Here is a 288,358-nt window from a genome sequence, read left to right as displayed (position 1 = left end):
TGGAATGACTGGGCCTTTCTCTGTGTCTTTTTTCCTCTTTGTTTGTGGTCAGATTATATCTGCACAAACCAGGATTGAACCACAGCAAGCGATCACTCTCTCCAGGATCCACCTCAGCCTCCTCACTGTCACTGGGACAGCAGAGCAGCAATTTTTTTGTTTTTTTGTTTTTTTCTTCTTCTTCTTTCTGCTCTTTTTTTGCAGCTAGACCAGCCTTATCATCTCAGTTTGCATACACAACACTGTGGTAAATTATCGTGTGAATGTGCATAGTGAACATTTCTAACTTAATTGGGAATATTGAATAGCAGATAATTAGATATTTGATGTGACACGTGGCGTCTAATGGGCTTGATGCAGTGGTCTCATGTTGTTCCCATAGCGAGAGGGATTTTTGATGTGTTGTCAGGCTCCAGTGTAAAAATAACTGAAGTGACAGCAGTGACTTGGTTGTCAGTGTTGTCGAGGCTGGTGCGGATTTTCACAGCCATGGGTCCTGTGTATGTGTGTGTGTGAGTGTATACGCCTGTGTATATGCGTGTGTGCGTGCGTGTGTGTGTGCTTGCATGCACTTGTATACTTGTGTGTGTGTTTGTGCACTGCAATGTTGTGGGTGACAGTGCTGATCGCTGTGTGATGACAGCCTATCATTGTCGCTGTGCAAGAGTGAGAGTGGCAGGGGGGCCTTTTTGGCATGTGATTTCTCCACGCCTTCATCTGTGTCTATGGCACTCCGAGCTTGGCTTAACAAAGGAGAAGCAGGGTGGCGAGGTAGAGGGGGAGTACTCGGTGCTGGATGTCGGAGGCTGGGTGGGGCTAGCCGTTGAGACACTGTGATAGTAGCTGCAGTCACATGGTGTCACTTCCACCCATGGTTCAGGAACAGGAAGCAGAATTCACAGAATCTGTAGGGCAAAAAAGTCACCATGGCAACCAGCTCCTTTTAAACTTTTTTTTGTATGGTTGCACATTGAAGCAGTGAAAACATGGCTAACTATCAGTCACATTTAACATGCTTGAGTAATTTCGATTGTTGCAGGTTTGTCAAGTTCACTTGCCATTTGCTAGCCATCTTGTTAAAGCCTCCAAGCAGTTACTTCGGTTTAGCAAGACCAAACCTTTTTTTCTAAATGAATTGTAAGAAAGCCATTGCTTTCATTTCTTTTATGACTGGGACATAAAAACTCATGTATAGAATTAGCAGCCAAATCTAATGAAAAATGTTAAATTCTTTGATTGCCTGCACCAAGGAGGTTATGTTTTTGGTAGCATTTGCGTGCATGTGTGTCATTTTTCTGTCTGTAAACACAATAAGTCAAAAAGGTTTGACTGGAAAAATTTTGTTGGGGTGTAAAGTGGGGTCATGTTAATAATCCATTAAAATTTGGCCTTTATCCACCAAAGTTTTCAGGGCCAAATCAATGATTTATTATTTGAAAGTTGAAGGGGAAAAAAACCTTAGAACTTAGAAACCATGATTGTGGTGTGCATTATCAGCATATAGAAAGTACCATACAAAGATTTAAAATGGCACGTCACATTTGACCTCTGACCCCTCCTTCAAGGTCAGTATATTGATTTAAAGGTCAAAGTGATAATAATAATACTCTACAGAGCTGTTTAAAACTATTTTTCTTACTGTCATTGTTTATTGTCTACATACAGATATATATAGGGAATAATATAAGTAAATTATACATTTACATCCAGATGTTATGTCACATCCGACCTGTGACCTTTTACTTTTCACAGCTGCCCTTCAAGTTGATCCCAAATGTGTTATGTCTTTAAAAAAAAAGTAATGTCAACAAAAAGAGAACGAGCTGCCTAGTTAGTTAGAAACACTGTAGTATAATATTATATAATGATATAATATATAGAATATAATCTATTATTATCTACTTCTACATAACATTTGTATACTCAAAGTAAACATCTGTCATGCTACCCTTATCTGATTTTTAACCTTTTAAAACCAGTCAGAGCGGGCACGCTCCGTTTTGCGAAACTACTTTTAAATCCCGGTAGTACTGCAACCAGGTGAGCTAGCGCAACAATTTTTTTTGCATATGAAACCAGAGGAGTTGTACTTACATCTTATGCCATCAGCTTGTCCTAGGTCACAGTTTCCTTCCACATATAGCTTTGCAAAAATTGCATAAAAAGCGCTTGCAGGAACAAAAACATAATATTCCAGAAACACGCTTTGCCGATCCGATCAGCTGTTTGGAACACTTCCTACGTTGGAATAGACGTCAGCGCGAACTATTGCATGTCCGCTATGATCTGCCCGAAACCGGAAGTGACGTCATTTTTGCGGAAATGTCGTTTTTTACCATCAGGGCCTCATGAGCCTATACTGGTGTTTTTAAAAGTTATGTTTGACTTTATGACTTTCTGTGTCGTTTCTGGGATGCTTAGGACTAATATTGCACTGCTGGAAATAGTTTATTTTGATGCATGTGCTGCTTTTTTGCAAATTTGCACTATAATATTTATTTTCGTTTTTCCTGCAGTGAATAAAAATTGGTGTATTTCAAAAATAAAACTATGAAGACAGTCAAAATAAATTCCCTGTGGTGGGAAACTATTTTGTGCAACTTTTTTGTATTTACAGTTTTGAGGGATAAGCCTCTTAAATTTCTCTAACTAGAAATATATGTTAAAAAAACAAAAACGATTTTCAATTTTTTTGTAGTTTATTGCACTTTTTTGCAATTTATGTAATTACTATGCACTTAATACATACATATTATTAAAATTTAGGCTGTAATGGTTGTATTGATGTATTGCAACTTGAAATGCTCCCAAAAATGGCACCACAACATGTAAAAATATAATATAAGCTCTGGCGGACTTGGTTCTATGGTAGGTCTTAAAGGGTTAATGAACAGCAAACTTAAAAAGCTTTTAGAAATTACAAAGAAAATAAATTGAATACATGCAAACTACAATACTATTCCCTTAAAAGTAAATACTGCCCAGAGAGTGAATGGCCTTGGTGAAGGTTTGCAACCCTTGGAGTTTTTCTTGTGGTAAGGTGTGTTAGGTGTGTGTCGGAAAGTAAAGACCCTAATATATTAGAACGAAATCCCAACAATCACATGAGACCTATGAGCAAGGATTTTGTGACGGTAGGAAGGAAAAACTTCCTTTTTAACAGAAAAAAACATCCGTCAGAACCAGGCTCAGGGAGGGCTGTCCATCTGCCATGGCCAGTTGGATGTGAGGGGAGGTAGAATCGAGCAGAGAGAGGCAAAGACTACTACAGAAGCATAGTGTTTCGTAGCACGATCTCTGGCTCATCCCAACAAATACCGTGCTAGTTCATATACAGAAAGTCAGTAATTGAGTACTTACACTGCGAAAATGATCAGATATGGCTGTGCATCAGTGTCAAATCTACAAGACTGGCTTGTATGTTTCCTGGTTCAGCTTTTGTAAGCAGATGATTGGCTATTACAACATCCATCTCACAAAACAACCCCACAGATTTCTATCTGGGATTCTTTGAGTACCATGTCCCTTATAACAGCTCTGGTTTTACTTTGTACTGGTTTTGTAAAAGGAAGCAGAAAAAAAAAATTATCCAATCTGACAACATCAAAAAGTTTCCTGTGAAAGGAGTCATTTCATTTTCTGGTTAGATTTTTGATAAGGGGAAGGGCTTTTGTAATAACTTGCCTTAAGTCATCAGGGGCGAAATTTCAAGGAGACAGATCACATGATTGTTTCTGTCTAAGGCTGCTTTGGAAATGCTCCAAAAAGCCTCTTTCTTTCCTAGTTATTACCTTATTTATATATGAAAAGTTAAACCAAAGTAGGATTCATAATGGAAATATTTCCTCTTTAAGATCTAGGAACAAAAGCTCCCAGTGAGGTTGGCCTTGGCATACTTTGAAACTAGTCCAGTTCATTGCACATACAGTCCACGCACACACAATGGCTGAAGTAAATTATCTCGATGAAATGAAAATGAAATGACAGGCTGTCCATTAAGTCAACACCCAGGAATTCCAGCTTCCTATCTTAGTAGCACTAAGGTTATGTGTGACTATTAACTAGACTGTCTGCCCATCTCACCTGGAGACTTCTTCATGGGGAAAGAAGTGAGTAGTAGCTCACAAGGACTTAGTGTTTGCTGATTGTCTGTCCTGATCATTGTTTTCATATTAACAGTAAACTCAAAATATAAAAGTTATGTATTTATATATACATAAAGTGTATTCACCTGCTTCAGTGTCTGTGTATTTTCGGGTTGAATTTAGAGTCGCCTCCCTGAGTTATTTATGCCAGATTAACTGTGACAAAGATTGTCATTTATTCTTTTATCAGCAAAGAAGACAAACTTTTCAGATGCGTCAGAGACAAGCCACCGCATGTTGTACACTCTGAGGAGCATGAGAAACGTGCGCTTCGTAAGTGTGGAGGCAGTTAACCTTTAATAAACAGATGGACAACTCCAACTGGTGCTGTGAAATTAAAAGGCTTGAAATAACAACAGTACGATTACATGCAAGCTGCCTACAATGCCAGTCTGTTTCTTTTTCCCTTAATTTTACTTTTGTTCCTTCAAACTGATACCAAAGTGGTCAGGGCTCGTCTTATTTAGGGCTCCAGGCCACTAGAAACTCTTAGGTGGTCCTCCACAAAATTACCTAGTGCAGTCAAGGGGGTTCACATGACATAACCTCAGCAAATAGTGGTAATCATTAATAAAAAAAAACCCTGCACATTAACAGCAATTGATCAGTGCTTTACACGACAATGTTGTGCTCGCTCGGATTGAAATTTTACTCATAAACTAGTACTCATTTATGGTTGACACATGGAATCAGATGGAACAACCACAGTATTTATGCCAAGCAAAAACTCACACACAGCAACAGATACACCTCTCTTGTTTCTCCCTTCTTTCATCTTTGCAACCCCCCCCAAAAAAAAAAAAAAAAACCCTGCTGGCAACCTCTGGCTACAAAAACTTGAACCAATAATGTTAATGGGGGATCACATGGGAGCAGCGATTGAGCTGGGTGTGGGGTTTGCAGGGGAAACTGCTTCCAAGCAAACACATTGTAGTCCTTTAAAGAAAGGGGAAGAATGTGCAACACATGCCCCTGAGCTTCAAATCCTCTGGGAAGTGATCAGTTTATACAAGTCTTGGAAACATGATTTAGTCTTTTACAGGACACAAAAAAATCTCCATTAAAAATCTATATAAAAAGTGTTCATTGCAGGGTTTCCAGACTGAAAAAAATCCCATGCCACACTGGAAATATTTCTGTGGTCACACTTTCTTTGAAACAATATTAACAAAAACATATTGACAAGTTGTGGTCAGGGGAGAAACCACCATCAGGGGTTGGATCTTCTGTGTCCTGTCCTGTCTCAGTATATATATCTTGTCCTGTGCAATAAAGATCTTGCATTAAATGGATATCGAGCTGTCTTACTGTGTTTTTGTATTCAGCACAAGCAAACTTTTATTCCGTTGGCACCGCATTTATCTGCTCGAGGAACAACAGCAGCTTTGTACACATTGCCCAGTTTGTGGCCTATAAAAAGCCTACGGCTAATTTTCCAAATTCCATCCACTCCAATAGAACAACCTCCTGATTAACAGTATGGATATCTCTGCTTTTCCTTCACTGCTAGTCATATACATATTTGTGTGTGTGTGTGTGTGTGTGTGTGTGTGTGTGTGTGTGTGTGTGTGTGTGTGTGTGTGTGTGTGTGTGTGTGTGTGTATGTGCGTAATTATTCCATTTTAACTGTTTTTTGTGTGGGGGTTTAAGAAAAGAGTATTTTTTAGGACTGAAAGCCGATTTGTAATGCAAATGGTCATATAATGATCATGTATACTACAGTCAGACAGGGCCACATTTACAACTTCGATATTTTTCAAGCTCTTTGTCTTTGACCCCCAAATATTTAAATTTAGTGTGATTAGAAGAGTGTAAGTTTCTTTTGCATATGAGTTCACGTACATCAGGGGTGCTCAATACGTCGATCGCGATCGACCAGTCGATCGCAAAGGTAGTATTGGTAGATCGCATGGCATTAAAAAAATAGATGCCAGCCTATCATCCATCCCGTCACTTGATTGATACAGGGAAGCCAGTCAGATGACAGCAGATTTTTTCTGACGCTTAGGTCGCTGCGCATGCGCAAACAGCGGCGCGAAGTGTAGTAAAACTGACAAGCTAGTCAGCGAGTTAACTCCAATTTTTAGCTCTCGGTTTTTTCCCTTAAACCTGGCCGTCAGCAGCTACTGTCCGGACTATGCATCCCTGGCTGATTCAATTCAGTGCAAGTCATCAGAGTAAACTCAGGTAATGACAAAAAATTTACATAGTTAATTGTGTTGTGAAATATTGGATATTGCGGTTATGCATGTATATACATTGTAGATATAAAGAATCCTCAATATATTTATAAATAAGTATATGTTTTGGATTTTTGTAGTGGGTAGATCATTTTGACTTGGTCATTTTATAAGTAGCTCACATGCGGAAAAAGTGTGAGCACCCCTGACGTACATGGTGAAAGATTATTTTTTATTGTCCTGTGGAGGAAATGGCCTTCAACTTTATTACCAGATGAGGTCTTTATATTGGTCATTGGGATACATTTGACAAAGTCGTCTTTTTTTTAACACCCAATGAAAACTTTTTTTTTCTTTCTGTAGTATCTCTCCATGGCAACCACAGTGTGAGGAAGGTTTGGAAACGAGCTAGCTCGGCTTAAGCAGAGAGCACTGGTTAAAACTGTTGTGTGTTTTTTTTTAATAACCCACAGCTGACACACATGTATGCAAAGACACAAAAAGAAAATTTACGGCTTGAATTTTTAAATCTCAACCATCATTTGGTTACACTGACAAGTAAAGATTACCGAGATTGTTTCCTTACATGGTGAAGGAATTTAAACACTCCAATTCTCGTCTCCCGCTGGAAGATAGCCTGTGGGTTACATGGCAACTGTCTTAACCTAACTGAAGTGAATATATCCCATTAACCACCAGCTTCAGTCTGGTAATACCACTGGACAGGTGACCTGCAGGCCTATAACATGTCTCAACCCTCATTCATGCCTGCCTGGGATGAGGCCTGTCCAGAAAGAGGCCTCGAGGGCCTACTGTATCTCACGGTCATGTCTAATCTGGTTACCGCAGCAACAGCAGGGATTAGGAGTGTGATAAGGGAGGGGCTCCTCTAACGAGTCTGGTCATATGCATAATTCATGTAAACGAGCCAGGCTAGGAGGAATGCATATATAGAACACACACACACACACTTAGACATATACACATGTAATTAACCACTATCTCATGGATATCTCCTTGCAGTGTTGATGTACATGCAACACATTAAGTCTACATATTCGAGGTAAATCATAATGAAGCCGTATTTGCTGCAGAATTTGAAATGAGATTAATTAAACTTTTCTTTCATTGCACTGCTCGGCTTTAAAGGAAAATACAAACACACCTACATGTTCACCCTGAAATGCTTTATTGAGTCAGTGAAGCAAAAATTATGTGAGGCTGATGAGATGTGGTGTCATCCGTGCTTTAACAACACGCTGCAGCTGAAGCCCGGAAAACAATCACATCCAACGGTGTGACACGGGGTCATTTCAACAATATTAGTCATTTTCACTCACGAGCAGATGTCTTAAGGGACGAGATTATGGCTGTGATTTCACTGTGACTCAACATTCATATCACTAAAGTGCGAATGTGCTTGTGTGTGTTTGTGTGCGACAAAGAAAGAAAGAGATAGTCGGGGTGTCTGCATTAGTGAATTTGAATGCACTTGTTTATGTATATGTTGCTTCTCAGTGGACATGACAAATGTGTCGCCCCCTTCAGTGTGTGCTACAACGAGAGGCCACCTTCCACCGCCCCTCACAAGCAAGCACACTAACACACAAACACACGCATACACTCTGCCACCTCTTCGCCCTCGCTCTTCTCCTCGTGCCCCACTCCCCCACACCCCACCTGCATAATAAACCCCTGCACCCGCACCCTCACCCCCACACCCCCCTTCTGTCTTTCCTGCCAGAGCGCCCATGTCCAAACCAAACACAACAGATCAACAACTCGACATGCAGATCGTGTCACGGGATAAATTATGCGCAGCGTGTCAGCCTCATACGTGGGCTCTTGGCTGGCTGTCCGTGACATGTGTCAGGGTGCCCCTGCGTCTCCGCTGCACAACGCTAATGACGGGATGCCGGGTTAGCCTCCGATGCACCCCACCCCTCCGCCTGCCCCCAACCACCTTCTACCCCTTCAACCACTCCCCTACCACCAGCACCCACCCCCACCACCCACTCATCACCAGCGATGAGACAGTGTGTCACCTCTGTGAGGGTGGAAGTTTAAAAAAAAAATGTTTTGGTCCAGTGTTTTATCAATGTGGATTTTTGGTTAAAAAGCAGTGAAAGTAAGTGTTTAATGTGTTTGGATTCGTGTAGAGTCCACGGATATCGAGAAATATTATAAAATAGTCAACCATCATAAACTGACACAATAAACAATAATAAATAAACAATAAAAATCATAATCGACACAGAGGCTTTTGTCCTTTGTTGTTATTAAGTGGTGTGCAGCACTAAACCAAATGCCAAGTGTTGGTATCAGTTCTGTACATCCTTTGATATACACAGCATGACATGCAAGACCTTTTTAAAACAATTTACCGGTCTCCCCTTCCTCCCCACCCCCGTCCTCATCCTCTCCCCTCCTCTCAAATCTCTACCTTCTCTTGGTGCATTTTTTATTTATGCCCTTTTTTTGTGGTCTTTGTATGCAAATCCTGTCTGACTTGTCTGAATTATGTGTGTCTGTCCGGGAGCTTCTGTGATTCGGAGTGACTGAGGATTGCACACACGGTGATTGCATCCACTGGGCCCACTCTGAGCCTTGCATAAGTAATTGAGATGTCAGTATGTGTTCTCATATTCCCACAACAAAACTGTAGGAAAACATGCACTGTTGAAGGTCATTTGAATAATTCCTTAATGGAAGGAAGGCCTTGTTTTTCAGGATGCATGAAAAAGCAAATGTCAATGATCAAAATCAAGCAGCATCATATCTCATGGAGGCAGCACTGATTCCTGGAGCACTTCACCCTCCATCTCCCTCTCTTTCCTCTCTGAAAAGATAGATAAGGGATAAGTGTCTTTGTGCATATCAAGCACAGCACAAGCCACTGTTTCTCAAGGGTCTTTTTGAAACACAAATTGGTTTTGAGACATTTTCTATGTTGACCTCTTTGATTTGAAATAGGAAACGACAGGAACATGGTAGTTCTCGTGCTAAAAAAAAGAAAAGAAAAACCCTGAGAGGTCAGTGATTAAATCATACATACACACAATGGATGAGGGGAAATATGTCATTAATCTTTCATATATAGATTATTATCACAGCTATAGACAAGTCCCCAGGTGAACAGCCAAACACAGATAGTTATTAGCTGCTACATGGAGAAGGTGTGCATAGAAAAACACGTACCGGGCACAGGGCATGTTTATATCCTAGGGATTAACAATTCAAATGCATATTTTATGGAAAGATACATGCCTTTTAACGTACACCTTAATGAAACTGAAAACGGCAGAGACTTACAACAAAACAGACCCGCTCCTGACCAAAAAAGGCAGGAAAAAATTGACACAGTGAGAACAGAATGGATAGGTATCGTATCTTGTTTTGTAAAACCACATCCTTCATCCACCAAGCTGGAGGAAACATTTCACCACCACCCCCGCCCATGCTTTGTGTTTTGTCCGGGCTTGTGATGGATGAAGGGCCTGGCGACACACACCTGCAGATCTCATCCACCACCAAATCATAACTAAAGGCTTGGCAGACTGAGATGATCTCCTACATCCGTTAGCCTGCTACTGTCAAACAACATCATTCTCTAAAGACAACTCTGTCACATCAACCCTCCCACCGCAAAATAAACCCACCTTGATGAAAGACTGCTGCATGTCCATCAAAGAAAAAAAAAATGTGTGCACAGATACACTGCTACTCAAACCAGCTGGGGTATTGCACATGAGCAGCAGTGTAGCATGTGAGCTTTAATGAATAAAATCAACACATTTTAATACATTTACAATCTTATTAGTGAGCTATGAACGATATGAGGAAGGTTACAGGTGAAAAGTTAAACAGTAATAATAATAATAGACATTTCAAAGTGTCTCAAAATACAAAGTGAAAGTTGCTCCAAGAGCTGACTGACAAAAATATGACTTAAGGTTCTTAAATCCGTGTAACAGTTGCCTCACATTTTACAATGAGAAGCCTAGCAACAAAAATGAATCAAGTCCACGAAGTGACTTAGATGAACATAAAAATAGACGGAGGCAGGTATCCTCAGCTAAACGTGAATACTGATAACTTCTTCCCGAATGCAATTTCCACAATGAAGCCTCTTATCAGGATCCGAACAGATTTCTCCGACTTTAGTTTCTGATCCCGTACAAAGGCTCTCAGTCGTTGTTGCTTTGTTTGCTGATTCTCTGTCAGACATTGTTTGTTTGGTTTGAGGTATTTTGGAAGGGTATTAAACCATACGTCAGAGTTGTGTGCAAAAAGTTAGAGGTTTTGCACACTGCAGACGTACGCCGGGATCCTCAGCGGGAGCTTTGTCTTTGTTTCGTGGTTGACGATGAACTCCGCGTCGCTATCACACACAAAACCTGGAACGACGACCAGGAACATGCGAAGCTGTTCAAAAGGACTTGTCAGGGAAAACCACAGGTGTTGTTTCCGCTGAGCATGCGCACATATTGAAGTAATAACACGCCTCGGAACTTTAGAGGTGAACCTCTGAGAAGAGATCAAACGGCACGAGCGCTTAGATCAACAAACCCTGTCTCATTCAGCTTCATTTCTCTGTGAGCCCTAACCCTAGTGTGACACCTCTCTATGACTGCCTTTAACAGATAACAGTGTGCTTTATGCAATGTACTGGATAAGAGTGTAAAGCTGAGTACACATTCCCATGCTATCCCATATATACATTCTGTATATATATATATATATATATATATATATATATATATATATATATATATATACACACACACACACACACACACACACACACACACATATATATATATATATATATATATATATATACACACACACACACACACATATATATATATATATATATGTGTGTGTGTGTGTGTGTGTAGGTTAATACTCCCTCCCCATGTTCCCACCAGCCCAGGTAATTTTGTTATTCTGTTTGCGCCCTCTGTCTACACCCACCCCTGTCTGCTGTACATAATGGTCCAAGCCCTGGGAGGAAGCAGGCATTTACTTATACAAAACCTTGAGGAAATCCCTACCAATCCTCAGGGCTCACGTTCAGGAGCGCCCAAAACACAAAGGCTATGCAAATCTGCCCAGCCTGCGTTTATCTACCCTCAGTTTCCGTTTGCACCGCGGGAACCAGCATTGTGCTGTGCGTGGCGATTATCGCATGTAATTTACATAGAATACGCACAGGAAACAGTGCACTGATCTCTAACAAAGCAAGAAAGAGTCTCTATCGGCTCAGGAGCTATCTGACGGTGCAGCAAAATTACAGGTTTAGCTGTGGGGTATTAAACCTACAAGGTGTTTTTTATTTCTGGTGTGCAGGGAACACTATCTCCTCCAAATGTTGCTTGTTTATCTGCCTTGTTTGTTTTATAACCCAACTCTAGCAGTCCCCTCTCTGAGAAAGCTGCATCTTCAGCCAGGGCTAATCTGCCCTCTGCCTGTGTTTCCTTTGTCACTGAATCCATGTATCAACACAGCGAGGTGCAGTCAGATTGAGGAGGTGTGTAATTGCACAAAGACACTCGTGCTAATATAGCTGGGAGACTGAGTATGTGTGACTGACTCAGCTGACACAAGACATGTTGTGAGTGTGAGGAATGGAAGTCATAACACTGCAGCATGGCTTCATCCATACAAAGGCTGGTACTGTAAGTACTCTATCAGAAACCTGAGACATGAGGGCGAAATGAGAGATCGGATTCCTGATGCAGACGCTTCACCTGCGGGACTGCCCGGAGAAGAAAACCCCAAAGCTTGTTGATACCTTTGGCTGGGGGTCACACAGAGGTCGTGGCCCCTAATAAATCTCCTTTCAGCTTTCACACCGGCTGAATACTGAGGCAGTTCTATAAATTTAATAAAGCTGGATGTGAAACATAACAAAAGTCAACTGCGCGCACACACACACATACAAAAACAAAACAAAACTAAAACACAAAACTGATGACACAGAAGCTGTGTGATTTGTCCAAAACAGTAATTACGAAATATCTGAAAATGATCAGTAAAGTGGAACGAGAAACTGCAACAACTTCCACTATATCTGACTAACAATTTAAAAAACACACACAAAAAAGCCTGTATTCAGTGATAAGTGACACTTCATCAAAAAAAAATACAGTTGGACAAATCAACCAAAAAATGTGTACATGTGCTAAAATAGTAGCATTTATTGCACACATGTATTCAATTTGGTTGTGATTAATGTGACACAGGCCGCAGATTCACCCATAGCGTCTCAAGAATCACATAAAATGTATTATTCAGTTTTGATTATAGGCTCCCTATTGCCCCTTTTTTTTTTTAAACTTAAGCAGAACAGACAGCCATCTGATTTTGCTCCAAGAAGACACGCAAAAAATACACTGCCGTCATTAATACAACACTGATTCTTTCAGAACGTCCCTCCGAAGGCCAGTCACAAGCCTAGCATGGGTTTCTTACTGTACAATAGGCACCCTTACAGGCTTATCATCCCCGTCATCTTCATCATTATAATCATTGGTGGTATGATGCGGCTCAGTCATCAGTTGTAAGTATGACACCAGTGACTTTTATTTTGTCTAACAATTTGGGAAAAACATAAAAGCAGGCCTGTTACAGAACACAGAATATGTACCAGCAGCGAGACGTTTCGAATCTCACCTCCAGTTTGCTAAGAATAGCCCCTAGAGGAAATCCTGTTACACTGGGTTAGGATTTGACATGGGTGTACACACTTGACTTTGCTCGAGAGCAAATTCTACAAAGCCGAGTTTTTACATTTTGAGTTTGGTGCACCGCCATGACAAAAGAACACACAACCACAAAAATCTGACTGTTAACAACTGCTTTGGGGTTTATTTTACAATTCAGAGAGAGAGAGAGAGAGAGAGAGAGAGAAAAGAAAAATGAAACAAACTAATCGGTGCTAAAAAGTCGTGGTTTTTTTTCTCTTTCTTTACAATATTGTCGATAAAACATTGAAATGTATAGTCATTGTGCATCGCTTATTTATTTTCCACACCATTTCATGCATCAAGTTGGATGCAAGTAATAATTAAAATCATTTCTGTAAACCAAGCCAAAGAAGCTAAATTTGTATTTTTCTTTAAAAAAAAGGTCATTTCGTAGCTCTACAGCATATATCTATGTACACCATCTGTTTTTATTTTTTAGCTTTTTCTTTTTGTATATAAAAATGACAATATAAAAGTTCAAGAATGCACACACCTTAAGATACAAACAATTTTGAGCCGTTTTTCAAATGGTAAGATATGTCTCATGGAGTACTGACATTTCACTGGTAATCATTTACACGTGACGGACTGTTCTCTTTACAGCTGAATAAAGCGACACAGTTTAGAAAGAGAAAAGTTGTAACAAACCATACACCTGGAAAATTGCTATGAGGTGATACTTCACAACAAGGAAAAAGTTTCTGCAGCAAACTTGCATACCGATGGCCGTTCATTTCCACTGATTAACTCAGAACCAGAAGCAGCATTTCACTTTTTCCAAATGTTCATGTGATCTTTTTTTCCCCTCTTTTTTACACTGACAGATTTATGAGCAGGCCATTCATCATCAAAAACATTGCCGTGACAGAAACCCAAGAAGGAAAGAGGGGCGGGGTGGGGGTGGGGTGATAATCCTTGATCTTTTAAAATCTGATTTTGACAAATGCAAGATATTTCAAAACATGTTCTCTTTACAAATTCAACTGTCTAAGGTGCTACTTCAGTCTTTCGGGGTATTCTTTCATTCTTTTGGTGTATACATTGAATTTTCCACCTTCTTCATATCAAGTAATATACAGTTATCTTTTCCACCAATTCTGTCCACTCGCCACTTTTACCGTTGAAGCAGTAGTTGTATTTTTGCCATGAAAAGATTAAAATATCGTGTTTAACCTTGATTCACTAAAATACATGCACAGATCAGACAAATAGCATATAAATATATTACAAAATAAGTGTAAAAAAGCTTGGCAAAACAAAAACAAATTGACATGAAAAGACATGGTCCAGTCAGGCAGTTATCACAAAAAAAAATTAATAATAATAAGACTTGATTTTTATTTTTATTTTTCTGGCGGCTCAGTTCGGCCCAGTGCAGTAACTGTGAACAACGTCATTTTTAGTGCAATGAAAATCGAGTCAGTTCCACAGCTGTCAGTCTTTACTCTCAGCTCGAGACATTGTTTAAACCTTCTCCATTTTGTCTAGCTTCTCCAGTTTCTCCAAAGCGGTGACAAACACCAGGTGGTCCTCTGGAGACTTGCCATGGGTCTTGCTGAGGTGCAGTTTGACTGCGTGTTTGCTGACGAATGTCCGATTGCAAAGTCTGCACTGGTACACGGAGCCTGTGTCGTCCTCTGGCGTGGTCAAGGCTGACAGGGGGCTGCCGAATATCATTTTGTCTGTGATCACCTTCGAGGCAGCCTGCTGCTCCCGTAGGTGCTCAGCTGACAGTTTGGACAGGTCCTTCAAGCTGAAGCCCAGGTGAGACTCCAGGTGGCTGATGTAGGAGGAGGGAGTCCTGAACTGAGAGGCACAGTCACCACAGAGGAACACGGGCTGGCACGAGTCCATGTTCTTGAGAAACTTGGTGCCCCCAGTTCGTCTCAGCTGGTACTTGACATTAGCCAGCCAGTGGGATATGGTAGTCATGGAGAGGCCCGTGAATTTACAGATGTGGACCCTTTCCTGAGGGCCCAGGTCGGTCATGGCGTAGCGGCCCTCTGGGGTCTCCCTCAGGCTAGACGCAAACTGTGCCTGCAGAATGAGGAGATGCTGGGGATTCCAGTTTGACTGTCTCCCTTTCCTCTTCTGCACTGGGGAGAGGTCCTCGAGGGCATCCTCAAACGCGCTGCCATCAGCGTCCGACTTCTCTGAGATGGAGGAGGGAGTTGAAGATTTGGGCGTAAGTCTCCCGGTGAGGTTCTTTACCATGTCTGAAATGTCCATCAGAGCGTTCTCTCTCAGGGGTGAGGAGACTGTGTCAGGGAGGGAAATAAGGGGTTTGTTACCATTTACGCTACTGTTGGTCAAAAGTGCACTGCTGCTTTTGTTGTTGTTGTTGTTGTTGCTATTAGTGGCGGACTTATTTTTACTCAGGTCTATGGGCTGGTCATTATTTTCATACAGCTGGTAGTGGTTGACGGGCTCAGCTGGCTTGCCCTGAAGAGTTGGGTTGAAAGCTGGCTTTTCCATCATGCTGTTGCTGATTTTGTAAAGCATAGACAGTGGATCTGCTGCGGGACTTACTGGTTTTGAGGCTTTCCCCAGGTGTGTGTTCATGATTGATTGGAGTGCGCTAAGAGGGTTGATGAAAGGACTTTCAGGTGAGTGATCGGTGATGATGCCAAGACTGTTTCCGTTAGTTACTGGGGATTGGCACGTCTCAGAACCATTCTTTGAATGGTTGCTGTGGCTATCTACTAGGCTCTCTTTGGGCTCCTTCTTGCAGATAAGCTCTGAATCTACACTGCCCGGGCTGCTACTTCTCATACCAGATGGTTTACCTACAGAAAAGTCATTTGGAGATGCCAAATGCTCTCGCTGTTCTCTCAGTGCAGGGGAAGGGGATTTTCCCAGCGATGGTTGTCGGCATCGTTCCAGGCTCACCATCTTCTCCTCCTTTTCTTTCTTCACAGTGGCAGCTTTTCCTGTCACTTTCTCCACGAGCTCCTCCATGGCGGTGACATTGCTCCTTAGGGGAGTAGGAGAGGAAGGGCTCCGAGGTGAGTGGATGACTGAGTTGGGGTCGCTCACAAGACTTCGTAGACCACTGTTAAACATTGGCTGCATCTGAACACTCTGGACAGTCGGGGGTAGAACAGTAGCTGAGCTTTTCACGGCACCCTGCAGCTGGTAGGCCGCATGAATGCTAGGGTAGCCACCCCAGGTGGGCGTGCCTGTCTGAGCCTTGCTGATAGCACTAGATACTGTGTTCTCAAGGGATTTGAGAATATCTAAACCCTCTTTAGGGGTCTCCTCCAGGTCTTCTTCTCTAAGGTATTTATACGAGGTGGTGTCAGTCTCAGATTTCTCACCTGAGTCGTCTTTCTCTTCCTTGATTTTTTTCTCCACTTGCTCGCCTCCTTCGACTTTTTCATCCTCACCCGCTTCCCTCTTTTCCTCTGAGCCAGAGGATAGTGCAGGAGACACTGGCTGGGACTTAACCGTACTGGGAACAGGGAGTCTGGTGGTGGTTGGCGGTAATGGGATAGACTGAATCTTTTCTTCCACCACTGGATCAAAGACTAGCTGCTTGCCCTTTTTGGAAGCAGAATTTGTGACCTTCAAAAAGTGACCTGTAACCATCATGTGGGCAGTCAGCTGCTGCAATGTATCATGGGAGCTCCCGCACTCCATGCATTTTAGAATCTGTGCTTTGCGAGCTTCAAACTGCCATGTGTAGCTGGCACCATTCTGGTAGCCATAGCGGTTGTTTGGCGTAACATAGGGGTTAGCTGCAGCTTTTGTGTCTTTGCCAACATCCCCAAGAGAGACACTGCCACCACCACTACCAGCATGGATAGAGTCTGGGGAGCATGGAGAGACTATAGCATCTTGGATAGCACGTTTTTTAGCTGAAGTGGGCACCAGTTTAGTGGCCAAGGCTGGCACTGGTTCTTTGAGAGGCACTTTCTGGTAATGCTTGGTCTTGATCATATGAACGCTGAGATCTTGTAGAGATTCAAATGAGTGGCCACAGTACATGCATTTCAGAACTTTCTGGGCGTCCTCTTTCCCCTCCATTTCCATCAAGGAACGCTTACGTGGTTTGGACCAGCGCTTTCCCTGATCTTCCTCTTTGTCTTTGTTGTCATCTCGATAGTGGCCCGTCTCATTCATGTGGACCGTCAAACCCACCAGTGTGTCATAGGCAGCACTGCAGTCTTTGCAGCGGAACTTGCTCGCACCAGTAAAAACAGAGCCATACAGCTTGTTGTTCTGTCGGTAGAGCTGCACTGTGCTGAAGAGGCTAGGCTCTGGTAAAAGGTGATAGGGGGTCTGCTGAAGTGTTTTGGCAAGTGCTGCCTGATGCCAGTCATAGGCTACACCACTACCATTACTGGCAGCAGCACTGCTGCTCCCACTGCTGCTGGTTGCACTGTGGCTGCTAACAGAGCTAGCTGCTGTGCCATTTGTACTGCCACTTGCGCTCCCTGTGTGGTTGACAGTGGTGCTGGAGGTCTTGCCGTTATGGTGACTGCTAGCCATGTTGACCCCACTGCTCTTATTTATGGTTGTAGTTGTGGCCACAGAGGCAGTAGAGGCAGGCTCTGGACTAGTGAGGGCACTGTTGACACTGCCAGCTGCAGCAGGCTTAGATTTCATGATGTCCATTGTGATGCTAGACCAAGAGGCATCTGAGATGAGGTTTGCATAGACGGCCTTCATCTGTGCCAGGCTGTCCTGGAAAGAGAGGCCGTTGTTGGGACGGAAGGGAAAAGCTGAGCCCTCCCTCTCCTGACCATCCCTGGAAGAGGTGCTCTTGAAGTCTGCAAGTCGGTCGCTAGCATCACTAAGCGGAGACCCGTATCCAGCGTCAGGGTTAGTGCCATTGCTGAGTGGGGAGTCTCTGTAGCTAGGTGGTCGGCCCCCATCCACGTCTTCTTCTTCCTCGTTGCAGAGGAACTCAGTGTCCTGGCCGTCTAATGAGAGGCCGTCATCTTGCAGGTGCTCTTCCTCATCGTGAGCAGCTGCCTTAAGCTCGTCCTCGGGCATGTACGCTGGAGTACAGAGAGACAGCAAGAGAGGGGAGATAAAAATGGAGGGGGGGAGAAGAAAAGAGGTCAGCTCAGTGAAATTAAAGATTTACAGCACACTAACAGGACCACTGTCAAAATAACATGGAATGAATGCTCAATGGTGGGAAATGCAGGCTTTTATTCTCACCCAATGTGAGTGTGCGTATATGTCTGCATGCATGCATGACTTTGTGTGTACTTTGCACACATGTGTCTCTGAAAGCCAGTGGTGAAAAAAACCTCCAAGGGAAAAATAAATCACTGAGCTTCTGACAGTTGTCCTTTTCCTTCCCAACTATCTATTCCTCCACACATGCCTCATGTTCCCCAGGAAATGACTGGCTGTTTGGCCTTGTTAGCCAGCTGCATGCTTACATGTTCAGCTCCCTCCCTTCTCTTTCTTTCTCACTTTTCCAAGCCTGTACTGCATCTCACTCATCTAGTCCATGAAGCCTAGCTCCTCTCCCATTCAAGTTATTCGACTGGAGAGGGACAGAAGAAAAAAATTACCACTTTGGAGATATCACAGTTTTCCTAACCCACTCCAATTAGCTGACGGTCACTGTGCTACTATGCAGGAACTGGAAAAACAATGCTCTCTGGTTTGAGAGCGATACAAATGCAACCAGTTTATATATTTGCACTCCAGCTGTTCGATGATCCACAACAACACGGACAATGTCTTAAAAAGACAAATTAAAACAGGAAGGCAAACACTCGATTAAAGAAAAAAAGCCAAGCGGAAACAGAACTAAGATGTAACAGGTTTCAAGGAGAAAAAAAAACGTAAAAACAAACGAGATTGAAAGACAGACTACGTGCATTTGGAGGCGTGCATTTTTGTGAGTGTGTGTGTGCATGCAAAGAAAGGCACAGTAAGCATTAGCAAGCTGCGCAGACAGGAGATGGTTAGGGGGAGAATAAGTGAATGAGTAGAAGACGTGGGAGAGAAAGAAAAAGTGAGCAGGAGGCGGTGGGTTTGTTAGGTGGGGAGAGGCGGAATGAGAGGGGAAAAAAGGGAGAAAGAAGAGGGTGAGTGAGGCAGGGAGACAGGAGAGACGGCCCCCTAGCTTCTTCCTTTATCTCCTTCCTGCATGGTGAGATGTGTGTCCTACATGCCAGTATCAGTCTCTCCCGATGAAACAGATGTGCTGTCAACTTCAAACGGCACGCTAACCTGTCATATCATAATCTAAGTGGACATAATACCTGATATATATACACTGGCACCATTTACTGCTGCCTGAGAGGAGATGGGTGGAGGGTGGAGGGTGGTGGGTGGCGGCGGGGAGGAGGTGAGCAGCTGCACCATCAACTGTGAGTATGTGATGATGTGCATGTGCGTACGTGTGAGTGCCTCCGTAAGTGCCTGTTTGCGATTGCGACTCCGCACGCATGCTCACCTTCCGTGCCCATGTGTGTACTTTATGCATTTTTCCCCCCCCACTCGTACACATTTGCTCTTACAGCGCGAACCTGAACCCACCGACCATAATATTGCCTATAAGTCTGAGTTCGCTGTGTGCTACTGATACACCCTTCTCCAAATGAGCAACATACTCCCCTAACGCCTGACAGGATTTCTGTGAAATGAGAGCACTACAGGAGAACCTGGCTGCGCTTCAATCCCACTGACAGACTGAGACCGAGACAGTTTCTAAAACTCCTGAAAATCCCTAACACAGCAGATTAGCATTATGTGCTGTACTCTCTACAACACATCTGCAGAGTGTCTTCTGCTACAGTGCCTTCCCTCTCACTAACCCGCTTCCAAAAGAGGAGGCTATCAATACATATCAGCCTTTTTAATATACAAAGCATCCTGCAGAACGGCTATCCATTCTTCTCAAGCACACAGGAACGGCGCAAGCATACAGTAGGAATTACCTATGTGAATCACTCACATCAGCTGCAGCCAAAAAAAACAGCTAGCTGGCAGTGTTCAATAAGTAGACACGCAGATACACAGACAGCAGGAATGAGAAGCAGCAGATCAGAAATATCCCTGGGTGAGTGACAAAACACAGACTGCAGCAGGGAGGGGCTTCGAACGATGAGCAGGTCGCCAGGGAACCCTTTGACGATCCCTGTCAATCAATTCCTGTCCTGCCATGTTGTCATGGAAACAACAAAGAGGGAGATATCAAAAGCCCACAGACAAAAGACTGGCAGAGACAGACATCTGTAAAAATCACAGGCAGCAAGTGGACGGCTTCGCAAGCCATAAACGTACAACGTTCGTGATGAAACTTGAGTCTGAAATAAATGATCTCTCCGTCTGTTTTGAGATGCTGCATGAATTCTGACAGGATGCTAAAACCCAACAAATATTAGAAGCTACGCATCAACTCAATCACCCGCAACTTGAAGAAGTGCGATTGTGACTGGCGGCCAGATTAAGCCCCTTCTCTTCTCCTGGATGCACATATGCAGAGCAACACCAGCAGCAAGGGGCGGGCCCGGGAAGGGCTGGCGTGCCGTCCCTGGCGGTTTGGTTTGCCGAGTGGGTGATGGCTGTGAGCAGGGCCATCTGCACGGGCGCCAAAGCGCCTGTCACTTTTGCTCGGGGACGTGCCGCCATCAAGGAGACAGGCGGCAGTGCGGCCAGGATAGGACTGCAGACTCACTGTCACAAGCAGCAGCAATCAAGCCCGCCACCAGCCACGCCAGATCACCAGCAACAACAACAACAGCAACAACACGGGGAAAGGAAGCAAGACTTATCCACCCAGTGTCTCTGATCTCCTGGTACCTGCTCAGAGGGTTAATGTAGCGCTAACAAAAAGGCTTATAAAATTTGTAAAGTAGCAAAATGGGTTTGTAGAAGCCCCTTTAAGTGTTGTAAAGAGCTCTTTGAAAAATGCATAATGCACAAATAGATTGACATACACACTTAATAGAGCTGTAATGCATGCATTATCAAAGGTTTTCAAGTCTCTGGTTACCAAATACACTTTGGAACACAGACCCTTATTTGATTAGAGATAAGAGCTTTAAAAGAGCTCAAGTATGTGTTTTGTTCCCATCTGCCTCATTTATTATTATTCATATTTAAATGAGATAGTTCCTGAAGGACTACCCAACTAATGCACCCATGAAGCACCCTTGATTCTAACTTCTGCCTAATATGTAAAGATTGCAGAGCGCCGTGCGCCATTACAGATGTTTGCTATCGCAATCCGTGATCAAGTTTGTGCGTTTAACGCGAGCACTCAGGGACCACACCAGAAACGAGTCTGTGCAGTGCCCTGTTATGTTTGATATCATGTTTTCTGATGAAAAGTCTGCGGTGAACGCCCTGCCTGCTGCCTCAACACAACACTGGGCCTCACAGCGAGACAGAGCGATGGACCTATGTACAGATCATCTCTTAAACATTTTCTCCGTCTACACGCAGCGTAACTTTTTGTGTGTGTGTGTGTGTGTGCATGACTTTTGTAAATGATAGCAAATGAAATACAACCAGCGGGATACGTCAGCTTTTTTGGCGAGGAGCAGAGCAGAAACATATCACTCCTTTTCAAAACTTTGTATCTTTCTCCGCCCTACCCATTTTTTCCTTTTTTTTTGCTTTCTCCTTTTTCTTTGCTGCGAGTCTGCTGGTTGTTAAATCAATAAAACTCTCTGTCAGGCTCGCAGAGCTTCACCATTTGGCCGCTGTCAAAGCCAAACAAACCAGATAAGAAAGGCAGAAAGGCGATGAAACGAGCGAGAGAGAGGCAGAGAGGGGGGGGGGGCAAGAAGGGGATGAAACCAGTCAGCCTCCCCTCGCCACCACCTCCGTTTCACCAGCAATCCCTCCTTCTATTTATTTACACACATTTCTTTATTTATTTATTTGATGTGAGTTTGGGAAGAGGGGGCAATCACGGCAGTCATTTGCGGCACTAATGTCCAATCATGGGGCCCTTCACTCATGTGATTTAGGCAGTGCAGGAGTGGGGTTCGCGGCGCAGAATGGTGCGAGGAGGGTGTAGAAGGAGGCGGTGAGGTGGGGGGCAGAGGCCGTTTAGGCCGGCCCCTAATAGGAAACTGGCAGTCTTATTCCTTCCCCAGATTCTGTTTGTCACCCCGCTCTCCATTACGTGCCTCCCAAGCCTGATGGCTTTGGACAGGAGCTGATCAAAAAGCCATCGCTTGACCTACACGCCGTGGCAGAACGAGACTCACGTCCTGCGCAGGGAGAGGAGAAGATGAGACAGAAGAGGAGAAGGAGGGGTGTATGTCAGTGCGTGGTGCAGAGCTGGAGAAAGAGGGAGGGTGATAGCTCTCGGACCGGGACAAGAGGGCTGTAAATAAAATGACATTATTATTTCCTCTGTCCCGTCATGTAGAAAAGCCAATTATGGTAATGCTGCTGCCAGCGTGTCAGAGGGAATGCTGGGATGTGCTTCCTGTGAAGCGGCTAACATGAGAGCAATGCCCTGATCAGGAACACAGGCCTCAGTTTGACAAGATACTGAACAGATAGGAAGAACAAGAAATAGCGAGGGACAAGGGAGAGAGAAAGCGAGAGGGGTAAGGCCTTGTTTGCTTAATAGATAAATATTAATACACCTGGATGGATTGAGGACCTATAGTCATCTATTCACTTTCAAATAGTTCACTTTCAACGAGGTGTAGAAAGTAACAAAATAAACACCAGTGAGGAGGTGTGTCATACAGAATCTTATTAAGTTCAGCTTGGTGATGTGAAAATGATAGAGATGCCTGAGAGAAGTTATCGACCCCAAAAGTTCATGAATTATATTCTGTCACACCTCAAAATTTGACGAGATGAATTATGCAAAGGCGACGGTGAAAGAGCCGGATATTGAGGGTGAAGGCGATCATTTACTTTAGAAGCTAATTCGTTCTCATCTCATCTCAGGCTTCTCCACGGTATCCCGTTCTTAAAAATTCCTCCCGCGCTTGATAGGGGTTCTCTCCTTAAAATAATTCCTCAGCTACCTTTCTCCTTTAACTCTCATCCATTAGCCCTTCTTTCTCTTTTTCTCCCACCCTCCTCCTCTTCCTCCTCCCCTCTCCGGCTTTGCTCACACGCCCACATGGGCCCCTCCCAAGCGGAATAATGGGAGCATATGGCCTAGGCAGCACCTACAGGGCCTTAAATAACTGCTGCAGCATTCCAGCTCGCTGTACCAATTTATCTCTCTCCCCCCCCCTCCCCCCCCTTCCTCTTTGCACCCCATTTCAAAACACTTCTAGCTTGAGTTGAGCTCAGCAGACAGCAGCGGATGGGACACGTTGTTCTTCAGACACATAGCAACATAATGGACTGACACAGAAAGTGGTGTAAAAGTGATTAAGCGTCGTGCGCACGGTACTGGTGTTGAAATCCAGTTTTATTGGCAGATATTCACTGGCCTTCTTAGCGATCATTTTGCACCGGCAAATACCTCAAGTCGTGTTGCGTTACGGTGAGCTAGTAGCATTATTTAAACTCACTGCAGTGATGCTTTAGATGGTGTTGTGTGTTGAGTGAGCTGAGTGTATACATATCAATGCTGGACCTTTATTTGCCAGTCTGTCCGTTTAAGTTCTTGGCCGACAGCTACTGAAAGCAAAGCATATGCTAGCTGGAAGTTGTAAGAGTTTCCTTTTGGTCTTTGAGAGAAAGGAGCTCAGGTTCAGTGAGTTTTGAAAGAATAAAAATGCATACAAAGCGTCCACTTAGTTGCCTAAATTCTGTTCACCTGATGAGATTACTGTCCTATAAATGTGGGGCTGAAGAGGCGCTAACCTGCTACAAGTCACACTCTCGTGTAAATATGTCCCGCAGAGTTCCTTCTATACGACCTTAAAAAGAATGATATATGGATTAATGGGCAGCTCGTGTTGGAGTGTTTATGCACACGAGTGCCATGTAAGTGCCTGGGCAGGTGTAATGTCTAAGTAGAGGGGCTGAATGTGTGCGCAAATGAGAGAGAGTGAGTGCGAAAGGTGCTGCTGTTTTATTTATAGAGCCAGCGCTATTTATACCCAACTCAAAGATCAGTTCAGAGAAGCTTGCTTGTGGGCCACAGCCAAGATCACTCTCCATTACGGTGCATGCTTAACACCAAAACACACACACGCACGTACACTCTCGCCTATATGCGAGGTGGGGCTGCGGTTGCCATCATATCTGCTTTGTACGTATACACACAGTAACAAAACAATGTGATTTAGTGCGCATACGGTACAGCCATGCATTCGTTCACAAAGGGGTGGATGAGGAAGGGGAGAGGGTGGGGGTGCACGGGGGTGAGCCCACACTGACTGACTGAGTGTTCTTCATGGAGTACAGCAGGCTTTAACATGCTCAGGGATCAATACAGTGAACCAGCGCCAATCGATTGCAATTCATCTGGCTATTTTTTTTTTTTTTTACATTTCATTCTCACCCACTCACACTGCACGCTGAGCAGCAACCCTGCGAGGCAATACATAAATAAACATACACACATTTGCATACAGAAGCACACACACACACACACCTGAGCCGCTGGAATGATGCCCCCCCCACCCCCCCCACGGCCCCTTGCAAAAGCGTGTTCAATAAACCCGTATGGAATTTATTTATTTTTATTGAGCATATCAGCCCATCCTGGTCCTCTCTGCATAACAAGGCCTGTATAATTAAACCATAAATTTCAGTGCGCTCCTTTAATTACCACAGACAATGTCAGGAGGCAGCAGGGTAAACAAATGGCTTTGAAGTGAGCGAGGGAAAAAAAAAAAAAGGTTCGACACAGCAATGGAGAAGCTGTTCATTTTGGTGAGAATGTTGTTGCACTTGAAAAGGATGAAATGTTAAAAAGAGTGTACGTGCTCGGGGAGTACAGTATGTATTTTTTTTCCTCCCTCCTGCCTTTTCTAAGAATACTTTTGAGGGATGCAGTTTTGTCTCAGAGTGAAGGAAGAAACAATCAGCGCATTGCTGCAAGCATGACGACGTGCAAATATGTATGTCTGGATGAGCACAGTACACTTGCGACTACTAATAAACTGAGTAATGGAGTGGGTGTTTTGGGTGTGTGTGTGTGTGTTTGCATTTGTGCCTTTTTTAAGCCTCTTTTTCCCATGAACACACAGAAGATGCAGATGGTACGCTCGTGTTTATATGTAGTTTACGGGGAAGCCAAGTTTCTTGAGTATGACTGGAGACACCTTTACGGTCTTCAACAGCATACATCATATACAAATGTGTGTGTTTGTGTGTGTATTGTGCACACGTGTGTAAGCTTTAGGTCAATGTCAACACACAGACCTGTTTCTCAGCAGCTTAGCTAATTACACAAGAGCCCTGAAGGCCACTTAGAACAGGTTAGCTAATTAACAAACAGGCTGATTGCAGATTAATTGAGAGGTGTTCCTAATCTTCACCCCTAAATGCAATGACAAATGCTAACTGGCACTAATTAGGCTGGTATGGAGAGCTGAGAGTGGAGGCTGTATTTACAGTTACCGTGGCTCATATGGATGTGTGGCTTGTATCCAGCTGCCTCTTTCAGACCTGCCAACAGGTTAAAGCAAATGAAACTTTAGTGAAAGTACGAGGAGGCTAAGAGGTAGTGAAGACAGCTTCATCAGCAGCCTTTTTAGGCTGCAGTGCGATGTGGCCTCAGTATGCATGATACATTTATGGTATTTTCTGTGCGCAAGAGTAACTAATACATATTTGAATAGCTCACTTATATTAGAATGTGAATATTTACTTATTTGCAGAAAGAGAGGAAAATTGTTCAATACAACACTGTGCAAAATTGGTGGGACACAACGGATAACTATAGGCCACTGGCGCCTCTAAATGTGGAACACTGCATCCTGAATTATTATTACAACTGGCAGTAAATTTTTTTAAGTGCTGCTTTTTTTGCAGTCTCTGTGAAAGAGAAACATGTCCCACTTTACCTGTGGGGATAGTACTTTTGAAAACTCCCTCTCATATGTCTATTGAAAGCCTACTGTTAAGACTACACTATTTGCAGTTTGACCTTTCCCTGCGTGTGAGGATTGGTTCCCTCAGCTTCAGCATGAATGGCGCGCACAGAACATGAAACCTGAAACGGTGTCAACACAATGGGTTAAGGTGGATTACAAGGACAAAATAAAGAGAAATAGGACCCTCGGTGGGGATCTGAACCGGCACCCATCTGTGGATGATCACCTGCCAATAGAAAATGTACTTTATTCACAAGCCACACACACACAATCTTGCAATTTTCACAGCCACTAAAACTACTCCCCAAGGCCCGACTTCTTCTAACTTCCATCTGCCTAGAAAAATTTATCATTCAGTTCCCCTGTCTATCACACACACACACACACACACACACACACACACACACACACACACACACACACACACACACACACACACACACACACACACACACACATACACACCTGTGCCTTTTAAGCTGCCCACCCTCCCCAAACATGCACACGCACTAAGTTTCCACCTGGACTCTTTCAACCTCTGACCCCACCCTCACTCCTTCTTATAATCCTTCTCTCCATCCATTGACTTCATTGCTTCCGTCTTTCTTTTGCAACACCTGCGCTTTTAAATCCCTACATCAGGATGGCCCATTTTACCTGAACAAACACACACACTGCCAGTAAACACACACAGAAGTACCTACACGTCCTTACCCAGATCCCAGGAAACACACACAAACGCAAGTATGTACAAACACACACACACGCACGCACACACACATGCACTGTCCCTGACAAGACAACAGCCAGCAGCAGCTGCTTCCATCTCCTAGCAACAGCCAGCCTGATAGATGACCCAACGATGGATAATTACCGTAAATCACCACAGCTCACACACTAAAGGAGAGAGAGGGGCAAGGGAGCTTAAGAAAGACTGAAAATGTAAGAGAGAGGGAAAGAGCGGGGATTGAGAGGGATCAGAACTCGAGGGCTTGGGGCTGGTCATGTGTGCACTAATGCACATTGATGAGCTCAAATTCATCTGCTTTTTAAAGCACACACACACAAACACACACACACACACACGTATACATTTAATTCAGACAACATGCTCTCCTACACACATGCAAAGGTGCTCACCGTATACATAAACGTGTGTGTGTGCAGCACACAAACACAGTCACACAGTGTCAGCGCTGTGGCTGTAATCTGAAACCACAGGCCCCACCTTCCTATAGAGGAGCTTGTCTGTCACAGGTTCCCATCTTTTTGCACAAAGGTGCCTATCAAAGGCCAGAGGGTGCTGTACAGTGAGTCTGCGCAGTGCTCTAGAGCACAGTTAGGAATGGAAACAGCAGGCTGCTGCTTAGAAACTCTGACAACATGATTGCCTTTGATTTGTTTGAGAAGTGTTTGATTTAAGATATTGACCAGATGGATGCCAAAAAGTTCTCCAAACATGCTCTTTTTTTCTTTTATTTGGAAGCGAATGTCTGATTTGAGAATCATTCCTATTTTTTTTAAAACCCTCTACCGACAATGATAAAGCAGATTTGCATAATGTCACATCCAACTACTGACATGCAGTCTGTATTCCATGAATTCTAAATATAGCAACATGACAAACTACCTCCAGAAGAACAAAGTTTACTCCAAATTATCAACAGATCTTCGATATGCACACGCAGCTGCTCCATTTACTTCCCCATCATTTTCAGCTCTCCCAGACATGCAATCTGTCCTTCTCTCTCTCCCTTCTTTCTTTCCTTGCTATTCTCCCCTCCTTCCCTCATTCCCCGACTCCCTCCCTGTGCGAGTCCTGGCTGCTGCAGACATTTGATCTGGCTGCCTTGTGATAGATTGACAGGTAATGAGGAGGTTGAAGGGGCGTTGGAGACAGGAGCAGGTGTTCAGCACAGTCTTTTTGGCCAGCACTAAGCTGCCATGTCCTTCACTGCTGCACCGCACCACTCCGTTTCCTCCTTCTCTCACTCCTTCTTTCCCTCCTTCTTTTCCTCCCTTCTTTCCAACATTTCCCCCCCCCCCCCCCCCTTCTCTTCCTTAGAGAAGAGGACTATGCAATCCATCACACGTTGACACGGTCGGACATAGACTGTCTTTATATGGGAAAAATGCATGGGCCGTGGAAATAAATAAAGAATAGAACATCGTGTCCCATGCTGGCAGCAGCAAACTAGGCCTCGGACTGATCACTCAAACTGTGCCGTGAGGATGAGACTGATTTGGAACATCCGCCTGTAGAGGAGACCAATAATGGCTTCTTATAGCAAAGCTGGCGCTGACATGACTTTTAATGCAAAAAAAAGTTTCCTTTGCAAAATAAAAATGCTTTTGTTTTTAGAAACACCAACATTTTCACATGATTCTAAAGTACATTTCAGAGGCAGACTGTTCAGAAACTCACAGGAGTAAATTTTAGGTATGTTAGTCACGTTATATTAAAAGAGGACTCCCTTACAAGCTTTACAGTACATAATGGTCTAACTCGACACCAATCGGAGGCAGATTTTGACCTGTTTCAGTCCTGCTGACACAGCAGAGCACCACTCTGCATCACACCACACAAGCTAAACAGGAGGATAGAGAAGAGAGAAATCTGATGAGTTGGGAGACGGAGCAGAAATCTGAGGACGAGGATGTGAATGGTTGCAGTAGAGACAGCTTTTTTTGGGTCCAACTGTTGAATTGCTACTTTGCTGCATTTATGTGTTGCACTGATTGAATTTAAAATGAGTTATTCTCAATGATCAAGAGCAACAAGAGCATTTTGTGTTTAAGTTTAACCCCAAAATGACCTCAGCTTGCTGTAATTGTTCAGAATCAGGTAATATTTGACAGAAAGTCATTTGTGAAGCTTCTCTTGTGTCGGGCAATTTCCTGACATACGCAGACGCAGGATTTAAGGTAGAAATGAACGGTTGCACCTTTGAAACCACCTTAAATGCAGTAACAGAAACTTGAATTGTCGTCATGGGAGCCAACAGGCAGAGACAGCCAGAGGAAAAACAAGGCTTCAGGCTATAAATCCAACCCTCCAGTTTACTGCCCAACATTAAAGGACATGTCACCCTCCTAAATCAGATCACCAAGAGGAGACAGACGGGCTAAAATGGGGAGCATTTGCATGTTCAGTAAAACATTCCTAAGAGCTCAACAAAGTGCTTGACCACTTTCTTTTTGCTATATCCTGCAGTTAAAGATTGTTCATACAATTTGAGATACGTACAACGTGAAGGAGTCAACTAGCTTTCTGTCACGACACACCATTCTGAATGAAAGTAAAGATAGAAATATTTATCGAGCTTCTGTTTTTAATCAGCCTCCCTAAAGGTGGATTTAAACACTGAAACTAGCACTTGGTCTGGTGTCTGACCCACGTTTCTTCCTTTAAATCTACAAAAACAGCAGCTTCACCTGGACAATCTAACAGACAGTTTAATTATTTAATATAATGCCAGATAAGAGTGTGTGTAGAATTAAAGAGGAAGCCACCAGGCTTAAAATTAGCCTATCCCAATTGTCACCCTACTCAAAGAGAACCTGTTTTCTGAAAAAAAAGAAGTCATTGACGTGCAATCACATTCAAACACACTCGCCTGTCAGTTTATAACTCTCCTACTCTCACGCACTCACACACACACACGCACACATACAGACCAAACATCGGCCAACACACAAATAGACACCCACACATACACACTTTTTAAGCCCTTGCCTGGCATCAGCTGTCACACAACCTGTCTCAGAGAACTAAGCAGAGACAGACGCTGTCAACTTAGAGTGCCTCAAATGCCCACATCCACCCAGGCAGAGGAGAAATCAAGCCTGTCTCCCAGTATAATTTGCGCTAATCCTTCATGGGAGATAGTAAAGTCTATGGCATATCTGCCTAATAGCATCAGTCACCGGCAGGTTCTAATCTCATATTTAGACCCATTTCCATCACGGACTGACGACAAAAGCACCAGCACAAAGTGTGATTACCTTCTTATTTTTTTTACATTTCTGCATGACTTGACTCCTGATAATAGTTCGGTAGGGAGGTGGGAAGGGGTGAAAACACGAGAAGTAGAAACTTTGAGGTTCTTTTCTTCATGGAGGAAGAAGAAAGTCATTTCTACAGAAGACAGGTGGGCAGAAAAAATGGAGTAAAAGTAAGTGGCAAACTGTATCAGGAGAGAAAAAGTGGAGGTAAAGAGAGTGAAAACCTTTCAGTCAAGAGCCTGCCCAGACTCACACACGCTCACATTCACGTTAACACATCCTCATGCACGCACACACCCTTACAGACTCGAAGACACACACACACACGCACACACACACACTTCTTTTCAATGCGTTTACAACCTGTGGTGTTTGTCCTGCTCTACTGGCTGCTTTACCGCGTGCATTTGAATGCCGACTGGAGTGCATCCCTCTCTTTCAGACAGCGCCATAAAAGACGACACACACAATGAGGGCTCTTTTCAGCAGAGTGGGGCTGCCTGGGGGTAGGGAAGCACCTCCAAAACCGCCACAGCACTTCAACTCTCAAGGCACAATGAGGTGCTAAGCCTTGATGAATAATGAGAGATTATTCATAAAGATGACAAACAGAACAGAAACCAACTATACAAAGTGTTGCGATGAAAAGTCCTTTAGCTGCAGCTTTCCCTCCACAGAGTGTGTGTTGACTGTGGCCGAGTGTATTTGTGTGTGTCTCTAAGAGTGACCTGGCGAAAGGAGGGAGACAAAAAGAAGGGGAGGTAGCGCAAGGATCCTAATGAAGCCGTAAATCAGAGTCTGATGAGAACAGACTCTGAAGGAGGATCACATCAGTGGAGATCAATGCAGACAGCTACACACACACACGCACGCACACTGACGAGAATAGAGATGAGAAAAAGCCAGACGCAAACACATGCCAGCGTTCCCAAGTGTGGCAGACTTATGAAGGTAAAAGCAAGTACATGAGAATAAACACACCCATTCATTTCCAAACACACAAAATGACACACATACACACACACATACTCATCTAAAATCTATTAAACTCCCTCTAAGTTTAAAGCCCATCTTCCCCCAAGAACTCACCCGTGGGCTCAAGAGTCCCACCTCCTTGTTCAATCCTGCTCGTCTGAATAATATCTGCTGTGATGAATGGCGCCATAACTCTGATATCCACAATCAATCTCTGCTTTAAAGACACATTCATCTTGTGCAATGCTGAATGGATTTAGGGGTGGGGGTGGGGTGGGGGATGCAGATGAGAGGGTGGGGGGGGGGGGTTGTAGGAGGTGGTTGGGTGCTTGCCTGACCTCCCAGAAGGAGGGTGGGTGGGGCTCGAGGGTGCTGATGGAAGGAAGAAGGGGAGTCAGGTTGGGAGGGCTGCACTGAGTGATGTGTGTCAGTTCACATCTGGCTACAAAAATAAATGAGGCTTATGAAGACAAATGAAAAGGGGCTGTCTCCCCAGTTCCCCCCCACCCACCCCACCGCACTGACGCACACTCAAACTCAGACAGACAAGAAATGCACAGAGAGGGATGAAAAAAAGGGGCGAAAAGACAAAGAGGAAGAAGCAAAACAGAAGAGCTGAGAAGAGACCGAGTGTATTCACCGATGTAATGACCTCACAAGGATAGTGATGAAGTTCTGGTGTCGATGAATGCATATGCTGCTTTAGTATGAGCTGAGTCATCCATGGGTGCCAAAAAAGCTATGGTGGTGTAGCGTATGCTGCCTGAAATGATTGTTTTATCATACAGTAGCTAAACTTGACTGCGCTCTTTGCACTAAAAAAAAAAAAGGGAAAACAAAGAAATTAAAACGGCCACTGTGTGAGTGCAAATTCTCAGCCCTGAACTCACACCTATGGCTGAGGATACAGAGGCGGGGGGAGGGGAAGTATTTAGCGGGCTGGGGGGCTTTTAAGAGTGAACTATCCATGACCTGTTAGAAGGGTCATCTGTCGGTGACACTGCCACTCAATATTCTTCTTAATGATGTACCACGTCTTTTAACCCCAGCAGACAAAGTAAGGAAACATTACACCGTCAGGAGGGCTCCCCCACGTCTTCTTCCTCCCTCCCCGCCCCATCTTTTTCCCCTCTCATTCACTCTCGCCGCTTTGCTCACCAAGTTGTAAGACCCAGAGTTGGATTTTTAATTATTAAAAAGAGAATTCCAGCCAGAGAGTTGTTCAGCTCTTTTTCAGGCTATATGATCTGCCAGGACCTGGCTGGAGTCTGCACAGTGAGCGCCATATACCCTGTTTAGTCTGGTTGTTGGAAAGCGAAAGTAAGCGCACAGGCACGGCTTTCAAAGTAGACACGTGCTGACAAGATACATCAAAACTGTATTTATCCGGACACCTTAGCATGCCTTAAAAATATCCTGTCACTTACTAACCAAAGAAAAAAAACTTTTACTTATTCGATGATTTAATGTTGATTTTACCGTATTTCTTCTCTTCAAAGAAAAAGTTTAATATACCACATAAAAACACACGAAAACAAGGCCTGCTCTAAGGCATCTAAACAGATGATGATGATAATCAGGCTCTGGCCTCTCTAAATACATAATATAACCTGATTGGAGGAAGGGAAGGGCACCCAGGTAAGATAGTTCATTGATTCGGGAAGTGGCTGCAATGGAGTTAACCCTAGCTGAGGTTATGATGGGGGTGGATGAAGGTTTGGGATGAAAGGTGAGATGATGATTGATGAGAGGAAGCAAGAAAAAGGAGTGCATGCAGTGAGGTAAGACATTAACGGAAGAAAGTAGTAGTAGAAAGGCATGCCACAACTGGACCGACACTGTTTGCTGTAGTAACCGACACATCAGCTACAACGGGCTTTCCTATGTACGAGCTGTTCTGCAGAGTAATGTGCCCTTAAACAGGCCCAGTGCGTTCAGTGCCGTGACCCCCGCGGACCTCCGACTGGGTCCCGAACAGCCAGAAAAGCTGTAATCTCTCTGTCAAACAACTCTTCAGTAGCAAGTATGGAGTGTGTTTGTGCATATAAATGTTTCCAGACTGCATCGACAATTTAAAAACGACAGCAAAAGAATGACACGGGGGAACCAGCTATTCCGTACGGAGGGTGCAATAATGACATTCAGAAAGATAAGGCGGGTTTTAAACACGTCAGAAAAACAAAGGTAAATATTAATAGCATCATTTAGTGAGAAATTTGTGAATGAATGTATAAAAATATCGGTAGATGTTGTCAAACCGCTTGTAAGTGTTTCTGAATACCCTCCCAACTTATTGAATATTTTAATTACCGGTATTCTTTCAGATTTTTTTTTTCAAAAGTTGGCTTTGAAGATATAGCCAGCGCCTGCACTCAATGGGTCAGCCCTGCATACACAAACACACAATTGTATACACACACAAACACACACACACACGCACACGCACACAAACACACAAAGCGGCTGTGTGAGAGTAGAGGGAAGACAGAAACATTACAGGGCCCGTTTTTTTGGAACCAGGCAAAGTGAGTAAGGAGGGTGGAGGTGGTCGGGAGGGGAGGCAGGGAGAAGAGAAAACGAGGAGGAGAGTGAACAGCGGGGGCGGGCTGAAGGAGTAGAGATGAGGGAGGAAGGGAGGGAGGGAGGAAGGGAAGGAGGGTGGGTTGAGCGTTGGAATGAACTCTCTCAGGCTTTGTGGTGCACGTTTCCCAAGGCCCCCGCCTGGCCCCTTTGATAAATGACACATGTCATTCTGTCAGCTTGTGACACTGCAGCTGGGAGGCCCTGTGATGTATGGCTCTGCTGAAAAAGGAAATCAACTTTTTTCCCCTTCTCTCTCCCTCGCTCTCTCTCTCTCTCTTTCCTTCTGTCTCCCTCCCTCCTTTCCTCAGCCCAGCCTGAGTGCATGGCCCTTTTATATGAGGATTTAGGTTTCCTCTGGTCCAGTAAGCCCCCACCGCCACCCCCCAACACACACACATAGGCAGCGACAGACAGGCATGCATGCAGCCAGGTTGCGGCTGGTTTGTTCTCACGCAGACACACACAGACACACACACACACACACACAGATACACACAAGCGGTGACGCAGCTATTATGATCGTGTTCAAAGCCGTAACCTGAGGAAAAGAGGGCAACGCCACATTGGAGGTAGATCCAGGATTTATGGCTAAAAGCCGAGGAAGTAAACAAAGTGCGCACTTTTTAATAGGCAAGGGGGTGGGGGGGGGGGGGGGGGGGTAGCAAGATTCCGGTTGGGCAGGATGGCTGGTGTCTCCCACTGGGTCATCTGTCATCCATGTGTCTGACTGGGAGTACGAGCACACACAGCTCTGGAAATGTTGCGCATGCACGCACACTCCCACAGGAACTGGGATGAACTGAGAGAGGTCTGCCACACACACACACACACGCAGCGTTATACAGATGCATACAGTTTATATGCAAACAGATAAATATTCACACACGCCAAAAGACTTTTCAGAGCAAATGCTCGCACTATCAATCTTGAAATGGTGGAGAGAAAAAAAAAGAAAAAGAAAACAAAGACATGATGAGATTTTATTTCACAGGGCAAATGAGTCTAGCCAATGAGCTGCTCCCGTGAGGCCTGCCCTAGCCCTCCCTTCCTGGCAGATTAGCCTATCACGGCATCCTATTGACCTCTCTACTCCATGCACCGCCCACGCAATGGGTGAGCCAGCATAAAGACCAATCTCTCTTTCGCTTTTTCCCCCCTCTTGCATACACACTCCCTTACTCACACGCTCTCTAATCATATCCCAGTCTTCCTCTTCCTCACTCTCCCCCCTTCCAGTTTCTCTCTCTCTCTCTCTCTCTTTACACTCCTCCTCCCTTTCATTTCTCTCTCAACGGCTGACCTGTTATCAGTACACTGGAGATTTAATGGCCAAAAAAAAGAAAACAGCCGAGCGCGAGTCAGGCGTGGCGGAGGGACATTTCCCAGTGTCGCTTCTCAATCTTCATGTGCTTTCTCTCTTTCTCACACACACACCCAACCACCCACTACTGACTTGAAATCATCCAAATGTCTTCACTAGCATTTACTCCTTGCAGTCAGGTACAAAAAAAGAAAATACAAATCACGATGAGGTGATGGTTGTGTTAGTACGAAATCACAGGAATGAGGAGCAGGATCCAGGCCATTCATTGGGCTGCAACACACACTAATGAGTAAGAGTTCACTATGTGTTGCTATGGGGACTAGGGCTACTTTGACTAAAGGAGAGCAAAAGAGCCTGAAACACCGAAAGACAGGGAGAGGAGAAAGAGAAAGAAAACAGCATGAAAAGGAAGACGTTCGTGAGGATCCAATAGACAAAGGAGGGGAATAAAGAGTAGAGTCAGACATATTTAATAGATTTCCTTGCCACATATTAGAGGATGACCCATAAGGCAGGTCTAACACTGTGTACCAATTTCATCATCATGTGCTTATTGGAGAAATCAAACACAATGGTGTCATGAAAGGTAGCCGGATTTAACTTAATGTAGCGTTCTGATTGGATTACACAACAGGGCAACAATATTTTTAGCGTTCTTATTATTATCGTTGCTATTAATATTGGCTTATTGGCTTAGAGCATTTTAATAATGTGTAATTCTGGTTGAACCACAAAATTATTTACATTTTTTTTTCGGTGGCATGAAAATCGTCAAATTAATACCATGCAGCATTTTAAATACCAGCTATCTGTACCTCCCGGCAGCGAAACACTGATATCCTGCATAAAAAGGTTCATATCTCTTTGAACTTAAATAGAATATGAAGCCAGCCGAAAAGAGAGAAAAGAGAGCAAATAAGAACCTGCTTCGTTCGGACCGTGGCCACCTGGGGGTCACGACCTGCCTGCGACCCGGTCGGATGTGCACTCTGGCTGGGGTGGGAGTGTGTGCAGCAGAAGTGTTTGGAGAGGAGTTGGGGGGGCCGCTAAGCTGGAGCACGGACACACATTTATAAATGCCAGAAGGCCTTCATGATGCTGTCAACAGCACCAGTGCAGGAGGGGTGGGATGAAGGTCCACTGGTATAACCCCCCCTCCACGTTAACAGGCCGCCTCTGTGACCCCCACAGGATATTGCTATACACATGCAGACAACAAACACATGAAAACACCGCGCTGTTGCCACTGGAAGAAAATCCCTACCCCTGGAATAGTGCAGCCACTGTAAGCCATTTTGTTTTTGTTTAGTCTCCTCTTTGGACAAAGTTTGGCCTGAGTGGTTTGATTTTGTCTTTTAATCACAGCTGGAGGACAGGAAGAAAGAGGCACGAGGAAATGAAGTAAGGGATATGACAAGAGGGGCAGTGTGTGGAGGCAAGAATCCGGGAGAGCGTGTTGTTGCAAGCACATATAAAAAGCTAGCAACTTTGGACTCTGAGGTCAGTTGATAAACACGACATTGACAAGTCAGGAGCAAGGACGGGGGGGGGGGGGCAAAAATAAAAAAAACCCTCCAGTTTCCCTGATCTTTCTAATCTGAGCCAAGCATTCACCTCAATTAATCACTGGAATTGTTACACCATGGTAATACTGAAAACAATCTCCATGATCACACGCACAAACAAAATTTCAAATTGCTATCATCCATCTCACCTGCCCCTGTTAAAAGCACACAGCAAGGGGGGGGGGGGGGGGGTGGACTGTGTATGTGTGTGTGTGTGTGTGTGTGTCGGGGGGGGGGGGGGGGGGGGGGGGTATAGATGGCTGAACCATTTGTTGGCTTCCTCCCCACCCCCGTTCCCATTCTAAAGGCCCGGCCAGCGAGATGATGGTGAAAAATTAACGGCAGGCAGCCAAACAAGTAAAAGCACCAGGGCGAAGGGATCAATGTGCGGCATCCATGGCGGGAGCAGCTATGTAAAACACTTGCCTTAAGTCAGCCGCATCCGGTTAATATTTAATCCCTCCATCCATCTCCACAAAGAGCGTTTCCCTTTTAGCTTTAGCTGCCGTTTACTTTGATTACACACAGCCGTTTGGGGGTGGCTGGGGCCGGGGCGGGGAGGAGGTAGCGGGGGCAAAGCAGGAACGATAAGAGAGAGCATGGTGGGGTGATTTGCATGGGGATGGAAAAATATTCTCAGGTTTGATAATCGCTCAGAGCAGTCTAGTGCCAGTGTGAGACAGCAGAGAGGAGGTAGGCCTGAAAGAAAGAGTGAAATAAACAGAGAAAGAAGAGAGAGAGAGGGAGAGGTGTTAGATCTGTGAGGATGAGGGGAGGAAATAGAGGTGATGCTGAATGAAGCTTAGGAAAAACAAAACAAAAAAAAACAAACCGAGTTTCACTCCGAGGGGGTTGCCTTATTTAAAACAAGAGATATGCAAATACAGCTAGGAGTAGCAAAATAACACTGATATTATCTTCCTCGGTTATTTTCTGTGGCAAATTATTTCTAGGGAGGAAATCCAAAACTGTAACTCCCAAGTGAACATGCAAATCCATCTGCGTATTCCTGGGGAGCCTTCGCCACTCGCTCTCATGTTGCTTCTTGCACGTTGCTGTTTTTGCTTCCCTCCTTTAACCGACTGAAGTTTCCCATGTTTATTCTGCACCGGTGCTGAAAACTGCACATTACAGAAGCCGAGCAGTAAACTACGCAGTGTCAACAGTGTTACGCATAGGCGTATAATAACTTCATATATATGCATGTAACGGTAAATTAGGTGATATGTAATTAGAAATAATGGCAAATGTAAAACTGAACTTTGCGTTTCCTGCTCTGCTACTTACTGTGCGCAGTCACCACTTGGCTGCCTGAAGCCTGTGCACATAATGCTTTCGATTAAACTTTACCAATTACCGAGGGAAATGACCTACATGCCGCTGCACTGATTTAAACCCTTAAAAATTGAGAAAATATGTCAAATGTGGAACACACGCCACTTAAATTTGAGGGGGGTTTTTTTTGGGGGGGGGGGGGTTGTTTGTTTTTTTTCCACTTTAATGCCAGAAGCCTGTCGACTCAAATGTGTTTGTCAGCCAGCGGGTTTACTGGAAGGAAGCCCTCAAGATGGGCAATGGCAACTGTTCATTTTCTCACTCGCTGACCTCAGCTCCCCAGTTTACAATGTGGAATAAAAAATGGGCCCGTGTTAGCCAAGAGCGCGAGGAACACGGAGGGAAGAAGAACCAGCGGTTAGGTTAGTCTGCAGCTGCTGCTGTTTTGCAGAAGGTGAACTTAACATACACTGTGTATGTATGACGCACACCAGAGATGAAATGAAGATGCTTTTCTTTAAACCTGTGGAACAAACTGCATAGCGAGCTTGATCTAGAGTTTTGCTTTCGCCTACCGTCTTTGCATCGTTCTGGTATTATTCAACTACCAGAGTGCGAACCGGCCTACAGATCGAGGTTAAAATGGGGAAAATACCGGACCTTCCACCCATCCGCCCAACACTCGCTTCACCGTGATTGCTAATACAGCGAGCTATTGATCAATGAGTGCCTGCCGCTGGCTGCTGTTTCAAAGGGGGAGAGAACAGGGGCTGCAGGGCCTGTGACAACCCTGACAAGGGTAAAGTGTTATTTCTCTCACACACCGACAGCTGGACAAGGGGTGTGGAGCGGAGGAGAGCGTTGGAGGGGAATGTTGTAGGGATGGAGGGACATGTGCGTGAGTTGGGAGGGGCAATTCGGCCGGCCAGGCAGTAATTCTTAATTGACACCTGTCAGGATAATGGCGGCAGTCACAGCTGTTGTGGGAGAATTTGTCCATCGTCCCGTTCATCTGTCAGCTTTAATGCCCATCCTAAAAGCTACACCCCACCCACCACCCACCACTCCACGCCATGCAGCAAATACACAAACACACACGCACAGATTTCATCTCCCTTCCCTATCCTAAATATCCACCTCTCTTGAGCTTCACCCACACGGCCAATCTTCTTTGGTGCTGCTGCTTGGCTAAACATCGGTGCCCACCGCTGTCATCACACCATCACACATCCACCCCCCCCACACTCCATAACAGAGGGGGGGAAAAAACCCCACACTTAATCATTACATTGCTGTATGGATTTAAGCCATGCTGAGATAATTTAGTATTTGTTAAAAGACGAAAAAAAAACGCGCTTTTCAACTCTTTCACTCCCCCAGCTGCCTCTTTTTAAGCGTGTCATTCGACCCTGACAATCTCCACCTAAGTTTGTCCGCCGAGGGGTTGAGATGAGAAACATGCTGGAGAGGGTAAAAGAGCAAGAAATAAAGGGAGACGGAGTGCTGCAAAATGAGAGGGGAGATATGTGAAAGAGTCATAGAGAGAGAGCGAGAGAGGTAGAGGGAGATAGAGAAGAAGAGAGGGAGGAGAGGGAGGAGTGTACAGGGGTTGGGTGTCCCTGGATGGGGTTCTTGCTCTTCTGTAGTGGGCCCATCTCGTTTGTCTTGTTTGTTTGTTGGCATCAAAGAGCTGCCTCTCACTCCCCCTGCTAACTGATGTAATGAGTGGGTAAGCTACATGTTTTTTTTTTGTTTGTTTTTTTCCTGCGCCGAGGAATTCAAATACTTATTAAACAAAATATTCTGTAATTGCTCATCTTTTATTGATAGTAGTAACATGTTAAATTTGGCTCTAGCAGACTTTCCCATAGCCTCTCGAGGAGGCACAGCACTGATCAAGAGAGCAAATTTACCCTCGGCAAATGTAATACTTTACTTAAGAAAATTTAAGATGTCAATTTTTGTGCTGTAAATGTTGCATGACTACTTCTCTTGAACGTTTCCCCTCTTATCCTCCTCATGTCTCAAATTATGTGCCAGAGGAAAGCAAAAAATAAATAAATAAAAAACACACACACAAAATATCAACAGTTTTTTTTTTTTTCATTAATGAGCTCGGAGGTCTTACATCCCTACTGTGGACCCTTAACAAACTGTAATTACTCAGCACAACACAAATATTACATAGTAATTAAGCACACTTAACAGAGAGCTGATAACGGCGACAGCAAGTCATTTATCAAAGCTTTGAGTCCTTTCTGAAATTTCATGAAAGTTAAGAAAACGAGTTTGTTATGCTGCTGCAACATTGAAAAATGAGAACAAAAATTCTTTATTTGGGGGGAAATTGTTTTTCTATGGCAGTCAGGAATAAGACTGCTTGTCAGCCCAGTCCCAGAGGGCTGCTTTCTATCTGTTTCAGACTTGATTTTCTCAGACTAGCGGGTTTTTTTTCCTCCTTCTTTTTTGGATCCCATGACTTGCTGCTGTTTTTATGTGCTGCAAGGCAGGCAACAAAGCACATCTGGCTTCTTTAATGATATGATTTCCCATCATGCTAAGCCACCTCCATTATGACCTCCCACAGAGACATGCTGGCTGCACTTAAGCATTAGGTGTAGGTGTGTACGTGCGTTTTTGTGTGTGTACGTGCGCGCGTCTGCCTGACTGTCTGTGTTTATGGTTGACGGTGTGCATGTGTGTGTTTAAAGTGCAGCGAGGGCAACACACTGCTAGTGATGGTAGCGGCGTGCCCCGAGGGCAGGTTTTTGCTGCGAATGCCCCGAAAAGAATCAAAAAGAGGAAAAAGACAACGAGGGGCATTAGCGGTATGGCGTGAAATCTATCTTTTATCCATATGAACCACAAAAGCTACATGGTTACAAGTTTGCTAATATCATCTATCTTGTAATTAGTTATTCCTGATAATCCATATTTTTTTTAAAAAAAACATTCAACAAACCTGTTGATCTTGAAACCGTTTTGGTAATGTTTACACAACTAATATTTGCACATTCATGCAAAAGAATTACAAGGATGATAAATGAAACTAAACCATGTAAGAAACTAATACCACACACAGACACACACACAAACACCAGGGGCACTCGTGGTGACTCGAGGCATTAGAAGAGCGAGCTGAGCAAGTTTGACCTCTGACTGGCTCAAATCCCAGATGTAAATTTAACTGCTAGTTTGGGAGGGTGGCGCAGGAGCAAAAGTGGCTATTGACGAAGTCGATCGATGCCACCTGCTAATGACGCCACCGCTCCAATTAGTGTAACCTCTAGCTGAGTCCGCACACACCGGGCTAAATAGAATGGCCAGAAAACATACAGTACATGCGAGGTGTGTGTGTGTGTGTGTTGGGGCTGAGATGAAACAAGGCTGCGGTGGATCGATAAGTGTTCCCGCTCTGTCTGATATCCCTCCTTTTTGACTGGGAATAGTGCAGAGATATAACAGTTGAGATATGAGAAACATGGCGCTGCTCTTGGAGCTTGTTTTCCTGCTCTTGCAGTGATGTGGGGGGTTGGGGGGGGAGGGGGGGCAGAGGGGCAGGCCACGCTAAAAAAGATGACTAACATGGCGTGGTTACCGTTACACTCGTTGGAGTTATTCATTCCAGGAAAACTAACACCGGTCAGTGCTAAGCTACAAGCTCACACACACACACACTCTCACCTCATCTCTCTCCCTTTCCTCCTCTTACACACTCACACAAACATGCACACACTTCTTTTTTTTTTCCTCCTTTTTTCATCCAAATCTAACATAAACTTCTCATTTCTCAGAAGCTGTGCAGCCTTTGAGCCATCGGAAGTTAAGCCTTCCAACTTTCAAGCGAGACACTAGTTCCTTTCTTGAAAAAAATCAACTTTTCATCAAAACAAGACTGTTCTAATTCTCGGAGGGGGGGGGGGGGGGGGTATTCAAATCTGGCAACACTGAGTTTTTTCAATAAAATGCACACACACACACACACACACACACACACACACACACACACACACACACGCACCTAGAGCCTATGCAGTGCAGTATTCCTCAGGACACCGGTGCAGACAGAAGGGTGAGTTGATGTGTGTGTGTGTGTGTGTGTGTGTGTGTGTGTGTGTGTGTGTGTGTGTGTGTGGAGGGGGGTGCCACATCTCAGCGTTCTGATTATTTCGAGGGGAGAATATCACATAACAGCATCGTCAAGTAAGAGCACAAAGGTCGCTGTGTAATCTTAGCTACCCCGGGCATGCAAAATCATTAATCCCCGGGCACTGTGATTCTCCAGCTCGGAATAAACTGGAGGCCTTCAGCGAGGCGGGCGGCTACAACACCGAGCTGGGAGAACGTTCAGCCAAAGTACGAGGAGGCCGTTCTATGAAGTGGCAGTGATTTACTGGCAAGGGTGGGGGTGGTGGAGCTGGTGGGGCCGCAACACATGCAAAAGTGTGAAAACTTCAACAGAACGTCGAGATTTTTAAAAATGGTTCCCGGGATTACTCTGGAGCGCTGATGCATCAGGCGGTTAGAACAGGCCTCAGCCGTGTCATTAATACAAAAATAAATAAAGCTCTCGCAAGAGTTGAGAAATTTCCACTGAGAAAATTACAGCAGAAAATAAGAGGAAACTTCACGAAAAATGCACTGCATTAATGATAGTAATAGTAATTTTTTTAAAAACAACCCGAAAACGATTTTCGGCGTAACCGAAAGAATTCTAATGAAAATAAAAACAATGGGACAAGCAGAAAATTAGCAGAGAACAGAGGGATAGGCTGCAATGTGGTGTGGCTGGTCTGGCTCGCTTATTGCAAGGTTATAGGAGGTGTTGAGGATGGGGGCGTATGTGTGTGTGTGTATGGGTGGGGGGGGGGGGGGGGGGGGGCCTTACTGAGGTCATTAACTGGCATTGTCTCCTGATGTGATTAGTCAGGTAGCAAAGTCCATTTGTCACCTGCACAGGCAAATTGAGTTGGTGCTGCACTAGGGGCTATGGGGACTGTATAATATCAACTTGATTACATCAAGGCAGCTGTGGACTTGACACCTTACTGAATTTGTCAGCATTAATCGTTAGGGCCTGTCACAAATCCATCAGCTCCACAGATAATTAGGGCTCTCTCTAATGAAGCCAACGGGATGCAACCTTACCCCCACCACCACCACCCCTTCCCCACTCTATACACACACACACCGTTTCTCTTATAATTAACCATCATGCAACGGAACAAGAGCGACTATCTCGTCGTCTCTTTTCCCTCGTCTTCCTCATGTAAGACTATGCAAGCCTGCCTACCATGAAAGGCGGCGTCACTGCTTTCTGTCCTTTACTTTTTTTGGTTTTTCCTCCTGGCCTCTTTACCTTTAAATCAAGGCATCGACTGTACGAGGTGCACGTAGTAATGCACAACATCCATCTTTGCACAAACAAGAACACCAGGGTGTGTGTGTATATATATATTTTCACAAACTTGCTGATTCAGGTTTGCAAAGTTTCTTCACATCTTGGTTTCCATGTTCTGGAATTCCTGCGTGTGAATTTCCTGATGAAAATTATAAAGTAACAGGAAGCGTGACAACGAGTGCTGCGTTTTCATTCCATCGGTGGAATATGTCATTAATGGGGTTTTTTGTCATCTAAACAGCAGTGTCACACACACACACACACACACACACACACACATGCAGATACTTCAAAATGATCCTAAGAAATCCTGTGATAATTTTCTTAAAAGCAAAACAAAACACAAAATTTATTGTTTAAAAAAAAATTGCGGAAATTGTAAAATTTACTGCAAAATAAAGCAATCGATTAACAACCTGATCAAAGAAAAGTTTTAACATGAGAAGCTCAAGCAACCCGAAAATTCTTTGCCAAGAAGCTGCCTAAGAAGTGCACTGTGTATGAAAATTAACAGGGAAATGTGCACATCTGATTATGTAACTCAAAGAAACGAAACTGTTAAGAAAATCTTTTGCTGTTTCTGATTTGCAAAATATAACTTTGCATGGTGCGGCCTCGAAACATAACGCACCTAATAAAAGTCTCCACAAGCTTTACAAAGTGAGAATGAAAAAAATAGGCCGTCCACACAAGTCTGCTATTGTTGTTTTAATTGTCTGACTCCTGATTTCCATGCCTAGTCCCACTATGAGCTATTTCCTCTTTGAGCAGTAGCACACAGAGGAAGCCACAGGTCAGTACGAGCTCCCAGTGGAGCATCGGGCTAGCCTGGTGTGTAAGTCGGTGTGTGCATGCGTATCAGCGTGATTGCGTGTTAGTCAGTCGCTTCTGGAAGCGTGGAGTGGAGGGCGTTATCTCTGACCGGCCATCGTGTTCGTGAAAGAATGGAAAACATCCCGTTTGCCAAGCTGTGATTGACCATTACAACCCATGATGTGCATGGCACTCAGTGGACGTTGTAATGGATCAATGGTTTGTGTGTATGTGTGTGTGGTGTGTGTGTGGCAGGAGAAAGGAGGGGAAGGGAGGGGTCACAGAGATGTCATGTTTTTCATGCCTCCATCTACATGCAGAAACCTAACGGGAGTCCCTCTGCTCCCATCATGGCCAACCTTTTCCAGGGGGATATTTTGCCAAAGCAACAGCGGTGACTGTTCTCTCCGTCTCACACACACAAATGCAGAAAGGTACAGCGAGACTCGGTATATAAAACTCGATTCTTGCTTCGCGGTGTGGGCCAGAAAACATATTACAGGTTGCCACAAAGGCAAACGAGAAAAGGCGAAGTTAACAGCGAGCACCGGTTGAATGTTCATCCGTCCTACACTCCTTCTCATCCTCCTCCTCATCCTCATCATCACCACCACCATCATCTTCATCATCGCAAGCTCTCTGTTTAAAATGATAAAACCTGCTGAGTTCAAAGTCTTCGTCGGCTGGCCCTCCTGTTCGACCCGCTTTGCACCTCATATTTCAAAATCTCTTTAAAATTCTGTAACTGTCTTTTGTTCACTCCAGTTGTTAATGCCTAACTTCAAAGGCTCGGCCTCATTAGCACAGAGGTAGAAACCCCTGTCACTCATTTACATTTGTTTAAAGGCTGCAGGGAGACAAGAGGAAAAAGGGGGAGTCCACATCCAAACCACTAGAAGTCAACCTTGTCGGTCCTCTGCCAACACCTGGTTTTATCAGTTGGTCACATTATAAAAATCATATCCAGCAGTGGACCTCAGCTGTGGGCTGATTCTTGCAGCGAATAAGGGAGGAATATTTCGGACGAGGACAGCCAGAACCTTCCATATTTTCATCTAAGAATATATAGGAAGAGGAGGAGAATTCAAATACCTGTTCTTTTTAAAGAGTGTTGGGGAATTTCTTGCAATTGAACATACACACAGTGCTTTCATCTGCTTTCTGTGCATACACATTTGAAGAAATAAGGTGATTTTTTCAACCACAATTCCCAACTTTCTTCTTTATCCTTTTTTCTTTTTCTTCCTTTTTGTCTTTGCTTTTCAGTTCCTGGTTAAAAGCAGGGTTGTGCATTTGAGTGGCTACCAGAAGCATGCTTGTCTTCACGGAGGGATTTATTGATGTTTATCAGGGATGAATAGATCAAAGACTGCCACATGACAGACGATCAATCACGCATCAAATCAAGGGTGGCAATCCTCTAATAAAATAAAAAAGAAAGGAAAAACCAGCTCTCGCCCGTTTTTCTCCCCCCTTTCTTTCCCAGTCAATTATTCATCATTACTCACTCTTGAACCTCAAAAACTCCCTTTTATCCCCATAACATGCCATTTAGTTTATCTCACCATTCTTAATAGAACTTTCCTGGCACCGGAGGATTTAAAAAAAAATCTCAAAGTGGCATTGCGCAGATACGTGCGTCATTTGCGCAATTAGATACATTTTAAACACAACAGTGTGTCCAGGGGTGAGTTGTGCGCTGTGTTATTAACACAAATAAATTGATTTAAACCATAAGTTGTAAAATAATAATAATAATAGTAATAAATCGCAGCATGCAGTCCTGCTAAAGAAAAAAAAGGTGGAAGGAGAGACTTCCAATTGGCACTTGGAAATAAAAACTAGTTGGTTACTGGGATGGGAAATGGTCGTAATGGAGGGGCGGGTTATACCTGCTGATCGCCGCGGCTCTTGCTGCTTTCTCCTCGGCATAGTGACCGTCGCGTTCCACGGTGCTTCTCATGCAGGAATTACAAACAAATGGAGTCTTATCAGTTTTGAAAAATCATCCCGTTTTTCGGGGGAGGGGTGTTGTTGATCTCTGAGCTGAGAATGTCTCTTCAAACCGGCTGCTCTTTTTTGGATGTGATAGCTGGGTCGGCTTCAGCGAGACTGAGCTCAAAAATTACGAAGGGATTCGGCCAGCTCCTGACACCTTCACTTCCATTAAAAATCATCTTCCTTCATCTCTCTCGTGGCAGAGTACGAAAAGAAGCAACAAAAAAAAAAAACAGCACCTTAAAACCCAAGTTTTCGGTTCACTCCCTTTGGGGGAAAAACAAAAAAAATCCCCCTAATCTCCAGTGCTGTTTGGAGGGGGACGATAGTTTGCTGCGCCTTTTACGCACACCAAAACTAAAAAGAAAAAAGAAAAGAAAGAGATTTCTGGCGGTAACCAAACAAATAAGTCCCGAGTGCACACCTCTGATAAGTAATGTATCCTTGTGTTTCCTTCCGTTCTTTTGCCACAGACCTGAAAGAGAGAGAATGGGAAAGGAGAAGAGAGATAGACAGGCATTAGATGGGTTAATGTCAATCCCGTCACCACCACGCCACCTCAGCCCGGATCCAGCCTCACCAGTCCGGCGGAGACTTTTTTCCTCCCTCCCCTTCTGCCCTCTTTCTCTCCCACAGAAGGGGGAAAATAATTAAATAAAATAAATGGAGACGAGTAGGCTTTCTCTTGTACTTACGTTTTAAGAGTCGTGGAAATGATTTTCACCGCTCATCTGATCGCATGTTGGACAGAGTCGGGTTTTTTTTTGTTTTTGTTTTTTTTTGGAGGGTTGGTTGATGCGGTGGAGAGGATATCACTTGAGAGAGAGGGGAAACAAGACGCAGGCGCATCCAAGCTTCGCCAACAACAGATCAGATCGACATGGACTAAAATATTTGTCTCTTGAAAAAGCCAAAAAAAAAAACCAAGACGGGGGGCAAAAACTCCAGGGACTGATCCGCGGTCTCTCAAAAAAAAGAAAAAAATGGGAACGCGGCGGATCCAGAAGCTGTTTCAGACAGTCTCAACTGATAGACAGACGCATCGAGTGGCTTTTCCTGCTACATTTTTACTCCTCCCCTCTCCACAAGCGTCACCCCTGACAGAGGAGCCTACCTGTCAATCTTTTTAATTGTCTTGTTTTCCCCCCCCCTCTCTCTCTCTCTCTCTCTCTCCTTCTCCCTTTGCTTAAAAAAGAAGCCAAACCTCCGACAAAAGGATATGATCCTCTCAAAACTTACTGCGAGATCAGCTAACAAAACCAAACTTATCCCAATGCCTCTTGCAAACTATCAAAAACAACAAGGCTCACTACTTAAGTCTGAGCTTTTTGCAACCCAGGTGACATCTTAAGATCGCCTGGTAGTGACACGGCACGAGTTAGGGCACGACTCTTGCTCCCGCTGACGCTTTAATGTCCCCCAGTGCGCTCCGGCAGCTCTGTTAAGAATAGATCCTTCCAGAAAAATGACAGTCAGATGACAACAGACGATAACACAGCTGCATGGAAGGAGCAGGCAAAATAAATAAAGAAACAAATAATGGAATGAGATGAAAACAAGACACTTTCACAAATCGCCTGTGGGAGCTTTTTGGTTACAGGTGTAGTGTGGGCAGAAACATCTCCCTATGACGCTCAAAACATTTAGTATTAGGAAGAAAAGGGGGGAAAGGCGCCAGTCAAACGGGAGCGCAGTCGTAGTGCACGCTCGGACCGTGATTTTTGTTGTTATTTGTAGGTGTTGGGAAAAGATCCGATGGGTTGGCGTTCTTTTCGTGGGAGTGAAACGGCTGAGGATAGCCTGTGTGGGGAGACGAGGATTGATTTGTTTCACCTTAGTAGGAAGTAAGTGTTGTGTCCGGGAAGGGGAGGGACTCCCGACGACAAGTCTGAGGCGCTGCTGTGCTCCACGCTGGGGCTGCACCAGTGCAATGTTTTAATCCTAAACTCGATCCCCCGCTTGTTTGCTTTGCGTAAGAGTCACGCTACGACGCATCGCGCTTTTTTTCTCCCCCCCTGTTTTTTTTTATTTTTGGTCTAAAAGCTCGTTTGGCTCGGCTCAGCCTGGCCCGGGCCTGGCCTGCACGCCGTGCGTGTGCAGAGGGGAGGCTTGTGGTGCAGGCTAATGGCACCTGATCGACCTAATCACAGGCACGAGCACGCGTCAAGTTTGGTCGTGAACTTTGTCACATTTCGGAATCATGTCCAGGGCGCTGTTGGCGAGAAACGGCAGGAGAGCACTACCGCTAATCTACGGGGGGCGCAGAGGCACCGACACACTTTCAGGAGTTCATCTGGCTGCGAGGCGGTTCATCGTAGATATGTCCTACTCGGCGCACTTCATGGATTTTAAAGGATCCTCCATAGCGAGCAGTATGAAAAAGCTGGTAGTCACCAAGCTCAGCCCGAATTTCAGAGAGGCCGTTTCTACGCAAACCGTGGCCGTTCCGACACCCGGAGACGCGGACTTGCTGGTCAGAAATCGGTAAGTTAATTTTGGTGACGGTGGGAACACACGGACTCTGTTTTTCTGTCGGTCGGGAAAGCGTTAGGTGACCCGAAGCGTCTTCTTTCTTTTCTTTCTTTTTCTTTTTTTTAAAATGCCGATCTGTCAGGAGATTGTTGAGAAGTTATTAAACGGCTCCGCTTACCTCGAATCACCCATGTCCAGCACCTGCGATCACCCTCATCATTATCATCATCATCATCATCGCCACAAGATGGAAAAATACGTGAGGAATAAGCGCTGTACTGTAATTCCAAGTTCCGCCCTCTCTGCATTTGTCTATCAATCCATCTCGGCATCTCTCTCTCTCTTCTATCGCTCTCTCTCCCCTGCTCTCTCTCCCTCTCTCCCTCTCTCTCTCTCTCTCTGTCCTGTCTCTCTACGTCACCAACCTGCAAACAGAAAGTCATGGGGGGGCTCAGGCTGGCATCAAGAGATGGAGATGATGGAGAAGGCGATGGGAGTGCTACACGGCGCTGGAATTGCAGCATCATTTCTTTCATTCACAGCAGCAGAAGGCAGAGTGGATCCAGGAGTCTGTTGTACGGGCTCTGTTGTGCGTGAACAGAGTCGACATTATTACAGTAACAGATAAATGAAATTAAAGCCAAAAAACATACATTAATGCTTTTTTTTTTTTTAATAGTTGAATTTCTGCATAAATTTCTGATTCCACCTCACTCTGCTTTCAGGTTCCTACAACATTGCTGGCTGTGTGCGCCTTATGTAGTTTTTAATGTTAAGTCAGCTTTACATCAGTCCACCTCGTGGTTTACTGTTGTATTTACTGCCAATAAAATACAGTCCTCCCCGAGACTGAGTGTAAAACGTACAACATTAGGATCTTATTAGCTTGTAAGACAGTCGCTTGGTGCACCGAGACCCTTGACCGTCTGGGTCGTCTGTGTCGTCTGTGTCAGTGATGCATCACAGTCATGGGAAAATGTTTTAACTGACAGGGGAAAGTAAACCAGAGAACACTTTGTCCCGTTTTGCACGGTGTAAGAGAAATTTTAAAGGAATATAAAATACAGAAGATTGTGAGCGGTTTTTATTTAAAAAAAAAAAATCATAGCTGCAGTGAAAAGAAGAGACTGAGGTTTTTATATATATATATATATATATATATATATATATATATATATATATGGGGGATAGGTTAATTGAGTAATCCAAATTGTCACTAGGTGTGAATGTGAGTGTGAATGGTTGTCTGTCCCTATGTGTTAGCCCTGCGACAGACTGGCGACCTGTCCAGGGTGTACCCTGCCTTTCGCCCTATGACAGCTGGGATAGGCTCCAGCCCCCCCGCGACCCTGAAAAGGATAAGCGAATGGATGGATATATATATATATATATATATATATATATATATAGTAAATTTTAAAAATAAATGCGTGCAGACATTTTTTTTACATGTACTAAAACCCTTCACTTCCAAGAGTCCAGGTGTCCCTCAGCATCTTATCTGAGCCACATGTGCACAAAAATTTGGTCACGCACATGCAAAAGATAAAAGTCGTATAAAATTGCAAGATGTGAGTTTTTGTAGTTTTCTGGACTTTCATTAATTCTTGAGAGACATAAATAAGAGATTTATTTTTTATCCCCAAGTATAGCGTTTATCAATACACTGTATCTTATTTTGTAATTTCAGTGGAACCAGTGTCAAATTATTAGGCTTGCTATCATTTAACAGAGCATTTTGGCCAAACCTGTGTTACCTGTTTGAAAAGTTTTTCCAGGGCTTAGGCTTGCACAGACTGAGACTTTATTGTTACAGATCCCCTGCTAATTTGGAGTGTTATTTAAACTCAGACGCCTTGCTAGTTTATGCACATGCAAACAGTTTGTACCTTTTTTGATAATAAAATAATACGTCGATGCGAGGAAACTGATTCCATAGATGTGAAGAAGTCAAACCAAGGCGTTTTGTTATATCGTCGCCACCCATCTATAAACCACAGAAGCATTATCTGGGAGCTCAAAGTACACGTGTGACATGCACGGTAATGAGGCACACCGTGCGTGCCGCTCTAAAAGACAGTAAATGATTTATTTATACGTTCCTTTCTCACATATTTGTTTCCAGCATGTTACAAAAGTAAGATGAAAACAACCGTCTTCATGTTGAGGCAAGAAGCAGCTATCTGAATTTTTTTTTTTTTTTTAAGTGCAGTTTGTTGTGGGTGTCTCTGAAGACAATGAATCATGACATCATGCAATGCGTTTTGTGATACAAACCTTTCCCTGTCAGTGCAGGACTTTTCTTTCCGAGCAAAGAGAAGGAAAAGAGAAAAAATAACTCATTGCCAAAACAAACCAAAGTGTTTTGGCCCTGTGCGCGCCCATCTGCACAACAAGGAAGTTGACCTTCATACAGGATTTCAGGAAATATGTGCTTACGCTAATAACCGCATAAAACCCCGTTAACTGAAATGCAATGTTAATGTATCCATTTTGCTCAGCACATGCTGATGTAGCAGGTTTATTTCCCTAACTTTTAATCCTCAATTATTTTTCTCTTGTGTTTCAGTTTTGTGGGAATCAACGCCTCAGACATTAATTACTCAGCGGGCCGTTACGACCCTTCGGTGAAGCCTCCCTTTGATGCAGGTTTTGAGGGCATTGGGGAGGTTGTCGGCCTTGGCCTTAGCGCGAGCTCCCGCTACACCGTCGGGGATACTGTGGCCTACTTCGGCAGTGGCGCGTTTGCCGAGTACACGGTGGTCCCAGCCAAGGAAGCTGTGCCTGTTCCTGCGGTGAAGCCAGAGTTCCTCACCCTTTTGGTCAGCGGCGCCACGGCTTATATAGCCTTAAAACGTCTGGGCGACCTGGCTAAAGGTGAGACTGTCCTGGTCACGGCGGCCGCAGGAGGAACGGGACAGTTCGCTGTGCAGTTTGCCAAGCAGGCTGGTTGCCATGTCATTGGGACCTGCTCGACCAACGAGAAAGCCGGTTTCCTCAAATCCATCGGCTGCGACAGGCCGATCAACTACACCGCTGAAGACTTGGCTAAGACCCTGAGGAAAGAGTATCCACAAGGCATAGACGTGGTCTATGAGTCAGTCGGAGGGAGCGTCTTAGAGCTCGCAGTAAACAGTCTGGCCAATAAAGGCCGGCTGATAGTGATTGGCTTCATCTCAGGGTACCAGAGCGCTTCAGGGATCCCACCTTTCAAAGGAGGAACGCTACCAGTCAAGCTACTCCAGAAGTCGGCCAGCATTCGGGGTTTCTTCTTGCCCCACTTCTTAGGTGACTACAGGGAGGCTCTGAGTAGCATGATTCAGATGTTTGCCAAAGGGAAGCTAGTGTGTGAGGTGGATTGCGGTGATTTGGCAGAGGAGGGCAAATTTGTAGGCTTGGATGCGGTTTTCCGGGCAGTGGACTACATGTATGCAGGGAGAAACCTGGGCAAAGTCGTGGTGGAAGTGGCACCACCGTCTGTTAGTAATAGCAAGCTGTGATTTAACTGATTGTAGATGCACTTAAGAAATCATACTTAAAATTACAATGATTCAATCAGTAATATATATATATATATATATATGTATAGTTTAATGAAGGATTTTTAACCACGGAAAAGCTCTTTATTTTTGTAAAATGACTGATGATACAGCCCAGTAACTAAAAATAATGTCATGAATAAACATACAGCAACTTTGGAAAGTGCTTTGGGGTTGTTTTTGCTTTTTTATGTGCACATGCACTCAGTCATGAATATATTCAGCACAGAATTTAATATAAAATATTTAAAGTTTTAAATAAGTGTGTGCTAATCAAAAGTCACCATATATTGAAACTCAGAAACAAAAGCTAAGGTTTTTTTCACCTCCCCCACACCTTCCGTCCACCTCCGAAATCATGTTAGACCTGCTGCCATAATGCGCTTGCTTTTGGCGCTCTCGAGCACTTTATCATAAAACATTTATAGTAGATAGACTTCATTGTTTTTCTAATAGGGCCTTACATTGGTATGTGCTTGTCAAAAGTGAGTGCTGCTCCAGGTGTGCTTGGCATTTCATTGCCTGTTTGTGGCTGACAGAAACGGCATTCACACAATCAATCTTTTCATTCACATGCCCCGAAGCTGCACATAATAAAAAAAAATTAGTCCAGCTAACCAGGAGTTGGGCTAGAAAATGTCATTATTTTCTTCCACTGTGAGTAAAAAAAAAAAAAAATCACTCATAGTGAATGCTCTGCGATATGCCCTTTGACACATTTTTTTTTTCCATTTCCATTTTTTTGAATTTAATTTGGCTTTTTGAAACAACAAAGTCTTAAAAAATACCATTTAAAGTTTAATCACATTGCACTCATTTTTATAAAACCCAAAGATAAAACTTTAGTGTTTCTTTCAACTTTGAAAGCCTTATTGAGCTTAAAAAAAGTTTTCAGAGTCCCAACTTCAGCAGTGTACTGTTAAACCACTCCAAAAGCAGGAAATGGACAAGAGATGCTTATAACAGTCCGTGTTGGATTACTGCACTGTGTGTCATTTTAAACAAACACCTGTTCCTACCTGGCAGGGATGGCTGTAGTCTTCATGCACCGTGAACACGTTATTTCCTCATCCAGGTGGCTACTCAAAATATAACCCAGTGTGAAATACGTTACAGGTGTGACCCCAGCATGCAAAGCTGCTACCTTCACCAGACGGTGCAGGAAATCAGAAACACACCAGGCCAAGGCGGTTCTGAATCCGTAGTGGAGCAAGTCAGAACACCTCTCAAAGTCACTCACACGTACGCCACAGCCTGTGTCAGCAAGAGACACCGTAGGTATGTTTGTTGCTTTGAGTCAGGCCCGTAATGTCTTACGTGCACGGTTATTTTCAATTTTCCGAGTAGCTGTTAGGTTTTTTTAAAAAAAACAAAAACAACTATTTTTAGCTGCTTAAAAATATGTGTGCATGTTAATCATTGTTTCTGTTACAGTTGGAGTTGGATGACTCACGCTAGTCGATGCTTGCCATGTTTTTGTGTAGCTTGCTCTTACAAATTTAGGTTAAAAATTATTTACTTAAATCACGGATGTGACGTTTTTGCACTCATTTATTCAGTATTTAAAGCACCACATCTGTGATCTAAAGCCTCTCGGGTCAGAATAAAAACAATTTTTTACCCATGAAAGTTCAGCTTTGATTGCACAGTTTAAAAAAATGTTTTTAAAGATTTTTTATGGATATAATTAAAGCAGAAATGGAAGTACTGGGAATTGCATAGGCGTAAGTGACCAAGAGAGCAAACACACTTTAAATGACTGCCAGTCACCTCTTAACACCACTGCTTGCTCAGGAGTTAAAATGAAAAAAGAAAAGCAAGCTCTTACATGCCGGCCACACAAAAGGTGAGAGGAGTGATGATGCACGTGGGTGCGTAGACGAATTTAGCATGCGTCAGTACTCCTGTGCATCCATGTTGGACTATGAGGAGAAGGAGGAGGCCGGGTGTAGCATCTCTTCAATTAACAGGAGAGGCCCTGTCTCGCCGTCCTCCGGGGCCTACCTGTACCTCCACTGATTAGTGAGCAGTCACAGCCCCAATTAGAGAACACAGGAACCTGGAGAGACAACACTCTTTATTTAATTGGATTGTGTTGCAGTCCTAGGCTGCTAACTGGCATCGTATTGAAGCAACCTGGAACTGCAGAGTGTAAACAAGACATTAAAGATGGTGAAGGCCTTCTAGAAAAGTATTCACCGGCTGCTGTGAGGTGGTGAAAGAAAGGAGAAAAAAATCAAGAAATTAGAAATCATGCTAAGTGTCTCTCTCATTTTAGTTTTGTTGCTGCTCCTCAGAAGGGACAAACACTAACACACAAACTTAAATAGGTGATGTACATGGAAGGAATGAAGGGTAAACTTCATTTTCCCTTTAATGTGAATGCGGATGACATTGTAATGCATGCAATGCAAATGTAATATACTGATTATCGCAAGTATTATCAAACTGATTGCATAGGAATTTATAACATTGGAAAAAGTTGAATGTGTTGCCTCCATTGGATCGCCATCTATTCCCAGGAATTTACCTTGTGTACTAGCTACTGTGTAGCATTTCAGATGGCATAAGATTGTAGTTTTATTTTACATTTACTACAACAGCTACTATGTAACATTTAAGGAGAAAACATTCAGAAATAACAAGCTGAATCCATGAAAATTAAGCACACTGAGGGCTATTTTTGCTACTACAGTCATATTTACTCTGGTGTGACTTTTAAAAGTTGACTTCTTTAAGCTAATGGCAGAGAACCAAATATAGTCTTTAGTGTATAACACTGTGCACTCAGTCTGCTTATGTTATATTTCCTCGCTATTTGTGCTTTACTTTGATGCAGCAATTATGGAGTAATTGTCACTTGTGACCATGGTGGCCACGAGCTCAATAAAGTTAAATGTACTCTACGTTTGAAATAAAAATGTTCAGTCGTTGCTTCTTTTTTCCACCTTTACATTAATTAGCGGTGATCACAACTTTTTTTGTAGCTCTCAAGTCCACTTTAATTTGCCATCCAAGACAACAGCGCGGTGCCGGATTTTATTGTTGTACGCTGACATTCAGGGTAGGAAAATTCTCAAAGGTCTCCCTCTTGTTCCTTTTTTTCCCTGCTAAATCCTCTTTTTTTTCACAGTTTCTTCTTGCTGGAATATGTGGCACATAACAAAGACATCACCCTCTTTAGTGTGGGATGGTAGTCTACCTCCAGGCACCTAAGGGACACTGGCTGGCTGCTCGGTGCTGCCAGGATCTAGACAGTCCAGTTTCTTTCTTTGCAAGTCAGTCAGGCCCTCTCAACTCCCCAACTCCCTGAGCCCCCATCACTCCTACCTCCGCCTAATTACCAAACCTAAAACCCCACTCAACTAATTAGCCACAGCAGACCCAGGAACTGTGAGTAAAGGTAAAGAGATGGCTTCATTCAAGTGTGTGTGTGTGTCGGTGTGTGTGGTGGGGGGGTATGTGTTAAAGAGAGGGAGAGTGAAAAGAAAAGACAAGAGGAAAGGGAAATGGAATATTCAAGTCTCCTTTAGCGAGCACGTCTCTACAGCCAATTAAAGTCATTTATTTTAACTCTTTGCAAAACCTGTGAGTTGTGCATGACAGCATGACAGGGGGGATGTGTTTGTGGCTGTGCGCATGTGTCTCAGGATATGTAGCCATGCACGCATCCGCGCCTAGCCTCGCACACAGACCCACAAGCGTCCACACACGTCTCAGTATGGCTGGCAGTCTGTCGGCTTCTCTGTCTATCAGCGGAGGGAGAGCTCAGTGGGACATAAATTACAATATGCAGCAGAACCACTTGTGTAAGTCTCAATGAAGGGGAGGAATAACTTTCTTAATCAAGTTCCCGTGATTAATTGTAATAAAGGTGTCATCCGTAAATGTGTCCTCCTGATTGAGTAATTCGGGGCCGGAGACAGTAAGCACATCCCTGGTGATTGGGGGGGCTGGACAAAGTGTGGAGGAGGGAGAGGGGGAAGGTTTGTGGAGGACATAGTGAGACACAAATAGCTCCTGGGCACACTGGCAGCCTTCGCACAACTGACAGTTATGAAATACAATTATCAGTGTGATCTGCTTAAGAATTCATCAGCAGCTTCACCGGCCAATAAAGACGTTCAGAGAGAGAGAGAGAGAGAGCAAGGGAGGAGCAGTGACACAAGAGGAGAGAAGGCCCCACTGATTAAATGAGGTTTTTATTTTGTCCAACAGATTGTTCACATTATGTTACACTATTGTGAAAGGATTATCTGCAGCCTTCTTCCCGCTCTAAGAATTCCCCATTTTGTACCATATTATCCATTTAACCTCTGTTCCAAACAACTGCATTTAATAAGGATAATCTTTTTTGTGTATGGTCACTATGATTCAGTGGTTTCCATGCCAAACCCTCCCTGAAAAAATAAATAAAAAAAATAAGCTTATGGGTTTTAGATGATAAATGAGGTGACATTTTAACTGTGGCTTGTTAATACGGAACAATGTCTTCTAATGACCAAAAGTTACACTTGGCATATATCAGCCGAAGAGTTCCTGTTCATTTGAATATTTCTGAAATCTTTGAAAAGTGACTTTTTTAAATATCCTAGAATGAAATGAACAAACAAAAGTCTGCCGAGAAAAAAAAAACTACGAATTCTTTCTTTTTTGTACTAGAAGTTTTTCAACAATCACTGAGATTCTGATCTTTGATTTGGGAACTGCTGGTTTATGTTTCAATAGCTATAAACATATAACTTTATGTCAAAGATACTGTATAATACCATACAAAAATAAGTGCACCTGAGAGGTTTAGATTCTTATAAATCACCCAATATTATATATTCCACAGCTCTCACAAGAATCACCTTGAAGTCTCTTTAGTGATGAGAATAAAGCTTTTGCTACAGTCCAGGTAGCACAAGAGAGAAAGGAAACCCTCTTTAAAGGTTTTAAGAATCCGACATAATAAAAATAATCTTAGCAGGTCTTAAAATGAGGTAAATACAAACTTTGATTAACTACAAAAAAATTATATTGCAGAATTCTTTATTTAACACAAAGTAAGCCAAAAGGCAGAAGCAGTGCGTTAAAAAAAAAAAAGTGCAAACTTAAGTAGCAACCTGGTGGTGATAATCAAATACTTGATACTTGATTAACTGATTGTTAGAAAGTGTGAGTACCTGCATAAGAGTAGAGGTTTTGGTAGTTTGCTGCAGCATTCAGGTGTGTTAACGTAGTACCGAGGAAGAAATACATCAGCAATGATGTTAGAGAACTAATTGTTGCAGCCCAGCAGTTCATGAAGGGTTATAAGGGAATTTTCAAACATTTTGAAGTTCATCATTCTTCAGTAAAAAACATTTTTCACAAGAGCAAAACATTCGAGACACTTGCCAATCTTCCCAGCAAATTCACCCCTAGGTCAGACTGTACAATGAGAAAGTGCAAAAAACCCAAGAGCAACACCTCTGACTGAAGACCTCGGTCAGCAAATGCAAAAGTTCATGTTAGAGGAATTAGAAAAAGACTGAAAAAGTGCAGCTTGTTTGGAAAGGTTGAGGAAAGAGAAAGCTTTTGTATCCCTAAAAAAAGGAAGATGGTAGCACAGCTTAGTTATGAATACCCACAAGATATGTTAGACAACGTCCTTTGGACAAATGAGACAAAAGAAGAGATGTTTGGCCATAATTTACAACCAAACGCAACATATCAGCACAAACACCTCATAGCAGCTGTCCAGCACAGTGGTGGCGGAGTGATGATTTGAAGTGTTACAGCATGCAGCAAAAGGGGCAAAGAGTTAACACCCACCAACACAGGAGGAAACTGGTAGAAATGGAGAGACACAAAGACGGGGCACAAAGACTGAAAAAACGACAGGACTATAAATACACAAAAACAAAATGAAAACAAGATCCAGACCCATAATGAAAACCCCAAACCATGTCAGAGCGTCCTGCAAAACATGGCACAAACTCCACACACTGAGCCCTTATCTCAAAATCGTCTGTGTGTAGTTACATGAAGAGACTTTGAGACATCCTAAATCCACATAAGAGCTGTTGCAAGTTCTCCCAGAGGATTCCAGCAACGTACCTGCCAAAAGCCTCGAAACACCAGGTAGAATCATTTAAAAGGCAGAAACACTGAACTGATTTAGATGATTTCCATTTACTGCGCTTTGTGAGGTTCAATTCACATAATTCACGCTAAAATGTTTATATCATAAACTAGACGTGCACAAATATTTTACACAAAGCTTTGCCTGAACTGAACATTTTTGCCTAAATAAAGAGCACCGAGTTGGACAACCAAAAGCTTTTAGATCAAGCATGGTAACCAAGGTAACTTTTGACAAATGATAATTGTGTGCTAGTGGTCAAGTTCAAGAGCAACTCAAAAAAAAGCACACATTTTTAACAATGATGATTTAATACTAAAAAAAAACATTGGAACAGTTTTAATTTATAACCATCATAACAGTGTAATAAAACATTATTCTAACACACTGTGCCACCTTTAAACATAGTGCATAAAAGATCAAAACGGGCACTAATGTTTCTATTTGACAGATAAAATCACACTCGGTAACATTCATCATGTATTTCTGCCTACATTGACCCTTCGGGGCATCTTTTGTGGCCTCAGGAGGGGAGTGAGGGTCCCTCGCTGGGTCTGTTCAGATGTAGATATACATTCAGGTGAAAGGCAAGGGCGCTATTCACCACCGCAGGATTAATGGCAACATCGTCACCAGGCTGACCAACCCCACATTTCTATTGGCTGGATAAAGAGGAAAAGAAAAGATGGCGGTGGGAACAAGGGGAAATATGAACACCCTGTCGGTGTGATGACGGACAGGTCCTCAGCTCAGCTCCCCCAGGTCCCTCCCCGTCCTCATTCTTTACTGGCCCGAGTTGGCTAGTGAGGCAGCATCTCTGCGGCCAAGGACACAAGGGTGTCAGCGATGCGTCTGGGTAACATCGTTCATCAGGGCGCATCGGTAATGGGTAGCTCTCTGTGACAGTGGTCATCAGGACACAAAAGCAAAAGGGCCTATAAACATCACATGACAGATGGCTGGGAGGACAGCTTTGGACAGGGAGGGAGGGATGGAGAGCGAGAGATAAAGTGAGCTAGAGGTAGAAGGACAGAGCTGGAAGAGAGATCTCAGGCTGGATTGTTAAGTCTTAGGAAAAGTCTCAAGTGCTGGATGGTTTATGAATGCCCATGTTCAATGTCAGCTGTGAAGGGAAAAACTAGAACCCACCGGGGAAATGCTTCGCAGCTGACGTCCGACAAAAAGCCATCAAATGAGCAAAGTCGGTGCAAAATAGCCCAGTGAAATAGTTGATCTGCAGAAATGAATGCAAATTATTTTGTCTCATTGCAGTGAAAACACCAGTTTTTAACATTTGTAATACATCTGAAATGCTGTTCTGCTGTTTTTTATGCAAAGTTTAATTTTAAGAGTTTGTATTTTCCTTTCTTTTCTTTTTTTAGTCTCCTGGTTAGTTTAACTCTATTTCAGTCATGACTTTGGCCAATTAGTGCAGTGAAACACCTTCATCATGGTGGGTGCGGTCTAAGAAAACAGATAAACGGCAAGTCCAATATGAAAGATGTGCAAGCTTAAAAGCCTAACAGTGAAAGAATTGTTTTTTTTTTTTTAAACTGTGCTTGGAAAGTAAGAATGAGACTTTCAGGGCGATGCAAGAGGACTTCACCAAAAGGACGTTTAGCACAATTTTCACTTTGAAAAGTTTGATAGATAAGTGCCCCCCACTGGAAGAGATGCTGAAGGAGGAAGATGTTTTTCAAGAAATTACAGTCTTAAGCAGTCTGAGGCGGAGTGAAAGTTAAGGAATAATTATGGAGGTGATAGCAATGACAGAAAGCGAGAAACAGGTTGTGTGAAAATGAGGTGAGGCGAAGGTGTCGAGGGCTGTCACAGAACTGACTGCAGAACCTGTTGTAGGTCCCTGTAGAGGGAAGGCAATTGTTGTGTTAGCAACACCTTTGTCACCTCGGGATGTATACTTTGTCTCTGCGTGTTTACAGGGACATCAAATCCCAAATGTGAAGTATCGTCTTCAAAACAGAGGGAAGTGCAGCTCTCTGTCCTCCATAGCGACGCCGCGGGCCATGCTACGTCTTTTTCTTTGTTTTGTGGAAACAGCCTTGCCCGTCCATTAATCGTCATCCATCCATCCTGCGCACCTGTATATAAAAGGGAAATTAGAATATCCATCACTTGAGCGAAACGTCACCGTGATTGATGGGTTAGTCACAGGATCCCCTCCGTTTCCTCCTCAAGTCTGTGTTTCAGCAGTGAGAAGTGAACATTATCTAGCGCCATGATCAGATTTAGTCCACACATTTCCATCTAGGAGAGCATTTTTGAGCGGATGATACACAATCCACGCGAGGAGGCAGCCAGCAGAAGGTTTATGGAAATCTAATATCATAAGGCTTTTTGGTTTGTTAGACTTGTTATTCGTGGAGTGGGCTGGTGACACTTTTGATGTAACAGTATAAGACAATGTAACGAGGCAGAATCTCATTTTGTTGAAGTGTTTCTGTCAAACTATGGTCTGAAGGATGATGGGGAAAATCTGTGCAAACAGGTTTTGAGTGGGGTGTGCTAAGACTAAAATACCAACTGTTCTCAGAGAGAAGCCTTTGGTAAATAACAGGAAACATCCTCTGAGAAGGCGATATGAATGCCAGGGAGTGTGGAATCCATATTTGCCTTTTTTTTAACGTAAAGTAAAAAGCAAATGGTTAAAAAAAAAAGCATAAATAGATGGGGCAAACAGATGATGGGAATGTAACTTGGAACTGAGATGGAAACTGCTTCTTGTCATAATCATCTGCTGTCAATCCAGAAACATCGTTTAAAAATCCATCCCGGTCAAGTTTATGTCTCCTTCTTTGTCTGATTCCCCCCTGTTTGTGTGTGTGCGCGTGTGTGTGCTTTGACGAGGTGGAGACAGGAGCCCTAACGCTGCAGGATGGAGAAAGGTGAACAGGAAACAGAAGGTGCCCATGGAGGAGGTATATGACATCTGTCAGGATCCAGGGTGGGCGGGGGATTCAGCGCCCCCCTTCTGCCGGCCGAGGGTCACCCATCGCACTGCAGTCGCTGAAGTTGTCACGACACCGTGACACTTCCTTGGCAATGGTGGCTGAGAGCCGGACAGCCCTCGGACGTTCAAGACACACACATATTTTTGAGTAAATTTGTCTGAGGGGAGTGGGGGGCATTTTGTATGAGCTGTTTGTTCCTTCTCTGTACAGAAATGTCAGCGTCTTGCTTATTGTTTCCTCTTTCTTTTTTTCCCCCCTTCCCCTCTCTCTTCAGGGTCCTGGACAGAGGAAGGTCAGCTGACATGGCAAGGTCGACAAACAAACAAACAGAAGGAATTAAAATGGAGAAAAACAGGGCAGATGAAATGTGGCGGTGTTTTTTTTTTTGTTTGTGTTTTTTTTTATCTGTGTGAGGGCTGATGGCTTGTAGCAGCCATTACTCTCTGTTGTGTCCTCTGCCCCCCATTGGTTGCAACAACACCGCCTGGCACTGCTGCCAGTGTCACGTCATCTCATACTTCTGCTTAACTACACGGACAACAAGGGCCACTTCACACCAGGATCAGTTTACTATTTCTCAGGCAGCCGTGTTTGCTCAAGGTGGCAAAGGTCATTCACAGTGGATTTGATAAAAATAATTTTCCTCAGCCAGCATGAGTTCAAATTAGATTTTATCCCTTTTTTTTCTCCTCGCCCTCTCTCTATATGAAGGGGAAAACAAAGGAAGTATACCCGCAAAAGTCCACTCAAACGCTTCGCAGAAGCCTGGACCCAGACCTCTAGCTCGCTGCCAAATATCTGATTTCTTCATGAAATGGCAATTCAGTCTGATTATCTCATCAGGCTAATTGGAGCATCTTAATGTTCTGTCTACACTGATGATGTCTAGCTACCCTCGCTTTTACAGCATTTATCACACAAACCAAATGACAAATACGTTGACCTCATGATTAGCTCGGCTGGTCCACAAACGGACAGTTTATAAAGAGAGATTTGTTTGTTTGGTTGAAAATCCTTTTAGAGTGAAAGATGAGAAATATGGATAAATTATAACTCTGAACTGAGCTTTAAGTCCTAAATTCATTCACATTTAATCTATATAGTGCAGGAAACTGTGCTGTAGGTACATGTTAGGCCAGTTTTAAACCATAAACAATTTTGTAGCCCTCTTGAGTGGCAGTCTTGTGAAAAGATGAAAGGATGTTGTTATAGATCATGATTTGAAAGTAAAGCCTTGCCTAGAATTGTTCTTTGCCAGCGATTGTGCAGAGTGCAAAGCACGAAGTCGAGTGAGTTCAGACTCAAGTGCAAGCATCAAAGTTTTCCTGGTGCTAAATTAATTTCCAGCTCGCGCCTACAGATGACAAAGAATGATGCCGTCATTTAGGCTTCACCGCGTGGAGCCGGTAGGATCCTCATGACGTTCGGCTCGGGCTGCTGCAGGTGAAGCCTGGGCCTCACCCTCGCAGATCTGTATGCAGAGTGTGCCTTTAAAAAAAACATGTTTCTTTTGTTTATTCTTTGCGTTGTCTTTTCCTTTCTGTGTGGAGTTTTGACATCGGAGATGACAGGTGTCTGTGGAGTGGAGGAGGAGGAGGAGGAGGAGATGCTGGTAAGAAAACAATCTTTGACTGCCTGTGGGTGAAGGCAGACTCCTCTAGGCAAAGCGGCCTTCAGCGTTTAGCTGGGGGCGCAGTATCAAAATCACAGCCACTGCTGTACCCCTAAGGCGCTAATCTCAGCCAGTTACCGTCAAGTGCTGCTTCTTCTTTATATAATCCTTCATTCCCCCCCTTCCCTCGGCTCTCTCCATCTCCGCCATTCCTCCGTTTTCCCAGACCCAATCCGCAGAGATGTGAGGATAAATGACAGTTTGAGAAGGTGCAGGGGAAGCCAGGCATCTTGAATCCAACAATGTTTCTTTGCTTACCAATGTTAAATCCAAACTGCGCCGCTTTCAGAAAAACGGTTTGCTGGAATTGTAATATCATAATTAGCACGGCTTCTGTGCTTATCTCCACTAAACTAGGCGTCTCACCAGATGCCGAGGAGACCTCAGCCGTCATTCAGCCGCCTAGATGGAAAAGGGTTGTTGTTTGATCACTGGATGACTGCTAATTTAATAAGTGTTAACTATGGTGCGGCCAAGCGAGCGGGAGGGAAAAAAAGAGAGAAAAAAGGGAGGGAAAATGTTGAAGTAAAAAGCATTAAGATTAAATGATGACATGTTCAACTGTGCGCATAATATGAGGCTTAGTTAAGTATGCGCATGCTGTTTGTCAATTATTTAAAACCCCAGGAAATTAAGTCCAGGTAATCTCATAAGGTGTAAATAACATTCTTTTCCATGGCAGCTTAATTGAATTCATTTGACACTGTTTAGAAATAACAGAATTAGATTTGCTTTCACATGAAACTAAAGACTGTCACAGGGAGCTCTTTGTAAAGTTGAATAGAATTGGAATTAAAGTTTAGTATTTCAAACACATCTGGAGGGATCAGATATGAGAATAATTGAAATAACGGAGGATTACTCGTGCTGCCTGCCTTTTGCAAAAGAAACCAGTGTGGACTACGGTAATGTTTGCAGCACGTCAGAGGTCAGAACTGACCTGTTATCTGTGCGAGAGCATCACATAAATGCCCCCAAATGCAAAACATTTGGCATTAAAAAGGATCTCGACCCTCTGCTGACTTCTAAATGTGGAATAAATTCAATTTCTACTCTCACTTCAAAACATTTTCTGTAATTATTTTAATCTTCAGTGTTTCACGTGGAAAGTAAGTTTAGTTCTTGTACATTTATTTGTTTGCCACCGCCGGTTATTCCACTGCAGGCCCCCACTATATTAAAGCATAAGCTGAAGACCTAAAAAAGATAAGTAAATGTGTTGCTGGTGAGGAATGAAGCAAAGATGTTTGACAGCGGGTTGTAAAGACCAGGCAAGCCATGCAGACACAGAGACAGTGGCCTCAGGCATTTCTGATTTGGCCTTACTAGTGGGATGGCATGGCTTGACGCTATTTAAACACACACACATACAAACATGCACGCACACACGCGCGCGGACAAACACACCCACGAAGAGTTTTGATGCAGACTGTAGGTGAAGGCCAGTGTATGTCTGTCTTGTCTTGTGAGTGAGCGGGGCCGGAGATGGAAGCTGGGTAGACAGATTGGAGGGACGCAGGAGAAGAGGGGAAATGGAGGGATTAGATGAAACCTTTCAGTGCGTGTCATCATCCCTGACATTCTGTAGGGCTTGACCTTAACAGAGCAACATTGTGTCAGAGACAGGGTCTCATCACAGCCCACACACACACACACACATATGGGCGCACAGAAAACTCTTCAGAGATCCCGATAGCCTGGACATCAACACCCAACATATTTTCAACCTGGGGAATAAAAACAGATAAGTCAGGTGATCTTAAAAGTCAAGTATCAACAACTGAGGAACTATTATGTATCTCTGTTTTGATGTTTATTATGCGCTGTGATGACCTATTTACTGATTAGTGAGTGATTACACTTGTTTTGTGCAATTTAAGAAAATGTGATGAAAGAGTTTTGTGGATGTGTTGCTTTCCCAAATTTGCACACTGTTGGTAGCGAGCTTTCCTTTCAAACTTGATCATTCATTGCCTGGTATTTCCGGTTGGTGTTCACATCAGCTTTTGAAATCAACAGTAAGAAGAAGAAAAGCAGACATAAAGACTGACAGGTGACTCGTTTTTTTGACGACTATCCCTCATCATCGTTGCCGCATCCCACGGGGAAATCAAGTTCCTTTGATAGGCACCAGGAAGTGCAGCTCTGCTACTGATCCTTACATGTACAGCAGATTTACATTGTCTGGCATCACAAGGTTGAAAGAAAAATATTACACGCGCCGTTAGTTATGATCACAACCTTGTTATAAATGACAAACACAGAGAAACAGGACAAAACGAAGCTCCGGGGTTTCGTTTTACACTTCCATGGCAGAGGAGAGATAAGAGAAAATCAAAGAGATATGACTTTTAGTCATTTCACATCAAGCTTTAAAACTGTAAGACTGATTTCAGTAGTGCAGCTTCATATGACAAATGGGCAGTTTTGGGTGGTATTATCAAGGGTAAAGTGGGCTCATGAGAGGATGGTATCCCAATAAAATTAATTACATTAAAATTTCAATATATTAAAAACAAATTATTATTTCTTAAATACAGGAATACTTCCAGTCCCTCAGCCTAACTTTGGCATAGCATAACATCTATTAATTCTGCTGAGAGGATATAGGAGTTACCAACACTACCACCAACCTGCAGCTTTGGTGTTGTTGTTTGTTTTTCAACTATATTTTCACTGTAACAGGATCCTCTATGCTTCCAGCACTGCAAAAATTATTTGTTTGGCTTTTTCATGGAATGGTATTCTGTGTAATTCTCTCTCTTTCTCACCCACCCCCACCTCATGCATGTGTGTGTCGCAGGGAATATTGTCGAGGCTTGTTGCCAACTTTAAATAAAACCTATTATTCTCGTTATTTGAGCCGTCCCTTTATTTATGTTTTTTTTTCTTTTTTTCATTTGAGGGCAAAAATGGAAAGCAGTTTTTACGTTTCACTGCACGATGTGCACACAGAGATTTGTGTCCTTAGCCGTTCACGTGCGGTTAAGAGACTAACGTTTGCTACTGCTTTCACACTCACAACAGAAATTTAATTTAAAGCCAGCCTAAAAAACACAGAGGGAACCACAAGTCTTATATTGTGTTAGCAGTGTTGGGGTCGTTACTCGCGAAAAGTAACGTATTACACATTACTTGTTACTTTACTTAAAAGTAATGCGGTACATTACTTTATTAGTAGGGGTGGGTTCTTATAATCGATTCATCGATTAAAATCGATTCTGGCTTGGATAACGTAAAATCGATTCATTAAAATCCTGAATCGATTTTTTAATATAAATTTATTTTGCCCAAAATGCCAGAATCTCAGGTGAAATCTCACAAAATTTCAAGAACCACCAAACAGTTAAGACAGTAAATGAGAGCAGGTACAGGGATTCTGCACAAAGACTTAAACACACAGCGGGACCCGCGGATCAGAATCAGTTAGATGTCGCCTTTCTCACAGTCGGGGCTGAAAGCCGACAGCTCGCTGACTCTGATCTGTCGGCGGGTCTGCGCTTTGTGTGCACGCCCTTTATGCGCCGATTCTAAAGCTGTTAGTTTGATCTCTCTCCAAACAATATTGACCGAACCAGCAGCAAAAGAAGATCCAAACGCTTCACATAAACATCGTCATGAATTCACTCAGACTTTTACTGTTTTGCTTCCACTGCGATGCACAGCTCTCTCTCTGTACTTCAAGAACAGTTTCCCTTTCTTCATTATTCGCTTGCTTGTTACGCACAAGTCTACTGTTGTTTACAGGCTGTCGGCCGCTGTTTTTTTCCCTTTTACATTCTTCCGAAAAGAAAACCTCATTTCTGCTGTTCAATACTGAACAAATTTAAACTTTTTAAAATTATTCAAAATGCAAAACGCTGTGTCTGTAATAAAACCGCTGTAACTTCAGAGGTGATGTTCATATGTTGATTAATGGTTTTCTTTCGTTTTTGATGTACTGCAGAATATTTTTATAAAATCCCAGGCCAGGAAAATCACCTTCATGTTTTTCTGTGTTTTATCCTCAGCTACTTTGACACAAAGGCCTCTGCTGTGATGCTCACACCTGTGATAAAGTCTTGCGTGTGTCAGCTTCCTTTTTATTGATACAAAAATATGTAAATGTACTGATCTGAATTATAATATTTCTGACTGTCAAAATTTCCCAGATTTAAATCGAATCGAATTAAATCGAATCGTGGATCGAATCGATTCGGGGCCTTGTGAATCGGAATTGAATCGATTCTAGAAATCAGTGACGATACCCAGCCCTATTTATTAGTCTCTGGAGAAAGTAATTTGTTTCATTACTTTCTTAGTCTTCCGTAAAATGACATGAAATGCACTAAACAAAATAAATCTTATGCTACAGTCCCACACACCAATACGAATCCCTATCTAATGACGATCTTTTAGTGTTTAAGGTCGACAACACAAAGTTGAAACCATCACAAAGAGAATACCTGGTGAAGCTCAGGGTCTTACTGCTCAGCTGGGATCAGCATACACACGGCTTTATCATTACTCTGGGTTGGCTAGCTTAGCGTTAGCATGCTGTCTGTGCAGATGCTTGCAAAGATGTTTTGTTTTTTCCCATCTTAGAGTTTTAGCTAAATCCAAAAACTTGGTTGCAGTAGTAGTTCGTTTAGCATCGTATCATCAAAACAGGTATTAATAAGTCGCCCATATGTACAGTGGGGCAAAAAAGTATTTAGTCAGCCACCGATTGTGCAAGTTCCCCCACTTAAAATGATGACAGAGGTCAGTAATTTGCACCAGAGGTACACTTCAACTGTGAGAGACAGAATGTGAAAAAAAAATCCATGAATCCACATGGTAGGATTTGTAAAGAATTTATTCGTAAATCAGGGTGGAAAATAAGTATTTGGTCACCTCAAACAAGGAAAATCTCTGGCTCTCACAGACCTGTAACGTCTTCTGTAAGAAGCTTTTCTGTCCCCCACTCGTTACCTGTATGAATGGCACCTGTTTGAACTCATCATCTGTATAAAAGACACCTGTCCACAGCCTCAAACAGTCAGACTCCAAACTCCGCCATGGCCAAGACCAAAGAGCTTTCGAAGGACACCAGGAAAAGTATTGTAGACCTGCACCAGACTGGGAAGAGTGAATCTACAATAGGCAAGCAGCTTGGTGTGAAAAAATCAACTGTGGGAGCAATCATCAGGAAATGGAAGACATACAAGACCACTGATAATCTCCCTCGATCTGGGGCTCCACGCAAGATCTCATCCCGTGGGGTCAAAATGATCATGAGAACAGTGAGCAAAGATCCCAGAACCACACGGGGGGACCTGGTGAATGACCTGCAGAGAGCTGGGACCAAAGTAACAAAGGTCACCATCAGTAACACACTACAACGGCAGGGAATCAAATCCCGCAGTGCCAGACGTGTTCTGCTGCTGAAGCCAGTGCATGTCCAGGCCCGTCTGAAGTTTGCCAGAGAGCACATGGATGATACAGCAGAGGATTGGGAGAATGTCATGTGGTCAGATGAAACCAAAGTAGAACTTTTTGGTATAAACTCAACTCGTCGTGTTTGGAGGAAGAAGAATACTGAGTTGCATCCCAAGAACACCATACCTACTGTGAAGCATGGGGGTGGAAACATCATGCTATGGGGCTGTTTTTCTGCCAAGGGGACAGGACGACTGATCCGTGTTAAGGACAGAATGAATGGGGCCATGTATCGTGAGATTTTGAGCCAGAACCTCCTTCCATCAGTGAGAACTTTGAAGATGAAACGAGGCTGGGTCTTCCAACATGACAATGATCCAAAACACACCGCCCGGGCAACAAAGGAGTGGCTCCGTAAGAAGCATTTGAAAGTCCTGGAGTGGCCTAGCCAGTCTCCAGACCTCAACCCCATAGAAAATCTGTGGCGGGAGTTGAAAGTCTGTGTTGCTCGGCGACAGCCCCAAAACATCACTGCTCTCGAGAAGATCTGCATGGAGGAATGGGCCAAAATACCAGCTACTGTGTGTGCAAACCTGGTAAAGACCTATAGTAAACGTTTGACCTCTGTTATTTCCAACAAAGGTTATGTTACAAAGTATTGAGTTGTATTTTTGTTATTGACCAAATACTTATTTTCCACCCTGATTTACGAATAAATTCTTTACAAATCCTACCATGTGGATTCATGGATTTTTTTTTTCACATTCTGTCTCTCACAGTTGAAGTGTACCTCTGGTGCAAATTACTGACCTCTGTCATCATTTTAGGTGGGGGAACTTGCACAATCGGTGGCTGACTAAATACTTTTTTGCCCCACTGTACATATACATATATGTGCAGGTAAGGGATTAACGTTTGCTATTGCTTTCACACTTACAGCAGAAATTTACTTAAAGGTAGCCTATAAAACACAGAGGGAATCGCAAGTCCCATATTTCTACCCTGCCCACCTGTAAAGAGCGCGTCGTAACAATGCCTCGCACACGTACCGGATTTTATCTCCTGCACCTTCTCATTGGATGGCTTCCATTTTCCCAGGGACAGATTTAGAGTTGGCCATAGGGCTGCTATTATAAAAATATGGTTGACCTTTGAGGACCAGGGATGGTTTAGAGCCAGATTGTTCCTCCCCAATGCTGTTTGGGCAGCCTGCTCTTCTCAGTCTTATTAACATATGCCAGTCTCTCTAAATGTTCTCAGTCACTTTATTAAAAAATTTAAGTACAACAGTATAATTTTTATGAGGCCTATAAAGGCAGAGGTAGCCCATATTCCTTTTTTCATGAACAGTGAACTTTCGGAAAGAACCTCAATGGGTTACATAATTAATTTGTGCTTTCTGCGAGTCCATTGCCATCCATTCTAAAGTCCTGCTCTTTTGGTTTTTGCTTGAACCTTGTTTATCTAGCCATCACAACAATGCTGCCATTATTCAACAGGAGTTCTCTCATAGAAGGTGTTTGATTGGGACATTATATTTTTCTATTTTGAAACATCATAATTCAACAAACAGCTAGATGGAAATACTTTCTGGTGTCTGGTGTGTTTGTCAATAAGAGTGGTGCTAGGAGTCTGCAGAAGCAGTGCAGCAGTAACTGTGTTTCTGACCCCATCATGCTATCTGTTCTAATGATGCTCAGGCCTCCATCAAAGTAGGGACCCCCTGTGGCTCCTGGGGGCCCCTGGGCTCAGGCACAGTTGCTCTAGTTCGGGTTTTTTTTCCCCCCTCACTGCTTGAGGCTCGGCACAGTAATGAGAAACAGAATTTAAAGAAAAGCAAAACAAAACAACAAAAACCCCTCAATCTTAGACTGACATGCAGTCTGTGTTCAGTCAGCTTGCTCTGTTTCTCCTTGTCTGTATCAAAAACAAAGATTGTTTTAATGGAGCAGTTCAAACACACTGGGCAGCTTTTGTTCAATGCAACATTTTTTTTTCTCTTCCTCACACGCACACATGCAACTCACACAAACAGAGGGGTGGGGGGTGGGATTAGTGCAGAGCGTGCGCACATATGGATTGATATGTTACAGTTTACTGGACCGAGGCAAGACAGAGGGGGAAAAAGTATTGATTTTTTGCCAATATGGCTGCGTGTTGATCCTGGGGCCACATTCATTTTCATCACTCAGATGTGGTGGTGGTGGTGGTGGTGGTGGGGTGTCACACTTGTTTTGCCAGTTTCCATGGCAACGAGGATCATCCAAGTCAGAGGAGGTCAGGCCGCTGGTGAGAGGCGAATCTGGGTTCACTGAAATCAACATTACATCAAATGCCCTCCACAACTCTCTGTCTGTCGGTCTCTCTGTGTGTCCATCACCTCTTCTGTCTCTCTTTAAGCTGCGCTTTCTGCTCTCCCGTGAGCACAATCACTTATCCTCACCGTTCAAACTATTTTCTGGTGTTCCCGCATCAGCTAGGAAAAATCTCTGACGGTATGAATAAGAGCACGGGTGCCCCAGGGGTTCTTATGGAACTAGCCAGCAGCCGCCACTAAAACACAGAGGACCTTCCCTGCATTTATGAAGTTTAAACAGATCACTTGTCTCTCTCTCTCTCGTGCTCCTCCACTCTCATTTTAATGTACTGACAAGGCAGCATCCTTCATCCCTCAGTCTTCTTCTTATATTAGAGTTTATTACTGCCATCCCAGATTTGTTGTCACTTTGTATTTGGGTGAAAATTTGTTTTATGGCTCCTCATCCAATTTGCTTGGGGCTGACGGGCGGCTGATTTCAGGAGAAGTGTGAGAAGAGGAAAGGATAGCTGCCAACTGACTGAGGCCAACTGACTCTCCTCAGGTGATAATTGGCTGCTGATCCAACATCCAGGCCCTCGTAATTAAGCTTTGTTGTTGTTGTGTGTGTGTGTGAACATCAGAAATGTGATTATTTTACATTATGTAATCTGTGTTAAAATAGCTCTCTGGTTTGGAGGTTATCCCTTGAATGCAAGTGCATAGAGTTGGATTTCTTTTTTTTTTTTTACTTTATATCGTGATGTATTTTCTTAGGTGTAAATATTATATTGCTGACATGCTTTATCTGGCCAGTATTTGATTACTGTAAAAATCTGAGTTTATTAGACACAGTGAGTCTGAAGAAAGTTCCCACAGTTTGCGAGTTTATGTAATAATCCACTTTGCTTGGTTTTGGTGTTGAATAATAATGATAAGTCAGAAAGGGAAGAAACTCTTTGAGGACTCACTTTTAAATACCATCCCATCGGTTCACATGTGAAAAAAATGAAGAAGCAAGGATTCACCAACATTATAATCAAAACCACCATTGTGCAAAACACAAGACTGGATAGGGATGTGGCCATTTTAGCCAGCAGAACCACCATTCCCTTTGCTTAAAAAGCACTTTAGTTGCCATAACAATAACCATAGCAAATATTTTTTTCTGTTATCAGTCCACCTTACCATCCAGTTCACTTGTTTTATCTGATATTGTGACATGAAAAGAGATAGGGGTCTATCTGCAGCTTTGCTACATGACACACACCACCGCCGCTTAAACAAACTCCTTGAAGTAATGCTAGCTAAGTCTGTGAAGGAGGAGGAATAATACCAGTAACAGCTGTCATTGTTTGTTTTTACTTCACTTTAGCAAAACCAGTATGTTGGGATGACTACACATCAGCTCCAGCTTAAAACAGCAGTGGATTCAGAAAGATACAATGAGCTCTAGTGTTGGTTAGGGAAAACTGAATCCTCTCCCCAATCAACATCAGTTTGTGAAAAGGTTTGCCACACCAAAGAAAAAATCTGTTATAAACAACCCACCAACTGGAACGGTTAAAATAATTGCCAAGTCTATAAATCTAAGTTTCAGAATTATAAAAAATAAGAGAGCAGCGTTCACAACTTTGAAATGTTGGCGTCATGTCCACTGAGGGGACTAATTCACAGCTCTTAGATCAGCTCAGGTAGACTGTCCCAAGTAGACAAATGAAGCAGAAAATAATTTTGTCACGTCGGCGCTCCTTTTATGTGCGGTCAGTTTGGAAAGCTAAATTTAAAACTATCCAACAAGGTGGCTGGAAGATGTGGATGTTGATGGGATTGCAACTTATTGTCTGGCGCTCTGTGTTGACCCTGTGATGGACGCTATGGTACGGTGAAGTGGAGTGTCACTGTTGCTAATATTAACATAAAATCTTCATCTGTAACTTTTGTCAAAGCTGAACTGTTGCACCTAAGAAACACTCACCAAGAAATCAACTAACCATAAGAATGAGATAATAATCCACATTCACCAGTTCAAATCCTGCTCATAGAATTAACATCTTTACCTGGTCAGGTGACCCACTCCTCTCACAAATCAGTCCAAAGCAAGACCTTTTGAAGTACGGCTGTAGCTCAGGACATAGAGCAGGTCATCTATTAACTGGCTGGTGGTTCGATCCTTGGATGCTTCAGTCTGCATGGCAGAGTATCCTTGGGCAAGATACTGAACCCCAGATTGCTCTCTGACACACTCATAAGAGTGTGAATGTGAGATAGAAAGCACTTAGGCATAGAAAAAAGTGCCTGCATGAATGAGGCATGTTGTATAAAACACTTTGAGTGCTCAAATAGAAAAGTGCAATACAAGAAACAGTCCATTTACCAGTATGAAATGCCAACTGTGACCATGTGCACATTCTAAAAAGTTCCACTATTTTAAAAAGTGAATACACTTACCTACTTAGCCATTCACCCCTAACTGCATCCTTGCTGCCTGTTAAACTTATCTGCTTATTAATAAATCAGTTAAACTGGTGACAGTTGACTTGGTCTGCTTCTAGGTGTTCTGCTCACGATTAAAGTTTTTGCTGTTTGAGGGTCTGGTGCATTAAAGTAAGTATTAACAAACTGCCAAAATCTTTTCAGGAATCTCCTAGCAAAGAACTATATCAATGACAAAAAGCCTCAGTTAGCATGTCAAATGTTAAAGTTCAGGATAGTATAATTAGTTTATGGTTTATTTTGAAAGGTTGCCAGCAGAAAGCATCTTCTCTCTAAAACAAAGCTGCACCTTAACAAACCACAAGCCTTCTGCAACTGTGCTTAGAAAGACGAGATCAAAGTGACAATACAATGCACAGCAGATCAACACAAACTCATTTAGGAACTGTCAAGCATGGTGGTGGAGGAGTGATGATTTGGGCCTGTTCTGAAGTCACAGGACCTGGGCATGTTGCAGTTACTGAGTCACTCATGAACTCTTCTTTTCTCACAAATTGGGTCACGCAAAAGGACAATGACACGAAGCACAGCAGCAAATCTACAACACAATGGATGAAAAACACAGGGATCAAGGTGTTGCAATGGCCTAGTCAAAGCGCAGACCTCAACCTGGCTGAAATACTGTGGTGCCACCTTAAAAGAGTTGTGCATAGATCAATACCACAAACCTAAAAGAACTGAAGCAATGTTAGAACAAAAAACAATGTTAAGACTACAAGTTTTTGCTGCTAAAGGTGGTTCTACCAACTACTGAATCATGAAATGTACTTAGTTTTTTATAGAACTACACAGAGACCTGTGAAAAGCATCTTTTTCACATGACTGCATAATCTTTTAGAAAAACAAATATTTGAATTTTCTTCAGACTTTAAACTGGAGGCGACGTCAGACTGAAGACAAAAAGAAGTGTAACAAACTGACAACTCTCTCTGATATCAAACAATATGTTTTTGCCAAAACCAAACCCTTAACCAGTACAAATAAGTGCCAAGTGCAGATAGAAAATGAAGAAAATATTGACAAAAAATGATATTGGACGTAATATACTTCATAATCAGCACTTTTTTGTTTGGCATTAGGGTAGAATTACACACGGTTATGTTATTTTTATGCATTATTGTATTTCAAAGACCAAGTTTTAATGAACAGTTAGTGTCAAATGCTGTTTATTATTTTTACCCAACCAGTGATTACAACAACACTGTTTTGCATTTCATTTCCAAATCATGCTCATGGTGATATTTGAAATACAGTATATTGCTTATTCTTCTAGAATCCACTGGCAAACACTTGAGTATCAGCTTATGGGATAATTTTATGTAAAATTTGCAAAGAATAGTGTATTATTCTACAAAGTTAATTAGAATACATTTTTTTTTGAAAACAATATTACAGTATAACTTTTCACATAATACAGATCCGGCAGTTCAAGTCATTACATTGCAGTTGGTGATAAGCCATGAAAATTACCTGACAGAGTACAAGGTAGAGATAAGAGGCAGATAGAACGAGCATCTATCTTACTGTGTTAATTAAAGATAATCAGTCCTTAAAGACATCCAACTCTTCAAATTAACACAAAATGGTGAGCCCAGCACCCACCTCAGAGGGAAATAGACTGAAAACAGAGATATAAACACAAATAGAGATAGAAACTGTTTCCAGGCAACTGTCAAAAAGACTTATAAAATGTCACCAAAAAGTAAAATGTTAATTACGTGTGTTTGAGCTGAGATGGTGTCATTATACACTTCTTAAACATAGAACAGATATATAACAAAAATACATGCAGGAGATGGCTAAAGCTGATGAGCACATTATTTATTCATAGCTGATGTAGTCGCGTGTCATGTTGTCTGAGAATGAGCACAAAGAAATATGTATGATAATCTACTAATTAAGTGTTCCTTAATTTCAAATCCTGTGTCACTCTAACACCAGTGGAGTTATTATAGCCCTGAAGTCAGTAGTTGCTTGTGTCTTGAGGCTTTGTTTCTCATTTTTTTCCTATAAGATTCATAATTTTGTAAGGGCAAAACTTCAGGGTTTGAAGGAAGACAGTCATAATCATTAAGCCGTGTTAACAGGCAGAAGCAGTTATCTACCATTTTCAACAGCCTATAGGAAAGAAATAACACAAGAGCCTATTGCAAACAGTGTTGGGGTCATTACTCAAGAATAAGTAATGTATTTACTTTTAACTTTAAAAAAGCAACATATAACATAATTACTTCCTGGAGAAAGTAATTTATTACTTTGCTCATTGCATTACGTATTTTTTATTCTGCAGCATGGCCTGAGATCCATTGTCACATAATTACCAGTTAACAATATAAACCTTAGGCTACATGCCCACACACTGACACAAATCCCTATCCTAATGCGGCGAACAAACAAAAGATCTTTCTTTTAGCATTAACACAAAGCTGACAGAAAAGTTGGTGGAAAATCAGCCCGAAGAGCACTTCACAGACAAAAGCTGTGGCCACTGTGGAAACAGGTATGGATAGGTTTGCTACAAGCCTGACTGCGAATCGCTATTTTGATGAAAATCCAGCTTTGGCTTCCCGCTGGAGTCTGCTTACACTCAACTTTAACATCATGCTGGGTCCTGGGTTCATTGCAACTAGCTTTGTTGTCTTTGCAGATGTTTGCAGAGTCTGTGTCATGTTAACAGCAGTGCATTTTAGTTTTTAGTACGGGCACTACTGGTACTTTTCTGTTATGTTTCACACAGTAAAAAGGAAACTAACCTTTATATGCCCATTTCTCATAAGATGTAGATTGAGGTGCTATTTTTTTTTTCTCTCACCAGACAAACTGACGTCAGCTGAGGAAGAGTGCAGAAATATTTGATCATTTTTATCCACTAAAAAAGGAGGCAACTGAAAAACACGATTTCTTGATTAGTAACTGTATTGTGATTACTTTAGTACAGTAATGGGTAACATTACTGCATCATAGAAAAAATATAGTGAACTTGGAATTGAAGATTTTGGAATGTGTTACTAACCAAACCTATGTCTGATTATAGACTCACTGCACTTTGTATTTTCCTTCCTATTGTTTGTCTTATTCTGGCCAAGCTTACAAATTATTACTATTGTTCAAATTATAATGCAAAAATGGGCTGAAAATTCAGGGTTCAGTTCAGTCCAATTCAATTTTATTAATATAGCACCAAAATCACAACATCACCCCAACAATTAGAATTTTCTGGCAATTATTTCAAGGTTCAGGCTTTAAGGGTTAATACGGGCAGTAAAGGATCCAGGATGACTCCAGGGTTCCTCACAGTGGTACTGGAGGCCAAGTAACAGTGATGCCGTCCACGATAAATATCTGGTTAGATGCCATGTTTCTAAGGTTTTTAGGCCTAACAGGAAATCGAGGTCATCCTGGTATTTTTGTCTTTAAGTCATTCCTGCAGTTTAACTAATTGGTTTGTCTTTATCAATAGATAAAGCTGGTTATCATCTGCACAGCAATGAAAATGTACGCTATGCCTTCTAATGCTACTGGCTAAGGGAAGCATGTACTTTGATTCAAGTATGTTCAGCCTCAATACAGTGAACAGTATTTTTACTGTATGTCATCGATTTTTAAGTATTTAAACCGTTTAATTTGCACAGTATCAGTTAACTCGGTTGCAAAATTAAAATTTTGAAGCAAGGAAACAAAATAAAAGCTGTTAGTAAGTTGCTTCTGGAATCTTAGATTTAATAAAAGTTTGTAAAGCAAATAAATTTTTTGTTCCAAAAAAGTAGCTAAATTTGTAAAATGGTTCTGAGGCTAATATTTCCAATTATTTCCATAATTGCCAGAATTATTGTCTTCAGCTCATCTACACAGGTTCTTTCAGCATTACGTTTTGACTGCAGACACTTTTTCTTTTTGTGTTAAGGTCACATGTAGCCAGGAAACATAGACTGTCAGTAAATGGATACACTTGGCACAAATCCTATCATGATTTGTATAAAAAACTTGGCTACTGTCGTTAACGAGTATAATTTCTGTATTTACCGAATGATAATCCACAAAATAACAGATCATTTTCTAATATTGCATGATTTCCAGAGGTAGCTTTTAAAAGACAAATGAAATTAATGTCTTTTTATAGAATTGTGCCAGTTCATCACCTATGTCTTAGGCAAACCACACAAGCAAAGGCCTGTCTGGGTGTCTGCTGCTTTTTTTCCAGTGATCCAGTGGCTGGCAACAGTAGGAAGCCGGGCTTCCTCACCAGGCTTTGTTCTCTGTGACTCCCCAACGGTAGCTTTCATTTGACTCCCAGTGTGAGTTCCGTGTTAATTAGGTAAATGAATACATGTGTACAGACGGGGCTGCCCCGCACTAATAGCGACACCAGCACAATTGCAACAAAAGGGCCCCACCAGCTAAGGCTAAGTTTGTGATTAAAGAAAAGGCCTCTACGGTGAGGTGTAACAAAATGGCATACAGCAGGCTTTGAAGCTTATTTATGGCGCTTTATCTAATCCCTACCACCCGTGGCTATGGAGGAGATATGGATGTATTATTCATGATAATGTATGGTGGTGACTCTTATGCAGATTCACAACAAAGGCAAACTTTCTTTTTGTGCCTCCAAACGGCCAATTAATTTTTTTGCTCTTTTAGACTGATGTTGGAAGGATCAGATGATGAAAAAACCCTGTGTTTTTGACGTTTGGTGGACCGATTTACTGTATGTTCTTGTCTGTCTTGTGTGTGTCTCTGAGCCCTCCAGCTATGGGCTTCCTTGGCAGAACTTCTGACTACAAATCACAGTTTTATTCTTCTCACCTAGGGGATGCCAGAGATCCTCTATAGTCCTAGTAGTAAAATTTGAACTCAGTCCAAAACCACATTATGAACACACAGGTTGCAAAATGTAGAGTGTTCCTTAAAAACACAAGTCTACACAAAAATATTTAAAATGATGAGTATTGTAATGATACTCATCATACTTTGCATTTCTTTGTTTTTTGGTAATGTTTCTTTTCCCTTCCTCATGTCATCTGTGGATTTGTGACATTGAAAACATGTTGTGGATTGCTGATTATTTGATTTACATATGGAATTTTTCCAGGAATGATTTGTCACAGAGAGCTGGGAGTGAGCACGGAGTATAGTAGAATATTTTTCTTTAACCAAAAATAACCACATTAAGAAAGACTCAATTTAATGAGGGCCTGTTAAATGGTCACCCAGTGCAAATGAGAATGTCATAAGTTAATCTGTGTCCTAATGAACTAAGTACACAAACAAACAAAAGTCTGTGAAATGAGAAAGTTGGGGTATTAGTGCCATTCATTGGAGAACTTTACAGAAGATTGGGGGGAGTGAGTCCCATAACAATGATGGCACCATCAGAGAACGCAAAAAGCCCTGGAGTTATCTTCTCTGGATTAAAAAAGAAAGTTGATAATGAAAATGACCATTTTCAAAGAGATTATTAAGGCTTAACTATTGTCAAGCTAGTTTTTGCAAAAACACACCTTTGGATAATGTCTGTATTTATTGGGGGTGAATTGCTGTCAGAGTTTACTTTAGCTTTAAAACACCTGAACCCTCACACACATGTATCCACTCCATTTTGCATGTCGGCCACAGGTGGATGGCTGCTTTTTCACTCATTTTCAGTCCAGATGTTGTACCTGTCAATATTCAGAAGAAATTGTCTTTATTAAGCCACTTAACAATCACCACCTGTGGATCATTCAAGCTTAACAAAAGCACTTAACACTAGAGATGAAATAATTTTGTCTCTACGCATAAAAGTCAGCTTAGCAAAGAACCAATTTTAAATTGTATATTTAGGCACTTGTTAGCTGCCTGTCGCAAAAACATATCATTTGTTCCCATTTCTTAAGTTGAAACTATAAAAAAATGCCAAAGATAACACAGTTTGACAGGAGTAGAATAGTATTTTTCCACCAACAAGTTGATTAGCTGAAAACTTGGCATATCTCAGCATGGTGTGCAATGTGTCCTTAAAACTGGACAAGCTGTGGACAAAAGAAGAAGTGGCAGGGCTAAAAATAATATGTACGGAAGATGAACATTGTCTAAGATAAATATCCTTAAGAAATTCAGCAAAGGCCTGACACACGACCTGAAAGATGCATCTGGCTCTTCAGTTGATTAAGCTACTGTTCACTGAAGCCTCATCAGAAATGGTCTCAGTGGAAGCGTGGCTATCCAGAAACCATACTTAAGGAAGGTAAACAGGGAGGAAAGGCTTAAGTAAGCCAAATTACACAAGACCTGGACAGAAAATCAGAGGCGACAGGTCTTCTGGAGTGATAATTTGAAAATTTTGATAAAGATCATTGTCAGTTTGTACATCAGAGGTCAGAAGAGAGGTGAGTGTCTGCAGTCATCTGTATAACATGGTGGAGGCTCTGTCATAGTTCGGGGCTGCATTTCAGCCAGTGGTGTTGGTGGAGTAATGAATGCAAAAGATTTTGATCCACTGTTAAATACTATCTGGAAAGCAGAAAGTTTGACAGCATCTTGACAATCATCCCAAACACACAGCCAATGCAAAAGCATACCTGGATAGAAAAACACACAGTGCAACAGTATCACTTTGTAGTCCATTTGAAAGTTATTTTGCTTATTTTTAAATACTTAAATAGTCCTGCCCCACCTTACCGCTCTGACCTGCTGACCCCTACACTTCTCTCTGAGCCAACTGCTCCAGTGTACACAAAAATCGAAGCAGAAGTCCAGACCTCAGAGGGGACAGTGTCTGAAAAAAATGTCCTAGAGCAGCGGTCCCCAATCTTTTTTGCGCCACGGACCGGTTTAATGTCAGACAATATTTTCATGGACCGGCCTTTAAGGTGTCGCGGATGAATACAACAAAATATATAATAATATAATAATAAACACTAATTCGCTGTGTAATTGTGTAACTTTATTATCAGGGTCCTCCTGAAATGTGCCAACAACATTCAGAGTAACAGCCTCCTCTCTGCCCCTTAATGCTCTCTGGTTGCTATGGTAACGTGTAAATACTTCTTTCAAAATAAGACGCACAACTACAACATGGGAAAAGACCCAGGGAAACCGAGTTAACGATAAAAACCCTGAAAACCTGGACAGGTATCAGTCCGTGGCCCAGGGGTTTGCTGACCGCTGTCTTAGAGCATTTTCTATCGCTGCCCCTATGAAATAAATCACCTTGGCACTAAAGACAGTCACATACATTGTCCATTTTTAAGTCTCATTTTAAAACACATTTATACTCTCTATCTTAATAAACTCAGCATCTTATTTGTTTTTATTGTTTTATTATCGCTGCATTTATTGGTGTCTTTTAATCTTTTTTAGTATATTTTTTCATTTTTGTGTACAGCAATTTGTAGTTGCTGTTGCTGTTGTTAAAGTGCTTTATAAATAAAGTTGTTATGGTATGGTATGGTATGGTATGGTATGGTATGGTATGGTATGGTATGGTATGGTATGGTCTCCCTGGAGCCCAAACCTCAACATTGAAGCAGTGTGGGATCATCCCGAGAGAAAGCAGAACTATAAGCAGTCAGCATCCAAAGAAGAGCTTTGAATGCCCTTTAAGAAAACTGGAGAACTATTCCTGAAGACTGCTTGAGAAAATGAAAAAAGACTTCAGCCTGTGTTGAAGAATAAAGGTGGTCACAGCAAATATTGACTTTGAAGTTTGCTAGAATTGTATAAACTCAATTTCATGTGTGTTTGCACATCTTTCAGTAAATGCTGCACCTACTTCCCATGTTCCTAGCAAAACATAAAGAAATGAGGGATGGCTCATTTGCACAGTGCTATATCTCCAAGTTGGTGATTAAAAAAAAGAATATGGGTTTCTTGTTTTTAATTAATTACATGTTAGCTCATTAGTCTATTTATTGGCATATTATGACCAATGTGACTGATTAGTGATATAATGTGATGCCACAGATACGGCTGTATATTGCATGACCCATGGGCTTGTTCATGCATGTATGCATATACTCCTATGTATGCTTAAAATAGACAAAATGGGAATTTATTCCTTAAAAACCTAGCGCTGTAGCATTTCCAGAGGTCAAAAGCTCCACGTGGAACCATAGTGTTGGATATTTCCAATACCGAGTTTGTTTGAAGAGACATCAGCAAAGCAAGCAAGAGCACTAAGTCACTCACATATTTTGGGGGGCTTTAAGCTTTTAAAGCTAGGAAATGCAGGCTGAAGTTAAAAGTAAAAAGTTTCCAACAGTAGAGATTATCCAGCTGTAAGAGAATGCCTCAATTTTCAACTCATTCTAATTACAGGCAAGAGCAGAATTGCTGCTGGATGGATAAGTCAACGGCAAACAATCCCACTTGTGCAAAATAAAAGACTGTCATTAATTCAAAAGCAGTTAATAATGGATGAGGGAAGACATCACTGAAAGCTATTTACAGTTTGAGGAGGCAGACATATGAATAGATGACCCTTCCCTCTCTCGCAGTGACAGTCGAGGGTTACTTTACAAAACTGTTGGCAGCAGAAGATCTTCCTGTAGCAGACAGACAGAGCTGCTGTCACTCAACACAGAGCTGTCACCTTCTGCAGAGATACCACGAGTGCATATGTGTGTGTGCGTGTGCGTGTGTGTGTGTCGATATGACAGGGCTGAATTAATGAGAGGTATGTGTCAAGGGGAGGGAGAGACGTTGAGAAGTAAAGAGGGCAAAGATGGTGAATGAGTAGTGGCGACTACAGCATGTGTGTGTAGCAGTGGCACTTAAAAGAATAATTCAAATGTTTCCTGCCTGGTTATTTAAGGTGAAGTCAGAATCAGTCATCGTGAATCTTTAAAGTTACAATCCCGCTTTCCCAGTTTCATCATAAACCATGTCCTAATACTCAATAATCCTGGTGTAAATACACCAGCAACCAGTACGTAGACTAAGATTTTTTATATTTGTTCTTGGAAAAGTAAGCGTATGTTTTGTTGGTCTGTAGTCACAGGGGATGATATCATTTATATTTCAGCTTGGAATACAAAGATAAACTCCTGCAATAATGTGCTGAACCTCAAAGAGACAGACAAGAAGAGTCTACAACAGTGCTACACTAGCAGATCTGTGAGGCTGTATTTTGACAAATAATTCTAAAATGTTACGTTTTGATAGATACATGCTCACAGAGTTAATGATTACATGTTGATGCACACTTGATGCAGGGGTAGATGCTGGAATATCAATAGCTTTACGGGTATTCTGGCCATAGAGATAGTATTCGGAAAACAAAAAATCTGACATGATGGTGGGAAATCTTAAATGTTTGTGCCAGATTTAAAGACAAGCCACAGAACATTTTTCAAGAAATTTGCTTAAAAGGCTCCTTAAAAGCTCCCACCACAGTATTTCAATCAGCCTGAGGTCTGGACTTTGACTTGGCCATTGCAACACCTTTATTCTTTTTTTGTTTTTCAGCCGCTTCTATAGATTTCCTGCTGTGCATCACCGTCCAGTTTTGGCCAAGCATTAGCTGACGGACAGATGGCTTCACATTTGACTCCAGAATACTTGGTATACAGAAGAGCTCATGGCCAGCTCAATGACTGCAAGTTACCCTGATCCCATGACTGTAAAACAAACCCAAGTCAGCATCCCTTCTCGGCCATGCCTGACAGTTGGTATGAGTTGTTTGTGCAGACGTAGTGGTGTTTGATTTCCTCCAAACATGTTGCCTTGCATTATCTCCACTTTGGTCTCATCTGTTCAGTGGGCATTGTTCAGATGCTACTTTGCAATCTTAAGCAGTGCTGCCATGTTCTTTTTAGAGAGAAGAGGCTTTCTCCTGGCAAAACTTGCAAAAAAGTCAGACTTGTTCAGTCTTTTTCTAACAGTTCTGCCATTAACTTTAGCATCTAATGCTTTAACTGGGGCCTTTAGAGTCTGAGTTGTAGCTCTTGGGATTTTTGCAATTTGTCTGAGCGTTGCAAAATCTGACCTTGTGGGCAAATTTTCTGGGATATCCACTCCTGGGAAGAGTGTGACATTCTGTGAACACACACCAGAAAACTGCCAAAATTCCTGCTTTTACAGAGATGCTCACACTCCCTGACGATCAGTTAATGAAAAGCATTTGATTAGCAGCACATGGCTGCTACTTACCCTTTTAACTCCTGCAGAAGTAGTGAAGGTGCACATAGTTTCTCACCACCGTGACATGTCTTATGAATTATACCTTACAAATTCTTACGCTTTGTGTTCGATTTTTAACATAGAAAAGCATTTAAAAAAAACCCAACTCCACCAGAACCATTTTAAGTATTAAAATATTAATACACAGCTAACTTACTGCCTTCGTATTTATGCGCCTTTCTTTCCTAACCAGCATGTCAAATATGATACCTTGCCTTTGAAAGGATGTGATGCTCCACATAAAGAACAAGATACACGCAGGTGACTCAGATGGGTAAAACTCAGTGTGTGTGTGCGTGCCAGTTTCCCCTCCTGACTGAAGGAGAAAAACAGCCAGGGAGAGTCTATCAGCGTGGCACCCTGCTCCAGAACATTCTTGATGAAGCAAAGGTTGTCTTCATTAGGTGCATTAATATTCATGACGAATGGTAATTTTGACACAGAAAAGGTCTCAGTAACCTTTTCTCGTGCATTTTTTCACTTCTCAAGGAAATTACAGTCCGGCAATGACTTAATTAATGCTTGGTTTCCTCGCCAAGTCGTTTGAGGGCCTGTCACTTTGAGGTTGGGGTATCTGTCTCACACCGACAGCGATTGAGAGAGAGATAGAAGTAGAGGGGGAGAGACAGAGGGAGAGGGAGAGAGAGAGAGGAATTTCAGAGAGATAGGCAGGGACAGGATCAGTTGCTTCTGCACAGGCTTATTTACTCTTAAATCCTCCACTGTTTTTCTTCCATATGCTCTATCCCTCTCCTCCCTCTCCTTCTCTCCTCTCCATACCCCCCTTCTTCATTCACTGCATTGTGGTGCGTTGGTATATGGAGGATGTCACCCTCAAGGCCCTGCAAGCCTCACATTTCAGCCAGGAGATGATGAGATGTGACAGGATGTGACTTTTCACTTTCCTCTCTTTATCATCTCAGGGATCGTTCTGCAACATGGCTTCAATGCCACTGAACAGAGAGACACTGTGGTCTTTGATGCGTTTGTAGTCCAGGGGCTATTGCAGAGACGGGGGAAGAAAAAAAACCTCATTTCAAATAATACTGTAAACGAACTGGGTGTGCACATAAATGCTTTAGGTGTCTTAATTCGCAGTTTTAACGCGCAATTTGAGCTGTTGAGCTGTTTATTTTTGTGTAAATGTGGAATTGCATTGGCTAGAAAGTACACGTCCAAATGTTATGATACCCCCTTTTTTAAAAGTTGAGCCTAAGTCATAAAAGAGAGTAAAAAATTTCAGAATATTTCTAACTTTTTGCCTAGTTCTGTAAACACAATTAGTATTTAAAAAATAAAAAATAAAAAAATATCAGTGTTTCTATACGATCATAAAGACGTAGGCCCATCTTTTGGCAGGGTATTACATTTTAAAAGCTTTATTGCATTTTAACCCTGTAGGAACACACTTTTATGAGCTTCAGCCAATGGTTGCATTATCCATCAGGCGTAACTGCGCTGGCTGCCACACGCAAACACAAAGATCAAAACCGCACGGCAATCTGCAACGCTCAATCCTTCCCATTTCCTCCAAGACAGTTACGTATCTGAGCATAAGGCAGCATTTCCTTTATCATGTCCCATAAAAATAGTAATTTGCTGGAGCCCCTTGTAGCACAATATGGTAGGCAGTGTGTTTTCCTGATAATGTAGAGATGACAGATAGGTCCATACTGGGAGGTTTCACTTCACTCTGGATACCAGTGTAATAAATTGCAGAGAGGAGGAAGGAGAAGGAAAGATGGAGTGGGAAGAGGGAAAGATAGAGCAACAGATAGAGACTCCTCCAACATCTCTCTTCTCTGGCCAGTAGAAGGCTGCACTGTGGGCAGTGATTATATGCTATGAAAATGTAGGATTAATTAGGCCGGCAAGGGAAGGCAACCCTGTCTCATTACTGGCACACTATCCCCCCTCAAAGATATCACGGCTAACACGGCCATCGCGCTAATGCCAGCAGACAAAGTCCTCTCTTTTCTGCCCATCGCCCTTATTATCTTATTTAAGGCCACTTAAGGAGGGCCCAAAGGTGGGCGACACTGTGGGCTCTCTTCACTATACGCCGCCTTAATCAGAGCCTCTCCTTTGCTCTCACCTAGAGTTTTAAATATATATATATATATATATATATATATATATGTGTGTGTGTGTGTATGTATGACTTTCAGAGAAGAACGAGTTTCTTTTTCATTTCAGCGCTACATGTGTGATTGGGTGGAGCGAGGACAATGGTGGCACAGTTTCCACTTTGTCACAGGAATAATTAGTCTATGGAGACTTTGCCCTCACTGTGTTGATCCTCTGTTCTTCTTGCTTTATCCATTTTCATAGATAAAGTGTCACACGGCCAGAGCCTTCCCCTCCCATAACATCTGTGATTCTCCATCATACACTGTTCATCTTCCAGGTCTTTATCTTTCTTATTCATCAGATAGATCACATGACGGAAAGGCAATTCTCCACAGAGTCGCACAGATGATGTGTGACTTAACAGGGATCATTTAATTGGTTTGTCTGGCTTGTTTTTTGTTTTATTACATTTTCTTGTATTACTAGTATTGTTAAGTTGATTATTAAACACAATTAAATTGTTTCGTTGTCACCTCACAAAAAAAGAAGTTCTGGGCTTGAATCTGTTGGTCAGCTGTGCGGAGAATTACCTTCATGTGCCTTTGCGGGTTTTCTCCAGGTCTGTTTTTGTCTCACAGTCCCATACCAACTACATTCGTGTTAGGTTAATTGGTGATTCCTAATTGGTTGTAGGCGTGGGTGTGAGCGTGAAGGGTTTTCTGGCTCTCCCTGTTAACAGTGCAATAGAAGGTCAACTATGATTAGCTCCAGATCCCCCATAAAAGGTTAAGCAATTGAATGGAAAGGCACATTCATTTTTTTGTCATTTAAAGTAAAAAAAAAAAAAAGTTTGATTTCAGCTTCTTATGATTTCATTTCATGTCCTCTACATTTTTTGTGAGATAATGAATTGAATACATTTTTTTTTGCCTGAAATGATTTCCACTAATTTAAGATGTTTTGTGCACAATTTAGAAGGCCAATAATTTTTTTCAACTCAAAAAACACAGAATTCTCATTTGTAGCTCATCAAATAGTTACAATAAGAGCTGCTACCAACTGTCTTTAGAACGAGCTGGTGTTCCTCACCAAAACCAAAAGAAACTTTTATGCTGAAAGATATTCTTCCTTTAATCACAGCAACAGCGTTATTCAAGTGTGAGCCAACATTAAGACAGCGTTTCTTTGTCTGTGTGAGGCTGAGAGGCCAGAGAGAAGCCTTCCTTTGGGGGTTTCTTTCCTTTTAGATTTCTTTCAGTTTCCAGCCGCTGTTTGGTTACGTTTAGGCGACAAAACTCTTTCTTGGTTGAGATTAAGGAGAAAGTTTGAGTTACAATGCAATCCTTTCAGCAGTGCTCTCAGAAAGCCTGTCTGTCAGAGAACTTCTCCTCTGTGAGGTCGATGGAGGTCGCTTGTGTGTGACGCTTAAAGAATATGTTACCCCGTGTGCCATATGGGCCTCGCTGCCAATTGTAACGCGTTGTGGTGCCTACATAACGAAACCTAATTAGATTGTTGAGTCAATCAGCATCCCACAGGTACGTAACATGGCTGTAGAGAACAACAAACCTGTCTAATTACCCTGAACATGATTACACCTCTCACCAGGACTGAGTGCTTCAAACACGGCTGTTTTTGTTTTTGATTGCAAAGTCGTTACATGTGCTAATTGTAGCATGCGAACCTGTGTGAGCAAGTGTCAGCCTTCAGATGGAAGTTTAAATTGCTGAACGTTCAGCGTAATAAATTGCATTCTTCCCCGCTACATATGCAGCGAGCTCTTCGCTCTGGAAGTAAAACAGCTTCTTTTGCACGCACGTTCCTCTAACTCCGCTGTTTATAACCATGCCGAGAGCCTCACCTCCTCCGAGCCAGACTTAGCCAAACATAATTACCCAGGGCGTTCTGCGATAACGCCTACTGTCACTCCTCATTTACAGGGCCTGCTGGAACTCCACTCAATTAAGTAATAAAACATGTTCTCTGCTCTCACATGCACGTTTCAATAGTGCACATCCATAACTGATGCGAGCTCCTCTCCCTTTAAATTGGCAAGTGAGCAGTCTGAGAAAGAGAGGAGCATCATTTAGTCGAAGCGCTTATGCGTCAGCTCATCCCATCCTCACAATCACCCACATGTAAGAAACAATACTCAAAAATTCAATGCAAATAAATGTCTGTTTTTTCTGCTGGAAGCTTGCGCCTTTGATTTTCTACACACTTGGCATTTTAATTCTAAGGAATTATCTGATAAAAACTGACAATAAAAAACAAATAGAGACAAACAATAACTCCCAGGTTAAGAATCTGTCTTTTTTTCTTTTCTTGCATAAAATTTTAACATATTACATTTAACGGCAGACACAGAATATAATGAATGACTACATTAAAAAGCAGATAAAAGTAAGTGAGTAATATGGAACAACTGGTGCTATCGCCACCCTACTGCAATAATGTAAAACAACTGTCACATGTGCTTTTGTTTACAGGGGACAGAAAACAGGGATCTTTGGGAATTAGGGATTTGTGGACTGATGCAAATATTGCTGAGTCCCCAAATGTCCACTGGCAACCGCTGTAGCCAAGTGCGACCTAACTGCTGAAGTAGAGATGAAGCCTGACGCAAACTTTGAGTCGTCCTGCAGTCATAGCTGTAAGTTGACCCTGAGGCAGTTAGCTAGCTCTCACACTGCCACGTACAGTACTGTGGAGTTACTGTAGTTGCACTGTAGCTCTGCTGTAGGTGCTGCGCTCACTGTTTTTCCACTAGGTGCTCTCCAGGGCCCCTACTGCTCCACCCCCGTTCACCTACAGTGATGTCTGAGGCCACCACTACAGGCAGCTGCCACACCTCTGCTGAGGCAAGAGGCTCCTTCTATGAACTTGGGTAATATTTCAAATGTGTTGCCATTAAATGCCCAAGGGACCCGGCGCGCACACAGTTTGGAGGAAGGAAGTCGGCACAGGCCTTCGCAGCTAATCATGTAAAGGGAAATATGTTTTAACGCTCATGATCACATGTAAACGTTTCTGAGCATCATTAATTATAACAAGCTCAATCATAATCTCGTCACCGACGTACAGTAGTGTGCTAAGGTTTTAAGCACTTAAGATCTTTACATTTTTATCCATCATGCAACACCATCAAGGAGACATCTGATCGATCCTAAAGTCATTCTCCTGCATGGCAAACATACAGTCATCAAGTCATAAAGAGATACTGTGTCTTTAGCAATGAGACGGACAAGGAGCCTCGATGTCAGCATCATCAAGTCAGCCTGTAATTACATAAAGACAGAGAAGCAACTGAGACAGAAAGAAAATGCACAGAACTCAGTCTAACCCTCCATGTGCTTAAAACAACTGACCTGCCAAGTACCTCGAGAAAATGTGAATAAGAGTGCTTTATTTTTTTCTGCACCTTATATGAAGTTAAACGCTAAATACAAATCTTTTCAGAAAGCATCCTCACTGTCTTTAAACTGCATAAAACTGAAGAGCACTGTACATTATGACATCACAGGTTTTTCTCTTTAGTCACATGGCTTCAACCTGGAATTCAATACAGTACATTGGGTGTACACTTGTGCTTTTGTCTGCTTTCTTTTTTAGGACAAATTCCTTTGATCATGCCATGCAAAATGGGATTAAGTGTCAGAGATGAGGCATAGCCTCTTGTTTTCTATTCTAACTTGGAGCACTGTATTGCATCCTCGGAATACAATGAATACTTTTGTGCACGCTGAGTAGGTGTTCTTATTTTAGTCATTCTTTGGGGATAAATGCAGCACAGCTCGGGTGAGGTAACCCTCATATCAACTGTATTGCTGCGAGCCACATGTCATCATGCAAGTGTTGCATAAAAAGGGCATATGATCAGCACTGAGAGGAGATGGGAGACGGATACGTTGATTTTCAAAGATGCAGTGTTAAATCATCAATCAGCGATCTGAGGTCAGTCTTTCTGCTAATAACATCGGGATTAAAACACAAGCTTCAGCTCAGCACACAGTCTTCACTTGACCTTTAAGACTGTTATGTAGGGATGGTGGAAGGAGGGAGTATGGAAAATGCTTCACTTTGTAGTTTGTTATTCGTGTGTGTGGTTCAATGTACTGAATTTAAAGACAGGGTTTTTTCTTATTGTTTATGCGCATGTAAATGTAAACCATGCTTCATCCTTGCAAATAATATGGAACCTTGTGCAGTATAGCTTTACCTTATTTTTGATGTTGAGCTCTTGTTTTTTTTAATTTTCAGCTAATTTTAATGTCAAAGTTCACCAGTGTTTCACCTGTGTGACCAGATCTGCTAATTGCAGCAGTTCCACTCAGATGAAATTATTTCAGGCTGAGGTGTCCTGGTTTTTTTTTTTTTTTTTAACTGAATGAATGGGTGACAGTTCATTCATCTGTGCACGTGAGTGTGCATTTTTTAGTATTTCTGTGTTACGGGATTTACCTGCTGATTACTGTGGCCGAGTCCCAGCCTTTGGGAGGTGGTTAGGCACTGGCTAAGCTCTTTGTGATGTCAGTGATGTTTAACGTAAGGGGAAAAGTCTCTGCAGAGTCGCTCACTGAGCTGGACTCTGACTGCTGCGTGTTTGTGTTGGACGTCACTGTGTGCCGTTTGATGCTGAACAGACCCCGGACCAAGGCCAACACAGTAAAAAAGGGGAACGGGCGGAAGAACCTGGGGCATGCTGGGAAACGAGATCCAATGAGACCGGGGACTGGATCATAGCAACCTGCCATGCTTTATGGTTGTGAAGTCAGAGTTCAGGGTCACCATTCCTTTGCCTCTACACTTACTTTTTTAATATAAGTCTGATGCAATTTTTTTTTTGAAGCTGTTAAAAAAGAGACTGGAGAGAGAGAGGAAAGAGTAGGTGACAAGCAGCACAGACTAGATCTAAATGTCACAGCTGAATAAAACGTACTATTTTGAAACCATAAACTATAAAAGATCAGATGTTTTGTGTAGAAGCTTCTATTAAATAAATTGCTTTGTCTCTGGTACACTCAGCCGTGTCTGTTGACTTACCAAATTCAGGATAAAATACTGCATTTAGTCTATAATAACCAAATGAGGGGAGATCAAGAGGTTTCCCAACTGTGAACATGTAAAACTTAGACGACAGCAAACAACACAAACTCTGGCTTATGTCATTCATAGTCACAAAGCACAAAAAGACACTTTGTTCGACCTACCACCACAAACTTCACTCATCACTAATCCTACTCTCCAGATTTTGCCTTCTGCAAAACTTTGTTCTCTTCCTCAACACAAAAATCAAACTCAGAAGTCGCTGTTCTAAAAACGGCAGCAGAGCTGAAGAGGTGCAGTGCCGCCCGGGGCTAAAGAGGACACATTTAAATCTGGTATAGTTTTTACTTTTTATGGGTGGGGGTCACTGAACATTTAAGTTCTTAAATATGTGAATTCTATATCTTTGTATTTTTAACCAAAGTTTCTCCTTTTCATACCAATACAGGTTGAAATGTCCCGCTGATTGCGGTCTCTTCTTAGTACTTTTTTCTTTTGGTTGAGCTGCTGTTGGTGAATTGAGTCACGCCCTCCACACATGTTTCACATTCATATTAAAAGCTTCCTTAACAGCTCCGACAGAAGTCTAGAAGTCTTTACTTGTGAAACCTCTCCCAGAGGTGTTGTGGTTCATTGAAAGTGAGACAGTCAAGCACTGACTTAATAATAATAATAATTAAAAAAAAAAAAAAAACAGAAGGAAAACAGAGGAGAAGGTTGACTTTTGTCCTAAACACTAGCCTTTACTGTTGGCTTTATTATCTTGTAATTGAAAATTCAAACAGCTCTTGAGCCACTCCCCAGTTCTTTATTATTTGTCATGGTCCCTGTGCCTCCCCGGCCAGCCCAGTGTGGCCACAAGTGTTTGTTGTTTTTCTCTCACTATGTCTCTCCTACCTGTCTGCCTGGGCGGAGCTCTGATTGGGCTCCTGCCCTTGGCCCACGCACCTGCAGCTGATCTCGAGCGGATTGCAGTTCTCTGGCTCTTAAGGCTGGGGCTCTGAGCTGTTCGTCGCTGGAATATTGAGTAACTCTCGTTAGTATTGCCTGGCTTCCTTGCGATTCTACTGTTCCCGTGTTTGCCTTCGACTTACCCTCGTCTGTGTAAACAGGTTTACCTGGATCAGCCCTTTTGTGACCCCTGGACCCCCTGAGTAGGAGAGTGAGCTGAGCTGCTTGTGTGGAGACTGTTTGGACGAGGAGCAGAGCGAGTGCGAAGAAGTGTGTCTCCCCAGCCAAGTGATCCCCGGGACCCTGGTGTTTCCCCCCCCTTCACGTGTATATAGTGCACCAGTGTGATTAATAAAGTGTCGTTGAACTGTGCTACCTCAGTCTGCGCCTGAGTCCGTTCCACTCCCGTGACATTATTATTATTATTATTTTGCTTCTAAAGCACAAATTTGAATTTTTAAAGTAGTTTTGTGCAGTAGTTCTCCAGGCTTTCTGATGGACTTTCAAAGTATTTCTTTGGACATTGACTGCTTTTTCACTTACTTCACATCCCCCCTACCTGACTTTTTACAGAGGTTTTTTTTTTCTTTCTTTTCTTAAGCCACTTAATACTGATCTATGAACCACTTAAGTCTCAAAAACGCCTGACTCAAAGAATGAATCAGTGTTGTGTCTGTATGTCGTAGACAACTTAGCAAAGAACCAAATTCAAATGGTAACTTTAAGCACTTACTAGCAACTTGTGGCAAAATTTTTGGTTCAAATCATCCTCAGCGTGTACAGAGGAGGTCAGGAGAGAGGTACATTAGTGAGCGTCTGCAGGAATCGGTAAAACAAGGTGGAGGCTCTGTCATGGTAGGGGTTACATTTCAGCCAGTGATGCTGGAGGTCTTATTGAAAACATTGCCAGTGCTGTAAGAGCATACCTGGATAGAAAATCACAATGAAACACTATCAGTCATGGATTGGCCTCCCCTGAGTCCTGACCTCAACATTAGTGAAGCAGTGTGGGATCTGACTACAGGTCTATCACAAGCTGGTAATCCTTCATCATCTATTTTCTTCCACTTGTGCAATGCAGGGTTGGGATAGAGCGTATCCCAGTTATCACAGGATGAGACGCTATTGTGGGACTAACACACAGACACAGACAACCATTCACACTTCTGGCCAATTTGGAGTTACCAATTAGCCTAACATGTATGTCTTTGGACTGTAGGAGGAAACCAGAGTGCCTGGAAAGAACCGACGCAGACATGGGGAGCATATGCAAACGGCACACGGAAAAGCCCCCAGTTGCCCAGTGAATTCAAACCCAGTCCCTTATTGCAAACTGGAAATCAGTACACCATTATTCACCTCCACCCCAGAATACAAAGATAATGAAATGGATTGTGGCTCCCGTGACAAAGATGTTAAGGTGGCGGCATGGAGAAGAAGTGGGAAGGGAAAATGAAGATGTGGAGCATTAAAAGGAATCACCATAGCACGACAAGGCTCCCATTACATCATGTGTCAGCTCACAAACTAATGGAAGCGTTAGCATAGCTTATAGTATGACTGCAAGACACCCAAGAAGGTGCTTAATTTAGAGAATGTGGGACTAAGCCCTTAAAATGGTGATTCCAGTTTACACCGCTCTTGTTGACGAGACTCCTCAGCAGGTGTAGGAATGCACTGTTACTCATTTGTGCGTGCATTTGTCAGCTTTATCCCACTCACACACAGACACACACTGACACACACATGCAAACACGTACACACACTTGCATCAGGAGGCTAATTACTGTAGCTCATGCGTTACTGATACCATCTCTTATTTTTTCTCCCCTTCCATGTCTAATGGTTGTGACAGTAAATGAAGAATGCCTGGGGTGGGGAGGGGCATTTTCATTGTGACACATTTAAGAACGCCATCAAAAACACGTGACTCGTGTGTGTGCAGCTTTGCGTGCCTCTTTTTAATTCTTCAAAACACTGTCACAAAACACACACACAGATAAGATTTGCTCCAAAACTCCATCAAACAATCACCATTAATTGTCATCTGTCACAGCTGAAGCGGCGTGAGGGCGGCGTGGTTGCATTTTTGATCAAGATGAGCGCAGAAAAGTGGCTGATAGGCTGTGACGGCTCCGGGGTGCGCCTGGCGTCTCCGGGGCATCTCTCTGCCCGGAATCAAGCCTTCATTGTGGGGGAAGGAGCTCTCAGGGCCTCCTTCTAATCTGACACCCATTCTCCTCTCTGTCTCACCTGCAGGTGGGAGCTCACACTGCTAAAGGCCTCCTCACAATCAGCGCGCTGTTTCTCTCCCCCTCCTCTCTCCTTTCTCCCTCCCACTTCTTCGTTTTAATCCCCCATCCATCCATCTATCGCTCTCCTCGCAGGTGCCTTCCTCCACACTTGTTCACAATTAGTCGCTTTCATTTTCTTTTCCTTTTTTTAGGGGAAATTAAGCTCTGCTGTTCTTTTTAGTAAACTCGCTTTAATATCGTTTTTCTCTTTGAATTTGTCTCACTTTTCTTTTTGTTTCCATCCTTCTTTCTTTTTATTTTTTCATTGCCCTCCTTCCTTTCCCTCTCCTCCCTCCCCTTCTGCTATACCTATCTATCTATAGTCCGGCAGATGCTGTCCCATTTGTACTCTCCCCCATGACATTCCTACGGGGGATTGCTTAAGGATTCAGGAGCCTCTGTGCTCATGGATCACACTGACACTTGGTCAGCATCAGCAGATTATGAACTATAGGCGCCTGACACCCCGCCATTGTTCCTCCATCTAAATATGAACAATAAGGACCATCCGACGCCCACGCTGACAGCTTATTCGCTCTTATCACTCCTGTGGAGTCGCCCGGCATGATCTGGGCGCCTCCTCCTTCCTCCTCTCCACATGTACACGCCTCCCCTTGCCTCCCCACGACCCTCCAACTCCCTACATTGTATCCCCTATCTCAGCCCAGGCACGGGACAAGGGCGGAAGAAGAGAAGCAACGAAGGGAAGACAAGGAAGGAAGTGGGCAGATAGAAAAGCTGATAGGAAGATGGTTGGAAGGTCACCAGGGCCTCATTTGGAGGATTCTCTTATCTAGAGTGGCACTTTGGCGCGGGGGTGATGGGAGAATCCTAAAATTTTACATGATTCTGTTATGGACCAGTCACATTAAATCAGCTTGGACAAGCAGCTGGGGGCATCTTTGAGGCTCACTTGGCTAATATACTTATAATTACTACACACTGAATCTGATACTGGCCCAAGACCTTTCCTTTAATTACTTATCACGCTGTTAACTGTCACGTCACACAAGAGAAAAAGAAAGTTTGATAGGGAAGTTCTTGCTTTCTAGTGTTTTGTGGATAACAAACGAAATGTTGGTGATGAGAAAACTTGTTTTGAAAAATTGAACTAAAACAAAAAAGTGATCGGTGCTAATTCCCATCAATTTCGTCAGTCTCTACCTCTGCATGTGCACAAGCACAAACTGCAGAATCATCTAATATCGATGGTATTCATAGAGAACACTGGACTAATTCCACATCACATTTCAACCATACATCAGCAGGGTTTGTCTAATGGACTGCTTCTCCATCCACTACCCTGCCACTGATCTTCACATCTCTGTCATTGTCGCAACTTCACAACCTCCACCGGCTCTTTAATGAGACTGGCCAAGTTCCCTGTTGACAGCACACCTTCTACAAAAAGAACAGAAAGAGAGAGCGAGAGCATGATAGGTGGATGAAGAGGAGGAGAGGAGAAGTATAAAAAGAAGGGGCAGGAGAGCACTGGAGAGTGGCGAGGCTTTCTGAGCAGAGCAGGAATTAACAGGACCCCAGGGATGGCCAGATCAGAGCCGGGGTCCCCAGAGAGCACTTACCACAGGGGCCCCCCCATGCTTGTTACAGCAAGGCAGGGGCCACTAGGGGACTCCCAGGGCTACACTTCACAAATGCGGGGCTCGATTCACCATGCTAGATGGTTAAAAGGCAGACGGTCAGGGTGGCTGGGAAGAAAGCGCAACGCAATTATGCCTTCCTTTGAAAATCTCCTCTACGAGAGAGCCAGAGAAATTATAACAAGCTCAGATACGTTTAAGATCAATTTGGGAATAAATCCCCACAAATGACATATTCCACTTTTCTGAAAATATTATACTCAAAACTCCTATGCAGGATTTTTTTTAGGGAGCTGAATTGCCAACTAGATCACTAGGGATGAGGGAATTAGCCAATAAAATGAGCCCTGTTGAATGACACAGACACCACCCATTGGCAGCACCATAAATTCGTGACTGCACTTCTTTCATTGCACAGTCAGAAGTAGTATCACATCAAATCCAATATCTGTGACACTAAAACTCAATCCAGCAAATGAGATCACCCTGAGAGTTGAGGCCTCACTTCCTTGTAGTACATTAGGGGAAAGATACAGAAAAAGGAGCATAACAGACAGTAACAGATGACTAAGAAGAAAGCCTAATGCCAAAGAAATTTTTGCTCATGTACATGCACACATGGGCCTATTTTCACATTTTATATGCTGGTGATAATTGAACCAGACTGTACTGTTAGTGTAATAAATAAAAAAAACATTGTTTTGGAGGGCAGTCTATTTGTCCGTATGGAATCTGACACATCTATACTAAAACTGCTCAAGTACTTTCCTGATACTGTCAGTTTGACCATTGGGCATGCAGTGAGTAAGTAGGTCAAAGTTCTCAGGGAAGCTGACATGGACAGTGATTACCTGTATTCACAGGACGGGACTGACCTCACAGTGTTACATTTAATAACAGCTTTGTTGCCACTCAACTGACAAGCACATTTTTTAGCCAGCTTTTGAAATGCCATAGGAATTTCGTTGTGATCACTCAGTCAGCTTTGTGAACGTCAAAAACAGGCAGATCCACGAGAAAAATGGGACTAGTCTCAATACGGGCTAAGATATTCACACTATAAACAACAAGCCCTTCCCATCACGTTTCTCATGTTTCAACCATAGTTGTAGTTGAAGTTGTGTACATGAGAAAAAATATATAGTAAACTTACTGGAAGGCATCCCTAAGCCACAATAAGAGCCTCACCTACTGCTTTGCTGCTCTCCTCTGTTCTGTGTTTCACGGTGAAACACAGAACAGAGGAGAGCAGCAATACACCTCAATAGACTCTCAAAGTACTGAATCGACTGCACACAAATGACATAAATAAAAGCAACGAAAGACTTTTCTTTCAAATTCTTTTGTTTTTATATGCCCTGCAGTGCACTCTACCATGCCACCGTTTTTAGTTTCACTCACTTGTCTCCATGCCAACATTTTAAAAGGAATGGATTTTCTTGCTATCTTTACACAATTTCTGCTTTATTAGTGTATGAAATTTGTAGAACGATGGAACAATTTCAGTCAGGTTTTTTTTTTTCAAATGTTGAGCATATGACCAATTATTAAAGTGTAAAAAGTCAGAGGAAAAAATGGTAAAGAACATCATGTCAACAAATTAAAGTCAGTAGCTGTGCTGCTAACACAGCTGCTAGCATAGCTGTATAATATAAGTCTTGTTACTTTCTTTCTTTCAATAAACTCTATTACTATTGTATTTGCATTGTAAACTAAGCTATTCTGTAGTGAAGAAGCAAATGTTAAACTTTACAATCACAGTTTCACTTCTGATCTCTTCAGTTCATTTTGTGCATTATTTACAGATATTTCCAGTGTTGGTACAGGTTGTTATTTTCCCTTTGCCGCATCCTGTAAGTATTTACTGCTGAAGTGACCCAATTTTTTGGCAAATAAAACATTAAAGTTTCACTTTATCGTGACATATTTTCAGAATCAAGAAAAATCAAATCATTTTTCCCTTCCCTTCATCTGTCACGCTGTTTGTTTTGCTAAAATGAATATACCAACAGAATTAACCCCTATATGGCAGTGCTGACATGAAGCAGATGGCTGCAGCAGCTATGTAGAAAGGTGTTATCGCAGGCTGACAGTGAAGATCTGCTATTTAAACAGAGTGGTGTGTTGGCGCAGGGTAGCGTGCCGACTTCCCTGAGTCTATACACGTGAATCAGACTCTGTGAGCGCCTCTGATATAAAATTGACGATGTCAAATTCTGTAATTCAAGAGTGCAGATTTAACGCCTAACATTTTCTTACCCTCTAGAGGTGTATCTAATTTTAAATATTGTAAATCTAAATGGAGATGAAGCTAAACTAAAAAGGAGAGTAGTAAAAAAAAAGTGTTTTGAGAACATTTCCTAGATGTGCATAATGTTGAAAAAGTGATGTTCTTGTTAGGGCAGAGGGAATAGGCTTCCCACTGATCCTCTCTTTGCTTCGTCATTTGCTCTCCCTTCTGCTGGAGACACTCTGTCTTTCACTCTCTCTTTTTTATGTTTTGAAGTGCTATTCCTCAGTGTTGTGTGCCTAATTAAAAAGCACTTACGGTTGTTTCTGGTTCAAGGTTGAAACATTGCTATCTCATCATAGTGAGCTAATCAGATCCCTTTTCAATCACTGCTATTGCTTAATGAAGTGCTGCAGACTGTCAATTCCTGCCTGCCTGCCTGCGTAGTGTTTTTATTTCATTCTTTATTTGGGTTTGGGGTAAGCTGCTCAATGGTGGAATGAAGAATGCATGCCATTTTGGAGGGGGTGTGTGGGATAGAGTGGGCTGTCAATTTCTGTCAGGCACTGAGGTGTGTGTGGCAGTGAGTCTATGGCAGGGAGACTGGGGGGGTGGGCGCTAGGCAGGGATTAACATGATCAAAGACACAAATGCAGAGCCACATAGGAAAAGTAAGAGAAAGGGAGAAGAGCCACGCAGGGCTCCCCACATACCCTCCCCTCCTTCCCCGCCTTCTCTCCGTTTTCCCATAACAACTCCCATGGAAGAGATGAACCATAACTGAACTGTGGCTTCCACTGCCTCAAACAGCTATCGATTTACAGCTACAAAAATGATGAAAAAAAAAAAACAACAACAACAAAACAAATAAACACTGGATTCTGACTGTGCGTTCATCTATACGTGTGCGGCCTGTCGTTAACATGAATGTACGTACAGACCTGGATCCGGAGTCCTAGCAAGCAGGGGACATGTAGAGGGAGGCAGACAGGAAATAAACAAACAAGTCTGGTTTAATAGAATTGTACCTGGAGCCCCGAGGACACGCACACACACACAAACAGAGCATATCAGCCGGCATGTTAATACAGCCAAAGGGAAGCCAAAACTAATAGTGGAGACATTAAGGAAATGATCCTCAGGCTGATATGTTTTCTATAGATGGCAACTAAACAGAATTGCCATATTTATCATACTCAGAGAAACAGAGAGAGCGAAAAAGAGAAACCTCCATCCACGCTGCTGTCCCTCTCCGCTGTGCCCAGGAGAGTGATGAGAGTTGCCCCAAGGAGACCGTGCAAGTGCTTGTGTGCATGAATGTGTGTGTGTGCATTACCCATCATACTATGTTACACGTTCGCACTGAGCCAGTGGTTGAAGGCTTTAGAAGTATTTTAAGCATCAATGTAAAAAATAAATAAATAAAGCGTTGCAAGTATATGTCGTTATATGAGAGTGTAAAGGCATTACCCTAACAAGACTGAATTATAGCCTTGGATGTCAACAACTTCAGTCTGTCTCGAAAATAAACCGGCAATTCAGAGCACACCACTGGAACCTGACAAGTAAATCGTGTCTTCAGTTGTAGGTTAGCAACACATGCTCAAATTGGCTATGAAGTATTGGTGAACTTAACAACAGACATTTAATAAGTTAACAAACATCGTGTTCACACAGCCAGATAATTAGCATTAGCATGGAACCTGAATTCCATTCTCTCTTAATGATCCAGTTTTGGTCTCCACCACCTATAGGCACATCAGAGGCTTCAGCCACCACATGTGCCACTGTTTTTCACTACTTACTTGCTAACTGTGTCTGTCTGCTGTTAGCTCAGTTTTGCTTAAAATTTGTGGCTCCATAATAAGTGACCCAGATTTAAAGCTGCAGTCCAAAACAATGGACAAAGGACAATGCAAACCTGAAGAGAGCTGCAGAATGTGGTACATTATATATGGACAATATGATGTGCTACTCAGATGCATATACATTTAACATAAAAATAATGACTATTCAGTTCAACATATTTATAGGAAACGATTCATGGAGAATTTTACACAGTATGCTGCTAGAATTGGATTATGCCTTAACATTTTAATGTAAACCTTGAGCTGATTTCTGGTTAGTCTAATTTACAGTGCGCAGCATTTTGGGAGGTAAAATTGCTTTGGCTATCTCTTTCAGCACCTGATTAATAACAATGACAGGAGTAATTATTATAGTATGTTAAAACTACACTTTTGTCCACTGCTCTTCATCTATTATGCCCACAAAGCCTACTGCTGATACAGAAGTTGAATTACTGCTTGTGAAACTCAGTTAAGAGTTAGACCCTTAACATTACCGTTATGACTTTACCCTGATCTCTCCATTTTTGCCCCTCCCTTCCTCTCCCACTGGCCTTTTCCGGCTCTCCAATTAAGCTTCAGCGGCAGGTTTCCATCAGCCGTCTGGTCGTCTGCAGCAGGACTCTTCGGAGCAGAGGCCTGTCAGGAAATGAACTCATCACTGGATGACAGCTGCTAATTTCTCCCTCTTCCATGTCACTCGAGTGGCCTGCTGCAGTTAATAATGAGCCATCCAGCCCTGATTAGAGAGATACACGGAGAGGGTGGGGATGCACACAATACAGTACACAATCACTCAGATGGACATGTAGAATAATCTGCATTCCTATTCAGAGGGGGGAAAAAACACAAAAGAACATTGAACTTGCGACCTTATTGAGGGCAATAGGATTAGCCAAGGTCATGCACTGCAGAATGAAGTTTTAGAATGCCCAAATGTTTCAATTTTCTTATTGAAAATGATGCAGTTTAATGTCTCTCTGCACTCTGAAATGAAAGCATAGTACAAATAAGCAACCATGGAATCAATTTATAGACCAAAATGCTTTTTAAATTTCTGACTCATCAAAGCCACCTTTGGCAGATATAACAGCTGAACACACCCGTGGCACTCTTTGTACAATAGAAATCAAATATCCTTCGGAAAGTTCTTCCCATATCTGTTCCCATAAATGTGTGGCACTTGTAGGTTTCTTTGCATTCACTCTTCTGTCCAGTTCATCCCAAACCATCTCGATGGGGTTTAAGTCTGGAGACTGTGCTGACCACTCCATGTTTTCAAGCTTACCATCTTGTTCTTTTTTCCTGAGATAGTTCTGACATAGCTTGAACTTATGTTTCGGGTCATTTTCTTGCTGTAGGATGAACCCCTGACCAACTGGCGCATCCCAGAGGGTATTGCATGGTGCTGCAGAATGGTGTGGTAGCTGTTTTGGTTCAGGGTGCCTCTCACTCTGTCACCCTGGATCCAGCAAAACAGCCCCAGACCATCACACTTCCTCCTCCATGTTTGACAGTTGATGCCACACACTGTGGAACCATCCTTTCACCTACTCGACGGTGTAAAAAGATCTTGTGTGATGAACCAAATATTTCAAATTTTGATTAATCAGCCCATAATACCTGCCTCCAGTCTTCAGTAATCCAGTGGCGATGTTATAGCCCATCTAGAGATGGCCAGGTCACCACATTAGGGTGATCCATCCTCGTCAGACCTCAAGCAGCCATATCGCACAATTGGTACAGTTTGATAATGATTTTTTTACAATATGTTAATTCGTAAGGGATGGACTTAGTGCCAAAACAACAAACAAAAGGAGACAAAAGGAGCCTATCTTGTGGATTTACAAAATTTACATAATCAAAAGAATCAAACCAAATGACAACAACTTACCTCCCTAACTAAGAAAAACAGAAGAAAACTAATCAAATAAAAAGCCAGTCCACCCCTACAAACTCCTGTATATAACCAACAACACTGGGCACGTTTGCAAAACTCTGCTGGTTGGGATGAGCCGAAGATGAATGAATGGGAATCCATGGCAGTATCGTCACATAATGTCATCATATCATATCCAGCTAGTTAGCCAATCCATATGGGCTGTCCTCCGGATCCACCAATCAGATAGAGGTGGATGCACTGAGATTTGCATATTAGACAATCCTACGACAGCAGTCTTAACAGTGGTGTTTCATGGTCCAGGCAAGCCTCTTCGTCTTATTTTCATGCCTTAGTAATGGCTTTCTTGCTGAAACTCATCCTGTCAAACCTGCAGCTCGAAGTCTTCTCGAGTCACAGCTGAAACTGAGACTTGCTTACTATGAACACTATTCAGCTGTGCTTGAAGATGTTGTACTGTGAGTTGTGAGTGGTTAACTCTCAGAAACTTGTCCTCTGATTCAGTTGCAGCTTTGGGTCTGACAGACCTCTTCCTGTTGGTTTGCCCTGGTCTCTGAGTGCCTTTTGATGGTGAAGGAAACTGTACTGACTGACACCTTGACTTTCTTTGTAATTTCTTTGAAGGAAATACCTACATTTTTGACAACAGTGTCATGATGGTCTGTCGCTCTTCCATTAATTGCCTTTTTCTCACCATTTTTGCAGCAACACTCTACTTTCTGCAGTACAATAATGTTCAACTGATGCTCATGAGGGTACGGTACCAGTTTGTTCCAGCACTGCTTTTATGCAGACAGAGGGGGCTGTAAGTAATCCAGAAAAGTTGGAACATCTGTAGGAATTAGCAGCACCAGCTTTCAAGGCTTGATCAACCTCCATTGCTGCAGAAGAGCTTTAATTTGTTAACTCATTTAAAAAAGGCCTGAAAAAGGCCTTTTTGTATAATTCTGAAATGTACATTATTTTTCAGTTTTGGGTAACCTTTTATTTTAAACCTCTGGCAGCAGTAGTGTATGTAGATATCTCTATATATAGTTTACAGTGTACCATATTACATTACTTTCTAATATTATTCAAACATGTGCATATCCGTTATGAGATTAGCCAATTTAAATCAAAATATTATAATTAATGAGTACATACGCACCAAAATAAATATTATTCCTCAGTGCAGTGCATCTATTTGACTGAACAGCACTTCTCTTCAAAATTCATTATTTAAAGCAGCGCTGCTCAACCTTGGCATCAGGAGCCCACTGAGAGGTCACAAAAGAAGTCGCACATACTGCTGTTGTTGTGACATGACTCTTGAATAACACATATTTGGAAGCATTATAAAAACAAACTGTAAGTTCTATAAATGTGAGGCATCTAAATGCTATCGGTGCATTCTCACCACTCAGTGGGTGTTGACAAACCTTGGCTCTCACAGGCACGTATGGTTGCTCACACAGAGAACGTGACCTCCGTTAAATGCGCCCATCTCCGCTGAATAGAAGGACGAAGAGCATGAAAAGACTGTGCGAGCTTATAAATGCAACATGAGGCTGGGAGCAGGAGACAAAGACAGGCTGAAAGGCAGACAGGTGTTATGTGAAATTACAGGCTCCCTTCTCTCTGTGTGGCTGTGGATTTCACCGCTCTTTCACTTCTCCCTGGCCTCACCTCTCTCAACATCCATCTGTAATGCTCTCATTTTTCCTGCCCACTCCTCCACCACTTTCTCCCTCTCAGCCCACCTTCTTGCTCTGCTCGCGCAGCGCGTGTGTGTTAAAGGGATGATCTTTTGATGCCCTCAGTGTGTACGAGTGCTTTCTCTCTACTTTCAGTGGTTGGCCATTGTGTTTGCAACCGTCACACCGCTCTCCCACTCACTCCATCAGAAACCAGGCTTGTGTAGGGGCCTAAATGAATATTGATTCTCCCTCCAGTGCTGAATAGTGCTGGGGGGGGGGGGAAGAGAAAAAAATGCAATGAACAGAATGGGCCTGATGGGGGGACGAGATGAGAGGATGGCGATTAGGATGATGGTGATCATGATGACGATAATGATAATGGTGATGATAATGACGGTGTTAGTGATCAGAAAGCTTGATGGGAACCATCAGTTGATGCATGTATGTGCATGTCGCCTGTACGATGCTGCTGCACTGTATGCACGATAGCATCGTGCTGCTGACATAACTATCAACAGCGCTAACTGCCAAGAAAACAAATGTGGGCACACTTGTTAAAAATTAGGCTCAATCTTTATTGTCAAAAATGAAACTGCACTCATGTTTTGTTTTTTTTAAACAGGCCTTCCACACAATGAAGGACTGTCAAAAATCTAAAACATATAATTGTCATTGCTTTACTTTTCGCTACACAGAAAATATGTATAAGGTCTATTTGGGAAATCATTCATCGTATTACTGATTTGGAACTAATAGTACACACACACACAAAGGATTTGAAGAAAAAGAAAAGATTGCTTACACAAATTAAATCACTGCGTTATCAAAAGAAAAAAAAAACATCTATTTTGCTACAGAAAAACTTTAGGTTGCAACATAAATGTACCACAAAGAAATCAAAAAGCAAGAAAAAAAACCTGTTAGCTCTGTTATAAATGAAAAGATAGACTTTCTTTATAATAACTTGTTTAACTCTTAGCACATTAGAAGCATTGTAAAAATATTTCATGACAATGTATACTCATTCATTTCCTTAAGTTGCATTAATTAATTAAAGCAGTCTTGGCGGCTGTGTGGATTGCAGGTTAGCTCACTTAGCACCAAAACCTTTTTTCCTTTACTGTCGCTTTGAATAAACGATGTTTAACCTGAGTTCAGTGTAGCCCAAGAGAAGATGGTAGAAGTGATGTACGAAGTGAATGAAGCAGGGTGAAATTAAACAGAGACAATGCAGAACACAACATCTGGGCTAACGTGAGCTTTAACCTAGCTAAACAGGGGAAGTGAAATAAAATGCCCAATGTGAATCTTTCAGGGATGTCTCTCTCCTCTACCCTTCCAGGACAATACTGCGAGCAGCTCAATCCAGGTACACCACTATCTCTTCTCCTGTCTGCTGCTCCGCCTGGTGCACCTCCCCGTCACCTGTCCCGGCCTCTCCATACACTTCTCCCTCCACCTGTAAGGTGCAGTTGTCCAGCTCAGTCACAATGTAGTGCGTGCCCTCATCATTGACGATGACCTGGGTCAGGCCTTCCTTCATCATCTGGGACGCGGCGAGTTGCAGCACTTCCTGCATGTCCTCCTGGCCGGTCCCCTGGATGACCTGCACCTGCTCCTCCCCCTCCTGCTTCCCCTCCCCCTGCACTTCACTCTGCACAGCCTCAGCTATCTCTGGGGTCAAGACCTCATGAACGATGGCTGCCTCTCCTTGTATTTCCTCCTGATGGCCCATTTCGCTGACTGCGCTGAGCAGAGCATCGAGAGCTGTGGAGGACTCTGAGACAATGTGACTTTGTCCACCAGCAGCTGCGACTGCTACCCCTCCTCTGGCCACAGCCTGAAACTCCTTTCTGGCCTCCCCTGACTCCAAGACCACGTACTGGGTGCTGCCTCCAGCCAGGTGGGCTCCTGCGGATGCCACTTCCCTGCCCGAGGCTATGACTTGTCCGTCTTCAGTGATGTGGAGCACCTCGGCCACCTGGCCGGCCATGGCCAGCGTCTGCAGGGTGGCAGCGGCTGACTCCTCGAGGGTCTGGTCGATAGCTACCTCTCCGTCACCATAGCCCTGGATGATGATGACCTGTTGGATCTCGTCATGGCCCGATAACTCAGAAGAGTCTTTCCTGTGCAAAGGGGAGCCCATATCCTCTGCTTCCACAAATGTAGCCCCCTGGCCTTTCAGACGACACTCAAAGGACTTGGAAACGATACCTGGGAAACACAGTGATGCATTTCTTATTAGTTAATATGTTTGTTATAAGCAGCCAATAATGACATAAAGAAGCTCCATCTACCAGACTGCTAGAAATTAAAGAAGGAAAAAGGTGTCTGAGAGTGACTGCAACCTTCCTGTCATTCTAGCAGCCAGTATGACACAAAGGATCTTTTTGAGGCCCAATCACAGCATAAAAACATGAAAGTCATTTAGTGGCTAGATGGACAGGATCTCATTTAAAAGTGGCAAATGAGGAGTGCCAATTACTGTCTGTACCACACATGGCAATGCATATATTATTCTTTCTTTCCTATGTGTGTGTGCATCCATCACTGTGTAAAAAAAAGAGAGAGAGGAAAACTACATGGAAAGTTGACATAAAAGGTGATGTAACACTTCACGTATTTGTGTCACTTAATGCATGAAAGGAGACAGAATATGGAGATATTCTTCTGGCGGAAGAGTGCGGTGAGATACGGCTGGTGCTAATTGAGCCACACTGTGCCCTCTCAGATCACAGGTTGCCATGGCGTTTCCAAGGTGATAGGAACAGTGTTAGAAATGCCATTGTTTAAACAGCGCCTGGCTTAGACACTTGTAGACTAATCTATGCAGAAAAATAGGAATTTGAGAGAGTGAAAAAGGGACTCTCACACCTAGGTTGCTGAGTGCAGATGAACTTACTGTAAAATAACTGTAAAAAAACAAACATACATTGTCATTTCAAATGTACATTGGTTTTACAAACACCATAGGAAAGACTTTCCTAACTTCTTAGGAAATAAAACTGTACTTTTTTTTCTTCTCCTTCCTTTCTTTCTAAAGTTTCTAAAATGCTAACATTGGAGGTACAAGGTTTACACCCAAGGGCAACACACAAGATCATACAGATCTCACAGTACATAAAGGAAAAAACTCATCAATCATTGATATTCCTATCTACAGCTAACATTTAATGTCCTCCACTCACAGGGTGGACAATGTGATCAGAAAGTCAGAGTTATGCCACAAACAGCTTCTGACCCAATGGTGCCACGTCCTCCTCAAACACGACCAGAAACACATTCGTTTTAACTCCCACACTTACTAGCCAAATAGAAAATGACCATTCATTCTTTGGTGACAGCAAAACAGATAATACTGCAAAGGTGCTTTTGGAATAAACAACATTTTACACAGCTGTAGGTGAATGAAAGGAAACAGAAAACCCTTTATGTATTACAACTGCTTCTGACAAAAGAGTGAACTATTAAGGCTTAGATGGATAGAGCAGAAAATTCTACTTGGAGGCGACAAAGTTAAAGATTTTTAATACAGTCTGGCCTTTTCTAGCAACTAAGTAGCAACCTCAAGGTCAAAAGAAATTTACTCATTCTAAAAAAGCCACTTCAGAATGGCCCCAGGATTGTCTGAAGCAAGGCTTACGTGGCCAGTCGAGGAACTGCAGCATGCTTTGGTTTCAGTTTTTAGTCCTGAAGGTTGCTGCTTGGTTGCCAAAAATGTATCCAGATATTGTTAAAACTCCCAACTTCATAGAAGAAATTGTTTAGAGCCTGGTCTCTGCAGCTGTAGCTACTAGCTTTCTGTAAGACCTTGCCACAAGTCACTTAAACAAAACCTCTCAAGTGTATTTAGAGTCTTGCTGCCTTTTTGAGTATTTTTAATTGTTCAACAAGTAACACAGCTTTCTGTGTCACTCAGCGCACCACCGACAAATCTGAGCTCCAATTAGAAATTGTGAAATTCTAATAAACAAGTTTTTTGTTTCTTAGCGTTAATTATCAAGTGTCTCTTTTTTGGACACACAGACAGGTTTGCTAGCGTTAGCGGATAACTTAGTGCTTCACCCCTTTTTTAAGGGTCAACTATATGGTCACGCCTGGCTCTGGTGGCAACCAAAAATACCAAAATCAAGGCTTTAAAACAGACAATAAACCATGGCTAAGTGGATCTTTTATATATAGTCTATGCTGGCAACACAGCTTTGATTAATTCCGTTGTTTTCATTCTAATTCTGTTGTTTGTTTTAAACTTCCATTGTTTTCATTCAAATTCTGTTGTTTTCATTCAAATTCTTTTCTTTTCATTCTAATTCCATTGTTTTGATTCAAATTCTGGTCTGTTCATTCTAATTCTGTTGTTTTCATTCAAATTCTATTCATTTCATTCTAATTCCGTTCATTTCATTGAAATTCCGTTGTTTTCATTCAAATGCTGTTGTTTTCATTCTAATTCCGTCGTTTTCATTCAAATTCCGTTGTTTTCATTCAAATGCTGTTGTTTTCATTCTAATTCAGTCGTTTTCATTCAAATTCCGTCGCTTTCATTCAAATTCCATTGTTTGTTCTCAAATTCTGTTGTTTTCATTCAAATTCCGTCGTTTTCATTCAAATTCCATTGTTTGTTCTCAAATTCTGTTGTTTTCATTCAAATTCTGTCGTTTTCATTTTAATTCTGTCGTTTTCATTTTAATTCCGTTGTTTTCATTGTAATTCTGTTGTTTTCATTCAAATTCCGTTGTTTTCATTGTAATTCTGTTGTTTTCATTCAAATTCCGTTGTTTTCATTGTAATTCTGTTGTTTTCATTTTAATTCTGTCGTTTTCATTTTAATTCTACTCTTTTTATGTAAATTCTATTGTTTCTTTTAGAATTATGTTGCTTTCATTCTAACTCTGTTCTGTACATTCTAACTCCGTTGTTTTCATTCAAATTCCGTTGTTTGTTTTCAAATTCCGTTGTTTTCGTTCAAATTCTGTTGTTTTCATTCAAATTCTTTGGTTTTTGATCAAATTCTGTTGTTTTCATTTAAATTCGGTCGTTTTCATTTTAATTCCGTTGTTTTCATTCTAATTCTGTTGTTTGTTTTAAACTTCCATTGTTTTCATTCAAATTCCGTTGTTTTCATTCAAATTCTGTTCTTTTTATTCTAATTCCATTGTTTTCATTCAAATTCCGTTGTTTTCATTCAAATTCTGTTCTTTTCATTCTAATTCCATTGTTTTGATTCAAATTCTGGTCTGTTTATTCTAATTCCGTTGTTTTCATTCAAATTCTATTCATTTCATTCTAATTCTGTTCATTTCATTGAAATTCCGTTGTTTTCATTCAAATGCTGTTGTTTTTATTCTAATTCCGTCATTTTCATGCAAATTCCATTGTTTTCATTTAAATTCCATTGTTTGTTCTCAAATACTGTTGTTTTCATTCAAATTCCGTGGTTTTCATTGTAATTCTGTTGTTTGTTTTAAACTTCCATTGTTTTCATTCAAATTCTGTTGTTTTCATTCAAATTCTTTTCTTTTCATTCTAATTCCATTGTTTTGATTCAAATTCTGGTCTGTTCATTCTAATTCCGTCGTTTTCATTCAAATTCCATTGTTTTCATTCAAATTCCGTCGTTTTCATTCAAATTCCATTGTTTGTTCTCAAATTCTGTTGTTTTCATTCAAATTCTGTCGTTTTCATTTTAATTCTGTCGTTTTCATTTTAATTCCGTTGTTTTCATTGTAATTCTGTTGTTTTCATTCAAATTCCGTTGTTTTCATTGTAATTCTGTTGTTTTCATTCAAATTCCGTTGTTTTCATTGTAATTCTGTTGTTTTCATTTTAATTCTGTCGTTTTCATTTTAATTCTACTCTTTTTATGTAAATTCTATTGTTTCTTTTAGAATTCTGTTGCTTTCATTCTAACTCTGTTCTGTACATTCTAACTCCGTTGTTTTCATTCAAATTCCGTTGTTTGTTTTCAAATTCCGTTGTTTTCGTTCAAATTCTGTTGTTTTCATTCAAATTCTTTGGTTTTTGATCAAATTCTGTTGTTTTCATTTAAATTCGGTCGTTTTCATTTTAATTCCGTTGTTTTCATTCTAATTCTGTTGTTTGTTTTAAACTTCCATTGTTTTCATTCAAATTCTTTTTTTATTCTAATTCCATTGTTTTCATTCAAATTCCGTTGTTTTCATTCAAATTCTGTTCTTTTCATTCTAATTCCATTGTTTTGATTCAAATTCTCGTCTGTTTATTCTAATTCCGTTGTTTTCATTCAAATTCTATTCATTTCATTCTAATTCTGTTCATTTCATTGAAATTCCGTTGTTTTCATTCAAATGCTGTTGTTTTTATTCTAATTCCGTCGTTTTCATGCAAATTCCATTGTTTTCATTTAAATTCCATTGTTTGTTCTCAAATACTGTTGTTTTCATTCAAATTCCGTGGTTTTCATTGTAATTCTGTTGTTTTCATGCAAATTCTTTTATTTTTGATCAAATTCTGTTCTTTTCATTCAAATTCCGTCGTTTTCCTTCAAATTCCATTGTTTTCATTCAAATTCCATTGTTTGTTCTCTAATTCTGTTGTTTTCATTCAAATTCCGTCGTTTTCATTCAAATTCTGTTCTTTTCATTCTAATTCCATTGTTTTGACTCAAATTCTGGTCTGTTCATTCTAATTCCGTCGTTTTCATTCAAATTCTATTCATTTCATTCTAATTCCGTTCTTTTCATTGAAATTCCGTTGTTTTCATTCAAATGCTGTTGTTTTCATTCTAATTCTACTCTTTTATTCCAATTCTATTGTTTGTTTTAGACTTCTTATGCTTTCATTCAAACTCTGTTCTATACATTCTAATTCTGTTGTTTTCATTCAAATTCCGTTGTTTTTGTTCAAATTCTGTTGTTTTCATGCAAATTCTTTCGTTTTTGATCAAATTCTGTTCTTTTCATTCAAATTCCATTGTTTTCATTTTAAGGCTTTATTATTATTAATAACCTTAGCTTTGCTGTAAGCTGTAAGATGCTAATGCTAATGACATGACAATGAATTAAAAAATGACTCTACACATAAAAGAAGAAAAGAAACTGATAATAGAGGACTGAAGAGGTAGTGTAACAGTTGAAGTGTAGATGGACAAGGTGATTTCTTTAAATCAAGATGTTTCCTCTCCACATGAAATGGTAACTTTAATGAAGAGGGCAATCAGACTGCAGCTTTGTTAAGAGGGAGCAGACTCTTCTCTTAGAAAGATATATAGTATACATTGTGCATTACAGCTTAAATACTCATAAGTAGAGTGTTCAACTCCCTGATTCTAACCCTCTTTATTCAGTCTCTCCTCTCATGTTTGAAGTGTCTTTCTAAATCTACCCTATACATCTATCTCATTACATATGCAGGTAAAGCTAACACTATGCATTTGTTTAAGGGCAAAACACGAAAAAAAAAAAAAAAGAAAAAATTATTGCGGCACTGCAGCACAGAGGCAACAAGTCTCTGTAGTAAATATCAATTCAGGCCCTGCTATTTGTAACCCAAGTGACAAGCGCTGTAGTTAGTGTGTGGAAGGAGTCAGTACTGTCAAAGGCAGCCAGAAGAAGGTGGCATTTTGAGCAGCAGAGGTTAGCTATTTACACAGAGCTACAGGGCCAGTGCTAACTGCCTACACCAAAATGCTTCGAGCTGAGAGGTCGGCCGGAGAGGACAATAACTCAGTGGCTGTTCAGTTTCTACCACTGCACCATAGAACCTGTTTGTAAGAGTGTGTGTGTGATTTTAGGAGAGAAAAAGCACATTAGTGTAGAAAATAATGAAGCTCGGGTGACTAAAGCTCAGTCTCTGCCAGTTTTTGTGTGAATCTCTAAGTTCACGTGTTGTTTATGTCAGCATTGTGGGTTAAGGTCAGGCTTTACCGATGTGTGTCTCTACCACATGCGCTCCTATTCCTATTTGTCTCTGCGTGTGCTTGCTGTGCTGCAAAAATGTGTTGGTGTTGTGCTGTGGGGGTGGCGAGGCTACGCGTTGCTAGTGTGTGTCACATTAGCCATGGGGTGCTGTCGGCGGGGCCCAGCGGCGGCCCGCTGAGGTTTATGGAGTGTCACTCAGTCGCCGCAGCCGTGAATCAAGTTAATGTTGCAGATCCCATCTCTTCAGTTGTCCTGCGCTCCCGGTGGAAGAACAACATTTGAACAGCGTGATTTGGCCCCGGCGAGAGGCTGATGCCTGTTTAATATGTGTTTTGAGTGTTCTGACTGACTGACTCCTTTAACAGGAAGAAGGAGAGAGGATGAGAGAAAGAGAGAGAGGTGCAGGCTGCTTTATTGGCTGTGATCTGAAACAAGATGGAGGCTCCCTGAGAAGAATAAAAGAACGGGAGGAGGAAAAGGATGCACAGACAGGTGATGATGTCACTCTCATTTCCAAAACGAAAGAAACAAAAAAACCTTGAGGTATGCTTTTAATGCTGATAATGAATTTGTACAGGGGATATAACACTGTATTTGAGGAAGCACTTTACTTCTTATATCAGATGACAGGGGTGATGGTGCTTTTACTGAACTATCAGATGACTAGTTTATAGAAGAATTTGCAAAGCAAACAGAAATATGGAAGAATCAGCGAGAAGAGCGCAGTGAACAGCATGATACATGTAAGGAAAATATGATCAGTATTAAATCAAAGGCCAATTTTCTAGTTTTCTTTCCAATTAATACCAGAAAGCACAGGGGATTGCCGGCACAACTACTTTTTGGGATCAGACCTGGCTGCACTGCTAGAATAGACTCATGCTCCCAAAAACTACCTGATAAAATTTGATGTCTGCTGCTAAGAAGCAACAGCACAATTTACAGGAAGTTATTTTAATGCCTGCAGTTGTTCACTGTTTGATTAACTGTTGGAGCATGATCAGAAAATAATCCAAGGAGGACACAACTGTGTGCACTGTATGGGGAGAAAAGTGCTGCAAAGGACTCTGGTCTCAGAACATGATAACTTTATATTAAATGAAACGCTACTGGAATTAAACATAACCTTATTCTGCTTGGGGGCTCCTCTGGAACCACTTCAATGACCATTTGGTGACCCTCAGACCTCAGTTTGATAACCATTCAGTGACACTTTGTTCTAGACACTATTCTGTGTGTAAGCATCAGTGCAGAAGCCTCACACACACGGTGTGTGGTACAGATGTGATTATTGATCAGCGGATCAATGTGCTGGCCAGCGGTGGGGGCCCAGGGGCTCTAAGTGGCATTACTTTAGCTCGGAGAGGCCGCCAAGGGAACGGTCAGACAGCACTTACCAGCAGTTAGAGAAATTAACCTTAACACTGAGACACCAGCACACACACAATCAATTACATTCACGGTAACACAGGTCAGGGTGCTGTGAATATAAGCTTACTCGCACATACACATACAATCAGGGGAGAGCACAGTGTGAGTCTTGTTATATTCATCAGGACGTTGCAGTAGTCAGAATCCTTAACTCAAATTTGTACCCCTCACTTTAACCTGGAAGTAACCAAGAGCAAGTCCTGAGTGGTTGCTGACAGTACAGAAGACAAAGAAATCAACCTGAATAGACACCACAGCGAGCAAAGTCAATTATACGGTATCAAACTATAACACAAGAAAGGGGAAAAAAAGGCTCACCAAATCAATTACAAGGTCAATAACAGGACCATGAAAAAGCCAGCTTATTTTTGGAATTTTGCACAAAACCCTTTACAATCCTTTTACCAGGCGATTACCTTCAATTATAGATATGAAGCCAGCGCCTTAAAATGATGGAGACCCCTAAACCTGACACACTGTTGTTTGTGGAGGGATTTTTACAGATGAGGTGGTTTGTGAGAGTGTATGTGTGTCCGTTTGTGTCAGAAGCCTTTGAAGGTGACACTGTTAAGTAGATAAAGCATCACTTCTGGGTGGATCCAGGTCACCGAGGATGGCCTGCATATGATGATGTTCAGAGTGTGTCTGCATGGATGTCTGTGCACATGTGACTATTTTAATGCATATAAATGTATATTTGTGCGCACTCTATTTATTTTGGCTACATGATGGCAACATTTCTGTATTATCTACATACATTCATCCCCTCTATTCTTAAGTACTATGACTCTTCAACGCCCTGTTGGAAACTCTTTGAATTTGGCCAAAACACTCAAAGATGAAGGAATTAAACTTTAATGGTCAAAGCTCACGGAAATGTGACTTCATTAAACCGTGGCACTATATAACGAACTCACCCACTATGAATCACTTACTGGTCCTTAAAACCCTAATCTTAAAGCTTGCATTTGAAACCGAGACACCGCACGCTCATACAGTAGCATTATGACAGTTACAAGCAGGCCTGTCCTAAGGCACATCCTACGTTCTTCCTTTTTTTTTTTTTTTTTTTGCTGGAAATCACAATTTACAGCATTAACATCATGTTTTTTAATAATAGTATTTACTTTGGTCATATATAAAGTGGGCAGTAGGCTCATTTTCCCTTAGATGTCTTCATATTCTGATTTCATTTTACAACCAGAGGAGTCGACCCCTGCTGGTCATTAGAGACAATGCAGCTTTAAAGAAGATATGTCCATCCTTTATATAAGGTCCATGCACAAAAGATATTTGGCTTTAACTTAAGAATCCATAAATCCTTTAAATATAGATATATTTCGCACAGAAATCTAGTAGTGGCATGGTGGTTATATCATTTTTTTGTAAAACATTTCATGCCATTGTATGCACCTGCATTTTCCTTGTTTACATTTTTTTAAAATGCATTTTAATATATTTAATCTTAATTTTAAAAACACACACACATATATGCTACTTTTGTCTTGAGTTTTATACTTTCTGAATGACTTTATTCACACACATGTTTCCTATGCATCTCTACATATGGGCAGGTGTGTGTTTGCGTGCCTGAGTGTGTGCGAACAAACTAGCAGGTCAGCCGAGGTCCAGCTAGCGATGACTCTACTTTGTCTGATAGGGACAGCCGTTACTGTCACCTTTAGAAATGCTATGAATCAATGCCAAGGAGGGACAGGCCGGCAGACCAAAAAACAACCAATTATACAGCATCCAGATTGACACTGGGTGGACAGGGCAGAGAGAGAGAGAGAGATGGAGGCACACTGAACTCACTCCAAGGACGAATAAACACAAGAGAATGAGGCCACAGACTGACAGGGGACCTTCTGGGCTGTAACACCAATACACTGACTTTGAGGGCCAATGTGAATCCATCAGTGACTAGGTGGACCTTAAAGAAAATGTTTAATGCTTTTTTCATAATTAATCGTGACAGAAATGAATGACTACATTGATATTTACTATTGTATTTTCTCCAGCCCACTAAAGTTTTGTTTTATGTGCTCTCTATTGTGTTCCCTTCTTCCTGTGAAAGGTTAAGTGTTTTTTTTTATAGATTACAGGCTGCTTTTACTTTCATTGTTTTAAATGTTCCGAGACTGAGAAGAGCTTAGCTCTGGCAGGAGAGCTGTAAATAACCACAATTATTCTTTTCATGTTTTCCCCTCTGTCTGCCCATTTTGTCCTGTGGACTATGGAAGGGTAAGCAGATCAATCAATCAACAAACATCAAAAATCTGAAAATCATAACTACAGATTTTTGTGAGCTTGCAATTTCAAACAATGGCTTGAAGACAAAAAAACACCTCAAAACTAAAACAACACAATAAAAACAGAAAAAATGTGGATGTTTGCTAATGTATTACACTTCTTCCCACACACGCAACAGAACAAACATTCAAAATAGTTGTATTTTCAGAACATATACTAAATGTCAGCCACATATAATCAAGGACTTGGAATCCACTGTAGAAAAGCTTAAGAGTAGCATAATATGTTTTAACTGATTATAGTTTCAATGAAAAGCATCAAAGTGTCGTCTTATTTTCTCTCAAGAAATTCAAGAAACCGCCCACAATTTTCCAGCATTTTCTAATTGCTTCTTCAACTGGGGTCGTGGGGGGCTGAATATCCCAGCTGACAGACTGAAAGGCAGTGTACACCCTCGACATGTAACACAGAGAGACAAGCAACCTTAAAAAAAGGGACAAAGCAGCAGATTTGAACCCAGAACTTTCTTGCTGTGAGGCAACATGGCACCACTTTGCCACCCAAGTAGCAACCCCCAGGGCTGAAAAATGAAGCCGGTTGCTTCATTTTCTCTTGTCCCCCAGCATAACAACTCTATGTGAAGTGTTTTTTAAAGTTTTTTATTCCAAGCTGTTTTGGATTTTGTTAAGACTAAAGCTCCACAGCTCTCTGAAACTGACATATGGCCACTTGAGGACATTTCAGGTGTTGGTTGTCTAGGTAACCCTCTAATTTAATTTACTAAAACATTATATGTCAGTCATGGTATCCTACACTCTCATTGGTAGTCACCTTATTCACTCGCTTAGAAGAGAAAAGTTTCTCTTAGGTCCCGCCCATTTTGCATCACTGGCGGTTTTTCCCACCGTTTGAAGTCGCTGAATGTCAGCCACCTGGTGTTTGGTTGCTACGCTGCTGTAGATCACTTTCCAGTGTGGAAGCAGCTTTAGGGGCGGGGATGCTTTGATTGACAGCTGTCACGATAAGGGCAGCTGTAGAAGCAGCTGTCTGCCAGGTCTCCCCTCTGCTAACAGACTGAACTGGGCCACATCGCGGTGTTAAAGCATCAGTGCCTTTTGAAGCATTTTTAATTACAGTAACTGACAAATAATGTGGTCTGCTGTCAAATACAACCTCACAGTCTGTGCTTCACTTCTGGTAAGTGAAACTTGTATATTTCATTAACCTGTTACTCAGCACCAAACAGTAAACTGGGTCAGTTTCACCCTGTTTATTGATGGAGCTTGCTAACCAAGTTAGCTCCCATTAGCTTTCTTGGTTAGCAATGCTATATGGCGGTTGCACAAACTCCAAATGCAGACTCTAGAAACCAATATTTTTTTTGATTAGGAACACAAGGAACATTTTACACTTTCATGTCTGACATGAAAGTGTAAAATAAATAACCAAAATTCTTTTAACTGCAATAACATCTAAAGCACTGAACAATAAAATATACTAGTCGAACAGCTGAGATTGAAAGGGTTCAAGAGGTGAGAAATACAAATGCGCACACACACACACACACACACACACACACACACACACACACACACACACACACACACACACACACACACACACACACACACACACACACACACACAAACGGAGTATGTGGTCAGAAGAAACACAGGTTGGTGTCCTGCTCTCAGCTCTTTTTCTGCTGACAGAGGATGACCCAGTGTGAGTCTAATCTGCTCCACACTAACTCCATCTACTTCATGTCCCCCATGTGCCCCTGAAGGGAGAGGAGGGAGAGAAACAGAGGTGAAAAGTGAAAGAGTAGAAGCAAGAAAAAAAAAAAAGAAGACACAGCTTTATCTTTCTATTTCACCATTCAAAGAGCTGTTGGTGTCATGTAGTTAATGAGTTAGTTAAAGTCTGGTAAATAAGTGTTTATTTTCAGTTACAAAGTAGGTGTCATTAAATACATCTTTCGAAACAGGCTAGATTTTTATTTGAGCCAAAAAGATTTAAGAGCAAGTGCTAATTATGCTCTTTTATGTGCTATTTTAATTTCGGAAAGAATTTGCAAGAAACTATGGTAACAGTGCTTTGTTTGCACATTTTTCACTAGACAGGAAAAGTCATGTTCGGACACCTGCTTTTAGAAATTAGGCGAAAACTGTTAAACATTTAAAAACTTAATGAACCACAACAGAAGGAAAAAAATGGCCTTACAGAAGAATAAATAAGTAATAAATGACAGTGCTGTCAGTTAATAGGTGACCTGGGCAAGCGGCTATCATTAGATGTTTCAAGAAAAACCGGCACTAATCACTTCCTGGAAGACCAGATGCAGAGGACTTTCAAAATAATAAGTGCAAATACAAAGGTTTCGTTAGCCAGTACAGTTGATGCAGGATGCACTGGCTCACAGGAAAGTCCCTCCACAAGATCAATGGTATGCTTTACATCACAACATGAGCATCATGTACCACAAAACACGGGCTGCTGAGGATTCATCTGGTTGGCTGCAGATGAAAAAAAGAAAAAGAAAAGCAAATGTGTGGGAGGTTGATACAGCCGCACAAAGTGAGGCCTGATCAACCTCAGCAGGGTTGTCAGTGAGAGGGCGTCTGGTGCTGAAAGGCCTGAAACACCTGATGACTGCAGGTTACATCACTGATTATGTGGCCTAGAAAAGCATCAGAAGATACATCATTTCAACTTTAAAAATGAGTAACCAGATATGACTAATGTATTACTTTTTGTTGGAGTGCCGGTTATTTCCCTGATGCTGTAAATCACAGCTATTTGCACTCTGCAGATGAAGGTCAGAAATGATCACAGTGTGATGGCCAGATGCGAGTAGCAAAGAATGAAACAGAATAGAGCGAGGAGGCGCGTAAAGAGCCCCATCCAAGAATCCAAGAGGGGCGGTTGACATATGAAACAATAACAAAGATCATAACACTTTTTCTTTCCCATATTCCCCCTCCTTCCCTCCTCTCGCTCTCCCCCATTAGAACTTCCTTCTATTCCTCTGTCCTGTTTCCTTCTTCTAACTCTCTCTCGTCTTTCTCTCAAAAGCTCTGGAGGTGGACCTTTGATTGCTTCTTTAATTAGCAATGTCAGACGGCTCTGTGGATTTACTGGGGATGTCGAACTTCTGCAGATAATTGCATGCCTTTCCCTTTCTCTTTTGCTACCTCCCTCCCTCCCATCCTCCATCCATCCCTCTGCAGTCCTTTCACTATGTCCCCCTATCTATCCCTCTCACTCACTCTCCTATGATTTAATGATTAATTATGGATGTGAGTTTGAGAATAAAAGCTTTTTCACTAATCAAAATGAAATTTTCCCCCCATTCTGGTAATTACAGTGTGAAGATGATGTTGCTGATGTCTTTTTGTTGCCAAGGCCTGAACTGCGCAGTGATCTGAGGTCCGTCAAGGCGGATGAAGTGAATAATCGCAACATAATGGCTTGCTTCAAAATTTCTAAAATAAACTGGGTGGAGAAATGAAGTCAAAGTGGTCTCGATTGGATTGAGGGAGAAAGGGAATAAACAAAGAGACAGAAGCAGAATGCTTTAGAAAATCTTAGTACAGAGGCCCAGAAAGGGAAACAAAGTGAAGCCTAAATCTTCAAGCTTGACAACAGCCATCAGTCATTCAGGAATTATTGTCTTTGTCCAAAAGCTCTAGTTTAAAAATGCAATTAGAGTTGCAGCTCACAAACATTTTCTTTACCAAACTGCAGAGCATTTAAACTAAGAGTGTGTGAAATGTGGGAAAATAATCAAATATGTCCAAGGTGGTATTATTCATATTTATGTTAGCTGAAAGGATTGGCTGGTTAACTGTCTAAATCAGCGGTCCCCAACCCCCGGGCCTCGGACCCGTATCGGTCCGTGAGTCGTTTGGTACCGGGAGAGTTGAGGCTCAGGTGTGAAATGTATGGTTTTCAGGGTTTTTAATCGGTTTTCAGCGTTATTTTGTTATCGTTTTTATCATTAACTCTGTTTTCCTGGGTCTTTTCACGTGTGTTATGAATAAATCTTCTTTTTTTCGGTACCAGTACTAGTTTTATTTTGTTGTATTTATCCGCGACACCTTAAAGGCCGGTCCATGAAAATAATGTCGGGCATAAACCGGTCCGTGGCGCAAAAAAGGTTGGAGACCGCTGGTCTAAATGACAGAAAATGACATAGTAACATCTGTACAAAGATAGTAATCAATTTCAGACAAAGCTGCTAAACAATGTAGCAGCTTCTCATTTGTAAGGGTTTGGTGGTGGTTTCTTATTACAGTGTGTTCATGTGCAACATCTGATTTAATGGCACAATTACCACCATCAACCAACTTCACAATAATGAAGAAAATTAGTATCAAACAAAATATACTGTAGATACTGGAAATCAGCTATTGTGACACCAAAAGCACGCAAAGGAGCAACAACACAACAAGTGCTGCAAATAAGCAATGATGGAAATACAGCACATTAGAACTGTATTGCCATTTCATGAAGTATAATAAGAGAAGGTCAAGCTTGGCAAAGTACCAAAAAACACTGGATCCTGGCAAGTCACAGACCAAGGTGTATCACGATGACAGATTTAAATGAGGAGGAAATTCATACAGTAATGCTTTGCTGAACACAGAGCTGATTTTCACTTTATACAAACAGTCCAGTGGCATGTCATCTTTGGTTGAAGTAACAGTTTAGCCACCTTCTTATTTACTAGAACATCACTGATGCCAGCTAATTCAAAGCCTGGCCATCCACACAGTATATCAACACAGAATATAGTATGACAAGCCCTTATTGTTCCCTATTCAGTGACTCATACGCGACCACAACACACACTCTCAGGCACACAGGTCTGTTTAGCTTAGTTTCCGATCCTCCCTGCCATATTTACTGGGTATTTACCTAACAGAGGCAGGCTGGAGATATTTATCGTCCTGATGGCTCTATATATAGGGCTGAGGAGCTCGGTGAGAGGAGAGGCAGGCGCAGTGGGAGGTTGCTTCTCTAATCTCCATCTCCAGGCTGACAGGCCTGAGAAGGCCCTAATGAATGGCTCTTTTCATCTACACGCCTGTGTGTATGTGACAGTATAAATATTTAGCAATATTGGAGTCAGCTCGTGATTTTACACAGATGGAGTGATTGATGGCTCAGCCCCCTGACGCATGCCAAAGACCATCCTGGAGATGTTATATAAACCACCACAGCCTCTCTCTCCCCCTCCATCATCATCTCCATCTCGTTCGTTCTCTATCTTTCACACTGCCTCCTCTGCTCTCCGCCTCCTTCCCAGCTTGTCTTCTCGCTGTCGATCCGCCCTCTGTGGCTCTGCCAATTTGCTTCACTGTTGAATTTCTATCATACACTGTGCTGTCTCTATGGAAGTAAGACAGGCTAAATCAGAGGAAAACAACCTGACAGGGAGAAAGCCTGGTATTGACACGTTACAGCATAAACCAGTTTAGTATTTTAAACTTTACAACAATTATTTCTCATAAAACTGAGTGCTGACTGGAGGCACATGTTAAGAACTTTCTCTGAGAACTTTAAGCATTTAGCAAAATATTTAGTGAGTTTACAAAATGATGCATTAAAGAGACACATTAAAAATGGTGTATATAGGCTCTGTAGACCAACTCCAAATACTTTGTATGTGAATTGCAAGACAAAATGAATTATTTTCTATATTCACATAAAGGTGCATAAACAGTATATATGTATGCACAAACATACAGAAATACATGCACACCATGCTGTCATTGGTGTCAGAGAGAACCAGACCAGAGCTACTTTGTTTGAGCAACGTACACATTCTGTTGCCAGCATGCTACTGCAACTCTATGCAGAACCAGTCTGTGTGTGTGTGTGTGTGTGTGTGTGTGTGTGTGTGTGTGTGTGTGTGTGTGTGTGTGTGTGTGTGTGTGTAGCTTGTTTCAGCTATACTTCTGAGGACTGACTCAGGTTAAGGTTGGTTAGGGTTATATGTGTAGTGGTCTTGATAAGGTTAACTATATCTCTTTAGGGAATTAATGCATACAAACCTTATGCATTTGATTACTTGTGTGTGTGCGTAACTGTGTTGTGCTTTTTTGTGTACTACACCTTCTGCATAGCCTCTGCATAGCCAATTAAACTAAAATGCAAGAACAAAATCCCAAAGCAAATATATGAGGACTTTAAGGGGGGATGTTGAAGATGTATTAACCTTGTAATTGCCTGTGTAAAATATGCTCCTCTGGTAATGAAATTTCCTGCTTTAATTTGGAAAAATTGGGGAAATATCACCCCCCTCTTTTTTTTTTTTTTACCGTGTGTTTTCTCATTTAATTGCATTTAAAACTTCAACTTCAAACACCCCCACTGCTTTTATGCGAAGAAGGACCAGCGCTGGAATCGCCACATCTATTAATCTAACTGTCCTTTATCGGAATTAGCATTCAAATGTGATCGGTTCCACAGCTCCTTCGCCACCGCTTGTAATTCCAACAAAATCCACTCCTATGCAATAACTACAGTGCCCTTCAAGACCACAGCCACCTCCCCTTTGCTTTGAGAAGTATTGATTTTTATTTGTACGGTAATGAGAACAATTAGTCTTTTTCCTGCCCTCCTTCATCTATCACCTCCGAGTTCCTGTCACTCTGCCAACCGGCCGGCCTCTGCCTCTAAACCCAGCTGGAGGTCCGTTCACTGGGCAGAGGACAACGCTGTACCTCCTCTGCATAGGAAATGCAACAAGGAGTGATAATGAGGGACATAGCACTCTTACCATGCTACTGAGGCGTAAAAGTAAACATTTGTATAAAACTAGTTTGAGCTTCTTAAAGTATACTTCATGTGTCTTTGCCAGGGTTTGATTGCCAGGGTCTTTTAAATTATTATGTGAATTTAAAAAAAAAAAAAAAAAGGCAAATGAAGTAGCAGTTAAGTTTGCACGCCATTTGAATATGACAATTTAATATTTAAAGGAACAGCTGGGATTAACTCTTAAGCAAGATACAATGTAATGATGACAAAAGTATCTCATAAGAGTAAATTCATTATTAATCAGTGTTACAATAAAACAGAAATAAATTGTATCCTATCTATCATATTGGATGTCTTATCTCTAATTTTATTAAAAGGCCTATATCTAGCCCATCTATTCGCCCGACTCTAATTGATGCAGTTAGAAGAAATTACCAAACTCTGAGCCCAGCGTGGCTGGTGTTAACATGTATCATAAAATGTGCAAACATAATAAAACACCTACATCTATCCATTAGGAATGCTTTAATTTCCGCAGTGGCAGGCGAGTGGCAGGCAGGACTGACTGCCTACCAGCAATCAGAGGCTTTAGCCTCTATAAACTGCCTGATCGACAGGGTGATTTGTGACTGACTGACTGAATAAGTGGCTAGCTGCTTTCAACGTGTAGCAGCTTGTGCCTGTATACAAGCAAGTGTGTATATGTGTGTGCATATCGTGACGTCAGGTCCTATTTCAGCCATGGCTGGTGAGGGATGAAGCATCTGAAAGAGTCCATTTCTCTTGCCGCGCTGCCTGAGCCTTACTTACCCTAATGATGTATAATAGCCTGCAACTACACTTAACCTGAGCATTACTGTGGCAAAGACTGAGTGGAAGAGGCACATGCACACACATAAACACACACGTGCGCACATCCACAAACACACACAGAGGTCTAGTTTTTCTCAGAATGCTGTTTACCAAAGTCTGCGAGGGTTTGAAACAACCTGGCACGTTGAGAAATGGAAGACTCGTAAATCAAATCAAATCTTAAGATGTACATTAACATCGACAGCTGTATCCTCGCTTTCTCTCTGATCCCTCACTCACACTTCACTCTGCTGCTGACTCATTCTGTAGCTATAAGCTAAACGATACAGGCAGTTAGCATGCCGCATCTGTTGTCTCTTAATTAAACTCATTTTCCTGGATGCCTGTGTATGTTCATACATACAATATGGAATCTAGCCCTCTAACCCCTTTAGCATTCATTAGGCAGATGAGAGCTAGCTCGACACTAAAAGTGAATGAATGAATGTATGTTGGTGTGCGTGTGTGTGTGAGTGCGTGCAAGACAGGTTGGAGACAGTGGAGAGACAGTAAATGACAGTGTCACGTGAGGCGGCTACTGTATGAAACCTCAGATCTAATCAATAGGAGTGAGGAGGACGCCAGGCGCCAGCCAGAGGGTCACCACTCATCACTCAGGTCAGTGGTGAACACACCCATGCGTGCACGTACACACGCGTAGACACGCACGGGGAGGGCATCGCATGGAGCGCATTACTAGATAGGACTATGAGGCAGTAGAAGATGGGTCAGAGAGAGGTTGAAGCACATAGCAACAGAGGGGGAGCAGGATCGATGAGAGAGATTGAAGGAGCTCCGTAATACCAGAGGAGTCACAGATGTCCAGAATACAGCTAAGCAGCGCTAGAGACAGGTCAGGAGGGTTAAAACAGCCTCAGACCGCAGGGAGGAGGCATCGACAGGCCATAAAAGAGGTGAGGGAAGAGCGGAACCGACTGATTTTGATGCTCAATGTGGCTGAATGCGAATTGCGGCCTCTGCAGAGTTCAGACAAGATGATTCTGATCAAAATGTTGCAGCTGTAAAATAGCAGGTTTACTAACACGACAACTACAGCGGGCTTTTAGCAACATCTACAACAGGGGACAACCTGCTAAGCTGTGGGAGCACGACCAAAAGTGGGGCAGCAGAGGACCGCACCAGAATGTGTGTACTTTGTGTGTGTGTGTGTGTGTGTGTGGGCACACAGTGTGCTCTGCAGTAAAGAGACACCGATGGAGAGACGGACTAGGCACGGTGGCATTTAGCCCTGTTCTATAATGACACTGAAAACTGGGGAGGAGACACAGGCACTGTTATTGAATTATTGAAGGTGCACAGTGAGGTATAAATCTGCCATGGAGATGCCACATTGTTCTAACAAACACACACACTCACAGAGGCCGCAGACACACAGTGAGGCTGGTGTGACGACTGCAAGCTTTGACTTGCTGACCTTGAGGTTGTTAAAACAAGCTCTCCGTCAGCTTTTCTGCAAAATATGTTTACCTCGTAAGAGGGAACGAGAGAGAGAAGAGGAGAAGGAGAAAGGGAGAGAGTGAAAGTGTGTATGCGCTGTACTGACATTGCCGGAATAAACACAGCTACTCTATCAATTCTTCCGAATTTGTGAGGCAGAATAAAAAACATGAAGACACCGCAGAGGCAGACATATAAAGTAACTACTACTAGTTCTAGGCAAGCTTTGGTCAGCTTTTACTACACACTGCCACCAAGATTGAGAGAAGAGATTAAGCTCTCAAGACCACAAACAAACATTCCAATCCAGTGAAACCAAAGCACGCACACAGCTGATATATATTTATATATATATTTATGTACATATACACACACCTGTAGTGAATGCAGCCTGGAAACCCTACATCAGCCACCAATTACTGATGTTTATCTCTTAAATAAAAAGACAGAGTAATGCTACATGCATGAAGACATCCCTGTATGTGATAATTCCCATTTCTTCCTCCCAGCGGAAAGATTTTTAACGCGAGCACAAACACATTTTTATTCCCATTATTATTTCTTTATCTCTGTACAGATAGTGTTTCACAGCTCAGCTGCTTCCCACCCTGAGCACACGAAACACAGGCTTTCCGAAGAATCGTAGATATGATGCACTGTACATGTGCACGAAACAACCATACGACTGCAGAACACTGTAAAATGTTTTTAAATGTGCCTTTACTTTTTGCAATTTGTGCTCACACAAGCATGCTTTTGCATGTATGGGCACGTGTGTCCTACCTGAGCTGTGTAGCCAAGGGGGGCACCTCTTCTTATTAACATCATCAGTCTGCATCATTACTAGGCTGCCTGAGTTGGGCAGCAGGTGCTATGAGAGTGCCAGGGTTACAAACGACCACGGGGTTGCTCTCGGAACACACACACACACACACGCAGGCTGCAAACCCGCCTTTCAAATCCCCAAAAGGGATGTGGGGTGTCTGTGTCTATCTGTTATCCACTGGGTTAGCACTCTGTGTCTGGCCAGGTTTTCACTGGGGGGGACGGACTCCATCCATTCTCCTGACAACAGACTAGTGATACACAGCAGAGACTGGGAGAAACTCAGCTCACAGCAAGGGAGGGTCCGAAAGTCAAAATAAATATATATGTACACGACTGTGTGCAAGTCAGTGTGCAACAAACTGGAATATAAGAACGTGCACAAGAGACAATGCAAAGACAAAACTAAAGAAAACAAAACGTAGTAAAAACATTTGTACAAGTCAGAGAAATAAGTTAGAGTGATCTTGCTCTTGTGGCTACAATAAAGGTATCTTTATGAATAACTGCAATGTTGTAGTTTGCTTGTTTACTTACAGGGTGGACTAGTGAGAGTCAGGTTTACCTAAAGGTTTATCCAAACTACAAACAAACATATGTATTTCTAGTTATGTGACAGTTTTGCTTCAGGAGATTTCTGTTCTGATACCAAATCCTCTGGAGGTGAAAGGAACTATGTGGCACCTAACATATTCTTCCCAGAAAACTGTGGGTGTTCTGAGAAGGTCACAACAGAAGGTGGCACAGCAAAATTTATCTGCATGTATTTGTGAAATATTTGGCATTTGAAGCTTGGGGATGCTTGGGCTACTTGGTGAACTATTATAGCTGGTAAGATTAAAACATACTAGCCATCTAACAAGATGCCGCTTGTTGATTATAACAGTTCATGTGCAAATATGTTATTATTTGTCTGTTCTTGTACTGTGCTTCTGTTCATTTGACTGTACATACCTTCTATTAAAAAAACAACAGCAAAAAAGTTTTTGACATGAAAAAAAAGTTCAATCAAGTCAACTTGCTAACTGTCTGCAACCTGTCAGTTTCTAGCACTTAGGTTGCTAACTAGACAGTGAGTTCTCAGTTTATTCTACTGACTACTTTGTACCAATTAGCTCATAACGGTCTTAAAAATTTGTTAATTCTCTGACAGGCTTCAAAAAGTGAATGAAACACAGTGCATAACAAATAGTGTCTTCTCTTTTCCAGTTCCTTGAAAATTAGCTGTTGTTTAAGTCTGTAGCTTTACAGAGTTCTGAAAAACGAAACAAAGTCAAATCTGGGTAATTTCTGGCTGAATGGCAGCACAGCTGACATGGTGTGTATATATCTTTATCTGTTCTACTTAATGATCCGACTGTTTAGACTTAATTAAAATACACATGTGGAGAACATTTATATAGACATACAATTTATTTCCTGTTTGAGTTTGGACTCTTTCATTGTTGTGAAAACTTTCAATATAAGTAGCAAAACCTGAAACTATTTGCTAATAACCATATCAATCTTTTCACTACATTAAATAATGCTCACATTAATGATCATAATTTGATTAATGCATTTCTAGTTCCTACAATCCTTGTGTTGAAGTATCCTTGAGCAACATACTGGACTGAGCTGCCCCAAATACATCCATCGTATAGACGAAAGCACTATATGAATGTGACTGTGTATGATTTTAGGTGAATGACACTTGTAGTAATAAATGCTTTGAGTGCTTAAATTGTGCACTATTTAAGTACCAGTCCATTTACCAATAAAGCAATTCCTCTGTTTTTCCACTAGGGCTGTCAAACAATTCTTCTGCTCACTTAACTTAACTAACAATGCTTAGAAAGGTAATGAGAGCATTGGCAAAGTATTACAACATGGAAGAGTGAAATGTGTTTTACTTTCATTTTCATATCTGCATTTTGTTTGAAATTATATCTGCATACCATACAAAGTTGATATATATAAAGTAATCCTTTAGCACTAAAAAAAAAACATGTGTAGCATCATATTATATTATGGAGAAAAAATACAAATATTTATGTTGATACCTACCGAGGATGGTTGCTTAATGAGTCTTGCTCTAACTTACGATGTGACTGTAAAAAAAATCTTTCAATAAGGGTTGGGGTTCAGTGCATTTCAGCTTACATAAAAGCATCAGATGGCAACGTCGATTTGTATTAAGTTTTAGAAATCATAATAGAGTAAAATGGATACAATTACCTATGTGAACACACAGTAGTGCACACTCACCAACTCAGATGTAACAAAACAAACACATGGACATTCCCTAAATGTGAGCATGGTCAATAGACAAGAGTTTGCATATCGACAGATGGATATCTATACCAATAAAGTTAATGCTGATAAAATGCTCCATGTTATTGTGGCGTGTAACCAGAGAATGATCATAAAAGCTATAAGAATGGGAAGTGGCCTGTTTCTCAGGCGCCTCTATGGCACCACCCATGACACCAAAGATGTGTCAAAGACAACAGACACTCAATACAGTGCTGCAGTGCTCTACCCTACCAACTATTATGGATTAGGCAGCCAGCATGTGTTCTATTAAGATGTGCACATTGATCTGGCATTGACAAACCATTTCATATTAGCCATGGTTTGCTCTTTAAGGCATCAAGGGCAATCAGATACACTGTACAGCATCGGGCTAAATTTAACCTCCTATCAATCCAAATGTGATACACTCAAAGTCATCCTGCTTTAATCACTCACGAGGGTCACTTTCAACTAAATCTCAAACTCTGAATTAATTCAAAAGGAAAAAAAAATCCAACTATTTTGATTATTTAATAACAGGATTGAAATTAGATTAACAGGCTGAGGTGGAAAAATCAGTTTTCTTGATTGTACAATTTACTGATAAATTCCTTAACCATGAGTGGAGATAGGTATATGTCTGTGAATAAATCAGGTTTTGAACAATGTTGATTTAAGTACAATTCAATAAAAAAGGAGAACAGGGACTGGCTGGGGGTGGACCAAACAAAATGATAAATAAATTACAGAGTCACAACAGGACAAAAATTGTATTTGGTTCTCTAATATAGAAGCTGCAGCAGAAATTAATGTCCCTGGTTAGTTAGTTCTGTTAATTGGGCGTGCAAAATTAAAATGTTAACATCACTGCTAGCTGGAAATGCAGAGAAGGCCCCTCCAGCTCTATTTGACCTAACAGAGCGTGTTTCTTCCCCTTCCTTCTCTTCCTGCTTCAAGTGTCTCCAAAACTAATAAAAAACCCCTCACAAATTCCCCCATGAAGCCCCCCATATGAACTGTCACATTAATAACACTGCACTCGTATTCAAATTTTCTGTCGAAAAGCTAAAGAAAGATTGAATGCCCCGCCGTCGCGCGGCCAAAGATTGAAGACGTGTCTCATTGACATTGTTAAAAGTTTATGAAAATATATGAATTCTCAAACGTGGCAGGCCGCCGTGCAGCTCCACTCCCAACACTTCTGTTAGAGACCGCGGCTTTTAATCAAAATGATTGAATACCACAAGTTTGGATTCAGGGATTCTAATAGAGGACGGATAAAGTGTCACGGTCCAGAACTAGAAAAACCACACGGGATCACACATGCATGCATAAAAACCTTTCTACAATTTTTTTTTCTTTTCTTTTTTTTGATAACATATTCCTCACTAGTAGGTATCTTGTTTTCCTCTGTTACTGAGTGCTTGTGTATTTGCTGTGTGTGCTGACTGCTATGTACAGAGGGTGAGTTTAGTCTTTTGGCTGATATGAAGCTGTATCTGGGGGAAAGAGACATATGGCATCAACATGTACGCATACATACTCATACACTTACACACTCATGCACAGACACATGCACATAAAGTGAGCTGAATGTAGAGTAACAGCTGCTGCAAACGTCACGTGTGAAGACTAGCAGAATGACAAGAAGCCATGTCTTTATGTGTCTGTGTGGTCTGTCGCAGTGTTGCACTGGGAGCACAGGACCAAAGGACCGCACTTTGCATATCAGACTAAGCTACCACACTTTTATATACAACTGTATAACTATTTTTATTCCCACATTTTTGCAATTTTGACATCCCCTGTGGGTAAGTATGCATTCATACATAAAAAATAACTATACCTAAACAAAAGTAGGTATTCAATGGGAAAGGGAAAAGGAAAAATGTATCTTTTTATTGGATTGAATTATACTCGGGACACATGAGTCTAAAGCTGTGTCCACAAATCTTTGCTCATCATCAGATAACGCTTTAACTTTTTTTACTTTCCAGCCATATGTCAGTCACTGGTATCCTACACGTTCATTGGTAGTCACTTCAATCAATCCCCTTGAAGTTGAGAAAAGCTCAACTGAATACAAGCGCGCTCATGCTCACAGGGTGCTCACAGATACAAACTACACCCTTTTTGGCTGCTACCTCAAAGTACACTGTGCGCCGTCGATCTTACATGCTGCACAATAATATCCCATATTTAGTATTTACTGTTATATACACATAGATTAGCGCAATGATGTCGTTTATTATATTGCTCTCTTTTTTTGCTAGTTTTCTCTTCTTTTTTTTCTCTCTCAACAGGTGATCCAGGTGTTTGATACATATACATGTATTTTTTGATCCCCCACCTCTTTTTTTTGTGCCCTTTATCACCGTTCCTCTTCCCCGCTGTTTTTCTTTTCCTCCCTCTCTTTCTTTCTCCCTTTCCCTTCCCCCAGTCATGTCTGTCCCGTATGTAACAACTGAAAATAAAATAAAATAAACAATAAAAACAAAGGTCAATCAAATGGACCGATACGGCAAGGCCGAGATGGTCCATTTGATAAAGTTAATCCATTGGGCATCGTTCTTGGCCTTTAGACATTAGTTCTGATGGCAAAAGAATAAAATGGGACAGGTGAAACAGAAAAGCTCAATGGTGTTTGGACCATCCATTTTTCTTTTCACTCACTGTTGTGACTTCCTGTGGTCTCTGGTTGCCACGTGGCTGCCAATAACGTCCTGTGTGGACACAGATGAACTACCTAGTATCTGCACAGCAAATGCCCATATCTTTAGGTAGTGATGTTTGCGTTTATTTATTTTATGCTCCAGCATAGCTAGCCAAAGACAGACAGGACTTGTTTTGCCAGTATGCAGTGCCTAAGCACCTGCATGTTGCCTCAGATTGCTAGAGGCACAGTGAAATTAGCATTATACCCTAACGAAAATATCAGTTAACTGTCTTTTGCACATTTAGTTAACATATTCTGTTTACTGCTCTCTATTGCTGCACCATCATCTGTATGTATAATAGATTGACAGATACAGTGGGGCAAAAAAGTATTTAGTCAGCCACCGATTGTGCAAGTTCCCCCACCTAAAATGATGACAGAGGTCAGTAATTTGCACCAGAGGTACACTTCAACTGTGAGAGACAGAATGTGGAAAAAAAATCCATGAATTCACATGGTAGGATTTGTAAAGAATTTATTCGTAAATCAAGGTGGAAAATAAGTATTTGGTCACCTCAAACATGGAAAATCTCTGGCTCTCACAGACCTGTAACGTCTTCTGTAAGAAGCTTTTCTGTCCCCCACTCGTTACCTGTATGAATGGCACCTGTTTGAACTCATCATCTGTATAAAAGACACCTGTCCACAGCCTCAAACAGTCAGACTCCAAACTCCGCCATGGCCAAGACCAAAGAGCTTTCGAAGGACACCAGGAAAAGTATTGTAGACCTGCACCAGACTGGGAAGAGTGAATCTACAATAGGCAAGCAGCTTGGTGTGAAAAAATCAACTGTGGGAGCAATCATCAGAAAATGGAAGACATACAAGACCACTGATAATCTCCCACGATCTGGGGCTCCACGCAAGATCTCATCCCGTGGGGTCAAAATGATCATGAGAACGGTGAGCAAAGATCCCAGAACCACACGGGGGGACCTGGTGAATGACCTGCAGAGAGCTGGGACCAAAGTAACAAAGGTCACCATCAGTAACACACTACAACGGCAGGGAATCAAATCCCGCAGTGCCAGACGTGTTCCGCTGCTGAAGCCAGTGCATGTCCAGGCCCGTCTGAAGTTTGCCAGAGAGCACATGGATGATACAGCAGAGGATTGGGAGAATGTCATGTGGTCAGATGGAACCAAAGTAGAACTTTTTGGTATAAACTCAACTCGTCGTGTTTGGAGGACGAAGAATACTGAGTTGCATCCCAAGAACACCATACCTACTGTGAAGCATGGGGGTGGAAACATCATGCTATGGGGCTGTTTTTCTGCCAAGGGGACAGGGTGACTGATCCGTGTTAAGGACAGAATGAATGGGGCCATGTATCGTGAGATTTTGAGCCAAAACCTCCTTCCATCAGTGAGAACTTTGAAGATGAAACGAGGCTGGGTCTTCCAACATGACAATGATCCAAAACACACCGCCCAGGCAACAAAGGAGTGGCTCCGTAAGAAGCATTTGAAAGTCCTGGAGTGGCCTAGCCAGTCTCCAGACCTCAACCCCATAGAAAATCTGTGGCGGGAGTTGAAAGTCCGTGTTGCTCGGCGACAGCCCCAAAACATCACTGCTCTCGAGAAGATCTGCATGGAGGAATGGGCCAAAATACCAGCTACTGTGTGTGCAAACCTGGTAAAGACCTATAGTAAACGTTTGACCTCTGTTATTGCCAACAAAGGTTATGTTACAAAGTATTGAGTTGTATTTTTGTTATTGACCAAATACTTATTCTCCACCCTGATTTACGAATAAATTCTTTACAAATCCTACCATGTGGATTCATGGAATTTTTTTTCACATTCTGTCTCTCACAGTTGAAGTGTACCTCTGGTGCAAATTACTGACCTCTGTCATCATTTTAGGTGGGGGAACTTGCACAATCGGTGGCTGACTAAATACTTTTTTGCCCCACTGTAGGCAGTGTAGGTAGAAAAAGCTTTAGATTGTTTGTTATGTTCTACATAATTAATGTAAATTAGAGTCAGTTACACATTGCCTCTTGCACCCTGACAAACAGGTATTAATTGTATAGCAGTGTTTATTTTACACTGACGGTAATAATTGTCTAAAAAAAACACAATGAGCAATCACTTGTCTCATCTGATTTATATTTGACTGCATTTGAATTCAATTTACCTGACCTACTTTAAGCAAACGATCTGGCATTCTTCAACAGCAGTGACTTGATCTGATATGCCTGTTTTTGTCTACAGTAAACAACAGCTGTTGAAATCAATGGCTAAGTATAGAATTGGGTCTAATGTTGTATTAGCATAATTGCTGTTGATTCGAACCTCTCCTGTATGGTCAAGTGGTTGGGTAAAAAAACTGTGATCAGCATCTTGGCTGAGGGGCATGTGTGTACTGTATACATGCACGTGCGCGCTCATACTGCTACAACAGCCAGGTGTTTTTTTCCCTACACACTGCAGGCGGCTGCTCAAACAAAGGGCTTTTAGCGACAACTTATCAATCTCTGCTGTGTTACAACTAGCAGCTGGGTGGAGGGCAGGTTGCGACACACACAGCCGTTTCCATACATTTGCACATAATACAAGGGTACAAAGATGGGTACAGAAGCTGAAGAGTAGCTAGAAACAAAATGAGGTGAATGAGGACAGACTACTGGGAAGTAACACTGAATTCACAGGAGAGCTTAAAACAGGATTCCCTCTATGACACTGATATTACTTAATATTCAAAGATCAAACAACCCTCACAGCACCATGATTATATTGAAGAAAAAGCAAGATAATCCACAGAAAGCATTATTTGTTCTGCATTCATTTTATCAATAATTCTCATGTTTTGTTTTGTGTTTTAAATCCAGTGCATCTCTTCCTTCAAAATGGTGATGCAAAGCCTGATGCTGAAGGTTTTTTCAGTGTTTAGTTAAGCTCAAGCAAAGATGACAAGCAAGTCTTTGGGGTCAGCAAGACTTATCTACAGGAAATACAAACTGTAACAAAGTTAATGCTACAGTCACACTGGAGAAAACAGTGGTTGGAGATGGTGGTGTGACCACCACCAACTTGCAATCTTAATGCCTTTGAAATACCTGCTTGCATTGAACAAGGTACCAGGACTGTGACCACTCACAGTCAGATTTTGCCATCAAAATGACTTTACTGCATCAAGATGCCAGTAAAAGGCCAATAAGGTAAAGTCAGTCTCTTATCAGTTCTATCAGTGTACGAGGTGAATGGGGCCAAATTACCGATTACATGCTATCGGTTTGTGATATTGTATCAATTAACTTAATTGCAAATCTGCTGCCATCTACATACACACATTATACAGATGATACACTATACAGAAATTTACACTAACTACTTACCGTACATTCATAGTCCTGCCAGAACCACAAAGAGCAGTAATTGTAACAGTGATGTAGTTGCTGCAGAGCAAGATGGGACTGCAAAATGACAACCATGGCAACCTCACTTTTATATACAAATATGACAACAATACAACCAGCTTGTTTAGAGACAGATGCAACTGCCTTATGAAAAGTAATTGCCCAGAGGTTGAAGGTGTCTCATGCACAACCTGTGGGCGACCAGTTGCTCACTGCAACTATTTGCAATTGGTCACCAAATGTGAAAAAAACTCAGTGCAATCACTGAGAAACTACTTATTCTATTCGAAGGAGAATGTCACCCAGTGTTTATTCATTTGAGTGAGCCATAACAGTTGCTTGCAGTGTACTCTTGCCCAGTCCACTGGCTGAAAGCCTATTTGGGATTTTATACTATGTATGGGTCTCATGAAACCTACTGTGGTGGAGACTATCACCAAAGGGCACCAGTGCTGTTGGTCGATTGACGTGGACTTCACAGTCAAAAACATCACTTAGCCTAAGCACTATGTATTTATTTCAGTGTCTTTCAATTTAGAGAGCAAATTAAGGAAAACCTACTCATAGAAGAGATTTTTTTTGTTAGTTCAATAGTGTTTAATAAGTTGAATAAATTCACATTACTTCTAATTTAATGAAAAACCATTTTAAATCACAATCTCAGAACAGACTAAAATAACAGTTGAGCAGCTCTATCTACTGTGGGGCTCACACTTAACTCTGTTTCTCGGAGAACAAAAACGGCAATTCAAGTAAAAGATATAAACCCACTAAGATGGTTTGGACCTGGGTTAGAGTGCACATCTACAGTGGGGCAAAAAAGTATTTAGTCAGCCACCGATTGTGCAAGTTCCCCCACTTAAAATGATGACAGCGGTCAGTAATTTGCACCAGAGGTACACTTCAACTGTGAGAGACAGAATGTGAAAAAAAAATCCATGAATTCACATGATAGGATTTGTAAAGAATTTATTCGTAAATTAGGGTGGAAAATAAGTATTTGGTCACCTCAAACAAGGAAAATCTCTGGCTCTCACAGACCTGTAACGTCTTCTGTAAGAAGCTTTTCTGTCCCCCACTCGTTACCTGTATGAATGGCACCTGTTTGAACTCATCATCTGTATAAAAGACACCTGTCCACAGCCTCAAACAGTCAGACTCCAAACTCCGCCATGGCCAAGACCAAAGAGCTTTCGAAGGACACCAGGAAAAGTATTGTAGACCTGCACCAGACTGGGAAGAGTGAATCTACAATAGGCAAGCAGCTTGGTGTGAAAAAATCAACTGTGGGAGCAATCATCAGAAAATGGAAGACATACATGACCACTGATAATCTCCCTCGATCTGGGGCTCCACGCAAGATCTCATCCCGTGGGGTCAAAATGATCATGAGAACAGTGAGCAAAGATCCCAGAACCACACGGGGGGACCTGGTGAATGACCTGCAGAGAGCTGGGACCAAAGTAACAAAGGTCACCATCAGTAACACACTACAACGGCAGGGAATCAAATCCCGCAGTGCCAGACGTGTTCCGCTGCTGAAGCCAGTGCATGTCCAGGCCCGTCTGAAGTTTGCCAGAGAGCACATGGATGATACAGCAGAGGATTGGGAGAATGTCATGTGGTCAGATGAAACCAAAGTAGAACTTTTTGGTATAAACTCAACTCGTCGTGGTTGGAGGAAGCAGAATACTGAGTTGCATCCCAAGAACACCATACCTACTGTGAAGCATGGGGGTGGAAACATCATGCTATGGGGCTGTTTTTCTGCCAAGGGGACAGGGTGACTGATCCGTGTTAAGGACAGAATGAATGGGGCCATGTATCGTGAGATTTTGAGCCAAAACCTCCTTCCATTAGTGAGAACTTTGAAGATGAAACGAGGCTGGGTCTTCCAACATGACAATGATCCAAAACACACCGCCCGGGCAACAAAGGAGTGGCTCCGTAAGAAGCATTTGAAAGTCCTGGAGTGGCCTAGCCAGTCTCCAGACCTCAACCCCATAGAAAATCTGTGGCGGGAGTTGAAAGTCTGTGTTGCTCGGCGACAGCCCCAAAACATCACTGCTCTCGAGAAGATCTGCATGGAGGAATGGGCCAAAATACCAGCTACTGTGTGTGCAAACCTGGTAAAGACCTATAGTAAACGTTTGACCTCTGTTATTGCCAACAAAGGTTATGTTACAAAGTATTGAGTTGTATTTTTGTTATTGACCAAATACTTATTTTCCACCCTGATTTACGAATAAATTCTTTACAAATCCTACCATGTGGATTCATGGATTTTTTTTTCACATTCTGTCTCTCACAGTTGAAGTGTACCTCTGGTGCAAATTACTGACCTCTGTCATCATTTTAGGTGGGGGAACTTGCACAATCGGTGGCTGACTAAATACTTTTTTGCCCCACTGTACATTACATGTTTGCCCTTAGATGGCATATAGTGATCCTGAACCTTTGTGCCATGCAAAAATAGGACACTCGTTCTCATAGGACATGAATATTGTAGCAACCCTTGAGTAGGAAGGAAGGAGAAAACAATTAAAATCCACCAATGATCACCATGGGAAGCTTTAAGTACATCAATGATGAGTGTGGTTCAGCGGTAAATCCTGCCAGTGACAGGTAAGGTAAAGATTGAGGCCCGCCCAGTGAATGATGGGGTGAGTTGCAGTCAAATCCATCTACATTAAAAGCTTCAGGCCTTGTCGTTTTTCCTCCTTGGCTCTCTGAAGAGGCTCAGGAGTCACAGCTATCACTCTTTTCCTAAACCTCATACCTACAGCCCCCTGGATTCGCCCTTTCATTATCTCTGCAGCAAAAACAGAGAGAAAAGGGAGGAGAGGAAAAAAAAAGAAGAGGAGAGTGGAGAGGTCTGAAGAGGTTTTCAAATCCAGTGAAGCCTGTCACATTACAAAAACATGTCGCTTTAAACTAAATGTGAAATATCAGTAATTGAAGCCATAAATCCACTGTTGTGTTTCCCCTCACCTCCTCCCCATCCTCTTTCTCTGTCTTTCTCCTTCTCTCTACCACCCCTTCCTTGCTCACTCTCTCTCTCTTTCCTGTTTTTTTTTTTTTTTTGTGAGTGCTTTTGATGAGCGGTAAATTGGAAATTATTTTGTGTTGTAATGCCGCCCTGAAACGTCTTCCCATTACCATGCGTCAGTCAGCACTGACAGTGAAATTACTCAACTGTCAATCTGGCTATCAAAAGAGGTGGGTGGGGGTTGTTCGTGGATGTGGGCGACGGAGGAGACGGGAGTGGGGTGTGTACTAGGCGTTAGAGATTGATCAATAAGGAGAGGATGATAGAGGAATGTGGATGGGTAGAGAGTGGGGGGCAGAGGGGGCAGCTGAGGAGGGTGTTCGGCCTATCATAATATTTCTGTTGTGATTGAATAAATGAACAAAGCTGTTGTGGAATTTAGCTGTCACTGTTGCCCTCCTCTGGATTCTTCTTATTGCTGTGGATGTGTGTGTGTACGCCTGGTGTGGGTGCCATTACTAGTACAGGCACCAGCTTGCGAGGGCAGCAGCAAATTAACCATAATTGCAGATAAGGGACAATAGTAGCGAGAAATGTATAGAATCAAGTAAATGGAATAATTCCTTTGCATTGCAATAATTTACGGTCTGACCATAGTTCTTAAATCCTAGCTTAGATTTTCTACTACTACCGCATCCCACAATGCATTGAGTATTTGTTTGTGTCCCAGAGGTCACAGCTGGGTTGTTTTGTGTACATTTCTCGTGATATAGCTGGGGAATAACAAGCTGGATAAAGCATTACCTCCAACCGGTGATCATTATAAAGCGGGTATCCACCAATAAAATCCATATTTGTTAGCTTTTCTGTTTTATGGCTCTTGACTCTTGCTGAAATACTCTTTGAGCTACTCTACTTTGAGGAAAAAGCAGAGCAGGTTTCAATTCAAAGCTCTGGCCTCACCTGCATCCTTGAACGCTATGCAATAGTTCCTGAACATTCTGCTATTATTATTAGTGCTGCAGTATGTGTGTTGTTGTGATGTGTGTCTGTAATGACTGGTGTGTTGAGAGGTTCCATGGTGTATAGGCGGGGAGAGAGAGGAGAGTGAGAACTCCTTTATTGCTCAATGCTAAATTAATTGCACCAATTATTCACGGAGAGAGTTGTCTAGTGGCGGCCTTTGGGGGGCGAGGCCCTGACCGCTCTCCCTCATTTTTAATTGGCTGTCCTGTTGAATAATTGATTGGAGCAAATGTGAAATGGATGGGAAGGTCCAAGTGTCTTTCATCACAACAGGCCGGCTGCTCTGACAGCCGGCCACAAACAAACTCTGCTGCTGTATGCAATAAACAAACCGCACTCTGTTGTATTCGGCGTGGCCACTGCAGAGGGGTTAGAATAGCAGATATGACTCCTGTACAGGACACTGCCCTCTGAAACCCTGACAAGGTCCACAACACAAGTAAAACTGATACTGGCCTTAAAGGAATCAAGCAGGGGGGATGTGCGAGTGAGCCATTTATAACATGGTAAACAGCAAGCTCAGCTAAACTCTGCTAATATAATTTGAACCAGTAACTGAATACTGAACTCTATTAATGTTAGTGACTTAGTGAAGAAGGAGCATTTCAGGTAAAGTACTTAGTAGTACTGCTAAAGACTCGGAATCATTACTAGTACTCTGATTTACATGCTGCATGAAAGAAGAAAGACACTGCTCCTCCAGCAAAACTTCCCTTAAAGAAAAAGTAAAGGGCATTGCAGATGCGATTGAATGATTGCAGATTTCGCAATCATTCAATCCACCCAAGCTGTTTTTTTTCTATGGGCAACTATTGGAGAAGGAGTGGCTGAGCACTAAAAATCATTAAGTTAACTTCACAAATTCCCAAAAGTGACATTCAGCCAGATATTATTATTATGATTTTTGGTGCTATTAAAATGTCTTACAGCAATAAAAATCATCTTTACAGCCTTGTACAAACAAACAGTTTTTGTTTCTATAGATAGTTTTCTCCTTCCTATAAGCTGCACAATGTTTATTTTATAACTGACCCATGTGGATTTTGGTAAGACCTAAAGTTAAGGGCAGTGGCCCTTTATACGGCAGGTGTGCCAACACAAACTGCAGTAGCTGGATTGCTGTCTACTAGGTCTCACCTCCACAGAGCAACTTGTAAGCAGCCGAAATGCTTTTTCATATAGTCTATGGTTTAAGTCAACTCAATCAATGCAAATTTTGCTTCAAAAGCAAAATTAAATGCACCAGGCATGCGGCGCTTGTTCGCCTGTCTCATGTACAAACACACACGTATGATAGTTTATCATATTTTGGTCTTCGTTATATCGCTGCATAAAAACTGGTGGCAAAAACGTCTGTTCATAAACACAAAGGAATCGATTACAGGCACTATTAGTGTCATAGTTCGATGAACACTTATTTACAGATATGCATGGCAGCACATTCCAGTGGCCCCAAAGCTCCAGTACACTAAGTATTGTTCAGCAAAATTTATTTGCATACAACGTGCATGTAACACACACATAACGTAACATAAATGTGACCCACATGTTATGTTACGTACAGCCTACAGGTTGGTTTTGAGATCAGCTACTACACATTATATCAATTTGAGTTTTATAAATAAATAAAGCTACGCAGATGTTGATAATCCTGGTACTCTGGTTTGTATAGTAAGTTTCATCCAGATTGATTCAAATGTCTAGGAGGAGTTAGGGAACAGACCTACCCATAGAGTGAGGTCACTGCATACGCTGGATATTAAGTTGTGCTTTAAATGAGGCACCCACATCAGTTTTCCAAATATTAGTGAATTTTGGAATAAAACGTGATTGTACAGACGATCACAATGAAAAAGGCATGAGTGCCTATTATACATTTAATCTGTCAATTATCTTCTACATCTACAAATCCTTGATTTTCTCTTACACACACACACACACACACACACACACACACACACGCGCACACAGACACACACACATAGATTCCCAACAGGAGCCTTTTTCATTACACACCTACACACACATACACACACCACTCAGTAATCAAAGGCTATTAACTCCCGGTGCTTTCGCAACAAAACAGATGTAAGATTCATGAGTCTCTGCCCGTGACTGTTGTCTTTGCCACAGGCTAGTAAAGAAACAATTAGTGCAGAGCTGGCCTCACTGTCTGCCACAATCAATAGTCCCTGATGGTCTTCTAAGCCTATTGACCGAGGCCTGTTCCTCTCCCTGACCCCCAGTCTGTAGTAGCCGACAGCAGCTTCATTCCACCGATCTGAACCTTGGGAGGGGGTTACCGGGTTAAACAAGGCCTGTTTCATGCAAACAAGCATTTCTTGATACCAACTACATTTGTATGCATGGGATGTAGTAAAGGGTTAACCTGTTAAATAGCTTACTAGCTTCACAAAGACCTAAAACCCCCTAGACCAAAATATTATCAGCCATACATACAAGGTTTGTATGTTGTTTAAGAAAAAAATGCCAAAAATTATCAGAAGCTGTCCACAGGTAAGAAAAGTGGCAACACAATTTTCCATCTGTTATTTAAAAGGAAAACTCTTGGATGAAATTTGCAACAAATATACAATTCGGAATACCAAAACAGTTATTGTTTCTAAAACCAGACAAACTGTATTCAAAACACCTCAGAGGTCCACCCTCACCTGTGTTTGTGAGTCTGTGCGTGTATTTGTGTGGCTTATGCCAGTCGACTTACACACAGCATCTTGTACCAATCATCTCACTTAACAGCAGCCTTAGTGGCAACGAGGCAATCTGCTGATGTTACAGTAATTGTCTGAGTTTATGTTTGCGTCCTGACAAAAACCTCCTCCTTCCTTGCATGTAACAACATCTGGACCGGTCCTACTCACTGCTCCCCAGCCTGCTGTGACGAGCTTCTTCAACACTCTTCCTGCTATGGAGGGGGAGCAGGATGGCAACAAAGACGGGAGGGAGGGAAAGGTTGAAGCGAAGCAGATGTAAGGATGAAGGGGTGGGCAGCGGAGAACAGGTGTCACTCCCACTGACTGGCTTCCTCTGTGCCCCCCACCCTGACCGCCCGCCCCACCTGCACACCCACGCAGGTATCGGGGGTAACAGCGGTTAGGAGAGGACCCATTTCTCACTCATTCCTCTCCCCACGCCTACCTTCCTCCTCTTCCTCAGATGGCATTCTAGCCTCAGCTCAATCTGGCTGCTGGGCCCACAGACTGACATGCAAGCACACACATGCTCATTAGCACACAAAAATGCCGGGACTTATTCATAAGTGCGGCAACATGAGAATACATGGGCAGGAGGAAAACTCTGGCCTGCTCAAGTATAATTTTTTTAGACACTTTTGAACCTTAACCTTTAAAATTTTTATCATTTTCACTATGTACTGTATTTTACTTGCTTTACTTGTGCTGCCTGCACACCAGATCTTGTTTTGTGGAACACTCTTAGATTCCCAGTTGCAGGTTTAACAAATGTCAGCTTATTTAAACTGCTGTATTTTACTTTTCTCATAACTATGCAACAACTTAAGGTGCAGAATTTAAAAAGAACAGATAAAACGCTGTTGGATCAAAGGAGAAACGATGTGATTTAGAAGAAATATAATTGTGTTATGAAGCAGCGACACACACATGACCACTTTCAAAGGCTCACTTGGTTACAGCAGCCAAACAAAGAGAGACAAATTCATTTCACAATATACTGATGTCCAAAATGATGAAATGGTAAAAATCTTTATGGGGAACAAAAGAGGCTGTCTGTTACAGCCGCTCCCTGTATCTGTCTATACATCTGTCTGTGTCCAATCATCACAGGCCCTCCAGCTTTCACGACCCCGGCCATTTTACGCCAACGGCGTTACAGGACAGTGTGGAGGGGAGGGGTTGGAGAGAGGTGCAGGTGTGTCTATAAAGAACCCCCCTCCATCTCCACCTCCCTCCCTCCCTCCGTTGCTGTGGCGAGGAGGGCAGTAATTACTCTGGTGTCAGCGTTGCCGGGTGCGACTCCTCCCCCGGCAAGAGGCGGCGGGCATCCATAACCCATCGTCCTGCCATGGGGTAAACGCCGGGCCATCCATCACGCACCCACTTGACAAATACCTTCCATAATAGAAGTTTATTTTTATGGGAGGCTGAATCAAGGACTTTCCCATGCATACAAAAACGTGTCAGAATTATTTATGGCTTGTGCTGAGACGCACAATATGTCATATCAAAGTCCCATCCCGCTTGCTGGCGCTGCTGGAAGCTGCCGGCGCTTGGCCTGTCGATATCTCCGCTCGCTATCAATAATGTGGAACACCACCGCGATAAGCCTTAGGATTCGGAGGTCATACTTGACACACACAAATGCAAACATTATGGGAGTTGACACACACACACACACACACACACACACACACACACACACACACACACACACACACACACACACACACACACACACACACACACACACACACAGGCATCACTTGCATATTCTTTTAAAAGACACTAACATGATGACAGACCTTTTGTGGGCTTAAACACACACACACATAATGGAGGGAAATATTGAAAGAAGAGAAGACAAAGAAAATAAAAAAAAAACAAAACACATTTTGGGCAATAAATTGCAAAAATATAAACTGGAGTTTAGTTTCTTAACCTGCCTACCTTGAATCATCAAGAATAACACAATTACACAAACAAAGGCTCAGCTTGACCTGCTGTGTGGCGGGCAGGACCGTCATTCAAACTTACAGGTTAGATGTAAACAAAACGGTGCGGAAAGGATGAAGCTGGGCCATTTGCTATGTTTTTCGTGTACGTCTGTTAAGTGTGTACGTAGGTCCAGACGTGATAGAATAATCCCCAATAGCGAGGAAAACATAACAACTTAAAGGAAATCCCTACACTGCGGCAAGCAAATCTGAGAGCTGTCAATCACTGTGAGTGGCAACCTCTTTTGCCCAGAGAAACAGCAATAAATTGGGTTTCCTGATAAGGCCTCGGCATCGCCAGCGCAACGTCTGACCAAAAAAAAAACGAGAAAAAAGAAAAAATGAGCTGCTTTTTCCGTAGGCCACTTGAGTGCTGTCAGTCACCATGATTGGCAGGCTCACATGTCGCCAGTGGAAAGAGCAATGAAGGGAAAAAAATAGATTAATGTACAGAGAGAGGAGAGAGTGCGTGAAGAAGAGGGAGGGGAAAAAAGACAGCATTAAGCCCGGCTAGGAGAAAATGAATAAACATGATAAATATGATAATTGAAATGATGAGATTTTGGTACTTGGTATTTGATTCTGCTGGGTGCCCAAAGGGATTAGCCCTTCATTCGCTCAGTCATTTTCAGCCTTCCTGTCTCCTTCACACACACACTCACACGCACATAAACACCCAGTGCCCACACAAAATACTTACTTTAACAAAAAGATCTAATTCTACTAGGTGGGTTGTTGTATGTGTAAAACTCTGAGGCAGCAGATGGTGATAAACCTAAAAGTAGCCATACACAAACCCACCAGTAAAGTAAAAAAAAAAAAACAACAACAAAAAAAACAGCAGCAGTAGCAGCGGAAGAACTTTGTCCTGTGAAGACAGAAGATGTATGGCTCAGGGGAGATAGTGGCAACAGTAAATGATTACCTTTTTACAAACTGGGCCTTTGTAATAAAATGCGTAGGGGGGAGTATTATCAATTCAGCAGCCCGGTAAAGATAGCATTTTTGAAGCCACGGCAAGGCTGATCACTATCTAGAGAAGAGCCCGAATCTGTATTCCTCACTGCGAGTCCAGGAGGGAGAGGGGTCTAAGACCTGTTCGTGTGCGTCTGTGTGTGCGTGTTTGTGCATGTAAAAGAAAATGTTTGTGTGTGTTTCACTGAGAGAGACATCCGTTAAGGCCCCTCATGCCTGCAGGCCCAGCCGTGACAGAACCAAGATCTATTTTCTTACACCCACAAACAGAAAGACATGCAGGAGTCTGTGTACATACGCACACAAGCACGCAAACACACACACACAACCCCACAAAACCATACATGTACACATAAAAATCTGTTATATGTGCAAACATACACACTTGGTCCTTGGGGCGAACTATAAGATTGGAGATGAAGTTCTCTGTGAAACTGTGTGAGTGTCTGTGTGAGTCAAGCTAAGATCCTCTGTTAGATGTCTGATTCTGGAGAAAGACACTGACAGATGACATGTACACAAAAAACAAAACAGAAAAACCTTACACACTCTCTCAAACAACACACTTGTCTGATAGCAGTCAAACAGAGTAGAGACAATACAAAAGAGACAACAGACAGACCGGCAAACAGATAGAGAGGCAGATAGCAGCGAAGAGCTCAGCTGCTGGCCCAGAGTCACATCACTCACTCAGCGCGCGCGCACGCACACACACACACACACACACACACACACACACACACACACACACACACACACACACACACACACACACACACACACACACACACACACACACACCACTAAAATGGTAAACCATCATAACACACACAAACCACAAGACACAGGCAGAAAGAGAGTGATGCAGAGACAGAGGAGTAAGGGGGTCAAAAAAATGAGCAGACAGTTATAAAGAGATATCAGCGTAGCCTGGGGAGTTAATGCACACTGTTGGATTGTGGGAGTTTTATAAAATGGGGTGACCGATGATGTGATGTGTGTTTGTGTGTGTGTATGTGTGCAGGTCTGTTTTGAAGTGTAACATGAACAAATCACTCCTCCAAACATTTTAGTTTTTAGAAGTCACTGAATCTAAAAAGTAAAGAAAAAAGAGATCTTATTTTCTCTACTGCAAACACTGACGCTCAATGCTCGAAATCAGGACCTACAGATATTACAAAAGGCCAAATTTGAAGCCATTTCTAAATTCTTATTTATTGTAAGTTATACACTGGCTTTTGAAAGGAGACAGCTGAGGGGGTTTGGGCATCTGACAAAGGATGCCTCCCGGGCACCTCCTGGGTGAGGTGTTCCCAGCATGTTCTACCAGGAGGAGGCTCCAGGGTAGACCCAGGACATGCTGTATATGGATTATAACGCTTGGCTTTCCTGGGAACGCCTCGTTGTTCCCCCGGATGAGATAGAGGAGGTGGCTTGGAAGATGGAGGTCTGGGCTTCTCTGCTTAGGCAGCTGTGCACGCGACCCAGCCCCAGATAAGTGGAAAAAAAAATGGATGGATGGCTACACTTAATTGTGTAAAATCCAACTTTTTGTATGCTCATGATTCTGCTTTATGGTTTTTAAGGAAGAATGTCACTGACATTCAGAACATCATCAGCAATGAATTAGAAGGCTTAAGCAAGGTTTCAAAGCAAACTTGGCAAATCTAAGTGGCCAAGCAACATTGCAAATGCAAGTTTACCTGCTTTAAGTTTGACATTAAACATTTTTCACCTGCTTACTCGGTATATAGCTGTGTATGTTGTTTTTTCCATTTAATATACATATTAAGTACATGAGTTATTCTCTTTAAGGACAGCGCCCTCAAGCAAGTTTATCTAACTGAATCTCTTTAAAATATGTTTTGTCTGTCTGCAATTTACAAATAAACCAAATTATAAATTGTTCTCGATGAATTCATAATTTTACTGGAAATAAATGGGTTCACTGTGATATCTGTAGCAATCAGGGGTTTGCATCTGGAAGGCTAGAATAATGCTGAATTTTTCAAACGTGATAAGAGCAATGCTTTGAACTTCACAAAGTCTGTGACAAGGTTTAAGCTTCAAGCTAGACTCCAAAAAAACAACAAAATCAAGTTAAGCTCAAGTTTCATATTTAGATGTGATATTGAGCTTCCCATTCAAAAGCACTTCTGGCCCTACAGTCATAAAATATTATTACATCGACTCGGCAGACACTTTCATCCACAGTGACTTACAATGAGTAAGTAAATTAATAAAGAATATAAACAGGTCTGATTAGCCAATTCAAGCACATCAAGAATCCAGCAGCCTCCCAAACTCCCAAATAAAGTGCTCCTCATCTTAACAAATTCATAACACATAGATCTGCTATGGATACACAAAGGTTACACAAGGTTTTTCTCTCTTTCTATAATCTTTAATTTCTCTTTTTTCCCCTCCACATGTGTCAGAAGAGATTTCCTGGCCAGTGCATGTGTGTGAATTTGCCACACCCCTTTTGAGTACTAATTTAGCCTTTTAGGTTTAATCTCCCTGTGAGTGGCTTTTCTCGCCCTTTAATTAGGCTATGGGGAGCCGACACCAACAGTAAACGTGCACACTTACACTTCAAGACACACGCGCAAACTAATTCTGGCTACCACACATATGTACACACTCCCACACAAATGCTAAAGAAACAGTCCTAGACTCGAGACACGCTTTGGTAAGACAGTCCTCATCAGCCCTCTGTGGGCCTCTTTCACACTCTGGCTCCCCTCAACTGCACCAGTCACCACGACAGGACAGGGAAAAGAAAAAAAAAAGAAAGGGAGAACTACAAAAGGGGGGAAAATGAGATATTCTATACTCGTGAGAGAAGAAAAAGAGGTGCTGGTGTTGAAGGCATTCATCTCTGAACTTTTGCCATTTCAGATCTATTTGTCAAGTTAAAGTTGCATTAAGTAGCATCGGTATTTTGGCAGACTCAAGTGGCAGTGGGAGATAGATGTTTAAATGTTTCTCTTTTAAAGCTTAAAGACTTCGGTGCCAATTAATCTTCTAACAAGGTTTTGGTGGTATGAGCACTTCATTGATCCATAATGATGTGGTGAAAAAAGGTCCCTGCCACAGACTGGCAAGGAACTGTCTTATGACAGGAAAAGAAAGCATTACTGTTTTTGGACCTGCGTGGGTTTCCATAAATCTCCTTTATTTTTCTGTTTTGTTTTATTTTTACTTTTTTGGTTTTTCTTTGCTTATCCAACAGGATTAGAACAAAACAATCAACTCAGTTTGTAGCTGAGCCAGATCAGTTCCATTAAAATGATCAAGCTATTGACTTTGGTGAAAGACTGTAGACTCTAAATGCCCTTCTAGATTTTAAATGATCCAAAGTTTCTTGATGCTATACCTCTGGCAAGAACTGCTGCTAGTATCTAGGCTTCAAAAAGAGATTTCATTGTGAAGAATGCCCTGCCTTGGCTACTTATGCCTTTGATACCAACGAACTACATCTGAATCCTATTTTACAGTATTGCATTTGTGCATAGGTATTTACCTATGCAGCGCCTACAAAAGGGATAGGCAACCTACACAAATGGGCTTGTGTGCAGTCCTTCAAAAGAACAACAACAAAAGCCAACAGCACCCTACACTGCCCCTGGTGACAGAACACAGTCACAACATGTAGACAAAGCTGGTCAGCAAAGCCGTCCATAGGTTCAGTGTAGGACCAGTGAAAAACATGAAATGCTGGATATTCCGAATAGTAGTATACAACCATAAAGCTACAACAATCACACTGAAGAAATCAGGCAGATACTTGCTCTCTAGACTGCCATCCAAACACCTAACCATGCATGCCCACAGTGATGTCACAACTGCAGGCTGCTCTTTGGTGTTGTTTCAGCGTGCTGCACACCTCTGGATTTTTGGACCTGGTTTGTGTGGTGCAGCCGGTTTTACGAGACAAATGCATGTCCGTCTGTCTTAACTACCATTTCAATGATATATCAGCAGTACATACAAAGATACGTGCTGCAACAGCTTAAACAGTGGAGACTTTTTAGGGAAAACGCTGAAAAATCACTTCGCATTTCAGCCTCTTCTATTCCTGGTGACACATATCATTCAAGAGAAGACTGCAGTCACTGTGGTGAGCCTGAAGTGACAGTATAAATGATGACGGGGCTCTGGTGACTTCATCCTCACCACATGGCACAACCAAAGCAGTGAATTAGTCCTAAAAGTCATCCTTTAAAAGACCACCTGCATTAGTGCCAACTTCACACAGAAACTCTTTATTCCCCTGTTTTGCTCTTTGTTTTTTTTCTTCTCTAAACAGACCACAGATTTACACAAACAAAACTGAGCACTAAAAAAGGAAATGCAATAACAGCAGTACAGATAGTGGCTTGTTATGCTGGAAATAAGAGGCCACTTAATTGGGGTCTGATAGTCTAATAGGCAGCCCCTCTGATTACCAACTCTGCACATTGGCTTAAATTAGCCCACTGATGAGAAGCCAGGGGATTCAATTATGCTGGGGTAGAAATAAGGGGCCCTAATAGGCCACTGTATCAGGAAACATGGGACTGGGCTGGGCTAAAGTGCTGATAATTGGTTGTTTAGTTGGGAAAGTTGAGCCTGTTGGTAATTAGAGATGCTGAGACGTTTGGAGAGCCACCAAACAGACGACACAAGGAGGACAGAGGGGCGAAGGAGGAAGACAAGGGTCCTTGGTGCAGCAGAGAGGGCAAAGGTCACGGTGGAGATCTCAGAAGTGCACTTCAGCCAATGAGGTTGCAGATGAGGGAAAACATGTTATGGTACTGTGGAGCGGTGTTGATTCAGTAAAGGTCAAGATGGGGCAAAGCAGGACTGAAAGTAAAAATCAGGAGTCTGGCTTTATCTTTCAACACGCTCTCTTAACAGTTCCTTCCTTCCTTCCTTCCTTTCTTTTCCTTTTAACTATTTTTTTTTAAATTTGTCTTTCTCGCCAATAACTACTACTTTTTTCCCCCATTGTACCTCATCTCAGGCAGGTTAGCTACTAGCAGCAGCTGGATGTGTGTACAGTGTGTCTGAATTGAAGGAGAAGGAAGACTGAATTATGGATGAGGTTTTATAGGAGCCGGCGGCCTGTCTGGTCCCATATTCACTGTCCCATACTTGAGGAGCAGGCCTGCCTCGGAGCATCCCTGCCTCATGTCACTCACGCGGGGTGTCTGTGTGTGTCTATTTGCCTTCCTGCCAAAATCTAGCACTTGTATAAAAGCACACTCAAAGTCTTTTTGCAAAAACAAACAAACAGCAGATACTTTTCAGCTAATTTCCTGATTAAAATGAAAACTATTTAAATAGTTCTGTGCACAGGCACACCGCAATTAGGGTATTTGAACAGCAGGAGTTTGCAACAGGACTGGTGCATCGAAACAAAACTGGTGTTTTCCATGAAATATTGCCATAATCTTAAAGACAAAAATCTTATTAACTACTGAATCAAGCTCAGCATCACTGAACACAATCAGTGGTCTGGTAATAACCTCCAAAGACCATGATGAAAATAACGCTTTTGTTTTCTAGAAACCTGTGCAGATCCTTACAGTTTTCACTCCTCTGTCTTGCTATCACACTGTGCAAGTGTCCTACATACGCCATCTGCAACATTTTAGAACAGTGCAACATAAGCACTCACCTACACTAACTGTGGTGCTGCAACACCGGGGAGTCTACTATATCGTGTGTCATCAATCTGCTTCAAACCTATCCACGGGCTCATACAGAGGTCGATGACAACACTCCTAGTCAGGATTTACCCGAGTGAAAAAATCACGACTGCCACGGCCAAAACAAATAGAAAATGCAGAAATAATGTCACGCGTGTGGCAGTCAGAAACCTCCTGCTTCTGTGTGCCCAAACCAAGTGTATGGAACTTGTCAGTAAAAACTCTAAACGGCCACTAAATGGCAGAGAGGAGGCTCTGAGATTGGCACCAAGAGGAAGGGAATGGAAGAAGTGGATGAAACAAAAGGCCGTTTGTTGTAGCTTATGTGTGATAAATGCAGCCGGTTGGGGAAGTTTTCACGCTCATTGGAGCAGGTCATTATGCAGGAATTGCTGCTTGCTCGGCCCAGACCGGCCCTGTATTGGTTTTCTGAGATTCATGCAACTGATGGTTGTGCTTTGCTAACCCCCACATCAGTTGCTGCTTGTCTCCTGGGGCACTGGCAGTGAGCAGCTGCTTTTCAGTTATAATATCTCAAAGAAGACAGCATAACGGGTGTGTGGATGCAAAGAAGAATCTATTAAACATCGATCGGCTGCTTTAAAGTGTGGTATTTAAGGCTCGAATTTAATTAATATTTATTTAACCCTTTATTTTGCCAGAAAGTACCCAGTGAGATACGAGATCTCGTCTCTTCTTGTCAAGACAGTTTCAAATTATAAATGAAGAATATTCCTTAATTAGATTTGTTAATGTAACTAAGTGGGAGTGTTATAAAAACTGAGATACTGTACGTACAATCCATATTCACTCATAAAGCCACATATGGACGGCGGAAATATTGCTTATGGTGTATTTTTACTAGATTATAAGTCAAAAATTCCAACCTATTTCGATCCAGTTTTTCTCTTTCCTTCTTTGGTGAAATGATTTTTATACTTTTCTTGTTACCAATTAAATCTTCAAATCCCTCATTGTTAGCTCAATATAACTAAATCACCCCTGAGACAGCATCAGCACATTTAGTCTTTCCCTTTTTTCTTAATTTTCCACAGTGCTGAAAAGAGTCACTTTTTTCATTAACGTCTATCAAATGAATGCAACATAAGGACGGTGACACAAAGACACGAGTTTATCACGAACAATGAAGACTTGATGTCCTATTGGTGTTTAAATAAAAAAAATAAAAAAACAGTGACGGACTGCGTGTTTTTGTCTCCCCCCTCCATCGCCGACACATATCCTATTCCACATAGAAAAGTGTCACATATAACACACGGTTATTAGAAACAGATGTTGATTTTATCACCGGTGTCTGTGGCTTCTCTCACAACGTCGACACAATGTCATATGCGCTGGGATACCAGGACACATTTGCATGACATACACACCTGTCCTCCACAATCCAACACGCCGCGGTAACACAATAGGCAAGTAGAAACTCACGAGAGTAATGTTTCATTACACGAGGAACAGAAGGTGAAAGCGAGGAAGGGTAGCCAGGGAGGAGCACGGATGCATAACTTAAGTAAAAGCCATCGAAACCCATATTTGTTTACAGATTTGTTTAATAAGGAAAAATATATGCAAACAAATGAATTTGCCTGTGGTTATAACTGTGTATTAAGATCATCACTTACAAGGCCAGGCCTCCTCTAGCCCTCTACAGTAGCCATCCATCATGCATTATTAAGGAAAATAGAATCTGCATAAAGCAGCAACAATGCCTTGAAGAAGTTTATTTATTTACTTTGTCTTTTTAGGCACTAAGCAGCAGATCCTCAGTCGCTGTTAGCTAATTACAAAGCATTTGATCTCTATGCCCCCAGGATGTGCAATTACAACCTTGGTTGAAAATTAGGAAAATATTTCACAATTAAAAATAGTGGGATGAAGACGCTCTGACAAAGCTAATGGCGACATCTCACCTGTGCGTGCATGTGTGCGTGTTAAATGTGGATTTTCGGTGCTGGACTAGACATGAGGCTGTTTTAACAAAGCCAATGCCCGGCAAACACAGCTGACCTCGCTGGAGGGAAATAGCAAAAAAAAAAAAGAGAATATACCATCTCCCAAAGCTGAAGCAGACATGCCATACTTGCTGAATTTTAACTAAAAGAAAGTTCTAGTCAAGGGGTGATTTAGCAAAGTCGCAGCACTCTTGTAGCTCCAGTACCTGTAGCTCCAGTTCTGCTCCGCTGCTATCTACGCTTAGATCACACAGGCGTCGCCACTTCTTTCTGGCATATCTCTGCGCATATCACGCAAGGAAGACAATTGTCATTACAGTTTTATTAAAATGTGTCCTATCAGCAACATTTGCACATCGCACATCTAACCTTCCTTTCTTCCTTCCTTCTTTCTTCCCCTCAAATTCTAATCATCATTCCCCTCCATCACTAGCTGGGTCTAATTCCCTCTCTTCCTTGGTTTGCAAAGGACCTCTGCTTTCATCCTCGAGAAGGGCTCTAATTCGAAGTGCGACGCTGAATAAAGAAGGGGGGGAGGAGAAAGAGAGAGTGATATGGAAAGAGAGCAGCGGAGGAGACGTTCGGGTGTCAATCAATCCGGCGCGAGGGGCTACAAGGGCCCGTGACTAGGGTGCGTTTGATCTGTGTCTTTCAAAGAGAGAACAGCAGGAAGGGCCATCACAGATGATTTGCCTCTCGCTGCTGGCCCTGGTGCCACTCTGACAGAGAGCAATCACAAGCAGGTTAATTCAACATCTACCTTCTTAATCTTTTCTTCCCTGTCTCTTTCTTTTGGTCTCGTTCTGTCTACTTAGATGAAGAATTGCTCCTTCTGCTACCACCTCCTTTTCCCCTCTTTTGAAAGACTGAGAGATCACAAGTGTGCTTTCAGTGCCCTTTCAAATCCCTCTATAGTCTGAGGGCTTTGGTCAGGTAAAGAGTTGTTGATTTTCCCGAACTCCTACAATGCCGTATTTATGCGTCTCTATCAGAGGGCCATGTTTCATAAAACGGTAATAGATTTATGATGGCAGAGTGGGATTGGAAGTTTCCTTCAAAAAACTTTGCAATGGAAGACTTTTTTTTCTGGGGTACGAAACACCATCAGATGCATTTTTAAATATTTTTCTGTCATTCTTTGGTTCACATCTGTGGTGTGCCGTGAGCTGAATATGAATGAGAGTGTAACGATGACATCTTGAAAATATGCTGCTTAACTTGACTGAAAGAGGAGGATGTGTTCCCTCCAGATGACTGAAAGGCGACGCACATTCCAGACAAGATCTGACCTCCGGCAACTCTGAAATCCGAAACCCACACTGGATGAAGCCTGCTATAGCACCGGCTTGGACACATAGAGAGAAATGTCCTTTACTTGGCATAAACGTTGTGTTCTCATATGGCTCACCAGGTCATTTGAAGAGAGACAAGGACATAAAATTAAACTGTGAAAAAGTCTTCTCCACCAAAGGTCAGCCATGCATGAGGACAAACAGAGGTGAGGGGATTCTGGGGTGAAAGGGTAAGAAGAGACATAAAGGCATGCTTTGGTTAAAGGTGAGAGGGTACAGAGCATATTGAGGGAGGCGTGTTTAAAAGCAGCTGAAGGTAAAAGGTTGAATAGGGAGGTTAGGAGGTGGAAGAAAAAGAGAATCAAAGACAGAAGTTTGTCCTTAAATTTGACAAATGGAAATCATGGGAAGAATAAGCCTGTTTCAGAAATTCATAACTACAAACTTTTCAAGGACACCATCCAAATCCACTCAAATTCACTAGGAAATACACCACGGCGTCGCCAGAAAGCCAGCATGTCCCTGACTGGCCTTTTCTCCCATGGTGCTCTCCTCCAACTCTAGTGCCTTTATGTAAGGTCAGAGGGATAACAGGATAAAGGCTGTCTTCTCTGCTCCTCTGAAGGACAAGCACTCTGCCGATTGGATTTGGTGGCGTTCAAGGACAAAAGAAAGAACACTGGGATACAAAGGAACCAATAGAGGAGGAACAAGATTTCATCTGTCACTATGGCCTGAGTGATTGGCAGGGATGGCTACAGCAGCAATCTTTGAGCGCTGCCTTTTTGTGGCTGGGTGCCCTCCATCAGCACTGAATAAGAAGACTCGATCCACTGACAAAAAAAGCACTCAAAGAGGCTGGAAGATCAGACCTCCATGAAATAAAAGAGCATAGACAGGTGCTATAGAGGAAACTAGGTGGTTTAATTCAGCAGAATGACTTCAAATTTCATTTACAAATTTGTGTGTTTGTGTGTGATTGTGTGTGTGTGTGTGAGTGAGTGCACATTAACATGGAAAGCAGAAGAACAGAAAGGCATGTTAGGAAGCACATAATTCATGATGTGAATCATGTGCTATGGCCTTTGCAGTGATTGAACTCAACAGCCGAATGCCTATAAAAGAGTTTTGAAATTCTCTTCATCATCGTCATAACACCGAATGATAAAACATCTTTTGGAAAAAGATAGCTGTCACTCCCGAAGCTGGTTGTGCCAGACCTTTCTTCCTGTTAAAAGGCAGTTTTTCCTTCCCACTGTTACCACGTGTTTGCTTATCGGGAGTCGTTTGATTGTTGGGGTTTTCTCTGTATTCCTGTAGGGTCTTTAACTTACAATATAAAGCAGCTTGAGATGACTGTTGTGATTTGGTGCTATATGAAAAAACTGAATTTAATTGAAAACTGGTTTTCGACCCTTATTCCAAAGACATGGTGAATCACTGTCAAGTCACACTGAAGGTGTTTCGGTGGCACTAAGACCCTCTGCTGGTTTTTCCTTTCATTTGTAATGTATCTCTTTGTTTCCATCCAGGAGCTGGTTAGAAGGATTCGTAGATATGGATTCAAAAGACAAATAGGGTGAAATAATGGCACAAGAATAATAAGATGACCTGTGATTTTTATCATGGGTTAAAACCAGAGAAAATGAATTAAATTTCCATAAAACATAATGCTGTGGCATCTTTTTATTTTTAACCTATTTTCTGACTTGTGTATCACATGCTTAAGCTCCGTGTTCTACAAATGCATCCACATGCTTAATGATAGCCCCATGACCTCTCTGCCCATGTTTGGATGCCCCCACATTGCCTGTTTTTAAAGTCTTAAAATGAATTTTTATTTCTTGACTTTTAACTCAGAATGAGTTAAAACTGTGTTTTCTTACCTTCTATTCTATTATTGTTTTCTGTTTTGGTACTTTGTATAGCACTTTGTTAAACTTGTGTTTTTAAAAAGAGCTTTATAGATTCATTGGAATGGATTAATACTTAATACATACAAAATAACAAAAAAACATCCTTTAACTTTCAGGTAAGCAAGTGGAGCTGCACATCACCAAAGAAAGAAAAAAGGCACTGTTGTTTTTAAATGTAGGGACAGTATGTTCTTAGAAGTCCTTCTTTTTGTGTTTTTGTTTACGGGGCACGGACATTTCAGATGCTGTGAAGGGGGCACTACGGACCAAAGTAGGGGGTACAGACGGATGTCAGGCTAGCTGCCATGGTGCATTAGTGAATTCTGCTTCGCCACGCAGAAGAATCCTTGATGATATGGAGACATCTGTGAAACACTTTCTATTTCTTTTAGCAGCACATTACCTGCGTGCAGGTAGGCGAGGTCTGGGTTCTCAATATCAGGGTGATTGTCCTTCAGGTGGTTGCGGAACTCCATCGGAGAGTTGGTGGCATAGTCACATTTGGGGCAGTTGTACATCTTCACGCCCTCGTGTTTTCCCGTATGGAGTATGTGCTTTCGGATATTCTCTGCACAGTTGGATCTAAGTGAAACAAACAAAGATAAAAAGGCTTAATTCCATTTTGGAATTAACAAAAACAAACGTTGGAATTAAAGATGAGAGTCATGAAGGAGAAAACACAAGATCAACACTTGGCAACATTCCCAAAAAAGGTTTGCTGTACTAACATTTTCTTTATCTGTAATGATGTAATGACACACAGACACACATGGGCACACTTCACACAGTAACACGCAATAAAAAAAAATCAAGCTGGGAGAGAGGAGCCATGTTTGGACTACAAGCAGCACATGACTAAAGACTCTTTCATGAACAGCAAACACTTGTTACAGAAACAATATTTACATTTTGTAGATATGTTTGATATTCTTTCACGCCTTTATATTTTGCTCTGCTACTTTCTTTTCTTATAGTTTTTCAGCTGTTTGTGTAATGGTGCTGGGGACAGCGCCTGCTACGAGACCACTGTGCATCTAGAGGCCCATTGACTGCATTACAAAGATATGTCTGAAGGCATCTGTTATTCAGTATGTATCATTTGCAGCTGTATGAAAGCTATATAGGATTAGTGTTGTATGCTGTGTGTGCCTGAGTTTGTGGGTCTCTGGGCCAGTCAGATAGGGCAGGGAGCTACTGCAGGGTATACGATGTAACTATGTCAGCCCAGAGAGTAACACACAAACCTCTGCTGATTAATGACGCTGCCTGACCTGCTCCCAGGCTCTATCTAAACCTGCCCATAGACACACACAAACACACTCACACACATAAGTAAAGCTCTGAATGATTAAGACAAACATGCACATACATACATATGGAATACAGACATATAGAAAGGCCAGTTTGAGCCAAAATAAAACAATAAATCTCTGACACTGCTACACAAGTTCGAATATACAGACATGAATCCGTAAACACACACAAACGCTCGTGCATTTAATGCATCATGCAAGCAAGCATGTGCGGTGTAGAGCACACTTTCGCACACAATCATGTGTTGATGGATGGGGCACTCGTGCTCAGTTTGGACCTGACATTCTCGGACAGTATAATACGCAATTACTCTCCCTTATCACCTTGGCTGGGACAATAAAGCCTCACAGTACCATAGCTCACACCAGCCAAGGAGAGAATTTGTTTTCACTTTTCCAGAGACACCTCTCTCCATCATGGGGGCCATAGTCCAGCCTGGCTCCACTGCGGCCTAGAAAAAAAAATTAAAAATACAGAGCGGGCCCTCACTGGTGTCTGTTTATGCTGTACAAAACACATAAGGACCAGCCAGCAGTGAACAATGAGGGCTCTTCATGAGGCTCAAGACCATGTTTTGGATGCAGTCTCAACAAAAGAATGAAACAAACACATTTTGAGAGCGTTGACCCAGAGCACTAACAAATAAAGAAATGTCTGTTTGGCCAGTGGATTGCAGAACACTTTACAGACGAGCACTCAGGAGCCACTTTATTACCTCCACGCGGTCAACTGCTCGCCAAAGCAAATATCTAATTAGCCAATCACAAGGCACTTCGATATGGTCGAGACAACCTGCGAAATTCAAACTGAGCATCGGAATGAAGAACAAAGGTGATTTAAGTGCCTTTGGCTACGTCCACACTAATGTGTTTTGTTTGAAAACGCATCGTTTTCTCTCCGTTTTGGCCTCCGGTCCACACTGAGACACCGTTTTCCCTGAATGAAAACGCTCTCAAGAATGCATACATTTGAAGACGGTGCTTATGCGTCGCAGTGTGGACAGCAAAAACGGAGACTTTCGAAAACGATGACGCATGTTAGTCATGTGATGCAGTCATGTGACCAATTAAACAAAGACAGCGGAGGGTTTATACAGCAGTTGTTTTGTTTGCTCTTAATTTGACAGCCATATTAAAGATTAATATCAGTTTGTACATGCTTCAGATAGCTTTCCTTCGAAGTCTTTAATTCTCACTTGCTTTTGCAACTTTGTACTTTTGTATTACTCGCAGCAACAACTCCACCTCATTGTTAGTCCATTTATAAAAACTCTGTGCTTTTCCTCGTCATTTTACCGCGACGTTTCAACGAGCTGGAAAGTAAATAAGCGGCAGACAGAAATGAGGCAGGCTGAATCTTCTTGCATTTCACGCATGCGCAATACTGGAGCGTAAGCGTTTTCGTCCGTTTCAATGTGGACGCACAACTCTGTGAAAACGTCTGAAAACGCTAGTGTGGACGCGGAGCGTTTTCAGACAAAAACGCTGTTTGGTGTGAGTATTTCACAGACTGCTGATCTTCTGGGATTTTCCCACACAGCCATCTCTAGGGTTTACAGAGAATGGTCCAAAAAAAGAAAATATCTATTAAGCACCAGATCTCTGGGTGAAAATGACTGGGTGATGCCAGCAGTTGGAATAGAACAGCCACGCTGAAAGGAAGGCGAACGTAACTCAGCCTCTAATTACAACTAAGGCATACAGATCGCTTTTTTGAATGCCCAACATGTTAAACCTTGAAGCAGAAGGACTAAAGCAGCAGAAAACCACACTAGACCTGTCAGCTAAGAACAGGAAGCTGAGGCAACATTTTCATGGTAGGTTCAGAATTTGGTGTAAACATCATGAAAACCTGGATCCATTTTTTGATCTTCAATGGTACACGCTGCCGGTGGCAGTGCAATAATGTGAGGGACATTTTCTTAAAACACCACAGCCCACCTGAGTATTGTTGCTGACCATGTCCATCCCTTTATGACCACATTGAACGCATGATGTGATGGCTGCTTCCAATGGGAAAATGCACCATGTAACAGAGCTCACTTAATATCACACTAGTTTCTTTAACATGGCAGTAAGTTCACTGCACTCAAATGGACTCCACAGTCATCAGATCTCAATCCAATGGAGCACCTTGGCTGTGGTGGAACAGGAGACTAACATAATAGGCTTAAGGCTGACAAATCTGCAGCAACCGTGTGACGCTGTCATGTTAATATGGACCAAAATCTCTGAGGAATGCTTCCAGCACCTTGTTGAATCTGTACCATAAAGAATTGGGGTACTTCTGCAGGCAAAAGGGTGTCCAACCACGTACTAGCAGCATGTGCTTTATAAAGTGTCTACAGGAACTGACCTTAGTTGTCATTTTCATATTTTATCCAAAAAACTGTCAAAAATTGCTGTGATTACTTTCTTATCAGCCTCATAAGCAAAACAATAACAGATTCACAGGCAAATCACGGCCATCTGTTGACTTTTCATTGGCATACGGACAAAAAAAAGAACTTTAAACTGTCTCATGCTCCTAAATTAACACAAATGATGCTGTTAAAAAATGCATTTAATACCAAAAGTGAGCTGATTTCTTATTCGAAAGCGGGAGCATAAATAGATAAAATTTGAAGCGGAGCTAAAAGGTTCTAAAGAGAGCGCGGGTGGATTCCTAGGGGGGCCATGCTATCTCTCAGATATGGTAATGGCGTAATTGTCATATTAAAACAACACAACGTGCGTTTAGGAGTCAGCAGGTGTCACAGTTAGTGAAAGCCCACACCAGCCCTCCTACTATACACTGTATTAATTAGTCCAACGCTGTTTCAACTTCCTCCCCCACCCATGCACTCACCATGGGAATCAGCCATACTGATGCTCATCGGCTACATCACCCCTTCTCTGCCACTTTCTGCTTCTCCCCTCTCTCTCTCCCCCCTTTATTTAAGCCATTTCCATATTCCTCCTCCCAAAGACTGTATGGTAATGGGAGAGGTGTAATTGAGAGGCGCTTCGTTAGAGGAGATTTAAATGCGCTTCTTTGTGTGCGTTAAGAGTTGTGGGGGGTGCAGGGTCTGTATTTGGATCACTGGTGCTATTTGGATTCTTATTCTGCCAGGGAGGCCCAGTTATCATCATTAATGCCTCTCCCTCCTCCTTCGTCTCTCACTTCACTTTTACAAGGTCGCAAACCTTCCTGCCACTGACAGCGAGCGTGTCGTCCTCAAAGCCGCCGTCGCCTTGAATTGGAAACACTGCTTTAACAGGTAGATTGAAACATGAATGGTGCGGCATTCAATAAACAAAACCAGCCCCACAGTCATGGCGACGTGCAGGATTCAGAGGCTACATATCAATTAGGCCGTTTTAGATGCCACTGTGACTTTAATGAGAAAAAAAGAGAGTGGGAAAAAAAATCCTCCTCTTTGTGAGCGATAAAAACAATTTCTTAAAAATTATAGCAAAGAAGTTTCGCAGCTTGCATAAACAGCTGCAGAGTAGTCAAATAGACATCATTAATTGACAGCCCAGGACTCACGGTGCAATATCATTAGAATATTTTTACCACTATTTCCCATCTATAATTATCCCCCCTCTATTATCTATCTCTGTCTGAATGGTAGATGAGTGGCATTTGATAGATCATTTACTCCCTGCTCATTTACATGCATTTGAGAAGCAGCCTTGATGGGGATAATACTGCATTAAGTGAGAAACATAGCTGCCATTTAACATGCTACATCTATAAAACAGATACATTTTCTTTGGGCAAGAACTGTCAGTCACCTAGCTGCTTCATTAATGCTTCAATACTCAATATTGCTCTATGGCTGCATCCTATATATTTCATAAGCCCGGCTTGTATTACAAGGTCAAACAGGCTAACTCATCTACCAGCTCCTTATCACGGTCAGGCCACGAGAGACGTCACGGTTTTAAAAATGCATTCAGACAATAAAAGCCAAGCAAAGATGGGACCCCTCACGGGTGTCTAGGGCCCCACACATTCAATTCCTCATCCTCACATTAGCGAGCCCAGCAGGGCTTTTCCACAACGTCCCTACACCTCCTCCCACCTTTCTTCCTCCCTTCGGGACCTCTCTAAACCCTCGGAGGCCACCAAAATGTTAATTGGGCTTCTAATTTACTGTTTCATTTGCTGCTATCTGTAACAATCATTATGTATCAGTGAAGGATCACAGGTCTGTATACAGTATCTTTCCCACTGTGAGGTTCAATCAGTGGAGCGGTTTGATATGAGTTTAAAATTTAAACAAAAGTAAAATGTAGGCTTGAGGATCTTATAAAATCTGATCCTTATGTGACTCTTTTGCACGTACACCCACTGACCTGACGAGAGGGACCTTTGTATTTTTATAGAGCCGTGTGTCTTTAGTGTGCAGAATTTTAAGCAACAAAACTTAATGCTCCTAACATTAAAATGAAAGACAGTGAAATCTGATAACTTTCACACGCATTTTGCTCAAAAATAAATGTTTCACCTCGTGACGATACTTAGAGTCAGGAGAAGAACGAGGTACATCACACTTAATGCTAGAAACTACCTAACAACAACAACGAAAAGGTCAATCTCAGTGTTGCACTCTGACAAAATATTGGGAAAAAATCTGTAGTAGTAAAACACAGAGTTGAGCCAACCAATCAGGAAGACAATACAGTCACTGGTTGTGTTAACAAATTAGATTAAATACAGGGCATAACCAAATATAAGCAGGATTTATCGTCTCAGAAATGAAACTTAATTAAACTTAAACTAAACAATAAAAGACCTATGCTAGTCGCTTCCTACACGATACCCAAAAGAGACGTTCTGTGATATCTTTGGACACCGGGAGATAAAATCCTTTGATAATTGCTGAAGAATAGCCTGACTGCAACTATTACTTCTCAGCATTTCATTTTTTTTCCCCCAAGTTGAACTGAATACAAAAGACAGATGAAATGAGTCAAGTGCTTCACTACGGCGGAGCAGGTGTAGCAAACAGCTGAAATGACTTTGTCACAGAGGGGAAAAAACGAATGAAGAGTACATCTAAAACCAATGATGGGTTTGAGATCATTCCCTTTCACACTCTTCTGCCACATCCTGACGAGGAAGCGCGGGGTGAGAGAAAGACAGAAGGGGGGAGGAGAGGAGAGAGAGACAGAGAAAGATGGAGAGAGATGGAGATGTGCAACGCCAGCCAAAACTTTTTCAATTTCACCGACAATTTCCTGTGTAATTACTGATGCGGTATGATGGTGTTTTAATGACAGGGACCTGCCAGTGACAGTGACATTGTGTGTGTGTGTGTGTGTGTGTGTGTGTGTGTGTGTGTGTGTGTGTGTGTGTGTGTGTGTGTGTGAGGGAGAGTAAGAGTGTGTGTGTGTTGGGGAAATCTGGCTGGGCCTGTTGATGATGGCAGAGTGATGAGATGGAGCCGTGCTGTGGAGATTAGACCTGTCTGCCCTCAACGTCTCCCACCCACCCGCCACACACACACACACACACTCAAAGCCACTAGCATTAACACCCCACCCTCTCCACCAACCCACCAAACTACCCCACAATGCCACCTGCTATCTCACCAACACACACACCACACTCTTACAAACCCACCCCCCACATCCCCATCCTATCCCCACCTATCAACCCTCTGATCATCAGTGCCACGGTGGCAGCCATCAGCGCCACCAACCGTGTGGAGGTCAATGAGGCGGTACCTGTAGTCGCACCAGGGGCAGCGGTACGGTTTCTCCCCGGTGTGAACACGTTTGTGCCGTGATAGGTGGGACTGCGTGGTGGAGGCGAAGTTGCAGAGCTTACATTTGAAGGGCCTCTCTCCTGTGGGCGGAGGGATTGAAAAGATAAGAGACACAGACAAGACAGCAGTGATGAGACCGTAGTGACCCACTAATGTGAGCTAAAACAAACATGCATACATTGAGAGATAGCAGGTAGCAGGATTTATCTGACAATGGGTGTAGGTCCCTCTGGTGCTGCAAAAAAACTTTAATTAATAAGTAAATATAAAATGAGGCGCTGTGTTAAACTCGACTATACAAAGACTAAACACACGGTTTTGTCAACTGTTGTATGAAAGCTGTAATTTTAAATCAGTTAAACATATAAGGGAAAAGCTCTGACAGGGTTTGCGTCTGCTGAAGAAAAGCCATTTAAGGATGTAAGTGGAGAAAGTTTTCTTATATTTTTAAGTAAAAGTTGAATAACAATAAAGGCTGGGATTCAAAGAAAAGTCACTTGTATAAAAGCATACAATATAAGGTTAATGGTAAAACTATGTATAAACAAATACTTTACATTTCAACTTCTTCTGTGAGAGTTAAACACATATTTTAGATCCAGCTGAAATGTGTGTTCTGTAAGAAGTGGAAGTATCAGTTGGTTGTAGTGCTGTGTTTTCAACCAAATCAGTTCATCTCTCAACAGGACCGGAAACTTATGTATAGATTTCAAAAAAATACAATGAGTGAGATTTTGATGGTAATCCAGATAAGGCTTTTTACTGTTTGTACTGTAATTTCCGTAACTGAAGCACGGCCATTAATCTACAGAAATAGCATATGGGCTGCACAGCCAAAAACCTGTAAAGAACTCTGAAAACAGTGGGTATCTATGTGGTACAAGGATGAGGGTGGCCTGGTCTGATGAGACATTTATACAACAGAGACACCTGGATGGTTATTGTTCACCTAGGGAAGAGGTAGAACCTGCATGAACTGTGCTAAGAAGGCAAGTTGACAGAGAAGTGGGACGAAACGTTGGGTCCCCTCATTTAAGTGGACGTCACTTTGTTCCACTTACCTAAACAATGCAAACATACAGCCCTCCTATTAGCAGGATACCAACCTCACTTCACAACTACAAGAGTAAAAGGATCTGCTGCTAACATCTTGGTACCTGATACCCTCAGAGGACTTGTTCAGTCCATGCTATGATTGGTCATATCTGTTCTGGCAGCACCAGTGGGACCTACACAAGACAGGTATCTCTAATGATGTGGGTTATCATGTTTGTCTGGAGTGTAAGAATAAAAAACAAACAAAACAGGTTTTTGTTTTTTTACTTGTAATTAATTTTATTTGTGGCAGTTGTGTATTTTTGTTGTTTTTTTTGTCGTGACATTTAAAGGAACTTTGTTATATCCGCTGTTTCTTTAGTACTGCTTCAGTGACATTTATATATTGAGAATAAGATTAGCCATTCAATTTCCAATTGGAAAAAAACACAAAACACCTGAACAAAGCTGCTTGAGGAGACTTCAAACACAGAAATATTCATATTAGCACTGGTCGTTAAAAATCTGCACCTGTCAAACTGAGGACAGTCCCTTCATGTGAACCTGTATCGCCACAGATTTGGACATGTGGCTAAATCAGTGGAATTGACACGTGTCAACGTGGCAGAGGAGGACAGAAATTGGCGGTTTTAGGGGGAAAAAATGGCAGCAAAACTGAGGAGCAAACAAAATGAATAATGAAAACCTAAATGAATATTTATAACAGGATTCTTGATCCTTGGACGCCTGCCAGACAACGGCTAAGAACAGTATTTGTTTCACTATCTCAATTTCCCCCCAAAAAAACACTGGTTATTGACAGCCTATCTGAAAAATGCAATTTCCCTAAGCGACAGAATGACATGGTGAAATGATAACTGAAATTAAAAATCTCAGATTCAGTCAGCCACACTGGTACACATGCCTATCACTGACAGCAGCATGTCACACTGATGCGCCTGTGTGTGAGTGTATGTGTGCGACCGAGGGAGGGCAAACGGTTGCCTAAACTACACGGCTGCTCGGATCTCGGTGTCAAACACCTTCTGACATGGTGAAGGCATGAACACGTGGGAATCAGTTTGTGCGACAAGACAAGTTTCCAACATGAGTTCAGGGTGTGTGAGTCGGTGCTTACCTGTGTGTTGGCGTCTGTGTTTGGTGAGGGCATGTCTGGTGCCTCCCGCAAAACCACACAGGTCACATAAATAAGACTTTTCTCCTGCAGAGATAGAGAGTGAGAGAGAAACATAGTGCTTTAGGGATATCAGCGGTTGTGAAAAACAGAGTGGATGAGAAACCAGAATTATACGCAGGGAAAAATATTTTGCTTAATTTGCTTTTGTTTTTGCAGAAATGCTCTCATTCAAACGCAAATCACATTCAAGAGATTAAAAAATGGTTTAAAGATTAATTTCAGTCAATTAAAAATTTGAAGCTGAAGCAATTAAAGAGGTTCAGAACAAAGCCAAGGTTTACCATACCACCTTAAGTGAACATAACATGTATACAGCAAAAAAAGCACTTAAAAGCTCATCTAAATCTGTAAAAGCAGGCATCTGCTGGTAGCTATGGACCTGAGAGTACACCTGAAACACCCTATAGTATTCTGTGTGTGTGTGTGTGTGTGTGTGTGTGTGTGTGTGTGTGTGTGGGGGGGGGGGGGGGGGGGGGGGGGGGGAATAATTAAAGATGTCTTTGAAAAATGACATAAAGCAACAAAAACTGCTTATTTTTAGTTTCTGAAAATGCAGAAGGACATCAAACCTTTACGATCTGTATTTAGTCTGTTCTGTATCATTCTTTAAGTGAATGCCCATTTTTTTAAACTTATTTTGATATGCTAGGAATGTGAAGTCACTTAGAATGAAAAAAACAACTGGTTTTACAGCTGGTTTCGTTCACTCGAGCATGTTAATCTACACTGTTGATGAAAATGATCCAGGTTTCAGGTGTTTTCCTTCTGTCTGCCTCAAATCAAGATCAGCATAATTAATCTGTCCTTTAATTATACTTTTAATCGCTTTTAATTTTAATACTGAATTAACACGACTCAAAAAACGATCTAGCTAAACAGTAAATTTGCAGTCTCAATTATCACAGGGTGGTACTAAGTGAAGGGTTGTTGAATTTGATTTATGAAATCCCCTGAGTGGAAAAGTTTGATGCGGGAAAGAATGAGCAATCCCACTCTCGGTGGAAATGGTAGCCGAGGAGCCACTGAGCAAAATCTGAGAGCTCGAGTTAAGACAAAGAGGAGAGAAAATGGTTCGACAGGGAAAATGTGTGAAGTGGGAGAAAGGCAGAAGGCGAGAAAAGAAGAGACAGACTGAACAGATGAGCAGAGGGTCTAGTTGGCTAACAGATGAGCCAAGCAGAAGTCACAGATCACTAGTGTATATCCATCAGAGCTCTCATAGCTAACTAATTCCTCCAATCAGATGGATCCGTGTAAATATGTCAAATGGGGGACGGGAAATTGCCAGTGTGGTTTATTGACTGTGATAAAATCTGAAAAGCACCGCTGAACATAATTACATACTTGTCAGAGCCATAAAAATTAGCTTTATTATCAATGGGATGGTTTTGTACAACTTCATTTGGGGGCGATGCCTTCCAGATGGGGAGCACAGAGAGCTTTTTTACACTCCTCTTCTCTTCTCTTCTCTGCATCTGGCTCTGTCATTAACAGCATGATGGTCTTTTCTCTCTCACACTCCCTCTGTCTACCTCTCTCTCTCTTTCTCTGTGACTGCCATTGCACACAGCCAGTCACACACTCCTGCACACACACACACACACACACACACACACACGGCAGAAACATTTGTGATAAGATGCACTCGGGGAAATGCATGCGCGCATCTAGAGAATGGACACAGATGTGTATGCAAATCCTCACACAAATCAAACTGCATGCGGTGTGATATATGTCCATGTTGTGTACCTGCACATGTATGAAAACACTGTGGGCGCCGCGTCGCCCATTTTAGCACACACGGTACGTGCAGCTGAGCTCTCCATCACTTAAATATTCAGCTAAATGCTGATGTTGAACTCCAGCTCTCGCCACATACTGATAACACATTTGGGTGACTCTTCCAGCTGGGCCTCAGTAGTGCTCTGCTCCTCTCCTGCACAGATAGCAGCTTTCACTGAATCCGCAGAGACAAAGCAGCCTCAAGTTTCCTCTATTATACCCATTTAAAGCCACTCGACTGTGAGAAGAGTTTTAATGCAGTGCCACTTAGAGGGGAGAAAAACAGCCTTAAAAAGGTGCATTTGTTCACCAATTCATACAGGTTCACTTTTCAGTCCCTGTGTGGATGGCCTTTAAAGGAGCAATGTTTTCATATAAATGAATGTCCAGTCTGCTTTTTTTTTTTATGTAGCTACACAAAAAAGAAAACTCTTTGTATCAGGTGAAAAGATTCCTCGAATTTACAAACGCATTATAGAACGATAAGATCTGCAGAGCAAGCTTGCAGGACAAGCTGAATCAAAGTATCGTGGTTCTCTATAACATGGATTCATCATGATTAAACACCGTACGCAACAAGACTACTTTGCTTTGGTAGCTTTAGCATGAGTTTCAGAGTCAAAAAAGAAGGCATTAACCTTCTTTTGGACTGTGCAGTGTGCTTTGATGCAAAAAAAACAAAATCAACAAAAATTCTGTATCAAGCACCACAAACAGGACCCACACAGAACTCTTGAAACATAACCACAGCTGTAATTGTGAAACAAGGTTTTTTCTTCCCCATCTAGCATCCTACTGATTGCAGAAAACCTGGGTTTTCAAGGCCTTTGACTATAATGAATCAATAAATAAATAACACCTATATTCCACGTGTCTTTAAACTCTACATGAGTTACTAAGCATCTCGATCAGACCGTTTCTCCCCATCAGAATAACAGCGTGGGTCCCCTCCTCCGCCCTCTCCATCTCTCATTACACCCAACGCTACAAGACCCCACCACAGAAAAATCTATAGCCATCGATCCCTACGCCCAGCCGCGGTCGCCACAATTATTCTTGAGGAGGAAACGTTGGCGATAAATTACATGTGCGCTTTTCATCTGTTGTTCTGCGGGGTGGAGCACTCCCAGGACCAGGGTGGGGATGGTGAGGTGGGGTAGTTAAAAAAAAAAAAAAAAAGTGACAGGTTGCTATCAACATTGTACATCTGACTGCTAAAAGCAACATAGACCTTTCAGTCACCTTGTAACCTTGAATTGACTGCAAGCATGCATGACTCGGGTTAACCTTTGCCTTTAATAGGTACACTAATGACTCTTATAACTTCAAAAAAAAATTCACCTTAAAAACATATCTGTATCCTTTACCAATTTAAACTTTGGATCTAGCCTGAATTCATTTGAGACTGTGAACCCTGACCTCATACATCAGTCCTGAAGGCCAGATATACAAAGCTGCAAACAAATGCAATTCAAGTCACAGATCACGAACAGCTATGCAACTGAGTGTGCGCAAAATCCACACACTAAAATGTCCTAAAAACACAGCTCCCGCTAATACATTTGCACTCAGAGCCCTTAAACTTTTTGGGGGGCTATTTGAAAATAGCTATCACTTCGTCTCCTTTGTTCCCATGGTACACCTCAACTCTCCGCCCTTTACTGGAATTAAATACGCCTTATTGCGAGACAATAAAAGAACTTTGAAGTCAAAATATACAACCCTTCTTTGCATGTGTGTGCGGATACATATATATGTGTGCGCCTGTGTGCGTTTTAAATAACCCCGGAGGAGTCTGCATGCAGCTATAATTGCCTCCCTCATTAGTTATGTTTTAGCAGGAGCGGATGGGAGGGCAATTAATTTTACCGCTTAATTTTTGACACGGAATCCGCTGTTGTATTGATGTGCTCGCCATTTTGGGTCTCATTTTTCAGGGAAATTAATTGACAAAGTGTGAAGATTTATCAGCATATCGCCAGATTAAGCGACAAACTGAAGCAATGAGGAAATCAATTGTGGCCCTGTCGCTGTGTCCAGACCTCCTCTATGCACTCCACCACCACCACCACAATGCCCAAGAGCCTGGGAAAAACTGGGTGGGTCGGATTCAGTCCACTTATTTATTTTTTTGAGCCGCTCATTCATCAGCCGTTACAAATGACCCTGGCGGCTGTCGACCACTAGATCCCCCATCCACGCCCTCTACCCCCCTCCCTCGGACTGGTCTGTGAGCAGAGAATGATTAACATAAAAAACACACAAATCAGAGAGCAACAGTGAATCCCATTAGAGGCAGGAGAAGGAGCGCAGAGATTTTAACTTTTTTTAAGCTGTCCTTTTAGGGAGCGGGGCTCAGCATGTCACAATCAGCAACTCTATCCATGGGATCCCACTAACTTGATTTTGGTCATCTAGACGTTGCGTTTTCAGTGGGAGAAACCTCACCTGACTGCAGGTTTCCCCAACCTTATAAACAATATATTTGAATAACGGCCAAAATTAGCACCACTGACTAACAATGGTCCATGAAGTCAGTTTCAGGATCATTAATATGCACATTTTCATGACCAATTATCAGTGGCCATGAGTAACAAGTCTTTCCCTTTTCTCGTATCCATGGGATGACTATTATCTATCAAGCAAATGTTAACGGCTGATATCTTAGAAAAGAAAGCAGTCAGATAAATGATGTACAGGAGGGAAAGGAAGAGTAAGAAGAACAAAAGGAAAAAAATATCGTAGGCGAGTTAAGTACCCATCAACTGACTCATTAGAACCATTGATGACTTTCATGCCAATCACAGTTACAAGTTTGCAAGTAGTTAAAGCAAACCCTCATTAATAAGTATTTATTTCTTGTAGTCAGTAGAATGTTTTCACATTAAATCAAGGATATGAGGTTACTGAAGCTGTTGGGAAAACAGTAGGAAAGGTGAAGCTGGTGGTGCAGAGCTGGTGAGTGTGAATGTTTCTATTTTGAAGCATGTGTCTGAAAAACAAGTACTGTAAGATTTAGACTGACTCTGAGACGACCAATGAAGTTTATAGAATAGAATAGAATAGAATTCAACTTTATTGTCATTGCACATGCACAGGTACAGGGCAACGAAATGCAGTTTGCATCCATCCAGAAGTGCTTTAGTGATATAGATATATTACAATATATATTAGCAATAATATAGATATGTGAGTATATTACAGAAATGGGTCTATTATGGTATGTTATAATGTACACGGTATGAAGTATGTTGTGAATATTCTATAACTATAAGTATGTACAGGCTGTAGTGAGTACAAGCTATGTACAGGATATGAACAGGATATAAATATGAAAAACTATACAGAATATGAAATAAATAACTTTACAGAATCTGGGATATACAGCTATACAGAAATGGGAACTATGCAAGTTGTAAACAGTTGTAGGATTAAAGATTATCGAATGTACAGAATGATTATTTACACAGAGCTATACAGTAGTGCAGTTAAGATAAGTGAGGGTGTAGATAGTTTCTACAGAGGCTATATAAAGCTTTATGTTGAAACTCCAGCCACTTCTCTCTGAGACAGACACAGTGGGCAAAGGCAGTAAACGCAGGCTGAGTGTGAGAAAAAGTTTTTCTGGGGTTAAAATTTGTCATATTTAGTGTAAACTTTGCTGTAGGCTGAGAGAACTCATCCCCCTCTCTGTCCCTAATACCTCCAGAATGCAGGGGTGTGTCTAAAGGTGGTCATTGGGTGTCCACCTCTGAAATTAAGCTTTAGTTACTAAATGTCGAGCAGATTTCAATTGTTAAAATGAAATATACATCTACTAATAAACTATGCTATATTATTATAGTTTAAGATATGCAAAGAAACAACTTTTCCCCCCATGTATCAAATGTTAAACTGAAAACTTGATCGGTCACAGATGCTCTGCTGTTCATCTTATGTCACTCTATTGTACCTTTATGTACCACTGAACATTATATTGGCACATGAAATGCTAACACTCATAAAATAGGGCATAAAATATTTTGTAGCTTCTGAAAAAAGTGGTTAAAAAAAATCACCACAAAGCAATATTGAAGTCCAAAATAAGTTAAATAAAAGCAGGATTCTCATTTCAAACCAAGAAACAACAAGTGACAACTGTTGCTAGCACATTTCAACAGTTGGAGCTAGCTAGCAAATAAAGAAGTACCGTCACCTAATTTTGGTTTCTTGTATTATAAGTGTAATAAGGAAATATACAACACTAACTGTCTCACATCCAGTAAAAAATAGTAACTGTTTACACTGATTAGAGATAACTATCAACAGGTAGTCACTACTGCTGCTTTAATGAGTAATATCTAAATGAGGACTGCCGCAGAGTGACTCTTGGTGTGCTGAATTATTGAAAATCCATTTTCAAAAGAGTTCCCTGAAGTTCGGAGAGTGGTAATTCTCTGGTCCTGGTCAGTGTTTAAGAAAACATGCTATTGCTAATCCTAAACTTGTCCTGCTATGCCAAATTATATCTTTTCAGAGGAAGGTTTCAGCATTACTCAAGAATATACATGTTGTTGTCTTTGCATGCCGTTTGATTCCTCAGCCTATGCCCATCCTGCCCATAGTGTTCCAATTTGATGCTCTAACTGCTGTTTTGAGCAATTAGGAATCTTATTTTAAGTGTTATAAACCAATCAAACACACCTGACATAAACCTAGTCAATCAGAACTTGTAACTGTGATGACGTTCTCAATGTAGGGATGCTTTGGTTTCTCTTTCCTCGCGTTGTGACGTTTAATTTTACACTTTTACAACTAATGAGCTACGTATCATTACACTCTGCTCCAGTGCAAACACAGCAGTTAGTCATCGTCCTGCGAGCCTCTACATAACCCAGATGCATGTACTCTAACTCGCACGCCCTCCATTACTGACTGCTCTGTTCCCTGGGCAGATTAGTTCAACTTTTAAATCTCCTACTTATTTTATTAGTATTGCATCTTAGCCCTGTGAAGGAGACGATTTATAACTTTTAAACAGATCACACATATGCAGATAATATTTCAGTGTGTCAGGTTGGCTGCTGGAATGTGATTGCAATGATTGTAAAGCTGTAGCTAGCCGCCCTAACCCAGCACCAATTATAACTGGCAAAGGAGTGTCGGAGGTCACAGCAGAGCAAATTGTGTTAGCTTTTTTTGGGGCGTCGCTAATCAAGTCAGGTCTTGCTGCTGACTAAAATGAGGTTGTTTCAGGTTCAATCTTAATTCTCCTACTTTTATATTTCTTTTTTGGTCACCCGTGATCTTTCAAGTTCCTATATTCAATCACCCCCCCCCCCCCCTCAATCGCTCAACTCGCTCTCAAGTCTGTGTTTCCCCCTACCAAATTCACACAAACACACACACACACCACAGCATACCATCCCACACCTCTTCAAATGACAGCTAAGTGACAGCGTGACGCCAGCCACTTGATGGGGAATGATGAGAGCTGGAAACAAATGAAAATAAAACATCTAATTATGTCAGAGGCGCCTTGACGTTACATCACTGTTAAAACACATTTAAAATAACATTCAGCAAGCCTCGCACTGACACACATAGAAACCCGCGCACACAGCAGGCACCCGTGACGGATGGAGGGCTCTCCTGCAAGCACTCAGTCAGGCTGTCAGGCCACTGGCTGCTGCTGCTTCTGTCATTGACTTAAAAGGGCATCAAGGAGCCATGTGTGGGACATTACTGAGGCCGAGGGGAAACTGCTGGGCTGCGGCATAAAGACACTTTCAAAGAAACTGACTTGGGCTCCTATCGAGGGGCTCTTATTCAAGACAATATCCTCCCACTGCACCATCTGTCCATCCAAAGTTTTTAGCAAGTTAAAGAAGAAAACCACACAATTCAAAGCAGTCCTAAAGTATTCTTTACTGTATGTACAGAAATGAAATGGAAGGATGGAATCAGAGGGGAAATGCACAATTAAAGTAATCATTCATCTCAGTGCAAAGACTCACTGGCTGGTTTCATCGCTTCTAATCAAGCGATTCACTTTGTAGTGGAATAAGAAAGCAGCTAAATTACTGATTATTGATTGGTTATTGGTTAGTTATAAAAAGTAGTTTCCAGGTGAGGTTAGAAAAGATCTTCTGAATTGCCAGTTGAATCAGTGTTGTATCCAAAAGCTGTCGATAAATAACAGATTTTTAAAGAAATGGGAACCTTCTAATTCCTAATGCTTCGCTTTTTGGATCAAAGGTTGGATACCTATATGAAAGGACAGAGAATCATAAGTGGGTTTTTCCTGCTTTTTATTTTTCTGAGGCAGCTGCAGCTCAGGCAGTAAAGCAGGTTTTCCACTAATCGGAAGGTCAGGGTTTGATCCAATTATCGAAGAAAAAAAGCCTGTGGTGTAAAGAGCTTTCAGCGGTCAATAAGACAAGAAAAGTGCTACATAAATGTAGTCCATTTTGCATCACTGAAAAAAAACCCATACACACAGGATTGGTGTAAAGCAAGGGAAAAAAAACAAAAATACTCTCGACGATCAGATGGACTTGATGAACACACACTCATTGACCAGCTGGATTTGAGGAAGACACACTTGGCGACCAGATGGATTTTTGGGGAAATACACATGACAACCAGTTGGATTTGAGAACTACACACATTCGAGCATCCAAGTCTGGAGGATGGCACAAAACAAAACAAACACAAAAATTCAAACATCCCTGTGCTGTTTTGCTCGTCCCTTTGGCTATTAATTGGCCGATACAATATCATATAACAGTGACAGTCCTATCGGGTTCAGAAGGTGTGTTTAACCATCTAGCAAGTGTCTGCAAGAGCGCCAAGAACTAGTTCTCGACTTTCCCTGGATGTTGAAAATCAGTACAGATGGACAAGCTGAGGCTATTACCGGCCAAAAACTTGCATATATTTATTCCAAACAAAGCTGTGAAGATTCATAATTAATGTGAGAATTTCACAGTTCACATAAACTTCATTTTGTTGAATAGCAGATAGCAGCTATAGAGGAATGAAAAAGTACATTTTGTCTGATCCAACCATAGCCTTTCTTGATAAATAACCCTTTGTCCCAGACTCATAAAAGCACTGATTGCCTGTATATACATATAAAAAAAAAAGCTAATCCCATGAATTTTGCACTTCAGAGTGTGTCAGTCAGTGTGTTTATGGAGGAGCAGCAGCAGTAATGGTTCACAGTGGAGGTTGCTAACTCTGTCTTACCCGTGTGCGTCCTGTAGTGGTCCTTCATGGCTGACAGGTTGAGGAAGGCGTAGTGGCAGGATGGCCAGGCACACTTATATGGTTTCTCTCCACTGTGCAGTTTCATGTGGTTGTTGAGGGCCCATTTTTCGCTGAAGGAGCGCTCGCACAACTCACATTCAAACTTCCTGCAAGAGAATAAGATGGGGCAGGTAGGAACGAAGAGGAGGAGAAGGAGGGGGTGAGGGGGAGAAACAAAGGGTTATTTACTGATCCCGAAGCTGACGCAAAACGCTAGAAAAATCCACCCTGTGAGAGAGGAAATGGAGGTTGCTGGGTAGTTGCACTCACAACCACGGACCAGAGGGCCATATGATTGTACGCTGTACATCTACGCCCACACTCGTGCACACACACACACTCAACGCACACAGAATGCAGCTGGCTGCTGGTGTGTCATGTCTGTATAAGCAGGCATTGATTTTTCTGTCCTGGCCTGCCACCTCCACCATTTATTCTCTGCTTTGCACCAGGGCCCAAAGGACTAGAGAAATTCTGTTACAGTCCACACACACATACACACACACACACACACACACACACACACACCCTGTAGGGCCAGTGGGGAGAATAGAGTTCACCTGTCCAGTGTCCCTGACCACTTAGCCAGGGCTAAATGAACAGTTAGCAACATTTTACCTCCCGCTTCATTCTCTCGAGGCCCTTGTATTAGAGCTTCCCTCCACCCAAACTAATCGTCTTTTTTTGTTTTGCTTTGTTTTTAACTAACCGCTCACATCATCAACATCAGCGCTCTCACCTAGCTTTAGATTATCAGTATCAATCCAATGAATGTAAAGCACGATGTAGCGTTTGTTGAGGTATTTTGTTATAAAAGCCCCCGTTATGCGAATCAGGGCAAAACTGTGAATATGCATGTCATTCTGTCTTCGCTCTGGACATCTGTCTATTTTCGCACCCACGCCTACGACCGACAAAAGCTGCATGTTCGCTCTGTCTTTTTAAAAATATATATTTATTTTTTTTAATTCAGTGTGTAGGATGTTTGCACCTATAGTCATCTGCTGTGTTATTAAGCTTCACGAATAAAACACAAAGAACTAAGGGGGAAAAAAAACAATAGAAAAAGCGCGCGCTTGAATTAATCTTTACCCCCGCGCTATAATTTAGCTGCAGAATGACTAATGTGCGAGTCATAAACAAATGAAGTCGGGTTTTGGGGAGCATTCGTCTTGCAGCGAGGGCCATGTTATTTTAGGGAGGGCGGCTGTCTTTAAGTCCTGATTGTGTCGCTTAATCCCCGTGGTATCTGTTTCATAGCGAGCAGCATGACACTCACCTGAACAAATAATGACTCCGAGCAGCATGTAGCATGTGTCTGAATCAATAATTCAAACTCATACATCTTCCTTACTGGAAAGGGGGTTGTTGTTGGTGGTGGTGGGGGGCAAAGGAGAAAGAAAAGGAGGCAGGGAAAAAGGAGAAAGGAGGGAATTAAAGCTGGGGTGGTGGAGGAGAGGAGAGAAGGGAATGGTGTTGGGGGGGGTCCTGGCTTCCGCATCAATCTATATGTTCCATAAAGATGAGTCAAAATGTGATATGGGTGTCAACCTGCACCGGTTCAGACTAACCTCACGTTACCAGACAGGATGGAGGAGATTTAAAATGGCACCTTCATCACCTGGCTGTAAGTGCAAGTGCATTTATAAATAGTTCCATTTTCCTCTTGTTCTCATCAACGGACTTGGCAGGTATTTTATTTGATCAACAGATGGATGTCTGCATCTGCATTTCCTTCCCTTTCCTTCCTCTCTGCGGTATTTATAGAACAGCTCGTCGCCTGTGCCACCACGGGAGAGGTAAATAAGATGAGTGAAGAGATGCTATCTTTTATTGTAAGCATTATGCACAACACTCCTGCTTTATGAGCTAAACGGGCCATTGTTTATCACAGGGCGTAATCGCAAAGTCAGGCAGGCAGGCAGGCCTTTACGTGGGAACGAGGCATGCTGGGATGGAGGTAAAAAGAGAGAAAAGGAAGAGGAGAGGAGAGAAGATGGAGGAGTCAGTGCTGGCAGAGTTGACTATCAGTGGGGGGTTTGTAAGGATGAGAGGAGGGTTTGCGTCTGTTTTTATGGGATCAGATGGAGCGCTTTGATCTTGTCCCCGCATGTCAGATCCCGTCACGATCCACCGTCTCGCCCATACATATGCATACTGCCTCTAAACAGCTAGGCACCATGCAAAAGAACCACGGTGAAGGGAAGAGAGAGAGAGACAGAGAAGCGGTTTGGTGAATGGGTTTGTGTATGCATGCGTGCGAAAGAGCAGGGAAGGCGAATATGGGGAGAAAGAAGAAAGGCAAAGATGGAGGTTTGGAAATGAAAAATATTTGGAAACTTTTTATAGGAGAGGAAAGAAACTAAACAAATATGTGCCAATTCAGTGTCAACAAAACCCAACAGAGTTCTCAAACTATTTTAAGAAGGACTTATTGGGCAGGGATTGTGTGGCTTCAGGAAATGACCTGTTTTGCTTTCAAACCTCCACGTTTATCACTCCTTAACGGGGACCCTTCATGCTCACTTCCTACTCCATTTTTTTTTTATTCTTGTACTTTGAAAGAGCAGCTTTATGTGATTAATGGTTCAAAATAATCCTTTTTTCTCTCATACCAGACCTCAGTTCATCAACTACGCAACATAAATTATTTTTGCTGCTCTTGCTTTAAGGCTACTTTCTTCTGATTGGCTACCTTTTGCAAATGGAAGGTTTGAACAGGTGGGTGGAGCTTCTCTGATGACAGCCAGAACTGTACACCTAAAGCGACTGCATTAAGGATATGCGCTCTCAGTGCCCTTGACTCATGAGGATAACGCACATATACACTGACCACTCTAACAATGTAATATCGTATAAGTCAGAAATGAAAGAAAATAACCTAAATGTAGGACGGGCACAGTGATGACATTTTTTGCAGAATACTGTCTCACAAATAATTACAATAAAGTAAAATAAAAATAAAAATTAAATTAATTAGATTCTGCTTCTGCTACCAAAAATCGGGGTTAGACAGAGTTTTACACATAGATCCTCCTTGTATTTGACATAAAATCAAATACACTGAGCTACCTGCTGTTACGACCCCTCATGACAAAGGAGCAGACAAAAGTAGTTGCACTGGAACTGCTAACACTTTCAAATAAAGTTCACCTTCATGGTCTTTTCGCGCTACTTCAACTAAAATCCAAAACTGTCCCACACTCAAGCTGTGAACTCCAAAAATCCATTTGGACTGGAATCTTCCAGTACTTAGCTGGTTCACTAGTTCACTAGTGTGTCCTTGTGTGCAGAGGAGCACATGCAAAAAAATCTCAATACAAAGCAAACAAGTGGACAAAACCAGCCTGACGAGAAATGACAAAAACATGTCGCAGCATATTTGTTTTCCTCTTAGCTCAGGCTCATAATTTTACCATTTATTTTGTCAAGAATTCAGCTGACATTCTTATGTAAACAAAAACACATAGAAGCACAACACGCAACTCCGAGGCCAGAAGGAATTATCATTTTTGTCAGCGTATGTGCGCAAGTAGGGCAATCGTGGCTCAAGAGTTGGGAGGTCGCCTTGTAATCGGAAGGTTGCCGGTTCGAGCCTCGGCTTGGACAGTCTCGGTCGTTGTGTCCTTGGGCAAGACACTTCACCCGTTGCCTACTGGTGGTGGTCAGAGGGCCCGGTGGCGCCAGTGTCCGGCAGCCTCGCCTCTGTCAGTGCGCCCCAGGGTGGCTGTGGCTACAATGTAGCTTGCCATCACCAGTGTGTGAATGTGAGTGTGAATGGGTGGATGACTGGATATGTAAAGCGCTTTGGGGTCCTTAGGGACTAGTAAAGCGCTATATAAATACAGGCCATTTACCATATAATCATTTACCATCTATCTGAGCTCATGTAAAGGTTTGTGATTGTGCCACTTGTGTTTCCAATCTATGTTAACTACTCATCAGGTATATTAATGTATAGATTATATTTGTTCAGTTCTAATCTTAGTGGCAAATATGTATTAAAGTCATCTTTGGATCAAAATAGGCTTGGTCCTCTTTATTCACTTACACTAAATTAATGATTATTCACTTAATCACTTGGAAGAGAATTAAATATCTATATCTATATCTACATAGATGAATAGGGTACAGCTTTCATTTTTACATATGACGTTCACAACGAGGTGTGTTTTCGAGAGGTTAAATGACTTGGATTTATTGGCTTATGCTTTGTTCTTAGCACCGCTTCACAGATCTCAAGTATTTCCCCCCGAAAAATAAAAAAAGATGCTGATCCACTTCTTGGTACAATCTCTTCTTTCTGTTCTGGTATGTTATTTGTTGTATATCTGTCGTTTAGCGTGGCGTTACTCATCCAGACTACATCTAGGAAACGTGGAGGGAGCAGCTGTGATTGGCACATGCAGGCACGGGATCGGGAGCTGATTTAGGGGGTGTTTGATTTGGATTTTCTTTTTGCTTTGCTTTCTGTTGGCTGAGCATGCATTCTCAATATCTTTCAATTGCACTCAATTATGGGAAGCCAAAATCATGTCTAAAAACTGCATTACAATTTCCAGCATTTAAAAAAAAAGGTTTGTTAGTAGATAACAAGTATTCTTGAATCTGAAAAACAATTTGGCACTCTATATGTTTGGTCTTCTTGGGTTTAAATTACCACATACAGAAAAGGATAAAGCCAACAGATGACTGTTTTAACTGTGAAAATACATTCAAATATAAAAAGAGACAGAGACAGAGAAACCCATTAGTTAATTTTTTCCCTTCTTGTTTTGCATGTTTTATTTTCATATTACTGTCAAGCACTGATTAGCTAAGGCCACAGAAGGCAAAAATCCCATCTGTAATCTGAAGCAACTTCTACTTCTACTCGTTATATCACTGCCTTTCAGCCTCTTGCGTGTCTCCATCTCCTCCTCATGTTTTTCCTGCTCTCTTCCTTTTTCCCTTCTGATCACAAACCAACACGACATGATTGACACCATGTGTGGATTTATTCAGAGATGCAGGTGACTCTCCTCCCTCCTCATTCAGCAAACTGCATGCTACTGTGTCTATACTGTCACTGATTACCATATCTATACTGTAATGTGATCCTGCTGTCAGTTCAGCCATATAGAGCTACTGTCAGAACATCACAGGCCACACTGGCCTTAATTGAGACAGAAATCCCTCAGGAGGAGCCTCTATACCTCTTAACAGGCCCAGAAAGGAGGACCTGACTCATTACCATATACTCACTATCACCCCCTAGTGGTGAGGTGGTGCCATGTTTAGGGGTCCTCACAGAGGATGTGTTAGTATAAACAGTAATCATGTGCTGTTGATGTACACTGAATGACAGAGTGTTAAAAAAAGAGCACGATTTTAGTATGATTAAGACTAAAAGATGCAAAAAATAATTCTCTAACCAAGAAACAGACATTCTCTGATGTCAGAGGTAAGAGTGGCAGTGTCACCTCTGCTCCTCCTGACTACAAGTGCCCATCAAACTTATCTATTTATTTTTTAAATCAACTGTACTAATTATGTTGGCTGTTTTTTGTTTTTTTGGATGGCTAAAATTTCTCTGCCTGGTTTCCGTGCTGTGTTGGCCGGTCGCTGTAAGAGGAAATAATCTGTCGATGCTCTCACACTGTAACACAAAGACAGAAAGAGGGAGAGAGGCCGACTCTCGCCTCAAGCCAAACTGACACAAACAGACAACTTCAAAGTGAAGACTGTTGTTTATTTGGCGAAGGGAAAGAGGGGGGGGAGGGAAAAAAAGAGAGAAAATTTATCTGATATGCAACTGTCAGGAGAGCATTTTCACATGCAAAATAGCGAGTGAGTGAGAGAGATTACCTGGAGGGAGGAACATGACAGCATTCACTAGGGTCAGGATGGATCATCATCTTCAGCCCCCACCTCCTCCTCCTCCTCCATTGCCTCTCTCTTTCTCCCTCCATCGCTCTAACTTTATCTCGCTTGCTCTTTTCCCTCCCTCCATCCTTCCGTTTTTTCCTCTACCCCCCATCCCTTTTCTCTCTCATCCTGTTTTCAGACTCCATCACTCTGCACTTCGACAACCCGGCAGCTTAAATCCAGACTAAATTAGCTGAATGAAGATTAAATCATTTGGCCTTGAGCTCTCCAAGATATTGGGAGGAAGACTGAGTAAGCCTTAAATGGTGTCTGACTGGGTTCGGACCTATATATGTGTCTGAGGAGAAGCTATTCCTTCAATGGCAGTCAATTGAAACCTGATTAGAGAGGGGTGTTGGGTAAAAAATGGCTAAAAGATTAAATTCCTGGGACAACTGTTTCCTAAGTAAGGGCGCCGGCTTCGTTATTTTTCGTTTGCGCGCACTATGTTGACTGACGACAGGCTTGTTCCCGGGCTAAGATATTGAGCGGGGCAACATCATCGCTCACAGCGCTTAGGAGAAACGCTTCAGAGAATGCGCTGTAGTCAATGTGGTCTGTGGGTACTCAAATCAGCTTCCTAGATGGTGCTAGTTTAACCTACAAATGAACAAAGGCATCCATCCCTGGCCTGCTGCATGAAACAAAAAGGACAAACACTGCAGTGAGAAAAAAAAGAAGAAGAAAGAAATAAAGAAAAAGAAGAAGAGGAGACTCTCTTAGGAGTAGGTCTGCGCAGAAGGGCATTTTAAAGTGAAACAGCTACTGAGTTATATCACACTGAGACCAGCAGGAGTGTAAAGCCAGCATGTCACACAAAACAACAGCTAAAACCTCCATGAAGAGGCCACATGTGTCTGCAGAGCATTGTAGATGAATCTCCTCGGAGAGGAGTGCCGCTGCATATGACTGCAATATAAACAACGGCACACAACAGAGATGCAGCTGCTGATTTATGTTTACCTTCAATCCCGAGAGAAAGAGGAGGAGGAGAAGGCAAAGACGAAAAAAAAAAAAAGATAATGAAATAAATAATAAAAGACCAGGCCCATCAGATAAGCTCCTGTTTATCCCGCTGTAGGGCAAATACAAATTGTCAATTTAATGAACACGGTGGACGTGATGAAAGCGGGGTGAAGGAGCCTGCTGCCTGACAAACAATCAGGAAATGTTATCTTAATATTGTTGCGATGTTATTCAGACCATAACTTAGGGGATGGGGAGAGGCCATGACTACAACGAGGTGACATGGAGGGGAGAGGGAAGCAAGCGGAGGCGCAAAGGCCAGGTCCCTCTGTGGTGGCCGTGTTATTGCCTATTTTTATTATGAGCCATAGCTCAGTAGCCACAAACACACTTTTAAAACGCACAAAGGGTAAACGCGAGCATGCGCACAAACTTAAATTACAATTTATTTTGTTTTTGGGTAAAAGAATGCAACAACACAAAGCTTAATAAAATGAACAAAAATGCCCCCCCACCCGCATGTGTACGCACACACTGGCCTGACATCTTGCTTCCAGATGCAGTTAACTTAAAAGCTTAATAGGGTTTTTTTTTTTTCCAGACTATTAATCACAATGTTTCAAGCAAAAGAACTGCAAATCAAGCGCTCCGAAAAGCTTCCTGCTGAAATTAGCAGCCGCTGAAAAGTACTGAAAGTTTGATTTGTGTGACGCGGTTCGGTCAAAGGCCCCTTCCCAGCACCGCCACCCATCCTTTAAACGGCACTTTAAAAAGCGTCCAGATGCTTCGCAGCTCAAAGTTGTTTTTTCTTTTTTTTTGGCGAGTCCTGAATTTAAAGCGTTGCAATCTGAGCAGCCACCAAAATTAACTATTATCTCCATATTTATATATTGCCGGCACTAAATTGCGTCGGGAAGAATTACTATCAATATGAATATCTGCGACAATAACTCAGCCGCTGTGCTGAGGACAGGATACTCTTTATCAGGCTTCTGATAGGCCTTAAATACAGCACAAGGCAGCCATATCAGAGCTTTTTCTCTCTAATATCAGGCCGCATTAGCACCTCGTAAATCAAATTACACTCCTAGAATTTCATTAGGCTCACCTGCCAGCGCTGCTGTGCTGCAGAAATATTTATGTTTTTATGCTGCGATTGTGTTCTCTCAGGTACACAAAAGGGAAGCAGAGGGAGGGGCTGCGAGGGGAAAGAAATGGGTGATAAACCTAATTATCTTTTAAGAATACGGGGAAAATGTGTCATAAATTGTGGCAATCCTGAGGAGGGCTGGCGTTTTGGAAGCCTGTGGGGCTGAGAGTTGGGGGGACAAGCCTGCTCCACTGTTTACCATCTTTAACCGGGGCTAGACTCCCACAATCCAATTAGCAGCTTCCCCAAATTTGCTCTAAACAGAAATCAAACAGGATGATGTATGACGCCGATCAGCGGGCCCTCGACAACCAGCTAATCTGATAAAGCCCGAGCAAGACTGCTAATAGCGCAAATACTTGTTCAAACTGGATCCAAAACGTTATGATAGGAGTCTGTCTTTATTATTTAATTACCTCAAAAGAATTTCACATTTCCATTTGTTTATTTGCTGTTGTTGCTTGTTCGATTGCATTATCCAGATCATAAGAATCTCGGCTCAAATTTGCTGAATGCAAAAGCTCAGGCGGAGGAAGCAGGAGAGGAGTTGGCTGTGGGGAAGGAACGCTGATATTCCGTACTACTTTTTTCTTTCCCATCTGGAGCGGCCAGGATGGCGGAGTGTCTGGATATGGATTTTGATTAGACACAAAGGGAAATGACTGAGCCAGTGACCGTAACGACAGCCACTTAATAAAAGGTACAGTCTATACATCAAAGAGCATCTAGCTGTAAATCATTCGGCCTTGTAACGACTCGCATCCCCGTCCCATTACTGAGCCCTTAACGTGCCGCTCATATTTACTCTCCAGCCCCAATATAATTTTAGAATAATGAGCTTTGTCCCTTATCTAATTAACAGGCATAGGTTCATTCATTTTTTGGTTTTCTCTTCCCCGTCTTCCCACCTATTCCTTACTGAAATTAGGAAGCAGGGATATTTGCTTAACTCTCAAATATTTAGCAAATTTGCCCCGTGCCACGAAACGTGAAAGTTACACACAAATACGACTGATGTGACTGCGTTGCATGTTGTGCATAATTGCAGTATGTTGCAACTGGAGGGTGTTTATCTAGGATTGTGTGTGTGTGTGTGTGTGTGTGTGTGTGTGTGTGTGTGTGTGTGTGTGTGTGTGTGTGTGTAACGGGGGTAGAGGGGTGGGGGTTGTGCTCCAGTGGGCAGAAGTAAAAGACCAGGTCCATTCTCCCTCTTATTACTGGAATTGTAATTCAATGATCACCTTAGATCACATGCGTGCCATAAATCAGATAGGCTTGACAGAGGATGAAAAATTGTATTAATAATGTGAAACTTATTATACAGTCCCAAATGCTCCCTTGATAAATGACATTGTTTGGGCCTGACAATGATTGCATTTAAAACATTATTTCTGTTTTCTGCTGGTGTGTGCGCGCGCTGCTGGACACAGCAGCCGTGGCTTGCTGGGTGGGGAAGACAGAGGTGGGGTTCCCGAGCTTCATAAAATATTCAAGATGTTTCCCACCGTTCTCTCTTGAGTCAGTGGGCAGGCGATGGCCACGACAGTAAGGGTATAAAATCTGTGTGTATGTGTGTGTGTGCGTGTGTGGCCAGCAGAAGTGAAATGGCTGGTGGCTCACCGCAGCGCAAACACCCAAACTCCCAAACCACAGAAAGGAGCCGAGTACATCTTCAAGTCATAAAGCAGCATACTCCCACTATTATTACTACACACTGAAGTCGGATTTTAGCAAATGTGAGAAACTGCAGAAAGGAGCTGCGCCAGGCTAATCGTTCATGAACCACTCTTTTATTTTTCCCCTTTTTTCCAGAATAAGTGATTTCGGGGGAGTTTATTATTCTTCCTAACTCAATTTATACAAGGACGCTAATATAAGAAAAACAAGTCTAGACTTGATTTAAACTAGACTAGCTTGAGAGAGAGCCAACAAAGACATGAAACCCCTAAAAAAATAAAAAAATAAACAGCCAAATATGGCGTCTGCACTATTTCCTCCTTTCATTTCTGCATCATATCAGAACAAGCAGAACAAGCTGGACTGGACAGTGCAGGGTTTAATTACACGAATGCGATTTACACTCACTAACACTACGACTGCTCTGGATGGAGCACGTTCAGAGCTACAGCACAGTATTTTACTAACGCTATCTATTTGGACTTCTAAGTAAATAGGACTTAGTTGTTGGGAGGAACGCTGTGCAAAGACAAAGACTGAGGCCTAACCTGTTTGCCAGTGCAGCTAGAAAAAACAAATCAAAACCGACTGCACAAAAATGTCGCCCCCTTAAATGTGTTCTTACAAACTGTGTCCTTTGTGTTAAAGTATTACATGAGACCGGCCTTTGAGATTAATACTCAGTAGTTAGTACTGTAGTAGATGAAACACTGAATAAAAAAATCATCAAAAAATAACAATGATGAAAGTCAGAGTCTGGCATATGTGAGTGCCAAATGTTTGGGGGACATGTTGGAACTGTAACAGCTCACGTATACGGTTTAAATGAACATCCTGAGTCATTTCCATGTATGACAGCAGACTCGTTAGTCCAGATTAACACTACACAGCTTAGTCTCAATTACTAGAATAATACACTGGTGCTCTTTTTTGAATTAACTTATCTGTTCAACTGTACTGCAGTATTTTTATTATTTGTTAAAAAAGAAAAAAAATATTTTTAGTAGACCACAATTAACTTTGATCCTGCAACAATTTTTTATTTAAGGAAAATGATGTACACAATTTTTTGTGACTCTGTTGCAAATGTTAAGTAGTCCTATGATTGGTGCTCGAACTACACGGCGTAAAACTACCTGTTACTTGTTTTGGCTCCAGAATAACTGACATCACACCACTTTGGGTTCACGGAAAGTCTAATTAAGGTTGTAAACAGTTGAGGTCGCTTTACAGGGACTGAGACCCGGACTGCACTCTCCCTACAGACTTGGCTTTACCCTGGCCCCGTCGTGTCCACGTCCTCTACCATACTGTATGTGCGACATTACAACCCCCCACCACTACCACTCCGCTCTCCCTTCCTTTTCTCCTCCTCCTCATCTCTGCAAATGACCATGATGGGAGGCCATTCATCTCACTCCTTCGGCCACCACAATGAAATAAATCAAGAATTTCCCCCCCAAATATAACAATATTTGTATTTGGGGTGGGGCAGACGTAATTGATGACTGCGGCCATGCTAATTAAAAACGGCGGAGGTTTCATTAATCTTGGTCATTGGGTAGGGGGGATAGCAGTGTAGCTGCAATAGCATTGGCTGGACAAGGGGGACAGGGCCGCCTCGATCGTCCTCGCTGCTCAGGTGATTTGGGCCATTGTCGAGTATATTAGCAGAGTGAGGTTAATGTGAAATGACCATTAATAACTACAACAAAAGTCTACGGCATACAAACCCAGCGTCTCTGTGTCTTCTTACACAACTGAACCAAACAAGACAATAAGCGAACAATCGCGTGTTTACTGCCATGTCCTGGCTGGAGAAGTTAATTGTTTCTCTGACTCTTCTTTGCAGAATATTTTTTCTGTCCCTTAAAACACACACAAAAACACACACACAGGGTGGTATGCTGCTTTTGAGAATTAATTACGAGGCCAAACTTCTGCTGCTTTGCCTGCGTTTGCATAGTCAAAGCATTTGGAAATCATTTGAATATTAGAACACAGATAAAACATACTTCAGTGACTCTGGCATGTCGTATGAGCACAACCACACAGACCAAAATATTAGAACAAGTTAAATCTGAGCAACTTCCTAACAAAAAAGGACGCAAACAGACAATATCGTTAACATTGTGCCACTACAGCCTAGACAATTTACTAAGTAGCACCTATGAACAGTGCAGATGGATATCATCATTTTGTAATGACTCCTACATGTTAATTCGCAACTTTAGCTTCTCCACCAGGACTCTGGCACAGAATAATGACTAGCGTGCATCTGGTAGAGGCAGTGTGGGGCAGTATTTGAAGCATAGAGAGAAACAGAGAGAGGGACAAAGAAAAAGGGAGAGAATTAAACAGAGAGAGAGAGATGGTTGGGTGGGTGGGTGGGTGGGTGGGTAGAAGCAGTAGCATATGGTGCCACGCTGCCATAAACAAGCTTTATGAAAAGACCAGGGACGTTTATCTAATCATGGAATACCTGAGGAATCGCAATGAGACACACACTTTGTCCCATTATTGTTAGCCCATAAATTTAACTGCTTTACCAGAACGATGAGGAACCCGATAGAGCCGCTGAAGACAACGCAGGGAAGCAGGTGAATTTATGTCTGTGTGTGCTTGTAAGTACACTGCGTCGCAGCTATGGTAAAGAGTGTGTGTGGTGTTACAGATGAATAGCCATAACTGCTACATCTTGGTATCTGTGTATCTGCAAACACAGAGAACAATGCACTCTAGGAAGCATCTAGTAAAGAACTCACAGATACAGATGTGTACTGTTTTTTTGTTTTGGTCTTTACTGTGTGCTATATTACTACAGTCTAATTTTTATTCTTACAGCAGTCTCTCTGCATGTAGAAACATTTATTTTGTTTTTTGTAAACTTGTTTTACATGGCATCTCACAGCCAAGAATAAAACTCTTGCTGTTGTTTTTTGTTAGACTGCATTTTTGTGTTTTTGCATTGTCTGAACTGAACATTGAAACGGGAACACGTGCACAAAAATGACCACGTTTACCCTGCAAATGGGCTCACATTCAGGGACGTACGGCACAGACACAAAGTGAATGTGCAATTTTGTATCTGCAAGCCGACTTACAAACACACACACATGCAGAGTGCTGGGTCAGGGGGACAGCGGTAGCTCAGAGCCAGCTGTGACCTGCCGGTCCAGGTGCTCAGGAAAACCGTTGTTAACGGCCACGATTGATGATCTAATCAAACTGTCACCACAGCGACCTGCTGCAGGGGGAGGGGAGGATGGGGTGGTGTTTGGTGTGTGTCCGTGGGTGTGTGTGTTTGGGGGCAGTTGGAGGTGTGTGTGAGAGCAGGTGAGGTGGGGGGTATCCAGGAGGCCTTGTGCATGCTTACCGTTAGCCTAAATTGAGAGTGACAGTCTCAATAGTGAAAAGGCCTCTTTTTTCCCCCTCTCTAAGTAATGGAGGAAACAACTTCAGCGGTCTTCCGGAGGATGTCACATAATCAAGGGAGATTCTCCCCCTCCCCAAACACTGATCTCCCCCCATTCTGAGCTCAGCTAAAATGTGTGTGTGTGTGTGGGTGGGTGGGTGGGGGGGGGGGGGGGGGGGGGGGGTTGAAGGTTGAGACTTTGAACACTGGGAGATGATGCTGTACAGTGCTGGACAACAGCCGACACAAAACCAAGTATATAGAGTTTTATAGAGACTGTAAATAAAAGATGGCCATTGTCGCAATAACATTGACTGCTGTTATGTGGATTACTGCCTTGAAGCAAGTTTGGGAATTTGGCCTTCCCCACCCTGGTCTTTTAAACAAGACAATAGTAGGACAATGAAGTAAAGCTTGGTTACCCAGATGCATCTATTAGTAACTGGGATGCTAATTTTTATGGCAAAAAAACATTCTTAAAAAAAAAAAAAAAACACACAACAAAAACAAAACAAAACAGTATTCTATAACCGTCTTAATCTTTTTATATTTTCCCAGAAAAATTTGGAACTAGATACAGCAATTCATTGACATATAGCATATAAGCGAAGAACAGTTTGTAGAGTTCTAATATGCTTTAAAGTCAATACTTGGTATGACCACCTTTATTCTTCAAAACACCTCAACTCTTTTAGGAAAGCTTTCTTGAAGGAGATTCAAAGTTCTTCTTTGGATGCTGGCTGACTTTTGTTCTGTTTGGTATCAAGATGATCACACACTGCTGCAATAATGTTGAGGTCCAGGTTCCGGGGGGGCCAGTCCATGACTGACAGTGTTCGATTGTGTGTTTTTCTTTCCATGTATGCTTTTACTGCGTTAGCGGTGTGTTTGGGATCATTAATATGCAGAAGAATGGAGCCGCTGCCAATCAGATGCTTTCCAGATGGTACTGCATGGTGCATCAAAGTTTGAAAGCTTTTTCTTTTTTCTTTTTTTTAAAATCAACCACGACAGAGCCTCCACCGTGTTTTACAAATGGCTGTACACTCACTGTTGTACCCTCCCTGATCTCCTCTGTACTTATCCTTTTGGTTCAAACTTATGACAATTTGAACCAAGAGGACGAGGAGTGTTTCATCACTCCTTAAGACCAGTTTCCACTGATTTCAGTCCAGCTCTTGTGTAATTAGGCACACATCAGCTTTTTGCCCATTTCCTTCCTTAATAATAGCATCTTGACAGCCACCCTTCCATTGAGACTGTTTCCTCAAGTTATTTTAAGGACACACTGCACACTATGTTGATATATGCCAAGTTGCCGGGTAATAGTTGTTTGGGAATCACCTTGTTGGTCCAAAAATACTATTTCGTCAGACTTCGTTAGCGTTGGCATTTTTCATAGATTCAGCTAAAGAAATTGGAACAAATCATGTATTTTTGCGACAGTCTGCTACGAACAAAGCGCCTAATGATACAACTTAATTTCTTTCACTTTCTTTGCTAAGTTGTCTGTTGTGTGTGGATACGACACTGGATCATCTCTTGCATAAGGTATTTTGTTTTGTTGTTTTTATTCATATGTTAGTGTTAAATGACTTAATAAAAAAATGTCCATCCATCCATTCGCTTCCGCTTATCCTTTCCAGGGGAGATGCTGGAACCTATCCCAGCTGTCATAAAGTGAGAGGCGGGGTACGCCCAGGACAGGTCGCCAGTCTGTCGCAGGGCTAACACAGAGACACAGACAACCATTTGCACTCACATTCACTCAGAGATTCACACCTATGGGCAATTTAGATTGACCAATTAACCTATCCCCACTACTGCATGTTTTTGGACTGTGGGAGGAAGCTGGAGTACCCAGGGAGAACCCGCGCAAACACGAGGAGAACATGCAAACACCACACAGAAAGACCCCAGCCTGATGGTGGAATTGAACTCAGGACCTTCTTGCTGTGTGGCAATAATGCTAACCCCCGTGATGCCATTATCCTTAAAGTTGTGATGTATAAGGACAGGGCTGAAATGAGTGAAAAAGCAGCCAATGTCCAAACTTTGAAAGACCATCAGAAAACCTGGAAAACTGTAGCTCAAGATCATTTTAAAATAATTACAAGAAAGTCTGGCTCCTTGGAAACAAAATGTAAACAAATGAAGGGTCACTTCGCCATTCCAAAAAAGATTTCAGGATTCAGACACTTTGCCTAGTGTTCACTACTCTTAAGACTCAGAATTTGCCTATCTTTTATAAACAGGTACAGACTATGCCCTATAAGATGCCCAACATCTAAATACAGCTCACACAGGAAAACTGCAAAACTGCATCAAGTCTATTGTACATTAAGGCCTTATATCAGTGAGTGTGGAACAGGTATTTTTTCAGGGTACACGAGTATCTGTAGTAAAATGCAAACATGAGCAATTCTTTAAGCATTTAGATTAGCAAAAAAAGTCTGATGAATTACAGTAAGGACCTGAGTATCATTTTATCATTTTACTTACACTAAGTAAAAGTCTGATCTATCTGACAATCTAAGATTTTAGAGATTCACGTATTATTAAGCTTAACTGTGACGTACTGGCAAGTGTTGCTTAGCCTTTAGAACATGTTATAGGGAGGCAGAAAAAGAGATAAAAAGCTACACACAAATGATACATTGAAGCACAAATGGCAATGTCTGCTGAAAAATGTTTCACAGCATAATAGCATCAGCGTGCAGTCACAAGGGGAAATATAATAATTCTCGAGTCCGCATAAAAAATAAAATGAATTAAGCAGTTCCATATTTAGCTGAAAAGAGAAAAGTTCAGGAAGTTGTCCAACTTAATAGTGGCCTTGTTGATCGCTGCCTGTTCTGTGTGTGTGTGTGTGTGTGTGTGTGTGTGTGTGTGTGTGTGTGTGTGTGTGTGTGTGTGTGTGTGTGTGTGTGTGTGTTAATCACCTTCCCCAGGATATATCCACGACTGCCGCTTGCCCGTCCAGCTTACATTAATTTAATCGCTGCTCAGCTAATTCATTGATTAATTGGTTCATTAGTGATGCCTGGCAACATCCGTTTCTCCTATGACAGTCTGATGTTTCAATAGAGAAGAAAAACAGGCTGGCAACAGCCCAGTTTTTCCACTGTCCCACTGTGCATAATGTCCACCGCTGTCAACAGTTAGCCGCACAATTGTGTCACTGAATAACTGCCTGGTTTTCTGCCACAGGATGTGAAATGAATACGAAGGTGAACTGTGCACATTCTCTGTTCTTGTCTGGTTGAGTAATGTCACTTGGGCTTCAGCAGTGGGTGACATCATTCTTAGGGAAAGGAAAACTTAAAAAGTTGGAGGGACTCTCGGCGCTGCACTACCCAGATGAGGTAGGTGTTGTTATGAGAAGATGAACTACTGCTGCAGATTAATTCTGCAAGTCAAGGTCACGCCGCTCTGACATGACGAGTGGCTTCCAACTCTTGGACGAGCTGTCGACTCCTAACTATAATTATTATTAGTAATAGGAGTCGATAGGACCCCGCTGCACCCTGCGACAAGGAGCTGGATGTTAGAGTGACCAACAACAACACACAGCCTCTATAGAAGCGCTGATGTAACAGCACTGATACCCATAAAGTGGCTACAGCGTGCACGACCTCTGACCGCTCTGCTTGAAGACACCAGCTTAAATTTATAATTGGCATTTTGTCACGGCAGTGCCTCTCAAGCATTGGCATTACTGGGCTTTAACTAATGTTGAGTAAGACCACAAGGGGTAGAGATTTTAGCATTAAACTGTGTCAGCTTTTCAGAGAAGCAACATGCCTCTCTCACACCCCTACAAACACACACACACGTACACACACAATTCTGCACCATATGCCCATGACAAGTGCATAAAAATCGTTCCCAAGCGATAGCACAGGCCAACCCATAAAAACTTAATGCACCTAATTTTCCAGTAATCAAACTTTTATAGACTGCGATGGCTTTTAAACTAACAAATTTTAATTATCGCTTAATTTTAACAGCAATATTAACGCGATCCCTCATTCTGCGAGTGTTCATTCTCCATGAAATATTGAGTAGGGTAAACAGGGAGGAGCTGTCCGCTGGCTGCTGTTCAAACAAGCAGCCAGCAAACACAAAGGTGATCTGGGGGTCGGTGAGGCCTTGCCAGTACCTCGCCAGGAAAATGTGGACTGCACAGACCTCTGGGAAAATTGAGCCTTTTCTTTTTCAGTTCACTGAAATTGGACTGAGAAGTACATTGCATTGAATTTTGGTCTATTGTGATTCTTTTATGCCATTTTCATATTATTAAAGAAGAAGAAAAAGCAGACTTGGTTTTTTTTTTCCGGGGGATGCATAAGAATATTTCAAAATCCTTGACTACTTTTAAGTTAAGACCTTGCTGCTGTTTTTTTCTTCCATGCTTCTTCATGCTGTTTTTACATTCCTGCTTACACAACTAGCAGCACAGGATGTTATTGACTGCTGCCCTTGGGTGGCTGAAAACTAGGCCTTACCACCCAACACCAAACCAGAGAGGCAAAGTGCTGACACAGGCAGATAAGGGGAGGAAGAAAGAGAAAGATTAAAGAGCAGATTCATTATCAATAATTAAGGGAAAGGATTTATTCTAATGAATTAGGGGTTGTCTTTATCTACCCTTTATCTCCCCATCACACCACTAACTCTCTCCTTTCCCTCCCCCTCTCACAAATACGCACATGCCCTTGCACACACATACACACACTGGTTCGTGGCTTTTGTGTGACTTGACCCCTGCATGCTCCGTGCGGTCCATATTGCCACCATGCTGGCTCTAGGCAGGGCTCTTCCGCCCCCGCTCCCCGATTCCAGGCTGGACCGTCTCAGCCCTCTGTGTAGGGGCAATATGGCCGCACTGCATGGCACGCTGGGATGCGGCTGCGAGCCCGGAGCCCAGCACCCCCGAAGCCAGATGCCTGCTCGGCCAAGTTTGGCCCCTGGCACAGCAAATTATGTATCAATTCTGTCACGTGAACATAGAAAAATATTTTCAGTGCATTATCTAGAGTAGAATAGTGGTTCACCGACACATCAGGTCAATTTTCAAAGCTTAAAATAACGTCATGGAATTGCTGTCCACTTCCGATACTGTGTGGTATTTTTACAGCTGATTTTATTCTACACATCAGAATATGCACCGATTACAAATGCAAAAAAATAAGAAAAAAAAGTGGGACAAATAAATTTATAGCATATTTTCCGCACACGTCTCGCTGCAGTCATGTAATGCTGGATGCTCTGAATATCCCTGCCTTCGTTTTGTTAGTCATCACACCTGGCCTGCATGCATCATGCTAGCTATTTCTGGATTGTTGTTCATGCCTTTTCACCTGTTTCCTTCGGAGGGATTTTACCACCCGCATATTTGGCACAGACATACAGCAGTGCTAGGAGAAACAAAAAATAGCAACTGCACTTGCGATCAGAAATCTCCCAAAACACTGAAATCACTCTCTCCAGCTGCTTGTATCATGTGTTACAGCCCCACCACCCCACCCCATCTACTTAAAACAAATATATCTTTCTTCTGGGTTGTCAGCACTGCTGTTTCAAGAGTGATGAGTGTATTAGTTCAAGGAGTTTATTATTACAAGCGTGAAAATGGCAGGCGTTTTAACAATTACCTACGAAAACAGGTATGCGAGACAGGTCAGTAGTCTTTTGGCACCCTGTTTTCAAAGAACTAATTACAAGCAGTTGAGTCAAGGTCGATGCTGTCTGTCACGCTCTCGAGCCACTCCCCTGTTATTAAAGGGTGGATTTAAGGTGCTTGCAGACCCCACAGAACAACAGAGAACACACCGAGAGGTTCACCAAGTTTATGAGGGTAATATACAACAACAATAAAGAATAAGGGAAAAGAAATCGCACTGTGTTAAACAGTCCTAGATAAGTTCCCTTAAAAATCTTGAAACACACATATATACAGAAATCATTTCCAGTATGAAGTCACTTGTTCATATATAAAGTATCAGGGTTGTTACTTAAAAGATGTGATGCTCATTATTCATTACTGACTTCAAATGTGATTGTCCCTCCATGTTTCTCCTCAGGGGCTGTTAGTCTTTGCTGTACTAGTCAACACCAAACACTCAAAACCGATGACTGCAACCTCTCCAGATTCTAGCTGCTTTCATAATCAGGATAACTCTATTGTTCTCCTGTGAGTGAGCATTTTTGATGTGTAAAACTAAATCAAAATCAAAACCAGCAGGGATACTTTTACACATTTCAGACACTTTGCAATAATTTTTCCCACTAGGCTTGCTCAGACCCTGCATCCGTTAACCGAATAAAGGAGATTATGTATTCAGATGAAAATGGGCTGAGGAACACGGATAACTCAACTCAGTGAGATATTACAAGTGGGCGCAAGAAAAGAAACAAATTCTTATTATCATCCCGAGCTGTAATGCAAAATATTACAATGTAAACCTTTTGAGATGACTGCGAGCTATTAAGTCAGACACCGTGCAGCCAGATTATTGTAAAACTAGGAGGACACGTGGTCCTCCTAAGCATATTTCTTTGAGAAAGCGCAAACATACGAGCAGATAAAAGGACAAAAAGCCCTCATCTCCGCTCGATGCCTGCAGTGAGGAGTAGTGGTGTGACTGAGACGAAGACCTAGTTGTGTCACTTTATAACAGTTCAGGCTCTATCTCGCTCTCTCTTTCTCTCTCGCCCAGAACCTGTCAGATAGTTGGGAGTCTGTCATCACACCCTTCCTCCCCTCCAATTCATCTTCCTCATTTTTTTTCTCCCCACTGGGGTTAGAACAATATAAGCGTCTAATATTAGCCGTTTATTATTAAGTCAGATCTGACCATTGCTAGCCCACCGCTGCCCAACACATTCATTAGTAGGACGTGATGGTAAGGAAAGAGGAGAGAGGAAAAGAGAATATCATAGCGGTATCGGCATAATTTCTATTTATAACTCTTCATATGAAAAAAATCATTTTAGATCTACATATTCCTTTCATGTGTATGGGTTTTCTGTGTTGTTCCGTCATCTTCAACCCTGGGTCAGAAGCAGGGAAAGAAAGTGGTCTCCATATGACAAGAAGATTTGTAGTGATCCTTATTATACACTTTTAGTTCAGCTTAAATTTCATATTAACAATTTAGAAAACAGGAAAAGCCATCTACACTTCACTGAAACTGCCAGCTTCCAAATTTCTTTGATCCGAAGGAGGCCAAACAGATTGGATGTTGAACTTCACAAGAAGCGTGATACGAAAAACTGTCGGCAATGTCAGGCTTAAAATTCCACATCAGTAGAACTCCTCCTCACAGATACCCCCGCAAAACAACTTGGCGTTTGAGATCCCAGACAGATTTGGCTAAGTGGGACCCGGTGTAACCGTCGGCTACTCAGGTCTTTTCTCCTCCTCTCTTCCTTTGACTAACAGATCTCCCCAGTGTTCTAAAAATACCTGGTGAACAGGGCTGTAGAGATGGTGATGAAACTGCCTCTCTGACACTGTCCCACTGCAATCCATCTCTCCACCGCCTGCCAGCCAGCATATGTTTGCAATTGGCTCTCCCCAACAACCCCCATTGCCTCTCACCCCCCACCCCCCCTAGTCCCCAGTTGCTGGTTCAGATACCCACCCCTACACACACACACACGTGCACAAGTCCCCATCCTTTACCTCTCCCTGTCTTTCTTTCTCCCTCAGCTACTGTCCTCGTCTCCAGGTCTAGGCTTTCAAAACCAGTGCAGTTATCAATCACCAAGGCAGCACTGTCAGGTCAGCCCAAACCATCTCTCCCTCTCTGCCTGTCTCTTTGTCATCCCATCTCTTTCTATCTCCTCTCAACTCCTTCTCCCTCTTCCGTCCTCCATCCTCTGCCTCCTCTCTTACACTTACCCAAATTTGTTCCACTTAAAAAGCCCCCCCCAATGACCTTGTGCTAATTAAGCTGCACTGTGTTAGAAATATGATGGTTAATTAATGATGAGATAAATTCTGTCTGCGGGACTGTCAGAAAAATGATGACACCGTGTTTTACAGGTTTAAATAGAACAAACCTTGTGGCCGTCCTCCGTCTAAGTGTGCATGTAGGTGTGTGTGTGTGTGTGTGTGTGTGTGTGTGTGTGTGTGTGTGTGTGTACATATGTGTGTGTGAGGGCGGCTGTGCGCACGTCTGCACATATTTAAAAGGAGTGCAACAAACAATGAGAGAAAATAAGAGATAAAAGAATGAGCTTTTGCTGGTAGAAGTGGAAGTAAAGACTTTCTTTGCACTTGCCCATTAACATAACTAAAATATTTACTACACATATGTTAATATAGGTGCAGTATATGTTAATTTATGTGTGTGCTTATGTGATGATATCTGGCATAATACTTTAGAGTTCAGCAAAATGTAGGTTATTCTTGTTCCTATCTCTTAAGCTAAACACACTCCAGCTCATTTAAAAGTATCAATATTATCATTCCAGTCACTGCCATGTTAGTGTTTGGCATGGCCAGGTTTGAGAACAACACAAACCCAAGGCAGGTCTGGGAGGGCATCAGGGCTATCACGGACTACAAAAGAAGAACACCATCACCCTCAGCCGACAGTTCTACTCTGGCTGAGGATCTAAATCTCTTTTATGCCCGTTTTGACAGGGAGAACACCGACCCTGTCCTGTCCCCTCTCCCCTCAACCGACCCTGCTCCGGTCCTGAGCACTCATGAGCTGAGGCGTGTGTTCCGGCGCATTAACACCAGGAAGGCGGCCGGGCCGGATGGAGTGCTGGGCCGGGTGCTAAAAGACTGTGCTGCGGACCTGGCGGACGTCTTCACCTCTATATATAACACCTCGTTGTCCTGTTCACTGGTACCATCCTGTTTCAAAGCAGCAACCATCGTTCCCATCCCAAAACAGTCAAATGTCACATGTCTGAACGATTTCAGACCTGTGGCACTCACCCCCATTCCCGCCAAATGCCTGGAGAGACTGGTCATTAAACACATCAGAGCTGCTTTTCCACCATCCCTGGACTCGCACCAGTTTGCATACAGGGAGAACCGGTCAACCGAGGATGCGATCGCCACAGTGCTGCACACATTACTGAAGCACTTGGAACACAGGAACACCTATGCACGGCTCCTCTTTGTAGACTACAGCTCGGCTTTTAATACCATCCGGCCATACAAACTCCGTCCCAAACTCCACCAACTGGGACTTAACTCCTCTCTGTGCAACTGGATTGTGGACTTCCTCACTAACCGTAGACAGAGTGTCAGAGTGGGTAAGAACACCTCTTCCACCCTTGTGGTCAACACCGGTGCCCCTCAGGGGTGTGTTCTGAGCCCTCTGCTATACACTCTCTTCACCCATGACTGTATTTCCTCCTGCGCGTCCAATCTCATTGTTAAGTTTGCAGATGACACTACAGTGCTCGGACTTATATCCAACAATGATGAGACAAACTATAGGACAGAGGTGCAACAACTAGAGTCATGGTGCCACGACAATAACTTGGTCTTAAACACCAAAAAGACCAAGGAGATCATTGTAGATTTCCGGAAGAGGGGCCATAACAACCATCTGCCTCTCTTCATTGGCAGTGAGGCGGTGGAGAGGGTGAGCAGTTTTAAATTCTTGGGGGTAACTGTGACCGAGGACCTGTCCTGGGGCAACCATATCACCTCAGTTGTACGGAAGGCCCAACAGCGCCTCGCCTACCTGAGGAGACTGCGGAGCGCACACATTCCCAGATCTCTGATGTTGAACTTCTACAACTGTGCCATCAGCAGCGTTCTGACGTATGGATTTCTAGTGTGGTTCCCCAGCTGCACCAAGGCCGATCAGCAAGCACTCCAGCGGGTGGTGAAAGAAGCTGGCAGAATTATTGGAACAAGTCTGCCAGAGATCAGTAATATCTTCCCCACTCGCTGTCTGAGGAGGGTGCACAGTATCCTGCGGGACCAACATCACCCTGCGCGCCACCTTTTCCATCTGCTGCCCTCAGGGAGAAGGTACAGGTCTATACAGGCCAGAACATCCAGACTGGCCAACAGCCTGTATCCACAGGCTGTGAGGCTCCTGAACTCTCTGCCCCCCTCTCACGGACAATAACCATATCCAACTTCTTAATAGCAATGAACTGGTCTGCATTGGTGCATCAAATCTTTATTCTCTTCCCCCTCCTGCCCCCCCCCCCCCTTTCTTAAATAGATAACTATCATATCTGATATCATATCTCACAGTACAATAATATTGAATGGGTTGCATTGTTGTATTTTGTCATGTTTCTCAGGTCTTTGTCTGAATTTCTACGAACATTATTGCTAAGGATTGTCTTATTGCATTGGAGTCACACTGGGTTAAATATGTACAGTTGGGTTTTAAGGGGTATTTATTATTTTCTTCTTTTTTTTGGGTTGTATGGAAGCCCCAAACGCAATTTCATCGTTCTTGACAATGACAATAAATAAATAAATACTAAATACTAAATACTAAGTGGCCACATGTGGATGAGAGGGTGGTGGTGCTAAGTCAGCTAACACTAGCTAGCGTGGTGGAGGTGCATCCACAGTGTGCATATCTGCTAATCAATGCTAAGTAACAGAATACCAAAATAACAGAAGAACTCTCAAATGTCAAACTGAAGAACTTTGTGGTTGGCCTGTCCTGTACAGCACGTCATGTTATTTGTCAGTTGGCTCCACTGATAATCCTCCAAAAGGCTCCAACATGGGCAGGAGGTCCAGTTTTATGACTCAAATTAGAAGAAGTGAGGCCTAGGCGACCATTATTGGCTGTTATACAGCTGACTGTGCCGCTACATCTTTCAGTTGAAGCAAACAAACCTTAAATTTTGCTAGCTCTGGGACTATCAGACTGTTAACATACTTTTTAAAGCTTTTTAAAGTAGGGCATTTTAACACTGGTGTCTATTGGGATTGACTTGTGTCTGAAGACATCCTCTAGCGGCTTCTCCACAAACTGCAGTTCGAAACGCTGAAATTAAGCATTAGCACAAATTAGCACGGGGCCTTGTTGCATTTGGGGGCAAAAGTAAGACATAGATAAACCATTAGCCTAGTGCTGGTCAACTAAATATAAAGTTCATCTTAATAATGACAAACATTCAAAACCTGAAAGCTGATGCTTTCATGAGTTTTAGGAGTCTTTTCAAACTATCAAGAAGTCACTAATGTGGGGGACACAAGAAGTATACTCAAAAAGATACCAGGTTTCATGCACAAAACATACCTGTTTATAAATCTGGCTGGTCTCTCTTTTAAATTTGTGCCACTCACAAGTTCAAGTCAGAATGGGACTGAATGGGAATCTAAAAATTGAAGCTGTGTGGTACCAAAGCACACAGGAAACAACTAGTAGGAAAATCTTCCATATTTAAATCAGGTGTAGTTTTCTGTTTTTTGTTGTGATCTTTTTAAATTACAAATCATGTATAAGTCCAATATTATTGTGGTAGCAAAGCTGAATTTAAGTTGGACACGGCCAGCAATCGCTTCCGCAGTCTGGATGTTAAACTTTGCCTTTTAAGTTATGATAAATTCTGATCTCTTTTATAAATGTTATAAAAAAAGATCAGAAATAAACTGAGACATGAAAGGAAAGCAAAGATGGGGAAAAAAATATGAAGTTTACCCAGTCTGGCCAACAAGACATAGTTCTTTTGCTTTCACAGTTGGCCTTGTAGACAAGACGCTAAAAAGCAAATGTGATTGATTTAATAAATGTTTAAGTGATTTTTCAGAGGCGATACTTCTTGTTACCATTACTGTGGAGAAAGTATAGTTTTTGAAAAGAAGTCTAGACAGCGATCAAGACTTTACTCTGATCAAATAACGAGAAGTCTGAAGAATTTTCTGAGCAAAGTCATTTTCAAAAGTTGTTTAAAAATGAAGAAAAACTTGCATGAATTACAGCATTGTTTGCATTTACTGGGAAAATGCCACCCCAGTACTGAAACTGCCATTTTCATCTCTGAATTTTCTATCAAGCCCACCAGTACCTCAGGTTACGGCAGATGGTCCGACATTATTCATGCATGCCTGTTACCTCTGTCTTTTCTCTTTATGTAGATTGTAAAACTCTCTTATTTTATGTCTCTTAACTTTGGTCCTTTTTTTAAAAATGATTTCTTTAGATGTTAAATTATATGACTGCTGTTTGACAATGTAAACAGGAGAGACATCTGATCTGTCGCAGCAAAAACAAGATTTAACCCTTTTAGAAAAGCAAAACTGGGGGTACTCTTGAATCTCCTTTTTGTATCTGTATCCTGTTTTTCATTCATTTCTCAGTGGACATGTGGCAAGTGTAGAAAAGATATTGGACCCCACGTTAATTGGTTCAAGTTCCCTGTAAGGCAAACATCAGGATACATGGTTGTAGTGGACGAGTCACATATGTAAATGTATGTAACTGAGAGGCCATATGTATGTATACTGTTACATAAGAAAAAGCATGGAGTTCTGTCAACAGACCTTGGATAAATAAAGGTTACGATAACAAAAAAAACAAATGTGGATGAAACAGAGACTTGAAGCAGTTGAGGATATGAGGATTTGTTTCCATCTAATCCAGATGAACAGCTGACAGTAGGAATTTAGATGATAATGTCTGAGAGATGGAGAGGCATCTGGTCGGGATGCTTACTTCCATATCTGAAGCCACTTGTCATATCTAATACTGCACGTTGTCAAAAGTATCAATTTGGTTGCGGAGTAATGAAAAAGTGGGTCTGTTTCTATTTTAGCGGCTTGCTTGACAGATTGAGAGGTGTTTAACGTCTCATTTTGACTTGTCAGGGTGGAGGGGGGGCTTCACAACTTCATCTCCTCATCTTTCGTTTTCTCACACACGCACACGCACACACACACACACACACACACACACACGCAGACAGCAGGGCTCTGTTTCTGATAGACAGGGCCAAGCGGGAGACATTGCGCATACACAGAGACACACACTCGCGTGCACAGACAGAAATGGTAAAAGAAACATCATTCATCTCTAATTCAAGAGGGAGAGCAGAAAGTAAGATGAGGGAGAGAGCCAGATAAAGTTTGACAGAAGAAAGGGATGCAAGCAAGAGAGCGAGGAAGACAGAATGAGTGAAAGCCATTTAACTCATTAGGGAAAGGGAGGATCTCAAGTTATATTTAACTTGAAATTTAACTTGTGGGAAAATTTTGTGCTTAAAAGCTTGCAGGCCTCCACCGGGGTTGTAGCAGTCATCCTCCACCATCTAGAATTAATTGCCTTCTGTATCGCTTACTTTCATTTCTCAAAAACACAGATGCTTGGAGAACCAGGTAAAGAAATACTTTTTAAAAAGGTTTACTTCTTTATTTGCCGACAGGTTGTTATGCACGAAAGTTGGGAACACGCAGAAACCGTTCTGCACGCGATCCAAATAATTAATTTTTCTACCAAACTGAAAGCTGAGCATGATGTGTGGAAAATTCTGTTGCATGTGTTTAATTTACCTCTCTTTACGCTGTCCAACTCCATGTTTTCCCAGCAGATGGGTGCTGAGGTGTTTCTTCATAACAAAGGCCCACCTGCAATACACGAAAAACACAATGCCATACTTTTAACAAAGGAGTTTTAACGAAATTTTATGCCACTTTAAAAACACATTCGAACCAATCAGCACTCGTGGAAACCTTTATACACTCACTGGCAACTGTTCCAACTGCTCATTAATACAAACATCTAATCAGCCAATCGCATGCCAGTGACTGTGAATTCAGGCATACAGCTATGGTTGAGATGACCTGCTGAAACTGAGAACTGGAAAGAAAAGTGATTTGAGTGGCACGGTTGGTGGTGCCAGACGAGCCGATATTTCAGAAACTAATGATCCACTGGGATTTTCCCCACAAAACCATCTCAAGAGTTTACAGAGAATGGATGCCACTCCTGTCACCCTGTTCTTTTCTTTGTTTTTATCATCTTATCGTCTAGCTAGCTACTCCCTTATTCACAAGGGGTCACCACTGCAGGTAGCATGGCATTAAAAAAAAAAAGGGAGTTTTTCATTGCCTTTCCATGCCGAATCAAACCGACAACTATACTTGTGGCTGTAGCTCAGGAGGTAGAACACGTCATCTACATCTACTGATCGGAAAGTTAGTGGTTCGATCCCTGGCTCCTCCGGTCTGCATGCCAAGTATCCTTGGGCAAGATACTAAGCCCAAGTTGCTCTTCGAGGCATCCACTGGAGTATGTGTATGAATGTTAGTCAGGAAGCACTAAAAAGCTTAGAAAAAAGTGATTGGCTAAATGTGGCATGTTGTATAGAGCACTTTGAGTACTCCGGGAGAGTAGAAAAGCGCTATATATAAGAATGAGTGTATAAAATAGTAGACTGTGCTAAGAAACCTTTTCTTGACACTCTAACAGTGTCCATGTGTCAGACCACTGACTCTGGTGTACTGGACTTAATAAAAAAGAATTCTAGCAAATCCTGTTGTGTGCATTTTCTGTTGTCAATGTTTAACTGTCAGTTTTAACATTAAAGGCTTTAGTACTATGTGTTGCCAGAGGCGCAACAAGTTTTAAATGTTCACAGTTCACATAGTATTCACTGTGAAATGTTATTTCTGATGTGCAGATTTAAACTAAACTACTGGGCCAATGTGAGGCCACTTACTACGTGTCTTCCCTGCTCTCTCTCGCCCTCCTTTCCCGTCTTCCTTCCACTGCCCTCTCTCATTAAAGGCTAAAAAACACCACAGAAGTAAGACAGAAGTGTCCTAAAAATAATATCTCAACTGAAACATAATAGTTATGTAGAATGATGTCCTTGCAAAGTCTTTGTTTTGGTAATCTATTTTTCCCTTTATTATGAGGGATTGTCTTTTGCTTGTCTTATGTTTTCCAACTGTTTTAAATAACTGCAAGACAACATGAACCCATCCTTCTCTTACATATGTAGTTTTTGATAATAAACAGGTTTGGGTAAATAAGTACTGCTGTAGGTGAACTGTTCAAAATGCTGTACATAAATGTGTGGCACAAATGTGTACACATATTCGAGGATTTATAAGCTTGTGTATCTGCAGTACTTGCAGTAGCACGCATACACACTCAAACATACCAGGGTGCTGTCGTCTGACAGTGACCACAATGTACTGACTTTGTCGAGCGCCCTGAGTTTACCGTGTCTCCAAAACAGAATCTGAAAACATAATGAACGGATGACAAGACTAACTACTCTGACATCCAAGCAGCTTCACCAGTGTTTTCATCCCCTGGCCTTTTCATTTAGCACCCATCACTTCCCATTACTGTGCAACTGAGAGACAATGACCACATCTGAGAGCTGAGGAAGGAGCTACATAAAAGAGGCAGCGGGAGTTGAACCAACAGTCATGTGGTCGGCACTGTCGCTGCACATGCTTGGTTCCCCCGAGTCTCGCTCCTCCCAATTTCTTTTTTCTTCATATGGATGTTTTCACTTTTCATTTCTTTGCAAGGACATCATTCTATTTTCTCTTCAGCTAGCCCGTTTGTACCTTTTTGAAGCTTTCAGTCTCTCATGAAGCAAAAGCATAATTATTTCACTAATTATGTCACTACCCCACTCTACCCCAGCTCCTCCAACGTCTGGACACACACACACACACACACACACACACACACACACACACACACACACACACACACACGGCTATGTCCTCCATCCCATCATGGCCCCAGAGTCCCGTCCGTCATCAAGGCCCCGAGGCCGACTCTAACTAACACTACCACATAAATATTCAAACATGTTCCACTGTTTTGCCTCGTTATCATCACTCAAGATTTTCTCAATCCGCTCTAACTCAATCCATCCATCCGTCCAGAATGCTGCCTTGGAGTTAAACTGGGAGCAAATGTATGACTAAATCCTCTATGCTCCAATCGGCAAGAATGGCAAGATCAAAATGCTGAGCCTCTCTGGCCCACTGGAAGCGCCTCTGACTGACATGATCATCTATAAATAAACAAACAGCATAATTAAGACATTTCTGAGAGGGTGGGTGAGTGGGGGGGGGGTTAAAAGAATTAATCAATACATTTGAGAGAATAGCACGGCCTTGGAACACTTCACGCGTGCTTGTTTAAGTCGTCGTGTTTAGACGTGGAGAAAAAAAGAGCTTGCAAACATTTCTGTTAATTATGTATTACAGCTGTCCTTCATAAACCTAATTACAGAGTGCTGAAAGGCAACAGGGGCAATTTGCATATGCGCATGAAAGACAAGACATATGCAAAATATGATTTTAATTAGCATTCTTTGATAGCAAGGGGTACAAATTAAACTGGCATGTTGAGAGATTCTCATCTCACCCCTTTTTTTACTGGATTATTCTCAGAGTGGCACGAGTGCAAGACGGTTAATGCCCTGTGGAGGCACCTGGCACAGGCTGCACACACACACACACACACACACACACACACACACAAATGGATCTTAAGATGCATAAATGTGCAATAAGCACACATGCAAACCTAAATAACCATACACAAATGGAAAATTCCAAAGACACAAACTTACAAAATCGCAATTAGCTGTTCACCATGTGATTATCTAATACACATAAATGGCTCTGATAAGGAAGCAGGGAACAAACACACATATATGCACAAATAGTGATACAAAAACAAACAAATAGCAATCGTTGCTCACAAAAAGACACCACGAGTCCCCAATTTCTCATGCATACACACGCACACACTTTTACACACAGAAAGATCCCATATCTAAATGTTAAAGGGGCAAATCCATTTGTTTAAGGCAGTCTGTAATCAGCCCCCTGCCCCTGGTGTGTGTGCATCCTCTGCCATCCAGGTCAAGGCCTCAGCTTGTCGTCCTGCTGCCTTGGGCTGCATCATCAGCCCAAGCCATCAGCCTTGATGGTTATTGTAACAAAGGGATACTTTAACATGCCATTCATCCATATCAATTCTCTTCCCCCCATGAACTGAACTAATAAGGCTGTGCCTCTGCCCTCCAGGGAGGCTCATAATATCCATTGCAGATATGAAAAAAGAAAAGAAAAAGAAAAAGAAAAACCGAGGCGCTGGTGTTTCACGTTCGACTTTCCCTTCAGACTAATCGGCGCGCCACAGCTCGTTAGGTCCGTGACGTGCCAAAGCTTTACCGATAAGCAGGGGAGACACGGCTCAATTACCCACAGTTACAATCTTTCTCTTTTTCTTCCCTCCCGCTGCCTGACGATGAAGAGATAACATGTCAATATTTGATACAAACAACTTCATTTGCCTAATGGTGTTCCTGGATAGGCTCATCTAAAGGTCTAGAAGGGATGGGAGATCTAAGAAAAGGCCTCAAGCAAATCTCCGCTTAGACGTACCGTGGCCACCCGCCCCCAAATCACACAGTCCTGTTTCCAACAGCTGTACATGAGGCATTGTGGGTTGGAGCCAGATTGGACAGAGGACAGTTTTCCAACTTTTTCTTGAGTTGCTTTCAACTTGTTTCATTAGGTCTTGACAGTGACACTTGACTGTCAAGAACCCACGTGAGTATTATCATCTCTCTATTAATAGACAGGCAATGCAAGGGAAGTGAACCAGTGCTCATAGTGGCAGTAATGGACAGCTGTTAAGTCAGAAATAACTTCAAATTCAATGTCAAACAGAAACTAGTGTCAACAAATAATCAGACAAGTCTGCAGAAACACTGACGTGACTGTATTCAAGTTACATCGCTAAGCTCGCGCACTGTTACTACGTGTGCGTCAAAAAAAGTGAAGACAGAATCTGTTTTCTAAGTCAGAGTTTTCTCCAAAACATTTTAATGAACAACGGGAAGATGCTTGAGCATCCAGGTTGTTGCCTGCTGTGCATGGCAACAACAGAACGCAACATGGGAAAAGCTATGAGGTGAAAAATGAAGCTGAAGTCAAACAAAGACGTGTACTTTACTTGGTTAGAAGGTAACTGAAAAGCCATTACGAGAGCTACCAGATGTAGGAACTGCTCAACCCTCACTGGGCGAAACCACCCAAAACCTCGGCAAGGAAGAGCAGTTCCATCGGGGAAAAGACGAAACGGGAGGTAGGGTTGAACTCTGAAGTTATGGCACTATGGTTCAGCTCACACACACACACAAACACACACACAGGCTCTGCAGTGGTCCGCTGGGCCCCAAAGAAATGAGTGTGTGCGGGCTCATCCAGCCTCCTGTGCAAGCCCTAATGATGGCCTCCACCTGCTGCTTTAATGTCACAGCTGGATCGCCCTCCATCCTTCACTGACTCTGATTGCCATCAGCAGCAGGTAGCTCCCCTCTGCACACTCCTCCCTCCATCTCAGCTTCCTTTATCTCCCCTCACTTCCATCTTCAGTTTCTCCTTTTCAATACATCCTCATACCTCCACACTCCAACAGCGTAATGCTTGATTCATACTACTTCTATACCCTATGCCATAACCTAACAGCATGGCCTACAGAGTAATCTGACATGCACCTTCCGAAAAATGTAGCTACACGTCGCATTGACACAAACCACAATAACTGTGATACGTCTGCATGTAAAAAGAGTATATTCATGAGTAAAAAGACATTACCGCCATGAAACAAAATGTAATAGCAGCAGCTGTATTTTTCCATCGGACACATAAGGCATTTTTGGAGTTTTCATAGTATAGACTCAATTCTTTCTGATGGCTGGTCTTCCTGCATTTCATTATGAAATAACTATTGTTCAAGATTTATTATTATTAGATCCAAGTCCCACATGATCAGCTGAGTTTCACCTGTGATGGCAGATCACTGCAGACACACCAAACACAAATGGCATCACACAGTACTATGCATGTGTTTAATGTATAACATCATTGCAGTTAATGACAATGCTCCATATGGAGCAGACATGCTGCACAAACTAAACACTATTAGTTCAAGGATGCTACAAGCACATGCTATGCTTACAACCAAATAGGAAGAGCCATAGGAGTTAAAAAAAATACCCCACTACGCCACAACTAATTCACTCTTCAGAGTAAACACAATGTGCTTTTTCCTTGTTTGTTTTATTTATTTATTTATTTTTTATAAAGCCATCCTGGAGAAGCGGAAAACCTGGAGGCAAGTTGACATGTCTAATCTGCGAAGCTTTGACAGGCAGGTGAACTGACAGAAGAACAGAAACCAACACTTGGCTGACAGCAACCCTGGAGCGCCGAGACAGCTGCTGACATGTCAGACAGACAGATAAACAGACAGGAACCAGAAGTCGGAAGATAAGACATTTATTGACAGAGAGAGCGACTTGCTTTTCTGACACAGAGACAGACAGGCAGACATCAAGAATAAGGACTCAGAAAGGAGGGATTCTGCTGAGTTTACAGGCTGAGTTTAATGGATGTTCCGCAAGTCAGCCCATAGCGGTAGATGGGGGAGAACTAAATGTGATGTCAAATTTTGCAGATGTGGAGATAGATGGTGATAGAAGGGTGGAAAAAGAAAAGCCACAGGAGGGAAAGAAGGGAAATAAAGGAATGTGAGAAATCATGATGGAGTATCTGGATAAGTCGGAGTGAACGTGAACTAAGGTGAGAACCAAAGGCAAATGCAGTTTGCGGTGTTGTCGCTCTGTTTGACAGAAGCGAGAGGCGACTTCACATCAATATTGCTCAGGCTTATAGGAGATGCACTTATGGAAACGTCCCATAACGTAACAGACATTAGGGAGGGAAAAAATAAACAAATAAAGCATCCAGACTGATTTTGTGTTTTTGAGCTAAAGCAAGCACTTGATCTATTCTAAGATGATCCCGATAAAAATAAAAGAGGCAAAGCGTTTCTCTGACGACAGATCAACGTCGGGGCTCTCACTGAAACAGACACCTCTCACTTGTGACGCCGCCGCTCGTGTGTGCGCACAGGCCCGCGCGCGTCCTCTAGTTTTAGAGGGAGGTACATAAAAAGCTCACTTCGCCTCTCCAAAGGGGTTTTTTTGGATCATCTGCTGAGGCAGGTGATGGGGCTTGACGGATTGATTGAGGAGAAGTTCTCATCGACAGTGGCAGCGCCCCATAGAGTTCCCAGCTCCAGTGCACACTGTTCCATTAAAGGATCATTTAGAGGGAGAGCAAGTTCCACCTGCACTTATGCAGAGCACACGCTAATGTGAGATGAAACAGACATTTTCAAGCTACAGGAAGGGAGAGAGAAAGTGCAGGGGAAAAAAAAAAAATTATAATAATGAAAAATAAAAATTCAGTCCCTTCCCAACAGCGCATTTCCATCTTCAAGAGAACGGCGATTGATGAAGTAATCTATTATTGATATCATCATCGCTATGCGCCGATGGCAGTTTCGGCGTTAACAGAGCCCCCAGCTCTGAGCGTCATAGCACTGTTTGCATATTATGCTACTCAGCTTCATTATATTTTCTAATTAACTCCTTTAATTTGGGATTTAAATCCTGAGCGAGAGAAGAAACTTGAAAATGCTGAACAAGAAAGAATAATGCCGTATTCGGCGTCGAGATGAAAAGTGAGATGGAGAAGAAAAGAACAAGGTACAGGACAACTTGGAGCAGTTTTCAAAACAGATTTCTAAAAGCTTGGCATAGCATGTGTGGCATCAGCACAAATATGATTCACTTTTATGGATTAAACAAAAGCGGCGAGCACTATCCGCTACGAAGACAGAACATGTCCTGAGACACATTTTAAATGAAATACATTACATACTAAAATTACGCTGTGCTGGGAGGAGGTGAAAAAGTCTCATTTTACACAACAAAACAAAATGAATCAAAAAACGCCGGTTGTTAAAGGCTGTTAGCTTCTGTTGCTAATGCATCTTTCTCTCCTTCCTTCCCTTCCTCTCTGCAGTGCAGTTAAAGATATGAAAAATATATGTGCTTTTTATCCACCCCCCCCCCTTTCTCTCTCTTTTCCACTGCGCCGTGTTAAATCATTAAAGAGAAGTCCTGCTCATTATCTCTCTAAACAAAACTTCTCTTAAACCAAATAAATCACCGTTGCGCTGCGCAGCTAACAGCCGTGAAGGGATAAATTACAAAGCGCCTCACTGGCAGCACTGGTATTTTAAAAAGCTTGCTGCACAATTTCTATGATGTGCAGTAATTTGTAATGCAGGTTTCCTTATGTTTATATGGTCTCTTCAGGTGTGTGTGTGCGCGCGTGTGTGGTGTATGCTGGGGAAGAGGTGAAGGGTGGGGAGTGAAATAAGAGTCTGTTTTTGTTTCTTCAATATTAAGCCCGCTTTGGCACAGAATCTAGCACTAAGCAAAATTACTTTACAACCCTGAATATATTTTTATAAAGTAGATAATACTGCTAAGACAGCAAAAAGACATCACACGGGATAAGATTTTAAACGCCAGTGCTAAAACTTTATGTTTGGACCGAAAGATAGAACAGCAGTTAACATGGATACAATTAAAGGACATACTGAAAGAATTCATGTAAGAGGTTCTTAAAGGCAACATGTGTTATTTGAAGCTTGGCACAAGGGTATTATATATACACGAGTGTGACTGACTGAAAGAAAAAGATTAAATAAAAACTGTCTCTTTGGTCCGAGAGCCAGATCGTGTGACCGCTGCCATTACGACTAGCTTCATTATAAACAGGAAAACACCCCAGCAGGGTCGCAGCTTCTGTTAAACCGTGTAATTGAGGGAAGAGACACCAGCCACCCCCTTTCACCTCTGCAACCCTCTGGACTCCTTCATGAACCAAGAACTGTGATGAGCCCCTCCCGACCTTTTTCTGGGCCCCCAGTGGGTACATTACGCTGCAGATAACAGGGCTGCACTAGGGTCCATTTACAACAGCGAGCCTCCCTTGTGCCTCCTGGGGATGAAAACCAATAGTAGCCCCAGTATCACGCCCCCGCACCCACAACAATGAAATAAAAAAAAAAAGGAAAGAAGCTCAAAGATGATTTATTCAGTCTGTTTGCTTATACACTCCATCTGCACGTCCTCTGAGAACAAATTAAATGTACAAAAAAAGAGGATGAAGAAACAATGGTTTAATATGAAAAGAAGGAAACGCACTGAAATCCCGATGCTAAAGGTCCAGAATAACTTTATTTGTGACACACGCTTACACTGTATTAGCAGAAATGCAAGGCAAATGTTAACAAACCGCAAAAACCAGACCAAACTACTGCTCCTAAGAAAAAATTTAAAAAAGGATGCAAAAGAAGTTTAAGTAAATCAAAGAACACCTGAGCAATTGCCGGAGGGAGGGCTGAAGGTGCTGAAAACTGAAAAGATGCACAGAAGACAGCCTTTAATTTCGACTGCTGTTGTTTCTGGCGAGTGGTCTCGCACATTAAAAAGAACTGAAGCAACATGACAAGTGAGAGTTGTGTTTCTCTCACAATAGTTTTGCTAAAGCAGACAATCCATAAAACATAAGGCCTCTGTATTGACGTTTTTCTTCAGCCGGCTGAGTGAAGGGCGTAGCTGGGATGTCAGGACTGTCTGTCGGCCAGCTACCACTCTCATTATCCTCGCGCCTCTGTGAAGGGCAGCTAAGGTCACACTCCAGAGGAGCAAAATAAACCGCTCTGGTACTAATCTAATATTCAGCGATCCTATCAAAGAATGACTTATTAGGCTCAAAGAACTGGAACTGTTGATGGAGAGGAAAGATTTCTCGAAGTGGAAGTTCACACTTTTTTTTTTTCTTTCTCTGAGTAAGGAAAGTTGAAATGTAAAATGTGACACCTGTCATCTCTGGGTGGCAGAATTAAAAAGTACTTTCTCTAACCTGGAAGTGAGTGAATATTTCCTCAGAGGTTCAGTGGGGTGTCAGCGCTCTCAAATGGTATAAAAACAATGGACTTTCTGGAGATTGAGCGAGAGTGCAGCTTAGGAATTTACACAATGCACCGTTCAAGTGTTATTATAGATGCTGCTGCCTCCTACTCAAAGCTAGCGCACTTCTACACCTCTCAGAAAGTATGCATGCACGCGCGCACACACACACACACACACACACACACACACACACACACACACACAAAGGATGTCTTTGTTTGGCTGTTGCCGCCGTTGTCTTGACACCTACCATCTGCCGCCCCAGCAACAGAGAAGAGTGAAGAGATGAGTTTCTCTCTGGAAACTTGCCCTCCACCCCCCCACCCCCACCCCGCGACAAAAAACACCCTGCAAGGTTTCACTCAAACGAGTGCCGGCCTCCCTCCCACTGCCAACACTTTCTGATGCTCCACAGGTTGAATCGCTGCTCAATAAACAGCCAATTGCCACCTTTTCTAATACCTTGCCTAATGAAGTTTATGCTGCAATGGATACAATGGTAAATAAGCCACAAACAACACCACCACCAACACCACTCAAGAGCAAAGAAAGCCTTTGTGAAAACTCCCAGGTTCCCACTCAGCCACTTAATAAAACCTTGTTTCATTGAAGTGTGCGTACAAGCGTGTGGGAAGCGAGTGGGGTAAATTGGGACGAGCCTCCTCAGTCACCATCTATAGACGCGAGATGTATCAAAGAGAGCGGGCACTCAAAAGTAAATGAATAAATAAATAAGTAAATAAAGCACGCTATGCAGATGAGGGTGACGAAGCCTCCATCTCAGCCCATTCTGCGACGCGCTGGCCATTCATCACCTGCACATGCAAAGCGGCCGGCTCTGGTCCTTAGCATATTCGCATATTCTAATGAAGTCTCACATGCAAATGAGGACGACCTTTTCCTTTTGGCCTTTTCTTTTTTTTCTTGCTCTCTGATTCTTTTATTTTTATATATATATTTTTTTACAACTTTACATTAAGACGAGGGGAGTGGAGAGTGCTGGCTGTAATGGCTATTAGAGCGACAGGCTGAGTACGTGACGTTGTGATCTAAACTCAGCAACGCTGTAATTAGGCTAATCTATTACCAGACGGCGCCTGTCAGGAGATCTTTATGGCAAAGGACAGACTTGTCAGGCACTTTATTTATTAAAACTGGCTCTGGATTTTCTAAAGAGATGGTCAGTTAGTCCCACAGAAAAAAAAGAAAGTACCCACACATTGACATGGGCTCAGACACAGATAACAGCAGCACCCATGGGACCTTACTGCTGCCCCTGGACCTTTGAGGTGCTACATGCTGTGCAATCTAATATCGACTAGGTGTGTCCGGCCTTGTATCTGTACAGACTGACATCAGCTTCAACTTGCATATTAAATATCTTCCATTTAGGGTATTAAAAACCTAATAATGTGAGGCTGATTTTTCCTCCACGTGTATACACATTTTAAATTACTTGTTATTTTATTTATGTATTGGTTTTTTAAAAGCAGAAAACATTTTAAAGAGGTTTGTCACTACTGGCTTTAAAACCCCTACTGATGACAGTCCAACTGTCTGGCCACTTCCCTCTCTGGCTGTCACGAGTGACCAGCAGAGAGGAGGGGACACCAGCCGTCACTAGCCCTTCCTCTCTTCTGTCCACCGGGCAGGGTCTTGTGCTGTCGGCGGGGAGGCGGGAGAAAGTTATGCCTCCTTACTGTGACTTTGAACTTTCTGAGATGAGGCATAAATATTGAAATATTGAAATGAAAGATGCGGTGGGGCACAGAGGAGGTGGGAGGGGGAGTAGAAGGAAGAGGGGGAGGAAGGGGGGGGGGATAGACGGATTGTGGGGGAGAAGAGACAGGAGGCCCACTGAGAGAAAAGACAAGGCCCTCACCCTTCTGCCAGGCTGCATTCTAGCAGGCCGACAGTTATGGATAGGAAACATTACTGCTGCTGGTAATTAAAGCAAAAACTAATACTGTCTCTTGGATGAGGGGGTTTCACAGTGAGCATCCATTTGTCACTGCTGTACACTCGCCAAGGCCAGATTAAATCTCTCACATATTTAGTCCTGCTGTGCACTGGGGTGCAATCAATCTATCTATCTGTCTGTCTTCTTTTTAACTAACATTGGGTGTCAAACTAAAAATCCTTCCACATTAAATATAATAATGTCGATTCTGAAAAGATTCCCACTTAATGAACCAGCTATTTACAAAAGAGTGATGCCTAAGGTAGCTCAAGAAACACGTGCAATTGCATCAGCATGTTTCATTTGTTTTCCACATTCAGTCTACCGTCACTGCAAAGAAATGCTACACTGGTGAATCAATGAAATGCGCTGGCATGGCTCCTTGACTGTGCCACTTTACTTCCCTGAAGTATGGCATGTGTAATCTCTTTGCCAGCATTAAGGCTCTAAAACTGACAATTATTTAGATCCCCGGCTCAGAAGAAATTAAAGGTTCAGACTTTCATGACGTGATCCAGCAGTAACGAGTTGCAACACAATTCTGAGCAAACAGTCAAAAGTCTGAACAGCGTGGCCTGTTTCTCTGTGACACTGTGCAGAGCCATCCGACGAGCCAGACTGGATCTGTGGTCTATCTATCTATATCTGGTCTAAAAGCCAGACAAATTGCATGTGGATAGAAAAATAAAAGTTTATGTTTAAGATATTGGTTTCCATCTTCAGGGCTTCTTTTGCAGAGTCTGGACATTATAAGCTGTGAGAGACGACGGATGATTCGCCCTCCTTGTAGAGGTGGCTGAAGGTGAAAGCTAAGAGAATCGTATCAATTCAAAGATCTTAGTATCAGCTTTCAGAACACATGTAGGTCAACTCCTACTAAAGAGTCCTCAGTGAGGCAGTTAGTGACTGACTGAGCGACTGACTGCAGAGTGGCAGTGAAAAGGCCACTGGCTGCGGGGGGGGGGGGGGGGGGGGGGGGGGGGGTACTGTAGTGGAGTGGTGAGCAAAGACGAGGACAGGGGAGGAGGAGGGGATGCCGTGTCACCAGACGGAGGAGATCGGTGACACTGAGCGTGTCACAGGGTGACGGCTGCACTCTGCTAGGACCAGCAGCCCCTCCAGCACTGTCAGAGGAACCAGCAGCTCCAGATACTGACACTAGCAGCCATACTGACAAGCCAAACATGACTCGTCTCTGCTCTCGCCACAGACGAGGCCTGACGGCACACGGAGATGAAATGAGAAGGAGGGACAGAGGGATGACTGAGGAGAGAGCAAATAAATACAAACTGAATCTGTGTATGGTGAAATAGGCAGACAATACATAGCGATGTATTGCATGAAAAAATAAAAGTAAGAGTAAGAGTAAGAGTAAAAGCCAGCTCAGCCTAGGTAAAACACATTAGAAAGAATGCAGTCCACAACCAATGACTTTGAGCTGACTGGCTGAATTCATGCCAGCCTGTTTTAACCCGACAGGGACCAATCAATGGTCTTCACTTTGTTTTCTATTCAACAGTGTCAAATTATTACCTCCCCTTTGTCCTCTGAACGAAAATGTTCTTTTGCCAGCTTGCAGAAGTGCTTACTCAATGTTCTTTGATTAGTATAAACCAAACAAGAGGTCTTCGCTGTGCTCAAATGTAAACTAACAGTTGTGCACAAAAGAAGGCGTGGCCAAATTATATATAGATTACATTAAACTGAACCAAATGAATATGAAAACAGTTTGTATAACCCATTACCACAGTAAATGGCACATTGTTTCATTCCCCTGTAGCCCTTACACAGATGTTACAAATGAAGAGATTATAGCAGCAGGTTACCACAGACTCGAATTAACACCAAAGGTTAGGTTTAGTTGTACTATCTTAGCTCCTTTTTCATGATTTCATATTTTATTTGATCTCAATAATATGAGAAAAGGGACTGCAAGGGAAAAAAACAAACACACTGAAAGGTGGGAGAAAAGAAGGATGACAATAATAACATAGAGATGAAAATATGATGATTTGAGGGGGAAACCATGAAGGGCGGGAAGGGAAGTAATGTCAAAAGGGGAGAGGGCAGAAAACAGAAAGAAGAGAGAAAGAGGGAGTCGATGTAGAGGACTCAGACAGAGGAAGAGAGGGAGAGAGCGCGCAGCAGCGAGAATGATCGCTGTTGATCTTCACGATAAGCGCTCCCGACAACTTGTGACCAAAGTGGCGCTTCGACACTAATCGGCCGTGAAGGCTGACCTGCAGCGAGGCAGCGCAGTTCAGATCGCATAGGGCCAGCGCTGCGGCTCAGACGAGATGGACCCAGACAGGAGACATCCAGGCATCAAAACTCACTGAGAAATTGCGACATGGCTTCAGTGCACTGTGAGAAGAACATAAGAGGAGGAAGAAAAAAACTATAAAAAAAAAAAGAAAAGCAAGCAGTGATACTGGTTGCTCTTGGCAGTCGAAGCAGACTTATGTGGCTTAAGATGAAAGAGAAGGACACAGCCAAAGGAGAGTGGAGTGAGGGAGTGAAGGGAAGTGTCTAGGGGAGGGGAGGAGGAAAAATATGAGGGGAGTGGAGGGGAAAAAAAAAAAAATCACAAAGATCAATTTTATTGACAATTATCTGTGAGCCGGACTGTGCTGAACTGCAGAATAACCTTGAACTGTTAGTGTCCAAACCTCTGCAAGACATAAAGAGTGTGGGCACACATACCAACAGGTCTGGTTACTCTCTTGAGCAAAAAGTAAACAGGTCAAAAGATACAGGTGGTGAATTAAACACATGGCATGCTGCATGGACTGCATGCACAGAGCTTTGGCCAATTCATTATAGCAGCGCCGCTGAGATGAACCACAAGATGCAACCCCCGCCCCAAAAAAAAAAACACAGCTGGGCCTCTGTGACAAACATCACCCACCAAAGTGGGATCACATGCGTAGCAGTTGTGGGACATTTTTTCAAGCTGTTGCCAGTTTGTTGCCTTTCCTTTGCCTTTGGTTTGGCGACTGATATTTCAGGACAACGCCTTGGGCTCTGGTTGTATGTGATGAAAAGTCAAACATCAGTATCAGCCACTGTCGGCCTTGCTGACCGACACACAGGGTGGCATTTACAGGGGTTGATTTGTCTTTTTCTTTTTCTTGAGTTAATTTTACACAATTTTATTGCCAGCAAATTCATTGTGCAGTGACATAAATGTTCAAATAAATATTTACCGTAATATCTGTGTTACCCATACAAAGTATTGCCCAAATGTTGTTGTAACATCAGTGTAACCCCTAAAATCGACCAATATAAAAAATGCTGCCATGAAAAATTAAACTTTAAAAGGCTGTCTAGATGATCCAAGTATATTATCATACAGTGATATTTTCCCTTCATCTCTTTCTGCTAATCTGCTGTCAATAACCTGCTTATGACCCTGTAAAGGACAGGCTGAATAGCTATAGCTCTAGAAAACCGTTCAGTCCATCACCCAAGTCAGTCAGGGCTCTAATTTCCCAGAAAATGCCGAAGTCAATTCCATACTGCTTTTTCCCCACACATGCAGGCCTTCTGCAGACATAACATACATTCCTAGATAAATATTTTTACTTTCAGTCGGAGCAGGTTGTTCTCGGTTGCCAAGACGCTGCCGCCACGACAGTCAGGGTGGACGAATCATGAAGGTCTTTAATAAGTAGGAAACATGCTGTTTGTTCAGTCGTTAATGACCACTGGCTCCCTCTTAAGGCACCGCATGCACAAAAAAAAAAAAAAATGTGTGCACTGTGCAAAAATACATGGGATTTAATCATATCTGGCACCATAAATCATGTGTGTCTGTGTCCCTTTAGGACAATTTACAGCAACTGAACACGAACTAGGTGAAGAGTGGGGGCGGTGGTGGAGAATGTCTGAGTAAGACAGAGATGTACCCACATGTTTGTCAATATTTAGCGCATCTTTCTAGAGAGGACGCGCGGTTCTGCCAAATATGTGAGCTGCCGGGGCTGATCGCAGGAATAGACTGACTGATGAACGGGTCACAAACCAACGGGAAGCACAGCTCTAAACGACGTCACCGACGAAACAAAACGCCCCTACGCCCCTTTTCTGTCTGATAATATGCCAATAGATTCAATAAGGGCAGCAAAGTTCAACCTAACCACCAGGACGCAAGTGAGGTTGTCAGCCAGAGTATTCTTCACATTTTTTTTTATTTATTTATTTTTATTTAGTTCTTTATTTTTTTGCATGAGCAGACACACACAGTTTGGTTAAATCTGAGACAGAGGCAGGGATTCTAGAAATATTCCCTTATTGATCTGTTGTGGGAAGATGCTATCTCTTTACATGAGAAGCAGACCGCTGGAGCCAGTACACACACACACACACACACACACACACACACACACACACACACACGTACAGACATATATAAATAGCATTCCTACAAACACATGGCACAATGAGTGTATCCTATCATCTACAAGAAACACAAACACGATACATTTACACACGCATAAACCAAAGCTACCCACAAACTACTCTCACACACACACTTTACACACATGCCCACAGAAATAAAGCTTACAATGTAAAAAAACAGTAGTCTCAAGACACAAATACCACTCCGTGCAATTACAAACCGGCCCAAAAACTGTTTACTTATTCATTGATGAAGTTAATTGCTCGTTAAAATTGCACATGAACTGCGTAAACATTTCATGTTGTGTCTGAAGCAAGGAAAGTTTGTGAGGAATGGAAAGCAATATCTGGAGAAAAAAAATGTAAAAAAATAAAATAAAATAAAAAAATCGCGGCCTTCTTAACACATGTGCACATCTTCAATTCTTCCCCAACACAAATTGCTTATATTTATGCTGAAAAAATTAGTAGGACCAGTAGACTTTTTTCCTCCAAAAACAACACAGCAAAAAAAAAAAAAAAAAAGCAGTCTGGGAGATATGTGGCACAGTACACGCTATTAGTTCTGACTGCTCGAGCTTCCCATTCCTGTACTTACAGTATACCACAAATAGGACCATCACTTTTCATTACCTGCTGTTTCCAGCAGAGCTTCACTCTATCATTGCCACGGCATGCTAATGTAAAGCAGGCTACTGTCATGTAAATTAAACTGTTTGTTTTGTTTGCCTTCCCTCCTTCGGCTGATTGTCAGAGCGACTTGCCAGGAGCAGCAGGTGTGTTTGTTTGTTTGTGTAGGAGTGCACCGGTGTGCCGGGTTTTGCTGTTAGTGTGCTGCTGCTGCTGCTTTATGCACACAGGCTCCGGCTGCACAGCAACAAGTGAGCTCTGAATGTGCGAGTGTGGCTTGTGTGTATGGAAGTTACGAAATCTGAAACACACACACATACACACACACACAATCTGAACCCCCTCCCCCCCTTAGTCAACCAGATGTGCTCCTGACCCTGAGCTCAGCCACTGAAATGCAAAGTTGCATGCCTACTTGGCACCCCCCACCCTCACCCCTCCCCTCCGGCGCAGGTACAACCAACTGTCACAAACAATGGGGGGAATATGCATACTGTGGGATAGGGTTTGCTACAACATGCTCTCAATGTAAATCATATTTCAGAGGTTTCCAAGAGACAAGCCAGTCAGCCACCTAGTCAGCCAGCCGGCGCTCTGCTGTATCTGCAACGCCACCGGGTAATTGACAGTGCATGTAACAGGAAAAAAAGGGGGGAAAAAGCCAAGCAACCCTGTTTACACCACTGCCTTAAAATATGGAAACTTGTCCCCTGTTCATTTGTAGACACAGTGAAATATCAAATGGCACTAGAGAAAAATAAGAAGCCTTCATGATTCCTCATTATGAGACAGATGACAATGACTCCTGTCTTTCCTGCCTGTAATTAGACAGGGCTTTTTTTGTTGTTGGGGTTTTTTTCTCCAAACGTCAACTGGCATGTGTTAACTAGATAAACAACTCTTCAACATCTGTAAGGACTGTCGTAGGAAGATGCAGTTTCTCACTCTCAAAACAGAATCGGTTGAGGGCTTTCAAACAGACTCACTGTGGCTGCAAGGGCGGTATGATAACTAAAGACTTATTTACACCTAGTTGCTACACAAGTGGTTGGCGAGCCTAGAGGGATTTCTCATTTGGTTTGGTCATGTGACAGAACAGCAGTTGTTGAGAGGGAGGTCTCTCACTGGCTCTTTTACTGGACTCAAAACTGTGATTTAGCCAGAGATGGTAACGGCTCAAGAAAACAACTGCACCTGTTCATGGCATTTGTTGATACTTTAACATGACTTCATCGGTCTTTAGCTATTAACTATGTAGATTCATTACATGAACACTTGTTCCATCTGGTAAGTGCAAAAGTTGTTCCAAATTATAAGTGTTTTTTTACGCATTGGTATTATAAATATAACATGAACAATCGCATTAAAAAATTAGGCATATAAATTAACAAAAGAAAGTGGGAAAAAAAGCAAATTCATTTAATTGCAAGAATTCAACCAATTTCCCCCAAAATGTTTATTCATCATTCACGTTTTTAGTTGCAGGTTTTTTAAAATCAAGTTAATCTTCATTTAGGGCAACACGGTGGTGTGGTGGCGAGCACTGCTGCCTCCCAGCAAGAAGGTTCTGGGTCAAATTCAGGATGGAGCATTGCTGTGTGGAGCTTGCATGGTCTCCCCGTGTCTGCGTGGGTTCTCTGGTTAATCAGGCTTCCTCCCACAGTCCACAAACATGCGTGTGTTAGGTTAATTGGTAATTCTAATTTGGCTGTAGGTGTATGAGCATGAATGGTTGTCTCTCTCTCTGTTCCCTGGCTGTGAAAGACTGGCAAACTGTCCAGGGTGTACCCTGCCTCTCGCCCTATAACAGCTGGGATGGGCTCTAGCCTGACGTCTAGAATTCACGGGCATCACCAAATTCTGTATTTCCTCCCTCGTTCTGCTAGGCATTTACTGCAGCTACTCTAAGATGCTACTTGTTTGTGGGTCTTTCTTTCAGTCATGTATTTAATAGTCGACTAGGTGAGATGCTCTGTTAGGTTGAGATCAGGTGACTGACTTGGCGACTGAAGAATATCCCATGTCTTTGCTGCTTTGGCACATTAATGAAAAAGATGCTAGGTTAATGCTGACTATGTCAGCTTCTGGCAAAAGGTTTCTGATCGGCTCTGCAGCACTGAATTTGGGCAGAGAGTATAGCCCTGTACACTTCACAATTCATCCTGCTACTTTTATCAGAAGTCACATTATTAATCAGCACTACTGACCCAGTTCCATTGGCAAGCCACACATTCACATTGCTACAACACTGCCTCAATCATGTTTGACAGAAAGTGTGCTATGCTTCGGATCATGAGCTGTTTCTTTCCTTCTCCATACTTTTCTCTTCCCATCATTCTGGTGCAAGTTAACTTTGGTTTCATCTGTCCAAAGATTTGTTTTTTTTTCCTGAACTGTGCAAGCTCTTATGGTGTTCCTGTTCTTGAGTTTAACCAGTGGCTTCTGTCTTTACATTCATGATTGTAGACATGTACAATGACACCATTGCCTCCTTGAGAGTAATCTGGACTTAGTTAGATGTTGTGAATTTGCTTATCTTAAACACAGAAATAACTCTGTCATCGTGCCCTTTAGTTCTGTGACATCTTGTTAATGTATCCTCTCCAAAAGCTTAGGCTATAAGCTGGTAAGTTTATTTGGTTTGGGATTTTTCAGCCTACTGATGGCCTCCTTCATTTGCACTCACATCTCTTTGGGCCTCATATTGAGAGTTCTAGTGAAAATCCAGCAGCTTCAACACTTGTGTTCAACTCCAGGGCTTTTATATTCTTAATTTGTCATGGAATAACCTTGTGTATATAAAAATGCCAAAACTTTATCAATTTATCCCATTAGTCAGTTCTGTTTTCTCATAATTAATTAATTTGTGCCTTGTTCTAAGAAAACAACCCTCATTCGGGACGTTACATTCACAAGAATGGGACAGACACATAAGCTGAAAAACTTAAGGCCTCTGGCCATAGCTGGCATGGAAAAATGTAAACACAAGGTAAGAGTAATCTCATTTACACAAGGCAATTTAATCCATGTAAATCCAAGTAGCTGCTGAAGTGCTTTCAATGTCTCTGTTAAACAGCTTTATGAGAGTGGCGGAAAACAATCAGGGGAGAAATTCCATGGAAAGCCTGTATTCCATTTCTTTTCATGTAACTAACTTATGGCCACACACACACACACACACACACACACACACACACACACACACACACACACACACACACACACACACACACACACAGCCTGTGCCAGCTATGTCCACCAACAACAGGCCCTGTCTGTCAGAGAGCATTATTCGTCATGCCTTATCCCAGTGCTTTACTTTCTTAGTGCCCAAAACAAAACAACAGCATGCTATAGCAACGTCAACGTGATCCCGTGACACATCTGAAGCAACACAAACGCAGCCGAACTTAAAGTAAATCAGCCCTGCGTGATGAGCCGACCACGTCCGTCACTGTGAATCGCTCAGCTCTCCTCTAAAGCAAAGCAGATGCCATCAGAGCAGCGCTGCGAAAAGGACACTTCATACCACAATGATAAAAACAACAGAGAGCCTTTTATATGAACACAAAGTAATGTCTAATGGCTTTTTTATGATATCGGATCCAAACTGCTGTCTAGTGGATTACATACTGGCAGCAGCTGTAAGACTGAAATGACCTTTCCACATGTAATGTCATGTAATGTCACCAGAACATTACACTCTGATGACACACCCTTTCGGATCTTGAGAGTGTGTGCTCAGAAACACCGACAGAATGATGAACACGAAAAACAAAAATTCTGGTGTTATTGTCGCAAACACGAGGTCAGCTCTCTGTGTTAATGAGGAAAACACAGGAGTACATTCTTTGTGTGCTTACACATATCACACTTGAGTCACCTTCACAGACATCACCTTCCCCTTGCTTTCAAAAAATCTTTGTAAATCCTTGAAAACACGCCAGTGCATAATTCTACACATAGCCAATGCATGTGTCAATAAAGACAAACATACACTGATAACAATAACAAAAAAAAGGTGGATAAATGAGAATTGTGCATTAAACAATATATTAAATAATATATTAACATTACCTGTTAACCAAACATTCTTTATAAAAACACTTTGAAACTGGTGATCCTAGCCTTTCAAAGCACCTGTGCAGCTTTTCTTACCAGGGATGTGAACACTGCACTCACCCACTCAGGATAACTAAAACAATAAATAAATATAATTAAATGTAAATAAATTTAAAATAATAATAATAATAAAAGAAATGCATTCAAAACTGCAAATGCTAACTGAGTCCCTCCTGCCTAGGGATTAATAACAAATAATAAAAGGAGTGAGGTTTAAGTTGCTAAAAAACAGAGCGCAGAGTACAAGAGGTATAAATATAAAAGGAAATGGGTGTGCCTGTTGCTAATGTTGGTTTTAGCCCAGTAACATATCCCCAGGGCTACTGGTTCTTACTGGTGGTTAAACAGAGTCCAAGTTTGGAGGTAACTGGGAGCATTTGATCTGTAAGTTTCCACTGACCCAGGGCTCCTTGTGTCGCTCTGCAGAGGTTATGCTAATGCCTGGCTGGGTCTCCCTCACCGTGGGCCGGCCTTAATGAATCTCAGGATGGAGGGGAGCAGCCAAAAACAAGTCTCCTTGGTGGGTATCTTGTTAAATTAAAGACAGAGGGCCACTCAGGGGACGGTTTGCTAGTCTCTGAACTATTGAAGGACTTGCAGCGGGAAAGTCGAGAAAAACAGCTTCACTGAATAAACAACAGCGGGAGCTCAGCTCGAGGTGGGTTATTTGATACAAACAGGCAAATGAATATGCAAAAAAACCAAAGGTGTCAGTATCTTAAAACAAACATATGCTTATTAGTTTGTAAGGCATGAAAATTAGACTGTGCAAACGAGAATTTTCTGATACATCAGGTGGCGTACGTCTGACTTTAGGTTATGAGAGGAGGTCAAAGATTGATAACTCGGAGACAATAAAATCTACGCGTGGGCAGGTGGAAGTGCGGCTGAATAGGTCAGTCAAGGATGTCCAATCTCTACCGGTGTGGAGGTAGGCAGAAAACAAAGTGGGGTGGGAGTGTATAAGATCATTCTTCTCTCACACACACGCTGACAAACACACAGACCTGCACTCTGAAAACTACTCTCTCTCTCTCTCACACACACACACACACACACACACACACACACACACACACACACACACACACACACACACCACAAGACTCTTTGCCCTCCTCCATCTCTCTTATTCTAATCTCAAGCTAATCTTTTCTCATTCTTACCTTCCCAAACCGACTCATATTTCACCGCCCGTATCTTTACATTTTCTATTATCCACTACTGAAAAATGTGACCAATGCGGGCACTGTTTTGAAATAAAATATGAATCATCTTAGATAAAGATATGGTGCAGTTACTGTTTATTTATTTATTATGCTTTCCGTTTTGTTTTGTTTTCTAATTCCCAGTTAGCCATCTGTGGCCTGTTTGCTGCGTTTGCCCTCCTCTTCTTTCACTCTGTGAGAGAAGTTATTCTGCCCCTAACTTGCTGACATTTCTGTCAGTGGTACAACTAATTTTCCTAAATTTTTCCCGCTAAAATAAGCCTTTCTTATTTATTTATTTATTTATTTTTTTTAAAAAGGAGACTAAGAAGCAGCAATGTCTGCTGACCAGCCAGTGGTGTCTGATCAGATTGGAAACCTAGAATATAACACAACACACACACGAACGCACACATACACACCAAGTCCTTGTATCTACAACTCTGCCAGATATATATAATAGAGAGAGAAATAGGAAATATGAAGCCTTCAGCCATAGCGCGGCGGTGTTACATATGAGGGGAGATCCCATCGGTCCGGCTCTGTATTTAGTATTTCTCGAGAGTAATCTTTTGTCATTTTATCACAAGAAATGAAATAATGGGGCAATCCTCTAATGAAAAATGAGACAGTTGCTGCGGCATGGGAGAGACCGAGAGACAAAGAGGACAGAAAGAGGTTCGGAATTTAAGGCTTTCAAGGAGAGCAAGCGCCCTCCTTCTACATGAAAAGCACTGTGCAGGATCAGCAATTAGACTAAATTAAATCGTATATGTGATGAAGCAGGTGTGTGTATATATATATATATATATATATATATACATACATACACACACACATACATACATACACACATACACACACACACACACACAATCAGAGAAAAAAGTAAATAATATTTACAAGTCTTAAAACCACATTTAAAATTGTGAAAATGAAAATTTATGAGATGCAAGTTAGATGTAAGTGTAAAACACCCCATTATATTTTTTTTGCAATACTCATTCATAAAGAAAAAACATGCGGCACCTTCATTTAAACACAAACATATTATCACAGTTTAATGGTGCAGCTGGTTGAACTGGATTAAATTCAGCTGAGCTGAGCTCAATTCAAAGTAAATTTAAGTACGTACGCACTAAAATGTATATATGAAAACGTCCATTCAATTTACTTTAAATATACAGTGTAGAATTTTAAGACCCAGCATTTGGGGTTTTCTGTTTAAAACATTGATCTGCAGCTAGTAATAAGATTTGTCAGATAAATGTAAAAGAAGAGTAAACAAAGTAGAATAAAATGTTAATACAATTACCTCAACACTATGCTTAAGCCAGAGAGCACTAAAGTAAATGTTATTAGAAACATGCTTGTGTTCCGTAGTTATTATGATCACTCAAAGCCTGTATTATGGCAATTCAATTATGGTTTTAGACATGAAAATAATTAAAAACTCTGAGCTGCTTTGAGCGACTGGACTCTGTCTGCTCTGTTTGACTGTTTTTGGTCTTGACGTTTTTTTTATCAAAGGCTTGTCAGTGAGAAACACTGGCTTCCTCTGCGCTTTGCAAATTGATTACGTCAATCAGCTGTCGGGTGAGGGAAGATCGAATGCCGTCAGAACAATGAAACAGAAATCTGGATGATGTGCAAAAGTAACAAGTAAACAAGTGAGAAGATCAACAGTATGGAAATGAGAAAAGAAAAACGTATTGACAACAATAAAAAAAAAGGAATATATGGATAACTAACAAGATAGCTACAGTGACTTACACACTACACAGCAAACAGGCACACACATTTAAATATTCAACTTTGCTGCACCTTTGAAAGCCAATCATTTTCAAGCTTAATTTAGATTAAGATATTTATCCTGCTGCAGAGCAGAGATGGAAAGCAGTTGTTTCCGCTTACACACAGACACACACATACACACACTCGTACACCGAGTCTGTTACGCCCTTTCATCTTCTTCACTCGTGTATTTGTCCATGCATGTCTGCATGCATGCAGCTGCGGGTAAAAGTGTGTGTGACAGACAGTCTCTCCTTCCATGCATCTGTGTTTAATTAAAGGCAGAGATTTGGCATCCCAAGCCACTGCTGCAGCCCTGTGGACGTGCAAGCGCGCACACACAAACACACACACACACACACACACACACACACACACACACACACACACACACACACACACGTGTACACACACATGTACAAACACACACACACGTACACAGAGACTGAGAGAGCCAGGGAGGGAGGCTGGCCCTAATGTGCATAATTAACTTAACCCCCATCACTTGACTTTAAAGGGCTGTTTGGAGGACTGAGCCAGGCAAATGGAGGCTGGGAGAGTGGTCCTTTATGTCTAAAATATTCATTACTGCATTTCAGAGGATTTCGAGCATCCTCTGATTTTTGTTTTCTCGTTCGGGAGGACAGATTGTTGCTAAGCACCTCTGAGACGACAAAAAAGACTAGTGGGAAATGGGACGAGTCGCCGTTTCAAATAAACACAAAAACACACACACACGTACACGCGCAGCACAATGGACAAGCCACAACGCATCTCATGTGATTACACTCTTCTACTTCTGACTTTGTAACAAGAGCCGAGAGTTGGTCTTCGCATGTGAAACATGGTGTACACCGGCCAAGAAAGCCTGACATGACTCCAGCCAAAGAGGAGTTGAGAGCAGGAAGGAGGACAGGAACAGGAGTGACTAGCCAAGAAAATCTCTCGCCCTGAGGCCTGGTCCTTTTCCCTCCTCCTCCTCATCCCGCTGTGCCAGTACTGACTGCTACCAGCCACATACTTCACCTCCCATCAGGGTCAGGGCAGCAGTGAAAAGGTCAGCTCGCCGACAGCTGATTGGTCGGGATGGCTGTAGTCGGCGGCTGGTAGCCCAATGGGCATCCTGACGCACCTGATGTGACACACACCGCTCCGAGCGTCCTCTCCGCACAACAGGCCAGAGAGGATAGGCACAGCGAAAACAACAAAGCGTGCAGCGCTGCTAACGAAGAGAAACGAGAACAGACTGTCCAGTCCTGCAGCAATGCATGAATCAAAAATTGAAAAGTTTATTAAGTCCTTGTTTAAAATTCTGAGCTTGAAGTGAATGTATGGAGATGTGCAAAAACAAATGGGAAATAAGCATCAATAAGAGCACAGCACTGAGAGAGCCCCACTGAGGGCTGAATTAGACCTCACAGCTGCAGCTGCTGGACCAACTCTCGAGGTCGCCTGCAGGCCACCAGCATCAATTGCTGCTAATGAAGTATCAAACCGACTATGCATGGAATACCGCAGTAACTGTTCATACCTCACTCACTCAGAAAAGAAGCCATAACATGCAGTCTAGTTAGCAAAGCTCCGATCCCCAGATTGTGGTGAAGAAACCCACAATAGTCTTTATCAGCCTCATGAAAAGCATGACAAGTCAATTGAGAAAATTAGAATGGATATATTCATATTTCTGCGTATTAAGCAGTGGGAAATGCATATTCATAATTGTCCGGTTGCTAATTATCCAGTAACAGGAGTGTGTGAGTGTGTATGTGTGTGTGCGCGCATGTGGTTATTTAATGGGTAATTAGCTGAGATAAGAAACTAATAAGCACTGTACCTCAAACACTGGCTCATATTACAGTGAGCCTACAAATGTATCTGAGAAAAAAATCATGTGGACGAAAAAAAAAAAGAAAAGAAAAACCAAGATGCCGGAGTAAGTGAAAACCAACCACACACACACACACACACACGCACACACACAGCCCTGCAGTTTGGCCCTTTGCACTTTTTATAGCCCTGCTCAGTGTGTGTGTGTGTGTGTGTGTGTGTGTGTGTGTGTGTGTGTGTGTGTGTGTGTGTGTGTGCGTGCGCGCGTGCGCGCGCCTTGCGGCGGTGCTGTTCATGTGGCTCACACTGGAACAGATCAAAGGAGACGCATCATTTTTAGGCATGTGTGCACCAGCACACCCCTCCTCTCCCTCCACATCCACATCCTCCGCCCCTCCATAATAGAACACAATAAGAACCAGCAGATCCGTTGGCGGCGGCTGATGTGGACGGACAAGAGCAGGAAATGGATTTGGAAACCTCCTCCAGCGCTCTGTCACATTTCCTTGCACTCGGCTGCTGACAAACAAGACGCATCACCGTTCTGTTTGACCGCCCCCTTCACAGTCTTTTTCCCCCTTTCTCCCTCTCTCCCAAGTATTTGACTTATGCAGGAAATGTGGGTGGAGTTAACGGGTGCTGCTGCTGCTGCTGTTGTTGTTGTTGTTGTTGTTGTGCCCTTGAGCTCTCATGCCAACCTGAACAAGTTAATGTCCGGCTGAATAAATGCTATGATTTGTTTGGGAGTACTGGGTGGACTGGTGGGTAGTTCTGCGTGTATGTAGGTATGTCAGTCACGGTTTAAATGTTGACCTTTATTTTCCACAGTTTTGTCTTGAGCTTACATTTTAGGGTTAGAGATCATACGTTTATTATGGTTCTTAAAAAAAGAAAAAAAAAAGAAAGAGTAGAGCAAGTTGACAAGTCAAGCAACAGAAAACTGATGTTTTTTTCTTTGATTTAAGAGACTGATGGTTTTAGCATCACACATATATTCTGCTTTCCCCTGTTATATATGATTATGCATTTACATTTTTTAATAATGAAATAAAGAAAAAAATCTTTTTCAAATGATGAATTTCAGTAATTAATAATGTTAGCTAAAAACTTAAAACCTTTTACCAATTGTCTTATTTTCAGGCCGTGCTATTATTATGTTTAAACAATTTTAGCGCAAGAATCTCTACCTTCTTTACTATGTTTGCCGTGTAAGAAGACAGAATTTATGAAAAAAAAATGGATATATGTAAGCCGCTTTCGTATTTTGTGTGCATTACAAATCTGCTTGTGTTACACAGCCCAGTAGGCTCCTCCCATCCCAGTACACACACCTCCATCCCCACACTACCACTCTGCCACTGTAAGGCAGTGCTAATATTTGCCCGACTCACTTCTAATACACATCAGCATCAGGAGTGTTTTCACTGTGCTGTCACAAGCCAGAGAAAATATTTGCCTCCCTCGCTCACCCACCGTCCCTCCCTTTACCTCCACTAAAAAAAAAAAAAAAAAAAAAAAAAGCCCTCCTCCTCCTTTTCCTCCACCAGCCACCACCCTCCCAACTTTCTCCAGACACGCACGCACACCTCCCGAAACCACACCGACAGCCTCCCCCTTGATAGATAAATGGTGTGTGGATTTGCTTAGCAAATTGTTGTGCCGCCTAAAACGACAAAACTTGTGTGGTAAAGATACATTTAAATGGTTGACGGGCAGAAAATCATTTTCCATGATAGCCGGCCATTAGACTGGTGCTCTCCGGTGTGGAGGGGTGTTATTGGAAGGGAAACCCTACACGACTGCACAGACACTCTCTAACCAGCGAGATGAGGTAGATGGTCCGCTAAGGCTTTACACACACACACACACACACACACACACACACACACACGCTTAAATACTCCACAAATGGTGTGTTTTGCTTCTCATTTTTCCCCTGGCTTGTGAAACATCGTGACATTGTGGAGCCAGCCCCATTAAGGTAGAGCTTTAACACAAACATTACGGTGTCATCACACCACTTCAGACCTCCCCACTCACTGAATATCAAAGCCAGAAGGGCTGTCAAAAGCCTATATTAATCAATTTCAAATTGAACAGAAAATTGTTTCCCACTCTCCGCCCCTTAACGGCTCTGATTTAGAGCAATCTCGGGCCTGCTGGAAAAAGAATTCACCTCCGAAACTCCGGAGTGAGAAAAGAGAGGAGGCGAAGAGGAAAAGAAGGAAAAGAAAGAAGAAAAGAAAAAAGTCAGGGTCTAATTAGGAGTAATTACAGCCTTTTCATTTCCAACATGATGAAATAATTTGATTCTTTTTAAAGACGGGGGTCTGGTTTGCCTCAACGCAGACAAAGCGCCCCTACGTCGAGAGTTGAGAGCTGTAGCAGGACAATGGCGGTCCTTCTGAGAGCTGAACGTCACACCGGCCCATAAATCATGCCAAAGGTAGGTTTCAGACACAGCTATTTGACTGTTCCTCACTGATGGCCGCCATACAGAGGTGACCCACATTAGCAAGATAAAATAAATATGGGCAATGGCAGCGCTGAGATGGAGGGGAAGTGACATGTTAGAAGGAGAAAGGGGACATACGTCACCATGAAACACTTTGGCTCAAACAGACATCCCATAGCACATCGATAAAGGAGCATGTTCTTCCAATTCGCTCTCCAGCTATGAAATAAGAAACAAAAAAAAGTATTTTGTTTCATCTAGAAGGAACTACTCCAATAAGGATGGATATAATCAAATCCTCTTTAGTGAACAGAAGAGGAAGGTCTAAGAGACGCAGCTGGTATTTGAAAGTGACAAAGATGGAGCAAAGCAAGAAAATGTTTCATCTGCAAGAGGAGACAAGAAGAGAGGGTGCAGTTAAGAGAAGAAAGGAAGGAGGGGGAGAAGGACAGAGAGAAAGAAGGATGCTGGGGCATAATTACAAGTAAAATGCAGAGAAATTAGCATAGAGAAAAAGGGCTTCTAGTTTGTCTCTCTCTTAGGCATGCTCCCAGAGGTTCTCCCATTGGAGGAGCTAAGGTAAGAAACAACTCGGGCTAACTTCAACTCCTTTTCATCTTACTAAGGACACAGCACATTTAGGGCTTTCACAGCTTAAAAGGCCTCCTTAATCAACACCAACTCTTTCATGTGCTCAGCAATAAAGAAAAGAGATTCTTGTTTCCAAAGGCTAACAAGAAGAGTATTGAGTGCATCTTGACTCAAGTTCTAAACTGAAGATTGGTGGAGTGCTGAGCAAACAGTGGGAAGAAATCCCCTACTTTATCTAATATGTTTATAAAACTACACCAGTTATATACAGGACCAATACATTTTCCTGGATTTTACTTAACAGCCTCATTTATGTTAGTCTGCATCTACAGTTATTAAGCATCCTAAAAAAAAAAACAACACTAGCCTTTTAGGATGTACTAGCTGATCTAAACTAAAAAGATGCCGGTTACAATCGATGGAGAACATCTATTTAAGTGAGTAATGCTATAAAGCAGTAGTTTGAAAATAAGTTTGGTATTACTTTATGTTTTTCTTGTAGCCAGCAAATGCTACTAAATAGCAGAAATTTAAGTGTGCATAAGACAAAGTTGTATAAGCACATAACAAATATAGAGTCAAGCCACTGTAGAGTTCATCAACTGAAGGAAAAGATGCTTTTGGGAACTATTTTGGGCTATTTACATCAGTAAAACGGATTAAGCCAAAATAAACTAATTTTCTGTGCTCATTGTGATGAAGCAATATGTAACCCCTTACAACAGTGTGCCTCATTCATGCATTTTAGTCATTTCTGGATTAGGTCTATGGAAGAGAGAAATGAGCTCTGTCAGGCTTTAGCACAGGCAGAAGCTGTTTGTGGGATGGAATCATTATTGGGTTTGGTATTTTTTTGGGAGGGGGTGGGGAGCAGTTCTTGCAAAAACAAAGAAAATACAGAAGATTACCAGACATGCTTTAAACTCAGACACAAAGTGGCAGACGGGGCTTTAGAGCCTGACTGAGCCCAGACAGAGAGGCCAAGTGGAGAAGTTGAAGACCAGTACTTCTGCTCAGCATCAGCAGCCTACTTACAAGCAGCTTGGAGCAATCTCCTCCAAGTGCGCCTGCCAATCTATGGACCAGGGCCTAGTCAGAGGCCATGGGTGGACCTGGTGAGTTCCCTAAGAGGCACTTTTATCAAGGTAAATAGCGAGGAGATGTAAGATAAGCTTAACCAGTAGTTATCTACCCACTTGTGTTCCAAAGAAAGCAAATGATCTCTCAATGTATACACAAATATGCATATATTAGAATAATATATCAAGTAAACAGTAGCTAAAGTGTTAGGGCACCTTTGACATTGATTTAAAGTGAGAATACTTAACAAAAATGTATTTTCTGTATTGTTTTGTGGCTCCTTTGGATGAGGTCTTTGGTTATCTGAGGCTGTGGTCATAACTAGAAATATCTCGTTAGTCGTCCTGTCATCGTTCGTACCCTTCAAATTGCACATTCTGTTCTTTTCCTTTTTTCCTCCTGCAGTTTGCCAATGTTCATCTTATACTGTCAGGATACTGCAGTCTCGCTGCATTAAATCTTTTTGCAGTTTCCAGAAAGATGTGTGGATGTGAAAATCTGTCACCAACAGTTAGACCATTTGGCCTTCGGTTGCTTCATTCTCTGCAGGTTCCAGTCAGAACCTGGAATCACCAAAAGGAAATCTGCTGTATGAAAAGTGATTTTGCCTACAAGATGATGTTTGACTTTCGTCAGGGCAATATACCCCTTGTCTGCACAGCTTCACATTTGTCTGTGTGTATGTGTGCGGGGGTATGTCTGTGTGTATCTGTGTCTGATTCCAAGAGAACCGGAAAATAAAAGCAACAGAGATGATGGAGGTCAGAGCCCCCTTTCATGCTTACAATCATAGCAGAAACCCCATTGGGCGTGTAAAGCTGAGCTGAGCATCTGTCTGTCTCTTCTCTCCTTTCCTAACCACACACACACACACACACACACACACAGGCTGAGATATAGACGCAACTACCCGCGTAGGCCTTCCCTTTCTTTCCTCTCCGTCCACCTGGCCGTTTGATGATGCCTCACTCGCTCATGACAACGCATCGATTTTACTTCTAGCCGCTGTGTAAGCTGTCCACCTGGAGGAATCCATTAGGGCCAAATAGTTCTCATCCTCTCATTGAGTGACAGCCATGACAGCCCCCCCACCCCCAATTGCCTCATTGCAGACTGACAGCTCTGCACTCAAACAGGCCTTTTTCACAGCAGCTCTAATAGTTTAAAACGCTTACCATTACCAAGCACAGACACATGGGGGCCAGATAGCGGCGGTCTGAGGCACTGTGTTTTTGGCAAGCCGGCCTCTAGCTGCAGCCTCAGCTCCTCCCCTCTCTTGCATGCTTGCATCCAGTGTTCCTATTCCCTATCATTTTCTAACAGCAGCTATCTGGAAAAGCTCTCATAAGAGGAAATCCTTGATCCTGCCATACCTTTTCAGTAAAAAACAAACTGACATAAATACTACTATTTAGGCCCTCCACCAGCGAGAGGTAAACCACTGACATCTCTAACAGTGAGACATTTATTCGCCATTTTTGACCATGACCCCAAGGATCAGCTTACACCTTTGGCAAATTGTGCTTCCCAAGGCTACTACAGAAAATATGAATACTTGCTATGTGTGCAACAAGCCAGCAGTTGTCCTTTTCATAGAGTTTGACGAGTATAATTTAATATAATGATTAAGGCGAGTGCGTATTACGTGTGAACTCCTTCATATCTGTGGTTGCGTGTGCACGAGCGGTGGTGAGGTGGCCAGTTTGCCACATTTAGAAGAGGCAGTCAGGTCTCCAGGGTTAAGGCCACATCACCTGGGTGATTGGGTACAGAGTTTGGGTGGGTATTGGTAAAAATCTTCTTTTCTCACCCTTGTGAGCAAATGCTTGATGTTTCAGCATTTGGATACTCCGGGAGAGGTTTGTATGCCCTGTGGGCAGCAATCATATTTTTAAACCTAAAAAAGGAACCCCACATGAAAACGAAAACTCAAGGTTACTGCTATTTAGGCTCCAGCACAGAAAGTAAGAACCCAAAATCCACCCGGGTGAGATCTTTTTCCACACACAGCAGGAAGAGGAGTTACTCTAAGGGCTTGTGAGATGTATACTTCTCCATATCAAACATTTAATCCTGTCCTGGAAGTTATATTAACAGTGCCAGTATAAAAGTCACACATCTCATCCACTTCAGTGTGCTTTTACCTCAGGTGTGTCGCCTGGCTCTTACAAAAGGTTTCTGCCGCGCTTGGTCTCCAGCTCAACAGCCACTCAGGAGGAAAACGCATGACCTCACATAAAAATGACCCCGAGAGGAAATTCAAGTGTCATACACACACAAAAAAAATATGCCCTAAAAGAGGAGGGGGCTAGGAATAAGTACGCGGTGATTAATTAGCTAATAATTAAGTCACAGGGTAATATGCATTTTTCAATTAATTAAACCTTGCCTTGCACCATAAATCAAGTGAAACTGTCATTGTTTCACAAATTAAATATATACATTTCCAAGCAATAATAGTGTTGATTGCAGCACTGCAGGGCTCATCAAGGGGGGGAGCATGACATGTGTGTGGCAGGCACTGACTCAGTCCAATGCCCCAAAACCTTTGACAGGCCCACAAGTCAACGGCAGCCAACATCCCAGAGGCCTTTACCAGTCAGACTCCACGACACATGCGTCCTGCCTTCTGCACTGGAAGTCACCAATGCATCTGAACAGCATTAGAGTCTATAGGAAAACGTATGTACTGTATGCAGATCAGTTACTTAGTATGTTTTTTACTATAAGACGAGTTTTTTCCCTCCCTTCTTTCAGACACAGTTCATTGTTAAATGACAGACCATTGTGCATTCGGTAGGCCTGTTCAAGCAAAGTGACATAATATGTCTGTTTGCTTTCATTGCTCACAAAGGAAATTCATTACCTCACATTTACAAATGCAGAAGCCAATAGATGCAATCATTATCCAAAATATATTGTTTGTCACCAATGGCAAATGATGGTATATTTTTCTTCCCAATGGTTCAGACGTTAATTTGCTGAAACATGAAAATGACAAAAACAAAGACACACACACACACACACACACACACACACACACACACACAGAGAGAGACGTATAAATTTGCAAGTGCCGTATGACACCCAGACGTATAATGAACAATATGAACCACTGCCATCATTATCCTACACAATGTATTTGTTATCACTGCTCCCATAATGAAGTGTCTGTTTGATGGTTAGTACAAAGTCCCATTGCTCAATTGCTTTTCATAAAATGGCATCAATATATCCATGTGGACACACACACACACACACACACACACACACACTGACATGGAAACTCAGAGTTCAGATGCAATTAATCAGAAATAAAATGCTTGCATGCACAGAGCCACGTACGGCATTATGCTACATTTGTTTTAGCTATAAAACTGTTACCTTGCCCTATTCCTTTGTATTTAATAAGAAAAAAAATGTTAATCTTTAATTTTCCGTCCATTAATTATTACTACCTGTACAAAGGAAATCTAATATGCTATTGTAGCTTTTGCTTAGAGTGGTTTTACCCACTGAAAAAACAAGCCTACAGTTTTTCTTTATTTCTTAACAATCCATTGTAGCTAATTAGTTAAAACCCAATCTTAAATTCAGTCGGTGTCTACAAGTTGCAGCCTGATCTTTTCACTCTCGTTTTATACATGTCTAAGTTTTTTGAGGGAACTTGGTCTTGTCATAATCATTTTGCCCTTGGCTAGCATACTAATATGGCCTTGGGTTGGAATAAATTACTGCTCAGATTAGCAGGAAGGATGAAGAGGAGGTTTTATTTTTAGAAATTAGAATATTTGTTACATTATTAAAAGGGGGAACATCCTTTGATTCCTCTCTGGCTCTTTTTTTTTTTGTACCCCCACCCCCTTCTTCCTTACTGAGATAGTCCCCAAACTGCCTACCTGTGTAAAAACAGAAGTCTTCAGTGGACGTGAACATGGCTTAGGGACACAAAGCAGCATGTCTCTCTCTCCTGTAGCCTGGCGTCGTGCTCGGCACGCCACGCAAACTCTGAATTTACTGCCACAGCAAATTTCTCCCAACCCTGAACCCCCCCAACTTTTTCCCAAACTACCACCCTCTCCCTCCCTGCCTTCTACATTATTCAATCAAATCTTTTTTTTTGTTGAGGGTATTAACGTGTGTGTTATTAATAGCGGATCGACAACTATATGCAAATGCAAACACACAAGCAAGGAAACGCTGGCCGAGGCTGATTAATAATCTTTGTGAAACCGCAGTGAATAAGTACCTCTTTAAAATGTGCTGAGGACCTTTACGCTCCTTTCAGTCTGGGTGACCACATCACACTCAATCCAGCCAGATTCAGGTGTATTTCCACTGACTAACATTGTTAGCTGTGGCAATAACAATTAACCGACAAAGTCTGTTTGGTTGACCTATCAAGACAGAGAGAGAGATAGAAAGAGAGAGCGAGAGAAGAAAAAATACTTCACCTCACTAATGCTGTTTTCTCAAATGATTTTATGACAAGGGAGCAACAAGGCTGAAACAGGATTAGTCCACTCTGTCTGGATCCATTTAGCTAAAAATTGACCGTGTACTGATTTTATTTTAATCACAACAGACCATTTTAATTATTGCAGTAATTAGTAAAATATATGTGCCTTCACCTAATATTGATCTACATTGTCTGTACAGTTAGTGATGCAGAGGTCTAAGTATTGACCAACACCCCCCACTACCTCCATCAGCACCCAACTTCCAACTACGCAAGCACACACACACACACACACACACACACACACACACACTCCCTCTGACTAACCCCCCATGGCCCTTCGCTAACCCCTCCAGGGCTTTGATATGTCTCTCTCTAACACACTGATTCTCTCGTCTGCCTCCGGCTGCTTGGAGGGTCTGGGGGGGGGGGGGGGGTCACAGAAGTATATGTGTCTTTGTGTGTGTGATGTGTGTTGGGTGGGCTGTTTAGGCTGACGGGCCCTGAAGACGACAGATGACCAGCAGAGCAGAAGAAACTGCAGAACTTCCGTCCACTCCGTCACGTCAGGAGGAATTCAGTGCCGCACGAGACACCCGGCCTAAGTGTTGTGACGCCTAATTACCACCAGCAGCAGCACCCAGCGGCACCTACGGGCAGAACGGCTCCTTCAGACGGACAGCGCTTTGTACTTTCACACGCGCAAAGGGAAGAGAGGAAAAGAAACAGAGACGCCCATATGATGCCGATGGGGTGCGCGCATGCGTGAGTGTTAATGCGTGTGCTGGGATGTAGTTTGGTACAATGTGAGGTCTGTTTGAAGTCTGGAAGTTTTTGCTGTTTTTCTTCCTTATTTTCCTCACAAGAGTCGCTTTTCTGACTCACCAGAATCCTTCCATCTTTCCTTCTTTTTCTCCTTTGTTTTCAACGTTTTTCTTTCCTCCCCTTCCCTCCATTGAAAGTGACACTTTGCCCTATTTTTGCCAGACAAGACACCTTTAACTGCATCTCTAAAGACTCAGTGGGGCTCTCTTCCCGTGCACTGCAAAATGTGTGCGGATCTCCTGCTTTGCAGTTTTTCATGTTTTGTACTTGAACTGGCACAGTCGGCCAAGGATTAGGGGAAACGTTAACCAAAAATATTTCTTGTGTAGTTTTTAAAAAATGCATTTATTTGTCCAAATTCCTGAAAACATGGCCTCTCTTTTTTATTTTAAAGGCTAGCCACACTGCCGTATGACATGCGTACAGGACGTGGCATGTGTTAAGTGGTCAGTGTGCATCATAGCCAAATGATTTGTTTTCGTGCTCTAAGGAACATTCCAGCAGAACCAGTCCTTTGCCATTAGTAATACAGCAAATACGATTTCACAGCATCCATTGAGTCCTTCACCAAAAATTTGTGTTGAGGCGTTCATGTGGGCTTGAACATGAGGAGCAGCAGGGCCATCACACTTTGGTCCATCTCATTTAGAGCTGGCATGCTTAATGCGGTCTCTCTCACTCTCTCTCTCACTCACACACACATACACACACACACACACACACACACACACACACACACACCCACCCACCCTGTGGGGAGGGGGTGTGTGTGGGAGCAGAGCGGGTGTTCCCTGGCGCACTAATCGGCATGACAGAAATAAAATAAAGAGAGTTGGACTCCGTCAAAACATGTATGGCCCCTTGAACAGAGCTAATAAAAGAGCTAAAGCTGCTTGTCCTTTCAGCTGAGCCTGCCTGATCACACACCAACAGTCACATTATCTTAATTCACAGGATTCTTTTAAGTGTCTCCTTAAACAACGGCGAGAACACTGCTTAGAAAAGACAAATGAGTTTACCAGTTTTAGCAGGGGTAAGTGCCTAAATCCAGTGCCATCGATCCCTATCTGGGTTATTATGAGGCTGTGAGCTGCCACTGGAGCTCCGCTGGTCGAAAAGGCTTAAAATATTACAGGCTAAAAGAGGGAGGAGAGGATGCGTTTGAGGCAAACCACCTCGTCCCCTGTGCTGGTCAATACCTGCAGGCGCCACGAGAAGGGCATTCACACATGCGAACGCTCGCAGCTGACGGTTCTGGCCACCCCTGTGCTGCTCACACAGACACATGTGTATTGGTAAAGGGATGCCTTCAGAACCAACAGATTACCCTCTGACTCCACAGGCAAAATTGATTTTTTTTTTTTCTCTCCCCCTTTCCTCTTGTGCTTTATTTTTTATTTTTTTATTTTTTTGCAAGGAGGTGCTGGGCAGATTTCTAACCTAACAGTCTAACCTGAGTGTTAATGCACAAAGAAACATCATGTCCATTGATCCAGTGGTGCCGCCAGAGCGTCTTTAAATGTCTGAGGGGGGAAAACACAGGGGGGTTACGCTAAACTAGTGGGACCAGAGCCTTCATGTGGAAAATTATTTACAGCGCATTTAGCAGTGCTCTCTTTTTTTTTTTGTAACTGAAGCCATCATTAACATTGGATAGGAAAAAAAATCAACTCTTTGTATTAAACTGTGCTGCTGCCTCTTGTTCGGGCTTCACATATGGTACTTCTGTTCTATGTAGTGTTTCATATCACACAGAAACTGATTCAGATTCAACAGAAAGTTTGGCAAATATGCACTACCTGCAAGAGCGGGTAGGAGTAGGACAAAGAAACAACACTAACCCTCCAGTGTAGCACATCCTTTTTGCTAATTACTGCTAAAAAAAAAAAAAAATAAAATAAAATAAAAATAATAAGGATTAATAATACATTAAAAACAACCAGGAGAGAGGAAAAAAAATCCCAGCCATAAAACATATGTATTTTTAATATGAATATCACTGAATCAATACCCTCAATTAGCAACACCAAGCAAATTGCCAAGCGAGGCGTAATTACTCGAAGGTCAGTAGGTATTATTCACAGTCACTTTAGTTTACCACATTAGAACGAGACAGTACGTCGGGCTAAAATTATAAATTCCATTCCCATATCTGTCCTTTTCTGATTTAGATGGATGAAGAATAATTAACTCCTAATTATTCAGATCACTTGAGGCACTTTCTGGATCCACAAAAGAGATGCAGTCGTGTCTGTCAGCCCACTTCAGCTGCTATCATTTGGAGCGATCCAACAACTTGACCAATGACAACGAGAAAAATCTTTTTAAAAAAATAAAATAAGGGGGGATCCGGGCTGCCTGTCTGTGTCGTCCCCTCCCCGCTAAACCACCACCACCGCACGAACCCCCTCCAGCTTCACCCGTTTCTACCTCAGAGGTTCTTAAGGAAGCACACTTCCTTTAAATTCACCCATATGCAAATTTTAAGATGTGATTTGCATTTTAAAGTATTTAACTCCCCATATTTATTGGGCTCTGAGGCCTTGCTGATCATTGATTTATGTGCTTCTGGCAATCATATTTCCATATTTTGTGTGGTTTTTAACGACAGTAATAATTCAAATATGCAAAAAGTTGTTCTTTGAACGATATCTTTAATTATATCCTCAAAGCATCATTCCTTTTCGCTCCTTTTTTTCCCACTTGCTAAGATTGTCTTTGAATAAAAGAGGCTGAGGAATCATAATTTGGAGTGCGCGATGAGACACTGACGGGCAAAACTCGGGTTACCTTGTGCACCGGGAGACGTCTTAGCATGTTTTGCCCATCTCCAAAGCCACAAACAGACTCGCAGTGCTCTGGTGTACAGGGACCCGTGTGACCTTGTCCCCAAAGCCCTTTATTAATGCTGACATTCTTTCACCACAAATCCAGTCTCAGATTGTGAAATTCGTCTCTTATGCTCAACCAAAAACAAAAAAAAAACCACACACACACACTCACACACACATTTAAAAAAATAATAATAATGACAAGACCTTCCCCCTCTGTTTTGCCGCTAACACAGAAACTTTCTCTGTCACCTCTTCTTATTAGAGTTGTCAGAGTCGCCGCATGCTCTTATGAAAGCCGTCACCCTCCACATGATTAAAAGTGGCGGGTTCCCACCACCGTTTGGCCTATCAGCGTCACCGAGCAGCCGTCAAAATGTGCATGCGGTCCTCCTTGGCCATATTCCCTTTGTCACCTCGGCACGCTGTTGAAACTTTTTAGAATAATAGCCCGCCTGTTCGTGAGCACGGCCGGCTAATATATCAGATTAGTGGTGTTTGGTTGCAAAAGAGGGGGAGAAAAAAAAAAGGGGGTGTTTCATTATCTTGTTCACTTGGTAGGCTGCATGCTGTGAGAGTCGATATGAAAATAGAGATTAATTTAACAAAGGAGCCTGCACATTAGGCCCCCTGACCATAATGAGCTGCACAATACCCTACTTCACTGAAAATTATGGTATTATCATGCTGCATGTCGGAATCCTGCAAATCAATACACCGAATTTAAAAGGCATTGAAGTCAAGACTATTAGAATTACTACTATTTATGCGTTAAATGTGAGGAATATGATCCACTTTCGCTTTGTGTGTATTTTGTTACCGTGCATCACTTTTTGCATCTGACTGTAAAACCTGAAACAAAACCTGTTTACAACAACACAGGTCTGCACATTTCCCCATTCTCTCTCCAGCTTTCTCTCTCACACACACACACACACACACACACACACACACACATACACTCATGCACGCACACACACTTTTTTCTAACAACAACACAAAAAAAAAAAAAAAAAAAAACACAGTTACAACAGCAAGAATAATGCAGAATAATCACAATATTTATTTCCTGAAATTATACTTAAAAAAATAAACAGCAAATGAATTCAAAAAACACATATTAGTAGCACCATAATTATTACTAATAATTACCATTATTACTGTAATATTCTTTTAATTATCTCCATCAAATACATCCAGCGTGGTTGATGGTTTTTACACGTTGCACTTCTGTAAATGCAGGGATGCAGCGAGGCTGACTTCAGTACAAGCCAAACACATTAACACGGAGCCCCTTGGAGGATGCATTTCACCCCAGTGTTTAACTATCACTGCCGAGTCTTGCACCGAGTGCACGCAACATATGTTAAAACACCCCCCACCCCCACCGACACACACACACACACACACACACACACACACCATCCGAGACTCACTGGCACACCACCCTCCACCCCGCAATTAAGCTTTAAGCCTCACTTCAGATTTCTGCACGGTGGCTTTAAAACTGATCACTGCGGATCAGCGCTCTTATATTTAATTGATTTAATGTGATGCTTGTGTCTGTTACATACACATGGACAGACACAGGCTCTGCTCAGAAAGAGCACCCGAACTCTTGCAGTACACTTGTGCTTTCAGTGTTTGAAGAAATCACCGTGGGTGAATGCTTTAAATTTTTTCTTTTTAAAGATTTATGTTATATTTGGATATGCATTTAACACAGAAAATGATCTACTTATTTACACACTTGCACTCATACAGACCAGATACACACAGGGCTGAACCAGTGAGGAAGTTGAAATTAATTAATTTACAAAACTCTTAGATAAAATCACAGAAGTATGTGGCCAAACTGGTTGTGCAAACTCCTCCAACATCTGTTTTAGGTCCCACTAATGAAAGAAAGGTTTTTGTGGGGTTTGTCCCCTTCGCTTTGTTTTTCCCCCCCCTTCCTATTTGGTAAAATTCTATATCAAGCAAATCAATTAGACCACGCTGAAAATCGCTCATCTGGTGTAGCAGAGCTGTGAAACAGAGTGTAAAACTATTCTCTCTCCCCCTCTCCAGAAAGGTTATCGCGTTGTATCTTATTGCCTTTACCTGCTCCTATTCACTGTGAACATGCACTGATTTGAATAAGCGCCGCTCCAGAGGCTCTCTTATCAGATCCCAGACGGGTGTGCCAACACAGCAGTATCAGGTACACACCATCTCTCTTTCTGCCTCTTCCCCAAAAAAAGAAAGAAAGAAAAACTTAAGAGAAGAAAAGGAAGAAAGCAAGAAGAAGAAGATGAGTTGCATCTGGGATCTGTTGTCTGATAATGCGATCTGGCTATAATCACATCCAGGCTGGTTATGCAAAAGTGACCAAAAGAGGAAAGCAGTTAATCCTTCTTTGGAAATGATTCCCCTTTTCCGTGTTTTCTTTTCTTTCTTTCATTTTTTAAATTTCTTTTATTTTGGCTTCTTTTCATATCCAAAATATATTTTCTACATCTGCCGACGTACAGACTCTTAATTTATTTCATGTGTAAAATACAAAAATATAATACACTGAATTTTTAAGTGGGGTATTATTAAAAAAATCATTATGTAGTGTGATAAAAACAAATTGTAGACCCGTTAATGTGCAACAATTACCCACCGAAGGCATTTTTTTTTTAAATTTCATTTCATTAATAGCCTGCATGGGGACTTTTCTTTCTTACTGTACACAGCTAAAGGAATATAATTCCCCATAGATGAACTGGTTTCCAGTTCCATGTTGTTGTTTGCTTTTGCTCTATAAGGAGAAAACACTAGCTTGCTGAGGCATCAGTCAGAGCAAAGGGGGGTGGGGTGGGGGGTTAGCGAGCAACATGACCTCAGAAAATGTATCCTCCTCGGGTAGGTTAAACATACAAACACACAAACACACTCGCTCACAAACAAACACGCACTGAGGCCATGCTCGCTTCCCCGGTCCTCTTAACAGGCTAACCTGCTCTCTTCATTAGGGTGCTGTGGGGACTTATCACTGTGTAGTCTTTGTCCTTGCTGTAATTGCCCTCTCGGCATGTCAGCTCCCACCCACCCAACACCATCATAAGCAGCCCCACACCCAGCCAGCCAAGCCAGCCAGCACAGCATCAGACCCCCTCGTGACAGGCCTGGTGAGACGGCGGTGCGGGAAGTCTCTCCTGAGACCTGCTGATCGGCCCCTGAGGTCCGCCGGTATACAGAGGCTTGTCCTAGTTAAAGCAGCACCGGCAGGGACACCCCCCCCCAACCCCCCCTCACCGACCAAACGCTACGTCTGCCCTGCCATAAGCCCAGCCTCTAACCTGACTCATTTATTACTGCACCAACATCCAGATGTACTCTATCGTCTCAACAATGATATGTGGAAATGTTCTGTTAGCAAACTTTGTTCTTTTTCCTCAGTATGACTTCAGCAAGAGGTGGACAGTGAACTACATTTAAATGAGCCTTCACATTTCTCACACTTTAAGGGACGCACACATTTAATGAAGTGTTTAAGCTGCTTGTAAATGAGTCACTTCTGTCTATAACAATCTTTCACTTCATTATCCGACTTCCATCAGCTTTGGCATTGCAAGTGTCTTTAAATTAAACCCCCCTTTTTTGTTTCATCTGATACGCATTCTGATTCTATCTTATTTAAAAATGACAAATATCAGTTGAAATAAATGAAGAAAGAGTTACACATCCGATCTTATCTTTTAACAAAGTGAACACGCTCTCAACTGCATTGCCTTCATGCAAGGCATCCACATGTACCACACACCCAGCAGTCACATATTGCAAATGAGCTCTGTGACTGTGGCTTTCTAGCAAGTTGAATGGCGCCATCTAATGTTCAATAAAAAGACCACAAGTCACAGCGACGCCTGTTTCCTTTTGAGTTTAAACTGCATTCAAAGTAAGGAATTAGTTCTTTTTTTTTTTGGGGGGGGGGGTTGCTTGACGCTTATGTAGCCTATAAAAGTCCAAGCGATCTGATTTTTGCTGCAGGGCTTGGAAGGAAGCGGGCGGGCAGGCAGGCTTTGAAATGACCATAAAAGTGGGCAGAGTGAACCCCTTAATTTGAAATTTAACTGTAATAGACAACAAGCTATCAGTGTTGCAGCATAATTCTGACCTCTGTTTGTTTTGCTGAATACACAGAATAAATGAAAAAATGCTTCCTCTTCATACGGTGCGTTCCTCCTCATCACACTCAACGCTTTTTCTTTCCTCCTCCCCCCCCCCCCCCCCCTTTGGGGTAATCGATGTGTCAGCGTTTTCACGGCTGACTGCAGGGGTTCAGACCTACTCCTTGCCTCGGAGGGTTCGGTGGTGCAGAGGTTAACACGAGTTGCGTTGGACAGAGCAAAGACACTGTCGCTGACAACGGGGGCTTCTACTTTCCTGGCCACATGTCCTCTCTTTTTACAACAGGCCTGACACTTGTGGATGCTGGACTGGGAGGGCAAGAACCCCACCACCACCACCACCTTACAAATTGTACTCCACAACATTATCCCTGTCACATGGTTGGGCACAATTTGGTGGCAACTGTGTCGATGAGAAGATCTTCGTGGCAGCCGCAGAGCTTTAACCTAACCTCTCTGCCGCTTAGCACAACACCAGCTATCAGGGCCACGAAAGACACGAGCGACCAAACAGCGAGACCTTTAAGATATGGGATGCGCAGTCTGACGTTTTAATAACTTTGTCGCACTGCATCTGTTAAGCAAACACATTAAAGTGGACACAGTGCCCCCCCTCATTAAACACACAGCAGTGTAAACCCTCCTCCACACTTGCATAAACACACACGTACACAAAGAAACTGTGTATCCCTGCATCCATCCAACGGATGCCACCAGCAAGCCTTGGGAGTTTTTCTATGGGGGTGTTTTATGCATCCCACAGGGCTCAGAGACAGTGAGATGTGGCTATAGCACACAGAGGATCCCAGTCAAGGACACAGGCAGCATCACTCACTCCACCATTATTTCCTCATATTTAAAGCTGGGCAGGCGCAGGGGTTTACCTGGGGGACTGGAGCTGCACATGCAGAGGAGGGCGGGTGATTTCAGGGTCCGACGGGTGTGCTGGGGGACCGAAAGCTAAAGGAGACGCGTGGAAAGGAGAGAGAAAAAGAGAGGGAGTGACAGAGGGCTTTATATGTCAGGCCGGTGATACCAGCATTTTTATGGCCGAATATTTTTCCTCTTGTCAGAGCTGGATAAGGAATCACCATAAGGTTGGGGAGCATGAATATTGCCCTTGAGGGCCCACTGTGGCTGCTCCTGTTTATGGTTGACTAGCAATCAGCCACCGATTCAGGACCTCCAACCCCTCATCCATCCACGTCAGCAATTAATCAATTAAACGGGCAGCAGGGAGGAGTTGGATCGGCTAGGTGTGTTAATACAATAGCCTGTTAAGGCTGATGTAATTTCATCACTAATGTCACCCATTCATCACGGCTTATTATCTGGTTCGCATAGACAATGGTCAATATCACTTCATAAATCTGAGAATCATGGGGATCTTGTGATATTAAGCCCGAAGGATGCCACCAAATGATGGGCCGCAGAGCGTGAGGGCCAAATTTAACGAGAAAGGCTGCTGAAACAAGTGTTCAACATAATGTGACGGATTACACACGAGGGCTACAGACTTTTTATGTAATCCCTGAGCAGAAAATAGAACTCTTATTATGAAGACCAAGGCAAACAAATGCCATCTGAGACTACTGCTGGTTTGATAATATACAGATCACATAACTGTCCCCGTTGTAGGACTTGTTAGTGTTGAATGTAATGTATGCAATGTCGGATTAATCTGAAAGGGTAAAAAATAATTTAAAAAATTAAACCCCACCATGGTCCCAGCTGGTTCCGAGACTTACGAGGAAAGCGCAAGCACGGAGATATCATGCCTGTTTAAAATCACGGTACCATATCAATAGGCTTTTATCATAGCAGAAAAAAGGCGAGTTGGTGTGTGTGTGTGGACGACAAATGTGTAAATAGCTGGTAGCATGTGGGCGGAGGCCCTGTCCGCATGTGTGCCTGGCATGAGCGCGTGTGGGCCAGACCACATGTGATACCCAAAGTGAGAGCGGGATTTGGCGTACCGGTGGATATGAAGCCTTCTATCCCTAACAATGTTTTTTGGACTCGAGCCGCTGACAGCTGACAGTTTGTGCTAGTACTTCATAACTTTAAATGTCACTATTTTCAGGGCCAAAATATTTGAAAACTTACAACTCAGTGCTTCTTGGAGAACTGAGTTGAAGCAAGGGTAGAAACAGGCTAGGCCATTACATCAGGTTAATGTAATGTATTGCAATGTCACAGCAGTATTCCAGAGCTTTTATAGCTCTTACCAACACCGCAGCGTTTGATGCATGTCTTGTTGCTCACTGTGGATTTGCAAGGCTCACCGAGGCACCGTGGTAATGGGCTGTACAGATGAACCCGACTTGACCTAACAACTGATTGTAATCTATGGATAATTGTTTGGAATCTGATCAAGCTGTTTCATTAGACTTAAGGGTTTAGCTCAGACAGGCAGCAGTGTTGATTCATTCTGCAATAAATAGAGTTTGTAATCAAAGAAACTACATCATATCCATCATATCAGTTGGACAGCACTGACTGGCCCGCATCCAACACTTAACAGAAGACCAATACCTGCCCCGCACATCGCTCTAATGCTACTAACAGCTTCAGTCAGACAAAAAGAGCTTCTCTTCCACCCAAGCCAACATTTCCCCAGCACTCCCAGCAGGTACATCAGTTCAATTATGATGATGGCAATGACTGATTGCATTTTACGTCTCCCCTGTTCCCTCAATAAGTCTGGCCATCACATGCAGCGAGAGCGAGAGAGACGGATGAGAAGAAGGAGAGGAAAAAAGAGAGACAGAGACAGAGATAGCGGCGTCATCCTCGGTGAGCTACAAACATCCCAGATGCCAGTCTCCGGGACGGTATCAAACATCTTGGTGGCGGACTCGCCATGAAAATAATCTATACCTACAGGAAGTCAATTAAAAAGTGCCAGGGGAGATTAAGAGCAGCGTGACGGCTTTTCGTCAGGCCACCGGTTTGTCTAGGAGAACCAGCGTGTCGGGACGCTGCCGTGTGAGTGAGTGGAAGGTAAAGTGTGCGCGTGACGGTAGTAAAGACGTGTTGGGAAAGCGAGCGGCAGCGGAGGAAAAGGAGAGCGTTACCGAACACCCTTAAAAGCCCCCTCATGAATATTAAAAAGGCCTTTGGCAGTCGGCAGCTCTGCCACAAGTTTGCAAACCAGCATAATGTGTCTGTTTACGCTGAGAAAGGCTCAGTCCGGATATCAATTAAATCAAGCTTTGTCAGTCTGATGGCCCTCTCAATGGAGGGACAGCCCATTCCCCTCTACACATCAGCTCAGCTTTGTGTCAACCATTCATCTCTCATCCTCCCCTCCGCTTCCTCCTCTCTCCCTCTTGCCATCTTTATCAGCCTTGACGCACGCTCCCTCTCTCCCTCTCTTTCCTCCTTCTTTCCTTTGCTCTCTCTCTCTCTCTCTCCGTCTCTCAAGCAGCCGGTAACTGAATGCACAAATTACTCTCCCCTCCACCTTTAACTCCCACTAAATCTTTCCCCTTTTCCACTTTGCTGAGCTGGGATATTTTATTCCTCCATCAAATATGCATCCCATTAATTAAGTTAAATTACTCCTGACTGCCAAATATCCCCTGCCCCGATGGGTGTCAACACAGAAATGCATGACTGTGAACCTGCAATGACACGGCCCCAACACTTAAACATGAGTTACAGCCTTTTCCAGCTCCATCCACGGGCAGATTACCAGACACTTTGGGCTCCTGGAATTAAGCACCCGTTCGCTCCTTCCCCCCCTCCTCCTCCACCCAGCTTTTTAATAAGTGCACAATGGATGACACTCGCACTTCTGACAATGAGAGGACTGATATTTTAATTACACCCCTTTTTTCATCTGCCTTCCTCTTCATCTTTTAATTGCTGTTGTTAATCACTCATTAACTTCCTTCTCTCTATTTTCCCCTTCCTCCTACAATATACCTATGACATGATTAGCTCTATAGAATGGATTGTTCAGCAACATTTTTTTTGAATCATTTATCAACTTTTCAGGATAAAGTTTGAACCTCCTTTGTCCCAGTTTGTGGCGAAGGGATTAAAACTTATCGTGCTCGTGCTTCCTAACTAACAGAGCGTCTGTTTGCTGCTATCGGTCTTTAGAAGGTAAATTAAAAGTGTAAAAAACGCTACCATGAAAAGGGTCTTGTGAGACCAAAGTTAGTCTACTTCTCTTCATTTTTGCCCTGCAAGTTAAGATTTAGCAAAAACAAAGTGATGAAAAAAGAAGAAGAAGAAAAAACTGAGAAAAGGCTGAGACCACAACAAGTTTAATGTTTTAGGAAAGAAGCTGCATGCGCCTCTTAACTTAGCCGGTCCTCAAGAGTTGTATAACTCACAATCATACGCTTATGTGCTGTGCTGGCTGCTTAGCTTAACTACTGATGTTGCCGTTTAAGTGTCTGAGCCCAGTGTTTGTTTTGGTTTGTGTTTGATTAAAGGGAAATGGTTTGATTATGAAGCCCTGAAGCCCCTGTTGTGGACCCGCTAAAGAATATGAGATTGTTATTAAAACCTAATAGGACTGATATGCTGACAGCGATTTCTCTCTTTGTCTCTCGCGCTCAGAGATGCTGAGTGGGGTCCCAATCCGAACTCTTCAAAAGCATCCCTTCGCCAACGTGAAACTAACCGAGAAAACAGACTTTGTCTTCCGTGAGCACCTGCACTCGTGTTAATTTGAAGTGAAAATTTAATAGCATTTGTTGCCTTTCTGCTGAGCGTGAGGCTCCGCGACACAAACGCAACTGATAAAGCCGCACGCCTGTTGGCACCTCACCTCGGAGATACCTGTGAGGACACGTCACTAGCAAGGAAGTAAGAATTTGACAGTTCACTATAAAAGTGTGAAGCTGCACACCGGTGGATTTATACTGATGCATCGACGCTGTCTACATTTTGCTCTCCCTCCTGCTCTTTTCTTTTTTTTCCCTGTGTGTGCACATGTGCCTGCGCAAGAGTGTGTTTCTATTGCAAAAAACATTAATTTTACAAACATCAGCCCAAGGCTACTAAACACATCCAATCCATTATGCTGCGCTTTATCGTGTTATGGGGGGTAACAGGCTGTAAAGCTGTCTTGGTCATAAAGAGCGATCGCGGAGTGTCGAGTCAAACCAGAACGCAGAGCTCTCCGAGCCATACGCAGGCCTCGTTATCATCAGAACAGCTCCGTCACATACTTAACCTTTCCAGACCAGACTTTCTGCATTATTTTCCAAATGACCTTTAGCGTTACTTATTTCATTTCCGATAATGGCACACTAAATTTAGTTAAATGCATCAGAGCAAAATGTGTTTATTTTGGTGAAGGGGTCTACACTGACTGACAAGGACCGTGTTCCCAGAGTGAGACGCTAAAGTGTCCGGAGCGGTAAACAGCACTACATCTTCCTGATGGGAGCAAGTGCCAGGCTCCGTACGTGATGGGCAGAAATCTTAGCAGATTCATCAAGTAAGTAGGTCATAGGAATTGAGATAAGGAATACATAAAACAGATATATGAATATGTGGCTGTCGCGTTATCCACGCAGATGTTCATGGATCTACTGGAGGGTCAAGGTCAGTACACCAACTTCTAGGTGTGACACAAATATTAATGAAGTATATTCAAATACAAAAAAAAAAAGATTAGTAGTGTTCTTTCAGATGTTCATGCTTTATTTTTCTAATTCTCTTACTTAAAGTGCATCGAGTTGCATATTTACAAGCATCTGAAGGCTGCAAACGAAGCCAATGAAATATGCAAACACTAAAGGCTTATTGTTCTGTGCTAATAAATTCAAAATTCCTGCTTACAGTTCCTGCCAACATGCGGTGCACACTCTTGGTCTAAATCATTAAGGGCACAATGAGTTTTGAAAAGGTCTAACTCTAACACAAATACATAGCTATCCTGGAGCTGTATTATCACACAACACAATCCCTCAGCAGCCTGCGAGGAGCAGCGTGCTTCACGCCCTTGCTGTACGGGCGGAGGGGCTTGGGTGGAGGGATCTTAGCAAAATCGCTAATGTACGTGATGATTAAGTGTAACTCAAATACCGAGCGTGTTGTTCGTAGGCCTGACAGGCAGTAATTTGGTGTATTATATTCTCCGGTTTTAATTGCACGCCACCAACGTGTCCCCGTGACACGTTATGAAGCGATGATGTACAATTATTTCAGGGCGGCGGGAGATCAGCGGAGTGACATTATAATCATCCTCATAGGGATCCTTCCCTTCATCTGCAACAACCATTAATGTTTAAATGGAGAAGAAGGAAAAAAAAAAAACATAAAAATAGTTCTCAGGGAGTTCTAACCAGAATCTGTTTGAGGATTATAGAGAATCACTTCAGGGGAGAAGGAGAGGGGTGTGGATAGACAATAGAGGGGCTGAGTTAAGTGACGGCTTTCTCTGGATAAGCAGCAAGCTAAGATGCTCCTCCACTGTCACTGCCAGGCCTCACACTACTCATACAGGCCCGGGCATTAAGGCACATTACAGGGGATGAGCCATGCAGGGCGGAACTGATGGGCTATTCTGGGAACAGACCAGACAATCTCACAAGACAGGGGGGACATAAAAACCCTGACATGAGCCAACCCCATCCTGTTAACAGTCAAATCACACACACACAAACACACACACACCCGACATGAAAACATGACTATATATACTCCAACGCTAAGTAAGGGGAGGGAGGGAGAAACACAATCCAGCTTCCTCTACAGTGAAGACAAACTTTAAGCATGCTGGAAACTTTTTGTGTTGCAAGAAAGAAACTTTTTCTTTTCTTTTTTCTTTTTTTGTTTGGGGGAGGGGGGGGGGGGGGGGGGGGGGGGGCTAAAATTCCTGAAGTGACACTAGCAAACAGGCAGCTTATGACCCACGATCATAAAACCTCAGTCCACAAGAGGACAATCCATGTCCATGATGGTGTTAATACTTCTAAGGCCTGGGCTGAGATATTAAACCAATGCCTCAAAACATTTAGACTGTTTATGCATAATTTAACACCTACAACAGCACTGGATCTCCATTGCATCTTTGGGGAGGACAAGAGAGCGGGAGGGTGAAAATGCTGAATCCACGGCCTTTCTGTTAGATGATGGAGGAGAGGAGGAGGAGGAGGAGGAAGCTCATTAAGTGGCCAAGCCCCAATGTGGACAAAACATGCCAGGAGGAAATGCAACAATCTGCCATCTTGCATGCTCCGAGGTTTTTTTTTAACCAATTAAATATGAGAAATCTTATCTCTCGTGCTAATAGCAAATATGTGCTTTTCTGCTTTTTTTTTTTTTTTTTTAAACACCTTAAGAGATCTTTATAGCAAAGTTTATACAGATGGGTCTTTAAAATTAAAAAAAAAAAAAAACTCTGTTTATATGAGCAGCAAACAGATGTGGGGAGGGTAGAAGAACTGGGGAGGCAGAAAGCCTATAAAGTGGTCGGGATGATGAGCGCGGCCCTGACCAGCACACTCAAGTTTGACTGGCAGCATGGTCAAGGGTTCCAATCTGTCTTGGCCTCGCATTTGCATTTGTTAATTAAATGCCACAACAATATGATCTTTAACTATCAACAACTTCCCTGCCCCACCCCCGCTTTGGAAAAGAAAGCGGCGGCAGGCGAGTCGAAGCTAAAGTGAGGTGGACAGCCGAGGTGCAGCACGTCCACTCGATCACAGAGTCAGAGCTGGGGTAAATGTTCCAGTCTGAAAGTTTAACAAGGAAGCGCGGCAATCGATGTGAGTGAGCAGGAAGGAGAGGGTTTTTTTGTTTGTTTGTAAGGAAAGAAAAAGCCCAGGAACAATGTGCTGAGCTTAAACAAAACGCCAATAAACCTAATCCAAGAATTCTGTGCCACATGGATGCCTGAGAGTCTGCAAGCGTAAAATAAACTGATACAACTACAGTTAGATAGATAGTTAAAGAAAAACAGGACCCAAACTGAGTTTTGTGTTAATTGACATGATAAACTGCGATTACACAACCACACAAAAGACCAAAAAAATATAAAAAAATCCCCCCAAACAAACGTATTTGGTTAATCAAAAAAGTTGGCCCGTCGAGAAAGCAGAGCTTAATTGCGCTATAATCTCACTTTTTCTAGGTCACCCGAAACAAAACGGGTAATCACATTACACCTGAAACACAGTCATCCATTAGTAGCGTGCTTTGGATCCAGATTAAAGGACATATCATGAAATGTGAAAAGTTTGGGAAGGGGGAGCAGGTTATGTGAATGTATGGCTCTGGCCTTAATGAGGGTGTGTCTGTGGGTTTCTTTGTGTTTGCTGCTCTTTAGTCAAGACGAGGGATTGCCCGGTGATCAGTCAGTACTGAAAGCACACACAGGGGCCGATTTGTCACCAGTGGCTGGCACTGGCAGCACATAGCTCCTCCATCTGCATGATTTGTGAAACCAGAGGCCGTATTTAGTAGTCCCATTTAAAGGCATATTGGAGAACCGTTCTGTACGTATATGTGTATGCTTTATGTGCGCGTGCATGGGTGTGTGTGTATGTAAAGTCAGATACTTGGTCAAAGCGCAGCACATTTGCAGCACTTGGGAGAGAGGAGGGTTTTTCAGCTGGAGGGCTTGTGAAACATGAGACTTTCCTCTCATTAAAGGAGAAGCTGTGTTTAAACCAAAGCTTGTTTGCTCCTGCTGTAATATGTTTGCGAACATCAGCGGGAGCAAATAAACACATTTGCTCCGCTCGGCTTTAGAAGAACAACAACGGGGAAAAAAAGTCGGCCTGTGACTGAACTAAACGGAACGGTTTATACAGAATCACACAGAGGGAGAAACTAATAACGCTGCATATGTCTTCATCTTAGCGAACGTGCAGCTGCAGAAGCTCGACGGGAACAAAGCCGGAAATCCCACAATTTATTGTATTCCCCGTCTGCATGTTAAACAGCTTAACACGTCCATCTGAACATGGCACGGCAATGAGGAGGTCTACCACGGGAATGAAAGGAGCTGAGCGCAACATATGGTCTACATGTAGGGGGTAGACGGTAGTGCAATAATAACTGTACTCTTGCACTACTGGGTATTTGTGGGCTGGTGGTTACCTACATAAACTTCCAATTAGGATTATTTGTACAGAAGAGAAAGCAAAATAAATGGATAGTTAAAAAGCAGCAATACAATTGTCTTTTAAGGACTGGAGTAAGTGGATTTGCATGTTAAAGGGATGGTACGCACCAAAATGAAATATACGTGTTATTCATTTCTTTTTCAGCCTGTCCTGTATAATAGAAGCAAACGGCACTGGCCTGGTGCTGCTCAAAGTGCCAACAGGATACATTTGAACTCAGCTTTAATCGTTGCTTTCCAGAAATCAAGACCCAGCTACTCACAAAAAATAAATAAATCTGCAAACCTTGGTGTGAAAAGTTTAATGTAGAAATCATTTTTCTTTTTGCCAAACTACACCTGGCAACTATATCACAATGCAGAGGGATATAATAACATGATTAATAAATGGTCAACTGATAAGATATATAATTTTCGTTATTGTAAACTAAAATGTATAATTATAAAGTGATATTTAACAATCTTGACGAACCTGAGGTTATAACTAACATTATATTTAGTAATTATAACATTAATTAGAATTACTAACGTTAAATAATCATTACTATAGTATGATTTCTGTTCATATTATTTACACATACTGGTCATTTTATCAGGTACATCTGTTCAACTGTTCGTTTATGCCTTATCAGCAGCAAGTCAGTGCATTTAGGTTTATAGACATGGTCAAGACAACCTGCTGTAACTGTGTCCTGAGTCTGAGGCCACCAAATGCTGCCGTTTAGTAGAGGTTGTTGCAACATAGAAAAACAATAATGGATTGCATTTATATAGCGCTTTTCTAGGCACCCAAAGTGCTTTACGATTCCACTATTCATTCACTCTCACATTCACACAAAGCGCATGTTTCTTTCATTTTCTGAAAAGACTTTGTGAACTAACTAAAAAATACTGGCAACCACCAGTGCTGCCTTTCAGCCTCCTAATAGACACACCTTTGGTATCAATTTGAAAATCCTAAGTGCTTCTTTCTTGAGTAATCGATTTCACAAGATTTTCAGAAAACTTGACCTATGAGATTTGAACTCATCCAAGATTTAATTAGATGCAGTATGGTATCTATTTGAAGCTCCTACATCACTTTGTTCTCGAGTTATCACATTTACAAACCTAGGTGTCCAAGCTGCCTGCATGGCGGGATGATGACAATACCTCAACAGCCTTTTACAGCCGAGGGGTCATAAAAACCAGAACAAAAAATAAATAAATCAGAGGAAGTTTTATTCTTTGTTGGTTTAGTAAAGTTTTTATGACATATGAGGCACTGATAGACAGTCTGGATGTCTATAAGACTGTGAGTGAATTGCTTTCAAAAGGTTCTGTGTTTTTACTGTAATACTTGTACGGATTTACCTAAATCTTGCATACATTTATATGACTCCAATAATACAATTTAATATAATAGTAATTTAACTAACACTGAAACTAATAAAAACTAAATTAAAACTAAACATTTTCTAAAAACAGTGAAAGACACAGGATACCAACCACACCCTCAAAGTTTATAGCCTTGTGATTTCCATGTTTTGCATTAATTATAATATAAAGTTATCTGTAAAAATTAATTAAAGTTTAAATATTCATTACACAGACTTTATCAACCACATACAAAGACTTTTGAACATCAGTTTCAACTTTAGTTTAACCACCCAGTTAATGCTTGTTGATGGTTTATTCAACACCTATTAACCAATCAGTAAACACTAATAAGCCTGCCATTGTTGAACTAAATTTAAGATTGATTAAACATTATTTACCATTTATTTATCCATTCATTTTTAACCATTTATTAAAGATAATAATGTTATCAAAGTATGCATCTACCACTTTGAAAAGGCCAAACATGACAGGATGCAAACATAAAGCTGGCCACCCTCAGCCAAGCTGTAACATTAGCTATCTGCATTCTTCCTGTGGTTGGAGGGTGTAGTTTGGCTGAAAGAAAATTATTTGTACCCAAACGTGCTGAATATTTTTGGGTAACTTGAGCCAATATTTCTGGAATAAAAAGACGTCGCTGCTCAGATTTCCAGGTGTTTTTTGTTGTGTTTTGTCTTTTGGTGTTGTTGCCACTATGAGCGTCACAAGAAATAAATACAAGAAAACTGCCTTTACCTTGTTTCGATTATTTTTGCACAGCTACAATTTTTCTGTAAATAGTGAATCCCTTTACATTGATCGGTTTACTTTCTTATTAAATAGCAGAATATGGATTTGGGTTTTCAAACAGAACATTAAGGCATTAAATGGACAGCAAGGTTCTCAAAAGGCAAACTAATCACAATCTGTGGACGTGTGTGACAGATAAGTATAAAAAGCTGTCTGCATCACATTAGCAAATGAAGCAAACCAATGCCACGTCTCTTATTATGACCAGGCAGGGTTAAATGGGTTTGAATTATGAATTAGCCTGAGACAAATGCAATTTAAAGTGGGCTGTACAATAGATAATCAGCAGGCCACACTCAACAGGAGGAGCAAACCAAACGCTTGTCTCAATTTTGAGCTTCAACTTGAAAACTGCGGCAGCTTTTCAGCAAACTGTGAAATATCTCGATTAGAAATGTGCATCCAATCAAATGTGAGACAAGTGACTAAATACGTTCTTATTGATTTGCAATTGAATCCTCAGGTGAGAGTCATTAGATGTAACACTAAAACAAACACATTCCCCGACTCGTAGATTTTCATGTTATTGCTTGACTTTTTCTTGTAAATGTCCAGAGCTGTAATGACTGGATCATCCTTCACTCCAAATTTGTGTGAGCAAAGCCGTTGTTTGACCCCCCTCGACTCTGCGAATTGTTACCCTTAAGAACAGCATACTCCGAGTAACTCACCCACATATGTCGCATTTGTACTCTCGCATGCCAAGATGTCTCTTCACGTGGTTCCTGGCGTCTCCCAGCTGAGCGGTTGCGAAGTTGCAGATCTTGCACATGAAGGGCTTAGACCCTGCAAAACACAGCACGGAGAAATCACATGCAACAATAATATTATGTTTGAAAGAAACGGCAATTTTAATAAAACACGACTGCGTAAGCGCTGGGCAGAAATCTGATTTTACATTACGGATCATTTTTCAATGCCAGGCGTGGAGAACTGTTATTAGTTCTGTGCTAGGGCTTCAATCTACTTCACAGCTACGAAATGACTTCAGAATTATAGAAACAGATGCCCTTACTCCAGCCCCCATAAAAACTACAGTCACACTCCAAGTGCCAAGCAGCTCTTCTTTCACTCTCTATCTATCCTTGTCACTCTCCTTCATCTCTTACCTACTCTTCCTTTGCCTGTGGATGCGTAAATTGGATTCCAAAGGTCAGGGCGAATACGTAAATCAATTCTGTGTGCGCTCACTACCGCCCATTCCATCATTAAAGCGCTAATCACTCTGGCGGGCTTCGCAGGGAGGTTTCTCCCTAATTATTGTCATTAATAAGTCCTGAGGGCGGGGTAGCATTTGAGAGAGTGGCAAAGCTTCTTCCTGCTATTCATCATTTAAGAGCAGAGCGAGGGTGAGGGCCAATGCCTGTACTATCTCTGTGATGCACTCACATCTACCAGCTCAAAGAGAAGGAAAAAAAAAACGTTGGACATGCTACACCATCTCAAATTTTAAATATAGAACACAAAAAAAATGCTTATTACAAATGCAAGTTTACATTTCTTCAAAGATTCAAGCTATAATTAGTAAGTAACATGAATATTTTGTTCAACAGCGGCACAGCACAGTATGACACTCCAATATAAGTGGCAGCCTGGTGTAATATCCACGTATGCATCTTTGAGCAAACCCTCAGCCTCTCCCGGTGAATATCCCAAGACGTTGTACAATATTTATTCCAGGGGCAGCCGCTGATTTGATTAAGCACTTTGTGTAGATTACTAATTCGTTCATACACGGTTCACTTGCTGTGAGCTGGAAGTACGACACATTGAATTTTATGCCGGTAACGAAGATTGAAAGGCAAGCCTGTGCTAACAAGGCCCATAAACACAAGGGACGGGGAGTGGGGGTGGGTCAACACATGGGCAAAGACAACCTCTTCATTTCACATGTCTCCATAGTATACCACACACACACACACGCACAGCATAAAAACAAGAGCAAATAAAGGCAAAAAACAAATATCTCGGTCCAAAACTCTACCCTTCACACCTTAATAAATTGACACTTTCTCTCTCTCTCTCTCTCTCTCTCTCTCTCACTGTCTCTCTCACACACACACACACACATTAATTAAAAGAAGAAGAAAAAAAGATTACAAAACAAACTCAGCAACACCCATAAAAAAGACAGATGCACACACTCACACCACACCCACTGTCACACCTACACCTACCTGCATCTAGATTCAGAGCCCCACCTCACACCTTTGCATGCGCTTGCAGACACACACATTATATTCATAAACAATAATCACCCGTGGACAAACAGAAGGAGAGACAATCATTCTTCCCCCTTCTCACTCACACACACACACACACACACACACACACACACACAGTCATATGCAACCTAAAGTTGAGGTGTGAGAGAGAGAGAGAGAGAGAGAGAGAGAGAGAGAGAGAGAGAGAGAGAGAGAGAGAGAGGCGCGTGGGGAGCTGATTTGTCCAGATGGCTGGCTGAGTATGAAACATGGCAGAAAGGAGAGCGATGTAACGTCCCTCAATTCTCACATCTTATCACATTAATACTCTACCACTCCACTTAAACAGCCTCCGTGAAACTGAAATTGACCATCAATGCAGTGTCATGTTAAATTAATATTGCCATCCACATAGGGGCGATGTGGCTCCTGCACATCCCAGATGAGACAGGGAATGACTAATTAATTTCCTGAGAGGAGAGAGGAACCTCTTGCAATGTTTCACTACGTGCTCACGCACACACACACACACACACACACACACACACACACGTCTCGCACATGATGCACACCCCTGTCACAGCCTTGGCTTTAACTTTCATGTTTAGAGGAAAAGAATAATAGCTGATAATTTCATACAAATAAACACATTTTGCTTCCACTTCCACTATTCTGCAGTTTCAATACTGCGGTTTCATCTGTGAACAGTCTTGCGGGTGTTCAGTCAAAGTTTATTTTAATCTGTTGCCTTGTTTTTACTTGTTTTATGCTGCAAAAAATAGATTTACTCTGCATTACAGTGGGTGCATTGGAACATGGTTAATGCGGTGCCACAAGTCACATGAATATTAAACATGATTCTTTAGAGGAAAATTTTCACCTGTTCCTGTCAGCACAAAGTGTGAAACACATACTTTAACAGAATGCAAGAGGGGGAGGATAGGAAGAGAAAAGCACCACGCATAAAAGTCTGATGGCAACTGTGAACACACAAAAAAAACCAAAAAACCTTTAAAATATGTGGTTTTATTAAAAGAAGCTCTATAGGAGTTCAGCATTATACTCCAGAAAGTTCAGAAGCAGACACCGGACACATTAAAGACAAACTGAAACACTGAAGCAACACAGTCGAAAGATTCTGCCTCTTAATATGGCCCGGGATCCAAAATTACATTTAATTTCCCATCATGCAACTCCATACCACCATTCTTTAGACACCCAGTGCATAACGCTGCCACTATATCCCCCACTTCCTATTAAAAGGACTCAAGCCTGTAAGTCAAAAGAAACCTCGTGACATTATCAGACATATATACTTAAACTTCACACTTAATAAACTCAGCTTAATGGGAAAAAACACACACATGCTAATAATTTATCAGTCTCATGACAGGTTATAGACAAAAAAACACTCTTTTCTTCCAAGTATAACATTTCCAAAAATCAAGTAAGTATTTAGGGTAAAAGCGAACTGGGATTTCCTCCTAAACAAAATGTAAAACCACGTTCCACGAATAACCAAGAAGGCAAAAATAAACAAAAAGAAGATAAAGAACATTTCTGTTCTGCCTTACTGATTTTTTTTTTTCACAAATCAACTACCTTCCATTATAGGTCTGAAATATCCTATAAGATAACTTCAGACTAAAACTCCTGATAAGGCCTCCTTTTCTGTCTGAACAACTCCAGTTCGCTTCCTTCACTCTACCCTTTCAAGCAAAAAGTTTAGAGTCATCATAAACGTCTTTGCTTCATAATCACCGCCGTTCCCATTTGTGTTTCTATAGTGCTAAAAACGTTGTCTTTCTCCCTCTGGATTTAAGGTCTATAGAGCAGCATATGGTACCACCTCAAGGGTGGATGGTGATGGTGTGTAGAGGTATGAATAAGCATCCCACTGTACACTCCCCCCCACCCCCATCCCCCTGAACCCTCCAGCGAAAGGTGGGTCCTGCAGCACGACGCATTGGCATGGAAAATGAGCTATTAAATCCAAAGCTGTAAATACTTCAGTGTTGCATTGGTCTGCTCTCTGCTTTCGTCCTGCTTTCAACTTTTTATTTGCCAAAATTTAATTCGCTGATTAGTTTAATGCTGATAAATCAGCATCTCATCTATTCAGATATATCTCATCTATTCTAATAAATCAGCATCTAATTTTTTTTATCCTTAAAAAAAAACAACTTCTCTTTGGGACCTTTTTTTGTTTGTTTTTTCGTGTTGCATGGAGTGGTTTAATGTGTAGGGGTTTGCTTAAGAAATAAACATTCCATGGTTCAATTCTCGGATGAGACACGTATTCCGTCAGGAAGGGAGTCCAAATTGACCGTGAGAATCTACGTGCTGTAGCAACCTCTCGACAATAATGGAGCAGTCAAAAAGCAGCCTTTATGTAACCTTTCTGGGTATTCTTGGCTACCAAAACAGGCTAGAAATAAAATACACTGTGATGATTAGAAATTACAAGAGTCAATTGCTTTTTAATTTCTTCTACACATGCTAAATGACAAAAATCATCTGTAAGGATTTAAAGATCCTAGAAATGTTTGTATCAAAAGCCAGTATGGGTTAAACCATCACTAAAGTGTTTAAACTTAACACTATACAGCAGACCAGTGGAGCACCTATCATTTTAATTCCTGGCTATTGCTACAAACACAAATTACATCCTGCATACTAGCAAGAGTGGATAACATGTGTTATCATTGCTTTAAGGCTCGGTCTGAGGTCAGACAGCTCACTCCAGTGAAAAAGTGACCAATTTACCTCAAAATGCAAATTTTAGCTGCGCCCTCATTGGCAAAATGCGAGCATGTGTATGCGATTCCTTTAAGGGACAAATTGACAAATCTGTGTGCAGCCTCCCACTGCCGTCTCCTGATTTCTCTGATTAATCAAGTGAATAAAAACTAGGTCTTAATTAAAAGGATCTGGACGTGCTCCCAGCTCAGAAACTGGCAGACCCCCACCGTGCTGCTCCGCAGTCGGCCCCACAAACAAACTCCCAGAATAAATGACCAGCACATAAAAAGGTGAATAATTCACTGTAATGAGGGAACTTAGCAATAATAACAACTGACATATGTCGTCAAAATGAAGTGAAATGGGTGCTTTCTGGAAACAAGACAGCATTAAGGAAAGTGGAGATGCAGTCTCATAAACAAGAAAACAACTCTACTGCATAAAAATAGGTAAACCTAAAAAAAAAAAAAGAATAATAAAAATGAAGTAGTGATCATTTGAACCCCTGGAATGTGCCCTTGACTCAAAGCCTCGAGTTGGGACCTCAGTGTCAAAGCTTTCATTTTCTTAAGTAACACTAAGTAAGTGCCCTCAAAACTCAAGAATTATGACAGAGGGTGGAATTATGAATACGTATAGACTAACCATTAATAAGAAGAAAGTGGAAGCTCAACATTAATCATCAAGATTTTAACCTCTAATTCTTACAGCTTTAAGCAGTTTGGTCTAAGCTGTGAAAAATATGACTTTGGCACACAAGGTGACTGGCAGAAAGGATGTTTTCTTGTCTGTAACATTCCAGTACTGCAGTTTCACTAATTGAACAGTATTTACTATACAATCGTTTTAGCCTAGATTATGAAGTACACCACACAGTATGCACTTAGATAAGACATACTGGAAGTATCATTTCTGTGTTTACTACAAAAGCGGTACGTAGTAAAACTACAGTCCCCACACAAACCATCCACTGTCACAGGATATCAAACCATCCTGTTTTTATCTTTTCTTCAACACACATTTACATACACACACACACAGAAACACAAGGGCACAATCATACACACACATGGTAAGCACAGAGCATGGAGTTCAATTAAAGTCCCATTAAAGTTTCGGCTGAAAGGGGGATGGACCATAGGAGGCAGAGAGGGGCATTTATTGATGGCGCCCTCACATCTCGTTCCTGCATTAAGTTGATTTTAAAAGCAATTAATACACATGGTCAGGGAAAAGTAATGGAGAGCCCCATGTTCTTAACCTGCCGGACATTTCCCAGCCGAAGTCCTGACCAACGCAGGCCTGCTTTGCATTATAAATGACAAGATAAATCTTAATGGATTGAGGATAATCAGCTAGCCATGAAGGCTGACATATACACACATTCACCAGGCATACGAGCGCACAAACATGGATGTACAGACACGAGGGAAATTAAAGGCTTTGAATACGTCTGCATTGATTATTTTAAATTATTAGCCCACCTCTCTTTGGACCTCCAATGCTTTTAGCCTAAGCTTTAACACATTTACAGAGACTTATTGACTATAATTACAACTGAGTCCTAGTAATGGACACATCAATTATGAGTCGCACATGTCTCTGACCAAGCGTTGCTCAGGGAATCCCAATCTGGGGTCCATTAGCGTCTCTCCTGCTGGTCTGAAGCTCAATCAGTCTTTACCTTCACCTCTACTGAAACAGCTATTACCTGGCTGAAGTAGATAGTAGCTCTAACATTAGCTTGAACTGCCAAAAGAAGAGGCGCCCAATACTTTGGGACCTAAAACAAAGGCCTAATAGCTGAGGAGCTACACAAATGACAGCTTTTCTTTCCTTTTGCAATTTCTGGACTGAATCTGATAATAACCACCAAGCCAATCTGTATCACTTATAGAAGGTTTAGTCATTTGTGTAAGAACTGGGAAGTGCAATTGTTAATAAAGTGTATGTGAATATATGATACATTTTCACTTTTTTAAATCACAAGCAGCTTTCTAAGCGGAAATAAATGGATAAATTGCAATTCCAAGCACTTAAAATATGCATTACCAAGTTAATAATTTCAATATTTGCAGTAAAGATGAGGTTTACAAAGGATATACAAAGGATTATGAGCACCTTCCTAAAACTATGTTGTCATGTAATGTTTTAGCAAACTCACTGTGGGCTGCAGATGCCTCATTAATGTGCCCCCTTGTTTTTAATAGCGCAAGTAAAAAAGAAGAATCATAGCTGTGGCTTGCTTTTACACAAAAAAACAAACATACTGCATTGATGCATATTTACTGTGTGGGAACAAGGTCCAAAAAAGAGGGAGAAGGAACAGTTCAAGAAAGCAAGCGTACGTACCGGTGTGAGTGCGAATGTGTGCCAGGAAGGCCATAGAGTTGCTGCTCTTGCACACCTTGCCACAGTATTTGCACACGTTGCCCTGGTTCTCCTCCCGTTCGCGGTTGATCTGCTCCGTGTCCTCCAGCACGTACTTGTTGACCTCCCTCAGGAGCTCCTCGTGTTTCTCCTTGATGTGATAAAACAGATCCTGCTCTGATTCAAATCGATCCGTGCACTTGACACACTTGAAGCTTGCGCCCCCTTCGGGCAGCTCCTCCACACTGTTCTGCTCGTTGCGAAGGTGGGCAGCGCTGGTCAGGTGCTGGTGCAGGTTGCTCTCGGTGTAGAAGGACTTGCCGCAGACCAAACAGTGGAAATGCCTCTCCTTGGAAGGATGCTTCATCGAGATGTGGACATTGAGGCCGCTGATGCCGTCCGCCATGAATCCGCAGTCCTCGCAGCGTATGCGAGAGTTGCTTCCTTTGGTTTCCTCCCTCACCTTTGCTTCCTTGGGTTTGAGCTTCTTGACGTATGCGGAGCTGGGAGACACTAAGCCAGAGGTCACTGGTGATCCTCCAGTCAAACATATCATGGTGGCTTCACCTTCCAGAGACAGGCCTTCCTGTGCAGCCTGCTCCTGCTCAGCTAGGAACTTCACAGATACAATACAGGCATCAAAGGGAAGGGCTTTGGACATTTGTGTGTCTCTAGTCATAACGTCTACCTTTAAATGTTCATCATCTGCTTGTTTACCCTCTTGTTCCTGGCTCTCTGGCTGTGCCAACTCAGAGACTGAAAGCTGACATTCTTCATCCTGCTGGGCTTCAGAATCTGCTGTTAGCTCAGTCGCTTCAATGGTCATCTCTGGTTCACCACAAGCAGGAGATGTAATTGCATTTGCTTGCTTCTCATCTCCACCTACAAGCACATCATTAACCAGCTCTGTGGTGACACAGGGCGCAGGTGTATTCTGGCCTTCCACAGATTGACTGTCTATGGGACAGGATTCAGACACCTCTGCGGGACTCACGGATTCACATTCAGGGTTAGAATTTGCTGCAGGAAGCTCCGTGATATCATTCAGCTTTAGAGGGAGTGCGAAGGCTCTTTGTCCTTCGCTCCCTTTTTGTTCCAGATATTTCTGACTTTTCTGCTTGTGTTTCTCTGTGCTTGCATGGCGGGACATTTCCCTGCTTGTTACAGCATAGTAACTGCACGCTAAACAGACATACTCAAAATCTCTGGTGTGTTTTCTCTTGACGTGAAGATGGAGGGACGGAATAGATTGAGCAACAAAATCACAGAGGCTGCAGGCATTGACAGAGTCATATTTACTTTTTTTCTGGTTTGCCTCTGACTGAGTTTGCTCGTCTCCACCGTGTTCTTTGGAAGTTGTGTCATCAGATTCTTCCTCTGTGCCGGTGGTCTCTACGATGGTATTCGGCTCCTTGGTTTCCTGAATTGATGTACTTATGTGATTTGTGATTGGGTTCTTACTTGTGCATTCTTGTGCACGTCTAACATGCTTCTTTGTTAAACAGTGACGATCCATGTCTCCTTTGGTCACACAGCTGTAGTTGCACAGAGTGCAGCTGTAGCCATAATCTTTGCTGTGTTTACGGCGAACATGAACACTGAGGTTGGTGGCGTTGGACACCACCAGGCCACAGTATCCACATGTGGTTGTGGAGCCTTGCTTTGGTCTTCCTCTTTTCTTACTGGGAGGTCCCAGCTCTAACTCTTCCTCCTCAGCTAACACGGCTTTGGCAGCCTCAGCTGCCTCGTCAGTTTCCTGTTCTCCTCCTGTCAACGTATCTACCCCTTCTCCCCCGAGCATCTGAGCTACGTCATCTATAACAGCACCATCTCCAGCACCATCTCTGCTTACCCTGTCGACATATACTTCAGATTTTGAGCTCTTGCTTTCTTTCTCCTGCTGCTGCATGTGGCTATCTGAGGACAGGTGAGAATCCATCCACTCAGATGTGGCAGAAAGAAAGTTGCACAATTTGCAACGGTACCAGTCCTGGTCAAGGTGTTTGACACGAGCATGGTTCTCCAGCAGCGTAGCTGTGCTGACCCTAAAATCACAGTTTGCGCACTTCAGCTGGAACCTGCTGAGGGTGCGTTTGGGGGTCACTCGTGTTGAAGTAGCCTTCATGCTACTGCCAGGATCCACAGCCTCCTCCCGGTCATCTATGCTTTCATCAGCATCAACTGAAAGACAGTTCAGAGATACAATTGTTAAATATAACTTAAAAAAAGAAAAGAAAAGAAAAAAAGACAGGCACATTTTTTATTCTACTACCTATTACAAATATTATATTAAGCCAATGCTTAATTCACATGTAATGCTAAAGGCTTAGAACTGTGGAGAACAGGATATACTCACATGTATACGGGGTGTCTTTGGTGTGGTATCTCTGGATGTGAACATCTAGAGGAGCCTTGTCCCTAAACTCTTGCCCACAGTAGTTGCAGGAATGAATAATCTTGGGTTTTGGGATTCGCTTGCTCACTCTTCTCTCTTGTGTAGGGATTGTTCCTTCTTGCTCTACCTGCTGTTTGTCTAATACACTTTGCTTTTCAGTTACATCCTTCATGTTTGTGCCTTTGTCACTTGCGACTGATCTCAGTTCATCACGATCAGAATCTTGTTCCTGTTTAACCTCAGCGCCACTCTCTGCCTCCATGTCTGCCTCCTGCTGGATTTCAGCAGGACTCACATTAGAGATATTTGCACTTTTCTCCAAAGGTTGTGCAGCTTTGTCAGACATCTTTCCGTGCTTTCGTGCAAAGTGGATCTTCAGTGATCTCGGGCATTTGGCTGAGAAGCCACAAACTGTGCAGAGGTTGTCGCCGTCTTTAGGTGCAGAATTCGGACTTGGTCTCTCAATGACTTCTTCATCTGCTTCATCGAGCTCAGCAGCACTGGGCGAGTCTCCTGCAGTTTCCTCCATTTCCACATCATCTGTATGCACTTGCCCACTGATGTTATTTTCAGCCACTTTCTCCTCAATGGCTTCCTCTCCTGATATCACTGTTTCATCCATATCATATCCTGCTATGATTACACACAACAGTGAAGCTGATCGCTATCATCAGAGCTGGTTCAGAATCCTGAAAGAGGGGGGAAGATGGAAGACAAAATGTCAGACATCTTTATTTGTCTGAAGTACACTTTAGTGTATGCTATAAAAAAAAAAAAAAGAAAAGGAAATAGTAAAAAGTTAAGTTCAGCGAGACAAACAACAGCTAACAACAAGCTTCTGAAAAGTATTCCTTCTGCAGCATTCTCGGACCAAGCACAAGTAAATGTTGCCATCTAGTGCTTCCAAACAGACATTGTTAGTCACAGACATCCAGCATGAAAATTGGCTGCTGCTTATTTAAGTTCTGCTGGAATTCAAACCTTTTGTGTGATAAATGTACTAAAAATGTACAATGGCCAACACAGATCAGTGGACTGCAAATCAAGTATTGTTCCTTGAAGTTTATTTACTTGACATGTCTGTCTTTGCAGTGTATTTCATTTGCTTTTGTTACCCCATTTACTCCAATATTATATCCTCTTTAAATAATTGGATTATTTTTGATTGAACTTCTGTACATACAAGTTAGACAGACTACAATGACATGTTTCGTTTTGGATTTAAAAACGAAAAAACTGTTTAGTGTCAGTTAGTTTCCACGGTGGATTTTATTTTTTCAGTTTAGTTTGGAGGGCATGTGTCTGAGGCAATATTTAGGAAAATTAGTACAGGTATTGTAATAAAAACACAGAATGATTTAACATCTTTAACAACTCATCAGGCAAGTAGTAATAAAAATATTTCACCAAACTAACAATTACCAAGACTAAGGATATTTCATTTTCTTTCATTTTAGTGTTCAAAGTTCACAAAATCATTTCAGTTATTTTTTCAAAATCTAGTTTTTATCTTTATTTTTTTAACTAAAACATTTTTCATGTGTACTTTTAGTTTAGTTAGTTAACTATAATAAACCTGTCCCCGTCAGTTCTTTGGCAAACAAGTTGGACTTCATCTGACCAAAGAGGTTTCTGTCAATACTAATCATTAAACATTTCAATCTCCCCTTTTTTGTGTAATTTTGTTTGTAAATAATGTATCTCAGGTTCAGTGGCTAACCGACACTCTCAAATCCTTTCCTATCTTTGTGTTTTTCCACAGTCTACTTTCTCACTCATATAGCCAATGAATTAAAATGTGCAGCTTTTTCATTAGATCCACAAACAAATTGAGGACATATTGTCAAGGCTCGGCTGTGTGGCAGGCAGGAGGAGGACCCAAAATGCAAAACTCACACACACGGGGGTGAACTCAAAAAGCAGCTTTATTGCTGACCAAAGATAATAGGAGATACAAAACTAAACTGGGAAAAACTAACATAAAGCTCACCAGGAAACACGGGGGAATCACACACAGCATGAGGGACGACGTCACGCTGAACAGAGGGAGACGCAGACAGAAATACACAGAGGGTTAACGAGGAAAGTGGGAACACACGGGGAACACAGGTGACACTGATAATCATAACGAGACAGGGCGGGGTGAACTGAACATGACATGTACGGGCGTGAGAGTCACAAAGTAAACAGGAAGTGCACAGAGGTTCAGACAGGAGGAGAGAGAGCACGGGGAAAACTTAGACATAATGGGCAGGGGAAGCATGGAATAAAACATAAGGAGAGACGAGGGCTCACAGATACACAGAGGGGCACACAGGGGGTAAAAGCCATGAAGGGAAAACACTTAGGGAACAACACAACAGGGCAACTCAGAAAACATGGCCTAAGCAAGGAACAAAATACAAACCTACAAGGAAACTAAGAACACTGGGCCAACATGGCCCAGGACCATGACAGTACCCCCCCTCAAGGGCTGGCTCCAGACAGCCCAAACACAGAAAAACAAAACCAAACAGAAAACAACCCAGGGCGGGCGGCGGGGGCCCAGGACGGAGGGCTCGGAACAGAAAACAAAAGAAGAGCACAGCAAACACCGGAGCCCAAGAAAATAACCCAAACACAGAGCAGTTCAGGGGGCCGACCATGCGGAAGGCAACGGCGGAGACGTGGAAACAATTCAGGAGGCCGGCCGCGCGCAAGGCAACGGCGGCGGCGAAGGAGACAACGGAGCAGTTCAGGAGGCCGACCGCGCGGAAGGCGGCGGCGGCGCCGAAGGAGACGACGGAGCAGTTCAGGAGGCCGACCGCGCGGAAGGCGGCGGCGGCCCTCCAGTCCCAGGCGTGCTGGCCATGGCCTGGTGGGCACAGGACCAGACGAGGCAGGACCAGACGAGGCAGGACCAGACGAGGACGAAGACTCGGAGGCCGGACCAGACGAGGACGAAGACTCGGAGGCCGGACCAGACGAGGACGAAGACTCGGAGGCCGGACCAGGCGGAGCTGCAGAGGCTGAGGCTGGGCCAGGCGGAGCAGAAGCAGAAGCCAAAGCTGGACCAGAAGCTGAGGCTGGGCCAGGCGGAGCAGAAGCAGAAGCCAAAGCTGGACCAGAAGCAGAGGCTGAGACTGGACCAGGCGTAGCAGAAGCACAGGCAGAGGCTGGCCCAGGCGTAGCAGAAGCACAGGCAGAGGCTGGCCCAGGCGTAGCAGAAGCACAGGCAGAGGCTGGCCCAGGCGTAGCAGAAGCACAGGCGGATGCAGCCGGACCAGGCGATGACGAAGCGGTCGCAGATGGCGGCTGGACAGGCTCCTCGGGCCCTCCAGCTGATGCGGCGTGAGGCTGAACGGGCCCCTCGGACCCTCCAGCGGAGACAGGAGGCTGAACGGGCCCCTCGGGCCCTCCAGCGGAGACAGGAGGCTGAACGGGCCCCTCGGGCCCTCCAGCGGAGACAGGAGGCTGAACGGGCCCCTCGGGCCCTCCAGCGGAGACGAGGAGGTGCTGGCCGGGCTCACTGGAACCCCCAGCGGACGAGGTAGATGGCGGCGTGGGAGCCGCGGAGTCCTGGATGAGCTCATCCGAGCTTCCAGCAGGAGCTGATGTAGAGCCAGAGAGGTTTGGGACCCCTGGCTGAATGTTAAGCCGAACAGAAGACCGTATTGCTATCGGGGATTGGGCCAATGGTTCAGGTGCGAGCTGAGCTACTGGAGATGCGGATGAGAGTGGGAGCTGAGCTACTGATGGTGGTGAAGTAGATAACTGCACGGGAGACTGAACTGAGGGCGTCTGCACTGGCACAGGGGACTGAACTGATGTCTGTTGTAACGGAGGTGGTGAGAGTGGAGTAGGCAGTGGAGTTGATGACTTCACAGGAGAATGAACCAGAGGTGAGTGCACAGGAGACTGAGCTAGAGGTGGTAGTGATAGTCGAGGGGAAAGTGGAGCTGGTGATTGAGTGGATGACTGTGCTAAGGGATGCTGCACTGGGGACACTGGAGACTGCACTGGGGACACTGGAGACTGCACTGGGGACACTGGAGACTGCAGTGATGGTTGTAGTGGAGGTGTAACGGGTGGAGGAGTGGCTGAAGTGGCTGTGGGTCGGGCGGCTAGTGGCTCAGCTACAGAGTATAGTAACGGCAGGGCTATGGGTTGAATGTCTGACTGAGTAGCAGCCTGAATGGCTGGGTGTAGTGATGGTTGGGGTGGAAGGGAAACAGGTGGTAGTGTGGATGACGGAACTAAGGGCGACTGAGTGGCAGACCGAACTGATGACTGAAGCGATGGTAGAGGTGAAAATGGAGCGTGTGGTGGAGTTAATGGCTGAGCTAGCGGGGACACAGGAGACTGAACTGAGGGGGACACTGGAAACTGAACTGAGGGGGACACGGGAAACTGAACTGAGGGTGGCTGCGAGGGAGCTAACTGAGCTGTGAAGGGCTGCGAGGGAGCCGACTGAGCTTCTGGTAGCTGCACAGGCGATAAGCAACTCGCATTGACATCCGCCACACAAAACACAGCCCCTGAATGAACAGTCATAATGTCTGGAAAAGACACAGAGTCCTCACTCACCACAGCAGGTGAATTAGAAGGCCGAATGTCCGGCTGTGGGGTGGCGCGTCGGCGGCGTGAATGCCGTTTTCTTCGGGAAGCCGGAGGTGCGGTGATGGAGGAAACCGGCAACGACGGAGAGATCACGGCCGGCTCCTCATCCTCCGACCACATTGCTGCGAGAAAAGCAGCGGGTGAGTGACAGTCAGAGTGGAGGGTGGATGGAGAGGAGTCCAGTGGCAGCAGCGTGGAAACGTTTCCCGATTGTGGCGGTCGCTGTTGCGGTATGACGAGCTCGCGAACTTGTACTGTCTCCTTGGCTTTCTGCAGATTGGACAGTAGGCCCGAAAATCCTGAGAGCTCGCGAAGATGGGGATTCCCCTTGAGAATTGCCTCGATGGCGTTTATCCCAATGGACATGGCTTTAATGTCCGAGGCGTGGGAAACTCGCTCCCACAGGCTGAAGATGCGGGCCAAATCGCTTTCCCGGGAGGAGCCTGCTGGGTCCATGTCTGGTGACGTCGTACTGTCAAGGCTCGGCTGTGTGGCAGGCAGGAGGAGGACCCAAAATGCAAAACTCACACACACGGGGGTGAACTCAAAAAGCAGCTTTATTGCTGACCAAAGATAATAGGAGATACAAAACTAAACTGGGAAAAACTAACATAAAGCTCACCAGGAAACACGGGGGAATCACACACAGCATGAGGGACGACGTCACGCTGAACAGAGGGAGACGCAGACAGAAATACACAGAGGGTTAACGAGGAAAGTGGGAACACACGGGGAACACAGGTGACACTGATAATCATAACGAGACAGGGCGGGGTGAACTGAACATGACATGTACGGGCGTGAGAGTCACAAAGTAAACAGGAAGTGCACAGAGGTTCAGACAGGAGGAGAGAGAGCACGGGGAAAACTTAGACATAATGGGCAGGGGAAGCATGGAATAAAACATAAGGAGAGACGAGGGCTCACAGATACACAGAGGGGCACACAGGGGGTAAAAGCCATGAAGGGAAAACACTTAGGGAACAACACAACAGGGCAACTCAGAAAACATGGCCTAAGCAAGGAACAAAATACAAACCTACAAGGAAACTAAGAACACTGGGCCAACATGGCCCAGGACCATGACACATATCATATTCACAGGAACTATATAAAAATAAAGTAGTCACTATCCGGTCCTGTGGAAAAACTAAGTACCCCCTATGATCCCCCTTTTAGCAGCAATAACTTAAAGTAAAGATTTTATCAGGCTCTCACATCACTGTAGAGAAATTTCAATTCACTGAGGTTTTTGCAGGGCTTATTTAATGCACTGCTTTATTAACGTCCCACCACAGCATTTCCATAAGGCTGAGGTGTTGACTTTGGCTCATTGCAACACTTATTCTTTTCTTATTCAGCCATTCTCTCGTAGATTTCCTGCTGTGCTTGGGATCATGGTCCTGTTGCATGACACAGTTTGAGCCCAGCTTTAGCTTGATCTAGTCTGACCATGGGGTGAATTTTCTAGGACATCCACTCCTTGGCATTGTTTTACCACACAGCTAAAGGCTCCAGACCAAAAAACTGACAAAACGTCTGCTTTTCAAAGGTGCCGACACTTGCTAATGATCAGTTAATTAAGTGCATTTAATTAGTGGCACCTAACAGCTGCTCACCTTCTTAATTCCTATGGAAGCAGTAAGGGTGCGCTTAGTTTTAAATATTCACAATGCAGTCCACTTTCATTATTTCCATTGTAATTATGTTATATTTAAGTTTCAATTTAGCATTTTTGTGCTCATTACTTTTCTTTGATAGCTCACCTTCACCCTGGATTCCCTGAAAAGGGAATGTCCATCCATGGATTCACCATGGATGGACATTCCCTACACAGCAGCCCTGAGAGCTCAACACGTCACAACTTTACATGAAAATTTAGAAAACAATTTTACTAACTTAACAGCACAGACACTGCAAATTTTGAAAGTACCGAAATGTGCTGCAAATATAAAAACATAATCAAATAAATACATAATCAAATATACAGGCAAAATAAAATTTTAAGAATCACAGTAATCAAATATTTACAGTACTCAATCAAATATTCTTCTGTGGAAAGAATTATAATGCACACAAATTATTATTCCATGTATTTGTGGGTGAGCTGATGAGATTTATTTGGTGAATCTCACTTTCTTCATGTGTAACAACGCTAATTGTGAGTGTATAATACAGTTTAATACCCTTACATGTTGTTTTTAAGGGGCCATAACACAGACCTCGGGGGGTTGGACCCAATCATATTTAAATATGCAGGACATCCAGTCAGACTTTTAAAGTATCCAACTTTGAGAATATCCTAGGGTGTGCTCACTACCACCAACTACCGTTTATTTTGGTAGCATACGATTACAGGATTAACTGAAGTATCACCATGTAAAGACTGTCCATATATATATATATATATATATATATATATATATATATATATATATATATATATATATATATATATATATATATATAAAGGCTCGCAAACAGTGAGTTCACTATAACAGCAGAATTCTATCGGTGTTGTGTCTGTAGCTAAGGAAAGCGGACAGCGGTCCTGAACGAGTTCGTTACTACTTTCAGTGCACAACTCCGCTTGAATGCCCACTTAAAAAAACAACAACAACAAAATAAAAAACTGCCAATTTTATATGTGTCGATATATAAGCAGTTTAACGACTAGGCGTCAGTGCTAGCTTGGAAGTACTGGTAAAGTTAGCCACAAATGTTTTATACAACACGATAAAAACTGCAACGAAGAGAGAGACAGCCAGTGCCACAGTCCTACATGTTCCTTTGCCGCTCATTTCATCGCTTGAATGATTCATACTCTTAAACACTAGAAGACTGAAACATTACAGCCCCACTTCTTAATACAGTTGCTAACTTGCTAGCAACATGTTCTCCAACGGTCTTCTGATATACGCACAACGCATCCAATTAAACTTCCAACATCGGCAGAAACATCCAATCGGAACGGAGATAAGGCGGGTCTATGTAGGTCCTAGGCTTGGAAAACGACGGCAGCACAGAGGCCCAAAAAGGAGGCTAACGTCGACCTCGGAAACTGTCTTCTATGCTGCAGGAACAGTACTTTATAACACTCAAGAGACTACGCAATCGTTTGAAAAAAGCCAATACGAGTATATAGATGTCTGTACAGTGAAATACTAGTTGAACTTACCTCTTGTTATATGCTTATTTCCACTGTCCGCGCTTTTTGATGCTAGACACAAATGGCGTACCGTAGCGTGAGCCATGCGTCACAGAAGACGGCCTTCCTGCCCGCGGCTTCTTGTTTTTTTTTTTCTACATCAGCTGATTTCATCACATGATGCATTCTGGTTCTGTGGGAAAGCGAAAAACGGCGTAACAGTACTGAAATGCGTGACATTTGAAGGCTTAGTTAGTCGTTGGAAAGCCGTCGGTAAACATATGTTACTAATTGTTCTTACTAATTAACACCGAAAATGTAAAACTATTGAATATGCTGTAGAACGCCATAAGTTAGTACGTAATGCATTCAAAGTCACCATTTACAGAAAACCAATATAATCAGCAATTCAATACATCATGCACGTATGTCTAAAATTATTTTTTATGTATGTATTTATTAAGTTTTGTTTTGTTTGTTTGTTTGTTTTTACTTGAGAAGAAATTCTCTAGTTTTCTGGTAGACTACTCTTTTCATGCTGTATTAATAATAGATTATGGCATACAGTGTTGAAGTAATTCAGTAAAACTATTTCTCTTAGTGTGCTGGTAATTTTTTTTGAAAAAAGACAGAAGAAAGAAAGAAAAGAGAAAATTAAAACCACAGATTATGAAAGGGTTGTCACAGTGAATTATTTATTTATTTTCTAAAATGGTTGGGTCTATGATGAATCACCACTTCCATGTGACACACAGTGTTAGCATTATAACGACTAAAGATAGATTAATGCACCAGTATTAATTGATTAAGTAGTCTGACAGGTCAGAAGGTGATAAATGAAACCTCCAGGAATGAATATGCAGTTTATTTTTCCAATAAATGTCTTTAATTCATCACAGTCAAAATTCTATGACATGGATGGTTTAAGACACAAACGCCATCTTTCCCAGGCTTCATTTTTCAAAAGGATTAATCATTCATTTTTCTCCAGCTGTCTAGTAAAAGAATCCTTCATTCCTAAACATATTTAGTGTTATTCATTCCATGCTTCCACACTTCATCAAACTTTTTTTCCCATTAAAACTGGGTGTATAATAATTCAACACTGATTCATATCACACCCCATATTGAACTTTCATTGTCAGTCATTAATTGTAAAAGGTCTCTTTACAATAAAGCCAGATTGCACAGTGCTTAGTCTGAATTTCTGTGACTCGGGAGTCAGAAGGTCACAGTCTACGTCACAGCCTCCGTCACTGAACGGAAAACCACAGGTGTTTACTTGCCTGTCCTTAGACAACATACCAAAACACCTGCATCATCATGTGTGACTAATAAATAAAAAAAGACTGTATTAATGTGTGTTTGAGACCATTTCTGCTTTATTTATATAGCACCAAATCACAAATACAGTTACCTCAAAGTGCTTTTTATTGTAAGGTAAATCCCTACAGTAATACTTCAGTTAACAGTATCTGGATAGCATAGGGAAAGGTGTCAGGTTTTTGCCAGATTTGTGTGTGTTTTCTTAAGGGCATGACATTCTGATACTGTTTATGTGCTGTTCTCAGACCTTCTAAGAACTCACTGCACACCAGGTGGATACCAAGTTTCAGATTTTCAGATACCTACTCTTTGGGAATTACATTATGCTAGATGTAAGTAAAAAATCACCCATTAACCCATCCCCACTAATTATATATATATATATATATATATATATATATACATGTGTGTGTGTGTATATATATATATATATATATACTTCTTAGCAACAAATCTCTGTGAATGTCATGTTTAATAGAAGAATTTCACAGCAGACGTCTGAGTTAGCTGAGCAGAAAAAACACAGGTGTTACTTATAATATTAACAATGGCACCTATTCCATTTGAGTATCCCAATACGCAATAATGACAGTGTGATAGTGAGCCAGCACACACATTGTGAGGACCCTGAAGCTGGAAACAGAAGCAGCCTGGAAATTCATTCATCATTTTTAATCTCATTTTGTCATATGACAAAATTTCTTCTGTGATAAAGGACCATTACCTTTTCTCTAGCTTTAATTCCAGTATAGACCTTGAGATTGAATAAGATCACACCTTAATTATTCTTATTAAAGCTCAGGTAACTTTAAAACATATGCAAGGGCTTCGGGGGCTTAAATAACAGAGTGCAAAATAGTTCATGTGAAATATTATGTGCTCGTACTCAGTGCTTCCACTAGTTGTCAGTTCACTAAACTCCAACTTTCAATCAGACTTTGAAGGCTGTTTGTACAATATGCATTGCTAGAGTTTAACATGTTGGTGGGACACATTGGAAAAATGTAGCAGGAAAACATATGCAGGGAAATGTTATCCTAGTCTTATAAATGGACCTCCAATTTCCAAGAAATGGATATCCAGTCTAAGCTATCCGGGAGGAACGTGTAAGAGTGGACTTGCATAGCTCACCACAGAATTACTATACCTTCTTTTCTCATTCCTCTTCAGTGCTTTTGACACTGACTATTTTCTACCTGGCTGCTCGAGGACCTTTATATGAGTCAGTTTACTCTGCTGTAAGGGCACTGGTGATGCTACCTGTTAAACATAATTGAATATTATGTAGCATTGGGTTTAGCTCCATAGGTTTCAACGGGTTACTTCACCCCACCAGATGGAGCAATCTGCACGTTTTGTTACACTTTGCAACCACAGCTGCATCACGTCTGCATGCGCTGCTATGGCAACCACTACAGACACAGCTCACAAAAAGAGCGAAAGAAAAGTTTTATGTTAGAGTAAAAATGTTGTAATGTTGTGTTAAGGAAGGATGTTACAAAACCTCTTCAAACACTGGAAACCCGTTTCCATAATAATGATAGCAATAATGATAATAATAGTAATAATAGTAATAATAATAATAATAATGATGATGTCAGAATCCCCATTGTTTGCCTCAGATTGTTTGTTTAGTTAGTTCTTTACACACTGAGTAACAGTACCAGTGGATTTGCACCAGGATTGGTGCCGTTTTGATATTGTACATGAACAAGTCTTTATCCATGGATTTTTTTTGTTTTTTAGAGACCAAATCATTACACTGCACACAGCTGAGAGCTTTTCTGACAACACAGCATATTCCTTTCTTTTTAAAAGAACATTAAAATTCTGAAAATACCACAAACTCTGAATTTACAGCTAAATTAAAGTTCTTCTCTTGTAAATTTTTACATTTACAGTCATATGCTAAGTGATGACTCAAAGTAAAGGCAGACAGCTAAGTTTTTAAAGAAAACAGAAGTGGTGAAGGTGTTAGAAGGTGAGAACTTTGTCATTTCTTATTTTACTCTGAGTATACTGCACTTTACCTTTTTGTTTTTACTTTACCTATAATACATATACTTGTACCAAGCTGTTCACTTACACGCATTAAATATTGTACAACACACTATTGCTTTCTACGCCTCAGTCATTCAATCTGGTCCAGTTTTTTTTAGTGCTTTCTTTAGAATGACTCGGGTCTCTGCAGTGCCCCACTTCTCCCTCCAAAATGCACATGTGTGCCTGCATTAGTTTTTCCTTTATTATACCAGTACTGGTCAAAGAGCATGAGGTCACAGCAGTCCCAAAATGCATCACCTCACTGCGTAAACACACATCTTTGTTTTATAGGTTAGTCTCTGTCAACAGGGTGCTGTAATGTCTGAGGCCTCCGAGAATACACACACCTTGATTTAGTTTAAAAGATAACATTTTCAAAAATGTACAGGATATCAGAAACCCACAACCTCTTTATGAATTTTGGGGTTGTGGGAAAACCTCCAGGCTATATGTGTCTGAAGGTTTTTAGGACACACAGCAACTACTTTATTCAGTGGTTTCCCTCTCCATGTTGACTCGTGCTAAAACTGGAAAACTGGACTCATTTGAATCATGTTTCTTTATTATACTTTAAACTCAGCTATGGTGTGCCTTTACACTTTGTCCCATCCATAGTAAATAAAGTCACAGCTTGCAAATGGATGGCATGTGCAGCAGCATTCCTTCAGACTAGGCTCTTAATCCTTGTCACTCCAGTTCTGACATTTCCTTCAGGAGATCTGGGCCAAAATGGGGCTGATCGAGTTTCAGATGGATCTAAATAAAGCTGCCTTTCTTTCTTAGAATCCAAGGCTAAATAAGTGTAAGGGATTAGAGTAAAACTGAATAGCGGGAAAGAGAGATGTGTCATTACAGCGCGACTACTACCTACAGTAGCTTGGCTTGGTATGGAACCTGTCAGGGCATCATAATCATAATGAAAGCTAAGAAGACATATTGAGACATTAGCAGGGTGACCTAATATGAAGGCCTTAAGTTTTCGATAAACAGTTTGAGCATGTGAGTTAAAACAGCGCGGTGATGAATTCATGGGGGGAGCTCCTTAGTTTTTTGGCTGCAAATACAACAACATATGCAGACAGCACAGCTGCAGAAAACTAAGGGTCTCTCAACCCTCAGACACCCCCTACCCCCACCCTTCCCTACTTTCCAACGTCTCCATACTTTCCTAGAAACATTACCTCACACCACATTAGAGCTTGAGGTATCACCTGGGGAGTACATTTCTGTGCTTACTTGAGCTCTGTATCTATGTGTTAGTGTATGTACTGCATGTTTGAGTGTGGGGAAAGTTTTCTTTTTTTTTTTAACCAAAAAAAGCAGCTGCTCCTAAAACGTGTCTGTTTAAAAGTGCCATTTTACAGCACTGGGTGGAGTGCAGCAGACTTAATCCTCCTTTCTCGCTTTTCTTGGAAATTTGGTTCTCCAGCTACTTACTGCGCCCCCCCCCCCCAAAAAAAAAAAAAATTTTCTGTAACCTTTGCCCCCTTTGTGATATCAAAACCTCTGCCACTCAAGATTTTTATCATAAACACCCACAATAAAACCATCCAGGTTCCTATCATCATGCAGCTGACAATAAATGCATGCTCACTCCATCACTGCGCTCAAACTGCACTCAGCACAAGATGTTTCTCCATCAGCACTTGCAATGAACTGCAAACCAAGAGGTGTTTCATTTCAGCCCCACCTTTTCATGATATGGCGAAACAGGCTAAATATTGCACAGAAAATGAATGCCATGTTACATCTGGAAAGACGAAGGGTGTTTCCACTTAAATATTGTGATTTGGGTTAATGCAGATCTAAATGAAGGACATAAGGAAAGAGGAGTTAATTGCTCCTACAGGAGAGGTTGCTGTTCACAAAGCCATGAAATACAGAGAGCATAACTCAACACGTTATGACTGCTGCTGGTCATCTAAACATCCTCATGGCCAATGCTTTTGTGAGTGACTGTGTATAACAGCAGTCAAACAGCCATGATTTAAATTTCAGTGTTTCCCCAGCCCACCCAGAGAGAAGAGAGAAATCAGACCAAGAGTGGTTTTTCTCTTGATCTCACTATATATTTATCAGTCTCTTTCTGTCCTATCTTCACTATTGTCTGATCTCTCGTTCTGCTTTGTAACCCAAATATCTACTGTCTGAGAGACCCCTTTCATCTGCAGGGCCCATATAAACCTGTTTCTTGCATAATATCTCAAAATACTACATAATTTTTTTTAACATGAGTCAACATAATCACAGTAAAACTGCTCTGGATTACAGTTCAAACCAGGTTGGTTAAGACGTGACACTTTATTACCCTTAGGTATAAATATGCGTGTGAATGGCTGTCTGTATATATTATATTAGCTCAGAGTGGTTACCTGTCTTAGGTCTTAACATGACAAAGTCTAGCTCACTCTAGGAACTATGTTAAACAATAACTGGATTTAGATCTTAAACAGCAAAGCATTACATGATGTCTATGAATCTGAAGCAGCAGTGTTCTGTCAGGGCAAGCAAGGCAAGCAGTGAAATTGAAAAAGAGTCATCAATTACAACAAGTGAAAGCAATTTTTCTCCTTGGATCTCGAAAAGCTTCTTGCCCGTTTCCATTCATCTTTAAATCACTGCCATCTTGTGACACAGTTGGCTATTGTCTCTGGAAGCAGTCGTGACTTTGCTTGACCCTGAGTCACTGGAGTCGTATAGCACTGTGGTTTTTCTGTGCATGTCTGCATGCATAAACAGTGGCTTGAGGTTGTTAAGCTGAGAGCATAGCTGCTTCTTCTGGTTGTGTGCACATGTGCATTACGGATAAAACAGTGGTGTTTGATGTGAGATTGATGGAAGTCCAGTATGCAAGACAAGATCCACCAGCTCTGCCTTCACTGCTGTGAAACAAGTTAACAAGCACTTTTAGATTACCAAGTATGAAAATCACTTGTTTTTTTTCTCTTATTAGAGAGGTGAAAGGAAATGTCATGTAAAAAACACGTCTTCTCGGAATATTAATTGGTACGGACACCACAGAGCTTTATGAACATTTATTCGTACCATATATAAAAAATTTAAAAGATACTATGGGTTATAGATTGCTTTTCAAAAACTTTAAATGTTTTGATTTTCTTTTGCAAATCAGTATCATAGTGCTGAGGGCTTTGTGTACACCCTTTGTGTGTGAGGTTAATTATGCCATCATGTTGTCTGCTGGTGTTGTGGCTGAACCTGAGAAACTAGTTAGTTACCGTCTTTCCCCTCAAACGTACACACACTCGTTTGCCTTCCTCACTTAAACGCACAGACAAGGGCACTCACACTTTTAAAGTATGTTAACAAACAGTTGCACACATGTGAGTCCCACTAAATGGGCCTTCAGAGTGCCTGAGCCTGTTTAGTGTTCCTGAACTGTTGCAGACCCTCAACAGCTGATGTTTGGAAAAGTGGTTAGCACTGCTGTCTCACAGCAAGAAGGTCCTGAGTTCAATTTCATCATCAAGCCAGGATTTTTCTGTGTGGAGTTTGCATGTTCTCCCTGTGTTTACATGGGTTCTCTCCAGGTACTCAGGCTTCCTCCCGCAGTCCATAGACATTCAGTTAGGGGGGGATAGGTTAATTGGATTAAATAATTTGAAACTCTAAGTTGTCCATAGCTGTGAATGTGAGTTCTCTGTGTCTATGTGTTAGCCCTGCGACAGACTGGCGACCTGTCCCGGATGTACCCAGCCACTCTCCACAAGACTGGATAGGCTCCAGTGGGAGTTCAGCTGCAACAGGAATATTAAAATGTTCGGGGACCAAGTTGTCAGTTCCATGCAATCTGTTTGTGATAACATGGCAATGAAGTCTGATTAATTAGTGAAAACTGATTTACTTAATTACTTTCATTCAGCCACATAGATGCTCACCAATTTGCCAATAGAGAAATTACTTGAAAATCATTTGTCAATAAAAATTTATTCTTTTATCTGGAAAAATCTTTTCTCACAACAAGAGGACAAAAACAAACAAACAAAAAAACAAAAACCCAAAACGATTAGCCACTAGACTTTCAGCTATCCACTGAGGCCAAGGCATACAAACCTCCTCTGTTTCCTTCCCTGTCATTTTGTCCGTCTCTTTTAGACCCTCACTGCTGTGCCGGCTGAGAATATGTTTATATCTGTTGTGGTTTACCGAGTGTTTAGTCTAGCGAAACACCAAAGCCGGCCAGCAGCCCTACAGCTTAAGTGTGTCAGTCTCAAAGGCCCACTTTGCCCCTGGGCAGCTACGCTGAGAATTTGTGCAATTAAAAAAAAATGCCAGCAGCATGTGTACAAAGAAAGAAAGACAGAAAGAAAGAATGATGGCAATCTTGAAACAAACTTTGTGAAAAGGGATAATTCCCTTTGTGTAATTCCCCACATACTTTCAACAAAAAGCATTTCTGACTGACTACATGATGAAAAAAAACACTGCATGATATTTAGAGAATCACTGTGTCCCTCACCACTTTAAACAACTTTAAAACTGCTAACTATAGTCAGAGTGGTTTACAGAATATGAGCTATATCCTAGTAGTTATTACACTTGCCTTGTTCCCTTCTTTTTCTTTTTCTTTTAAAGACTTAGCTCTGTTATTAGATAACCAGGTTAGACCGACACCGTTTGGAGGGAGTCTGGTAGAGTGAGAGAGAGCAGGGGTGATTTTCCCAAACAGATTTAGTGCCTTGATCTCCTTCAGTCTATTGTTCAGTGGATGGAGGACTAAGGGTTTATAATGTTACTGAGCTTTTGGGAAAGTCACCTAATGCAGCCTTGCTTGGGAATGAAGTGTACTCACTTCACTGATGTGAGTGTAGGAACAACAAAGAGAAACTGACCCTTATTTTTCCAGCTTAGAAACCAAAACATTTAAAAAAATTAAAGATTTATTGCTAACAATTAGAGATGCAGCACAGTGGAAACACCCACAAGAAGCACCCATTACTAACTTTTTAAGCATTTAGAAAAACTGACAAAGAAAGTGGTTCAGCTTAGAGTATGATACAGTGCAACTGATTATTTCTTACTTTCTGTTCACTTGCACTTCTGCAGTAGGGCGCAGCATCATCACGGATTATTGCCTCAATATTGACATAACCTTAGTATGTTTAATGTGTTTAACTTCTGTTCAGCTGCTCTTTAAAGTTTATATCTAACAAGTCAATCACATGTCAGAAACCTGTCACATTTAGATGCAAACAGGAGGATCTGCTGAAGTTCCAGTTAAGATACAAAGTGTTGAAGGAAACATGGTTTGGTTGTCAGTGCTGGACAGGCTGGAAAGTGCTTTACAGAAAGATATGTATGAATTTGACTGATCTATTATTATTGCTACAATTTCCTTTACTTTCCAGATTTTCTATAAATTATATGATAATTTTTATTTTATTTTATTTTTTATTTTATTTTTTATTTTTGAGTGATTGTTCAAGCCCAAGAAAAGGGCTGATGAATGCCTATAAGGATTTGAGTGACCATATCATCAAAAACTGAAGTTGAGATGATTCATGAAAAATACTCCACTCTTTTCTTACCTGTGTTGAGAGTCTTCATTTTCTGGATTTTAATCAGTATGTGAAAGGAAATGATTAAAAGCACACTGAAAGTGCTGTAATTCAGAGGAGATTAAGCACTTCTAAAAATGATCAGATGGAATGATGATTCAAATGTCAGTAGACATTAAAAAGCTCTTTGGTTTCTAGTAGTTTAATTCCCATGGCACTGTGAACTTGCATTAAGGTTTTTGTTGCTCAGCTGTGTTCATTTCATCTGAAGGAGGGTGTGGCAGATTGGCTGTAAAGCCTCGGAGCTGCTTCTTTCTGTTTTGGAAACAGCGCTGCATTTCCATAAGCGCCTACATTTTATGAACCAGCAGTAAATCGTTTTATGTGTCAGCAGCTTATTTAAGTAAAACCATTAAAAGATGAAGTGAGGACCATGAAGACAACTGTTTCTTTCATTATGTCTTTATAGACAACACGCTGTCCAGAGAGAAGAACAACATCACGAGTGGCCGAGATGGTGACCTGCTGTCTGTCAAGATCCACAATCACTGTCAGTCTTTTGTGGTCTTTCACAGATGTTTTATCATTACTGAGCTTATTTTATGTTTTATTTTATGTTGTTTTGAAGGAGATCAGAAATACTGTAAAAAAAGAAGTTAGACAGCTGCTGTTTTTAAAGAGCTTTTACTTTCCACTTTCTATTTGCCACTTATAACAAAATCAAATACAAACCCTCAGTGCTGATTTGCTCACGGAGTGTTTTGAGTGATTCTTGAAGTGGAGAATCCTTATTTGTCCATATTTAGTAGGAAGTGCACATTCATATCCACAACAGACAGGCTGTTGAATAAGCCATGGTGAGACAGCTTCCAACGACTTCTTCATGAACTTTAGCGGTGCATTATTTCCACAGGTGAACTCTGAAGGTTTTAAGTAGGTCCTGATTAATCCCCATTTACCTTCTTAGGCAGTCATTGTTCTGACTCAACCGAGGTCTAACCAGCCAATCAGAATCCAGATTATCCTAACGATAATAAATATAAATGCAACAAATATAAGCAGTGTCAATTTAGCACTGAAAAATGTGTGCTGCATCTCAAATAAGACTTTTATTCTGACTGATCTAATTCAGTCCAAAGACTCAGATTTCTTGTTTCTGACTCAAACTTGTTAGACTAAAATGGACCACACATGCTTTTTGCACATTTTAATCATCTTTCTGCAGATACATTTTCTGCTGTGTTTGACCTTGATTATGCTCAATTATGCTTTTTTTTCTCCCCTGAACAATGATGTAAATTTCATTCTTGCCTTTCATGGATTAATGACGGCATTCACTGTTTCAAGTGCAGTGGTTGGAAAAGCATTTGTGGAAATACACAAACCTCGAGGTTCATCGTAATCATGCAAGAGAGCTCTTTACATTCTTAATATTGTGAAAAAAGCAAGAGCCTCGTATTTTTTAAACTTCATTCATGACATCTGAAAGAATCCAAATGTTTTACTTGACAATATCACAAGCATTAGAATAGAATAGAATAGAATAGAATAATCCTTAATTGTCCCACAGGGGGAAATTTGGTTGTAACAGCAGCAAAAAAAAAAACACATACACAACAGGACAGGACACAGGACATAGAACAGAAACACACAAAATGTTTACATATTTACATCATGGACAATAGTTACCGAAACAGTGCTTTACAGTTATTAAAATTAAAGTACAGGTAAGTGGCAAACCCAGGTTGTAGTGTGCAAACGGAGCAGGATACTGAAAGATGTTTAAATAGCTAAGAATATTTAGAATAATTCGAAAAGTACAGATTGTGTATCGTACCTGTGCATTAAAAAGCAGACATGTAACTTCCAATAAGTTAGTATATATAAACTAAGAAAAGTAATGTGCAAGTTATAACAGTAGTAGTTGTTCTGTTGATTAGTGCAAACTACAGCACTGATGTAAACATCTATGTTTGTTGGGAGCAGTTTTGGTTGTACAGTCTGACAGCTGCAGGGAGGAAGGACTTCCGGAGACGCTCCTTCATGCATCTAGGATGCAACAGTCTGTCACTGAAGGAGCCCTACCGTTCAGCAACATTCACACGCATGGGGTGGGAGACTTTGTCCATCAGAGAAGTTATTTTGGTCAGAGTCTTCTGTCTCCCACCACCTGCACTGGATCCAGGGTCCATCCCAGAACAGACTCACATAGCAGACAGGTGTGGCCCAGATCGGGTGTCAAGCCGGCACTGCTGGCTGACTTCTGGCATGGTAAGTGGTATGTCATCCAGATGTGGGCCAGGTCTGGCAGTGATGGCACTATTTATGTTCCTATTTTCCTGTTTTAGTTAGAAGACCCAAATTCCATGTTGCAATACTATACTGCTATGGTATCCAACGTTTCAAATGCAGGTTTGACAGGTTTGTGAGCGTACACTTTATCCAAAACCTGGTGAGGGTTTACCACTGGGTGGCGGTAGCTCAGGAGGTAGAGCACGTCCCCTACTGGTCAGAAGGTTAGTGGTTCGATCCCTGGCCCCTCCAGTCTGCATGTCAAAAGTATGAATGAATGTAGTTCGACAGCGCGTAGTTTGAGGAAAGGGTGTGGATGTGGGGAGCTGGCCTTCCTGATGAGTTTATTCAACCTCCTTCTCTCAGCTGTCAATAAAGTGCTGCTCCAACATACAACACTGCTAAAAAAAATGGCAGATGCCACCACAGAGTCATAAAAGGTCTTTAAAAGCACTCCCTGGACTCCAAATGACCTCAGCAGAGTCCACTCCCTGGATGTTCACCAGTGTCTGCGTCTCTGGAAGTCCACCACCAACTCCTTGCTTTTCCCAAGGAGTGCATTATTACATGTGTTGCTCCTGCTCCAACTATTCACTAAAACAAGAGTGCAAAAGCTTTCTTTCCTTTATTAGTAAGAGGCTCCATTGTATCAGAGAAAATATTATCCCTCCTTTATTCTCTCTGAACTCACACCTTCTGGTCGCCAGTCTTAGAGTGCTTTCTACTAGTATCTTTGAAGACTCTCATCTGTTTGCTAAATAAAATTCAACTGTCCTCCTGCCAACTTGAATTTTACCAGCATCACTGTTCAAAAAGGTCATTCGCACCACTGGGCTGTGTTTTCTCTGGATAATTAACGACTCTTTAGCATCTGGATGTGTCCATTCATATTTTAAACAAGCTGTTACTGTTATTGTTAAACAAGCTTCATATTTTAAACAAGCCATTTACACTGACCTTTCCCTCCCTCTGGATTTTAGGCTGATTACAAAATTGCCTTTTATTTCCAAATTTTTAGAAAAAGCGGTGGCCAACCAGTGCACGGAGGTTCTAACTACACATCTCATTTTAGATATGTTTCCGTCTAGTTTCTGTTAGACACAATCTACTGAAACAGCTCATCTTAGATTTTGAAATGATATCTCAGATCATAAAGATGCAGGTGGATGTTTGGTTCTTATACTCTTGGATCTTTCTGCTGACTGTCGATCACAGTATCCTGACTGAGAATCCTAAAACTTGGGTGGGCATCTCCGGGTCAGCTCTTAATCGGTTCTTTTCCCCTTTCTCTCACAGGAGCGTTTCAGTTGCTTCTGATAATTTTGTGCGCTCTTCTGTTATGTGTCACTCTCTTGCGGTGTCTTGTGTGCCCTTGGCAACTTTGTTCCCACGGTAATTGGAAATCTTGGATCCAATTCATCTTCATTTCTTCTCTGGATGTAACTTTTGATCGGGCGTACAGTTTTGATAAGCATGTTGGGCGTCTTGTACAAACTTGTTTTTGTCATCTAAAGAGCATTTCACACTGAAATGCAATATATTTGTGGGAAATGCTCTTTAGATGACAAAAACAAGTTTGTACAAGATTACAAATGATTACACATGCTTTCATTTTGTCACACCTTGATTATTGCGATTTGTTATTCACTTGCCTGAGCAAATCATCCCTGTTTTCTTGCAAATGATTCACAATGTGGCTGCAAGGCTTCTCACCAGGTCGTCTAAAACACCACTGATTCTGTTCTCTTTATGCTGGCTCTCCATAAAGTTCAGGGCTCAGTTTAAGAGTGTGGCGATCACTTTCAGAGCTCTTCATTGTCAGATACTTATTAATTCACACATAACTACCATTTCCCTGAGATCACCTGACCAGTGCTTGTTAGTGGTGTCCTGGTTAAGGACAAAAAGAGACTGTACTTAATATTGCTGGACACTGTTGATGCCTTTAAAAAGAAGCTTAACGCCCATCTGTGCAGTCATGGTCTTATTTGGTTTTAGCAATTTATACGATTTTAATGATCTAATTTCATATTTTAAAGCATTTTATACCTTGTTAATGAAAAGCACTGTATGGATACAATTTACTTATTTACTTTACAAGAGGAAGTCATTAATAAACTCATACTATGACCTATTGTAATATATAATCTCAATGCTTTACACCAAACCCTCATGATGTATAACTGTGCCTAACTGAGTCTCCACTAACACTGTGTTTCAAAGAAAAAATATAACACATCTTTCAGTACACAAACTACGCAATATTTATTCAGAGTGCTTAAAAGTGTATTGTGATTTTTCATTCCAGTATTTTGGTTATCAATGTCATGCTTACACATATTACACATACATATAATAAAATAACAGCTAGAGCCAGACACCACATGCTAAATAATCACATCAGTGATTTACGGTAGAGTAATAAATAGTCTGAAAATGAGTCCGAAAAGGTGTAAAGTGACAATCCCCACCAGTCTTTCCAGGGTAGCGGGGTGTGAGAGGAGCAGGTCCTCAAAGGAGCCATCAGAAAGACCAGACCCACAGATCTTTCCTGACAGTCTCCATCCCAGTGGTTTATGCAGCGAGATTTTCTTTCACACCATGAAAAGAGGCAGCATCATTCAGCAGAAACTTGGATGGCTGCCAGAAGACTTTGTGAGCTATGACTACAGCAAAAATGAAAGCATCGTCTTACTGTCAGGCATGTGGGTTGACATGTGATTTGAATTAACGCATTCTCAGGTATTACTAAGTAAAAATGGTTGCCAGTAAAAAAATAACTTTCTTTTTTACTCAAAAACAGTGTGAGGACATGGCATATCTGTGAAAACATGTATAGTCTAAACACATTTCCCTTTGTAGTCTTCAGGTCATACTGACAGTTATTACATGCAGTAATGTATAACGGACTACGTCTTTAAACAAAATAAAGATACAACACAATAAAGGAATTAGGGTGATGATTGCTTTGTTAATGAGAGCATTCAGCGTCTACCAGTTGCAAACTGCAGAACTGGTATATGGTGTTAGTATTCTGGGTTTGCTTTAATCCATGCAGCCTATTCATGCTCCAGGAGGGGCACAGTGGTGCAGTTGTTAGCACTGTTCCCTCACAACAAGGAAGTTGTTGGTTTAAATCTCCCGGCCTGTCGGGGACTTTCTATGTGAGGTTTGTTCTTCCCGAGCTTGGGTAGGTTTTCCTTGGCTACCTTCCTCACACAGTCCAAAGACGTGTATTTCAGGGTACTTGGTGATTCTAAATTGCTCATAGATGTGTGGTAGATAAAACAGTGTACAGAATAAAATGTTGCATGAATCTTTGGGCTGTACTCTAAAGTACTTTGAGCGGTCAGCAAGACCAGAAAGGAGCTACATAGATGCCAGTCCATTTCAGTCGCTGTTAATATAAAAGTGTGTTTGTGGTTCAGTTTTGATATAGTGGGGAATGATGTGAAGCCAGAGAGCTGCTGTAGCTCACTTCTCTAGAGTGCATGCTTTACTTTGCAACATGGACATTTTACAGGTGTCAGACCAGCTGCTGTGCACGTAGTTGCTCTCCTTAATGTTCTTTCTATTACCATCTAATATAGAAATCATGTAAAAGGACGTTTTATTGGTAAGAGGCCTGTCCCTTAAAATCTAAGATGCTGCTCAGCGTGATCTTGTTCTGCTGGTACTGACCGTAATACAACCTGCTCTCTCTTTCTTTTTCTTCCTCTCTCAGAGTGTCATGACTTCTTCATTTCTGACTTTTCTTTTTATTTGTTTGACTTTTTTTCCCCACTCTTCCTCTTTGTGACTGGGGTGGGTAAGAATTTACGTCTTTTCTCCTTTTTGTGTGGCGAGAGAAGAAAACATGCTGTCCTGCTGGGAGGAGATGGATGTGAAAAAGGGTTTACTCTGATGTCACACACATGCTGGTGGAGTTACAGCTGATGAGCATTCAAAGCTTCTAAGAAATACAAACACACACACACACACACACACACACACACACACACACACACACACACACACACACACACACACACACACACACACACACACACACACACACACACACGAAGGCTGACGTGCGCTTTCAGTCCTCAAGGAACCAGGAAGTCCCCTTGTTGTTCAAGAAACATCTGGAGCACATCCCTGAATCCCAGGTCCCCATGGCAACCCTAAATCAACACCCAGCACACTGCCTGCCTTAAGATACAACGTGTTGCAAGATATGTTCACCCGACCTGCTATGAACCAACATTGGTAAGTGACATAAGGTGAGATTTATGTGGACTAAAATTTTTTTATCTGTTCTCAAAAGGAATTTGCAAGCTTTTCTCAGCAGTAAATAATACCGTCCTACATGACAGTTTTAGTTAGGGAGCTAACTAGTTGTTGTGTTTGCAGTCAGATTATTTTTTTAAGCAGCAGAATGAGTTTCCCTGAGTCTCATGTGTAAGGCTAAATGGGGCATGTCTGAACTTTCAATGTTAGCATTGAGTCTGAGGTCATTTCCCCATAGTCTGATCCCAGCCGTCCCCACTTAACTTCCCTCAAATCCCTTGACTCCCCTTAGGGTAAAGTCAAATCGTTTTTTCTCTGCTGGTTCTTGTTTAAACATGTACAAAAGAAAGTGTTTCAAAAGTAACTTATCACGTCAAATATTCATCAGACGCACCACTTACTAAATTCACAGTAACCTCTCCTCCTTTATTCTCCGAGCCTGAAGTCCATGACTCATTTCCGATCTTCCCTTCCAAAGGGGAGTCACAGTGATAGGAACCACAAAGACATCTGAGATCAAAGTTCACTGTGATGCATCAGTTATAATCAAGACACTGACCCCAAATGAAACTTGTCTAGAAATCTCAATGCTCTAATCTTTCTGTTAGAGTAATGTTTCATTTGGACTCATCGAGAAGCTCCTGATTTTTACTGTGAATAGAAACCAAATATCATCTCAGTTTGGCCACTGAGAACAAAGATTGTGTGTGTCACTGTGTGTGTGAGTGTTTGCAAGTAAACATTTGAATTTGAGCATGTTTGAAAAGTCCCAAAGGCTCAAGTCAAGGCTATGATGAATGGATTCTACAGGGGGGCCTCAAAGTCTTTCTCCAGTGCTGGTTTTCGCCAGCAGTCTTGAAGTGTTGCATCTGTCTTTATAATATTTACTTGTGTCTGCAGCCACATAAAGGTCACAAATCTGAGCTGTGGGCAAAAGCACTTTATCTGAATGAAGGATAAACAGAATCATTGTCTGAAGTACAAAAATGCTTCTGGTGGGAAGCATTGAGGAAACATAATCTCATAAACAAATTGCACAACACCTAGAGATATTAGAAGTAATTGCAAAGCATTACAGTTTTTTCTGAATGCTTAAACCCTAACTGTGATTCCTGTAGCACAATCTCTAAAACTATTCAGACTTATAGCAAAACCACTCACTGAGTTTGCAAAACTAAAAGCACAAAAACTGCTTTGCACTCAGTTTGCAATTTTGTAACACACACTTTGCAAAACTGTAGGCACAATTCACTGCACAACACTCAATTACCAAATTTCCAACACACTCCTAGCAAAAGTATACACATGTATGGCTATCATTAACACTAACTTGTCAACTGTCTGGCACACTTTCACATGTGAAAACTTTCTTAGATAATTAGTTCACTTTGCAATCAGCCTAAGCACTATAATACAGGTAAGCTGTGTGTGCGGAGTACAATGGAGGGAGCAGAAAGAGTGAGAAGTAGAGGAGGCCGAGGAAGAGGACGTGGAGGTGAAGAAGTAGGATGAAGAGGACGACAAGGACAAGGAGGAGCAAGAGGAAGACGAGAAGGGGGGAGAGGAAGGGTAGGAAGAGTAAGAAATAGAATTGCTGATGACATCAGAGCTACAATAGTGGACCATGTAACCAACCGTGGAATGACCCTGAGGGTAGCTGGCCAACGGGTCCAGCCTAACTCGAGCCGCTACACTGTAGCAAGCACCATAAGGACATCTTGAAATGAGAATCGGTTAGCACAGTCACTTCGCACAAAGATTTGTAGCACTGCCATATGCCAATGAGAAACACACCAATACCATTGATGTAAAAATACTGAAATTGTTACTTTACAGAATTGCTAGATGACCAGATGCTGGGGGCAGAGGAAGCATGTTCACTGCAGACCAAGTAACCCATATAGTCATTATGGCGATTGCAAATAATCCTATACTTGGAAATAAACACTTGTGTTTGTTTTGATGTGTTTGAATAAACACCAGTACTTGAAGTTTGGATCCCTCTATGCTTATGGATCTATGACAGAAGTATGAGCTCAAACTGACATAGCCTACCTTGTGCACAGAGAAAGCAAAAGCCAGATGTGTTTTGTATTCATACCATCAGTGTGCAGTTGGCGCATTGTGTGCTTAGTAGATGATGGCTTGTGTGTACTGTTTGATACGGAAACACCATTTTTACGAAGGTGTGAAGAGTTAATCTAGCTGTGTTTGCTTTTGCAAGAGAACTACAATGTTTTGATTATTGGATGACAGGTTTTCTTATCTGTGTGAAGAGTTTTGCAAAATTAGCCAATAGTTACAAAAAATGTGCTTACGCAATCAGAAAAAACTGTAATTCCAACATCAGGCCGGGGTCTTTCTGTGTGGAGTTTGCATGTTCTCCCCGTGTTTGCGTGGGTTCCCTCCGGGTACTCCGGCTTCCTCCCACCGTCCAAAGACATGCAGCTTGTGGGGATAGGTTAATTGGATAATCCAAATTGTCACTAGGTGTGAATGTGGGAGTGCGAATGGTTGTCTGTCCCTGTGTGTTGGCCCTGCGACAGACTGGCGCCCTGTCCAGGGTGTACCCCGCCTCTCGCCCTATGACAGCTGGGATAGGCTCCAGCACCCCCCCCCCCCCCCCCCCTACGACCCTGAAAAAGGATAAGCGAATGGATGGATGGATGGATGAATATTGAAAATTGAACTTGACGAGCCTGATATTAAAAGCTGAATTAGAGCGGGCTCAAAAGCAGAACTCAAACACAAGCAGTAAGCTGAGGCAGAGGATGGAGTGAAGCTGGGAAGACTGGACTGGAAAGCTGCAATCTGAGCAACCTGAGGAGAGCAAAGACATGCCTGGCGAACAAGGGTGTGTAGTTTTGTCTCTGATATGTGGGTGCATCACCTGAAGTACTCAACATACTACAGAAAGTGATTGGTGAATTAGTCACAGGTGCACAGAAGTAGAGGAATTGAGGAACAGTCCAAAAGAAATGAAGAGCAGGGACAAGAAAACAGGAAACAGGTCTGGTGGTGGGGTGTTTTGGCTCAGCTGCATGGGAGGGGTGGTCCAGTGGGTTCAGGGGCAGTGTTAGTCTAGGGCTGGTTAATGCAGCTTGTCCACTTGTCTAATTATGCCTCCCCTGTCTTTAAGAATGGTAGTATGCTGGGACCAGGGTGCCGTGTGTAGGACTGGAAGCAACATCTGAAAGAGAAAGAAACCTAACAGTTACAGTTTTTGCCCACTGCTTGAACACATTTTGCAAAACTCCGCTCTCTGTGCCAAAACTGTACACACAAGTACACATGACACAACACTGGGAAATATACCATTCACATCTGTGCCAAATTGAAACTCTACTCCCAAAACCTAAACTCTGCTGTCAAAACCTGACATTCCTTTGTCAAAATGTAACTCTGTTGACAAAATGACACATACTTGCATCATATGCAAACACTGACAGATCAGGGGGAACACACTAGTCTTCTTTATATAAAACACTGCAGTCCTTGATTTCCATTGTTTATTCAGAAGGCACATTTACAGGAGACACATTTTCAAACAACCAAAAACGCAAATAGACCTACTCAATATTGTACATTGCAGTACCATGAATTCAGATAAAGCAAAAAAAACCAACAACAACACAATAATACTGCAATAGAAAAAACACTATACTGTAAACACAAAAAACCATGACAATTGTGCATAAGTGGGCTCATGGATCCCGCCGTCTGTTGGGGTCTGGCCACAGGACCTCATCAACATCGCAAGCAATGTCCTCTCCCGCTAGGCACCGGGGAAAATATCCTCTTGCATGTCGAAACCATCCATGGATTGCTGTCACCTGAATGTCGCCGCAGGCCTGTTCCATTGCCTGCAGAAGAGGCATGCGGGCATGTGGTTGGCGGTCATATACTCGCCATCTCCAAGCCGAAAAAAATTCCTCTATAGGGTTCAAAAATGGTGAGTAAGGGGGCAAGTATACCACTTCAAATTGATTGTGGTTGGAGAACCAGGCCTGGACCAGAGCAGCCCGATGGAAACTGACATTATCCCATATCACCACAAACCTGGGCTGATCTGGTCTGTTCTGTACAACTATATCATGGAGAGCATCTAGAAATGTGAGTATGTGTTGGCTATTGTATGGACCTAGTATTGCATGATGGTGCAGAAGCCCTCGAAGGCATATGGCGGCACATAATGTGATGTTTCCCCCGCGCTGCCCTGGGACGTGCACAATTGCCCTTTGGCCAATTACATTACGACCCCGTCGTCTTGTTTTGCTCAGGTCGAATCCAGCTTCATCAATGAAAATGTATTCATGAGGCTGTACAGCTCCATCCATGGCCAAGATTCTCTGAAAAAAAGGGGAACATATCACTGTACTACAGTGCTACACATACAGCACCCTCACCCCATCACACA

The 288,358-nt window shown here is 42.3% G+C and overlaps 3 protein-coding genes across 7 annotated transcripts; 1 reads left to right on the top strand and 2 right to left on the bottom strand.

Annotated features, from left to right (window-relative positions):
• Positions 1 to 12,580: 12,580 nt before the first annotated feature.
• Positions 12,581 to 49,591, bottom strand: LOC308404979 (teashirt homolog 1-like). Of its 4 annotated transcripts, none has more exons than XM_080895330.1 (3): positions 48,614 to 49,591; positions 45,858 to 46,438; positions 12,585 to 18,080 (listed from the first exon to the last, which is right to left on the bottom strand). In XM_080895330.1, exons 2-3 carry the CDS (start codon positions 45,895 to 45,897, stop codon positions 14,542 to 14,544), a joined length of 3,579 nt encoding a protein of 1,192 aa, XP_080751456.1. In that variant the 5' UTR covers positions 45,898 to 46,438; positions 48,614 to 49,591; the 3' UTR covers positions 12,585 to 14,541. The 4 variants fall into 4 exon arrangements, 3 of the variants coding, with proteins under 3 accessions (XP_080751454.1, XP_080751456.1, XP_080751455.1); XM_080895329.1 differs by lacking the exon at positions 48,614 to 49,591 and adding an exon at positions 46,659 to 47,053; XR_013973243.1 differs by lacking the exons at positions 12,585 to 18,080; positions 48,614 to 49,591 and adding exons at positions 18,092 to 22,271; positions 46,659 to 47,053.
• Positions 47,836 to 54,876, top strand: LOC308404980 (prostaglandin reductase-3-like). Of its 2 annotated transcripts, XM_080895332.1 has the most exons (3): positions 47,836 to 48,447; positions 51,005 to 51,918; positions 53,091 to 54,876. In XM_080895332.1, the coding sequence occupies exons 1-3, from the start codon at positions 48,164 to 48,166 to the stop codon at positions 53,177 to 53,179; spliced, it is 1,287 nt and encodes a 428-aa protein (XP_080751458.1). In that variant the 5' UTR covers positions 47,836 to 48,163; the 3' UTR covers positions 53,180 to 54,876. The 2 variants fall into 2 exon arrangements, with proteins under 2 accessions (XP_080751458.1, XP_080751457.1); XM_080895331.1 differs by lacking the exon at positions 53,091 to 54,876 and having other exon boundaries at positions 47,837 to 48,447; positions 51,005 to 52,140.
• A 48,381-nt stretch (positions 54,877 to 103,257) lies between these two features.
• On the bottom strand, positions 103,258 to 268,629 carry znf407 (zinc finger protein 407). Its single transcript, XM_080895504.1, has 10 exons — positions 268,523 to 268,629; positions 260,707 to 261,434; positions 258,333 to 260,531; positions 251,706 to 251,820; positions 198,091 to 198,165; positions 171,415 to 171,581; positions 162,343 to 162,426; positions 160,129 to 160,249; positions 153,501 to 153,679; positions 103,258 to 104,903 (listed from the first exon to the last, which is right to left on the bottom strand). Exons 2-10 carry the CDS (start codon positions 261,365 to 261,367, stop codon positions 104,050 to 104,052), a joined length of 4,455 nt encoding a protein of 1,484 aa, XP_080751630.1. The 5' UTR covers positions 261,368 to 261,434; positions 268,523 to 268,629; the 3' UTR covers positions 103,258 to 104,049.
• Between the last annotated feature and the right edge of the window lie 19,729 nt (positions 268,630 to 288,358).

The sequence above is a fragment of the Rhamphochromis sp. 'chilingali' genome, assembly GCF_963969265.1.
Source record: "Rhamphochromis sp. 'chilingali' genome assembly, chromosome: 11".
NCBI classification, from domain to species: Eukaryota; Metazoa; Chordata; class Actinopteri; order Cichliformes; family Cichlidae; genus Rhamphochromis; species Rhamphochromis sp. 'chilingali'.
The sequence above is the reverse complement of the archived record's forward strand: the minus strand, read 5'-3'. Positions and strand labels throughout refer to the sequence as shown.

Bases quoted from the DNA above. Each gene is read 5' to 3' on its own strand.
- LOC308404980 (XM_080895332.1), top strand. From the start codon at position 48,164: ATGTCCAGGGCGCTGTTGGCGAGAAACGGCAGGAGAGCACTACCGCTA. The intron at 48,448-51,004 runs GTAAGTTAATTT...CTTGTGTTTCAG, and splicing joins GACTTGCTGGTCAGAAATCG to TTTTGTGGGAATCAACGCCT. The intron at 51,919-53,090 runs GTAATAGCAAGC...AATACGTTACAG, and splicing joins AGTGGCACCACCGTCTGTTA to GTGTGACCCCAGCATGCAAA.
- LOC308404979 (XM_080895328.1), bottom strand. From the start codon at position 31,194: ATGGCGCCATTCATCACAGCAGATATTATTCAGACGAGCAGGATTGAA. The intron at 18,081-31,118 runs GTGAGTTCTTGG...TCTGTACTCCAG, and splicing joins TGGGACTCTTGAGCCCACGG to CGTACATGCCCGAGGACGAG.
- znf407 (XM_080895504.1), bottom strand. From the start codon at position 261,367: ATGGATGAAACAGTGATATCAGGAGAGGAAGCCATTGAGGAGAAAGTG. The intron at 171,582-198,090 runs GTAAATTAAACA...ATTCTCTTGCAG, and splicing joins GTTGGACAGCGTAAAGAGAG to GAAGTTTGAATGTGAGTTGT. The intron at 104,904-153,500 runs GTAATGTGCTGC...TGTGTTTCCCAG, and splicing joins CCTCGCCTACCTGCACGCAG to GTATCGTTTCCAAGTCCTTT.